The sequence below is a fragment of the Somniosus microcephalus genome, chromosome 6 (genome assembly GCF_052327205.1).
Source record: "Somniosus microcephalus isolate GS21.2 chromosome 6, FLI_Smic_1.0, whole genome shotgun sequence".
Lineage (NCBI taxonomy): Eukaryota > Metazoa > Chordata > Chondrichthyes > Squaliformes > Somniosidae > Somniosus > Somniosus microcephalus.
Genome location: NC_140992.1, coordinates 196,724,190 through 196,970,506, shown reverse-complemented (window position 1 = coordinate 196,970,506; position 246,317 = coordinate 196,724,190). Strand labels below are relative to the sequence as shown.

The following is a 246,317-nucleotide window of genomic DNA, read 5'->3' as shown; positions in this document are numbered from 1 at the left end:
GTGGCACAGATTCACGAGCCAGGTGAATAGTCTCACTCAGTAGGCTGCTCCGTGCGTGTTCCAAACTCTTGGCAAGTTCAGCACTCGCCAATTGTGCTGACCAGTCCAGAGATTTGCATGCTGCACCCTCTGGCTTGTATGGTATAAACCAGAGTGCAGAATCATGCCATTAACTACCACGGTCACCAATGCTAATCCTGGATCCTGTGTCTTGGTGAGCTGCAGTGTGTCCATTTGATATCTGCATCAGACACGCCCTTCTCCAAAATGCTGATGGGGCCCTTTGAGCAATGAGAAACCATGTTTAATACTGGATTTTGGATGTGTGAATTGTCCATGTTTTTACAATGAGACTAGTGCAAGACAAATGCCAATCGTTAGTGTTCTGCGGGCACAGGTATTGGAGCAGGACTTCACTAAATGTTCACTCACATATTGGAGCAGGCTTTGTGATGATTGCTATGCTAATATATATCTCTAATATACTGAATACAGGCAACAGACAGGTAGGTCACTTACCAGATTCAATGGCAGCCTCGTGTGGAGCTGCAGTTGGTTATAACCTGATCATGCAAGATATTTCCAAGGTGCGCTTCACTCCTGTTCAGTTAGTTGAAGTTTCCGACAGTGCTCCATTTTAGCTCTTGCAGCCCTTTTCAGGCCATTGTTTTCAATAGTTTTCTGCAGTTCTTGTCATTGTTCTAAATTCATAACATTTTTTATACATATCTAAAAAACTAGCGATCACTTCAAAAAAGCCAAAAGCTCCAAAAATACTGATAGCTGAAAAATAGTTCTGAAATATAGGCCTATGATATGTGAAGACAAGTTAGACCGAGAGTGCAATGGGACACAAACTTGTCTAAACATAAGCTGTAAATATACAAAACATTGCATCACTTTATTGCAGTGCACAAAAACACAGTTAGCAGCAATTGCAATTTGAGCCTGTTGTAATTCTGAGTGAATCTATCTAATCTTTTAATTGAAGTAAAAAATTCATCAGCACTCCAACCCCACGCCTTATTTTATTTCCAAGCCATAGCAATTGCACAAGTACAGCGACAGGAATTGTCAAATAAAACCCGTCAAGATATTCACACCAGTGAACACCCACTGTAACTCAAAAAAGCAGCTGCGTTGACGAAGATAAACCTTCACCAAAGACAAGAGTCAACCATGTCCCAGAAATTTGCTTTGAGGAAAATAAAGCTTTAAAAGTTCGTTTTAATTTGGTCATTTTTCTTTTTTAAAAAGAATTCCAATTATACAGAGCTCAAATTGAGCAATTTCACAGAAACAGCATAATGTGTTTTGTGCATGATTTTAATCTGAGTTAATAGGTCATTTGAATTAAGCAACTTGGAATTAAGAGGAACAATACTGCATATGGGGGGCAAGCACTAACATATCCCATAATAACTGTGACTCTTAGAAACCATCAGCTCCTTTTATATTTTCTGCCTCCAGTTTATGCTCAATAAATAACCGGAGAAAGTAACATATTTCAATGTTGCCCGCCAGTCATTCTGGTTCTGACCGGCTCTCGTTGCTCCTTCCAAATTATGATTGGAAATTGTCAGAATCAACCTAGTGGGAAATTTTAAAAAAATCAAATGCTGACAAATTGACATGAATTGAAATGCTGATTGTTGCCAGCAACACCTCATATACTTTTCGACGTCCTTTTATGGTCGGTAACATTTTTCTGCCAAAGAAAGCTTGCTTAATTTTTCTGTGGTGCTTCAGCAATACACACAGCCCCGTTTTATTGCAGGGACGATCATTTCTGTCCGTTGCCCATCACCGGCAAAACAACAGCTCACTTGAACAGGTGAAAATCGACTCACTTCCACTTTGTTGGTAAGTTTGAAAAAATTGCTTCCAGTTGTGTTGATTGTGCCCCATTTTGGGGCTTAGTGACCACTGTTCACAGTTGGTGCCACTAATCTGTGAAATACCTTTTACTTTTTACACCATTTATTCCCACTTCCCATTACCTCAGTGCAACAATCTGGCTGATCAGCCGAGTGGGAGGTTGAAGCTGCAGTCATTCCAAATGTTGGCATTCCACCACGCTTCTCTTTCTAACCCGTGCTGTTTCTTAGACATGTCATTACTGCTCTTCACCAAATTAAACTTTCTTCTCTGAGTTTGCACATAGTCTGCACACACAAGTGATGTTTCAGCTCTATTAGTGCAGAGCGCCACCAAGTGGATAATATAACAGCGGAAGGGACAGGGAAGCTGCTTTGCCTCAATCGTCTTACCCAGCAGTGTGAAGGAGGTGCTCGAACCTGTACAGTCATTTACTCACGAGTCTTCATCAATCATTTCATTTCAAGCGTGAATGAACCCGCTAAACCTCGCTCATTGGAAGTGGATGAAAAGCATACTTTAATCTGCGTCAAATTGCAAAACTATACATTGCTGCATGTTTAAACAGGTTTGCGATCTGTCTCACTCTTCAGTGGAGCCGTTGAGAGCCGGCAAGCAGTGAGTGCGGGAGAGTATGCGGACACACCACTCCCCCCGTAAACCGAACATCAACTGATTGTGGCCCGCTCGAACACTTGGAAGGACGGCAGGAAGTCACGGAGAGTTGGTAGGCCTGTCAGTGGGAGTCACTCTATACCTCAAAGTAGAAGTGGCACAGAAAGAGGATCAAGATGTTCATGGATACATTTTCAAACATTTTATCAAAATCAGCCATTTTCCCCTCTGATTTTTCTCCCCTCCGCAAAGCATTGACCCCTTGCTGGGGAACAATCCCTTGGCCACAGGTTACCCTCTGGTCCCTCACCCCAACAAGCATAAAATTACAAAGGGATATTGATAGATTAAGTGAATGGGCAAAACTGTGGCAAATGGATTTCAATGTAAGCAAATGTGAGGTCATCCACTTTGGACCTAAAAAAGGATAGAACAGGGTACTTTCTAAATGGTGAAAAGCTAAAAACAGTGGATGTCCAAAGAGACTGGGGGGTCCAGGTACATAGATCATTAAAATGTCATGAACTGGTACAGAAAATAATCAAAAAGGCTAATGGAATGCTGGCCTTTATATCTAGAGGATTAGCGTACAAGAGCATAACTTAAGAAATAGGAGCAGGAGTTGGCCATTTGGCCCCTCGAGCCTTCTCCGCCATTCAATAAGATCATGGCTGATCTGATCTTGGCCTCAACTCCACTTCCCTGCCCACTCCCCATAATCCTCGCCTCCGCAGCTCTCTGGGGTAGAGAATTCCAAAGATTCACAACCCTCAGAGAAGAAATTCCTCCTTATCTCCATTTTAAATGGGCGACCCCTTATTCTGAAACTATGCCCCCTAGTTCTAGATTCCCCCACAAAGATATCACAAGAATTTAGAAGGTTAAGGGGTGATCTGATTGAAGTTTTCAGGATATTAAGGGGAACAGATAGGGTAGATAGAGAGAAGCTATTTCCACTGGTTGGGGATTCTAGGACTAGGGGCCATAGTCTAAAAATTAGAGCCAGACCTTTCAGGAGTTAAATTAGGAAACACTTCTACTCACAAAGGGTGGTAGAAGTTTGGAACTCTCTTCTGCAAACGGCAATTGATGCTAGATCAATTGTTAATTTTAAATCTGATATTGATAGCTCTTTGTTAACCAAAGGTATTAAGGGATATGGGCCAAAGGTGGGTATATGGAGTTAGATTGCTGATCAGCCATGATCTCATTGAATGGCGGAAAAGGCTCGAGGGCTGAATGGCCTTCTCCTGTTCCTATGTTCGCAAGTAGCCATTATTATTGCATCAGCCTATACAGTAGGTGTTGGGAGGCTATTCGATTATGGAGGAAACCTGGCACCATCTTATTCAACATCCGTGTCACGTGTGTTTTAAACACTAGAAATATTCTCAGGTTCAGTGTCGCTGGCCATTCCCACAAGTGGACCTTGAGCTCCCTGTGATCCAGTCTGTTTCATTTTCTGTTCAGTATGTAGGTAAACAATAGCGAGATTCTCCTTTCCTCAAAAAGCAGATTGAAGATGCGGTTTTACCAGACCAAGACTCCGGCTTTGAAACAATATGTAACTTTATTTAGTTCAGATAAGTGAATGAACAGTATACCATCCAAAAGAGTGGCTTTACTCTCCTAGATACATAAAATAAGAAATCACTTATTTTCTCTCTAAACATAGAATTTAAAACAAAAAGGTTACTTCTTAAACTGTGAAAGATGCCCCAACCTCTAACTGATCAAGCTCTTCTGTTGGTCAGAAAGTTACACACAGAGCTCTCTAGGTACTGGCTGCAAAATTGAAACTGACTGTGGAGTGTTTATTTCCAGGCACGGTTATCCATAGAAATAGTTTTATTGAAACAAAAGGCAATGGACGACAGCATCTTTCATAATTACATTAGATCAACCCCCATCCACAGAAATCTTCATTATCAATAGTGAATGCCAAGCCAACCTTGGCCAATGACCAAGATGTTTGTGATTGAACATGATGACTGATCAATTATTGTAGGCTCCTTGGGCATCCCATTGTGATTACTATAGAAATTTGTACCCTGTGAAACCCATACAACCAGCTTGTCTGAGCTCTGCGCTGACAGCTTTACTGTTGAGAAAATATCCTGAATCCCTGAATTAACCTCGCACATACTGATTCTAGCCATAAAAAATCAAAATCAGTACTTTAATTTGTCACAGTCTACAGAACCACACTTCCACCATAGCTTACTGGATAGCAACTAGAAGCAGGAACACTAATTGATTTCCTCTTCCCCAATCAAGGGCACTGAGATCTAAAGTAACGCACTAAGTTAGCAAATGGCTCAGTTGGTAGCACCCTCGCCTCTGAGTCAGAAAGCTGTGGGTTCACAGTTCCACTCCAGAGACTTGAGCACAAAAATCTAGGCTGACACTCCAGTGGAGTACGGAGGGACTGCTGCATTGTCAGAGTGCCGTCTTTCAGATGAGACATTAAACCAAGGCCCCATCTGCTCTCTCGGGTGGATGTAAAAGATCCCATGGCCACTATTTCAAAGAAGGGCAGGGGCGTTATCCCCGGTGTCCTGGCCAATATTTATCACTAAAACAGATCATCGTCATATTGCTGTTTATGGGAGCTTGCTGTGTGCAAATTGATGGCCATGTTTCCTACATTACAACAGTGACTACACTTCAAAAATACGTCATTGGCTGTAAAGCATTTTGGGATGCCTGGTGGTCGTGAAAGGTGCTGTATAAATGCAAGTCTTTCTTTCACTAGAGACACGGATCAAGCCTGGGACCTTCCTGGTCCATGCAGTTTAGCTACTCACTGGATAAATTTACTGAGCCATCAAGAAAACTCATTATTGAACCAGTCTAACAAATTTGATCTCCCCTGTACTTTACCCCCCACCCCATGATTTCCCAGGCTGGCGCTTGAGGATGCCACAAGTCAGTAAATAGTGACCTGGAATTTGCAGTCAGCAACGAGCACCGTCATTTTGCCACTGACCTCGAAAAAAAGCTGCCCACAAAGTTTTAGCAGGCTCTGTGGTGTCAATTTCCCTTTTTCCGTGTGACTTTCCATCTGGCGCTATCTATAGGGGATCTGTGGTGTCCAGCAAGAGTGATGTCATCAAGCAGGCTGAGCAGCCAATCACATGAAGAATTCTCAGACCGCAAACCAGGAAGTAAAAAGCAGGTTTTATCATTCACTTTTTAATCATTTTACAGAAAGCGAAATAAAGTTTGGGACATGGGATTAATGTAAAAGCTGAACTAAACATGGGATTAATTTAAAAGCTGAACTATCAGAAACAATCATTAAAATATTTAAAAAATAATTATTTTAAAAATCTATGGAATTTTTATCATGGAATGGAAAGAATGACGCTCCACACGTATAAAGTTAGTTTTTCAGGGCCACAGAGGTTGTTCAGCAGTAATTATGACTTAGTACCCCATTAAAAACTCAGTTACACCACATTCAACAAGGCTTAACTTGTTCAATGGTTTTTTTTAATTTATTTTATGGGATGTGGGCTTTTCTTTGTCTGTTAGATCATCTGCTTTTTTATTGCTGGACACAAAGCACACACAGCTGTAATACTGGTTTCTGCTAACTACACATATATATTATGGTCTGGATGCAAGAGGGTCACTCTAAAGTGGCACTTTTTAAAAATTTGTTTTTATGGGATATGGACGTCGCTGGCAAGGCCAGCATTTATTGCCCATCCCTAATTGCCCTTGAGAAGGTGGTGGTGAGCCGCCTTCTTGAACCGCTGCAGTCCGTGTGTGGAAGGTAATCCCACAGTGCTGTTAGGTAGGGAGTTCCAGGATTTTGACCCAGCGACGATGAAGGATCGGCGATATACTTCTAAGAGTATAGCGAGTATAGTGCGTAAAAAATTGAAATTCACGTCAGTTTTACACTGTAATGACGGCAAGCCCTGACAGTTTCACCATCATTACAACCGCAAATTCCGAGCCAAAATATTGCAATGTTCAGAAAGCATTATGGCAAATTAAAAGTGAAATATGCTGATTAGTTGACCAATGGGAAACAGAAAGTTCGGGATGGGGGAGTATGTCAAAAAAAATCCCTCTCTGTAAGAAGTAGCAAGGGATAAAGATTATTCCTAGCTGTCACATCATATGAAGTTTCTACTCTATCAATGGGGATGTCAAACAGGAACTTCCCAAACATGAGGTTTAGGAAATTACACACAAGCTCCCGGACTGTTCGTTTCTCAGATGCTCTGGATGCGAGTTTTCTGGCTGGCTGCTTCCTTGCGGCTCTTGGTAAATGGCTTCTCTTTGTGCTAATAAACAGTTCTGAACTCTTAGAAATGCAAACTCAACCTGCAGGTCCCCTTTTTCACTGAAGACCTTTTTGCCAGTCAGCTTTTGCCTTTCAACTATAGGGCAACACATTAAAGCAGCTTGTCTTTTTCTATGACGTCCATTTAACTCAAGGCACCGGTAACAAAATTGATAACTGCAATTGGGACACAATATATTTGGGCAACCTCCCCTGCAATATTCTGCTAACGCCTCACAGTTGGGGCAGGCCCGTATTTTGGGACATCCATACACTGCACTAGCCTCGTCTTCGATTGTACTGCAGCCCAGAAGCAGTGCTGTCACACTGCAGGATTCATTAGCGCAGCTGTCACTCTGCACATCAGCATTCTTCCACTCCCTCAGACAGTCCCAGCAGAACTGAGAGACTTTCTTTGATCTCTCTGAGCAAGGCAGACACTGAACACACAGCTTCTCCAGATCCATTCTCTGTACATAGAGACCGCAGTCTGGACACTGAGGGACAAAATGAGAAAAGGAATTAGTGACACAAATGTATCTATTTATGTTAGGGGTATGAATTGGGGAAAATGAAATTAGAACTGAAAAATGAAGAACTGTATCATCTACATTTTGGCTTGATTTCCTCAGCTTGACATCTCCTGTTTCACCACACAGAACTACTCCAACATTAGCCCACTGATCCTGTTCCTGATTTTGGCATCTTGGATTGCAGATGTTGCAGATTTCTCTGCCATTGTGTTAATTATTGATAGTAACATAGGAATAGGAGTAGGCCATTCAGCCCCTCGAGCCTGCTCTGCCATTCAATTAGATCATGGTTGACCTGCAGCTCAACTCCATTTACCCACATTAGCTCCATATCCCTTGATACCCTTACCTAACAAAAATCTATCGATCTCAGTCTTGAAAGCTCCAATTGTCCCAGCATCCTCAGCCTTTTGGAAGAGAGAATTCCAGATTTCTATTCCAATTAGAACAGTTCGACATTCTTTAACACTTAAAGTGCACCTGCTTAAGACTCAGTATATTGCTTAATGTCCTCCTTTGACCTCTTGTCAGTGTCTCCTTTTCTCTTTTGCAAATCTTGTGACCAAAACTGGTCACAATTCAAATATGCTCTCCTCATTGTTTTTTAGTCAGCATAACTTATCTGAATCTCGGAGATTCTCTTTCTACCTTTGAACATCTCTTTACCTTGGTTATTGCTACCACACAAGTTCTACATTCAATTGTTTGGTTAGTTAGTGCTCAAAGTCAACAGTAATGGATCTATCCATCTAACTTCAATGATTTTTTTAAAACATCCAGGTAATTTGAAACCTTGTCAGATTATGTGAGCACATGTTTATATGAAGGGCAGAAGGCAAGGGACTGAAGGTTTCCAGAAATAGTTCACAGAGTAACATAGGTACTCGAATATCGCCTTGATTCAACTAACCCTCCACAAGAACAGGAAATGGGCCACACAATCCCCATTAGTGGGCTTGCTTGACTTTTTCTGGTCAGTCTTGTTGATTCTAACTGGCTGTGGGCTGGTGATAGGTAAATTTCCCCTCACTAGGTCAGGCTTCCTCCTCAGAGCTAGCTGGTTTTACTCACTGCCTACGTATCTCTTTGTCCTTTTCTCGGTCCATGTGGGCGGCCAGTGAGAGGGGACTGTCCATCTAACATCTTTTTCATTCAGTGATTTCCCAGTAAGTACAACTCGCTCCCTCTCCTCTCCGGGTGTGGGTTAAAAGAAAACATGAATAGAATTCAGTCTGGCTGAATGGGCCTGGGACGAGACAACTGAGCCTCATTGTCCCAGTGTGACATATTCTGTAGGCCATAACCTTCCACAACCTGGCTCATCTATCTTTAATATACAGCTACAACGCCAGCAGCTTTTTAAAAATTTAAACCTGTGTGAATACATTTGGTTTTTAAAACACAAACACAGCTCAATTCTAAATCATTTATGTGAAGAAAAAAGGTCAAAAATCCTAACGCACACGACAGTTACCTTTCGGTACGACTCCGCCTTTTGTGTCATTATCTTGCCAAGCTGCTCTTCATAAGGTCCGCATTCCTCCTGCTTCAACTGGGCAAGTCGCCGCACCTCCTGCCAGGGCCACTCCTTTGCACACTTGGGACAGTTAAACGTGAAGCGACCCTACAGAGAATCAACTGTTGTATTAAAGCTGCTGCACCCCATCGTTCTGAGCTCGTCCAGTACCCAAACGGTCAAAAATGGAAAGCTAACAGAACTCAAATTCTTGTAACCATCTACTGTGCACCACTTACAGTGAGATATAAATAATGAATATGCCAGGGTAACATGCAGACTTAACAAATCCAGAGTCTCACTTGTTTTTTAATATACAGAGCAATGGAAACCTTAAGAGTGAGTCACGGGCTGGAATCTAATGGTGGCATTTAGACAATTTACACATAGATTGTACATTAGGAGGTGTAATCTAATGGAAGTATTCAGAGCCCTTACATATATAAAAAAGGCATCTCATGTGGCATATTTCCTGCTGCAATCATAATTTTGCTGCCAATATGGGATTGCTAACCATCGCTGGGCCAGTGTAGATGCATATTTGAAAGAGCGATGAATGAACTTGCAGTAAGAATCATAGAATGGAATGATTACAGTACGGAAGAAGGCCATTCGGCTCGTCGAGCCAAATAGCACCCTTCATGTCCTCGGTAAGTTAACAATTTTGTTGCAGCGACTGGCCTTTCTATGATATAATACTGGGGACGAATGCAAAAATACACCAAGTACAAGGAGCCAAGCAAAGCAGCGCCCAGATACCAACAAAGCTTCAGAAGTCTAGCAAATGCCTTGCAGTCCCACAGGTTGTATTTTGAAAGTACCCGCTCATGTTTGTTTTGTGAATATGTGTACATATAACATCTTGGCACCACACTGTGGGATAGTTTTATAACAATGTTGCATTGATTGCAGTTATCCTGCAGCTGAAGTGCATCTCTAGGAATGCAATTCAAGGTTCTAAGTAATCTTAGGCACGGAATGTTAATCCTCCGTGGAGAACATTGCACTGGGCATCTCAGTGGTCCTGGTGGAGTTGCTGAACATCTTCACCAACTTTGAAAATATTGGACTGAATGAGACTAGATACTTGATCCATTCCCCCTCTAATCCATGCCTCTGATCTCTTCCATACTTGGTCATTTACTCCAAGCCATAAAGATGACTGATGGGGATGTGGAGGAAGTCACACTGCTGAAATAGGGCAAAATAGTTGCTTTCCCTTCTATCATCCACCCCCTTCCACTGTAACAGACCAGCTTTGAAGCTGCAAATTCATGTGCCCAGCACTTGAAAAAATAATTTTGATCTGCTGTGAACTCACCTCATCTAGAAGTGCCTTACACCATTCATTCAGACCCTTGGACTTTACCATGTGACCACAGGATGCTTCATGCCCTCCTACAAGAGAGAACAGGCGTGGCTTGAAACAAATAATTCACAATTACTTCAAACGCTTGAAAATCTGAGCACTGTACTTCTAACCAAAATCAGCTGGCAGCTGCTTAACTGAATTTAGTAACATTAATTTCATTCTGCTGTACTCAGACATCCACAGGTCTTCTGACTTAACCAGTCTCTTTGCAAACCCTTCCTAAACAAGGTCACTATTTGGATATGTTGGCTGTCTTTACTTAGGGCCATTCAGTGGTACTACAGAGAGCCAAGATAGGATCTTCCCCACCTCCCACTATAGAGGCCCAAAGCAGTCTCCAGTCAGCACATCCCTACTAAATTGCAGCTTGTATTTTTCACTCATCAGTGGTGGGGAGGGGAAAATACTGTGGCATGGCAACAGGCTCAGTAGTGGGACCACTACCATTTCTAATTTATGAACTTCAATATAGATAAGTGCGAGGTAATACATTTTGGTAGGAAGAATAAGGAGGCCACATACTCCTTGGAGAATAAGGGCAGGAATTTAACTCGGGAGTCGGGTTGGAGGCGGGACTACAACTTTCGGGGTTGTAGTCCCGCCTCCATCGAAATGCGGCCAATCCATGCGATTTTAACTTGATTGACCTTGTTGAGCCCGCCCAGTGGGCAGGCCAATTAAGGGCCACCCGGCAACAGGTGATGTCACAGACTGATATTTCATCTGTCAAGAGCTTTTAACAGATGAAATATCAGTGTTTCACAGCTGTTTGAAGCTGTCAAACACTGACAGTCTTACTTCTAACCTGAGTCCTTCTCCACAGACTCAATTAGAAATCTCTCCTGCACAGTAAGCTGAAGGCTGTCACTTTTGACAGTTCACAGCCATTCTGCTTTCTGTGCCGGTGAGATGAGGGACTCCCGGAACCTAAAGGGAGGAAGGCTGAAAAGGTAAAAAAAGGTATGTAAAACTTGTTTAATCACTTTAGACACACCAAACACACTTAACTTTGCACTCATGCATATTATGTCCATGTGTAATTGAGACACGGACTGCAGGAGTTGGTTATAACAGGTCTTTACTGAGTGGAGACAAACTGGAACTAACTATGCAAAGTTACTACACAGGCTTATATACAGGGGTGGTCACTACTGGTACTGCAGTATACAGGGGCTGCAGAATGTAGTTCCTTCTGCAAAGTACATACACTACAATTCCTCCCCTTTTAGCTAAACAGTACATAACATTCGATTAATAATTAAATAACATATTTACAATTACAGTTGTCATATACATTAGCTGAAGTTAAGCAATTATAAGTTCAGTCTTTGAGGAGGCTTCCTGATTCTGTCTGGATAACGCCTCTTTGGGGTATTAGGTTCTTCTGGCAGAGTAGATTCGGAATCAACGTCGTTGTTGGGTTCGTTTGCTTCCAATATTCCCGATTCTGAGGTAGATGCAATTGGTACTTCGGTTTCATCACCAGGTGTATCGGATCATGGTGTGGAATTGATGTTTTCCAGTGACTCTAGAATCTGGTCAGCATGGCGTCTTACAATGCTCTCTCCAACGTCCACGGTGTACATTAGAGGTCCTTGCCGTGTACAGATCGTTCCTGGCTGCCATTTCTCTGTGCAGTAGTCCCGGGCCAAAACTGGTTGACCTATCTTAAAACTCCTGGTCGGCCTTTCATTCATATTCTGAAACTGCCTGTTCTCCACATCTCTTCTGATGTTTGGCTTAACCAAATCCAAGCAGCATCGTAGCCTTCGATTGAAGAACATCATGGCTGGAGTTTGGTTGGTAACCGCATGTGTCGCATTCCGGTAGGCAAACAAGAAGTTATCCACCTTGTGTTGTAGGGGTATGTCTTCATTACACATTGCCTTGATAGCCTTCTTGAATGTTTGAACGAACCTCTCAGCCAATCCATTGGTAGCTGGATGATATGGGGCGGATGTGTAATGCTTAACACCATTGTTCTTTAAGAACCTCTGGAACTCTTCAGACACAAACTGTGGTCCATTGTCGGAGCAAATCTGTTCAGGCAGCCCATTTCTGGCGAATATGGTTCGTAAGACTGTGATAGTTTTTTCTGTGGTGGTTGATGACATTTTTATTACCTCTGGCCACTTTGAATGTGCATCCACTGCAATTAAAAACATTGAGTCCATAAATGGACCAGCAAAATCAATGTGCACCCTTTGCCATGGAGATGAGGCCCCTCTACATCCATGGGAGTGGCCTTGTGGTGGGGCGTTTTGGACCTTCTGGCATCCTGTACAGCTCTTGGTCATCTCTTCGATTTCTCTATCGATTCCCGGCCACCAGACAAACGCTCTGGCTAAGTTCTTCATTTTTACCTCTCCCAGATGACCCTCATGAAGCTCATTGAGCACTCTATCCTTCAATTTGGGTGGAATTACTACTCTGGATCCACACATCAAGGTTCCTCTGCACACTGACAGCTGTTCTCTTCTCGGCGAGAATGCTGGCAACAGTGGTTCGCCATGTGCTGGCCATCCCTTCACCATTAAATCATAGACCCAGGAGAGTGTCGGATCATTTCGTGTTTCCTTTTCTATGTTTGCATTCGTCACAGGTAGATATTCGACTATGGTCGAGTGGAATATCTCCACTGGATCCACTGTAGGTGCTTCTTCCACCATCGGCAACGGTAGGCGCGACAATCCATCAGCATTCCCATGCTGTTTAGTTCCTTTGTACTCGATGTCATATTGGTGTGCCCCTAGGAAAAGGGACCACCTCTGTAGCCGTTGTGCTGCCATTATCGGGACGCCCTTCTGAGGGTTGAAAATGGAGACAAGAGGTTGATGATCAGTTGGTAGAGTAAATTTCTGACCGTGCAGGTAGTGATTGATTCGGGAGAATATATAATGGAGAATAAGGAAATGGCAGACCAATTAAACTCATACTTTGGTTCTGTATTCACAAAGGAGGACACAAATAACCTCCCAGGAATATCGGCAAACATAGGGACTAATGAGAGGGAGGAGCTGACAGAAATTAGTATCTCTAGGGATATGGTGTTGGGTAAGTTGAGGGGACTGAAGGCCGACAAATCCCCGGGGCCTGATAAACTACATCCTAGGGTACTTAAGGAGGTGGCCCTGGAGATAGCAGATGCTCTAAGGATCATCTTCCGGAACTCCATTGACTCAGGAACAGTACCCGTGGATTGGAGGGTAGCTAATGTTACCCCAATATTTAAAAAGGGGGGTAGAGAGAAAGCAGGGAATTATAGACCAGTAAGCCTTACATCGGTTGTGGGCAAAATGCTAGAGTCCATTATTAAGGATAAAATAGCGGAGCACTTGACAAATGGGGAAAGGATCGGACAGAGTCAACATGGATTTACAAAGGGTAAATCGTGTTTGACTAATCTGCTGGAAAAGTTTTTGAGGAAGTAACTGGTAAAATAGATGGGGGAGAGCCAGTGGATGTGGTGTACCTTGACTTCCAGAAATCCTTCGATAAGGTTCCACACAAAAGATTATCATGCAAAATTAAGGCTCATGGGATTGGGGGCAAAGTATTAACGTGGATAGAGAACTGGCTGGCGGATAGAAAACAGAGAGTTGGAATAAACGGCTCGTTTTCGGAGTGGCAGGCAGTGACCAGCGGGGTGCCGCAAGGATCTGTCCTGGGACCCCAGCTGTTCACAATATATATATAAATGATCTGGATCAGGGAATTGGATGCAATATTTCCAAATTCGCTGACGACACTAAACTAGGAGGAGGGGTGGGCTCTGATGAGGATGTCAGGAGGCTACAGTGCGATTTGGACAGGTTGGGGGAATGGGCGGATACGTGGCAGATGCACTATAATGTGGATAAATGCGAGGTTATCCACTTTGGGGGTAAAAACAGGAGGGTAGATTATTATCTAAATGGCAATAGATTGGGAGATGGGGAAGTGCAGAGGGACCTGGGTGTTCTTGTGCACCAGTCACTGAAGGAGAGCATGCAGGTGCAACAGGCGATTAAGAAGGCAAATGGTATGTTGGCCTTCATATCAAGGGGGTTCGAGTATAGGAATAGGGATACCTTACTACAGCTGTACAAGGTGCTGGTGAGACCGCATCTGGAGTATTGTGTACAGTTTTGGTCGCCCCATCTGCGGAAGGATGTTCTTGCCATGGAAGGAGTGCAGCGGCGATTCACCAGGCTGATACCTGGAATGGCGGGAATGACCTACGAGGAGAGATTGAATAGTTTGGGCTTGTACTCACTGGAGTTTAGAAGATTGAGAGGGGATCTCATCGAAACATATAAAATTATGGCAGGCCTGGACAGGCTGAATTCAGAGAGAATGTTTCCAATGGCAGGGGAGCACAGAACCAGGGGCCACAGTCTAAAAATAGCGGGCAAATCATTTAAAACAGAGATGAGGAAGAATTTCTTCACTCAAAGAGTGGTGAGCCTGTGGAATTCCCTGCCACAGAGGGCTGTGAAGGCTAATTCAATAAATATTTTCAAGAGAGAATTGGATATATTTCTGAAGGCTAAGGGGATTAAGGGTTACGGAGAAAAGGCGGGGACGGGGTACTGAACTGGTAAGATCAGCTAAGATCTCAGACGAAGATCAGCCATGATCTCATTGAAGGGCGGAGCAGGCTCGAAGGGCCGAATGGCCTACTCCTGTTCCTATCTCTATGTTTCACCCCCCACACCAGGCTGAGGGCCTCTCTGTCAATCTGGGCGTAGTTACGCTCGGCTGAAGTTAACAAGCGTGATGCAAAAGCTATCGGCCTCTCTGAACCATCAAGGAATTTATGTGACAGTACCGCTCCAATGCCGTAGGGAGATGCATCACACGCCAGTCTTATCGGTAGTGATGGGTTGTAGTGAGCCAATACTTCTCTTGAAGTGATTAGGTCTTTACTCTTCTGAAAGGCCCGCTTACATTCATCGCTCCATTTCCATGCTACTCCAGTTTGTAGTAGGGCGTTCAGTGGGTGCAGAATTGTGGACAAATTTGGCAAAAACTTATGGTAGTAATTCACCAATCCGAGGAATGACCTCAGTTGCGACACATTTTCAGGCACTGGAGCCTTAACTACCGCTTCAATTTTGTCAGGGGACTTATGTAACCCCTCTTCATCAATCACGTGGCCACAATACGATATCTGTTTCTTAAAAAACTCGCACTTGGGGCGATTGGCTCGTAGCCCACGTTCTCTTAGTCTAGTGAGCACCTGCTCTAGGTTGGCAAGGTGTTCACTGTCATCTTCACCTGTCACTAGGATGTCGTCCAAGTAACACTGAGTCCCCGGAATCCCTTGCAGGACTTGTTCCATTGCTCTTTGCCATATCGCCGGAGCTGATGCTACTCCGAATACCAGTCGATTATACTGGTAAAGACCTTTGTGAGTGTTTATCGTGAGATACTTCCTAAAGGATTCTTCAACCTCCATCTGCAAATATGCTTGTGCTAGGTCAATTTTTGTAAAACGCTTCCCTCCAGATAGTGAGGCGAAAATATCTTCTATCCTTGGGAGAGGATATTGTACTGTGTGAAGGACTGGGTTCACCGTCACCTTGAAGTCCCCACAGATGCAAACCTTCCTTGGCTCCTCAGACTTATTGTTTAACGTTTTCTTCATGACAGGAACGATGGGTGTTGCCCACTCGCTCCAGTCTACCTTAGATAACACGCCTGCATTCTCCAGATTCTCCAGCTCTGCCTTGACGGCTGGGCGAATTGCATATGGTACCGGTCTTGCTTTGAAAAACTTGGGAATTGCATTCTCTTCTATTTTTATCGAGGCGGTTATGCCTTTAAGAGTTCCCAGTTCTTGTTGAAATACCTCTTTGGCGTTAGCTAAGATTTTTGACAATCGTCCAGGTGTGACGTCGTCATCTTTTTTACCAGCCACCGTCAGTGCCTGAATGGAGTGCCAGTCTAAACTTATCTTTCTGATCCATTCACGTCCCAATAACGGTGGTCCACCATCTTGCAGTATGTACAGATACAATTTCTGTATTTCCTTGCCGTTGTATTCGACAGGCACCCTTATTTTCCCTCTGGGGTATACTTTTTGCCCCATATACGTCTTCAAGACAATGGATGTCTCTTTCAAGGGTATGTGTGAGAATAGCTACTCGTAGTCTCGTTGATTCATGATGGTCAGGGCTGATCCTGTATCCAATTCCATTTTGACTTGGCACCCTGCTATCATGAGGGTGACCCAAATGGTTTGGTGATCCTCTTTTGCGATTACGTTGTGAAGTTTTAGACAACTTAGTCTCTTGTTCCCGGATTCACTATCGCTCATCTGGTCTTCGGAACTACTGTCCGTCATCTTTTGTACTTTCCTGTACTGTTCCTTAGTTGCCTTTTTGTTGTCGTTAGTCTTCTTCCCAGACCTGCAAACTCGTGCAATGTGTCCCATCTTTCCGCATTGCCTGCATATTTTGTCCTTGGACCAGCAGTCCTTCTGGTCATGGGTTGTTCTGCCGCAGCGATAACATTTTTCAAATCCCTGTGTCATTTCGTGGGTGCCGTATTCCTGTGGCTTTTGCTGTATTTCTGCAGCTCCCCTTGCTGCTGCTTCGTACGATACTGCCACGCTGAAAGCCTTATCTAGCGTCAGCTCTTTCCCTGAGAGTAACCTCTTCTGGGTTCCTTCACTCAGGAGTCCACAGACAAATTTGTCCCGTAGGGTATCTGCCAGTCCTGCTCCGAACTGGCAGTGCTTTGATAGCTTGCGTAGTTCCGTAAGGTAATCAGCATTGCTCTCATCTTTATGCTGATTTCTCCTGTGGAATTTAAATCTTTCTGCTATCAGCAATGGTGTAGGATTTAGGTGTTCCTGTAGGATATCAACAATTTCGTTAAAACTCTTCGCCATCGGTTTGGCTGGAGTAATCAGGTTCCGCAATAGGCCGTACGTTCTTGCGCCCATTAAGTTTAGTAGTACCGATGCCTTTTTCTGATCGGCTACTTCGTTTGCCTCGCAATATACTTCGACTCTTTCCACATACGTGGTCCATGTGGTAAACCACTGTTATTGTTACACTGTTGTTATCACCTAAACAAGGTTACCTCTTGCCTCGCACACTGTTATACCTAGGCATACCTCAGCTGACTCTGCCCATGGCTCCGCCTGCTCGCCCAGGTATAAAGGTGATTGCTTGGCTAGTATTCTTCCTTGCTGGAACCGATCACCCACGAGGGTGGGCTCTGTTATTTAGCCAATAAAAACCTATAGTTACTATCTTAACTCGTCGCTTTTCATGGAATGAATTGATAGGTATATCAGTCCAGTCTTCTATTGCATTATTGAAGGCAGTGATATTTCCAGTCTTCGGCATCTTGGAAATCTAAGATGGCGCCTCCCGCGCTTTGCCTTCTTCCCCGATTTAACAAAATGGCGCCTCCGCGCTTTCCGTCTTCTCCGCTGCTGCTAGCGCTGTTGCTGGCATTTTATGCCTTGATGGCGACGCCCTATGGTCTTCGCGCATTTCCCCCCGCGCTGCTAACGCCGCTCTCCGCGGTTCCCATGGCAAACTGCAGCTCCTCGCGGCTTTCTGCGCTTCTAATTTTTTTTATTTCCTCGTCGTCGGAGCAATCCTGTGGGACACTTTCCTCCCTCTTCTCGGGCCTGTACGCTGCCCGGCTTCGTAGCACCGGCCGCGCCCTGTGTGCTCCACCCTCTCTCTCTCCTCTTCCCGACAACGCTGCTCGGCCCCGTTGAAAAGCCACCCAATCGAGCTCTAGCCCGCTGCAGCCCAGGAAGGATCAGTGTACTACCTGCCACCAGCCCGATTAGCTGGAACACCATCGACAGGATAACCAAACCCCGCTCTCGACAGCCTCTCCTGCAAATCTTTCACTCCGATGAATCAGAGGCGGTTGCCCACGGTCGACGCCCGTTTCTTCTGATTGTTTTATTTTTATTTTTTTTCTTTCTTCTGGCCTCGATCTCTGACAACTTCGCTTCAGGGATGGATCCCCATGAGGTGGTGCAGACTGTAGGTAAGTTCGGATCTGCTCGTCGCCAGTATTATGTCCGTGTGTAATTGAGACACGGACTGCAGGAGTTGGTTATAACAGGTCTTTATTGAGTGGAGACAAACTGGAACTAACTATGCAAAGTTACTACACAGGCTTATATACAGGGGTGGTCACTACTGGTACTGCAGTATACAGGGGCTGCAGAATATAGTTCCTTCTGCAAAGTACATACACTACAATGCACACATCACTCACCTGAACACCGACATTTCGACCCCTCCAAGTCCTTCGCCCCGACGGCCCACCTCCTCTAACTTGGCGTGGGTTGGAGCCGTCGGGAATCCCACACTTCAGCATCAAAAATAGGGATTAGGCTAAAAACTGCCTGTTAACTACCTGTTAACAGGCAGTTAATTGGCACTAATCCCTTCCCACCTCGGGTAGGCGGGTCCCAGTGCGGGGTGGGTACCCGCCTCCTTTGAAATTGGCATGGAAGCGGGTTTGGGTGCGGGAAGGGGTCAGGACCCTTGATTTCAGGATTTTAACCCTCTCCACGCCTCCAATCCCGACTCCACGGCACAATGAAAATCCTGCCCTAAGTGTCTAAATGGAGTAGATGAGCAGAGGGATCTAGGAGTACAGATACAGTTCACTAAAAGTAGCGATGCAGTTAATAAGGCCATAAAAAGCAAACTAAAGCACTGGGGTTCATTTCTAGAGAGAGAGTTGAAAAGCAGAGAAGCTATGTTAAATTTGTATAGAACCTTGATTAGACCACACATGGAGTACTGTGAACAGTTCTGGTCTCCATAGTATAAAAAGGACATTGAGACACTGGAGAAGGTGCAAAAAAGATTTACTAGAATGATACCAGAACTGAGAGGTTATACCTATCAGTAAAGATTGAACAGGTTGGGGCTCTTTTCTCTAGAGAAGTTTGAAGCGTGACCTGATCGAGGTCTTCGAGAGTATGAAAGGATTAGATAGGGTAGACGTAGAGAAGATGTTTCCACTTGCGGACGAGACCAGAACTAGGGGCCATAATTATAAGATAGTCACTAATAAAATCCAATAGGGAATTCAGGAGATACTTCTTTACCCAGATAATGGTTAGAATGTGGAACTCGCTACCACAGGGAGTAGTTGAGGCGAATAGCATTGATGCATTGAAGGGGAAGCTAGATAAGCACATGAAGGAGAAAGGAATAGAAGGCTATGTTGACGGGGTTAGAAGAAGGGTGGGAGGAGGCTCGTGTGGAGCACAAACACTGGCTTGGATCTGTTGGGCCAAATGGTCAGTTTCAGTGCTGTAAATACTTTGTAATTTGCATCAATCACTGATTCAGAAACTCAATGCAAATTGACTAGATTTGCAGCTAATACCATATAGGAGGGGCACTGGAAGCAGAGGAGGCAGTCAGAAATTACAGAATGAGTTGGAGAAAATATGTGTGTGGGCAGCACAATGGCAGAAAGAATTTAATGCACACAAGTGTAAAGTCCTACACAGAAGGGAAAATGGGTGTTACATGTACAGCAGGAATGGCTTTGAAATAGCGAAGGGTGAAGTTGAAAGAGACACAGGAATCTTACAGACTTGATGCTCAACATGTCCAACCAATGCAGAGCAGCAAGCAACAAAGTCAATAAATAGGATGCTGAACCACATAGAAAAAACAGTAGAATACAAGAGAAAAAGTTACAGTACAGTACAGTTCTGGTCAGCGAGATGCAAAGGAGAGATAGTCAAGGACTTGATCCAGTGCAGAAAAAGAGCCATGAGGCTAATTCCTAATGTCGAAGGTCTGAGCTAATGAGGAGAGTCTGGAGAATCGTGGGCTTTTCAGTCCCCGAGACATCTGAGAATTGATCTTTAACCGGCAGACAAAATATTTAATGTAAAAGATAGGTTTAGAATATTATTTTAAACTAAATTGAAGGTAGGACAAGGAGCCAGGAGGTTCAAATTAGTAAATTTAGAACTGATCAGAATGTTCTTTGCACAAAAGGGCGATCAACGCTTGGAGAGGACTGCCAGATAGAGCCTTGGTATTCATTTAAGAAGCAATTGGATGCTGGAATAGGGGGGCTTTAGGGTCTTTCTGGAGACTTCAGGGAGCAGGAAGAGAGGCTCCCAGTGTTGCTAATTATTCACTTAGCACCTCCCCACTCAAAGCAACTTAGATTTTATACACAGAGAGAGAGAGAGTGGAGGAAGATGGGGAGGTAGTCCTTGAGATTGATGCAGCTACTTATTGTGATTGTGGTGTAAAGTAAAATCCCAGAGTTATAAACTCCTTCTCCAGGGCTCCCTGTAGCTGAAGCTGTGTATCCCCTATAATGAATAACGTCTGATTATACACCTTGTGAACAAGGCATCGCACACCGTGCCACTATGATCTAGAATAGATCACCACGTTACTGCACTCTGCCCCTTTCACAAACTCTGCAAAGCACATCATGTTACCGAGCAAAAGTGTCTCTTTAAATATTTCCAAAGAAATTATGTCGGATCAGGCTGGATGTTAGAAATGAGTCGCATCCGTTATGGAAAAATAAATTATAAAGGAGCACTATCAGCACCCATCAGAAGCTGGATGTTCTTATTTTAAACTTTTCCCGTTCCAGGGGAATATTTTTGATTAAGTCCCACTCCTGTAAATTTACTCCAAACATCTGGTTGGCCAGCTTGCAACCAAAAGGACAAACACAGAGCTTGCTGCCAGATTGCCCCAATGCTATCTCAAACCTGCTATTAGGAGGTGCCAAGGACAGTCAAAACAGAATCCTTCCTTTCAATTATCTCTCTCTCCCTGCCTCCCAAGCCCCACCATTAAGGCCCACTACAACCTCCGCACAGCACAACCCCACTCAAAGTAGCTTGGGTTGGGAACTAAGCAGCCCAGACCTTATATCAATCCCCATTACATGGCACTAAGATTTAGTGAGCTAGTTACGCTGCACCAGGAAAGGAGTGTTCTTATCACACATCATAATGAACTATTACTTTGATGTAAATAACCACCTTTCAAAATACACAGACATAGGCTCTGTTTTTAAAGTTACAGGTCTATTGTTCAGTTTTTTCCCTACCCCATTTTGTGGGGGTGATGTTTCCTGCCACTTTTGTTGCAGACAAGTCTGTGGCGTATTTAAAAATATATATATTACCAACTGTCACATACAAGACAAACCTTACAGTTAATTCTAGACCATCTGTTTTTACCTGTCTCCAAACTCGCTGCAGTGACAAACTGAAATCTTTTACAAGCTGTTTCATAAACGATGATTTCCATCCTCTTGGTATTGCTGCCGAATTTAAAATGCTTGTTCAGTAGTCACTGCTTCAGTTTCCCCGAACTCACTTTAATTTGTTTGCAGTTTCATTCTGACTCAATGCTCTCGACAGCTGACAAGAGCATTTAAAGGGAAACTGTTGCCTGATGTAAGGATCATGCAAAATATTCCACTAAGATCGTGAACAAAATAAATCAGTAATTTCATATCATGCCATCACACCGCTGATAGTGATGACCACTCCGAACTGTAAAACACCAAGCAACTAATAATCTAAATTAGGTACAACCAAAACTCAGTACCACAGCACAGACTTCCTCTGGCATTTAAGCGAAGTGTTCAACAAGATTATTTTAGGATCTTGGGGTGATACATACACAGACTGATGGGAATAGAGCAATAGGTTTGGTTGCTTTAAGATTATTGAGTGTCAGAAACATTTAGATCAATAATTCTGGGTTTCCTTTGCTTGGAATTTCCCCAAACTCACTGTTGGTCTTTCAGTTTCAGTTTCACTCTGACTCAATGCCCTCAGCCAGGCCAACTGCAGAAAAGGAGTGAGTGCTTACACCTGCTGGCAATGCTGAGTGCTCATTGTATTCCCCACTAAATCAACTAAGTTTTTGTCTAATTAAACTTGTGATAAATCCATGTAGGGAAACAAGGAACTCGAAGAGGTGAGATATTAGAATTAGTCCATGTACTTTATTAAACAACTGCGTAACAAACATACAGGCCTGCATCCTCTCATTCCACCTCCGCTGACCTTAACCAGTAGCAGCACTAGCTACAGCACCACCTGGTGGATAACCTTAATCATAACATCCCAGATTACTATATTCCTCCCCCCTTAAGATTTCAGTATGAATTTCTTAACAAACATCCATTCCTAAGGGTCACATAAGAAGTCTCCATTCGCTATGTTCAATACTTGACGAATCTAACAGGTCAGTACCAATCTCTCTGGTGGCTTGTGAAACCTTTGTGAACGTCTAACAGTAAAGTCCCTGCTTGTTTGTGGTGAAGCCACCAGCTGCGAGTGAGCAGTGCTCAGAGTATCTGACTCGGCAACGATGGTTCCCTCTTGACGAATGGGTTCCTGTGAAATTGTCTCTGTCCATGGTGGTGGCACCACAGTAGTACTTGGATAACTGGGGGCAAACCTGTCCTCAGCCATTGCATCTGGAACCTCAATTTCAATTTCCCCTTGTCTGATAAGTATCTGATCTGCATGTCTGCGTACTACCCTACCATCTCCCAACATGACCTTGTATGATACTGGACCTGTCATTAAGTCTATGAAGCCAGGAATCCACTTTGGTCCATAACTGAAATTCCTGGTAAGGACCGCATCTCCTTCTCCAAAACTTTGGCTCTTTGTTCTTTTGTCATGGTTCTCTTTTTGTTTGTTTTGTCTGTTTTCCATTTTCCTTTTTAGGTCTGGGTGCACAAGGTCAAGAGTGGAGCGTAGTCTACGAACTAATAACATCTCAGCAGGAGAGAGTCCTGTGGTGGATTGAGGTGTTATTCTGTAGCTGAACAGAACCCGTGACACTTTGGCTGCTAAACTCCCTTCTGTACTTTTTTTTATCATCTCTTCAAATGTTTGTACGGCTCTCTCTGCAAGTCCATTTGAGGACAGATGATATGGAGCCAAGGTCACCTGCACTATGCCATTGTTTCTCATGAACTCTTTTGTCTCTGTACTCACAAAACAAGTGGCATTGTCACTTACCACGATCTCCGGTAGCCCTTGATTACTGAAGCTCTGACGTAGGCAGTCTATAGTAGTAGTGGAGGAAGCAGAATTAACAGGATAAACATCCATCCATTTGGAATGTGCATCAATGATTATGAGGAACATCTTCCCCATGAATGGACCCGCATAATCTAAGTGCAATCTTCTCCATGGTTTATCCGGCCACTCCCAGGGGTGGAGAGGAGCCGCTGCTGGTGCCTTCCTGTGTACCTGACAAGTGCTGCATGTCTTGACTAGATTTTCTATCTCATCTAGCTTTGGCCACCACAAATAACTCCTAGCCAAGGCTTTCATACGCGACACCCCAGGATGACACTGATGTAGTTGCTCTAGGATAGACTGTCATGCTGGCTCTGGAATAATCACTGTTGCTCCCCACAACACCCTACCATCCTGCACACTCAGCTCTGTTTTCCTGACACTGTAGGGTGTGAAGTCAGTCCCTTCCGGATGCTGTGGCCATCCCCTCAACACATATTCTCGAACTCTAGACAGTACTGGATCTTTTCCTGTCCATGTTCTTACTTGCTCTGCAGTCACAAGTGCCATGTCAGTGTCCTCCAACATCGAAACTCTGTCCTCTGGAGCTGCAAGGATAGGTGTGCCTGGCAGTGGAAGATGGCTCAAGGCACCTGCTTTCCCATGGTACTTGCCCGCCTTGTAGACGATGACATACTCATATGCCCGCAACGTCACTGCCCACCTCTGGATCCGGGGTGACACCAATTGTAGTGTATGTGCCTTTAAGAGCCCCCTGTGTACTGTAATGCCGGTAATGGCCACTCGGGCTATATAAGCCTGTATATTGTGTTGTATCAGTTAGTTCACCTCGAGACTTTGTTCAGTAAACACCTGTGAAACCAACTCCTGCCTTCAGTGTCTCTATTAACACAACAACACCATCTGTGGAACTGCTTTCATTTCATTGAAAAGAGATTTATGATCGGTGCATATGGTGAACTTCCTGCCATATATGTACTTGTGGAACCTTTGTAACCCAAACATTACTGCTAATCCCTCTTTGTCTAACTGGGAATCGTTTTTTTCCGCTGGTGTTCGAGTTCGGGACATAAACCCTATTGGTCTTTCAGTTCCATCTTCCATGCAGTGTGAAAGAATTGCCCCCACCCCATAAGGTGAAGCGTCACAAGAGAGAATGATGTCTTCCGCTTCATTGTAGTGAACCAGCACATCCGACGACAGCATCAGTTTCTTGGACTGTTCAAATGAAACCCCCTGCTCCTCTCCCCACTGCCACTGTGTCTCCTTGCACAGTAGTTTGTGAAGAGGTGCTAACACTGTTGACAAGTTTGGTAAAAACCTGTTATAATAGTTCAGCAGTCCCAGGTAAGCTTTTAACTCAGCCACATTGGTAGGAGCAGGGGCATCCTGCAGTGCTTGTACCTTCTCCTTGATTGGATGGAGCCCGGTGGTGTCCACTCTGTGTCCCAGGAACACTGCCTCATTCCCCAGGAAAGTGCACTTACTCCTCTTGCTCCTCTTGGGCAGCACGGTGGCATAGTGGTTAGCACTGTTGCCTCACAGCGCCAGGGACCCGGGTTCAAATCTGGCCTCAGGTGACTGTCTGTGTGGAGTTTGCACATTCTCCCCGTGTTTGCGTGGGTTTCCTCCGGGTGCTCCAGTTTCCTCCCACAGTCCAAAGATGTGCAGGTTAGGTTGATTGGCTATGATAAATTGACCCTTAGTGTTAGGGGGATTAAATATGTGGGGTTATGGGGATAGGGTGGGATATGTGTTGGTGTAGGGGTTATGGGGATCGGGTGGGATATGTGTCGGTGCAGGCTCGATGGGCCGAAATGGCCTCTATCTGCACTGTGGGGTTTCTGTGATTTCTGTGATAACCTTGCCCTCTCCAATCTCTGTAGTACCTCTCTCAGAGTGCTCAGATGCTCCTGGTTGGTTCTTCCCGTCACCAGAATGTCATCCAGATAGATGGAAACATGTGGAATCCCTTGCAGTACACCTTCGATTGTCCTCTGGAAGATAGCTGGACTAGATGAGACACCAAACGGTAAGCAGTTATATGTGAACAAGCCCTTGTGTGTATTTATGGTAACATACTTCTTTGATTTGTCATCCAGTGTAATCTGCAAGTATGCATGACTCATATCCAACTTTGTGAATTTCTTTCCTCCAGCCAGGTTTGCAAAGAGATCCTCTGTTTTGGGAATAGGATACTGCTCTAGTTTGGACACCCGATTGACTGTCAATTTATAATCTCCACAGAGTCTTACCGAATTGTCCGGTTTTAAAACAGGTACTATGGGAGCTGCCCATTCTGAACATTTCACTGGCTCCAGTATGTTCTCTCTCAATAGACGGTCAAGCTCACCCTCTACCTTTGGTTTCATGGCATAAGGCACAGGTTGTTGTTTAAAAAACCTTGGCGGTGCCTCCTTGTCTACATAAATCTTAGCTGGGGGGCCATTAAATGTGCCAAGTTCCTCCTTGAACACATTCTCATGTTCACTCAACACTTCTTGCAAAGTCAACTGTTTGCCCTCATCTATTTGATTTACTGCGCCCCAGTCTAATTTAAGTTCTTTTATCCAGCCCCGACCTAACAGGTTTGGTCCAGTACCCGATACTATAACTACAGGTAGCTGTTCCACTGTGTCCCTGTGTTGCACAGTTACATTAGCTGCACCTAATGTCACTACTCATTCACCTGTATATGTTTTAAGATGCAGAGAGCAAGACTTTAACTCTGGAACTTTTGCACGGTTCCACAATTTTGAGTGCTCTGCCCTGTTCATTATGGTTACACTGCACCCTGTATCAACTTCAAAGTTCACCTTAGAGTCATTTACTGTCAGTTGCAAGGTGATAGAGAACATTCCAAGAGTGGCTCCTAACATGCTATATATTATGAACATGTTCTCTTCTTCCTCAGCTTCCCCACTGATGTGGTGTGTTCCATGTTTTTTCACTTCTCTTCCTTGGTTTTGCTTTCCTCCCCCTTTTGGTTTGGATTCCTCCACAGGTGATTTTGCCCTGCATGCTTGTTTCATGTGTCCTTGTTTCCCACACTTGTGGCACTTTTCCTCCAGAAACTGGCATTCACTCACGAGGTGATCGCCCTTGCATCTATAACATGCCTTCACATGCTCACGTTGTGGTTTCTGACGCATGTTTAACTTGTGCACAATAACCTGACCTGCAACTTGCTTAGCATTAGCCCTGTCTGAACCCTGTATTTCTTTTACATCTCGGTTCGCTGTCTCTATGGCTCGAGCAAGTTCCAATGCTTTTTCATAAGTAAGCCCAGTCTCAGATAATAATCTACGCTGCATTCGGTCGTCCATTATTCCACAAACTAGCCTATCTCTCAGCATTTCCTTCAGGTTGTTCCCATAATTGCAATCTTGTGCTAATTTACACAACACCGCTACATAGTCCATTACACTCTCTTCCTCTTTTCTGTTCCTTGAATTAAACTTGAACCGCTGTACAATCTCACTAGGCTTAGGGTTGAAATGTTCTTTTAGCAAGGCCACTAATTCAACAATTGATTTGTCTCCAGGCTTTTCAGGACTGAGCAGATTCTTCATCAAACTGTAGGTTTGGCTTCCCACTGAACTAAGCAGAATGGCTTTCCTTTTTCCGGCATCATTTATTTCATTTGCTTCGAAGAAATAACCCAACACTTCACAGTATTCCTCCCAGGTTTGTGCTTGAATATCAAAAGTGGAGACCGTTCCTACCGTGGCAGCCATGTTCTTGTCCAATTGGTAGCTAACTTTAGCTCATGAGTTTGTTTTTTCAAAAGTCCCGGCAGACTTCTCTTCTTTATTCAGTGTCCTTTTACCTCATCGCCAAATGTGATAAATCCATGTAGGGAAACAAGGAACTCGAAGAGGTGAGATATTAGAATTAGTCCATGTACTTTATTAAACAACTGCGTAACAAACATACAGGCCTGCATCCTCTCATTCCACCTCCGCTGACCTTAACCAGTAGCAGCACTAGCTACAGCACCACCTGGTGGATAACCTTAATCATAACATCCCAAATTACTATAAAACTCAAGTTATAAAATGCATTAATCTTGCTGGGTTAATGTTACTATACATCAGCATGCTGTAAGCCTCATTTCTTATAGTGTCTTTAACATAGTGAAACTGCCAAGGCACCTCACAATGGAATTGGACACCAAGAGAAAAAAGGGGGGCAAAAGTTCAGAATGTTTTGCAAGATTTCCACACCAGCAATCATTATTCTTAAAAGCAATGGAAGAGCCTCTTTTCTGCTGTCATGGCATCAGACTGATAGAGGACATTGAGTCTGAGTGAAAGCACCATTGAAGAGGTGGTGGGTGTGTAAGATTTGGATCACATTTACCCTATTTCTTACAGGTGAAATTAATTTTAATTGAATCTTACAGCACAGGAGGCGGCCGTTCGGCCCATCGTGCCTGTGCCAGCTGTTTGAAAGCACTCTCCAATTAGTCCCACTCCGCCCTTACTCTTTCCCCCAAAACCCTGCAAATTTTCCTTTTCAAGTAATTATCCAATTCCCTTTTGAAAGTTACGATTGAATCTGCTTCCACCGCCCTTTTCTGGCAGTGCGTTCTCGATCACAACAACTCGCTGCTATCTCCTCTCGGGTTCTTTTGCCAATTATCTTATTTTGCCAAGGTTTTTGAAAGTAGGGAGAGATGTAGCAAGCTATTAAGAGTTTAAGAAAATTCCAGAGTACAGGAGAATGACGGTTCCAGCACTGATCATAGATTTTATGAGCAAAGAAAACTGCGTCACTGAGTTGGTGCTGAAACAAAAACAGAGCCAATATTGGAATATTTTGGGGTGCTTAAATGAGCAGTATATTAATTTAATTCTAAACTTAATCCCAGTTAATTGGTTATAACCTAATCATACCGTTCCAAGATATATCACCCGAGCCCCGTGATTAGATTATAGCCTATAACTCACTTCCAGCAAATCATTACTTTATACATGAAGTCTTATTAAGTTACTGTTTATAATCTGTTTAAGCAGGGAGAATGATACAGCTGTTTTAACTTTGATGGCTTTGCAATGGGGACAAAGTTTGGCCTTGGTCCATTCATCACAGTAATGTTAGAATTGCCTGTAGAGTAGGAAGGGAATTGTGTGTATTTGATAACGTGTAAATGGCCACTGATTTAAATTGAGATGCACAGCTATCTAATGCTCCTGCTTTCAGTACATCTTCAAAGGACGTTCAATGATATAGCTGAAGCTCACTTTACCTCAGTCAGCCAAGAAGTTTAAAATGAGAATGAGTTAGATGTAGCTCTATGTGGCCATTCACCATGTAAGAAGTGAGCAAGGATCGATGTTATATTGCAAGATAATGCAACAGAAGAATTTTTGTTGCTTTGGCATTTTGAGGGGAATAGTAAAGTTTGTAATTACTGTAAATAGATTATATTGAGTACAATGGTAAATGAATTTGTCTGAAACATAGAAGATAGGAGCAGGAGTAGGCCATTCGGCCCTTCGAGCCTGCTCCGCCATTCAATGAGATCATGGCTGATCATCCAAATTCAGTACCCGGTCCCTGCCTTCTCCCCATATCTCTTGATCCCTTTAGCCTTAAGAAATATATCCAACTCTTTCTTGAATATACTTAATGAACTGGCCTCCACCGCCCTCTGTGGTAGAGAATTCCACAGGTTCACCACTCTCTGGGTGAAGAAATTACTCCTCATTTCAGTCCTAAATGGCTTACCCCTTATCCTTAGACTATGACCCCTGGTTCTGGACTCCCCGGCCATCAGAAACATCCTTCCTGCATCTAGTCTGTCCAGGCCTGACAGAATTTTAATAGGTTTCGATGAGATCCCCTCTCAATGTTCTAAACTCCAGTGAGTATAAGCCCAATCGACACAATCTCTCCTCTGTTGGCTTATAGCCTGACCCTCAGTCTGATAAGAGTCTATAAATCATCTACTTACCAAAGATAAGATGGTTATGCGCAATATTTCATTTGGTAAAGACAGCATGGAACAGTTGTGCAGATCAGAGGATCCCAGTTTTGATTCTTGGACAGTGAGTGTCCGCTGATCTTGGCTGGGTTGGCACCGAGAGTGCTACAATTCACAACTTGCACTTTTAATAGCACATTTACCAAAATAAACATTCCAGGAGGTGGAAAAAATAAAAATCAAGTATTTGTGGTGGAGACCACATAGGGACAGTAACACAATTCACTATGTTTAGCCAATGTTGTTATCGCTCCACGTTATGTACGGAACTTGGTTGGGTTATCGGGGCAGGGTCCCTTTAAGAGTCGTCGATTGTGTGATGACGTCATAGCCCTGTGACGAGGCCGAGTCCCTCAGTCCATGCGGAGAGTTAATAAAGCTAACACGCGTTTTTCTTTGCTGCTACGAAAGTCTCGCAGTCTGTTGATTTCCAGCGACTCCTACATTGGTGACCCTGTTTCTCTTTTAGACGTTTCCAAAGACTTTATGCGAGATGGCAACGAACGCCGTTTCTCTCAAATTACCGGAGTTTTGGGAATGACAGGCTGCCGCTTGGTTTGCCCAGGCCGAGGCTCAGTTTGCACGCCGGGACATCACCGCGGACGACACGAAATATTATTACGTCGTCTCTGCTCCCGGCAGCTCCACCGCGGCCAGAGTCGTGAGCCTACTCGAGGACCCCCCGGAACACCACAAATTTGTGACGCCGAGAACGCACCTCCTAGAGACTTTTGAACTAACTGAACCCGAGCGCGCACGCCAGCTTCTCTCTCTACCCGGGCTTGGCGACTCCAAGCCCTCAGAACTGATGGACCACATGTTAACCCTCCTGGGCAAGCACAAGCCGTGCTTCCTCTTCAGAGAACTGTTCCTACAACAGCTGCCAGGGCAGGTACGGTCGGCTTTAGCCAACTCTCATACTAATGATTTCCGCGCCCTGGTCAAGGAGGCCGACAAATTTTTCTCCGCCGGGCAACAGTACTGCGCGGCCATGCGGGGCCCTGCCCCCACCGCCATGGCCCAACGGCAGCAGCCCCAAGCATGTGCTTCTACCACGCACAGTTCGGCCCCAACGCTAAGAAGTGCCGGCCCCCGTGCAGCTTTACCGCGTCGGGAAACGTGAAGGCCCACTCATTAGCTACCATGGCTGTCGGCCGTTCAGGTAGTCTGTTATTCATTACGGACACTGACTCTAGACGTCGTTTCCTCTGCAACACTGGTGCCCAGGTGAGCGTCCTGCCCACATCAGCCATAGACATACAGGGGGTGAACCACGACCCCGCCCTCGAAGCCGCCAATGGCAGTTCCATCCATACCTTCGGGAAACAGAGCGTGGCGCTGTGTTTTGGCGGGCAGCGTTTCGCTTGGGACTTTGTTACAGCGAAAGTGTCCACCCCCCTTCTCGGCGCTGACTTCCTCTGCGCCAATGACCTTTTGGTGGATGTCAAGAACCGGCGTCTCGTCCACGCTGAGACTTTCAGTTTGCTCCTGTGTTCGCTCAGTGGTTCCGGCACGATGAAGTTGTCCAGCGCACTCTCGGCCTCGGACGAGTTTTCCCGCCTCCTCGCTGGGTTCCCGGACCTCACGAAGCCCACTTTCTCGTCCGCCGCCACCAAGCACGGGGTAGAACACCACATCCCGACGACCGGTCCGCCTGTCTACGCCCACGCTCGGCGCCTCAACCCGGGGAAACTCGCCATCGCTAAAGCCGAGTTCGACACGATGGAGCGCCTCGGCATCATTCGCCGTTCGAACAGTCCATGGGCCTCGCCCCTCCACATTGCACTGAAACCAGGTGGCGGTTGGCACCCGTGCGGCGATTACCGGCGCCTCAACGACGCTACGACCGCTACCCGATTCCACACATCCAGGATTTTTCTGCCCGCCTGGCCGGGAAAGTTGTTTTCTCCAAAGTCGACCTCGTTCGGGGTTACCACCAGGTCCCCGTCCAGCCGCAGGACGTCCCGAAAACCGCGATCACCCCGTTCGGGCTGTTCGAATTCCTCCGCATGCCATTCAGTCTCAAAAACGCTGCTCAGGCTTTTCAACGCCTAATGGACACCGTGTTACGGGACCTGCCATTCCTGTTCGTCGACCTGGATGACATTCTCATCACCAGCGCCTCCAGGACGGAGCATGTGTCCCACCTCCGGACTCTCTTCGAACGCCTCAGCCAGCACGGCCTAATCGTCAATCCGGCCAAGTGCCAGTTCGGGCTGTCCTCGATTGACTTTCTCGGGTGCCGCATCACGAAGGACAGGGCGGTGCCACTGCCGTCAAAAGTGGAGGCCGTGAAGGATTTTCCGTGACCCCTCACCGTGAAGGCCTTTCCGTGACCCCTCACCGTGAAGGCCATGCAGGAGTTTTTGGGCATGGTGAACTTTTATCATCGCTTCGTTCCCTGGGCAGCCCAGCTTATGCGGCCCCTTTATGAGGCCCTCAAAGGCAAGCCCGCCAAACTCGACGTCGACTGGTCCGAGGAGATGGCCAATTCTTTCACGGACACGAAAAGGGCCCTGGCTAACGCGACCATGCTGGCGCATCCGTTGCCCGATGCGCCGATCGCTCTCACCGATGCTTCGGACTATGCTGTTGGCACCGTCCACAAACAGTGGGTCAACGGCACCTGGCAGCCGCTCGCCTTCTTCAGCCGGCAGCTCCGCCCCAATGAGCGGAAGTACAGCACCTTCGATCGCGAGCTTCTCGGCCTCCACCTCACCATCCGACACTTCCGTTTCCTGCTGGAGGCCTGCCCATTCATGGCGCTCGTGGACCACAAGCCGTTGACCTTCGCCATGGCCAAAGTTTCCGAGCTGTGGTCAGCCCGTCAGCAGCGCCAGCTTTCCTTCGTCTCAGAGTTCACGACGGACATCCAGCATGTGGCTGGGAAAAACAACCCTGTCGCTGACTGTCTGTCCCGGGCCGTCGCCAGCGCCATACACCTCGGCATCGACTACACCCGCATGGCGGCCGACCAGGCCTCCGACCCAGACGTCCAGGCCTACAGGACGGCTGTCACGGGCCTTCAGTTAGCGGACGTCGCGTTTGACGATGCCGGCACCACGTTCCTGTGCGACGTCTCCACTGGGCAGCCACGCCCCGTCGTGCCCGACGGGTGGAGACGGCAGGTTTTCGACGCCGTCCATAGCCTTTCCCACCCGGGCAGGAAGCCATCACAGAAGCTGGTGGCGGCTAAGTTCGTCTGGCACGGGCTCAAGGACGTTCGCAACTGGGCCAATACCTGCGTGGTATGTCAGCGCTCGAAAGTGCATCGCCATACTAAGGCCCCGTTGGCGCCTTTCGCGGTGCTTGAGAGGCAGTTCGACCATGTTAACGTGGACCTGGTGGGGCCCCTGCCGCCCTCCCGCGGGTTCACCCACCTCCTCACACTGGTCGACAGAACCACCCGATGGCCGGAAGCCATCCCGCTGTCGTCAACAACGTCTGCCGATGTGGCTCGGGCGCTCATCAACACTTGGGGCGCCCGGTTCAGCGCCCCATCTGACGTCTCCTCCAACCGGGGGCCCCAGTTCACGCCAGAGCTCTGGAGCACTGTCGCCCAAGGCCTCGGGTTGAGACTCCACCGCACCACTGTATATCACCCTCAGGCTAACGGGCTGTGCAAACGGTTTCATCGCTCCATGAAGGCCGCGCTCCGGGCCAGCCTCCGCGACGACAGTTGGATCGACAGACTCCCGTGGGTCATGCTGGGACTCAGGGCCGCCCCCAAGGAGGAACTCCAGTCCTCGTCCGCCGAGCTCGTTTACGGGTAGCCGCTGCGGGTTCCCGGGGATTTTGTCCCCAACTCCACAGACCCTTGATCCGCAGCCTGTCAGCGGTCCGCCCTCCTGGACAACGCCAAGGTTTTCGCGCCGGTCCCCACGTCGCAGCACGGCTTCCCTCAGTTCCACGTTCCGCCCGACCTTCGTGCGGCGGAGTATGTTTTCGTGCGCCACGACGCCCACCGGGGACCTCTTCACCCACCCTACGACGGACCATTCCGCGTCCTGGAAGCCGGCGACAAGGCCTTCGTGGTGGATGTTGGCGGTAAGCCGGACTACATTTCCGTGGACCGTCTTAAGCCGGCCCACCAGGATCTGGACTGACCCGTTGGGTTGGCTCAGCCCCCACAGCGGGGCCAACCTCCGGCTTCTGCACCCTCAGTCCACCACCGAGTGCCCGGGGACCCTCCGGCGACCCCCCCCCCCCCAGTCCCCGCCCCGCACTTAAGGAGCCGTTTCGGCCGTGTGATCTGGGCCCCTCAACGACTGACATTGCCAGTTCTAGTGAATTCTGGGGGGACGTATGTGGCGGAGACCACATAGGGACAGTAACACAATTCACTATGTTTAGCCAATGTTGTTATCGCTCCACGTTATGTACGGAACTTGGTTGGGTTATCGGGGCAGGGTCCCTTTAAGAGTCGTTGATTGTGTGATGACGTCATAGCCCTGCGACGAGGCCGAGTCCCTCAGTCCATGCGGAGAGTTAATAAAGCTAACAGGTGTTTTTCTTTGCTGCTACGAAAGTCTCGCAGTCTGTTGATTTCCAGCGACTCCTACATATTAATAAATATTAAGTTTACTTTTAAATAGCGTACCTGAATGGCAGAGATACGAATTAGTTGTGGCACATTCAGTGGCCTCTTCCATTTGTACTATTGCTATTGGGGAATTAGAGGGAAAAAAAGGCATTCTGCACCAGCTATCAATCTCCCCCTTCCTCTCACCAACATGCTGCTGTACTTCATCACTCTGGCCTCCAGCGTTGCAATCTTTCCTTGCCCTGCTCCAATTATCCTTGTTCTCCAAGCTCGCTTGACCTGAAGACTGAGCTAGATCTTGATTCTTGCCATAGATCACCACACACTGGCTTCTGCTGGCTCTTTCTGCAAACTGCACGAGACATTAGAGGCTCACTTCAGATGAATTGCTCAAGAGAGATATCTCGACACCTCGCTGCTTACAGGTCATTCTATTCAATTTGGTCAGCTTGACACTGGTTGGCTACAGACGGGCTGGGAGATGTATTTTGAGCTTTACTACAATGTCAGATGTATTTGGGTGGACAAACATTGTGTAATTGATAACCTGTGAATGGTTGCTGACCCAGAGTAATTATGCGATGCATACATGTCTAAAACTCTTTCAGTATACAAGAAAGAAACTTGCAATGCCTTTCACTACCTCGTGACATTGCAAAGTGCTTTACAGGCAATGAAGTACTTTTGAAGTGCAGTTGCTGTAATAGAGAAATGCTGCAGCAAATTTGTGTACAAGGAGATAAATGACCAGATAATCTGCTTCAGTGATATTGGTTGAGGGATAACTGTTGCCAGGAAACTGGGAGAATTCCCCAGCTCTTCTTCAAATAGTGCCATGGATCTTTTACATCCACTGAGAGGGCAGACGGGACCTCGCTTTAACATCTCATCCCAACAATGGCACCTCTGATCAGTGCAGTATTGAGGGAAGCTGCACTAAGCGTCAGCCTAGATATTGTGCTCAAGTCTCACCACGACCTTCTGATTCAGCAGCAAGAGTGCTACCACTGAGCCAAGATGCATGCTCAGAGCTGTGGAAGAGCAGAGGGATATAGGGGTAGGGGTTGACAGGAACTTAAAAAGACAGCACCTCAAGTTGACAAGGCTGTAAAAAAAAAACTAAACAAATTCTAGGTTTTATCATAAAAGGTATAGAATTTAAAGACAAGAGGTAATGATAAACCTATATAAAACCTTCCGACCTTAGAGTACCATGTGTAGTATTGGGGTACACACTAAGAATAACATTGAGGTATTAGAGGATACAATGCAGATTCACTGGGATGCTGCATGCCTCATGTGAGGAAGTACAAATAATACAAAGGAAAAAAAGGTCTTTTTCATTAAAACAATGCATATTACGGGATATATGATAGGAGTGTTTAAAATGAGGAAAGAATGGGGCAGGGTAGCTGGAAGCAGACCATTTCCAGTGGTTGAGGAGCCTAGAATGAGGGGTCATAGATACAAGATTAAATAGAAGAGATTTAGAACAGAGCAAGAAAAACTTTTTCCCAGAATTGTGAGGCTGTGGAACTCACTTCCAGGGTTAGTGGTTGAGGCAGAAACTATGTCAACATTGAAGATTAAACTTAAGGTAGATGAAAGAAAAAAGGGATATGGGAAAAGGGTGGACCAATGTGATTAGGACTATTGGTTCATGTGGAGGGTAAACCCTGGCACAGACAGGTTGCACCTTCGATGTAATTCTATGTTTAATAATATACTCGAGGCCAACTTGACCTCTAAAGTCAGTCAGAGTGTTTAAAGCATGCAGAGAGAATGGGCTAGATCTGGCTCTGTGGCAGCCTTTCACCACGTATAAAGTGAGCAAGGATCAGTTTTACATTGAAAGGTAGTGCAAGAGAAGCGTTTTTTGTTGCTGTGGCATTTTGACGAGGATTGTAAAGTTTGTAATTACTGTAAACATGCTGTACCGAGTACTGTTTATTTTCCTGCATAATGGTAAACAAATACATCTGGTGTTTACATCCTTATAGTAGTGGCCAGTGATGCTGACCCCAAATAGAATAAGTACTATGAAAACTCCAAAACGCAACACTCAATTTAGATGGAACGACACGCTAGATATTTTCAGGGGCGGAGAGTTGGTCGATACATTTCAGAGGATAGGATGTTTAATTTGAGATTCACTCGGTTCACAATCAGATCAACTGTTTTCCCCCCCAAATCCCGATACCATTCCTTTCAATATTTTTAATAATGCGCCAGGCTCCCTCTATTTTTTTCAATGCAGTTTAGTTCACTTTTCTTCATAGCTTAATGATTCTTCTTGCCGACTGTCTAAGCCTTTCCTACAGAATAGTAACCAAAGCTGGACAAACTACACCATGATTTCAGTGTCTGTGTTATCTTCTGGATTATAACCTGCAGCTCTGCTTAGAAGCTGCAACATTCCAATTGCTTTAGCAGCTGTTGCAACCCAACGTGGCAATACTGACCCAAACACACCTCGACCGTTTTCTTATTGCTATACTATTTTGAAGTAACACTTTCAGTCACTTACCAACTTACCTGTGTTTTTGGTGTCTTTTAGACTTCCTCCTGTATTTCAGAAGTGCCAAGTGTCAGTCATCCTGTATTATGGACCGTTGAGGTACACCAAGTGTCTCAATTAAAAATAAAACTATTCCGGCTGTGGAAAATAATCTCAAGATTAGGGATGTTGTAAAATATAGATAACAAAACTGTCGAATGCTAGATGTAAAAGGAATGTTGCCATGAAAACAATACTTTAATTGCAAGTTCCAGGCACTTCTCTGCTCACTGGATACTTTTTGAGCAAATGTTCGGAATGCTGAAAGTTGTAAAAGGCCATCACTGTGTAATTACTATCACCGTTTCCAAAATGTAAATGCCATTTACAGTTTAGCTATCCAGTTGCTAAATGTTGGCTGGTCTCCGAATATTTCTCACCCAACTTTCCTCATCTGCCTAGATATTCCCATTATAATATTTGTTGAGGACATGGGCCAATCTTATGAATAGTACGGGATCATACAGCTGATTCCCGAGGGATTCAACTGTTCAATTACAACAACAACTTGCATTTATATAGCACATTTAACATAGTAAAACGTCCCAAGGCACTTCACAGGAGCGTTATCAAACAAAAGTTGATATTGAGCCACACAAGGATACATTAGGACAGATGACCAAAAGCTTGGTCAAAGAGGTAGGTTTTAAGGAGCGCCTTAAGGAATGAAAGAGAGGTGGAGCGGTTTAAGGAGGGAATTCCAGAGCTTGGGGCCTAGGCAGCTGAAGACATGGCCATCAATGGTGGAGCAATAAAAATCAGGGATGCGCAAAGGCCAGGATTGGAGAAGCACAGCTCTGGGAGGGTTGTAGGTCTGGAGGATGTTAGAGATAGGGAGGGACGAGATCATGGAGGAATTTGAAAACAAGGATAAGACTATATATATATATATATATATATATTAAAAAAGCGAGATGATGCTGGACCAGGAGCCAATGTAGGTCAGAGAGAACAGGGGTGATGGGTGAACGAGACTTGGTGCGAGTTAGGATCCGGGCAGCAGAGCTTTGGATGAGCTCAAGTTTATGGAGGGTGTAAGGTGGGAGGTTAGCCAGGAGAGCGTTGGAATAGTCGAGTCCAGAGGTAACAAAGGCTTGGCTGAGGGTTACAGCAACACGAGCGGAGGCAGAGGCGTGCGATGTTACGGAGGAGGAAGTAGGCAGTCTTAGTGATGGGAGAGTATATGGGTTCAGAAGCTCCGCTCAGGGTCAAACAGGACAGCGAGGTTGGGAACAGTCTGGCTCAGCTTCAGACAGTGGCCAGGAATAGCGATGGAGTCGGTGGCTAGGGAACGGAGTTTGTGGGTAATGGCTTCGGTCTTCCCAATATTTAATTGGGGGAAATTTCTGCCCATCCAATACTGGGTGACAGACAAGCAGCGTGACAAATCAGAGGCAATGGAGGGGTCGAGAGAGGTGGTGGTGAGGTAGAGCTGGGTGTTGTCAGCGTACACGTCGAACCGGACATTGTTTTCGGATGATGCCGTCAAGGCAGTATGTAGATGAGAAATAGGATGGGGGGGGGGGGGTGCTAAGGATAGATCGTTGGGGGACAGAGGAGGTAAAAATCACCCATTTGCCCAGTGAACTCTAAAACATGTACCCACCATTAGAGTCATAGAGTCATAGAGTTTTACAGCACAGAAAGAGGCCCTTCGGCCCATCGTGTCTGCGCCGCCCATCCATCCCTGTCCAGTCTAATCCCATTTTCCAGCATTTGGTCCATAGCCTTGTATGCAATGGCATTTCAAGTGCTCATCCAAATGCTTCTTGAATGTTGTGAGGGTTCCTGCCTCCACCACCCTTTCAGGCATTGAGTTCCACATTCCAACCACCCTCTGGGTGAAAAAGTTCCTCCTCAAATCCCCTCTAAATCTCCTGCCCCTTACCCTGAATCTATGCCCCCTTGTTATTGACCCCCCCACTAAGGGGAAAAGTTCCTCTTTATCTACCCTATCTATGCCCCTCATTATTTTGTACACCTCAATCAGGTCCCCCCTCAGCCTTCTCTGCTCCAAGGAAAACAACTCCAGCCTGTCCAGCCTCTCTTCATAGCTGAGGCGCTCCATCCCAGGTAACATCCTGGTGAATCTTCTCTGCACCCTCTCCAAAGCAATCACATCCTTCCTATAGTGAGGCGACCAGAACTGCACACAGTACTCCAGCTGTGGCCTCACCAGCGTTTTGTACAGCTCCATCATAACCTCCCTGCTCGTTTATTCTATGCCTCGGCTAATGAAGGCAAGTATCCCATATGCCTTTTTAACCACCTTATCTACCTGCTCCGCTGCCTTCAGGGATCTATGTACATGTACACCAAGGTCCCTCTGACCCTCTGTACTTCCTCGGGTCCTACCACTCATTGTGTATTCCCTTGCCTTATTTGTCCGTCCAAAATGCATCACCTCGCACTTTTCAGGGTTAAATTCCATTTGCCACTTTTCCGCCCATCTGACCAACCCGTTTATATCGTCCTGTAGCCGGAGGCTTTCCTCCTCGCAATTTACCACCCCACCAATTTTCGTGTCATCTGCGAACTTACTGATCATACCTTTTACATTTTCATCCAAATCATTTATGTAGATCACAAACAATAAGGGACCCAGCACCGATCCCTGAGGTACCCCACTGGACACAGGCTTCCAGTCACAAAAGCAACCTTCGACCATCACCCTCTGCCTCCTGCCACTCAGCCAGTTTAGGATCCAACGCGCCAAGGCACCCTGGATCCCATGGGCTCTTACCTTCTTGACCAGTCTCCTATGCGGGACTTTGTCAAAAGCTTTACTGAAGTCCATGTAAACCACATCCACAGCATTTCCCTCATCCACCCCACTAGTCACCCCCTCGAAAAATTCGATCAGATTTGTTAGACATGATTTACCCTTGACAAAGCTATGCTGACTATCCCCGATTAATCCTTGCCTCTCCAAGTGGAGATTAATTTTGTCCCTCAGAATTTTTTCCAATAATTTCCCCACCACAGATGTTAGACTCACTGGCCTGTAATTCCCTGGTTTATCCCTGCTACCCTTCTTGAATAATGGTACTACGTTAGCTGTTCTCCAGTCCTCTGGTACATCCCCTGTGGCCAGAGAGGTTCTGAAAATTAGTGTCAGAGCCCCTGCAATCTCCTCCCTTGCCTCCCACAGCAGCCTGGGATACATCTCGTCCGGGCCTGGGGATTTATCCACTTTTTGGCCCGCTAAAACCGCTAGCACCTCCTCCCTCTCGATGCTAATATGTTCAAGTATGTCACAGTCCCCTTGCCCGATTTCTATGTCTGCATCGTCTTTCTCCATAGTGAACACAGATGCAAAAAATTCATTTAAAACCCCTGCTTGTTTAATATGCTTTTAGTCCATCTTCGATGGCAGTCCTGATACCCTTTTTTAGGTTCGAACGCACTGATTGGGGCATGTTTGCCCATAATGACATCGAGGAATACGCATCCACAGTGCTGTTCTACATCAACAGCTGCGTAGAGGTCGTCACGACCCACAAAAATATCAGGTCATACCCCAACCAGAAACCCTGGATGAGCGGAGAGGTCCGCTCACTGTTGAAAGCACGCGACGCAGCATTTAAATCTGGCGACGCGGCGGCTTACAGTGCAGCTAGGACCAACCTAAAAAAGGGTATCAGGACTGCCAAAAGGAAACAGACACTGCGGATAGAGGATCACTTCCGCAACAACTCGGACCCCCGGCGCATGTGGCAAGGCATCCAGACCATCACTGACTACAAGGGCAAAAACACCAGTCCCCCCGGTCAGCGACGCCTCCCTTCCGGAGGAGCTTAACAACTTCTACGCTCGCTTCGACAGGGACAAGGAGCCGGCTACCAAAGCCTTGCCACCCCCGGAAGACCAGGTGCTCACTCTGTCGACCTCCGACATAAGGGGCGCTCTATGCAGAGTGAACACACGAAAGGCTGCTGGACCGGATAGCATCCCTGGACGGGTACTCAAGGAATGTGCTGATCAGCTGGCTGATGTCTTCACCGCCATCTTCAATCTGTCATTGGCCCAGGCAGTAGTCCCTACATGCTTCAAGACCGCCACCATCATTCCTGTGCCTAAACAAGCGGCTGTGATGTGTCTGAACGACTATCGACCTGTCGCACTCACACCCATCATAATGAAGTGTTGAGAGAGACTGGTCTTAGCCCACATCAAAGCCAGTGTTCCTGCCTCCCTTGACCAACACCAGTTTGCCTATCGTGCAAACAGATCAACAGAGGATGCAATCACAACTGCTCTACACTCGGCACTGAATCACCTAGATGGTAAGGAGACCTACATCAGAATGTTGTTTATAGACTACAGCTCAGCATTCAACACTATCGTCCCCAACAAGCTGGCCACCAAACTCCAAACTCTTGGCCTGAACACTTCCCTCTGCAACTGGACCCTGGACTTCCTAACAAACAGACCCCAGTCTGTCAAATTAGGTAACCACACCTTCCCCCCCCTGACCCTGAACACGGGGGCCCCACAAGGATGTGTGCTGAGCCCCCTCCTCTACTCCCTCTTTACCCACGACTGTGTGGCTGTTAATGGTTCCAACACCATCATCAAGTTTGCAGATGACACCACAGTAGTAGGCCAGATCACCAACAACGATGACTCAGCCTACAGGGAGGAGGTCCAGCATCTCGTGAAGTGGTGCGCCGACAACAACCTGGCCCTTAACACCAAGAAAACAAAGGAAATAATCGTGGACTTCAGGAAGTCCAAAGGCGGAAGTCACACCCCCATCCACATCAATGGGGCGGAGGTGGAAAGGGTGGCCAGCTTTAAGTTCCTCGGAGTCCACATCACGGAAGACCTCTCCTGGTCCCTCAACACCTCCTCTCTGGTGAAGAAGGCCCAGCAGCGCCTATATTTCTTGAGGAGGCTGAAGGGATGTAATCTGTCACCCCTGATCCTCTCTAACTTCTACCGCTGCACTATAGAGAGCATCCTGACAAGCTGTATCACGGTATGGTATGGCAGCTGTAGCTCCCATGACCGGAAAGCCCTGCAGCGGGTAGTCAAAACTGCCCAACGCATTACCGGCACCCGGCTACCGACCATAGAGCATATATATCAGAAACGCTGCCTACGGAGGGCACGGTCCATCATCAAAGACCCTACCCACCCCAGCCACAGTCTGTTTGCCCTCCTACCATCTGGAAGACGCTACAGATGCATTCGCACCCGTACGACCAGATTTAGGAACAGCTTCTTTCCCAGGGCTGTCATCCTACTGAACTCCACAAATAAACACTAAAGCCTGCACATCTGCCAATGCACTTTATTATGGTCATATTTATGCTAATATACTGCAAGCCAAATGTATAAATGTATGTTGAATGTTTAAGTGTCCTAATCCAAATTGTACACTCGGGAGCCGCAAGCCTACATTTCGTTGTACTGCACTTGTGCACTAACAATGACAATAAAAGTTGATTTGATTTGATCTGGGCCTATTGTTTTGTGAGCCCCAAATGATTCAATTGAGTTCCTTTAGGTTTGTGGTGTCCAAACTATGGTGCATGAGCCCCGAGTATCCACCCTATCAAATGTAGTTTCTATTTGTGCTTATATTCCATACTCCACTTTCTCCTGTTCGAGTTTTGTAGATCTGTTGGTTTGGAACAGTTTGGTCTCAGCACTGCTCCCTCACTGATGACCATGCCCACAGAGAGGGGTGTAGACTCCAAACCAAATCACCACAATAGTCAAACAGGAGAAAATCAGCAGAGTAAGAAATATAAGCAGGAGAGAGCAGGATGATCAGCCTTCCAACAATGGGAATGTTCCAGTGCAGTGATGCAGAACATTTTGTGTAGACCCACTAAATAAGTCTCCCAAATTTATGGAGCTCAGTATACAGAGAATGATATTTCAAACACGCACAAGAAAATTAAAACTCAACACAAAACTCCATTACTGTTCTTTGACAACAGAATCTCCAAATAGTGAAAACTCACATTTGTGCTTCTCTTAAGCCATTTAGTTTTGGGGTTTAGCTTCGGAGTTAATTTTATTATTGCAAACCAGTTATGTCCATATAAACTACTTCTGACCTTACTAGACACAAAATTCTACATGGAATATGGGGGACTGGTAAAGGCTTCCACACCCAAAACCTTTAGAAGTTAGATAACTCTCAACTGATAAAAACTTGGACAGCAGTAACTAAAAGTTGTTGTATGTCAGATACAACAGTATGTGGTACAAGCTAGCAACACATCAGAGGATTGAGGGGACATCAAAAATAAAATTTTGAGCAAATTTTGAATACTTTACCAGCAGCTGTTCCCATCAGCAGTTTATGACATATGCAAATTAATAGGAATATTCATTTAAACTTTAGATTAAGCAGGTGGGGCTCCATGGTTTGCACCTGAGAGAAAAGGTTTGGACACTGCTCCTTTATGACCTTTGCATTGCTGACAGCCAATTTCTCCACAAACTGTAGTGCAGCCTCCTCCACTTTACTTATCCGATTGATTATAAAAGATGCCTACAGTATTTACAATTAGAAGCTTTACCAATTACCACACTTCCCCACCCGTCCCAGGCTTATCAGGCTGCAACACATTCAAGCATCACAAACACAATTATTTACTTCTGCAGCAACAAATTAACTGGTCGAATGCCAGGCACCACCACAGGATACAGTCAGCTGTTTAATCTGGGCACTCCAATGACACAATCAGGTCAAACCTGCAGAGTCATCCACTGAAAATCGGTGTCAGAACTGCTTTTAACCCAATCAGGAAACATTTTTTTTTTTTGAAGACGAGAGTCCCAGCTGAAGGAAATGTTGGTTTTAGAGGAACATTTTCAGTATATAAAATGTATAAAAAGATTATGAATTTTTAATTCTTATTACCCTGTACTACAGTAAAGAAAGACTTGCATTTATATAGCGCCTTTCACAACCACCGGGTGTCTCAAAGCGCTTTACAGCCAATGAAGTACTTTTGAAATGTAGTCGCCGTTGTAATGTGGGAAACGCGGCAGCCAGTTTGTGCACAGCAAGCTCCCACAAACAGCAATGTGATAATGACCAGATAATCTGTTTTTGTTATGTTGGTTGAGGGATAAATATTGGCCAGGACACCGGGGATAACTCCCCTGCTCTTCTTCGAAATAGTGCCATGGGATCTTTTATGTCCACCTGAGAGAACAGACGGGGCCTCGGTTTAACGTCTCATCCGAAAGACGGTAATAAAGCATTCCCAGAAATAGAGTAGCATAGCTCTATCCTGGGGATTTTACAACAGGTATCATGAGCTAGGGAATTTTACAAGGTAAATTAGCTCAAATTAGAAACAAAATTCAAATTTTACTTGACTTTTATTTTTAACTATTGCAGTACCCGATTTCTGCCACTGAATGTCACTGGTGCTTGCATATTCAGCAACATGCTGCACAAAGTGACCTCTTGTGGAAGGCAGCAGTACTGCAACAGGCGAGCAACTTAAAGGCTAATTGCCAGCAAAATGAACAATGAGGGGGGGTCATAACTTAATTCTTAACTAGTTTTGACAACAAAATTAAGAGGACAACAGAGAAGCATTTTTCTCCTGGTAGAGACACCTCAGTACCACATGGCCATCTTCATGAGTTGCTCCGCCCTTTCCCTCCATCTCTTTTGTGTCCGGTATCCCTATTAAATATTACTGCTTCCACCACATTTGAATTATGAAATTGAAATCATAGCAGTTTCACACTGCAAGGAAAAGGTAAAACATCCCCAAGTCCCCAGCACGGTTCCCTGCCTTTCACTGAAAGAGGACGCAGGGGTAACAGTAGTAAGGATGTACATGAGCAGTTAGGATGGTGACTCATACTGGATCAACTAGCTACTAGACACTTGTCTTACAGCCCATGCCACCATCAACCAGATTAAATTACAGCTCGCCATCAGAAAATGCATCAAAACAAGATTACCCATCTGTCCTGGTTGGGCAGTCAAAGGCTGGCGAGTGACCAAACCGCCAGGATAACCTGCTCAACGCACTTTGCGAAAGGATTTTTTAAACTCCCAACTATCACGCCGGCACAAACCCTTGTGTGTTAAGGTGCGACATACTTGGTCCAATTCCCTTTGTGCCATCAGAATGGACAAGAATCTAATCAACTTTCCAGACAGTGTGTACTTGCAGAGCTGTAAATTTATTCCACCGACAATGGTGAAAATAGGTTGCAAACTGCCATCTTAAATATTTACATTGAGTTATGGTAGTTTCCATTTTATAAAAATAAGTCAATTCAAGCACAGAGCCCCTTGGTACAGTTTCCTCTCGATCCATTATTCTTGCCAGGTGCCAACTGTGCACATTATCCAAATCAGTAATTCATTCTTTACTCAAGCATGGCAAGGTCGTGGATTCACGTTACAAAATACATTTCCCACCAATAAATGTCCTTGTAACAAAACGAGTGTTCTACATGATGACAAAATAAAACCAAGAACTGAAGAAAGAGGTCCCAATGTCTGTACTGGCTGATTTGTTTAGAACAATTCTGTTCCCAGGGAAATATAAATATAAAGCAACCAAACACAATGTCTTTGGTAGTTATGGTTGCCGTAAAAAGGTCTCCTCAACTCAGCTAAAAATCACATTGTCTTTAAATGTAGCCGTGTCAAAAATGTCAGCAAACCAATCAAGTGTCTTGAGTGGGTATTTTTACAACACACTATGCTCATTTGGAGCAGCCAACAGCACAATTCTCTGTCCTCAGTGGATGTGTCTTGATTAGCCGTTGCCCACTGTCTCAATCACACAGAGGGTGTCTTTGGCGGGTGCACCTGCTGAAGCAGTAGAGGACGTTTGACCCGTGGCTTCCGTCTCTTTGGCTTGCTCTTAGACTTTATTTGTACCACAAAGAACGCCAGGACCACCATAGCACCGAGGAAAGCAAAGACCGGAATAGTCTGTCCCACATCTTGGTTATATCGGCCAGGCATTATACCTGAAAAACAAACAAATCACAACTAAATGCAACAGTACTCAACCTCCTTCATCATTGAGCTAAAATAGAGGAACCACAAATAAATTTGGTTTGGCGCTTAGTGAGTTAATGAACAGAAGTAGCCCAATAAAGCAAGGAGTCATAGTCTGTAAGTGAACTTATATATGCAAGACCCAAGAAATGGATGAGCTCTAGCAGCTCCACTTCAGGAAGCAGTCCCTGCTCCTGCAGCTTCAAAATGGAGGATTGAGGCATTAAGTGTGTAGATACCATCTTCTGAATTTATTATGTGGAGCTGCAGTAGAATACACACTGCTGATGCTGAAGAGCCATCTTAAAATAATGCATCTTCTCTTCCCCCACAAAAAATCCTCCCAAAATTGAAAACACCATTACATTAGAAGTGAAAGTTAGACGACAGCCAATCATACCATTGCAAATGTTCAATAAACTGGTATGAGTAGTATCCAGGATGGCAGCTCACTTGGAATAAGATAACAGCATAACAGATCCAAAGCCCCTCCCTCACAGTTCATTAACGAACTGTGAAATGCATCTCAATAGCTTTGGATGCGTCCTGAGATAAAAGGTTGTGCAATAAAAGTGGAGCTAGCTTTAACAATTCCTACACTTTGGACTATGAAAATGAATACCGTGATCGGTTCTGATTCAGCACCCGGTGGGCTGCATGGTCTGCATTGGCCAATAAAGCTCTATCCAGAATTATCTGGAACTATGAAGGGCCGATCCTGTGCTAGCTCTGAGATTTGACCTCAATTTACTGGCAACACTTCATCCACCTTGTACATTTGGCAACTACTAGTTGGCTATCCACGCAGCACGGAGAGTGGAATTTGAACAAGTTAATTGTCTAGAAGTGGGTTTATGTGAAGGTAATGTTATAATTTTTAAAAACTGGCATTAGAGAAAATGGGGAGAACTTTATACTGGTAGTTTCCTTCATTTACTGCTGTAGGATTCTCCTATCTTGATATGAAAATACAGATCTTCAAAGTCTATGGCCACAAGCCAGTCTTCCTGGCACAAGCTACTTTAGTGCAACGTTAAACATTATTTTGAAAAATAAGACATTAAACTGAACAGTGTACTTAACCTATTAGTTGTATAAATTCAGCTGTCTGGTTTTGCTGTGCTGCAGGTCATTGAAGAACAATAGAACCCATTTCTCTAAAGGACTGTCTGCTATTCTTACAATTTGCATCTTGAATTGCCTTCCAATTATCCTGGTGACATCAAACACTTGCAGCAGACTAAGTATGTAGTTTGAGAGATTTACACCACCCTAAAACAAATCATTCTCGCTGTAACTAGTTCACGCTGAAAATTCCCTTTGTTGAAGTAACCTGAAGACAAATGGAGCATCAAAGCTAGAGAATGCTTACTTTGATTTGAAGATTTTCAACAGTATTTTACTTACACAGCTTCGCTCATCTTCTTCCAACCCCACAACTACTTAATAATACCACTCAGAAATCAAAGAAGTCATCAGAAAAAAAGTCTCCCATTATGATCTTTAACAGCGATACAAAGACATTATCAATCACATGAAAGGTCACCCAGTGTTTCACATCACACAATGTGCTCAGCAACGATTCTGAATCTAGCTCAGAAATGCTAAAAATAAAGAGAGTTATTTGTGCACACCTTCCCATTGTTGTTTCACTTGTGAAATGAGTCATTGGAAGCACTCTGACAGTCTGGGCTGGGAGGAGTCACCAGTATAATCACCCTGTTTTCTGCTCACTTTCCAATTTGCAGCAGTGGTTTGGCAGGAAAACTGATTGCACAATGCGCTACAATTGATTTCTGCAGCTTACGTTTACCCAGAGTACAAGTGATTTCTATAAAAGGTCCGGTGACTCCAGTACTCACCTCCAGGAATGTCCCAGGCCCCACTTTCACCTGGTGATAAAGGTCGCACTTGGGGACGGTTTTGTTTAAAATTCGGCAGAACCACTTTGTCTAGGTCAATGGACAACAACTTCTGGTGTTTCCAAAGGTTACTGAGGAGGAAGAACAAGAAAAGTTGTTTACTTGTAGCACAGACTTGTACTTACTCCAGAAGCTCATTTACTTTATAATACTTTGCTATTTTAAGCAATATTCACAATTTGCAACTTGAATTAACTTCAAGTTAAAACTCGTGTTGGAAATCAGCCTTTGTGGGCTGGATGAAAGGGGCACAAATAATTTAGAACAGAAAGCTGCTGCTTAGTGGAAGTCAAAGATTTAAATCCCTGGACACAAAAGACTTCCTGAAAAGAACATAATCTGGGTTTTTTGAGAAGACGGGGTGGGGGTTGCGCAAAACCAACTGTCAGGAAATTCTTTTGTAAAGCTGGAAAATAACAAATGAAGCATCTGACTGAAATTTCTATGTTAACGACTAGCCCTAATAAAAATGTCCTTGTGTTTAGCTTTCAACGTCAAATTCTCTTTAGACATTTCTGTATTGAAGTCCAGCATTAATTTTGTACTCTCATTGTCAGTTTGAAAAAAAATATATGCAAAGGTGAACCAACCACATTTTCAATCGTCACAAGCCCGTTACACAGGTCTTCCTCGGGATGGAACATGGTATTTCAATAGCATCCCATGGAACATACCACTGATGCAGATACTGCCCCCTAAGTATTCTAGAGCAAGCAATTTGCTATCATTACAACCTGCTTAATAGTGACAGTAACAAACACCCATTTTTTTAAATTGCTGGTGGGTCACAAGGTTGTGATCTTAAATACGTGAATTGAATTCAGCAATGAAAGAGATAAGCATCTAAACCTAAGCTGCATTGGATCACACGCATTGTATAAAGTTAGTGGGGACTTGTAAGCTACTGCATTTATATCTGTATTGCATATATTTTGAAAGAAAGGTACATTCCTGGTATTGTGGATATGGCTTGTAGTCCCATAGACCTAATGTGATCCAGGACTCAATCTGGTATATCCCAGGTGGCGGTCAGGATTACTATTTACCCTTTATAGTATAAGGACTGGGACCATGAAAACTTTAGGGTACGTGGGAAAACAGACAACAAGCAATCTTTAGGATAGATTAACATGTTTATTTTTATTCCAAACATGGCATTGTACTTTTTTATTTTTTTTAAACAGAAAAGTAATGGTATCACCATTCTTCTAGTTAGCTTTGCATTTTTAAAACAGATTCTGGTTGCTGATGTATGTTAGTAAACAACATACTAAGCTGTCTGCAGACAGTCCCATCTCCAGTGGAGGAGAGGGGGTAGGTAATTTAGCTTAGTGGTTTATATCATGTCCTTGAAATACTAATGTATGCAATGTTGCCAGCAGGGAGGGAAGACAAAACATATCTTTGATTACTGTAACCAACAGAGGTGAATGTTGGAGAAGTTGAGCCTGGAAGTGAAGGCGGCATGCAAGAGCATTTCAGCAGCAGTGGGAGAGAGGTAGAGACAGAGGCTAGAGATGTTAGAGAAGTCTTGGTAATCTTGCCCCATCATGCAGATATTGTATCTATTTAATTATTGTATTTCCATTATCTTTATTTGAAGTCGGATCATGGTCCTCTCATAATGGAATATTTTAACTGCAGTAATTTGAAGTGTCTATGTTGCTTCAAATACAGTCATAACCACATAGCACCTTGCACAGTATGGACCTTCTAGGTCAGACACTAGTTTATATTTTTTGACAATTCCTTCTAAAATAGTTTTTTAAGAAGAAATATCAATTCTCTGTGCCTAGCAGGCCTTCTCTTTCAGAGCAAGGCGAATCGCTGACAATTGCAAACTAGTTATGTGCAGCCACTCGTCAAACCCCACCTTGGATGCAAGTCTTGATCAACCAATCTTCAGTACAATAAAAAGGCACACAATAAACTTCACAACAATGCAACTTTATTGAGTATTCATACCCCAGTATGAAAAAAGCAAACTTGCCATTCTGACTTTATACAAAGGTATCATTACTCAGCGTCAATTTTCTTAAGGAAACTGCTGAGCAATGCAGACGTTGAACAACACCTGAAAATCCTATAAAAAGCTTGCAAAAAAACACTGCTTACAAAAGGACGAGTGATTGTACAGAATCGCTTTCAAAACTTTTCAATGTTTTTGCCCTCCTGCAGATTAACCAGCTGTTTAAAACTCCAGTGGAATTTTACCAGGAGAGGCAAAACAGATGGTCACTTACTGCCCACTCAATTAGGTAATGGGCCCCAACTTCCCTGTACCAGTGGTACGTATGTTGGTTTTACTTCCACAGGCCAGGGTGGTGTCTTTTAGAGGGCATATTAAAACCTGTATTAGTTACTTCTCCCTCCCCCAAATCCAAAGTTGTCTTCCATATTTTGGGAACTATCCCGATGAGTTCCACTGATAAGTGCAAGCATAACTGCTATTAGTATAAATGGATCAGGGGGATTTCATTTGTCAGGCCTGTGGTGGTCACGCAAACATAATAATTAGATTAGTGCTTTTGGGTGATGTCACCAAGGGATACCATATAAATGATGCGAAGGAAATATTGTTGTCAAAGGCATGGATGAGAGTTTGGGCTGAGGCAGGGACAGAGGCGGACAAAGTTAGGAGTTGGAAATAAACTGTATTTGTGATGGAGAGAATATGGAGTTGGAAATTCAGCTCCCTGTCAAATAGGACGCCAAGGTTATGAAATATCTGGTTCAACCAGAATCAATGGTCTGGGAGAGGGATGGAATCAGCAGTGAGGGTAAGGCGTGTGTGATGTAGGTTGAAGATGATGGCTTTAATCATCCCAATATTTAATTAGAAGAAATTGTGGCTCATCCATGACAGGATATCGGACAAGCAGTCTGACAGCAATAGCAGTGAAGGAGTCAAGAAAGATGGTGGAGAGGTAGCGCTGGGTGCCATCAGCACACATGTGGGAGTTGACACCAAAGGGCAGCATACAGATGAGGAAGAAAGGGAGCCAAGGATAGATCCTTGGGGGAATCCTGAGGCAACAGTATGGGGAACCATTGGTGGAGATGCTCTGGATACAATTGGGTAGGTAAGAGTGGAAACAAGCAAAGGCAATACTACTGAGCTGGACAACGGAGGAAAGGCGTCGGAGGAGGATGGTGCGGCCCACCATGTCAAAGGCTGCAGAGAGGTTGAGGAAGGATAATGCACAGAGTCACAAAGGATGTCATTTGCAACTTTGGTTAAGGCCGTGACGGTGATGCGGACGGAAACCCGATTGGAAACACCCAGATTTAGCTCTCTGCCTATACCATCAATGCCAACTCTGTCACTACTCTATCTTGACATTAAGATGAGTCAATTTCTTCCAGTGGTGGGTAAAACCAAAACTAACCTCTGGCTTGTACCAGCATCTACATCCCTCTGCCTCAGACACCATCAGCCCCAGTTGCTACCTCAGGCATAGCCTGCTAGTTTGGAAGCCTTGGCGACCTGCTTGATTCCAAGCTTAGCTTCTTTCATCATATCTGATTTGGTACCAACACTTCTTTCTGTCACTTCCGAAGTACTGTCTGCTTCCACCCTTACCCCTCCGATACTCCTACCATCACCATCTTAATGCTGTAATTCTCCAATATTGTCCTAGCTGGCTACACCGCCACCTCACCAGGACATCACAGCACGTGTACTCTCCAGCACAAAGTCACACACTCCCATTTCCAATTCCCCGCTAAACTCCGCTTCCGTCTCTTGCCACAGAAGACCGTCACCCTAATCTCTCCATGGGCTCACCACACCTTACCAGATTTCTCAACTTCACATTCTCTGGCACGCCTCATTCCCGACTTCCACTGTTCCACCATCAACACCTGTTCTTTTTGCTATCACACCGGAAGGATCCCTGAAAAGCCCTCGCTTGCCAACTCTCTCCCTACTTACCAAACTCTTTGCAAAACCCTTCTTTGGAACTTTGCCCACCTGTTCCCCAACTTTTATTCCCCCTTCTCTTCTGTTTTGTGTCTACATTTTTCTCCTCTCTACCCTGTGAATGGCTGAGACGTTCTCCTCTCTACCCTGTGAATGGCTGAGACGCTCTCCTCTCTACCCTGTGAATGGCTGAGACGCTCTCCTCTCTACCCTGTGAATGGCTGAGACGCTCTCCTCTCTACCCTGTGAATGGCTAAGACGCTCTCCTCTCTACCCTGTGAATGGCTGAGACGCTCTCCTCTCTACCCTGTGAATGGCTGAGACGTTCTCCTCTCTACCCTGTGAATGGCTGAGACGTTCTCCTCTCTACCCTGTGAATGGCTGAGACGTTCTCCTCTCTACCCTGTGAATGGCTGAGACGCTCTCCTCTCTACCCTGTGAATGGCTGAGACGCTCTCCTCTCTACCCTGTGAATGGCTGAGACGTTCTCCTCTCTACCCTGTGAATGGCTGAGACGCTCTCCTCTCTACCCTGTGAACGGCTGAGACGCTCTCCTCTCTACCCTGTGAATGGCTGAGACGTTCTCCTCTCTACCCTGTGAATGGCTGAGACGCTCTCCTCTAAATAAGAACCGTAGAACTGAAGGTTACGGTTGAGTGAAATTTAAATACCTGCTTCACTTTGGACTTTTTTTTTTAATATAAAGTAGCTAGTGTTTTGTTGAGCCACCTCATTATCATTTGTACAAAGACAGATTGATATGAACCAAGATGTAGATATCTGCTGTCACACACTAACCTTGGTGCCGTCTCATTTAGAGGTTGCGGTTTGGCCCAGGATAAGTGAGGACATGCTGGCAGAGGACGCGGCTTGGGATCTGCAAGGTGCGGTTCAAGAACCTTGGAAAATCGATACAAGTGGTTGCCTAAGAATTTGGATAAAACAAAATCAGAATCAAATGATGTTCTGAAGGCTATATCCTGGATTTTAGAATAAAACTTTAAATATTTTGGGGTGTTCGTAAATTCATCTCGATAAAATAATTTAAATAACATACAAGTTATACAAAAGTAAATAGTACCAACTCACATTCGTGTATACAAATGAAAGTAACTAATTTTACTTGAGAAAAGAAACAGTTCAGTGTTCCAGCTTTTCAAAGAGCCCAACGTGCAATTTATGTCTAAACCAGCAGGGGGAGATGGAGCATGTTTGCATGAAGTTGTGTGTTGGAATAAATTGTCTGTTGAACTCTTTGTACAATTCATAATTGATAAATTAAAATACAATGACAGACAGTGGTATAAATTCTGTCATCAGGAGTTCGTCACCAATTAAAATGTATCACCAATTAAAGTTCAGTCATCAAAAATTAACAAGTTTTGCATTTATGCAAGAACATAAATAGGAGCAGGAGCAGAGTTAGGCCATACGGCCCCTCAAGCCTGCTCTGCCATTCAATAAGATTATGGCAGATCTTCGGTCTCAACTCCACTATCTGGCCCGATCCCCATATCCCTGGATTCCCTTAGATTTCAAAAATCTATCCAGCGCAGCCTTGAATATACTCAACGAGTGTAGAGCCAACAAATAATGGAAAATAAGTGTGACACCGATGAGATACTGCAATTTCTGACATCATGTATGTACTGCACATCAGGAAATTCCACATTTAGAAAATATTTCAAGACAAGTTAATAAATGTTTTTGGGAATACTGCAGTCCTGATCTAAAGCTTCTCATTTTCATAAAATTTCAGTTTTACATTTAATAGCATCAATAATTGAAAATGACCATTTTGCAAAATGGACAAATCCCAGAGTAAAGCCTATAATCAGATAAAGGATGAATCACGTTTGCAGATGGAACACTGAAGGGACTTTACGACAGAACATCTCCATAGTCCAGTTTTATTTGAGTCACTACTTTACAAACAGCCTTACCTTCCATCCTTTCTGGTAGGGGGTGGTCCGTCCCAGAAGGAGGTTGCTGCCTATTTTCAGAGTGGCTTAGGCTTGGGGGCATCACCCCATATGAGGTGTACTGAAGGAGAGCATCAAGCAACCAGAAGCAGTCTGGGGACAAAGGACAAATGTGTAGTCAATGTTACAAACCCCAAAAAGTCCAAAATCTAGCAATCAATCATTCAGGTGACAAAGTGCAAAAAAGCCACCAAGAAAATAAAATGCTATTAAGGGCCCAATAAACGGACCCTCTTGTACCAGAGCTTTCCACTGGTCACTAACCCATACAAAGAGTAACATTGTATTATCTTAACAGAGTATTCAAAGTTGGCAGCAATCCATACTATGCAAAAAAGGGATTAAAAGCTCTTGGAGATGGACGAACAAACCTATGGCCCAAGCAGGGCCACTATTTTCAACTGGCTGAGCAGCAGACTGTTGTTGTACTTTCCATCCACCCGCAACCTAACACCTGTTCTCTAGACGTCTAATGGGACATACAGATGTGATGAGCTCAGTAACGCACCCGGCACTCCAGTTGAGGTGGGGCTTAGCTTGTGGAACAGATTCACTGACTGCACAGAGAACCGCACCTCATTACTGTACCTCATTTTTGCATAGGGATAAATTATGAGTTCTATAATTTTCTCCCAACAAAATAAAAATCCTACATCAAATTCTTCAAATGGACCAAGGGTCTCTGTTTGCAGCAATAATCAGCTAAATACATGTTAACTAAAGAACCTCTGGTGACATTTTCTTAGTGAGAGAAGACATGGTTTTATAATGACAGCAGTGTTATACTATATAAACACACAGTACATACACTGTATAATCTACTAGCTGGGGGAGCCCGACTTTGCCAGGGCTGTTTTGGGCCGGGCGGTTTAAATCGAGTCCCAGGCTTTGGGGCCTCTCTGTGTCCCTCTGTGAATCTGCTGCCGGGCAACATTTTAAATCGAGTCCCAGGCTTTTGGGCCCTGTCTCTGTGTCCCTCTCTCAATCTGCTGCTGGGCAACATTTCTACCTTTTAATACCTTGAAAGATGAAAGTGAAAGTACTTATAAAACGTTTTTCGTAAATCTTATGTTATTTTTAAAAGAGATACTAACTTTTTCGAAGCTGGATTAGCAGATTTTGAGCTGGAAGTAAATGGGGTTTTTAGCTTGAGGCAATGGCTGCCAGATCCCTGAGATGAAAACGATTAGTCCCGCCCACAGACGCAGCGATTGGCCAACCATCAGGCGACTGAACTGTAGGATTGGTCAATCGTGCCGGCACAGGATTGGTCGACCTTGACGTCAGTCAATCAATGCTACTTAGCAGATAATGAGTTTAATTTTGAAGGTTTTTTGCATAACGCGCGAACAATTTTTGTCCAGCCGAAACGTAAATACGCTTAGGACGGTTCTGGAATCGTCAGCTTTCTTTCGACATAACGCACGTGTAGGTACGCTCTATAACTTGAGAGTTAATTCAAGACAGACAGACAGACGGAATGACAGACAGAAGTATCCTTTTATATATATATATATATATATATATATATATATATATATATAGATATAGATAGATATACAGCAGTATCTGTGCTAGGTATTTACACGTAGGTATTTTGTATAACTCAGATATGTGTATGCATTCATATTTCAGAGGCATAGAGTACAAAAGCAAGGGGGTTATGCTAAACCTTTATAAATCACTGGTTAGGCCCCAGCTGGAGTATTCTGTCCAATTCTGGGCACGACAGTTTAGGACGGATGTGAAGGCCTTGGAGAGGGTGTAGAGGAGATTTACTACAATGGTACCCAGGATGAAAGACTTCAGTTATGTGGAGAGACTGGAGAATCTGGGGTTGTTCCCCTTGGAGCAGAGAAGAGTAAGAGATGTAATAGAAGTGTTCAAAATCATGAAGGGTTTTGATAGAGTAAACAAAGACTAAACAAGGAGAAACTGTTCCAGTGACAGAAGAGTCAGTAACCATAGGACACTAGTGACAGAAAAGGTCAGTAAGCAGAGGGTACAGACACAAAGCAACTGGCAAAAGAGGAAACATTTTTTTACGCAGCAAGTTGTTGTGATCTAGAATGCACTGTCTGAAAAGGTGGTGGAAGCAGATTCAATAACTTTCAAAAGGGATTGGATACATATTTGAAGGGGAAAAATATGCAGAGCTATGGGGAAAGGGCAGGTGAGTGGGACTAGTGGATAGCTCTTTCAAAGAGCCAGCACACGCACAATGGGCCAAATGAACACAAGAACATAAGAAATAGGAGCAGGAGTAGGCCATTTGGCCCCTCGAGCCTACTCCACCATTCAATGAGATCATGGCTGATCTTCTACCTCAACTCCACTTTCCTGCCCTATCCCCATATCCCTTGATTTCCTAAATATCCAAAAATCTAATCAATCTCAGTCTTGAATATACTCAACGACTGAGCCTCCACAGCCCTCTGGGGTAGAGAGTTCCAAAGATTCACCACCCTCTGAGTGAAGAAATTTCTCCTCATCTCAGTCCTAAATGGCCGACCCCTTATTCTGAGACTATGACCCCTGGTTCTAGACTCCCCAGCCAGGGGAAACAGCCTCTCAACATCTATCCGGTCAAGCCCTCTAGAATTTTTATGCGTTTTAATGAGATCACCTCTCATTCTAATGAACTCCAGAGAATATAGGCCCATTCTACTCAATAGCCTCTTTCTGTCCTGTATCATTCTGAGTCTATATATATTTTTAAAATATTAGATTTAGACATAGATGTACAAGTTTACATAGTGACAAATAAAATTATAAGCACACAAAAATTAAATATTTCTATATAAATTTAGGCTAAGGTGCAGTGTTCACTACAGTTAATTAAAATTAATATCTGATTTATTGACATGTGATGATTGATTCTGACTGTCTGCTAGGGTGGGGTGTATGGGGTGGAAACAGGCCATCAGCGAGGTTAGTCTTGGCCCCATCTCCCAGCACTTATAACATCAATAGCAACAACTAATAACCATAATTACAAAACATTCTGAAATAATTTAACACACTGAAAGCTTCAATAATAAATTGTACTCAAATTGGCTACATCACCATTAACCTAAACTTAACATGTGGTCTCTGTATATTTCCAGACTGTTATTCTTCCCCACTTCAATATTCTGATGTACAATACCTTTGCCTCCTGCCGTTTTCAAATTTCTTTCTGCTTTGAATGCTTGACTGGGTCTGATTAATTTTGTAATTAATATTTCCCCTTGCACTTGTTCTCCAAAGCTACTTTCCTTATTTGTATTTTCTCTAATCCATTCTATTGCCAGTCTGTCCAGCTCTGTATGCTTCCAATTGGATCTAGATCGGTGATCTTTTTAGTGTCCTACTCTTCCAGACTGGAAAAGATTGCAGCAGTTACTAGATAAGATTAAACTAGTCAGATATTACAAGCATCAAAAGAATGAGTGACATGAATCTTGTCATTCATGTGGAAATGACTTATGAAATGATACTGGGCGGCCTGCTGGTGGCGCTGTCCAGGGAGAGTATAAGTACTCGGGCATGGGCCCAGCTTGCTCAGGACATTCTTTAACAGGAACTAGTGAAGGACACAACTAGATCTCCATGTTGAAAACCAGTTGATTAAAGCCTTGTTCAATACTCAGACCAAGTGCCTAGTAGTTTCCTTAAGTCAATGAGCGTGCTGAATGGGGCATATTTCCAGGTTTGACTGAGTCAAATACAGAGTTGCAGCCAGTGTTTCTCTGGAAAGTTTTATGAGGTTTGCATCCTGCTGGGAGATAGTACTCTGATCACTCAACGCCGACAGGAATTCGGAACAAGGCAAACTCTAGAAAAAGGAGCAAAACTGAAGTCCCCTGGACTCTTCCCACCCCCTCCCCGGAGCAAAGCTTATTGGATGAATTTCTAACAGAAGATGGCAATTTTGTGGGTACTTTATTTTTTTGTGAACTATTTAATTTTCTGTTTGTTAATTTTCCCCCCCGTTTATATAGTCAGTTAGGTGACGAACCAACATCGCTCAAAAAGCTGGAAAATTTGTTCGTGATTTCACTGGGTCCTTTTGTGGTCGCAGCTGGTTGTTAACTGGTGACTTTTTCCAAGCCTTTATTGCATCTGAGGGAAGGCAAATGTGTGAGAAAACACACAGTGATCTGTTTTTCAAAAATGTGGTATGGCTTTTAGCTAATGAGACATTTAAGCAAATCAGCATGGTTTGTTTAACAGACAATGGTTTGTGGTTTATCAATGGAAGATTTCAGCCATTTATTTTTTGACCCAGAGATCTTTCAGATTACATCTTATGGGCATTTTCCACACCCTGGAGATTTTTGATGTGCAATATGCTATGGATGCGAGCTAAATGCAAGACTTAAAATTATACAGATGGAAGTCAGAATTTTGCAAGTCAAATTTGCAGTACACCCATAAAATTCAAATGAACCACAGACTGGTACTAATTACAGATTGGATTGTAATTGAGGAATTCAGTTGTTTATATATAGAACAATAAATACTGCAAATTATTGCAAAACAGCAATTAACTGACGCATTCAAACAACATCAAACAGGAGCTGGACCTCAGCTGTTATTAACCATTATCTGAATTCTAATTACCATCTGTAATTACAACTTTCTGCATTTAAAAACAAATACAATATTTTTATGGAGTTAGCTGGGTAGTTTTGTTAGTTTTCATTCCATTTGTTATACCCATTGTGAATGTCAATAGCCGGAATACTCAATGCAGTTAATGCATAGCGATGCCTACACAGGACTGATGTAATCATTACAAGTGACAGTTAAAATATAGATTATAAGACAACAATTCTAGAGTATTATTTTTCTTTAACCTATTCCTAGTCACTCACTGCATTATCCAGAAAGTGGGGTCAGTTTAGGTCTGCAGATGACCACCACCGTTAAAGCCAGACACGATCTGCAGGAAGTGGTCAGCTATGTCTGAATACTATTCCAGAATGCTGCACTGCCATCCAGTGGTACAGTCAAGACACACACATGGAAAACAGGCTTTGAGCAAGTTGGGACGCTGGAGACTCGACCAGCAGCATTCTGGTCAGGAGATTAGTAATCTGTCACCAGTTGTGATACCAGGCGTATGTTCTTAAGACACTATTTCAAGAACATATTTACTTGACTGCATTTTTGACAGTGGAATATTGCAAACATCTCAATGCAAGGCCACTTACGTAGAAATACTTATAGAAATACAACACAAGCCAAACACATTTTATTTTACCTTTTTGCCTGTGACTATCATCCAGGCAATTGGAATCTCCATACAAGACAATCCGCCCACCACCATCAGATGGCGTCTGGTACAATCCGAGAATAGGGACATTTTCAACTACAATCGTCTCTTGTTTTAAAACTTCTAGTCCTGCAAGACACAAAGCCAAGATTAAGATTTGCTGGCTTGAAGATGCCAAATTCTTTAAAATGAGCAGAACTAAACTTGTACATTCCACTTAATATGAAAAAGAAATACTGGTTAGTGACAATAGCATGAACTACCCAGGAAACTAGAAGTAAATTAAATCCGTTTCAAAATTGAGTAAACTGTCCAATTTACATTTCCTTTGTGGCAATTTTATTCTCTTCACCTGTAAGAAAATCACTGACATGAGCACCCCCTCTGTATCTACAGCAGAGGATGTACAGCAAAGAGAAACTGCAGAATTCTAATATATTATAAACTCTAGAAATGTAAATCCATCATTATTTGAGAACTTACTTCCAGTATGTCTTGCTACACACAGAACAAGTATTAATCCTTACACTTTAAACAGCCCCCCTATATATTTGCACTCCAGTCTAACTATAAGACCGCCTTTAGGAGTTATATAAAAGCAATGCAAGTTTAAGCAAGGCATCTTTCATACACTTTCTACTTCACAAATTGAGCCATTAGTAATGAATGTTTAATCGAGGGCCTCCTGTAATCTAACCACAGGAGATAACAGACAAGGTGACTGAGCCAAAGGAACTGCTGAACTTTAAAATATTAAAGGTCTCAACAAAGGACCAATTCACTTACAACAAAACCATACTGTGACAAGTCTTACAGTTGGTTTATTTTGGACATCATTTCTCCAGTATTGACTTACTGACTACATTTCCTGGCAAAGCTGAATCAGAACAAGTTAGCAGTGCCTTCAGGGTAGTTACTTTCATTTCAAATTAATCTGACTCATTGTTAAACTCAGTGCCAAAATAGCTGGAGTGGGGCTTACTCAAATGTCAATGAAAAACTAAGGTTCCCCTGACATGCTGAAGACAAGTTACCTCCACTGATACCCCCTTCATATGGTGCTACTAAAAAATCCCACTTGAGAAATAACAGCACAGTCGTGGTAACCAAAATAAGCAGAGCTTAATCATTTATGCCAATCAAATTTCACAGCAACAGTTCTATTGCATTGTCTCTGGTTTGTTTGGCACCTGGAGGCAAGAGTGTTATCAAGCTCTCGAATCGCCTCAATCTCTTCCGTTCCTTACAAACCTCAGTTGATCCAAAACTCCACAGCCAGAGTGCACTCTTAGACAAAGTCTCTCATTTGGAGCTTGAAATCAAGCCTCTAGTGGGTTCAAGGTCCACCAAATTCCTGTTGAACCAGATGGTGTTTTATCCTTGCTGTTGTGCTCAACCCCAAGCTGTCGTCCTTACCCCACATCTGGTCAGTTGCCAAGATTGCAATTTTCCACCTCTGAAATATTATGGACTTGTGCCTCTTTCTCGCTCTGCTGCTGAAATCATAATCCACACCTTCATCACCTCAAGAGCAGCTTTGTGGACGCTCTCAAATGGCCACACTCTCTTCCACTATTTCTACTTCTCTCTTCCTTCAAAGGCCTCTTGAAAACCCATCTCTTTGATCTGCCTCTAGCTTCTCCCCACTCCTGTTCAGTGTCCTTCTCTACCTTTTTAATGAGCCTCAAGAAGTTCTATATGAAGGGTGTTATATCAGTTATCTCTGCCATTGTTTTCTTCTGCACTGGTCTTCCAGTACTTCACCCAAGTTCCATTCTTCATAAAGCAGTCAGGATGGTAATAAAGAAAAATCAGCCAAAGGGGCCAACACAACCAACCCCAATGCTGTCCTCACTCAAATGACCAGACACATTCATTTCCAGCATAGGATAATGATTAGGAACAGGAACACACAATGTTGAGGCTAAATGTAGCAACCCACTAGCTAAGATCACGTAACACACCAGGGACTGACACAGGGGCCTTCCTGATCTGAATGGCCCATTGCCACACCACACAGTGCTTTTCCCACTGAACCATCAGTTCCCTCTGTAATGATCTACAGACACCAAGCAGCATCATTGCTTCTGCCAGTAGCGCAATCAGGAAGAATAAACCAAGCTCAACTCTAGTCAAAAACTTTCTAAATCTGAAGTCTCAAATATTTTTCATAGAATAATCAACAAAGAATAACAATCTGGTTGTAGAACAAGCCATCAATTTGCTCATGGAACTCATCTAAAATTATATTCAGTAACTGCAGATAGATAAAAGGGAGCATGTCTATTGGAGATAACAAAACTCTGATGCTGGATTATTTTTGGTTGCAACACAAATTAGTCTCGAGTCCTCAGGAGGTTCTAACAGCAATACACAATAGTCCAAATTATAGGTTGAGCAATTTTTCTTCGAGTTGAACAATGGCCAAAAATAGCTGAGTTTTAATGGGATAAAAGCTGATGCAATTCTCAACTGGGCAAACTTGCTTGATGACTGATAAAATTTTAATCCCAGCACTAGAAGAGTGCTCAGTGCAAAGCAACAATGACATTTGTGTATTGTAAGGTAGATAACTGATTACTTTCATGCCCCAGGCTTAAACCATCAAAATAATATATGCAACTCTAACATGCAATCACACCCTCAACATTTTAATTCCTCATTTCTGCCATTACACTCTTAATAGATAACATTTTGTAAATGTGAAATGGAAAGTTAGGAACTGGTTTGCGAAAGACAAAATGCTCCTGCAGCTGAACATCTCTGACAGGAGGGCACTGAGCAGAACATGTCCCTATTTGAGGAAGCGGAATAAAGATTATCCCAGATTGCATTGCTCAACAGTGGTAGTAGCTTGGAAATATGTCGCTTGCTTGCCCTTTTACCCTTTTAGCTGGGAAAATGTTGGGCAATGCAGGCGAACAAGGAGGTTAGGATCCTTTTTTCAGGTAATATTGGTGAAATGTTGCATATATAGATACTTAGATGCTTTTTGATCCCCAGAAATCAAGATTCCCTTCACCATCACCGTTGCAATGTGCAAAAACAATTAAAAAAAACATAACCAACAAACCAGTTCAAACTGTGTAGGAAAAGAGTAAAATACAATCGATAAACTATAGTTCCTACCTTGGTCCTTTAGAGTTTGAGCAAGAACAAGTCCATCCTCTGGAAACTTAGCAATACTGCTCCCTGAAGCATAATACACTGAAAGGAAAACAAAAGCATTTTGTTTTTATTGCAGAGTATTTCTGTAATTTGTACTGTGAAATTCCACATAAAGCAGTTTGTGGACTGAAACTAAAAATCCTCATCTTGTACCAGAATATATTGATAACAGAGAAATATAGGACATTTCAAGCACCAGCCCGAATGGAAGCTGCTCAGATGATGTCATGGCTTTTTGTGCTGAAGGTGCATGCCCAAGAATTTGTGGTCTTACACAGTCACCAGTACTAATCTCTGAACATTAGGGAATGAATCACACTGCCCCAACATTGTGGTGTCCATAAAGTCAGCACCAAATCAATGTCCATAACTTTAGGATTTTGGCAAGTTTCTTTCACTATGAATACAATGGCAAAAATATGTTGGTTTCCTTGGGCGTAGGGGTTGGAAAGGGGAAACAAGAGGGCAAGAGTATTTATAAAATTTATATATACTCATTCAACATCAAAAGACATTACCCATGAAACTATATTGCTGGAAACTTATAGCATATCCATAAAAAGACTTTTCATATTGGAACATATTTGTAAAATCACGCACAAAAACATTAACTGCTATAATATAGCCAGCTCAAGGCAATGCAGTTAGAGACTTACTGTCATGGTTTGCCATGCTGAAATCTCCTTCATACAAGCCGTCACCGAAAGCCATGCCCCATACTGATAACAGGTCATTGAGTGCTGGAATGTTCGCCCCTCCAGTGTCCGGCATCCACCACTGCCTACAGGCCAAAGGACAAGCACGGAAGAACCACAATTAGATTTTATTGATATGGATTAGTTTGTTGAATTGAAAAGGTACTTCAAGGATGGCTTTATATTCCCCCAACTCAAATATGGTCACCTTTCTCTTTAAGGTAGTGACTGCTCCTTAAAAGGTGCCACCAGTCCTTTAGCATCCAGTACCTTCCCCCCAGGTGGCCATTCAAAAATTAGCAGACCATTCAATCACATATGGCATCACAGCTGAACCTGATCCTGTTTGCACTCAACATTCACACATACAGCAGCTAGGGTTACCGGAATGGTGAATAGAAGATTGGCTGATTGTTGCCCAGGTCAAGGCCACATTGTCATACCCCAATGAGATTTAACTGACTTAGTACATGTCTGGAATCAAACTTAGCACCTCCTGATCAAATTAGCCTAGTACCACACATGGTGCTTTTCCTTTTTTTAAAGAAGCAGACTTGGCCAATTTGTGACAAAAACATTAGTTGAGTTGAAAGGAAGCACATTGGAAAATGATCATTTCTCCATCCTAACACTTATTCTGTGAAGTGTCGTAGAGGTGATTTTTACATTAAGAGTGCAAATAAATGGATTGTTGATGAAACAAAAGTATATGAGCACAGCTAGGAAATCAATCTAAGAACCTTTCTTGAGCTAAAAAGAACCAATTATAATGGCGTTCAAAATATGTTAAGTGTTATAAATAAAATACTAGGGCAGTTACTATGATCTTCCACATTTCTTGAATGTAGTTCTGCCTCACAAAAATGAATATACCCCAAATGACCAGGAAAGACACACTATCCTATTGAGAGTTTGCTACTATATTGGTTAGGTGGTCACTTCAATAATGCTGTACATAAGGGCCACACTCAATTACATCTCAAGTCTAGAGACCGCGTTGATGCAAGGCACCGTTGAAAACTCTACGCCACACAAAAAGGCAACAGAGAAATTATCGGGCTGGATGAGGGGCTTTGTATGTGCAGGTTGAAATACACCAAGAATGAGGAAAAATCTCATCAAAAGCAAGCAGTCTCTCATCCATTCAAGTTCCAAATAAAAATCAATTGTGCTCGAAGATTTAACATTGAGGCCAGCAAGGAGCATCGCAGCACTAGAGTTTTTAATGGCTTCAACTCTCAGGTGAAGAGGAAAGCCTCGTCCCTGTTAACAACATAAAACAATATTGATACATTAGGTAAACCCAGACATTACTTCAGAGTAAGTCAGATTATAGGACCAGGGACCTTTAATGAAAATTATAAAGTTTAGAGATAAATGAGGAAGAATGTTTTCACTCAGTTAAATTATTGGGATTATCAGACAAGCAACATAGTAGAAACAAAAACTTTAGGGCATCGCCAATGCAGTTGGATACTATAATGGCAGTATTCGGGTATTGAAGGGACAAGTGTTGATTGGCCAAATGGCCTTTCGTCAGCCTTAAAAATAGAAATGCTGGAGTTACAAAAAAAAGGGTTCAGTCGCACTTGAAAAGGGAAGACATACATTAGTGTTCTACCTAAATTGTTAATATATTTTCCGAAAAAGAAATGTTGTCCCAAAGAAGAAGCAAGATCAAATAAATGACAATACCTGCACATTTACAAAGCCAAAGACATTGGCCCCGATTTTCGACTTGTGTGGGAAATGGTCAGGTTTCCCCGAATGTGGGGTTTCTGATACACATAAAAAAGTGTCAGCCAGCTCCATGCAATTTTCCCTCAAGCGGCCAATTAATTCCCAGCATGTGGGAAGCCTTGCTAATTGTCCAATTCGAGTCAGAAATCCCCACAGTATGATCTCATCATTCGTGGTGCTTTCAAGGTCCATAGCAGCAAGCACTGCATCCTCTGAAGGCTTCCAAACGAACCATACAGAATGGCAGAGGAGCCTGCAGCAGCTGTGGCCAGTGCCAGACCCCGAGCTGCCTCCAAATTAGACGAGGCTTCACTGCAGGCATTATTGGATGGGGTTAGGGCCCACAGGGAGGTCCTCTTCCCTAGGTCAGGGAGGAAGAGGCCTCCCACTGAGACCAATGCTGCATGGATGCAGGTGTCAGCAGATGCCAACTCGCTGGGAGTCACTAGAAGAACCTTGGCATGACATCTCTAACTCCTTCCTTTACTCCCCCACAGTACCATCCAGAGCCCCCGTCCTCACTGTGGAGGAGGAAGAGGCTGTGCAGCCAGACTCCTCAGAGGAAGCTCCAACCTCTGAAGGCGCAGCGTCAGCAGAAGTAAGCGCACCCAGCACCAGCGCAGACACTCACACCTCGGGGGGACCTTCGGGACATAGAGTAGTGTTGTCACCTGGTGTTTCACAGCTCACAAGTGAGCCTCAGCAGATTCTGAAGACAGGGGCAGCAGTGGAGAGTCCTCGTCGGAGGGCGCAGGACTCTGCCAGCTCAGCTCAGCTGCGCTGCATGTCGACCCTCTGCCTCTGGGTCCATCTGCAAGAGAAGAGGTGATGGATCGCCATGCACAGATACAGGAGTCTCTGGCAGGTTTTGTCTCCAGGGTCGCTGCGAGTGTGGAGCGAATAGAGGAGTCTATAGCGACCATGAGCAGAGCCTTTGTGGAGTCATTGGCGCATGAACGCATCACCATGGAAAGGCTGGCAACCTCCATGGAGGAGATAACTCGCCAGGGTATGGAAAACATGGTGAGTGCTCATAAGAGAATGACATCTCGAGGAGCGTTGGCCATCTGTTGAACAGAGAAACCAGATCTTCATGGAAGTCCTTCTGAGTAGGACTGCCAGTGCAGAAACGGGTCCCCATGGCCCCCTAAAGCGCAGCAAAGTGCTCTCAAGCCACTTCCAAGCACTGGCCCCTTCTGGCCTGTGCAGCTTCAGGTGAGTGAGCAGCAGCCTGGTGCTCCTGGTGCTCATCTTGCTGTTCCTGGTTCTGCTGCTGCCGCCTCTGCTGCTGGAGATCCTCTAATGGCAAGAAGGGAAGGAAAAAAAGGCGTCCCATGCTTCTCGTAGATGCCTCCGCTGAGGAAGCGCTGAGTGAGGGTCGCGAGAGGGGCTTCCCAGGAGATCGCATTGGAGATGTGTGTGCGGCTCCAAACTTCCACAGCTGTGCCTAAGCCTTGAAGAAGTAGCCCCAAACCTCCAACAACAAGGTCCTTCAACATACAAGTGCTGTCCCTTTAAATTGCAGCTTCTCCGATTGACCTGCAGCTGACAGCAAGCAAGCCGGCAAGCTTCACGCCAGGTCTCATCAGCGGGGTTCCCCACAGGCGTGTTTCAGGTGGGGAAAGCCCCAAATTCGCAACGGCCCCGGAAAATCTACTTCAACAAGGTAATTATTGGTCATTAGTGTGCCGACGACCAGTCCCACCAGCGGCGGCCGGGACTGAAGCGGGTCGCCGAGAAACGGCGGTCCGAAAGTCGGACGGGGTGGGGAATCAGGTGGGTGGGGGGGGGGGGGGGGGGTCGCGACCCACTTTTTCTGCGATTTTCGGCCCCCGGGAAAGCCACCCGACGGCTGGCAGAAAATCGACCCCATTATGTTTATACCTTGTGTTTTCATCATAGAATTTCACTTTTCTCATTACAGATGTGTTGTACCAATCACTATAGACTATTACAGAAAGGCCATTATCAACATCGCGCCTCAGTTTAGTAATTTCCTCAGGAAAGTATTCTTCCTCGCTGTCTACCATTAGCAGGGTACCTGCAGGGAAAAAAAAGCAAACATCAATACATAGATGACAGCATATCTCAACAGTTCCAATGGCTATATTCAATTGGCCTAAAATGCAGTTAACCACAGCACTGCCTTTCAAGCCAGCTCAAATCCTGGGAGTATTAGAGCTGGGGTATGCTCTTGGCTGCAAAGTTAGTCAAAACCTCAAAAAATAGTTTCATAAAGTAGACCAAGAATATTCATAGGAACATTGCACCTTGGAAAGGCCTAGCATCAAATGCTTCCAAGCAAAATAAATGCAATATTGTTTACTTTGTATATGGTTGTCTTCAACCTTTGAATGTAGTTCACCTGCTAACCTAACCCTTCAAAAGTTTACATCGTAGGCATGTACTAATGTTTTTCTCACCCAAGCACGCACTGCAAAAAGGCCTCATTCTGGTTATTACAACCAATTTCCTTTGAAGACGGCAGCAAAAGGAAACTAATTATGGTGCAAGGAAATAAAACATAAGCACTCCAGGTGAGAAGAAGAAACACAGGTGGACAGGAGGGATCTCTGCATCTGAAGGTTGAAATACGTTGAAAAAATGACATACGTTCATCTGCATGTGGAAATTCAATGAGAGACTGATGTTTATTTAGTGAGATTGTTCTATTTTGTTCAGTGACCCAATCAAAAAAGTTACTTAGAATTTACAGCACATAAATAGGCCATTCGGCCCAACAAGGTCCATGCTGGTGTTTATGCTCTACACGAGCCTCCATCCACCCTACTTCATCGAATCCCATCAGCATTTCCTTCTATTCCTTGCTCCCTCATGTGCTTATCAAGCTTCCCCATAAATGCATCTATGCTGTTTACTTCAACCACTCCATGCAGGTTCCACATTCTAACCACTCTCTGGGTAAAGAAGTTTCTCCTGAATTCCTTATTGAATTTATTAGCAACTATATTATATTTATGACCCCTAGTTTTGGACTTCCCCACTAGTGGAAACATCATCTCTATGTCTACCTATGAAACCCCTTCATAATGTTAAAGTCCTCTATTAGATCACTCCTCAAAAAAGTGAATCCCCAAAACATACCTAGTACAGGCTGCCTCAATTAATCCTGGCAATTGGAATGTTGATACTGCAACTCTACTAAACCACTGCCCAAGAAAGGCACTCTGATACTTTCGCTATCTTCTGAAAACTGACAGGCTAAGCAAACTGCAGCCACACATTCCACTGTCTGCAGCTTGGCCCCACTTCCCAAGCAGTGTGCAGGACAGTTATAAGATAGCATCACTATTGGCCTAATCACTCCTGTAGATCGTGGTTTGAGGCGCGGGGGGTGGGGGGGGGTGGAGGGGGAAAGCAACAGTGTTGGACGAACATTTTAAAAAAAAATACACATTCCAACTTTAGTGTACATAATTAACACCCCTCAAAATGTACCATAAGACGCTGTTGTACTAACAAGTTCCAAACCAGGTGTCATTTGGTAGACTAAGTTGATAGCAATGACAGTAGGTGAGATGAAAGCCTGCATGCTGGACATCCCTGAAAGCTTCCCCTGTCAGCTTCTCCGCTAACCAGAACTTCACTTCTAATCAAGAATGTGTTTTAAAGGCTGGCACTGTGCCTCTCTCTGCCACCTGCCAATGAAGGAAGTGCCCAGTTACCTTTAGTCAGCACACGGTCCACTCACCAGCACCTTAATTCAGACCAGGTTTAAAACTGTACAGGTAAGCAAAGCACATGTTGCCTACAAGACCAGCTTGCTTTTTTTTTGTAATTTTACAGACAGCCATAGAAAGGCACGGTACTGGCACTCTCCTGACCAAAATTTAAGAGCCTGTGGATCAAGAAACTGACTGGGGAAGCCTTTGGGAGCATTAAGAACCAGGTGGGAAACAGCCTTCGGTGAAGTCCAGGGCCTTCAGCAACTTCCGAGTTTCACTACTCTCGGATTTGGCAGGTGCCTGTGCAGAAGAAAACCTCAATTTAAAATTTTGCATAATCCTCATCATCTGCGGCTTTGAGATTGATTTGTAAAACTATGTACACTGGGGCTCAGGAGAGCTATATTTGAACCCAAATCTTCTACAACAGTCCATTAAACTTGGTTCTGAGCAGATAAAAGTTTAATGCAAAACCTACCATACTGGCTGGCATCAAAACAGGTGATGGGTGCTCCGAGCACCTCCACAAAATACCCCATGCTACGCAAGTGCTGGTACATATCCCTAAAGTTGGTGTGTACATGGTCACCATTCCTAAGGAAAGGAGTAAGAAATGCACATTAGAATAGTCTCTTTCATCTCTGAAATAATATCTCAAATGTAAATATATTGGGGACATTTTAATCGTCAGTAGAATATAATGGTGGGTGGGTGAAATTTTCAAGTATGAAAAACAAGCAGCAGCACACCGATAGATATTGCACTTTCAAACTAGTTTATGTTTTGAGAGATCATTTTGAGCTACATAATAGATTGGAATAGTGGTGGAATAGTGGTGGTTAAGGTCCCTTAAGTGTGATTTTTCACACAGCATATTGGTACCAATAAGCTAAATAAACCTGGTGACCATCACAATATCTGACTGGATCACAAGCGCCATCAGACGTCTCTTTCCTCTGCCAAAAGCACCCACTATGCTAGGACCACACTGGAGAGCAAATATAACCTTCCAGCTTTTTTTCTCCATGACCAACCTTCTCCTTAAACCCTTCACCCTGCTCAGTCTACCCTCATTTCCGACGTACGAGGAGCTCAGAATCTTCTTCCCTTCCTTCCCATGGTACCCCCTGTCCAAGCCATGAGCAGAGAGTTTTTTCTAGTTTCTGTCCCATCTCCCCTCTCAGAGCTCATCTCACCCATGGGATCCATCTCCTATTCCTTTGGCTCCATTACTACTAAATTGCTGGCTACCCAACTTCCCTTTCTGGCCCCGATGCAAGCTGGCACTCAAACGGTTCCTTCTCCTCAGGTGCTGTCCCCCTCCCTTTCAAAGTTGCCATCATCAACACCTCCTCAAAAAACCTACCCTCAACCCCTCTGTCCTTGCAAACCATCACCCCCATCTCTAACCTCCCTTCCCTCTTCAATGTCCTTAAACATGTTGTTGCTTCCCAAATCCATGCCCATCTGTCACCTCCACATTTAAATCTCTCAAAATCAGGTTTCACTGTATGCCATAGTTGAAATCCAATAATAAAAAAATATACAACATTAAGGTAAATCAACATCTTTCCCCATTCATTCAACTTTCATGTACAGAATCTGTCAGTTGGACCTTGATGATCTCCATCTCCTAACCAGTTTGCTGCAGGGTAGTGCTTATATCCTCACTGCCCTGTGGTCAGGCCAGTACACTAACACTTGATGAAAGAATGCAAATTGCTCCCTGTATCAGCCTCACAGATCACCTCCAAATGTATGTTAGTATGATTAAATTAAGGTCTGCCTTTCCCAGGTGGATTCTACCCTGCTGGGGAGTAACAAAGATTCACTCCACCACTATCTGCCGAAAGGTTTAATAAGGTAATGGGTTTAAGGTCTGCAAAATAAAGTACCAAATAGCCAATATTTTGTGCCAAATCTACATTAGAAGTTCATGCTCTGTGATTAAATGATATTTCCTTCCAATGGAAGAATCAAAGAGACAAGCTTGTCAAGTTAAAATGTCCTTTTTATTTACTATTAGGATATTTTCAACTACATAGGCAGTATAGGAAAAACCTGTTTTTCCATGCAGAGTTTGGCTCCAAATGTATCACTGTCCACATGTATATTTTAAAATTTGCAAACCAAGGAATATATTTGCTTTAACTCCTTCTGCACAGTCATCTTACTGCTTCCATCAGGACGTACGCCACTTCAATATAACTGGAGCTTCTCACTCAAAATATAGCACAGCAACAGTGAAGAGAATAAACACAGCTCAACAGGAGTCCCTTGCAGGAACTCACCAATCTAGTGGATCATTTTTCATGCGCAGGTTATCCCTCGGAAAGTAACCAGGTGGGTAGCGCAGGTTATGGTACTGATCCCACAGGACTCTCTTACTGCGAGGTGGCGTCGGAATGATCTTCACCTTGACTGGCAGCTTCACGGTTGATGTCATTTCATTGCCATTTTTAGACTTTATCAAGAAAGATGAGGTAGAGAGAGGACTGATTAGCACGACACAAGCACTTGCACAGGTGGCCAACACTGCACACTTTCATTTCAGGCTATTCAGCAAACAAAATAAAAATACCAAATACTATTCAAGTTCCAAGTATATCCTGCACCCAAAATATTTGGAAACTATAATCTCCAACTTTGCCAAGTAGTTCCTGCACAACAAATTGTACTAAATGGCAAGATCAGATCTAAATGACAGCCACTTCAGTTTCCCAAAGGACACTAGTTTCAGATTGGGCCATCTGCATGGGCTGGCTTTAGAAAATTAATTCCTAAACATTAGAAAGCCAGCTCATAGGGATTTTTGTGACCATTAGTGTAATCAAATGAATCAAATGATTAGGACAAGAATTTATTGCCTTCATTCTGGTTCTTTAGTACTGATTTTTGGTTGCTCTCCATTCTGGTTTCTAATCTAGTTTACTCATTGTTTCTGTCCACCTCTTTCTTTTGTTACATTTCTCCTTCGGTTAAAAGATTTTTTGCTGGCAACAGCTTTGAAGAGACACAAGCAAGATCAAAAGGGGATGGCAACATTACGTTTCCATATCATAAAGCCATGACTCCCAAAATTTAAAATCATAGATTGGCTCATTATTTCACATGGGTCAACCATCTTCACTTCAGCAGCTAGGGAGAGATTAGGTAAGACAACATGGAAAGTTGTGTGACTCTGAAGGAAGTCAACCCTGTTTCAAAGGTTTAGAGCCCAGGCACTGCTTTACAGTGGATTTGAATTTTGAGGAGGTGGGGAAGAGATGGCCAGGAATTACATCAAACTCATCAGTACTAATGGATTAGAGCTGCCCCACATCAAATTCATTTGGGAAGTTTCAGAAAAAAAGAGAAGCAATCGATGTAATCTTATCTTCCTCTAATGTGACTATTTGGCTGGTAATGAATGGAATTTTTCTTCCAAAAATTTGACTTGCAAGCCAAAAAATTGCATTTATATAACTTAACCCATCTGTCAAAAACATTTCAAAGTGCTCCACATGCAATAAATTACTCTGAACTAAAATGAGTAAGGTAGGTAAACCAAGCATCCACTTTGTACTCAGCAAGATCCCACCAAAATTATGTTTTTGGTGGTTTTGGTTGAAGAAAGAATGCTGGCAGAACACAGAACTCCTTACTCTTCTTCAAACAGTACAAGAGGATCTTTAATGTTCACACGACCAGCAAGACTGAACCTTGGCTTAATGTCTCCTCTGAAGGATAGCGCAGGCACTAGCATACCCCCCTCTGTACTGCACATGATGTCTGCCTACTTTGTGCTCAAATCTAGAGTGAGGTTAGAGCTCCCAAGCTTCTGATTCAGAAGTGAAAGCACTGCCAACTAAACCAAGCAAAGTAGCAATCTGTGGAATACAGTTAACTCTTTGACTACCAAAGCTCCACAGGCAACAGAGAGAGACAGGCCAAGCACATAACCACTGTAAACATACTGGAGCTTCAAGGGTTAAATTATGAGAACACGTTGCACAAACTTGACTTGAATTCCTTTGAGTTTAGATGGGTGAGGATGACCTAATTGAAGTGTTTGAAACGATAACAGGATTCGATAGAGAGAAGCTATTTCCTCTGGTGGGGGAATCCAGAACAAGGGGGCACAATCTTAAAATTACAGCAAGGCCATTCAGGAGTGAAATCAAGAGCACTTTTGTGCTGTGGAAATGTGGAATTCTCTCCCCAAAAGGCTGTGGCTGCTGGGTCAATTGAAATTTTCAAGACCGAGATCAACAGATAGTGATTAGGTAAGGACATCAAGGGATACACATCAAAGACAGGTAAATAGAGTTGAGATGCAATCAGCCATGAATTAAATGGCAGAACAGGCTCAAGCGGCTGAATGGCCTATTCCTGTTCCTATGTTCCCCATGTAAAAATTAGCATCAATATGGACAAATAGGTTTGGAGAAATCTAGAGTTTCAAAATGCTTCACATACAGCAAATTACTCTGGCGTGAAGTAACCTCTGTGGGAGACTCTACCAAAACACAAACAGAGGACATTGTGCCACATTTGCACAAATTCTACAGGGTACTCGCTCAACCACTGAACAAAATAGGTCAAATTCTCAACAATTAAACATTTGATCAAAAATACATTGAATTTGTGTTCCACCACCTATGGTGATGTTGGAGGGGGTGAGCAGAGGGAGGGAGAAAATTTCTCAAGCGTATAAATGTTTGTATTTAGCGTGGAATTAGTTTTACAAAAAAGTACTAAAATGGGGTTGCTGTGCAAAGCAGTCTCTCTGAGCTGAATCTGGGTTATGAGCTTTGGAGCATCTTACTACTCTCTTGCATTATTTTGCTTGCATAACAAAAATCTGCAGATCATAAAAACAGGAATGGAGTTTGAATCCATGGATTTTATCGCATATTGTCGCATATAATCTTTCCATGCCTGGCTCTCAATCACTAAATGTTGCTATTGCCAAAGTAAGGATCAATGGCACATTTTGCAAGTGCTCTGCTCCTCCTCCCCAGTTGAGTGTGGCACTATTTTAAATATCATCTGGTGGCATTTCAGAAAACCAAACTCGCCAGCTCAGGAAGTCGAGATTAAAATTTGGTCTGCAGCATGTGTGTCACAACAACCTATTAGGAGTTACTAGGCAACCCAACAAAATGAATGAATTGCCTTGCAAACTTTGCAAAATTATCAAGTAATACGGCACAACTGTCAGCACCTTCAGCTTTTATTTTTGTTCTCGGGACGTGGGTGACGCTGGCAAGGTTGCATTTATTGCCTATCTCTAGTTGCCCTAAGGTAGTGGTGGCATGAGTATTCTCCTTGAACTACTGCAGCTCAATAGTGTTGGATATATGTCACTGGGCCAATATTCTAAGTCAAGACTTGGAGGTAATGGAGTTCCCACAACATTTCTGCTCTTGTCCTTCTCGATGGTACTGGTCACAGGGGGAGGGAGGCAATGTCAAAGTAACCTTAGAGTTGCTGCAGCGCATCCTGTAGATCGTACATATTACAGCCAGAGTGTGCGAGATTGTTACGGAGTCCAGTGGCAAGGGCATTCCCTTCCACATCACTGAACTTATTCAGGAGATCTTTGGGGATAGAGAAACTTTAAGTATTTGTTATACACTCACTCACCTGTGAGGAGAGTTTTTACTGGTGTAATACTTGACACTCATCACTGGTTAATTTTTGCTGCTGTACCAGTGAATTTTGACAGATAAGTATGGGACATTACTTCCTGAATCTATACATCAACTCCCTACAATATTTCAGTTAGACAACACACTAAGCACAAGAGAAACCATTCATCTGATACACTTACATCATTTTCAGCTGGTGAGGCAACAGTAACCATCACATGACCCTGAGCAATGCCTTCCCATGATGCAGCTTTCTTGGTGACAGATATCGATATAGCTAGGAATCCAGACCAAGGCCAGAGGACTTGGGAATAGGAAAAAGCGACCTCTATGTTGTCTCCATTCTGGGGTAAATAAGGCTGCCATATGGGCTAGGAAAAAAAAGAATGAAAAGTGTATAAAAAGCCTTGTCTCTAATTGACAAGTAACATCAGCTGTTAACGAAACACTGGCTGGGGAAGGAGAGGGCAAAAAAGGATTTGTAAGAAAATTTAAACAATAGCTTTCCACGAAATGCAAATGGTAACCATAATTTCCAACCACAGGCAGCCCTGATGCGGCACATGAAGCAAGTACGGAGCTAAAAGGCTGCTGAACTTATTGTAGTGGCACTCAAAACCATGGCTACAAATAAACGAAGAAAGCATCAACACTGTGCCCCCACCTGCTCACTTTGCACAGCTCTATATCCTCTCATCCACTTAAAATAAATATTGGAGACAGCCATTATTTTTGATCTCTTGCATGGTTTAATCCGATAAATGTAATTTTCCCCAGGACGCTGCCTCTTGAGTGAGATCTAATGTAGGTCATTTGCTATCTTTTATGTTATCAGAAGGTCTGGAAAGATTCAAATCTCTCTGCCAAATCTCTGCGTTCAAACAGAAAAAAAAATACAACTTTTGAACACCAACAAATGCAGGATTGCAAGAAATCAAGTAGAAAGCTCAACTTTATTACTAGATCAAATATCGTTCTGAAACACCTTGGGCACGATCTTGCCAGCCCTGGGGAGACGGGTCTGCTGGGTAAATGGCAGAATCTGGGGGCGGGTGTCCATCCTGCCCCCAACCCGCCTTCGTGCCATCTTCCCAGGAGGCGGGTAGCCGACCCGCGCCAGGTCCCGTCTCCTGGAGGTGGGAAGGGGATTACATCCACTTAACTGCCTGTTAACAGGTAGTTAACAGAGGATTATCCTCATTTTTCCAGGAGAGGCACGGGCTTCCTGTCGTCTGGAAACCCCGCCAGGGTCACCGAGGCTAGCAGTGGGTCTGTGGGGGTCGGAGGGATGCAAAAGTGCGCTGTGAAGGTAAGTGATGGGTGCACTTGTGGAGAGGTAAGTATGTGAGGGGAGTGGAAAGTGATAGAAAATGTTTACTTACCTTTGTTTCTTTCTGCAAGCTTCAACAGTTGGGGATGCGGAGAGTCTCGCATTTTACCGCAGAGAACACAGATGGCTGCTGCATTCTCCAATGCAACAACCATCTAATTTCTGCTAAAGAAAGAGGTTGGATGAGTCTTGAATACAAGGGGGGTGATTTTGCCAATGGGGAGCTTTTGGAGGCGGGACTCCCACTTGTCGGGTTTCAGTACCGCTTCCAACAACTTCTGGCCAACCCTCGCTATTTTCCCTTGATTGATCTTGTTAAGCCCGCCCAGCGGGCTTAGCAGGCCAATTAAGGGAAAGCCAGTTGCAGAGAACGTCAACGTATGACGTTTCATCTGTCAAAAATGTTTGACAGATGAATTGTCATAGTTTGACAGCTCTGTGAAGCTGTCAAACAGTGGCATTCTCTGTAGTTTGATGAGGTCTTGAATTCAAACCTCTTTCTTTTGCAGAAATTAGATGGTTGTTGATCTGAGAATGCAACGACCATCTGTCATCTCCAACGCAGAGGTGTGACACTCTCTGCATACACACCGACTGAAGCCTGCAGGAAGAAACAAAGGTAAGTGCACTTTTAATAACACTTTGCACTTACCTCAGATACTCACCTCTCCACACTTGCGCCCATCACTCACCTTCACAGCGCACTTTTACACCCCCCGACCCCCGCAGACCCAATACTCGCCTCGCTGACCTGGCGGGTTTCGGAGCCTTCGGGAAGCCTGCACTTGAGGGCAAAAAGGGGATAATCCTATTTTCTGCCCGTTAACAGGCAGTTAATAGGTTTTAATCCCTTTCCACCTCCAAGGAGATGGGACCCGGCGCTGGATGGCTACCCGCCTCATGGGAAGATGACATGGAGGTGGGTTGGGGGCGGGTTGGGCATCCGACCCCAGATTCTGCCATTTTCCCAGCAGTCCCGCCTCCGTACCCTCCTCCCCAGGGCTGGCAAGATCACGCCCAAGGACTCATCAAACAACATAGAATGTCGGTGTTTCGCAGCTGCACAGAGCTGTCAAACGATGACAATTCATCTGTCAAACATTTCTGACAGATGAAACGTCATACGCTGACGTTCTCTGTAACCGGCTTCCCCTTAATTGGCCTGCTAAGCCCGCTGGGCGGGCTTAACAAGGTCAATCAAGGGAAAATAGTGTAGATTGGCCACAAGTCAATGGAGGCATGACAACAACCCGACAAGCAGCAGATCCGCCTCCAACGCGCCCCCATTAGCAAAATCGGCCCCCTTTAGTCTGTCTACCTTTGGTCAACGAGACACAAGAGACACATTTAAGTCCTGGAATTGGTGTAGAGAAGAGCCACAATACTGATTCAGGGTGTTGGAGTATTGAGTTATGGAGGGGAGATTCAAGAAACCTGAGCTCTTCAGCCTTAGAGAGGCGGAGAGGACGTTATGTAATGACAGCGACATTGTATGAAAGAGACACCATTTCCAAATAAACTATCACAGTAGGAAAAAGGAGCACAGTTTCAAGCTGCTGTAAAGTAAATTTGGGACTGATGTCAGGAAGTCAATCATGTAGAGCAAAAATGGACTGTCAGGTAGCGTGGTGGAGGGAAAAAGAGGAATTTAACAGACAGCAGGATGCTGTGATTAGGGGGACTAAGTTTTTTCAGATGGATAAACTAAATTGGGCCGAATGTCTTCTGTATTTATCTTGACATTTTTTGAAGCAAGCACCAGGATTTCACATTCTCCCCCTCAAGCAAGGTAATTTTGTTTTCTGTCCTTCACTTATTTTAATTACTCTTGTTATTTAAAACATCTATCGTTAGATCAGAAAATCTAGAAACTAGACATCTCTGCTTTGCAATATTTGAGTCTATGGAATGAGGGGAAAGAAAGAGAAATGAGGGAAGAGCTCTACGATTAGTGTAATAAAGTTGGAAACTTAATGTGGGCCATTTACTACCCTACCTTCTATTCTCAGTTACCTCAGAGGATAAATGAATCAGGTTCTTATGTCAGAAAGTATAATGTGAATGTACTGGGTTAAGAGGTAATTTCACCTCTGAAGTATTCGGATATTGTATTCCATTCTACATTACAAGATTATACATTTGGTCTTTTTTAAGGCAGTTGCCTCCTCACACTATGCACTTCCCATGGCTAAGGAGTCAACTAACCTGCTCTCAGACCTGTGTTAAATCTACTCGGAAACCAGCTGTTAGGAGGTATGCAAGTGTAGCCTGCAGCGACTCTCCCTCACTGGAGAAGAGCAGCACCTCTAACTGATTCCTCTGCAGAGCAATATGACTCTGATCTGAAACTTTGTTGGGGGAGGGGTAATAGTCAAAAAACATCCAACTACTCCATGGCATAGAGTGGTAGTACTGAGATGCACTAAAGCATCATACCACCTCACCCCGAACTTTTCTTATTCTGTGTACCACTCAGTTTTATTTTACTAAATAAAAAGGAATGTGGCTACATGAATAATGTACTGCTCAGTCAAAAATATGAATAATATTCACATTGCTGTTGTACGGGTTTTGCACAGCAATAAATGCCAATACATTCTGTACAGTATTTACGGAGGAAGTGAGCACCAGTATCAGACACATCAGTAATGCCCGTCAACAGGAAAAAAAAAGACATTTCAGCCATTTTGCAAATTTCACGTCATTATCACCATCACTTAACAATGCTTACCTTGTCAATAATCCGACCAGTGACCCCCATGCCATTTAAGATTGTTACATTGACGATAGTTGGCATTCCTCCACAATAGATGGGCTGGGAGCAGTAGGGCCACATGTAAGGGCACTCAGTTAGATCAATGTAGCTCGGACTCAAGCTGAAAGGAAAGAAAGTTGGCAATTACAGAATATAATGTAGAGTCACATCCACGAGACAATAGTGCAGCTGGATGTAACCAGGTTCTGCCAACTAACAAATAAGTTTGGTGTTTAGTTAGGATCCACAGACATTTGCATATCAAATAAATAGCTCTTTGCAGCCCTCCTAAAGATACTGGCATTTCAAAAGAGATTGGTACCCGCTCAGTACACTCGTGCCACTGATGTCTGCTCTTTCGACCAATTGCTCAGTAAGCAACAATGACTTGCATTTGTACAATACCTTTAATATAATTCGAAGGTGCATCATATAGGAGAACAGACCTAGTGGTGGAAGAAGAATTAGGAGCGTTGACAATGTGTGGCCGAATAGATAAATATTCAGGAGGCTTTTGAAGGCAGGGAGGGAAGTAGCAAGACAAAAACATTTAGGGCTAGATTTTCCTGGAGCCGTCAGGCGGGGTTTCAGGCGTGTTGGGGGGGATCCCGAATTTGGGGGTCCCGACACCATCCCGCCCCACGCAAGTTTTAGGGGCGGTGGGTACCCGCCCCGCACTGGGACCCGCCGAAACCAGGCAGGAAGGGATTGTGCCAATTAACTGCAGTTTTTAGCCTAATCCCTATTTTGAGGGGTTTCGTGTGGGTTTCCCGACGGCTCCAAACCACGCCAGGTTAGAGCAGGTGGGCCGTCGGGTTGAAGGAGTTGGAGGGGTCGCGATGTCGGCGCTCAGGTGAGTGATGGGTGCATAAGTGTGTGTTTGGTGTGTCTAAAGTGTGTAAAGAACTTTTACTTACCTGTACTTACCTTAACAGCCTTTCCTCCTGTAGCCATTGGGAGCCCATCACTCAGCCGGCACTTAAAGCTGAACGGCTGCGATCTGTCAAAAGTGACAGCCTTCAACTTTGAGTGCCGGTAAGAGTTCTAACTGAGTCTGTGCAGAAGAACTCATGTCAGAACTCAGACTGTCAGTGTTTCACAGCTTCAAACTGCTGTGAAACACTGATATTTCATCTGTCAAGAACTCGACAGATGAAATTGCAGTCTGTGACGTCACCTGTTGCCGGGTGGCCCTTAATTGGCCTGCTGAGCCTGCTGGGCGGGCTCAACAAGGTCAATCAAGGGAAAATCGCGCGGATTGGCCGGACATCGATGTAGGCGGGTCAAAAACCCGAAAGGGGAAGTCCCACCTTCTTCTCGACAGGTTCGGGAAAATCTACCCCTTAGTTTAGAGAAAGCATTCCAAAAGGCACAACCTAGACAACTGAAAGCTTGCACTATATTATATACTGCATTGTCAGTTATGTGGTGTAATGCCGATATTATTAATCAAGCTTATCCTTCAACTTCACATGATCAACACACAGCAGACACACTGACAGTAACTGGAACAACCTACAGGAACCAGTTTTGGGGGGGGGGGGGGGGGGGGGCGCGGGTGGAATCACTGATCCTTTTAAGAAGTTTGCACTCTTCAGGAGGTGATCCTCCTCCATTACATACAGAAGTCTGGATTGAGAAAATATCATTGACTCATCAAGCATGCTCCACCCAGAGGTCACATATGATTATTCCATCATGGACTTCCTGATCACCCCTGCTTTACAGGCCACTAATCCCCTTTCCATATCTCTTTGCAAAAAAAAAGCAAGAAGTATTAATATTTCTATAAACCTCTGCTCCCTTCTTAAACAGATACTGACAATTTACCTTTTCAAGGTGTCAATAATGGAATTGGAAAAGGCAGCACAGTAATTACAGAATTAGTTGAATAAAATATTTAAGTGGGCAGAGCAATGGCAATGGTGGATAAAATTTAATGCTAACAAATGTAAAGTACTGCACATAGAAAAGAAAAATAAGCGATGCAGGTAATCCATGAATGATCCAGACACTAAAAGAGGCCTAGGGGTCTCAGCACATCCAAACAATGCAGAGCAGCAATCAAGGACAACAGAATGTTGTATTCCTACTGTTTTGGTTATGTAGTTCAAGTCTCTATAGAGCCCTGGTTTGACAGAACCTCGAGTACTCTATCCAGTTTTGGTTGCCAAGATGTGAGGGAGACGTTTAAGCACTGGAGGCAGTCACAAGGCCGATCCCTAGGTGTCAAAGGATTGAGTTAGGAGGAACGGAGAAACTTGGGCTTTTCATCCTGGAAAGAAGGTGTCTGAGATAGGATTTTAGAGGTGTACGAGATAGTTATAGGAATGTAAAAGATAAATCTGGAAAATTATGTTAAATTATTTGCGAGAGTAGAACAAGGAGACACTGATTCAAATTAGTAAAAGGTAAATTAAGGAGTGATGTTAGGAAATTCTTCTTCACTCAATGATCAAAGTTATGGAATAAACTTCTAAGAAATATAATGATTCAAAACTCTAGAATCTTTTAAAAATCAATTGGATGCAGAAAGGGCTTTAGGATCTTTCTGTATGGATGAACCAAGATGAGCCAAATGTCCTTCTTGACCCATAACTATCTTGTGATTCAGCTGCTTTCTCTGGAACCCACTGTTCAGTGAGGGAAAAAAAAGTTTGCTTCTAATCTCCAACCATGCTCAAGGTTTATGAATATTGTATATAGGCCCCGATTTTCAGGCAGCTGTCGGGCGGCTTTTCATGCGGCCGTGGTCTGAAAATCGCGGAAAAAGCGGGTCGGGACCACCCCCCCACCTGATTCCCCGCCCCGTCCGACTTTCGGACCACCGTTTCCACGCGCCCCGCTTCAGTCCCGCCCGCCGCTGGCGGGACTGCTCGTCGGAGCACTAATCACCAATGATCACCTTGTTAAGGGCGATTTTCCCGTGCCGTTGCGACTTTGGGGCTTTCCCCACCTGAAACCCGCCTGCGGGGAACCCCGCCGATGAGAGCTGGCGAGAAAACAGCTGGCTTGCTTGCTTGCAACAGCAGGTCGCTGAGGGCTGAAGAGATTTAAAGAGGCAGCATTTGCAGGCTGCAGGACCTTGTTGATCAAGGCTTGGGGGAACTATTTGAAGCCTTAGGAGCAGCTGCAGAAAGTTGGCGCCTCACACACTTCTTCAGTGTGAGCTCCTGGGAAGCCCCTCTCAGCACCCTAACTCAGGACCTCCTCAACCGAGGCAGCTGCTAGAAGCATGGGAGGCCTTTGACACCTTCCCTTCCTGGCATTAGAGGATCTCCAACAGCAGAGGCGGCAGCAGCAGAACCAGGAACAGCAGGATGATTACCAGGAGCACCAGGCTGCTGCTCACTCACCTGAAGCTGCACAAGCCAGAAGGGGCCAGCGCTTGGAAGTGGCTTGAGAGCACCTTGCTGCGCTTTAGGGGGCCAGTGGGACCCGTTTCTGCACTGGCAGTCCTACTCAGAAGGACTTCCATGAAGATCTGGTTTCTCTGTTCAACAGATGGCCAACGCTCCTCAAGAGATGTCATTCTCTTATGAGCACTCACCATGTTTTCCGTATGCTGGCGAGTTATCCCCTCCATGGAGGTTGCCAACCTTTCCATGGTGCTGCATTCATGCACCAATGACTCCACAAAGGCTCTGCTCATGGTCGCTATGGACTCTTCCATTCGCTCCACACTCGCAGCGACCCTGGAGACAAAACCTGCCAGAGACTCCTGCATCTGTGCATGGAGATCCATCACCTCTTCTCTTGCGGATGGACCCAGAGGCAGAGGGTCGTCATGCAGCACAGCTGAGCTGAGCTGGCAGAGTCCTGCGCCCTCTGACGAGGACTCTCCACTGCTGTCCCTGTCTCCAGAATCTGCTGAGGCTCACTTGTGAGATGTGAAACACCAGGTGACAACACTACTCTATGTCCCGAAAGTCCCCCCGAGGTGTGAGTGTCTGCGCTGGTGCTGGGTGCGCTTACTTCTGCTGATGCTGCGCCCTCAGAGGTTGGAGCTTCCTCTGAGGAGTCTGGCTGCACAGCCTCTTCCTCCTCCAGTGAGGACGGGGGCTCTGGATGGTACTGTGGGGGAGTAAAGGAAGGAGTTAGAGATGCAATGCCAAGATTCTTCTGGTGACTCCCAGCGAGTTGGCATCTGCTGATACGTGCATCCATGCAGCATTGGTCTCGGTGGGAGGCCTCTTCCTCCCTGACCTAGGGAAGAAGACCTCCCTGTGGGCCCTAACCCCATCCAATAATGCCTGCAGTGAAGCCTCGTCGAATTTGAAGGCAGCTCGGCCTCTGCCGCTGGCAGCAGCTGGTGCAGGCTCCTCTGCCATTGTGCAAGAGTGATTGAGAAGCCTGCAGAGGTGGAGAAGCTTGCTGGACACTTTGCAAGCACCACGAATGATGACATCATAGTGTGGGGATTTCTGACTCGAATTGGACAATTAGCAAGGCTTCCCACATGCTGGGAATTAATTGGCCACTTGAGGGAAAATTGCGTGGAGCTGGCTGACACTTTTTTATGGGTGTCAGAAACCCCACATTCGGGGAAATCCAACCATTCCCCACACAAGCCGAAAATCGGGGCCTATGTGTTCACAATTCAAAGTAAATAGCTTTCTTACTGCAATCCATTATATAAAAGGCACCCCAATAATGCTGTGCACACCAAGAGCCAAGCTACTATATCTTCCTGCTCGTTTTATAAAAACATTATTTTTCTTACTCTCTTGATCTGTCTGCATTACATTAGCCAAAGCCGGTCACCTACTCCCAATTCTCATTGCCATTCTTCAACTGGACACGTGAATTTATATATGACAGGCATTCCTCTTAACAGTTATCTTTCCTTCTGTCTGTGGAAAAAGCTGCTGACCTCAGCTTCCAGCTGGGACAGCAAAAGATTAGAAACTCAAAGAATGATGAATCGTGTTGAAGCATTATGTTTAACTTCCCAAATTATGCAGCATCAGGAAACGTTACCTAAAAATGTGTATTTTAAAGAGGGATTTAATTAAATAAACTTGCACAGTTTCAATAAAGTTAGGCTCCCCAGAGATTTCACATTTGTTCAATTATCTGCTCTCTACCTGCCTGTCCAGAAGACCTTCGGTGACCCTGACCGTAGGCCTCCAACTGTAAAGAATTCTCACATTCTCCTTTAGGTGTCAAGAAACTCTGGATTCAGGAGGTCTTCCATGCAGGGTGCCAGCTATGAGAAATTTCCAAGTCTCCTATGTTACAAATGCATTCAAAAATTATTTCTTTACTAAACTACACTGGTATATGTGCACAAGATTTAATATTCATGTGTAATCAACAATTTCAGGCTTGGCTCCACTCATGGCTTGTAAACTTATTCAGTGATTAGCTGAGCCACACAGATACAGTCGATCCACAATTCAATCCCCAAACTGAGCTGATCTCAGTAAAGGAAGTAGTAATGGCACTATGAGCCTCCGCCACAGGATCCAGTTCACTTGTGATAGCCCCTGTAATGAAATTGCCTGCTGGTATTATCAATGCGCACATGAGTAATAGCCATAGGGAGGAGATACTGGAGGGTAATCAGCCAGCACCAGTGGAACCAAACAAAACACAAGTGGACAACACATTCAGAAGAGGCTGACAAATTGGAATGACTTCATACAAAAAGCCAGAATCAAACAATCACCAACTTATTTCACACACTTCCTGAAACCTTACCCAAAACTGCTGGTTTTTTTTTAATGGATTACTTCAGACAGGCAATAAAGAGCTTCATTGAACTCTGGGAGATGTAGTGAGCCTCTTCACACAAAGTTCCACGTGTTATCCCAGTTACCTGCTGGGGTTACTAAAAAATAGCAGCAAGCACATTGGAGCACTGAAGCCAAAACTAAAACTCAATTGCTCCGCAGCAGAGATCAGCACAGACAGGGAATCAAACCTGGGACTTTCTGGCCTCTTACCTAGCACTCCAGAAAGCTGAAGCTTTAACCACAAGCCCACGCTCTTGCATTCAGAGGAGCGTACAGGGGGAGGCACTGAATTTAATTTTCATTGTAACAGATAGTCTTTGAAACCTCTATTTATACATTGTGGTAAACCACTTTTATCGTTCACTATCGCTACACTATGGTTATCACTGTTTATATCGTTACACTATGGTTATCACTGTTTATATCATTACAACAGTGTAAACAGTGATAACCATAGTGTATCACTACACAAGGTCACCTCTTGTCACGCTGTTATACCTGGGCTGACCACAGCTGACTCCGCCCATGGCTCCGCCTGCTTGCCCAGGTATAAAGGTGGTCGACTGGCTGGTATTCCTCCTTGTTGGATCCGATCACCCACGAGGGTGGGCTCTGTTATTTAGCCAATAAAAACCTATAGTTACTAACTTAACTCGTCGCTTTTCATGAACTGAATTGATAGGTATATCAATTTTATTGGCTAAATTTTGAAATGTCTACAATGGAGCAGCCAAACGACCAGTCAGACGTACAGCCTCAGCCAAACGGCCATCTACAACAGCCCCAGCAGCCGGCCTGGCTACGAGCCCTCCGGCCGCCGTACCTGGATCTAAACCCACAGGCTGCGAATTCAGCCCTCGACTTCGAACACTGGCTGAGCTGCTTCGAAGCCTACCTGGGAGAATCCGGCGTGCCTCCGGCATCCAAACTAAGAGTTCTGACCGCTCAGGTGAGCCCTAAAGTATTTGCACTCATCCGGGACATTGCCACATACGAGGACGCCCTCAACCTGCTAAAAGAACAGTATCGGAGCCCTGTAAACTCAATGTACGCCAGGCATCTCCTAAGATCCCGCTCGCAACAGCCAGGAGAGTCGGTTGATGATTTCTTACGGGCGCTGCAAATACTCGGCAGGGACTGTGACTTTAAAGCCGTAACAGCTGCAGAACATACAGATGGAAACATCCAAGATACCTTCGTGAAAGGCCTTCGGTCAGACTACTCACGGCAAAGACTGCTGGAATCAAAGGACCTCGACCTGAAAACAGCTGCTACCCTCGCTCGCTCCTTGGAAGTGGCCCATCGGGACCTCGAGGCGTACTCCAGGTACTGTGCTGCGCGACCCTGGGACTCGGGCCCGACCCCGGCCGCAATACCCCTCGCACCGCCGCCTCTGGGACCTACCACAGCGTCGGTGTCCCGGAACCGATCGGGACCGCCACCCCCGGTACCGGCTGCGACATCGGAGCCCTGCGATCGGGCCGCCGGCTGCTTCTTCTGTGGCCAGGCGAAACACCCGAGGGCGCGCTGCCCTGCAAGAAACGCGACCTGCTCCGACTGCCACAAGAAAGGCCACTTCGCGAAGGCCTGCAGGGGGAAAGCCACAGACGCCAGCAGTGCCTCATGCGAGTTGTGCGGGCGGCCATCTTTCATCAAGGCCACAGATGCCAGTATCCCCTTGAGAGTCGTGGGGGCGGCCATCTTTGATCAAGGCCACCGACGCCGGCAGTGCCTCATGTGAGTTGTTGGGGCGGCCATCTTCTCCGCCATCTTATTCAACGTCGTGGGCGCCGCCATTTTGTTCACCACACTCGACCGCCACCTTGTCTCCAGACCCGACCACCGCCTCACCCGCAGACTACAGCAGCTCGCTCAGCCATACACTAGCCTCCGTCACACTTGACCAAGCTCGCCCGCATCACCTGTCCAAGTCCATGATGGACATCAAAGTAAACGGCCACGCCACGACCTGCCTGTTCGACAGCAGAAGCACGGAGAGTTTCATCCATCCAGACACGGTGAGCCACTACTCCCTCACTGTCCGGCCAACGCGCAACCGGATCTCGATGGCGTCGAGGTCCCATTCTACAGACATCAGCGGCTACTGTGTTGTGACCCTGTCGGTTAGGGGCACGGAGTATAAAAATTTTAAACTTCTCGTCTTGCCCCAGCTCTGCACTGCCGTCCTACTAGGGCTGGATTTCCAATGCCACCTCCAAAGTGTCACTTTGGCATACGGTGGACCCCTCCCCCCACTCTCAGTCTACAACCAGCAGCTTTCAAACCGCCCACCGCGTACCACCTGCGGCCTATCCACCCTCAAGGTCCCGCCCCCCCCTCCCTGTTCGCTAACCTCACCCGCGACTGTAAACCCGTCGCTACCAAGAGCAGGCGGTACAGCGCCGGGGACAGAGCTTTTATTAGCTCTGAGGTGCAGCGTCTCCTGAAGGAGGGCATCATCGAGGGGAGCACCAGCCCCTGGCGTGCCCAGGTCGTAGTCGTTAAGACCGGCAATAAAAACCGCCTGGTCATCGACTACAGCCAAACCATAAACCGGTACACCCAGCTGGACGTATACCCCCTTCCCCGCATATCTGATATGGTCAATCAGATTGCACAGTACCGGGTATTCTCTACCATTGACCTTAAGTCGGCCTATCACCAACTCCCTATCCGCCCTGAGGACCGCCAGTATACCGCCTTCGAGGCGAATGGCCGCCTCTACCACTTCCTTAGGGTTCCCTTCGGCGTCACCAACGGGGTTTCGGTCTTCCAAAGGGAGATGGACCGGATGGTTGACCAGAACGGGCTGCATGCCACGTTCCCTTATCTAGATAACGTCACCATCTGCGGCCGCGACCCTCCAGGGCCCTGAGATCCGACACTCTTCGGTCGAGAAGGAGGCCCAGGCAATCGTGGAGGCAGTACGACGCTGGAGGCATTACCTGGCAGGCAAACGATTTACCCTCCTCACCGACCAGCGTTCGGTCGCTTTTATGTTTAATAACAAGCTGAGGAGCAAAATCAAGAACGACAAGATCTTGAGGTGGAGAATCGAGCTCTCCACCTACGATTATGATATCTTGTACCGGCCTGGTAAACTGAACGAACCCCCAGATGTTCTATCACGAAGTACATGCGCCAATGCGCAAATTGATAGACTGCAGACCCTCCACAACGACCTCTGCCACCCCGGGGTCACCAGACTTTACCACTTCATTAAGGCCCGCAACCTGCCCTACTCCATCGAGGAGGTCAGGACCATGACCAGGAACTGCCAAACCTGTGCCGAATGCAAACCGCATTTCTTTAGGCCGGACAGAGCAAGCCTGATCAAGGCCACCCGCCCCTTCGAGCACTTGAGCATCGATTTTAAGGGGCCCCTCCCGTCCTCTGACCGTAATGTGTACTTCCTCAACATTATTGATGAGTACTCCCGTTTCCCCTTTGCCTTCCCCTGCCCAGACATGACCAGTACCACGGTCATCAAAATGCCTTAACGACCTCTTCGCCTTGTTCGGGTTCCCGAACTATATACATAGCGACCGGGGCTCATCCTTCATGAGCGAGGAACTTCGCCAGTTCCTACTAGCGAGAGGTATTGCTGCAAGCAGGACCACCAGCTACAACCCCCGAGGGAACGGCCAGGTGGAAAGAGAGAACGCGACTGTCTGGAAGGCCGTTCTCTTAGCCTTAAAGTCTAAGGGCCTCCCAACCTCTCGCTGGCAGGAAGTCCTCCCGGCAGCGCTGCATTCCATCCGGTCACTGCTTTGCACTGCCATTAACGCCACCCCCCATGAACGAATGTTTGTTTTCCCCAGGAAGTCGACTACGGGAACCTCGCTACCAACATGGCTGACTTCTCCGGGGCCCATCTTGCTGCGAAAGCACGTGAGGGCCCATAAAACGGACCTCCTGCACGCCAACCCCCAGTACGCCTATGTGGCATACCCAGACGGGCGGGAGGACACAGTCTCCTTACGAGACCTCGCACCCTCGGGCACCCCTGAGACACCACCGTTACCCCCCACCACCCCCCCAAATCCAGCCCAGGTAGACGGCATGCCGGAACCCCACGAGCCTTCGCCGACCACGCAGACACCAGCATTAACATCGGATACTGCAACACCGCCGCCGCTGCTGCGCCGATCAGAAAGGCTTACGAGGCCTCCGGACAGACTGCCATACCCGAACTGGTAGTACACTTCACCCCGCCGGACTCAAATTTAAACAAGGGGTGAATGTGGTAAACCACTTTTATCGTTCACTATCGTTACACTATGGTTATCACTGTTTATATCGTTACGCTATGGTTATCACTGTTTACACTGTTGTATCACTACACAAGGTCACCTCTTGTCACGCTGTTATACCTGGGCTGACCACAGCTGACTCCGCCCATGGCTCCGCCTGCTTGCCCAGGTATAAAGGTGGTCGGCTGGCTGGTATTCCTCCTTGTTGGATCCGATCACCCACGAGGGTGGGCTCTGTTATTTAGCCAATAAAAACCTATAGTTACTAACTTAACTCGTCGCTTTTCATGAACTGAATTGATAGGTATATCATACATGTGACATGAAAAATGAAATTGCTCTTTATGAAGTATCCAGAGCTCCTCAAATGGCACAACCCATTGTGCAAGGATAAGGGTAATGGGGAAAGCAGGTCTTAGTGTGGAACAGGATACATGCAGCAAAATTTTAAACAAGTTGGAATTTATGAAGGGTGAAGGATGGGAAGCCAGCAAGCAAAGTACAGTATTACTTGTTGAACCCAGAGGGGACAAAGGCATGGATAAGGATTTCAGTAGTAGAGGGACGGACACAGGTGCAGAGGTGGGTGTCAGCTATGGATTAAAGGTTTAAAGCTCAGCTCAGTGTGAAATAGGATGCCAAGGATGCAATGGTGTGGTTTGGCCTAAGGCAGTGAGACTGTGGAGATGGATGGCATCAGTGACAACAGTACAGAGTTTGTGGCAGGAGCTTAAGGCAATGTTATGACTCGTCCAAGCCTTGATGTCGGACAAGCAATCCGACAGCACATAGGCAGTCAAGGGCTTGGTGGAAAGGCAGAGTTGGGTGTCAACAGTACGCATATGACTAGATCAGGCTCAGCCATTAAGGTCAAGTTAACCCACAACACTCACATGAGGAATGGGCAAGGTATTCAAGATAGGGCTGCTAGCACTCAAAACCATTCCCTAGCAAGAATCACTACCTTCAACACAAGAAGTGAGGAAACTAAAGAAAAAAAAGTAAATTATCTTCACTTCAGCACTCACCTGGCTTGAGGCTTGTAGATTTTAAGAATTTGGTATGCTTTCAGCAGATCCAGTTTGCCATGACCCTGTTCAAACATGTTGACCCCAGGCAGTCTGCGTGCAGAGGCTATCAATGCTTGTTTCATACTGGCTGGATTCACCATCTCACGGTGCTGCACGGTGCTGGCAAAAGAAACAGAAAGAAGTTTTCATCAAAACAAACTCACAGGGGAATTCAGCTGATTAAATGAGCAGGAATTTTGTACAAACTGCAAATATTTAGCTGAGAAATTCCAACTTAAAGATAAGATAACCATTTTCCTCACTACCAAGACAAATTTCCACCTCACTTGCCACAGGAGCTGCTTTTTCGCTTAAAAACTGGTGGATGTTTTATCAAACGGATCAAAAACATTGCAATTTGAAAGACTGCAAAACTTCAGTGAATTTGAACAAGGCAATGCAACCAATTGTCCAAGGTCAGCTAACTGTATAAAATTGTATTAATCTTAATGTTCACTCCAGAAGACCAGCAACCAAGAGTGGGGTAGCTGAAGATTGATTGAAGTTTCTCTAAATGATACTAGGTCAGAGTTCATGGTCTACAGTAGATTGCACTAATGAGGTGCTATTTTATTTCATGTCTGGGTCAAGAATCACTAGATAGGAACAAAGCACATCTTAGACCATAAGATCTGAAAAGATTAATCTTACTTAAAGGGATTTTAGACGTAAGCAACCATTTTAGTATGGGAATAATGGCCCGGAATTTGTGGTCAGCGGCAAAGCAAAGCTGGTTGCCCTGGCACCGAAGTAAGCTTTGCACAAAGATCTCGCAATATCTTGTGTCAAGAAGTTCGGGTTTTCCAATGCGTAATTCAAATAAACGGAAGTTAATGGGGATTCCCAGCGAAGAGCTGCGGTGATGCCAACAAGCTGTCTAAGAAGCCAATCAAAATGCAGAATTCTTACAGACAGGGAATCAGGAAATAGGTAAGCTCCTAAAATTCTAACTTTTTATAAATGCTAGAGTGAGCAAAACAAAGATTGGGGCTCTCACATGGGGAAAAGGCAAACCTAAAATAAAGATGAACATTTTTAAGTTTCTTAAAAATTTTAATTATTAAAATGGATAAATTTGACACTGCACAAAACGAAAATTTGTTTTTCAGGGCCATAACCTTTGTTTTGCAGTCAATACGCTGTTAAAACCCCAGTTACACCTAATCCCTTCCAGTCTAACTTTTAATGGGGTATTTAACAGCGTAACTACTGCGGAAGAGCCGAAGTTTGGTAGTTTCCAGGATCTGGCAGATTACACTGATTGCTGGCTCTGTGGGGGGAGCACGCGGGGGCACAGCGCAGCCTGTGGAGGAGCAGTGAATGGCAGATCACAACTTCAGGATTTCCGCATTACACTGCGCATGTGCTAAATCATGAAGTTGCGGTCAGTTTCAAAGGCGAAATGACGGCAAACGCTGCCAGTTCGCCATCATCAGGACGGCGAATTCCGGGCCATTACATCAATTATGCCTAACTTGTGAATTATGTATAATCTTTTGCTTGAATCCACACCTGAAAAACCTCTCCCCAGTTACAATGCCCTGCAGTGAAAATAAATAGAATTTCATTAGAAGGTTCATACCAACTCTTGGACCAGCCCCAGCCTAAAATATTTTTCATCTAGTTAACAAACACACCAGCAGGAACTTGAACCCAAATCCGGCATCCGCTTCTCATATCTCTAATCCCTCATTAGTTTAACTCCAGGCTGTAAAGCTATTTCCAAAAGAACAGCAAATATTGGCACATACTAATGTTTGACCAACCTACAAAACATCTACTCGTAGTGCAAGATTTAAAGTTAATTTTAAAAGATTAAATCTCAGAAATTATTCAGAAAATAACTAAACAACACCACAAGTGACTGTGCATGGGTGCTCCAACTTATTATACCACAGTCTGGTAGAATGTGAGTTTGTTTTCTCACACGGTGTTCCCGAGCAATTATGTTATGGGGGAAGGCCAGGTGCTTCTCCATATAATCTGAAAATAAATAGACTTATCAGGTGCAGAACCAACCTCAGCCACTGGATAAAAAGTGACACTGCAGAGGCACAAAGCAGGCAGTTCGACTACCATCTCTCAGATGAGAGATTCCGATGGTCACAAAGGAAGAGACAGAGATAAGGATAAATTGAACCGTAGAGACATAAAAGTGAAAGGAACTGAACATAACAAAATTTCTAATTACAGTATTTGCTTAAGAATCAAATTCATTCAAAGCTTTAGTTACACACTTTTTGGCAAACATTCCTAGAGAAAGGTGGTCTTTATTTTTTCCAACAGTATGGATCCTCCACATACCCATATGAATACAGTCTACCCTGACAGCAGTTTTCCCAGAACTTGAGTATGCACATGAAAATATCAACGCAACCCAGCAGACAGACCTGTAGAATGATAACGCCTGGAGAATCGGATAACCTTTCCCAGGCAATATGCCAAGGATCTGCTTATAATTATATAATATCCAGGTGATTTGGGTAAATTTATGATATGCATATGAATACCTTTGTGCCAGGAAAAGGAAAAAACATACAGCCTCTTGGTGGACCTGCCTATGCCATGGGTAGAAATGCAGGAATGGATGGCTGTCTGGAGAGTAATACCCAATACCAAAAAAATACTAAACTACCTCCAAGTAAATCTTCCACTTGAGACACTGTCTGTCATAGTTGTTTGGTCTTAGCTTAGCACTTAGCCAAGGAAATATCTTGAAGCAGACTACACCACACATCTTAGCAAAAAGTTGAGGCAAGTAACACCCCCCCCCCCCCCCCACCTGTTGATTTACCAAAGTACCAGATTACATTAACTACTACATACTAGCCTGCTCTGTACTATAGTCTGGTAGCATTATACAGCTGATCAGTTCTATTGACTGCTCTCTGCTCCATTTAACTAATGTGCCAGGTACTTTGCTGCAAGGCACTTACCTTTATCCTAGCTCATTTACAAGTGGTCACTCAATTTTGTCCAGTTCCTGTGCCATAGCAGACTTTGAGAAGTGAAGAAAGGATTTCACTCTAAAGCTGGGGATCCCTGGAACCAGTACATTGAAGCGGTGGACAACTCTTGCATTAAACACCTGTGTATCAGGAGCTTTGGTCAAACACTGCACACTGGGGCAATTCAACCTCCTTCACCCTCTCAGAAAAATCGTGTTCCCAAGTGCCTGCAAATAGGTGGGATATTCCAAACTGGTTTCTTGGGTCTTCACTAGTAGGGTTCTTGCTGGCTCATTATGTTCAGAGCGTCAAATCAGTCATACAATTGACTGCTTTGGAGAGGGTGCAGAGAAGATTCACCAGGATGTTACCTGGGATGGAGCGCCTCAGCTATGAAGAGAGGCTGGACAGGCTGGGGTTGTTTTCCTTGGAGCAAAGAAGGCTGAGGGGGGACCTGATTGAGGTGTACAAAATGATGAGGGGCATAGATAGGGTAGACAAAGAGGAACTTTTCCCCTTAGTAGGGGTGTCAATAACAAGGGGGCATAGATTCAGGGTAAGGGGCAGGAGATTTAGAGGGGATTTGAGGAGGAACTTTTTCACCCAGAGGGTGGTTGGAATGTGGAACTCAATGCCTGAAAGGGTGGTAGAGGCAGGAACCCTCACAACATTCAAGAAGCATTTGGATGAGCACTTGAAATGCCATTGCATACAAGGCTATGGACCAAGTGCTGGAAAATGGGATTAGACTGGACAGGGATGGATGGGCGGCGCAGACACGATGGGCCGAAGGGCCTCATTCTGTGCTGTAAAACTCTATGACTCTATGACAATATGCTGTGCACATCCTTGGCATATTGCCTGGGAGAGGCTATCAGATTCTCCAGTGTTTCCTCAAATCCTGCTTTCAGGAGGGAGTCCGTAGCAATTTGAGAGAGGAACCCTCCCTTGAAAACGCGGTGGACAGTGATAATGCCTCTGCAAGCTGAGGCAGGATACTCATCCCTCACTTTCAACTTCACCTTGTCTACTTCAACATCATTCATAAAGTCTTTCATTTTGTGAAACCTGTGGTACTTTTTAACATCAGATGATGCAACATAAATAAAAGTCATTTTTTTCTTTTTAACCTTATTGTCCATTTGTTCTTATCTGCAATTCTTCACACTTGTTCCTACGAGACTTTATCCATCATTGTTCCACTCAAATCACATTTTATCTACCTCATTTTATAGTTGCCTCTTCAGATTCTCACTCGCCTCCTCAGAATTTTGATATCCTTAATTTGACCAATTCGGCTGAACTTCTGAATCCAAGTGATTAATGTAATTTAGGAACAATAAGTGGTCATAGAAACATAGAAGATAGGAGCAGGAGTAGGCCATTTGGCCCCTCGAGCCTGCTCCGCCATTCAATGCGATCATGGCTGATCATCCAAATTCAGTACCCTGTCCCTGCTTTCTCCCCATACCCCTTGATCCCTTTAGCCTTAAGAAATATATCCAACTCCTTCTTAATAAAGTCTCGTAGGTCCCAACAGCAATCCTTGGGATATTCCGTTCATCACTTCTCCCTTTATTGCAAGTCCCCTTACAGTAAGCACCAAGTGTTAACTCATTGCAAGAGGATTTGAGTACAGGAGCAAGGATGTCTTACTACAGTTATACAGGGCCTTGGTGAGACCACGCCTGGAGTACTGTGTGCAGTTTTGGTATCCTTACCTAAGAAAGGATATACTTGCCATAGAGGGACTGCAGCGAAGGTTCACCAGACTGATTCCTGGGATGGTAGGACTGTCGTATCAGGAGAGATTGGGTCGACTAGGCCTGTATTCACGAGAGTTTAGAAGAATGAGAGGGGATCTCGTGGAAACGTATAGAATTCGGACAGGGCTAGACAGACTGGATGTAGGGAGGATGTTTTCCCTGGCTGGGGGGTCTAGAACGAGGGGTCACAGTCTCAGGATACAGGGTAGGACTTTTAGGACTGAGATGAGGAGAAATTTCTTCACTCAGAGGGTGGTGAACCGGTGGAATTCTCTACCACAGAAGGCTGTGGAGGCCAAGTCACTGAATATATTTAAGGAGATAGATAGATTTCTGGACACAACAGGCATCAAAGGGTATGGGGAGAGAGCAGGAATATGGTATTGAGATAGAGGATCAGCCATGATCATACTGAATGGCAGAGCAGGCTCAAAGGGCCAAATAGCCTGCTCCTGCACCTATTTTTCTGTTTTCTATGTTTCTATGTGAACTCTCATAAATCTCTCAAAACCACCAGTATACTACTCTTATAGGTTTGCTGGCTTTATCTTGCTGTTCTATTTTTAAAATTGAAAATCTGCCAACAGCCTGGGAGAAGTTACCATATTCTCCAGTGTTTCCTCAAATCCTGCTCTCAGGAGGGAGTCTGTATTCGGTGGATAGAAAGATCTCACATCGACTTTAAAATGGGCGTGATAAAGCAGGCCCCATTGAATCTCCAAAAGAATTTTCCTGGTGTCACTAAGCAGAACTCAACATTATGAAGCTACATAGGCTAAGCGTTCCTTCCCTTTTCAGCCCCTCTGACAGTCCTATTAAATAAAGATTACAGCTCCTGCAATTGTTCTACCAGTCATCCAGTTTGATATTCAGTCTTTTTTTTAAACTTCATTAATCACCTTCACGACAGTCTCTAATTTAGATTCCACACCAGAGAACCACGCCTCCAACTGTGCATTAGTTCTGTTCTTGAAGTTACTCTCAAAATAAGGACATGTCCTGTTTTGCTTCATCTGCTCATTGGTTTATATAGTTTATAATATGCAGTAACTGCCCCAGAACCATAGCCCAGTCCCAACAGCACCAACCCACTTATTTTGGCAAACAGAGGCTGTAGTGATTTGTTAAGCTTCAATTTCTTTTTCCTCAGTTGTGTTTGGGATGAAGGTGGTGTTTTAAATATTCTTTTACTTCTGTCCTCTCCTGCTCCTTTTTTTCCCCTTTTTTCCTTCCCTTCTTCCTGCATCGTTTCCCATCTCTTCCCCTCCCCCCCCTTGTTTCTTTAATTCACCTAACTTCCCTAGCCTGATGAGGAGAACTGTTGGGGCCCACAAATTACAGGCCATTAAAAACAGAATTAATTAAGTGGTGATAAAAGAGAACAAAGATCCTAATGCTGGTTGGAAACTGCACTGCAGGCCGTATTGAGTACATGAATGGTGTAGATTTTATGGATGAATTTAGCCCGGCTTTCTCCATTTTACAGCAGCTGGCTAAACTAACACCATCTCTAGATCACAAGGAACAGAACACATCGAAGCAAATTGGTGCACTGTGTACTAAATCTTCTGTGTGCAAGGCAGGAAACAAGGTTTTTTTTGCAGCTGCCTTGTAGATCAGTGTTTTGTCTAACTGGATAGAGATATTTTACAGGTCGCTAGATTAATGTTATTTATGACAGTTTGGCAAGGATGAAAAATAGGTGGAAATATTTACATTTAGACTGACTTCATTGTTACCAAGTTGTTCACAAACTTGGCAAGGTAGTAGAAAGTGATGAGGACAGTTATAGGCCTAGAAATTGGGTATAGCCCCGCTTGAGGCGTTAGAACTGGCGCTGCGCAAAGTTTATAGCCAGACGAAACTTATCGCCGCCTGGCGCGATATTGGGTTGCATCGCCCCCCAAAGGGGATTGTGGCGCGAATTCAGACGTTGCATGGGCCTCCTAAGGCGCAAGACTTCCGGCGCTACCCAATATCGGCGCGGACGGGCACAGCGCAGGTGATCTCAATTACCGATAACCACGAGACTTCCAGGCGCCGGCTGGCTCTTAAAGGGGTGGGTCAGTCAGCCTCAGCTTCCACACTCAACGCCCTGTAGGCCTCAGAATCGGCGCTCGCCCTTCTCTGGCGCAAAAAACTTGGTCAGGATGGAGAAGGTGAGACAGAGAGCAGAGCGCTTCAGCACTGAGGCTCTGGAGGAGTTGGTGTCCGCAGTGGAGCGCCGTCGAGATGTTCTGTATCCTGACAATGGCAGGAGGCCGAATCAAAAGGATTACCGCCGAGCTTGGAAGGAGGGTCAACTCCAGCAGCATGGCGACCAGGAGCCCTGTTCAGTGCAGGAAGAAATTCAACGACCTCACTTGGGTCGTTCGGGTGAGTGTTGTTTATGCAAACTTCTGATTCCAGCCATCTGCACCTGACTTCGCGCACCCTGTTGCCATGATGCCCCAATGGCCATCTGTCAGCAAGCACCCATGGCCCTTTCTGGGCACACACATGGACATTTGACTCAAGGCATCATGTAAGGGCTCTTGCACCATGGGGGGCATGAGATGATCTCTCAAGGCATCATGTAAGGGCTCTTGCACCATGGGGGGCATGAGATGATCTCTCAAGGCATCATGTAAGGGCTCTTGCACCAAGGGGGGCATGAGATGATCACTCAGGGCATCATGTAACAGAACTTCCTTCTTTCCCCTGCAGTCCAAGCTGGCGACGATCCGCAAGGACCAGCGTCGAACCGGTGGCGGACCTCCACAAGTGGTCACTCTCACGGATCTCGAGGAGAGAGTGCACCAGATTCTTGGAGGACATCCGAGTGGTCCTGTTACCACTGCAGCTGCCGACCCCATTGTCGACAGCTAGAGTAAGGCTCTCACCTTTTTCAGCTGTCTCCTTCCACTTGGTCCCCCTGCCAGCATGCTCTCAGTGTGCAGCCATGTCAGAGCCTTGCCGCCAACCTGTCCTTTTGCTAAAGCCACTCTTCCACCTCCCTGCTTTCAGATGCTGCATCGCCAACTCGGGATCTGCGCCCTGAAGCTGCCAGTGCCAGTGCCTCCGGAGGCGAGGATCAGGAGGAAGCCGGAGCATCCGTTCCAACCTTAGGGGAGCCTACACATCTGCAGACTGGGGATAGTAGTTCCCTGGAGGGGAGGGGGGGGGGGGGGGGCTCTGATGAGCCAGTTGCCGGAACAAGCGGCATGCAGCAACGCGAGGGGGGTAGGCAAGTTTGGCCACCTGCTCCCCGTAGGGCAAGGCAGGGAGTGATGACTGCTGCACAGAGTGCAGAGGAGGTGCGTAGCCTGGCTGAAATGAGCACCCAGGCCCGGCTCAGGCACACTGAGCTGATGGCTGCAGTGGGGAGGATGCCTCAGTCGATAGAAACACTGGCAAAGAGTGTGTTGGACTTTGGAGCAGCAATGGAGAGGACTGTCCAGGGCTTCGAGGCTGCTATGGAAAGGACTGTTCAGAGCTTCGGACAATCCCTGGAAAGGTCTGTCCAGGGCTTGTCCGAGGCAGTGGAACAGACTGCTCCGGCCTTGTCCGAAGCAATGGAAAGAACTGTCCAGGGCTTCTCCGAAGCACTGGCACCTGCCACACAGGTCCTCACTGCTGCCACGCAGTCACTTGCTGGCCTCGTCCACACCCAGATTGAGGCAATGCGAACTCTCACTGCAGCCACCCTATCTGCATCAGCTAGGATCACCCCGGGCCCTTCCAGTACCATACAAGGCCAGGAATCAGTGGAGCAGGCGATTGTGGCAGATGAGCCGAACCGGTCCCCTCAGAGAGCCAGTGTGTCGTCCGACCATGGTGCAGGTGTCCTCTCTCGGCAGGTGACCATTGCTCATGCCACCGCTGGTACGTCTGCAGTGCAGCTGCCACCACCTGCAGGGCACACTGCTTCCAGCCATGCTCAGATCAAGCAGCCTGCGTCCGCACCCTCCAAGACCAGAGGTCGGCCAGGCCGTCCCTCAGGGGCTTCTGCGCTTCCACTCAGTCAGCAGGCGTCCCCCAGCCTTGACCCCGCCACTGGGGTTCAATTACGTAGGAGCAGCAGGGAGGGAAGGGGCCGACCGCGAAAGGGAAGTCGTTCTCCATCAAGGGGCCAGCAGTAGAGGGAGGTGCCGAGACGTTTCTTTGGCCAAATTCAAGGACTCCCTCACCTGTTGTGATTGTTGGAAATGGTTTGTTTAGTTTTGCGGCTTTGCCGAAGAGTTAACTGTTATTTTGTTAGTTATGGTTTCTGTTGACATGACGTTGTTATGCTGGAAGGACTTTTGTGACAATAAAGAAAAGTTTTAATTTGCAATGGTACACGTTACTATTTACAGTCATGCTGGCCTTCAGAGCGTTTCAAAGATCCGAAGTGCGCAGGACGAATGACACCCATCATTCCGCCAGAGGGGCCTCGAACTGAGTCCTGATGAGCCTCTGACGGATGGCCCTTCCACTTTCAGGAGCCCTCCCATCTTCCTCCTCCTCCTCCTCATGCTCCTCCTCCTCGTCCGCATGCTCCTCCTCCTCCTCCTCCTCCTGCTCTGCTGGACCTTGAGGGACAGCTGGCATTGGCTGGGTGCGTCGAATCGTCAAGTTGTGGAGCATGCAGCAGACGATGACGATGTGACCCACTTGCTCCGGCGAGTACTGCAGGGCTCCCCCCGAATGGTCCAGACAGCGGAAACGCTGTTTGAGCACACCAATAGTGTGCTCTACAATGTTCCTGGTCGCCTGATGGCTGCTGTTGTACAGCTCTTCTGCTGGGGTGGCAGCCAAACGGAGTGGTGTCATGAGCCATGGGCAGAGAGGATAGCCCTTGTCCCCAAGAAGCCAGCCTCGTGGGCGAGCCAGCCCCTCAAAAAGGTCACAAACTGAGGTCTGCCGCAGGATGAAGGCATCGTGGCTGCTCCCTGGGAATTGGGCGTTGACTGCCATGATCATTTGGCAGTGGTCACAGACCAGCTGCACATTGGAGGGAGTGGAACCCCTTGCGGTTGCGGAAGTTCTCAGGATTCAGTAATGGCGCCCGCAAAGCCACGTGTGTGCAATCAATCGCCCCCTGCACCATGGGGAAGTCCGCAATAGCAGCGAAGCCCTGCGCGCGCTCCGCCTGCTTCTCCAGGCTCAGAGGGAAGGTGATGAATTGACGCCTTCGTCTATAAAGGGCAGCTGTAACTTGCCGGATGCAACAATGGACTGCAAACTGAGAGATATTCGCAATGTCCCCAGTGGCTGACTGAAAGGATCCGGTGGCATAGAAATTGAGGGCAACAGTCACTTTAACAGACACCGACAGAGAGGTCCTGCACCGTAGACGCAGCTGCAGATCCTCAGCAAGCAGGTGGCACAGCTCAGTTACAACCTCCTTCCCGAATCGGAGCCTTTGCACACACTGCTCCTCCGACATTGCAAGGTATGACACCTGCTGCCTGAATACCCTCGCAGCGTACCCTCGGATTGGCCGACCTCCATTGCCCCTCCTCCTTCTGGCCAATCCCGGCCCCCTCTCCCGCCGTCTCTCTGCCCTTTCACAGTGTCCGGCCATGAGGAGGTGGCCCTCCAAAGCAGCTCCCATTCTGATGCCAGTCGGTCAAAACGCTGTTAGGTGTAGCGCTCCAACTGCTCCGGACAGGTTTGAAGGTCCCAAGTATTCTAAGGCTAAATTCCAAAAAATCTGCTCCACAGTAGCTCACCAACTCTCTCCAGCAACAATCACAATGAACAGGCCAAGTGGCTGCAGCTTTTATACTAGAGCTGTCCCCTTTAAATAGCACTCCCCGACTCCGAGAAGGGCCTGGTAACGTTCCATCGAACTGTCACTAACAGCGCTAGGCGCAAAGGTTCCGGGCGCCACCGTATATCCGGTCAGGGGCGCCTAAAAGGCGTTGCACACTGAAATGACGTCATGATCTGCCTGCGCACGCGGGCGCGCGCTAACACTTAACGCAGGCATTAAATGTATAGTCAATATGGGAGGTGTCGCTATCTTCATTGTGCCCGCCCGAACATTGGGTAACGCCCCAATTCTCGGGCTCTTTAGGCGCTAATCGCTGGCGCTACCAACCGAATTTCTAGGCCATAGACTTCAGGATGGTGAAGTGGGCAGAAGCATGGCAGATGGCATTCAACGCGGCGAAGAGTGAAGTGATGCACTTTGGGAGGACTAATATGGAAAGACAGTGGGGGAGAAATTGAGTACAGCCCCGTTTGGGGCGCCAGCCTTGCCAGGGCGCTAAAAGTAGCGCCCCAAAAACATTCGCGCCCACGCACGGGAAATTGAGTTATTGCGCCCCAAAGGGAAGCGCGGCGCTACTGGAGGCGCCCTGCATCCCTCTTGGGGCGCTGCGAGTGAATATCGTGGCGCTACGTGCCGCAGCGCCACACGCTGCGGCACATCGAGCTGCGGTATTGCAGGCCTTCCTCCCCTTCTTAAAGGGGAGGGGCCTTGTGCAGCGCGATCTGGGGCCCAGCTGGGCCGCCGAGGATCGGGAGTGCAGGCAAAAGAGCCTGGCACCGAGGAGAAGTGCCGGGCTCTTGGAGCACAGCCGGCACTCTGCGGGGGGGGGGGGGTTCAGGAGGCCGGGGACGGGAGCGCAGGCAGGTGCTGGCAGGCGGCCAACAACAAAAATGGCCGCCCCGCACCTCGCCTTTAATTTGCACCTCCCCGGCCACAGGTAGGCCCCCCTGAACCGGTCGTAAATAGCGTCCGGCGGTAAATCAGGGGGCGCTGCCAAATATCGCGGCCGGGGCGTCAGCGAGGCGCTGCGTACACCGATGAAGTCATCGGCAGCGGCGCAGCGTTAACAGTTAGCACCACCACTAATGTCCCGTGGAATTTAGCGGGAGGCGTGGGCAGTGCCGTGCCCGGGCGCCAGTTGGCTTGCGGCCCACTTAGCGCCCTCTTAAGGCGCTAACGGGTGGCGCAACCTACTGAATTTCTCCCCCAGTATACTATAAATGGCACGATTCTAAAACATGTATATGAGCAGAGAGTCCTTGGTGGCCATATACACAAATCCTCAAAGGTGCCACAGCAAGTTGATAAGGTGGTTAAAAAAGCATATGGGTTACTTGGGTTCATAGAGAGGAATAGAATATTTAAGGAAAGAGATCATGCTAGAACTTTAAAGTCACCGGTTAGGCCTCAGCTGGAGTATTGTGGACAATTCTGGGCACCACACTTCAGGAAAGATGTAAAGGCCTTAGAAAGGGTACAGAGGAGGTTTACCAGGGATGAGGGACTCCAGTTATGAGGAGAGGTTGGAAGTTAGGACTGTTCTCCTTGGACGAGAGAAGGTTAAGAAGTGACCTAATAGAAGTTTTCAGGATGATGAGAGGTTTTGATAGAGTAGATAGAGAAAAACTATTCCCTCTGGCGAGTGGATCAATAACCAGAGGTCATAGATTTAAAATCATTGGCAAAAGATCTAGAGGGGAGATGAGAATTTTGTTCACTCAGAGTTGTTGGGATCTGGAACACCCTACCTGAAAAGGTAGTGGACATGGATTCCATAAATAAATTTAAAACTGAGTTGGGCGGGTACTTGAGGATGAGGAACTTTCAGGATTACGGACAAAAAGTGGGGATGTGTGGCTAAGCATAACTAGGGTTGCAAAATTCTGGGAATTTTTAAAAGAGGAAACTTTCCATGGGAATTTTCGGGAATTTAGGGAATATATGGGAATTTATGGGAATTTTGAGTTTTTTTGCACACTCATGGTTTTTGTCTCTGACCCTTATATTATCTTTGTAGTCAAAATAGACATACCGTTCCATACAAATAAAAACAGGCTTTCAAAACTTTATTTAGGTTATAATTTTGAACTTCATTGTACCCCCACAAAAAAGACCCATCTAAAATAAAATAAAAAGAGCGTCAGCTTATTTAGCCTGTAATTTGTCCTTATTTTGTCCCTTTGAGTCTTCTACTCATGAGTCTTCTGAGTCTTCTACTCCTCATTGCTCCTCCTGATTCTCTGACTCTTGCTCTGACGTGTCCATTTCCTCCTCTGTGTCAGTGTCCAGCTGTGTGGTGGACACTTCTGTATCTGGCTCAATAAGTTGTAGGTTTGCCCGGATAGCCACCAGTTTCTCCACTCTCTTGTTAGTCAGCCTGTTGCGCACCTTTGTATGCGTATTCCCAAAAAGTGACCAGTTTCATTCAGAGGCCGCTGATGAAGGTGGGATTTGGAGTATCACCGATGCAATAGGTGACAGGGCCTCAGATGCACAAAGTCCCTTCCACCAGGTATGTGCACTGATATGCTTGCATGATTCCCATATCCCATCCCCATTCCAAAGACCTTGCTTGGTAGAGAACTTTGCCAGACTTCCCAGAACTTTGCCCACATACAGATTGAGATGGTGTGAGAGGGTAGAAATCACACTGTAAGCGCTGTTGATCTGTTCTCCAGAAAGTATTGGTCTCCCAACATGCTTTGGGTCCAGCATGTATGCTGCAGCATGAATTGGCTTGACACAAAATTCTTGACGCGTCTGTATGAATTGAACAATTGCCTTCTCCTCTGCTTTGAGCAGCAGGGATGTGGGTAGGGCAATGCTGATTTGTTCTTTTAAATCAGTAAAAAGCCTGAGAACATCTGACAAGACAGCATCATCTCCTTCAATCTGAGCAATTGCAGATGCTACTGGTGAGAGTAGTTTAAGGCTGCTAACCACTCTCTCCCAAAACACGTCATCCAGCAGTATTTTCTTGATGGTGGTTTCCATATCCCCAGACTGGGATATTGCCATTTCTTGCAGCGACTCCTTACCCTCCAGAAGGCTGTTGTACATTATGACAACACCACCCCATCTAGTGTTGTTGGGCAGCTTCAGTGTGGTGTTCTTGTTCTTTGTCATTTGCTTGGAGTTGTAGGTTGCTGCAACTACCTGTTTACCCCTGACATACTTAACAACTTGCTTGGCTCTCTTGTACAGTGCTTCCATGGTTCTCAAACCCATGATGTCCTTGAGGAGCAGGTTAAGCCCATGAGCTGCGCACCCAATAGACGTAATATGAGGGTAGGCCTCCTCCACTTGAGCCCAAGCAGCCTTCATATTCGCAGCATTGTCAATAACTACTGCAAAGACCTTTTGTGATCCAAGATCGTTGATGACCGCTTTCAGCTCATCAGCAATGTATGTGCCTGTGTGTCTGTTGTCCTTCGTGTCTGTGCTCTTGAAGAACACTGGGAGAGGAGTGGAGACGATGTAGTTTATGATGCCCTCCCCTCGTACATTTGACCACCCATCTGAGATAACTGCACCACAGTCTGCCATCGCTATCGTTTCTTTGAGCTTTCCTTGGACTCTGTTGTACTCAGCCTCCAGCAAATAAGTAGACAAAGCATGTCTGGTGGGAGGACAGTACGCAGGGCGAATAACATTGAAAGATCTCTTCCAGTACACATTGGCTGTGAGCATGAGGGGTGAGCCTGTTGCATATACAGCTCGAGCAAGGCACTCATCTGCATTCTTCTGGCTATGGTTATCCATTGTATCAAAGAACCTTCCAAGTGGGCCAGGAGTTGCTGATGATAAGGAGCCTGATGCTGAATGAGAACCATCATCTTCTTGAATGGAAGCAGAGGAACTCTGGGCTGACTGCTGTGAGCTTTGAGTGAAGCTGTTGCATTTGGATAAATGCTGCTGCATCTTTGTGGCATTCTTTACATATGGCTTTCTACAGTGTTTGCACATGTACACAGTCTTTCCATCTTTAATGCCTGGGGTAAAATGCTTCCACACATCCGACGGTAAACGTGGCATTGCTCTATGCAGAGAAGTAAAGGGCATTCATCTCTGTGTCGAACTGCGGTCGATCAGCACGATTGCAACAGGGTGAGTACATTTTTGCTGATGCTCCATGTGATGGAAGCATGACCTGTACACACACGACGCTACATCACCAATAGTGTATAATTTTGTATATTTTAAATTGAAGGACAACAGAGTTCAACAAGTAACTGGTTTATTTGGTATAAAGTCTGATTTACTTACTGCATCATCACAACATCAGCAGAAAACAAAATGACTTCCCTCAGGACCCCTAACCTGGATCTTAAAAAAACTATAGCAGTCTTACAGATGCCTGCAGGCCAATCACAATTCGATATGCAAATATTACAAATAGAGGGAGCTAATCGCTCATCCAACCAATCAGGACACATTTGTTCACAGTCACACACAAAACTTGTAATTATTAAAACAAGCCAAGTAAGAAGATAAACATATATTGATTAAGAAATTCCTTAATAATTAAGATTCCATCTCTGTTAGTAATTTTAAGAGAGGACCTGTGGAAAAAAAATACAAAAAAAACAATATTATGCTAGCATGTGCTTTTTTGGGCAAAATTCCCAAAATTCCCAAGCTAAACTTCCCATGGAAAATTTCTGGAAATTTACCGGAAACTTTCCACCCCTTTGCAACCCTAAGCATAACTGCTCTTTCAAAGAGCCAGCACAAGCACAACGGATTGAATGGCCTCTTTCTGTGCCTTGTTTTGACATTTGCAGGAGCAGGTCCTGAAAAATTCTCCCAAATCCATAAAGTTACTTAAAAAACCACACCCTTGGGAGAGCATCAGCATTCCCCAGATGTTACAGAAGCCACAGTGTAACCTCAAGCTAATTTACAGTAGCTGAAGTCTTCATAAATATTTACAGACAATGTACCATGTTTGCCCAAAATACAGAAACATCCTGCATGTATTTTGATAAGCAAGTTACAGGGGTCAGATCAAACACCACAATAGTCTCCATACCACAATTACACAACAGCATCAAATGTAATCCCTCCGCCAACATTGAAAAGCAGCCAACTTTGGTGGGGGAGAAAACACACTTGCATGCATACCATCACTGTGGTGTGTTGCTGGGCTACAAGTGCTTCTGGGATAGTAAGGGCACTGTTGTGATAGGCTCACATTCTAAAATTACAATATATCTTATTACGTTACGTCGTTAAGCTCTCAAGTACTTGTGGAATCAGATGCAGGCTGCTGTTATTTTGTGCTGCAAGGCCCCCAAGAAGCCCCATGCAGTGGTACACCCAATGATCCAGGATCACTGTCATTGCATAATATCCACGAGCTTTCAATCGCTCTCTGATCTACTTGCCTTGCCAGCAAAGTGACTGCACCCGCCACAACTGGTGATGCCACACTAGTTCCCGAAAGTGAGCGGCAACCGCCCTGCATGCCAGAGCCTCGGACACCAGAGCCGTAGGTCACAATATCCGGCTTCATTCTGCCATAACCACCAGGAAGCTCCTAAAGAAAAAGAAAAAAAACAAGCATTCAGCTGGCTGGAACCCAAGCGCTGAAATTACAAACATGGCTAATTTTAATTGTGTGACTAAGTTTGAGGCAAGAATATACACTAGCAACTGGCCAATGTCACACATAGCGAGTGCCATTAGGTACAGGCAGCCATTTGGTGTACCTTACATGGGTTGGTAATGCAGTGAAAAGATTTTGTTAGCTTAAGTTTAGAAACCAAGCTGAATAGCCAAGGGTGAGGGTGTGGAAAAATCATCAAAGCTGAAATAAGCAAAAGGAGGAGGTAAATTCGGAAGTAGTGATTAGTCGACACGAAGCTTGGGTTTCAAAAGCCTAGATCCCTCCTTTACAAATAGCTGGTAAAGTCATTTAAGTGCTAAGCTTGCATCAGTTGATTATAGAAATGTGGACACAAAATGAACAACGCAAAGCTCAATATGGCTCACACCATTCCCAACCAAGGAAAGAAAGAACCTGCATTTATATAGCGCCTTTCATATCCACAAGATGCCCAAAGAAGTTTAGTGCCAATGAATTACTTTTTGAAGTGCAGTCACTGTTACGTGGGAAATGCAACACAACAATTTACATTTATATAGCGCCTTTAAACACTGTGAAACGTCCCAAGGCACTTCACAGTACTGTTATCAAAAACAAAATTTGGCACCAAGCCATATAAGGAGATGTTAGGACAGATGGCCAAGAGCTTGGACAATCTGCCCTAAGAGGTAGGTTTTATGGAGCGTCTTAAAGAGAAGTAGAGAAGCGGAGAGTTTAAGGAGGAAATTCCAGAGCTTAGGGCCTAGGCAGCTGAAGGCACAGCTGCCAATGGTGGAGCGATTAAAATTGGGGATGCTCAAGAGGCCAAAATTGGCGTAGCACAGAGATCTCGGGAGATTCTAGGGCTGTAGAAGATTACAGAGATAGGGAGGGGCGAGGCCATGGATTTGAAAACAAGGACGAGAATTTTAAATTCGAGGTGTTGCTTACCTGTTGGTCAGCAAGTACAGGGGAGATGGGTGAGCAGGACTTGGTGCAAGTTAGGACACGGGCAGCAGAGTTTTGGATGACTAAGTTTATGGAGGGTAGAACTAGGGAGGCTGGCCAGGAGTGCGTTAGAATAGTCAAGTTTACAGGTAACAAATGCAGCAGCCAATATGCATACAGCAAGGTCTCACAAACAACAATGATATAAGTGACCAGATAACTAGTTTTGGTGGCGTTGGTTGAGGAATAAATGTTGGCCAGGACACTGGGAGAGCTCCCGTGCTCTTCTTCGAATAGTGCCACGGGATCTTTCACATCCACCTGAAACGGTGGGCAGGGCTTTGGTTTAACCTCATCCAAAAGATAGCACCTCTGTACTGCACTGTCAGCCTAAATTGTGTGTTTAAGTCCAGGAGTAGGACTTTAACCCAAGACCTTCTGATTCAGAGGCGAGACTGCTACCATTGAATTGAACGCATCTTTAATCAGCCTAATCTTCCCTCTTATAATTTCTATAGTCTGCTATTACATCAACTTTTCAATTTATATCACTTAGCCCTTCAAATACAACACTAGTAGTTCAATACATTCTGAAATTTAACTGCTGAAGGAATGTTGGTATCCAACACCAATTATAGCGAAGTTAAATTAAGCAAATGTACAAGATGATGCAATATTTTTGAACAAATTAAAAATCTCTACTCTTGGCTATATTTTAGCACCATAAAACTCTCGGTATTAAAACCATTATTCAAGATCTTAAGAAAAAGGAACTCTCGAACAAGGCCTACAAGTGTTACAACCAGCTTACATCAAAACGATGCACGTTGTCAAGAATACCTGTGGGGGAAAAAAGTCTCCTGCACTCTAATACAGGTCAACATCAGAAAATAAAACCGTGGCCCTGAATTACTTAGGATCACAACGAGTTCCAGCCCAAGTGCACAGTTTATTATGAGCGTACGTGTCACCGTACCATTTGTGTTCGGACAGATCCGCTGCTTGAATTAAGGGGATGATACCCAGCCATCGTGTTTTTTTTTAAACCATGTACGCGAACTCAGGACTCACATCATTGCGTTAAAGCCTCAAAAGGTGTAACAACATTGCTGAATACCGATGTCATTGCCAGAAAACAAAAAGCAACTCATTAAGTTGTACTTGTGCAACAAGAGTGCTCACACATGGGAGGGCTGCAGGCCGCAACTGAAGGTGAAAACAAGCACGCAGAATGATGGGATCAGTTAATGGAAAAAAATTATGTGGGAGTCGTGGTGGTACCCAGGGAATGAATGTTAATATTTAAACCTCCACCCAGTTCTATGTTTAATTACAAGAAATTGTATCTAGTTCAACACACATTTACTTTTTGGCAGGGTTAGGTCAGGTAATGCGTGCATTCCAGGTCACAGCATTTCATTGTTTCCTAATCCTGTAAGAGACGTGATCCTCAGCCATAAAACTATTACCAGACGTGCAGATAAAATTTCAGAAGTACAGGATCCAATAAGGTCAGTCACATCCTGTACAGCTTAAAAACAAGTTAAAAAAAAAACTATAACTGAGATTAGTTACTTTGGAGGGTACAACAGAAGCACCCAAGGTGCATTACTGCAGTATTCATGGGAAGAGGAAAACTCATGACAAAGTGCACATCAGCATTCCAATGCACTACCACAGAATGGTGAATAAATATACAGCTAGTCTCTGGCTTTCTCAGGGGGCCATCAATTCAGAGCCAAAATTCATCTGGAGAAACTATCTCGAGACATATAGACCACAGTTTCGCCAACTGTGGCGAGTCCGATGCGGCCGGAGTAGGTAGCGGCTTCAAACCCCACTCCCGTCTTCATCCCGCCTTCTCCAAGCGATTTTGCCCTGATTGGGCTTGTTAAGCCCGGCCTGCGAGGCTCCCGGCCAATTAAAAGGAAGTGGGTCTGGTTTCCTTAAAGGGACCATGTCCATATTCATTTTGACAGTTGTGCTGTCAGTGTTCTGTAGCATTGAGGTGCTGCAAACACTGACAATGACTGCACAAAGGTGCACGGCTGCACCCACGCTCTCCCATGACTCCTTCCATATGCTTATGGAGGGAGTCACAGCACGCAGGGAGGTTCTCTCCCCTTCCAATGGGCGGAAGAGACCTCGCCAGGACACCAACGCAGCCTGGTCACACATTACACAAGAGGGCACAAGCAGGGATGTTGTCAGGAGGCCCTGGCTGCAGTGCCGCACACCTTGCAATGATCTCAGTAGATCACAAAATGATACTGCAAAGCCACACTCAACCTCATCCTGCTGTGCCACTCATCACATCCCATCACTCTGCCTTCCCTACCCTACTCCTGCACATCCTTACTCACACCAACATACCTTGCACCTCCACCCATCCCTCTCTCTCTATCTACATTATCACTTCCCCATCTCACTAGCCACCCCTCACACTCACCCTCATCCTACTGCAAGCATAATAACTAACAACACACAAGGGTAGGCACTTGGGTGTTTTAGCCAATGTTCATGTGAAGTTTCTGGTAATGTGCTGTCAAACATTGAAATCTTTATTTTCAACACTTTGCATTCTTGGGCAGATTGGTGTGCACCTTTGGAAGTGGCTTAGTGAGTTGCAGTGAATGGTGAGACACAACAGTACCCCCCACAATGGTGATGAGTGTGAAAGGAATGGCTTGGGCATTGTAGGGATGCTTTATGGTGCTGGTGTGGGGTGGTGCCAACCTGGCGCATCATGTGGCAGCCAGGATGTACAGCATCAAGTGAAGAAAATCTGGCCATGGTGAGGCCATCCCTGGCGTCCCGGGCAGCAATGTGATCGGGTGCTGATACCCTGTGTCCTGTGTAGCATCAGGTGATTGCGGAGAAGGTTAGTGTTGTTGTTGGTGCTGCTGGGATTCTGAGGACCAAGGTGAGATTTTTTCAAGGGCACCAATGCTGCTGGAATAGATGGCAGCTGAAGTTGAGATGACAGAAGTGATGTCAATGGTGAGAGAGCTTGCTCCAAGGAGGTGACAGTGGATAGAGTGTTTACTCCAAACACTTCCAAACTGCATACAGCTCAAAAGTGTCTTCCAAATCCTGAATGCTCAAGCTTCTGACATTGGAAAGTGAACAGCTGTGAAATGATAGCTTTTATACCACTTTTGCAGCTGTCACCTATTCACAGCAATGGAGTCATAGAGAATCCGACACACTTACGTGATCCCCGAGCGATGGGAACCTCGTGAAAAAGTTGGAAAAATGGCTAGAAGGTGGTAAAATGCTGTTCAACTACCTTTAAAGACCCCCTTAACTATTTCAATTGGCTGACCCGCCGCTTAGTGCCGGGTCTGTAAAGCGCAGGCAGAGCCCATACTTGGGAAACTGACACGGAGGTGGGTTCAGAGTGGATCCAGACCCGCTGTCAATCTTTTAGATTTTGACAGCAGACCTGTCTCCGAACCTGCCCTCTGAGCGCCGGCAAAATTCCGGCCATAGTTCTTTAGTGCCCACCTTCTTCCCAAAGAGTGAAACCCAACAGTGTGAAATCTAGATATTGTTCTGTCATGGACTGATCACACACTGGCCACCTGTTGCACAGAATTCTGAACAGTACAATCTAACAAAATTAGATATTTTATTTGGACATGATCTTTAGGTTTATGCTAGAAACAAAGACCTGCTGCAGATCAACAACCTGGATCAATCCAAACGTTCATCCCCAATACCAAAGCTTCACACATCACTTGTCTTACCCGTGGAACACTTGCCAGCATAGTCACCAGGAACTTTATCTCTTATATGCAGAAGTCCAAATACTGAAGGCAGGCTGTTGGAGCTTGTGTTAGACTATAGGCAGATTCTACACTTTCTCTTCAGCTCTGCACTGAGCATTCACTAGGGTCAATGTTACAAGGAACCAGTTTCAAAGTTGGCACTAGCTGCACCCCACTATGTCACCCAGTATACCAAGAGGGGAAAAATATTAAACAGCACTGTCTTACATGCAGTGATCCTGCAACTTACCCAAGTGGTCATTCCTCTGGAGGAGAATCGAGCCATGTTGTCTTCAAAGTCAATTCCACCCACACCAATTACATCCATCTGGTCAGCAGGGTTATTGAGGGTGCTGGAAAAGGCCAAGGCAACACAATCATATCTTAAAACAACTAACGCTGTAATAAGTTACAATTAAAAGGTGATCTACAATGAATTGGGAACATTTGCTACGGTAGAAGTCAATTCCTTGAACTGTATAATTTAATGGAAAAACAGCTGGTTTAGAACAGTTTAACCTTGCAGTTTGGTATGTGACAGCTATTCCATGGTCAATTCCTACGTATCTTTGCACTGTGACTTAAGTCCCAGTAAAACCCTGTGTAAATGGTTTCCACTGTACTGGCAAACAACTGCACATGGTTAATTGTGGCTAAGCAACACTGGAGCCTACACTTGTAGAGATATCCCTTAAGCTTCAGTAGTGGCCCTCCTCCAAGAAGGCAGCAGCTGTCAACTGCATTAACAGTCATTTAGAAATCAGGCTTTATATACTAAATAACTTCATGGCAGCGTGGTTGTAGTCACTTGGAAAATTTTACAATGGAGCTCCCCAGAGCCATGAGCATCGAGAAAATCCTAGGTGTGAGATATCCAGCTGTAACTCAGTCATGCTAGGCACCATCTTGTGCCAAAAGTAAACATGATTAAAAGCAAGTTGGCATGCATTCATATCTATCCAAGTCCTGGATGATCCAGTACTTTCTTCAGCTCAACATCTACAAAACTGTTCAACATGCAGAAGCTCAATGCCTCAGGCACTGATTCCGTCTCCCTCTCCAGCCGCTCACTCAGCTAAACCTGAAGATGTGCAACCACTGTGTCCATTGAAAGGCTACATCTAGTGTTACCAAGACATCGAAGTTCCACCTTCAAAACATTGTTCGGCTACATCCCTACCTCAGCCACACCACTGCTGAAACATTCATTCACACCTCCTTCACTTCAAGGATGGGCATCTGTCATACTCTCCCTGCCAGCTTCCTGACCTCCACGCTACATTAACTCCAACTCCCTGTTCCCATAACCTAATCATACAAAGTCACAAACAGCCATCACCCTTACTATTCTTCATGGCTGCCTGCCCCGCACAACACCAATTTTAAAACTCTCGTCCTCAAATCCCTCCTACTTCTGAAATCTTCTTGAAATCTAAATCTTTTCACACATGTTCCTCCAATTCTAATTTGCTGTAAGTTTCTAGCTCCTATCCCACTTTCAGTGGAAGAGCCACCATCTCCTACACTCAACCTATTCTTATGACTCTTCTCCCCTGCCTTTAAAAGCCTCAAAATGTACCCAACTGAATCATTGGTCCCACCCAACTCTACTTCCTGCTCAGTGTCCAGAACTCCTTCTGTAAAAAGGTAGCATTTAGTAACCTGAAATGCACTATAAAAAGAAAAAGAACTTTCATTTATATAGCACCTTTCACATCCTCAGGACATCCCAAAGCCTTTTGCAGCCAATGAAGTACTTTTTGAAGTGCTGTCATGGTCGTAATGTCTGCAAACATGCTGGCCAATTTGCGCACAGCAAGATGCCACAAATGTCATGACCAGTTAATCTGTTTTTAGTGGTATTGGTAGAGAATACATGTTGGCCAAGACAGCAAGAGAATGTCCCTATTGCCATGGAATCTCTAACCCCCACGTGAGGAGGCAGATGGAGCCTCATTTTAAAGTCACAGCACCTCCAACAGTGCAGCACTCCCTCAAAGTGGTGTCAGCCTGGATTATGTGCTCAAGGCTCTGGAGTGGGGTTGAACCCACAACCTTCTGACTCACGAAATGAGTGCTAGCACTCAGCCAAGGCTATACAAATGTAGTTATTGAAGCTATATCATCACAGAGATTGGAGGGAAAGGCCTACTCATGGTTTGCTGCAAGTTTACTGTCCTATTCTCCTTAATGCAGTTGGTCTGAGTCACGGCTATTCTTGAGTTAACACAAGAGGCTTTGAGTTGCATCTCCCGAAAGCTACAAGTAGTGCTTTTAGCCAGTCAGAAGGAAGTCAGCGGAGGGGTTTCAGGAGAGAGTTCCAGAAAGTGAGACTAAAGTGACTGAAACCATGGCCTCCAATGGTGGGGGTGATTGGGATTAGAAACATGAAGCTGAAGATTATGATCTTGCAAGAAATTTCTGTTGAATACAGAAAATCTGCCATCTCAGTTTTTAAAATGGCGAATTTCAGCAAACATGAACACAACATTGTAGGTCACTTTCCAGTTCTGAAACAGTTTCCATATCACAAATGAATGTTATTTTAAAAATTAATTCACAAAGTGATCCACAAACTGCATTTGGAGGTTAATAATTAAACGGAAGACTCCAGCAAGTCTAATGGCATCCACACCCAGCAAATGCAAGAAAATTTTTGCTGACTTTAAAAGGACTGTCTTTTTAATAAAATATTGAGTACAGAAGCATAATCCCTGCCTCAAGACCTACTGCTAAATGCAGAAGATTGCACAGGCTAATCAAAGTAGTTTCAGCCATCTGCTTCCAGTCATTGCTCTGCTGCCTTATATTCTATGAATGCTGTGGGGTCATATCTGATGATCTGCTTAGCATCCTCATTTGTGTTTCTGGCCCTGTAACCTTCCACCTCCTGGCTTCAATACCCCTAAAATCAGACATTAAGGAGCTACCATTTTCATAAAATATTCAGCAATTTTTTTCTACTCACAGAACACAATGTTGCAACAATGATGTACAGCATCATTACCAGGAGGGTGGGATGGAGGAGAGTTCAAAGACATTTTTGTGTGAATTGTGCCATTTAATAAGGTAATTATAATTAATATGACTGAGTCATCCACTGCCTGAAGCAGTGAGTATGGACCAGAGTCAGTATACAGTACTTGTATTAATTGTGTCACATTTCAGGCTAGATTTTTTCCACTCAGTCAACAGGTGTGGAATGTAGCCAATATTCACTTCTTTTTCTCAACTCTAACCTTCCTTGTTGTCTCTATCCATGGCATCTACAGATAATATTAACAAAAGGTTCATTTTTCTTGGTTGCAAACAGAAACAACCAATATCTTTTCTTGAAATATTACCTGCTGTAACTAGCCGAGAATGCAGTGGCAGAAGCTTCCCGGTTTGACTGCAGTAGCTCTCATCTAGACACCAAATTTTATCCAGCCCACTCAAGCACTTTGCATATCGGTGCCCCAATCTGGCCTCAATCTTTGCAGTACTGTATACTCAGGTGTCCATTACTTTTTTTTAAAAATAGACACCCATGCTTAAACAGGAACACCAAGGTCAAGAATACCAAACTCACCCATAAAGAGGGCCATCGTTACCAATTGCAGAGACCATGATCACTTTGTTAGCCGTCAGTTCCCAAACCTACAAAATGAAGAAGGACCATAAAATAAACTGTTTCAACAGCACATTTGTCTCTGCATCCTCTAAAGGTGCCTTATGTCAGTCATCTCACCACATTGCCATTTATACCAGGTTAACATACAAAAAAGCATTAAATGATAAAACAGGTTAACTAGAAATTTAAGTTTTATATAGTAACAGAAAAGTTATTGGGCAAGAGGAGAGAATCGAGGGAAAGGAGAGAATGGAAAGGAAAGGGTTACCTTTTTAAAAAAAAACTTATTTAAGTTGTATAACATTAAACTTATTGCTGATGTTCAGGTATCTTTATTATTGTAATGCAATGTTTAATTTCAGTACTAGGGTGTGATCTAAAAGCATGGTTGTGCCAAGACGCCTACAGGCCTCTTGAATCTGCCAGTGCTCTAAGGATTAATTGTTTTTAGCATCAGAATATAGAACAGGATAAACCAGGATGGAAAGAGACACTGCCCATTATTCCAACAATGTCATTAGGTAAGGACACTGTGGCATTGTTTTTAAATGCACAATCTGACCAGACTACTGATGCAAATGTCTTTGGAGTAAAAACAAAGATTTGGACTCTGTGGCCAGATACAAAGAACTATTAACCATTTGAGAACTGAAGTGTTTAAAATACAATTAAACCACATGAGTTTTGTCTGATTTGCCAAATTTATTCAGCTGTGAGACTGGACTATTTGCCTGCACTGAACGGCAGTACTCCCATCTGTGAAACCAATTTGTCATGGCACTAATTTAATTTTTCGCCAAGAGAAATAAAATTGCGCAAAATGCCCACATCAAAGTGTACTCTACACTTGTGTCTCCTTACCAGCGATGACACTGCACATTCACGCTAAAGGTTAATTCATCGCGGAGCTAAGAATTTAATCATTAGCTTTACATAAGAATTAGGAGCAGGACATAGGGCCCCTCGAGTCTGCTCCGCCATTCGCTAAGATCACGCCTGATCTTCGATCTCAACTCCACTTTCACACCTAGAGTCCAAATATCTCTCTCTCTCGGCCTTGAATATACTCAACAATGCAGCATCCACAGCCCTTTGGGGCAGAGAATTCCAAAGATTCACAACCCTCCGAGTGAAGAAATTCCTCTTCATCTCAGTCTTAAATGGCCGACCCGCTATCCCGAGACTATGCCCCCTAGCTTTAGACTCTCCAGCCAGGGGAAACAACCTCTCAGCATATAACCTGTCAATACCCCTCAGAATCTTATATGTTTCAATGAGATCACCTCTCATTCTTCTAAACTCCAGAGAGTATAGGCCCAATCTACTCAGTCTTTCCTCATAGGACAACCCTCTCATCCCAGGAATCAATCTAGTGAACCTTCGTTGCACTGCCTCTAAGGCAAGTATATCCTTCCTCCGATAAGGAGACAAAAACTGTGCACAGTACTCCAGGTCTGGTCTCACCAAAGCCCTGTGCAATTGTAGTAAGACTTCCTTACTCTTGTACTCCAGCCCTCTTGCAATAAAGGCCAACATGCCATTTGCCTTCCTAATTGCTTGCTGTACCTGCATGCTAACTGTGTTTCCTGTACGAGGACACCTAAATCTCTCTCAACACCAACATTTAATAGTTTCTCACCATTTAAAAAATATTCTGGTTTTCTATTCTTCCTACCAAAGTGAATAATTTAACATGTCCCCACATTATAATCCATCTGCCACCTTATTGCCCACTCACTTAACCTGTCTATATCCCTTTGCAGGCTCATTGTGTCATCCTCACAGCCTACTTTCCCACCTAGCTTTGTATCGTCACCAAACTTGGATACATTACACTCGGTCCCTTCACCTCTGTCATTAATATAGATTGTGAATAGCTGAGGCCCAAGCACTGATCATTGCACCACCCCACTAGTTACAGCCTGCCAACCTGAAAATGACCCGTTTCTCCCTTCTCTGTTTTCTGTCCGTTAACCAATCCTCTATCCCTGCTAATATATTACCCCCAACCCCATGAGTCCTTATCTTGCGTAACAACCTTTTATGTGGCACTTTATCTAATGCCTTTTGGAAATCCAAATATACTAGATCCACTCGTTCTCCTTTATCTACCCTGGAAGTTACAAAAAACACCAATAAATTTGTTAAACACAATTTCCCTTTCGTAAAACCATGCTGACGCTGCCTAATCATATTATAATTTTCTAAGTTCCCTACTACCGCTTCCTTAATAATGGATTCCAGCATTTTCCCAATGACTGATGTCAGGCTAGCTGGCCTGTAGTTTCCTGTTTTCTCTCTCCCTCCTTTCTTGAATAGCAGGGTTACATTTGTTATCTTCCAATCCGTTGGGACCGATCTAGAATCTAGGGAATTTTGGAAGATCACAAACACTGCATCCACTATCTCTGCAGCCACCGCTTTTAGAACCCTAGGATGCAGACCATCAGGTCCAGGGGATTTGTCAGCTTTTAGTCCCATTGGTTTCTCAAGTACTTTTTCCTCTACTAATATTAATTACTTTTAAGTTCCTCAATCTCATTAGCACCTTGGTTCCCCACTATTTTTGTAATGCTTTTTGTGTCTTCAACTGTGAGGACAGATACAAAATATTTGTTTAAAGTCTCTGCCATTTCCTCATTCCCCATTATAAATTCTCCTGTCTCAGCCTCTAAGGGATCAATGCTTACCTTTGCTACTCTCGTCCTTTTTACATCCTTGTAGAAGCTCTTACAATCTGTTTTTATATTTCTTGCTAGTTTACTTTCATATTCTATTTTTTCCCGTATCAATTTTTTGGTCATTCTTTGCTGGTTTCTAAAGCTCTCCCAATCCTCAGGCTGACTTCTATTCTTCGCAACATTATAAGCCTCTTCTTTTAATCTAATATACTATCCTTAACTTCTTCAGTTAGCCGCGGATAGATCACTTTTCCTGTGGAGCTTTTATTTCTCAATAGAATGTATATTCGTTGAGAATTTTGGAACATTTCTTTAAATGTTTGCCACTACTTTTCTACTGTCATACCTTTTAATCTAATTTCCCAATCTAACTTAGCCAACTCACCCCTCATATCTATGTAATTGGCTTTATTTAAGTTTAAGATTCAAGTTTCGGACTAAAGTAGATCACTCTCAAACTCAAAGTGAAATTGAGGCCTAGAAATTCACTGGTGCCCCGTTTGGGGAGCCAGTCTCGCCTGGGTGCCGGAAGTTCCGCCCCGGAAGGAGCCGCGAGCGCCAGCCCGATATTCAGTTTCAGCGCACCAAACGGAAGCGGGGCGCTGCTCGAGGCGCCCTGCATCCCTCTTGGGGCGCTGCAACTGAAAATCGCAGCGCTACGTGCCGCAGCGCCACATGCTGCAGCACGGCGCGCTGCGGTACTGCAGACCTTCCGCCCCTTCTTAAAGGGGAGGGGCCTGCTGCAGCACGATCCGAGATCGCGAGTGCCGGCAAAAGAGCCCGGCACCAAGGAGGGGACACAGCCGGCACAACGCAGGGGGGGGGGGGGGGGGGGGTTAGGAGGCCAGGGACGGCAGCGTGGAGAGGTGCTGGCAGGCGGCCAGCAACAAAAATGGCCGCCCCGCACCTTTCCTTTAATTAGTGCCTCTACTGCCGCAGGTAGGCCCCCCCTGAACCGGTCGCAAAGGCGCTACAGCAGGGGGCGCGACTAAATATCGCGATCGGGGCGCTGCGCACACCGATGACGTCATCGGTGGCGGCACAGTGCTACAGACTAACGCCGCCATTAGCGCCCCGCTAAATTTCACGGGAGGCATGGCCAGTGGCACTAAAACCACTAAGTGCCCTCTTTGGGCGCTAACTGGTGACGCAGCCCACCGAATTTCTGGGGCTGAAAGCTGTCAGTCCCCACACACTCTAAAAGAAGATACTCAAAAGGAAATGTCTTTAAATACAGATTTCCCCTCATTTCCAAGCCTCAGTTTATACAAATCTCACATTTATACAAATACACATCTCATCACCAAGGAGACACAGAATTTAAGATACACAGACACTGTTACGTAGGTTTACATAGGATATACGGCACAGAAACAGGCCATTTGGCGTTTATGCTCCACACGAGCCTCCTCCCGTCTTTCCTCATCTAAATCTATCAGCATAACCCTCTATTCCCTTTTCCCTCATATGCTTGTCTAGCCTCCCTTTAAACGCATCTATACTATTCACATCAACCACTCCCTGTGATAGTGAGTTCCACATTCTCACCACTCTTTGGGTAAAGAAGTTTTTTCTGAATTCCCTATTGGATTTCTTGGTGACTATCGTATATTGATGTCCTCCAGTTATGCTCTTCCCCACAAGTGGAAACATTCTCTCTGTATCCACTTCCCCCCAAGTGGAAACAGTCGCCCAGAAATTCGGGTCGGAGGCTTCCTGCGGGTGCAAGCCTCCGACCTGCACTTACCTAGCGCGCCGGCCGTTGAGCTGTGGGCCCGCGTGGGATTCCGATCCTGGGCCTCCTCCAACTGCCAGCGCGCAGTGCTTGCGTATCCCAGGGACGCAGTTAGTTCGATGCGTCCCCTGGGATCACGTGGGCCATGGAGAGCCAATAGTAGCAAGGAAATGCCCATTCATAAAATTGACAGGAAGAGCTGTAAAAACTATAACTACTATAAGCCCCAAAACATCACTTAAAAAAAAAAAAATTATTTGAAGTTTTAATCACATTTTTAAAAATAACTATAAATTACATAAAATAACTATTTTAAACAATAATTTAAATTTTTGAAAAAATTAATTACATTTTCTAACGGGGCTAAAAATAAACTTACCTTTCTTTAACGTATTTAAAAATAATAAACCTGTGGAAAAAATGTTTTAATTTTAATTAATTCACCACTTACCTTGTTAAAAGCCGGCCATGCGCCTGCTTTTTAAAAGTGTAACTGCTGGAGACTTACCCTCCCGGAGAACCCTGCAAAAAAACATAAGTTCCATGCACACACGTTGCCTCTCCGGCGCACGCGTTCCACCTCGGAACCCCTTCCTTTAAGGGAACGGAAGTTCCGGTTTCCCATGCATGCACGAAACCGGCACTTCCATTGGGCCTACGGGTGAGTACCCCGTGCATACTCACCCGTGGAGACCCGAATTTCTGGGCCATGATCTCTGTATCCACTCTATCAAAATTTTTCATAATTTTAAACACCTCTATTAAGTCACCCCTCAGCCTTCTTTTTTTCCCCAAAGAGAAAAGAGACCCAGCCTGTTCATCCTTTCCTGATATGTATACCCTCGCATTTCTGGCATCATCCTTGTAAATCTTCTCTGCACCCTCTCCAGTGCCTCTATATCCTTTTTATATGGCGACCAGAATTGTGCGCAGTACTCCAAGTGTGGTCTAACCAAGGTTCGATACAGGTTTAGCATAACTACCCTACTTTTCAATTTTATCCCTCTAGAAATAAACCCTAGTGCTTGGTTTGCTTTTTTTATGGCCTTGCTAACTTTCGTCGCAACTTTTAATGATATGTATTTGTTCCTCTACCCCACCTAGACTCGCACCTTCCAAGTGATAAGTGACCTCCCTATTCTTCCTACCAAAATGTACTACCTCACATTTATCTGTGTTGAACTTCATTTGGCAATTATATGCCCATTCTGCAAGTTCATTAATGTCATCCTGTAACTTGTGTAAGAAATCACACAACACCAGGTTATAGTCCAACAGCTTTATTTGAAATCACAAGCTTTCGGAGCGCTGCTCCTTCTTCAGGTGAAGTGGAGAAATGCATAAAGACACAGCTTATATAGTCAGAGAATCATGTCAGATGTTTACAGGTAACCTTTCCAACTGCCATTTATCGCACCTCGGCAGAGAGATAATCACAGCAGTCAAAGGTGTGAATGGTGTCCAAACAGGTCAGTCAGGGAAACATTACATCAAAGAACAATGAGGTGGGGTCACAAGGGGTCAAATATTGCAGATGCTGGGGTCTGTATGAAAAACAAAAAAAGACAAAAAACATTTTTTTTGGCTGGAAATCACAGCAGGTCCAGCCGCATCTGTGTAGAGAGAACAAGCCAATGTCGACTCGAGTCTGGATGACCCTGCATCAGGTGGGGTTACATGTAGCGTGACATGAACCCAAGATCTCGGTTAAGGCCGTCCTCATGGGTGCGGAACTTGGCTATCAGTTTCTGCTCGACGATTTTGCGTTGTCGTGTGTCTCGAAGGCCACCTTGGAGAATGCTTACCCGAAGATCGGAGGCTGAATGTCCTTGACTGCTGAAGTGTTCCCCGACTGGGAGGGAACACTCCTGCCTGGTGATTGTTGCGCGGTGTCCGTTCATCCGTTGTCGCAGTGTCTGCATGGTCTCGCCGATGTACCATGCTCCGGGGCATCCTTTCCTGCAACGTATGAGGTAGACAACGTTGGCCGAGTCACATGAGTATGTACCATGTACCTGGTGGGTGGTGTCCTCACGTGTGATGATGGTATCTGTGTTGATGATCTGGCATGTCTTGCAGAGGTTGCTGTGGCAGGGTTGTGTGGTGTCGTGGTCGCTGTTCTCCTGGAAGCTGGGTAATTTGCTGCGAACGATGGTCTGTTTGAGGTTAGGCGGCTGTTTGAAAGTGAGTAGTGGAGGCGTGGGGATGGCCTTAGCGAGGTGTTCGTCGTCATCGATGACATGTTGAAGGCTGCGAGGAACATGGCGTAGTTTCTCCGCTCCGGGGAAGTACTGGACGACGAAGGGTACTCTGTTGGTTGTGTCCCGTGTTTGTCTTCTGAGGAGGTCTATGCGATTTTTCGCTGTGGCCCGTCGGAACTGTCGATCGACGAGTCGAGCGTCATATCCCGTTCTTACAAGGGCGTCTTTCAGTGTCTGTAGGTGTCCATCGCGTTCCTCCTCGTCTGAGCAGATCCTGTGTATTCGCAGGGCTTGTCCATAGGGGATGGCTTCTTTAACATGGTTAGGGTGGAAGCTGGAGAAGTGAAGCATCGTGAGGTTGTCCATGGGCTTGCGGTAGAGTGAAGTGCTGAGGTGCCCGTCTTTGATGGAGATTTGTGTGTCCAGGAATGAGACTGATTCTGAGGAGTAGTCCATGGTGAGTTTGATGGTGGGATGGAACTTGTTGATGTTATCGTGTATCGTGTTAACCGAGATCTTGGGTTCACGTCACGCTACATGTAACCCCACCTGATGCAGGGTCATCCAGACTCGAGTCGACATTGGCTTGTTCTCTCTACACAGATGCGGCTGGACCTGCTGTGATTTCCAGCCCAAAAAAATGTTTTTTGTCTGTTTTTTTGTTTTTCATACAGACCCCAGCATCTGCAATATTTGACCCCTTGTGACCCCACCTCATTGTTCTTTGATGTAATGTTTCCCTGACTGACCTGTTTGGACACCATTCACACCTTTGACTGCTGTGATTATCTCTCTGCCGAGGTGCGATAAATGGCAGTTGGAAAGGTTACCTGTAAACATCGGACATGATTCTCTGACTATATAAGCTGTGTCTTTATGCATTTCTCCACTTCACCTGAAGAAGGAGCAGCGCTCCGAAAGCTTGTGATTTCAAATAAAGCTGTTGGACTATAACCTGGTGTTGTGTGATTTCTTACATTTGTCCACCCCAGTCCAACTCCGGCATCTCCACACCATCCTGTAACTTGTTGCAGTCCTCCTCAGTATTGACTACTCCCCCCAATTTGGTGTCATCCACAAATTTATAAATTGTGTTTTTGAGTCCCAAGTCTAAATCGTTAACGTAAATTGTGAACAGCAGTGATCCCAGCACTGATGCTTGTGGAACACCACTACCTACCTTCTGCCACTGTGAATAGCTACCCTTTACTCCTACTCTCTGCTTTCTGTCCTGAAGCCAGCCAGCAATCCATTCTGCTACTTGTCCCCTGACTCTGCATTCCCTGACCTTGTTCATCAGTCTATTATGGGGTACCTTATCGAAGTCCTTTTGAAATTCCAAATAAATTACATTTACTGCATTACCATTGTCTACTCTCTCTGTTACATCATCAAAAAATTCAATAAGGTTGGTCAAGCAAGACTTTAGGGTTTGTAGGTACAAGTGAGAGCTGTGAACTTAACAGATACTAGGTAAATGACAGGACAGCTGTTGTTGTTTCATATGACGGGAAAAGCTTATAATGGGACGTTTAGTTTGATTATCCATTCGATGGCCTCCCGAGATGTCAAGTGGAAAAATGAGGTGCCTCCCGCAACAGATCTTAGTAGACAGGTTGAAGTGATGTGTTCCATGGTCTGGGACTCAGGGCCACAGTCGCTCTTCGGGTCGTCCCTCATCTTCCAACTGTGGAGCAGGTGGCTGCATCGTCCATGCCTTGTGCGGATTGAGTTGAGCGCTGTCCACTGTCTTCAAGGGAGGTCGAAGCCAGGGGCCTCTGCTGTTGGGTCAGTGATGAGGTGTTGGCTTCTTATGTTGCATGTGTCCCACGATTCCGTCTATCTGGAGAGTGGCTGGACACCAGCTGAATGAATATTGGCTGCTGTTTCCCAGAATGGCCGTCGTGATTTTAAGCACTTTCGTGGTGGGTTTTTCAAATCTCCGTGAATGGGAAGGTTGATGCTGCTCATAATTTTTTTCCAGCTCACGAAGCACAATGGCATCGCGGCAAATGGCAGGCAGGGCAATGTGGAACAGCACCGAGAGCCTCTCAGTTGGAGTAGACTTGAGAGTCCCTGACACCGTCCTCATGGCAGCGTTTAGCTGCACGTGCACAAGCTTTGTGTGGCGGCTATAGGTCCATAAGGCACTAGCAGTATTCTGCAGCAGAGTAGACTAGGGCCACTGTTGCGGTGCGTAGTGCTCTGGCTGTGCTCCCTCATAACGTTCCAGCGAGTTTCCAGACCAGGTTCACCCTGGTTTTTACTTTTTGACCGGTGTTGGTGAGATGAGGCTGATAGGTGAGAGTCCTGTCCAGGATGATGTCCGGGTATTTTGGGTGGGGTTCATAGGTAAGTCGCCTTTCGCCGAAGGAACTGTGGAGTTCTTTCCCGGTGGCATTGTTGCTCAGATGGGCCACCGACACAACTGCCTTCTCTGGATTGGGGCGGAGACTCCAGGTCTGGAAGTACCATTCTAGTAGGTCCAGGTCGCCTCTTAGCATCCTACTTGCTTCGTCCAGCATTGATGCCTGTGTCAGCAGTGCTATGTCAGTGACATATGCGAACTTCTGGGATTTGGTGTAGGGCACATCTGCCGTACAGATGTTGAAAAAGGATAGTGGGAGCACCGACTCCTCTGGCAGACCATTGTTGAGCATCCGTGTTCGGCTGGTCTTGTCAAGATAGACGCGGAACTTACAGTTGCTCGTTAGGGTGCTGATAAGCCAGAGTGTCTTGCGGCACTGAATGATTATTGAAAGCTTCAGTAGCAGACCATCGCGCCAGACAGTGTTGTATGCTGATGACAAGTCTTTGAATGCAGATCCAGTCTTCAGCTGCTTCTGGAACCCTGCCTCAATGTTGGTATGGTGTGGAGTGAGTTGGTAGTGAGTGCAAGGACCTGGTCAGAGCAGTTTCTTCCCTCTCTGAAGCCCGCCTGCTCATTTGGGAGGGCGACTTCTAAAACCAGTTTTCTCCACTTAAGGACGAGTCGTTCGACCACCTTGTAGACCGTAGACAGAAGGGTGATGGGGCGGTAGCTTTTGGGATTGTTGGCTGGTTTTCCTGGCTTTAGGATGACAATGACTTTGGAATGGCACCAAACTTCTGGGATTATCCCAGTGTCAAGGATGTTGGAGGCGAGTTTGGCAAGCCACATCCATCCATTTGGGTCCTGGTTCTTGAGAAATTCTGGGTAGATGCCATCAATCCCGGCTGACTTCCCGGGGAAGTCATGTTTGACAAATTTGCTCGAATTCTTTGAGGACGTAACATACAGGGTGGATAAAGGGGAACCAGTGGATGTAGTGTATTTGGACTTCCAAAAGGCATTTGACAAGGTGCCACACAAAAGATTACTGATCAAGATAAAAAATCACGGGATTGGGGGTAATATACTGGCATGGGTGGAAGATTGGCTATCTAACAGAAAACAAAGAGTTGGGATAAATGGTTCATTTTCGGGCTGGCAATCAGTAACCAGTGGTGTTCCGCAGGGGTCAGTGCTGGGACCCCAACTCTTTACAATCTATATTAACGATTTGGAGGAAGGGACCGAGTGCAACATATCCAAGTTTGCCGATGATACAAAGATGGGAGGGAAAGCAGTGAGTGAGGAGGACATAAAAAACCTGCAAAAGGACATAGACAGGCTAAGTGAGTGGGCAGAGATTTGGCAGATGCAATATAATGTTGGAAAGTGTGAGGCTATGCACTTTGGCAGAAAAAAATCAAAGAGCAAGTTATTATCTAAATGGAGAGAAACTGCAAAGTGCTACAGTACAAAGGGATCTGGGGGTCCTGGTGCATGAAACACAAAAAGTTAGTATGCAGGTGATCAGGAAGGCCAATGGAATCTTGGGCTTTTATTGCAAGGGGGATGGAGTATAAAAACAGGGAAGTCTTGCTTCAGTTATATAGGGTATTGGTGAGGCCACACCTGGAATACTGCGTGCAGTTTTGGTTTCCATATTTAAGAAAAGATATACTTGCTCTCGAGGCGGTTCAGAGAAGGTTCACTCGGTTGATTCCGGAGATGAGGGGGTTGACGTATGAGGAAAGGTTGAGTAGGTTGGGACTCTACTCATTGGAGTTCAGAAGAATGAGAGGCGATCTTATCGAAACATATAAGATTGTGAGGGGGCTTGATCGGGTGGATGCGGTGAGGATGTTTCCACTGATGGGGGAGACTAGAACTAGGGGGCATAATCTTAGAATAAGGGGCTGCCCTTTCAAAACTGAGATGAGGAGAAACTTCTTCACTCAGAGGGTAGTAAATCTATGGAATTTGCTACCCCAGAGAGCTGTGGAAGCTGCAACATTAAATACATTTAAAATGGAGATAGACAGTTTCCTAGCAGATAAGGGAATTAGGGGTTATGGTGAGAGGGCAGGGAAGTGGACGTGAGTCTAGATTCGGATCAGCCATGATCCTATTGAATGGCGAAGCAGGCCCGAGGGGCCGTACGGCCTACTCCTGCTCCTACATCTTATGTTCTAATTGGTGGCTGTCAGCGCTGTGTCCTCCTCTTCGTGAGGCAGCACCAGGCCGGTGGAGCAGGTTCCAGGGTTTCCTGCTGGAATGTGAGAAATCCAGGTTTTCAGCGGTGACTCACCATCGCACTAGTCTGCCTTTATCTAGGAAATCCATAAGTGCTGTTGCTGTATCCGGGTCTTGAGTGGCATTGACCTGTGCCAGCAGTCTCTTGCTCTCCTGGGACCAGCATGGTACTTATTCTTTCCTGTAGCTGCGCAGGATGCTTCTGGTGGCCCCCACTTTCAGCAGTTGTTTGGGGACGGTGGAATTCTCTAGATTGTGTCCGCGGCAATGCTCGTGACGGTGGGCCATGAAGCCTTACGGAAGCTCCATCTTGGTTTCGGGACTGAGGTGACTATCGGCACCTCGATCCCTACATGTACGATGCTGGGTCGGTGTTGTGAGCATGGGAAGTTCTTAAGAATCTTCCGGGAGCAGGTGAGCAGTCGCCCTTTGCTGTCACCAGTCGTGACACACAGTTCCGGTAAGTATTCCTTCCGCCATAGGGCAGACAACTGCCAATTGGCATCAGAACGGCTATCTGGTTCTGATGCAAAAAGGGGTTCTCATTGACTCTGCCTGATTTAAGCCGACCACTTCAAGTCTCCACCTAACTAACAATGTTAAGTGTGCTTAGAAAAGTGGTATAAAAACTTTTTTTTTTTTTTTTTTACATACTTATACAATACAAAATATAGGAGGGTGTTTGACCTCAGCGCAGCAACCTTTCCCTGATTAAATCAAAAATCTCCATACTCTTCAGTAAGAACCATGGCAACCAAACCTACCTTGTCAACAAAAGGATGATCCATGAAGTCTGGTCCACCGATGCTGAGGTTCAGAACATCTATCTTCTTCAAAATTGCATAATTAAAGGCATCCAGGAACCAGGAGGTATAAGAAACCTGTTTAACAAAATCAGGATTATTTATTTCTAAAACTTACGCAAGGTCCACATGAAAACCACGAGACATCTATTCATTTACTTCACAAATCCCTTTCTACAGCTCTCCCTACTTGAACTGTTGCTAAGCAGTCAGTCAGAACACTTCGGTAGAGCCGTCATCATTGCCACACTCTGATCAATCAGTAACTGGCACTTCATAAGGGCTTTATAAAAAGGCCCTCCAGTAACACAAACTATTTCACTTAGAATCCCAACCAACAGACAGTAGGTGAGAATATTGCAGATGCCCTAACTATAATCTTCCAAAGTTACTCAAATCGGCAACCGTTCCATTAGATTGGAAAATTGCGCCTGTCACTCCGCTATTTAATGAGACAGAAACCAGGGAATTATAGACCAGTTAGCCTAACATCTGTGGTCGAGAAATGACTAGAGCCTATAATTAAGGATAGAGTGACTGAACACCTTGAAAATTTTCAGCTGATCAGAGAGCCAGCATGCATTTGTAAAGGACAGGTCATGCCTGACAAACCTGATTACATTTTTTGAAGGGGTGACTAAAGTAATGGACAGGGGAATATCTATGGATGTTATTTATATGGGCTTCCAGAAGGCATTTGATAAAGGCCCTCATAAGAAAGAGACTGTTAGTGGAAGCTGAAGCTCGTGGAATTGAAGGCAAATTATTGACCTAGTTAGTAAATTGGCTGAGCGACAGGAGACAGGGAGTAGGGATAATGGGCAGGTACTCTAATTGGCAGGATGTGACTAGTGGTGTCCTGCAAGGATCTGTGTTCGGGCCTCAACTATTCACAATATTTATTAACGACTTAGATGATGGCATAGAAGGGTCGATGACACAAAGATAGGTGGCATTGTAAGCAGTGTAAATGGAAGCATAAAATTACAAAGATATTAATAGATTAAGTGAATGGGCAAAACTGTGACAAATGGATTTCAAAGTAGGCAAATGTGAGGTCATCTACTTTTGGACCTAAAAAGGATAGAACAGGGTGATATACCTATTAATTCATCCAATGAAAAGCGACGAGTTAAGAAAGTAACTATAGGTTTTTATTGGCTAAATAACAGAGCCCACCCTCATGGGTGATCGGATACAACAAGGAGGAATGCCAGCCAGTCGACTACCTTTATACCTGGGCAGGTAGGTGGAGTCATGGGCGGAGTCAGCAGTGGTCAGCCCAGGTATAACAGCGTGACAAGAGGCGACCTCGTATAGTGATACAACAGTGTGAACAGTGATAACCATAGAGTAACGATATAACAGTGATAACTATAGTAACGATATAACAGTGATAACTATAGTGTAACGATAGTGAACGATAAAATTGGTTTACCACATTCACCCCTTGTTTAGATTTGAGTCCGGCGGGGTGAAGTGTACTACCAGTTCTGGTATGTCAGTCTGTCCGGAGGCCTCGTAAGCCTTCCTGATCGTCGCAGCGGCGGTGTTGCATTATCCAGTGTTAATGCTGGTGTCTGCGTGGTCGGCGAAGGCTCGTGGGGTTCCGGCATGCCGTCTACCTTGGCTGGAATTGGGGGGGTGGTGGGGGGGGGTGAAGGTGGTGTCTCCGGAGTGCCCGAGGGTGCGAGGTCTCGTAAGGAGACTGTGTCCTCCCGCCCGTCTGGGTATGCCACATAGGCGTACTGGGGGTTGGCGTGCAGGAGGTCCACCCTCTCGACCAGGGGGTCCGTTTTATGGGCCCTCACGTGCTTTCGCAGCAAGACAGGCCCCGGAGAGGTCAGCCAGGTTGGTAGCGTGGTTCCCGTAGTCGACTTCCTGGGGAAAACAAACATTCGTTCATGGGGGGTGGCGTTGATGGCAGTGCAAAGTAGTGACCGGGTGGAATGCAGCGCTGCCAGGAGGACTTCCTGCCAGCGGGAGGTTGGGAGGCCCTTAGACTTTAAGGCTAAGAGGACGGCCTTCCATACCGTCGCGTTCTCTCTTTCCACCTGGCCGTTCCCTCGGGGGTTGTAGCTGGTGGTCCTGCTTGCAGCAATACCTCTCGCTAGTAGGAACTGACGGAGTTCCTCGCTCATGAAGGAGGAGCCCCGGTCACTATGTATATAGTTTGGGAACCCGAACAAGGCGAAGAGGTCGTTCAGGCATTTAATGACCGTGGTACTGGTCATGTCTGGGCAGGGGAAGGCAAAGGGGAAACGGGAGTACTCATCAACAATGTTGAGGAAGTACACATTACGGTCAGAGGACGGGAGGGGCCCCTTAAAGTCGATGCTCAGGCGCTCGAAGGGGCGGGTGGCCTTGATCAGGCTTGCTCTGTCCGGCCTAAAGAAGTGCGGTTTGCATTCGGCACAGGTCTGGCAGTTCCTGGTCATGGTCCTGACCTCCTCGATGGAGTAGGGCAGGTTGCGGGCCTTAATGAAGTGGTAAAGTCTGGTGACCCCGGGGTGGCAGAGGTCGTTGTGGAGGGTCTGAAGTCTATCACTTTGCGCGCTGGCGCATGTAATTCGTGACAGAGCATCGGGGGGTTCGTTCAGCTTACCTGGCCGGTACAAGATATCATAATCATAGGTGGAGAGCTCGATTCTCCACCTCAAGATCTTGTCATTCTTGATTTTGCCCCTCAGCTTGTTATTAAACATAAAAGCGACCGAACGTTGGTCGGTGAGGAGGGTAAATCGTTTGCCTGCCAGGTAGTGCCTCCAGCGTCGTACCGCCTTCACAATCGCCTGGGCCTCCTTCTCGACCGACGAGTGTCGGATCTCAGGGCCCTGGAGGGTCCTTGAGAAGAAGGCCACCGGTCTCCCCTCCTGGTTAAGGGTGGCGGCTAGGGCGAAGTCGGATGCATCGCTCTCGACTTGGAAGGGGATGGACTCATCCACCGCGTGCATTGTGGCCTTAGCAATGTCTCCCTTAATGAGGGAGAAGGCTGCGCGCGCTTCCTCCGTAAGGGGGAAGGATGTGGACTTCATGAGGGGTCTGGCTTTGTCCGCATAATTGGGCACCCATTGGGCATAGTAGGCGAAGAGCCCCAGGGTTCTCTTCAGTGCCTTTGGACAGTGGGGGAGGGGTAGCTCCATGAGGGGGTGCATTCTTTCGGGGTCGGGGCCGATGACTCCGTTCTCTACTACACAGCCGAGGATGGCAAGGCGCGAGGTGTTAAACACACATTTATCCTTATTGTAGGTGAGATTCAGCCGTTGGGCCGTACGGAAGAATCTCTCCAGATTAACATCGTGGTCCCGCCGGTCGCGACCGCAGATGGTGACGTTATCTAGATAGGGGAACGTGGCGTGCAGCCCGTTCTGGTCAACCATCCGGTCCATCTCCCTTTGGAAGACCGAAACCCCGTTGGTGACGCCGAAGGGAACCCTAAGGAAGTGGTAGAGGCGGCCGTTCGCCTCGAAGGCTGTATACTGGCGGTCCTCAGGGCGGATAGGGAGTTGGTGATAGGCCGACTTAAGGTCGATGGTGGAGAATACCCGGTACTGCGCAATCTGATTGACCATATCAGATATGCGGGGAAGGGGGTATGCGTCCAGCTGGGTGTACCTGTTTATGGTCTGGCTGTAGTCGATGACCAGGCGGTTTTTATTGCCGGTCTTAACGACCACGACCTGGGCACGCCAGGGGCTGGTGCTCCCCTCGATGATGCCCTCCTTCAGGAGACGCTGCACCTCAGAGCTAATGAAAGCTCTATCCCCGGCGCTGTACCGCCTGCTCTTGGTAGCGACGGGTTTGCAGTCGGGGGTGAGGTTAGCGAACAGGGAAGGTGGCGGGACCTTGAGGGTGGATAGGCCGCAGGTGTTACGCGGTGGGCGGTTTAAAATCTGCTGGTTGTCGACTGTGAGTGGGGGGAGGGGTCCGCCGTATGCTAGCGTGACGCTTTGGAGGTGGGATTGGAAGTCTAGGCCTAGGACGGCAGCGCATAGCTGGGGCAGGACGAGGAGTTTAAAATTTTTATACTCCGTACCCTTAACCGACAGGGTCACAACACAGTTGCCGCTGATGTCTGTGGCGTGTGACCTCGATGCCATCGAGATCCGGTTGCGCGTTGGCAGGACAGGGAGGGAGTAGTGGCTCACCGTGTCTGGGTGGATGAAGCTCTCCGTGCTTCCGCTGTCGAACAGGCAGGTCGTGGCGTGACCGTTTACTTTGATGTCCATCATCAACTTGGACAGGTGATGCGGGCGGGCCTGGTCCAGTGTGACGGAGGCTAGTGTATAGCTGAGCGAGTTGTTGTAGTCTGCGGTTGAGGCGGTAGTCGGGTCTAGAGGCACGGTGGCGGTCGGGCGTGGTGGGTAAAATGGCGTCTCCCACGAGGTTGGACAAAATGGCGGAGAAGATGGCTGCCCCCATAACTCACGAGGCACTGCTGGTGTCGGTTGCCTGGATCAAAGATGGCCACCCCCATGACTCACATGTGGGGATGCTGGCCTCTGTGGCCTTGATGGAAGATGGCCGCCCCCACAGCTCGCATGAGGCACTGCTGGCCTCTGATGATCCACCTCTGCAGGCCTTGGCGAAGTGGCCTTTCTTCATGCAGTTTGAGCAGGTAGAGTTCCTGGCTGGGCAGCGCGCCCTCGGGTGTTTCGCCTGGCCGCAGAAGAAGCAGCCGGCGGCCCGATCGCGGGGATCAGAGGTCGCAGCCGGTACCGGGGGTGGCGGTCCCGATCGGGTCCGGGACGCCGACGCTGAGGTAGGTCCCGGGGGGGTGCTGCGGGGGGTATTGGGGTCGGTCCCGAGTCCCAGGGTCGCAGGTTACAGTACCTTGAGTATGCCTCGAGGTCCCGATGGGCCACTTCTAGGGAGCGAGCGAGGGCTGCAGCTTTGTCCAGGTCGAGGTCCTTTGCTTCCAGTAGTCTTTGCCGTGAGTAGTCAGACCGCAGGCCTTTCACGAAGGCATCGCGGACATTGTCTTCAGTATTTTCTGCCGCCGTTACCGCTTTAAAGTTACAGTCTCTGCCGAGTGCTTGCAGCACCTGTAAAAATTCATCCACGGTCTCTCCTGGCTGTTGCGGGCGGGATCTTAGGAGGTGTCTGGCATACATGGAATTTACCGGGCTCAGGTATTGTCTTTTCAGCCGGTTGATGGCGTCCTCGTATGTTTTAAGGTCCCGGATGAGTGCGAATACTTTAGGGCTCAGTTGGGCGGTCAGAACTCTTAGCTTGGATCTGAGGCACGCCGGATTCTCCCAGGTAGGACTCGAAACAGCTCAGCCAGTGTTCGAAGTCGAGGGCTGAGTTTGCTGCCTGTGGGTTTAGATCCAGGTACGGTGGTCTGAGGGCTCGCAGCCAAGCTGGCAGCTGTGGCTGTTGTAGCTCGGCGTCTGACTGGTCGTTTGACTGCTCGCTTTGCTGCTCGCTTTGCTGCTCAGGGAACGACATTTTAAAATTTAGCCAATAAAATTGATATACCTATCAATTCATCCAATGAAAAGCGACGAGTTAAGAAAGTAACTATAGGTTTTTATTGGCTAAATAACAGAGCCCACTGTAGTGTACGTACCCGTCTATCTTTAAGGGAACTATTGAACGTAACCGTTCACCTTTAAGGGAACTACTTTAGGTGTGGCACTATTTGTTTGGCTTCTGTATACTGTAATACCGATAGTGACCACACCAGTATATAAGTGTTGTAGCAGGATTGCTGGGGCAGATTCGCCCGGACCTTCGAATAGTAAAGACCTGTTTGTTTGTTACTTCTGGAGTCTGTGTATTTATTAACTGCCCAACCCACAGACTTTACAGTGGCGACGAGTCCGATCGTACCCTGCGGCAAGATTACCAAAAGCAACGAAGAGCGTCGAAGAGAGGCAACCGCCCTCGTCGTGCTACCAAAAGAAAACACGAGGCTGCAACAACAGAAAGCAGGAAGACTAACAACAAAAGCTGTATCAGCAACAGGCACTGACTACCCTTCTGCCACGGTGCGGAGTGAGCCGACCAGCAAGAAACAAGGCGGCCGAAGAGACTGTGAGTAGGGGATGGTGTAGAAGTATCCGGAGGATAAGGGCAGAGCACTCGACCTCGGTCGAGGGGGAGCTGTGCCGGCCAAAAGTCGGGTCCAACGGCGTCGGGTGACAGCCGGGCGGCGATCGGCGGGGAAAATCCGGGCAGCGACCGCAGCCACGAAGCGCTGAGCCTGCGAGTAGGCGCGGGAAGAGAAACCCAGCCGCAGCCGGGGAGGGAAACACCGGTCTGCGAGAGGGCTGGGGAGGCGAACGGGAACCGTGCGGGTGAGAGCCGGGTGCGGAGAGACTGCGCGAGAGCCAGTCCAGCGGCTGAGCTGTTCTCCACCAACGGGGTACCCAGGGCCGGTAACACCGAACGTGCGGGTGAGAGAGCGACAGAGCCGGGTACGGAGAGAGAGACTGCGCGAGAGCCAGTCCAGCGGCTGAACTGTCCTCCGTTAACGGGGTGTACCCAGCGCCGGTAGAGCCGTGCGGGCGGGAGGAAAAGACATAGCCGAGTAAGGGGAGCTGTGCGGTAGCCAGCCAGCGGCTGAACCTGTCCGCTGTGGGGGAAGCGTACCCCTTCCACCGGGAAGAAACGCGGGAAGCCGCCATTAGGCGGAGAAGACGCCAGAAGCGGGAAACCGCCATTGAAGTGGGCGGGGCGAGAAAGGAAGAGCGGGAAACCGCCATTTTCGCGGGAAAACCGCCATCTTGATTGACATACCGCCATTGAAGTGGGCGGGGAGAGAAGGAAAGAGCGGGAAACCGCCGATTTCGCGGGAAAACCGCCATCTTAGAAACAAACAAGTAAATAAGAATACTTAAAAGAAATACTGGTGCTGCTCCCAAGGGAAGAAAGATGCCTAAGCGAGGGAATATTAACGACTTTAATTCTGAAATAGAAGACTGGGCCACGTACGTGGAACGCATAGAGATCTATTGCGAAGCCAACAAAATAGAGGAAGACGACAAGGCGATAACATTGCTAAACTCGATGGGGGAAAAAACATACAGGCTCTTGAAGCATCTACTAGCACCAAATAAACCAGCGGATCAGACCTTCGAAGAGATTGTGGCTGTGCTGAAGGACCACTTGAACCCCACACCGCTGATGCTGGCTGAACGATTCAAATTCTACGCAAGAACGCAGAAGAAAGACGAATGCAATGCGGAATACTTGGTCGAACTGCGTAGGCTAGCGAAATACTGCCAGTTCGGAGGGAATCTGACAGAAGCGCTGCGGGACAAGTTCGTATGCGGATTGTCCAAAGAAGGGACGCAGAAGCGACTACTGGAAGAGAACGACCTCACACTGGACAGGGCTGTCCTTATACCTGCATCGCACGAAGCCGCAGCGAAAGGAACGGCGGAAATGCAACTAAAGGCGGCGGCACTCGGGGTGGACCAAATTACTTCAAGCACAACAAAATGCTACCGTTGTGGGAAGACAACGCATGACCAGAATCAATGCTGGTTTAAGAACCAAGAGTGTAGGAAATGTGGCAAACTGGGTCACATCGCGAAGGTATGCCGGTCCGGGAAAAAGACCAATAATCAAAGGAAGCCACCACAAGAAAAGTACAACAAGGTACACAAGGTGGCTGAGAAGAGTTCAGACGAACAGAATTCAGACTCAGACCCAAACAACCAGGAGCTGGGTAGTCTGAGAATCCACAATGTGGGTAAAGAAACGGATCTACAGGCCATCTGGGTCATACTAAAAATAGCTGGAGTCCAAGTAAGAATGGAGCTGGACACTGGATCAGCTCTATCAGTCATCAACCGAAGGGACTACCACCGGCTATTCTCTCACATACCTTTAAGAAATACCAAGTTCGTATTACAGACATACACGGGGCATAACGTATACCCCGTGGGGAAAATAAGAGTCAAGGTGAGAGATAGGGGTAAAGAACACCCAAGAATGAACTTGTACGTATTGCCTGAGGGAGGACCACCACTTCTAGGACGGGAGTGGATTAAGAAAATAGACATGGAATGGCATTACCTAAAAGCCATAATGAGGGAGGACTCGGTGCAAGCTATTAGCTCAGATTCTGAAATGGATGATGATAAGACCAAGTCGAATATGGAAGACAAGGCAAAAAGGGACTTGCCGACGATGGGAAAGAAAACGAAGACATGCAGAAGGACTTATGGTACCAAGAAGAATAAAGCTGCAGAGCAGAACTCCAGGTTGACAGAGAATTCTGAGCCTGTTCAAGCAAAGGATTCATCCAGGACGGAAGAACACCGAGCTCGGACACAAACTTATGTCAAAGTACGACAACAATTAGAGCAGTTGAGTGACCGTCTCGTACAAGAGATGAAAAATATGGAAAAGTTCTGGGACACCGAATGGGAGAACCTGGAAAGACTACCAGGTGTGTGGAGCCGGAAGATGTAGGAGGGGTTCTAAATGAATTTTTTGCATCTGTTTTCACTATGGAGAAGGACGATGTAGACATAGAAATAGGGCGGGGGGACTGTGATATGCTTGAACATATTAACATCGAGAGGGAGGAGGTATTGGCGGTTTTAGCTGGCCTAAAAATGGATAAATCCCCAGGCCCGGATGAAATGTATCCCAGGCTGCTGTGTGAGGCGAAGGAGGAGATTGCGGGGGCTCCAACACATATATTCAGGACCTCTCTGGCCACAGGGGATGTGCCAGAGGACTGGAGAACCGCTAATGTAGTACCATTATTCAAGGGTAGTAGGGAAAAACCGGGGAACTACAGGCCAGTGAGCCTAACATCAGTGGTAGGAAAATTATTGGAAAAAATCCTGAGGGACAAAATTTGTCTCCACTTGGAGAGGCAAGGATTAATCAGGGATAGTCAACATGGCTTTGTCAAGGGAAGATCATGTCTGACTAATTTGATTGAATTTTTTGAGGGGGTGACTAGGTGTGTGGATGAGGGTAACGCAGTGGATGTGGTATACATGGATTTCAGTAAGGCCTTCGATAAAGTCCCGCACAGGAGACTGGTCAAGAAGGTAAGAGCCCATGGAATCCAGGGTGCCTTGGCACATTGGATACAAAACTGGCTTAGTGGCAGAAGGCAGAGGGTGATGGTCGAAGGTTGTTTTTGTGACTGGAAGCCTGTGGCCAGTGTGGTACCACAGGGATCGGTGCTGGGTCCCTTGCTGTTTGTGGTCTACATTAATGACTTGGATATGAATGTAAAGGGTATGATCAGTAAGTTCGCGGATGATACAAAAATTGGTAGGGTGGTAAATAGCGAGGAGGGTAGCCTCAGTCTGCAGGACGATATAGATGGGTTGGTCAGATGGGCGGAACAGTGGCAAATGGAATTTAACCCGGAAAAGTGCGAGGTGATGCACTTTGGGGGGACTAACAAGGCAAAGGAATACACAATGAATGGAAAGACCCTAGGCAAGACGGAGGGTCAGAGGGATCTGGGTGTGCAAGTACACAGATCCCTGAAGGCGGCGGAACAGGTGGATAAGGTGGTAAAAAAGGCATATGGGATACTTGCCTTCATTAGCCGAGGCATTGAATATAAGAGCAAGGAGGTTATGATGGAGCTGTATAAAACACTGGTTAGGCCACAGCTGGAATACTGTGTGCAGTTCTGGTCGCCACACTACAGGAAGGATGTGATCGCGTTGGAGAGGGTGCAGAGGAGGTTCACCAGGATGTTACCAGGGCTGGAGCGCTTCAGCTATGAAGAGAGACTGGGCAGATTGGGTTTGTTTTCCTTGGAGCTGAGGAGGCTGAGGGGGGACATGATTGAGGTGTACAAAATTATGAGGGGCATAGATAGGATGGATGCTGAGGAGCTTTTTCCCTTAGTAGAGGGGTCAATAACTAGGGGGCATAGATTCAAGGTAAAGGGCGGGAGGTTTAGAGGGGATTTGAGAAAGAACTTTTTCACCCAGAGGGTGGTTGGAGTCTGGAACTCACTGCCTGAAAGGGTTGTGGAGGCAGAAACCCTCACAACATTTAAGAAGCATTTGGATGTGCACTTGAAATGCCATAGCATACAAGGCTACGGGCCAAATGCTGGAATATGGGATTAGATTAGACAGGGCTTGATGGCCGGCGCGGACACGATGGGCCGAAGGGCCTCTATCCGTGCTGTATTACTCTATGACTCTGACAGCTAGCTCAAGCAGAGAGCGACCATAGAGCCATCGTGGTCAAATACCAATCACATTCCCCTGATGCTGTTCAGGAACTAGAATATTTACAGAATGAACCAAAGGAAGAGGAATCTTCAGGGAGCCAGGATTTTATTCCAGTTCTTCTCTACGACTCCTTGCAAGCAGAGTGTGAGAAGTTGAAAGAACAGTATGAACAGGCCCAGGCTACAATTCTGGAGGGGGTTAACTCGGCAGCCTCCGAAAAGCTAGTTTCAGTAGAAGCTTATGAACAACTAAAGGTTGAACATGAGCAAGAAGTCCAAAGGCTGCAGGAAATTCTTGATGAGCTCAAGGCCAAGACAGACTCATCGACAGAAGCTTCATCCATAGATGAGAAATTAGAGGTGAAAATCATGGCAGAGCATGAAAGACAGGATGTCCAAGAACTTATAAAAACATTGAAGGACACCCAAGACAAATATGAGGCGGCAATGACCGAGGTTCAACAACTTGAAGAACAGATTCAACTGGGAATCCTTTCAGTGGAAGAACAGGACACTGTAAGAATGGTCCCTGAACATGAACTAGAGAGCATCAGGGCGCAACTTTTCCGAGCGCTGAAAGCCAAAGTTCAAGAGGAACGTAAGGTGGAAGTATTGGAGAAAGAGGTGGATGAAATGGAGAAGACTCTGATCCACCGTGTTCCCAGGGAAGAGTTAACGGTCAACCAACTCCTTCATATGCTGCAGGACAAGACTCTGCAAGGGGAACAATCTGAACACGAGCTTCAAACTTCAGGGGGAACGAGTTCGGAGCTCTCAAAAGTCACGGAGATAGCTGAGGTGGCAACACAAATTTTACAAGGATGCCAAAAGTACGTTGAATCACGTCAAGGTGAACAGAAGAATGTGGAAACCGTTACTGCAGTAGAAGGGTTAAATAGCCTGATAACGCAATTACCGATGGAAAGGAAGGTATTGAACTCACAAATGAGGTCCGTCGTGAAGGAATGGCAGATAACCCAGGAAGAGCGGGATGAATATGAATGCATGAAGAAGGCTTTTCAAGAAAGATGTTTAGGGAAGGAACCACCGTCAGCTAACGTCCAGACGGGGGAGGAGGAAGAAGAAGTCTCTCTAGCGGGCCTAACTCAGGACGAACCCGAATACTACCATGACCTGTTGAGTGACACTGAATATTACGAGGATGTGGTCTGCCCAGCTTGTGATGAAAACTCTCAAAGTGCTGAAATCCGGATGAAGCACTTAAGGTCTAAGGAACATAGAGAATTGGTGGCGCTACAGCTGGCAGCCGAGAAAGGAGCTCCGAGAGTTTCAAAAAGGCAGAAAAGAAAAAGAAGAAGCAGAAGATAATAACTGTCTAAAATATTAGCACTTCTACCATTCCAGGCGGGACATTAAGAAAGGAGCTAAATCAGTTGGAAAACTGGAAAATGTCAAGACAGCCAGTTGGTTGTAAAAGTCCGCACTGCTGGTTCAACAGGACGAAAGTTCAAGCTGTTACGTCAAGAAAAAGGCTATGGAGGAGTCACGCTAGCCAGGTGAACCGGCTACACCAAAGAAATGTTGTTCGGAACGAGTCAAGATCAGAGACTGAATCTATGAACTGTTTCCGCAGAGACTGAACCTGTGAAATGTTTCCACCGAGATTATATTTGTAAATTGTTTTATATGACATTGACTCCACCGAGATTATATCTGTAATTTGTTTTATAGGAAGTTGAAGATATGTATGTTTAACGGGGACTCTGTAAGTAATAAGCTAAAAAAGGAGGATTGTAGTGTATGTACCCGTCTATCTTTAAGGGAACTATTGAATGTAACCGTTCACCTTTAAGGGAACTACTTTAGGTGTGGCACTATTTGTTTGGCTTCTGTATACTGTAATACCGATAGTGACCACACCAGTATATAAGTGTTGTAGCAGGATTGCTGGGGCAGATTCGCCCGGACCTTCGAATAGTAAAGACCTGTTTGTTTGTTACTTCTGGAGTCTGTGTATTTATTAACTGCCCAACCCACAGACTTTACACCCACCCTCGTGGGTGATCGGATACAACAAGGAGGAATGCCAGCCAGTCGACCACCTTTATACCTGGGCAGGTAGGTGGAGTCATGGGCGGAGTCAGCAGTGGTCAGCCCAGGTATAACAGCGTGACAAGAGGCGACCTCGTATAGTGATACAACAGTGTGAACAGTGATAACCATAGAGTAACGATATAACAGTGATAACTATAGTGTAACGATAGTGAACGATAAAAGTGGTTTACCACACAGGGTACTTTCGAAAATGGTGAAAAGCTAAAAACAGTGGAGGTCCAAAGAGACTTGGGGGTCCAGGTACATAGATCATTAAAATGTCATGGACAGGTACATAAAATAATCAAAAAGGCTAATGGAATGCTGGTCTTTATATCTCGAGGACTAGAACACAAGCGGGTTGAAGTTATGCTACAGCTGTACAAAACTCTGGTTAGACCACACCTGGAGTACTGTGAGCAATTCTGGACAGCACACCTTAGGAATGACATATTGGCCTTGGAGGGAGTTCAAAGTGGATTTACCAGAAAGATACCTGGACTCCAAGGGTTAAATTGCAAGGAGAGATTACACAAACTAGGGTTGTATTCCCTGGAATTTAGAAAGTTAAGGGGTGATTTGATCAAAGGTTTCAAGCTTTTAAGGGGAACTGATAGGGTATATATAGAAACTATTTCCACTGGTTGGGGAATCTAGGACTAGGGGGGGCTTGGTCTAAAAATTAGAGCCAGGCCTTTTAGAAGTGAAGTTAGGAAACACTTCTACACGCAAAGGGTGATAGAAGTTTGGAACTCTCCTCCGCAAACGGCAATTGATGCTAAATCAATTGTTAATTCTAAATCCGAGATTGATAGATTTATGTCAAACAAAGGTATTAATAGACCCGCCTTTGCTCCATTTCTGTTGAGTTAGGTCACAGATCAGCTATGATCTCACTGAATGGCGGAACAGGCTTGAGGGGCTAAATGGCCTATTCTGTTGAGTCACATGCCATTTCAGGCTGAGCTCTGAGCCTACACCTTCAAATGCCAATCCGGTGCATCATTATTAAACATACACATACAATGGGATAGTGAAATACTGAACTTCAGTACACGCACACAGCTCTGAATTCTCAAAAGAATTGAAGCCCTCCTTTGCTTAAGGCCATTTAGCTTTACAAGGATTAATTGTCACGTGGACAAGTGTGGATTAATTAAGGAAAGCCAGCACGGATTTGTTAAAGGCAAATCGTGTTTAACTAACTTGATTGAGTTTTTTGATGAGGTAACAGAGAGGGTTGACGAGGGCAATGCAGTTGATGTGGTGTACATGGATTTCCAAAAGGCATTTGATAAAGTGCCACATAATAGGCTTGCCAGCAAAGTTGAAGCCCATGGAATAAAAGGGACAGTGGCAGCATGGATACGAAATTGGCTAAGTGACAGGAAACAGAGTAGTAGCGAACAGTTGTTTACCGGACTGGAGGAAGGTACACAGTGGTGTTCCCCAGGGGTTGGTACTAAGACCACTGCTTTTCTTGATCTATATCAATGACTTGGACTTGTGTATATAGGGCACAATTTCAAAATTTGCAGATGACACAAAACTTGGAAGTATAGTGAACAGTGAGAGGATAGTGATAGACGTCAAGAGGACATAGATAGGCTAGTGGAATGGGCAAACACGTGGTAGATGAAATTTAACACAGAAAAGTGCGAAGTGATACATTTTGGTAGGAAGAACAAGGAGAGGCAATATAAACTAAAAGAGTACAATTCTAAAGGGGCTGCAGGAACAGAGAGACCTGGAGGTGTATGTGCACAAATCGTTGAAGGTGGCAGGGCAGGTTGAGAAAGCAGTTAAAAAAGCATACGGGATCCTAGGCTTTATAAACAGGGGCATAGAGTACAAAAGCAAGGAAGTTATGATGAACCTTTATGAAACACTGCTTCGGCCTCAACTGGAGTATTGTGTCCAATTCTGGGCACCGCACTTTAGGAAGGATGTGAAGGCCTTAGAGAGGGTGCAGAAACAATTTGCAAGAATGGTCCCAGGGATGAGGGACTTCAGTTATGTGATAGACTGGAGAAGCTGGGGTTGTTCTCCTTAGAGGACCTCTATCTCGAGCTCTCTACCCTTCAAACAGCTTCTGGACTTCACTTGCCTGCTTTGGACAGGGGTTCGTCGATGCTCCGTGCCGTCTCCATCCTGCTTACGTCGGCTTTGTCCCGCCATGGGACTTCTGCCTTTGACCCTGGTCTCCATACTACTGTCTTCAATCTATTCCCTGGTACTAGGAAATATTTATCCCATTGATTACTACATAACCTGGCCTATGTAACCTGAGCTTTTCCGTGTCCATTCACATGCGCACTTTGGCTGCGGCTCCGTACCCGAGCCGTTCATTCCTTTTCTCTCTATCCCTCCTTGACCGCTCTCTCCTGTCGTCATGCCTCCTTTCATCTCTCCTCTCTTGGATACTCTGCCCTCCCAAAACTCTACCCCAATCCTTCATTACTCTTCGACCTTCCTACTCTCCTGCTGCCGTTCCAGGCTTGACTCCCTCTTAGATAAGCCTACAGCTTCCCGCTGTGCCTTTCTTGGCATCCTACAAAGGGCCCATCGAGGCACTCGTCGCTGCCTCCTTACGAGCACCATCCCCAACTGTCCCATCCTATTCCCTCACCGACCTTGCCGCCCAGTGTGCCCACTGGGGGCTAATCTTGCCAATCTCCTCCCCGTCCAACTCACCCCTTCCAGCATTGACCCTGTGGACGCTGGCAGTGAGTCAGCCATCACCGACCCTCTCCGCATCTCCCTCCAGAATGACCGTTCACTTGTGAACAAGGCCCTTGCCATCCATGAGCTTATCGTGGATGATTGCATCGACATCATGGCCCTGACGGAAACCTGGTTGAGGGGTGATGACACCTTACCCTTAAATGAAGCCGCCCCGCCTGGCTATACCTTCCACCACTTGCCCCGCTCAGACTGCCATGGTGACGGTGTGATTCTCATCACCAACTCACACCTTGGTCTGTCCCCCTACTCCTCCTTTGATAATCTCACCTTATTCCACCCCTCTCACCTCATTTAAAATTCTCATTCTCTACCGCCCACCCAAGTACCATAAAAATTTTATTACCGAGATATCTTCACTGCTTTCCTCCCTCAGCACCGAGCGACTTCTCATCAATCAGTGATTTCAACCTCCATCTCAATTCATCATGCTCTCTCTCCCGAGTTCACTCACCTCCTATCCTCCCATAATCTCTACTTCCACGTAAACTTCCCAATCCATATTCATGACTGTGGTGTATGTGCCTTTAAGAGCAATTGTGGTGTATGTGCCTTTAAGAGCCCCAGGTGTGCGTAATGCCGGTAATTGCCACTTGGGCTATATAAGCCTGTGTATTGTGTATATCCTTTAAAACCCCCCCAGACTTGCTTAGTAAATACCTATGAACCAACTCCTGTCTTCAGTGTCTTTATCTACACACGGACACTACAGTGGCGACGAAGTGGAAACGGACTTACCTGCAATTCGGCAGCACCTCAAGGACATCGATTCCTCCAGCGTCCAGAAGACTCAAGGAAGTAATAGAAACTGTGGTTTCACCAGCTGGCGGCAGGTACTGCGCTAATCCTTCCTGGGCTTCAGGCTGGGGCTCCAGCGGCGGGCTCTACAGCTGAGACAGGCAGCGAAATCGGAGGCAAGCAATAACGGACTGGGAGGGTGCACTCGGGAGACGGCCGGCGCGGCAACCAGGTCAGCGTTTAGACCTCCGTCGGGAACGAGTCTCCAACAGTGAATAAACGGAAACCACAGTAAAACAGCCTTGTTATCGGTAGCAGCGGCGGGAAAGCGCGGGAAGCGCCATATTGTTGCTACAGAGAAAAAAAAATCGCGGGAAGCGCCATATCTTTTTTTTTTGAAATGCCTAAGTCTGGCAATATTGATGCTTTTGATAACGAAACAGAGCCTAACTTTGGCAATATTGATGTTTTTGATAACAAGATAGAGGATTGGACCACATATGTAGAAAGAGTGGAGGTGTTTTGCACCGCAAATGGAATAGAAGATGAAAAAAAAGCTTCAGTGCTTCTGGATCTAATGGGCGCAGAAACATACAAGCTGTTACGCAACTTAATCACTCCAGCCGAACCGATGGACAAGAATTTTGAGGAGATTGTTGATACCCTACACTGCCAATTCGAGGCAGGACTGGCAGATTCTCTGCAAGACAAATTCATCTGCGATCCCCTAAGTGTAGAAACACAGAAAAAGATATCTTCTGGAAAAGATTTAACACTGGACAAGGCTTTCAGTACAATAGGAGCGGCAAAGATACAGCAAAGGCAACAGGACTTCGGCACCCATGAAATGACACGGGGTTGAGAGAGATGTTATCGCTGCGGCAGATCCAACCATGACCAGAGGGATTGCTGGTTCAAAGAAAAAGCATGCAGGCAATGCGGAAAGATGGGACACATTCCACGTGTATGCCGATCTGAAAATAAAAAATCCACTAACGGGAAAAGAATCAATAAGGAAAAGCACAGAAAGGTACAAATGATGACGGACAGTAGCTCCAAAGACCAGAAGAGCGATAGCGACTCCAGGAACAAGAGACTAAGCTCTCTCAAATTACATAATGTAATTGCCAATGAAGATTACCAGACCATTTGGGTTACCCTCATAATAGCAGGGTCCCCAGTTAAAATGGAGCTAGATACAGGATCAGCTCTAACCGTAATAAATCGACGAGATTACGAGAGGCTATTTTCGCATATACCTCTAAAAGACACATCCATTATCTTAAAAACATATCCGGGGCAGAAAGTATACCCCAAAGGAAAAATAAAAGGTTCCTGTGGTATACAACGGCAAAGAAATACAAAAGTTGTATTTATACATTCTACAAGATGGTGGTCCACCGTTGTTGGGACGTGAATGGATAAGGAAGATACGTTTAGACTGGCACTCCATTCAGGCACTGACTGTGACCAGTAAGGAAAAAAACAATGATGACATCATACCTGAACGATTAAAAGACATCTTGGCCAACGCCAAAGAAGTGTTTCAAGAGAAACTAGGAACCTTGAAAGGCATCACCGCCTCAATAAAAGTGGAAGATGCAGCAATTCCAAAATTTTTTAAGGCAAGACCGGTGCCATACGCAATACGTCCGGCAGTCGAGGCAGAGCTGGAGAATTTGGAAAAGGCAGGCGTATGATCCAAAATAGATTGGAGCGAATGGGCAACACCCATCGTTCCAGTCATGAAAAAAGCATTGAAAAATAACTCTGAGGAACAGAGAAAAATTCGCATCTGTGGGGACTTTAAGGTGACTGTAAACCCGGTCCTTCACACGGTACAGTATCCTCTTCCGAGGATAGAAGATATTTTCGCCTCACTATCCGGAGGGAAACGTTTCACAAAAATTGACTTGGCACAGGCATATCTACAGATGGAGGTTGAGGAGACCTCTAAAAAGTATCTCACAATAAACACACACAAAGGCCTGTACCAGTACAATCGACTGGTTTTTGGAATAGCATCAGCTCCAGCTATCTGGCAAAGAGCTATGGAGCAAGTCCTGCAAGGGATTCCGGGGACTCAGTGCTACTTAGACGACATCCTTATAACAGGAGAAAACGACAACAAGCACCGTGCCAATTTGGAGCAGGTGCTCACTAGGCTGAAAGAACGGGGCCTACGAGCAAATCGCCCCAAGTGCGAATTTTTCCAAAATCAGATATCATATTGTGGCCACATAATTAATAAGGAAGGGTTGCATAAGTCACCTGAAAAAATTGAAGCAGTTATAAAAGCCCCAGCACCTGAATGTTTCACAATTAAGGTCATTCCTGGGATTAATAAATTACTATCATAAATTTTTACCGAACTTATCAACTATTCTACACCCTCTTAATGATCTTCTGCAGACAGGAGTGATTTGGAAATGGAACGAAGACTGTAAACGTGCCTTCCATAAATGTAAAGACTTAATCACATCCGAGAAAGTTTTGGCTCATTACAACCCATCACTACCAATCAGACTGGCGTGCGATGCATCCCCTTACGGCATAGGAGCGGTATTGTCCCATAGATTCCCTGATGGCTCGGAACGGCCGATAGCTTTTGCGTCACGCTCATTGAACTTAGCTGAGCGTAACTATTCCCAGATAGACAGGGAAGCACTCAGCTTGGTATGGGGAGTGAAGAAATTCAACCATTACCTACACGGACAAAAATTTACCTTGCTGACTGACCATCAACCCCTCATCTCCATATTCAACCCTAAGAAAGGTGTCCCCATTATGACGGCACAAAGACTACAGAGGTGGTCCCTTTTTCTAGGGGCACACCAATACAACATTGAATACAAAGGGTCAAAACAGCATGGGAATGCTGACGGTTTATCGCGCCTGCCGTTGCCAACGATAGAAGAGGCACCTACAGTAGACCCAGTAGAGATATTCCACTCTACCATAGTGGAATGTCTACCGGTGACAAATTCTGCCATTGAAAGGGAGACAAGAAATGACCCTACTCTCTCACGGGTCTACGATTTAACAATGAAGGGATGGCCAGCACATGGCGAACCACTGTTGCCAGCATTCTCGCAAAGAAGAGAACAGCTGTCAGTGTGCCGAGGAACCTTGATGTGTGGATCCAGAGTGGTGATTCCACCCAAACTCCAGGATAAAGTGCGAAAGGAGCTTCACGAGGGGCATCTGGGTGGAGTGAAAATGAAGAACCCAGCTAGGGCGTTTGTATGGTGGCCAGGTATCGATGGAGACATCGAAGACATGACCAAGAGCTGCCTAGGATGCCAGAAGGTCCAAAATGCTCCGCCACAGGCCCCTCTACATCCATGGGAGTGGCCCTCATCTCCCTGGCAAAGGGTGCACATCGACTTTGCTGGTCCATTTATGGACTCAATGTTCTTAATCGCAGTTGATGCACACTCCAAGTGGCCGGAGGTAATAAAGATGTCCTCCACCACCACGGAAAAAACCATCACAGTATTAAGGACCATATTTGCCAGGAATGGGCTGCCGGAACAAATATGTTCTGATAATGGACCGCAATTTGTGTCCGAAGAATTCAGAAAGTTCTTAAAGAACAATGGGGTAAAGCACTACACGTCCGCCCCATACCATCCCGCCACCAATGGATTGGCTGAAAGGTTTGTCCAGACCTTTAAGAAGGCCATAAAGGCCATGGGTAATGAAGACATAAAACTTCAGCACAAGGTGGATAACTTCTTATTTGCATATAGGAATGCAACACATATGGTTACAAACCAAACTCCCGCCATGATGTTCTACAATAGAAACCTAAGATGCCGGCTGGATTTGGTCAAGCCCAACATCCGAAGGGACGTGGAGAACCGGCAGTTTCAGGGCATGAATGAAAGGCCAACTAGGGCCTTCCAGATAGGCCAACCGGTTTTGGCCCGGGACTACCGTACCGAGAAATGGCAGCCTGGAACTATCTGCACACGACTAGGACCACTGATGTATACCGTGGACATCGGAGAAAGCATAATAAGGCGCCATGCTGACCAAATCATCAAGTCATCTGAAAAGGGACAACCTACACCACCACGCTATACATCTAACGATGAGGTAGAGATACCCATATCTACCTCCGATCCGGTGATACTGGAACCCGATACTGGCCTTCAAGCCGAATCAGCCTTGCCAGAAGAACCTACTACACCACCAGAAACTACTACACCCCCGAGGCGTTATCCGGACCGAGTCAGGAAGCCTCCTGAGAGACTAACTTATAATTAATTAATACAGCAATGTATATTATTTTGCATATAACATTTAATTAATAATTACTTAAAATATGATGTACTAGTTAGCTAGAAGGGGAGGAATTGTGGTGTATGTGCCTTTAAGAGCAATTGTGGTGTATGTGCCTTTAAGAGCCCCAGGTGTGCGTAATGCCGGTAATTGCCACTTGGGCTATATAAGCCTGTGTATTGTGTATATCCTTTAAAACCCCCCCAGACTTGCTTAGTAAATACCTATGAACCAACTCCTGTCTTCAGTGTCTTTATCTACACACGGACACTACAATGACCACCCCCTCAACCTTGCCATCTCTCGTGGCCTCACTATTCCCATCATGTCAATCGCAGATAAGGCCATCTCTGACCACTTCCTCGTATCGCTCGCCACCCACATCCCCCTTCCCCCCCCCCCCAACCCTACTTCCTCTGTATCCGGCCCCGGAAAAAACTCTTTCCCATCTCTCTTACAACTGCACTTACGAAATCCCAACTGTCCAGCCTTTGGCCCTCCATTCACTGCGATACTTCTGCAGCTCAACCAAATACAAATATAAACCCGGCTTCTATTCTCCACTGCTAACCGTCTTCTTAAACCCCTCTCCCCTGTCTCCTTCACCCTCACCTCTGACAATAAGTGTGAAGAACTCATGAACTTCTTTGTCAATAAGATTGAGACCATCTGTTCAGCTGCCTCTGCCACTTCCCTTCCTTCCACTAGCCCACCGGGTCAAACTTCCTCTAAGGTTCCCCCTTCCCTAGCCCTGAACTCACATCTTTCTCCAGTTTCTCTCCGATCTCCCCTCGTGACCTCTCTGTGCTCATCCTGTCCATGAGACCCACTTCCTGCTCCCTCGACCTTATTCCCACCAAACTGACCACCCAAATTCCTTTTCTGGCTCCCATGTTAGTTGACATTGTTAACGGTTCTCTCTCCTCAGGTACTGTCCCCCTCTCCCTCAAATCTGCCGTCATCACCACTCTCCTCAAAAGACCATCCCTTGTCCCTTCCATCCTTGCAAACTACTGCCCCATCTCCAACCTCCCATTCCTCTCAAGTCCTTGAACGTGTTGTCTCCTCTCAAATCCATGCCCTTCTTTCCCGTAATTCCACATTTGAATCCCTCCAATCAGGTTTCCACTCTTGCCAAGGTACCAAAACTGCTCTCATCAAAGTCACTAATGACATCCTTTATGACTGTGACAAAGGTAAACTATCCCTCCTCGTCCTTCTTGACTTTGACACGGTTGACCACTCCATCCTTCTCCAACGACTCTCCACCGTTGTCCAGCTGGGTGGGACTGCACTCACCTGGTTCCATTCTTATCTATCTTAACTGTAGCCAGAGAATCACCTGCAATGGCTTCTCTTCCCGCTCCCGCATCATTACCTCTGGTGTCCCCGAAGGTTCTATCCTTGGCCCCCTTCTTTTCTCATCTACATGCTGCACCTTGGCGGCATCATCCGAAAACACATCATCAGTTTCCACATGTACGCTGACAACACCCAGCTCTACCTCACTACCTCTTCTCTCGACCTCTCCACGGTCTCTAAATTGTTAGACTACTTGTCCGACATCCAGTTCTGGATGAGCAGAATTTTTCTCCAATTAAATATTGGGAAGACCAAGGCCATTGTTTTCGGTCCCCGCCACAAACTCCATTCTCTAGGCACTGACACCATCCTTCTCCCCAACATCTGTCTGAGGCTCAACCACACTGTTCGCAACCTTGGTGTCATAGTTGACCCTGAAATGAGCATCCGACCACATATCCGAGGCAAAACTAAGACCTGGAATTCCCTGACTAAACATCTCTGTCTCTCTACCTCTCTTTCCTCCTTTAAAACGCTCTTTAAAACCTACCTCTTTGACCAAGCTCCGTAACATCGCCCATCTCCGCCCCTGCCTCAGCTCATCTGCTGCTGAAACCCTCATCCATGCCTTTGTTACCTCTAGACTTGACTATTCCAACGCACTCCTGGCTGGCCTCCCACGTTCTGCCCTACATAAACCTGAGGTCATCCAAAACTCGGCTGCTCATGTCCTAACTCGCACCAAGTCCCGTTCACCCATCACTCCTGTGCTCGCTGACCTACATTGGCTCCTGGTTAAGCAACGCCTCGATTTCAAAATCTCATCCTTGTTTTCAAATCCCTCCATGGCCTTGCCCCTCCCTATCTCTGTAATCTCCTCCAGCCCCACAACCTCTCCCCCCCACAACTGAGATATCTGTGCTCCTCTAATTCTGCCCTCGAGCATCCCCGATTATAATCGCTCAACCATAGGTGGTCGTGCCTTTTGTTGCCTAGGCCCTAAGCTCTGGAATTCCCTGCCTAAACTTCTCCGCTTCTCTACCTCTCTTTCCTCCTTTAAAACGCTCTTTCAAACCTACCTCTTTGACCAAGCTTATAGTCCTCTGCCCGAATTTCTCCTTATGTGGCTCGGTGGCAAATATTTTGTCTTATAATACTCTTGTGAAGTGCCTTGGGACGTTTCACTATGTTAAAGGCGCCATATAAATACGAGTTGTTGTTGGAGCAGAGAAGGTTGAGAGGAGATTTGATAGAGGTGTTCAAAATCGTGAGGGGTCTAGACAGAGTAGAGAGAAACTGTTTCCATTAGCGGAAGGGTCGAGAACCAGAGGACACAGATTTAAGGTGGTTGGCAGAAAAACGAAAGGCGACATGAGGAAAAACTTTTTTTATGCAGCGAGTGGCAATTATCTGGAATGCACTGCCTGAAAGGGTGGTGGAGGTAGATTCAATCGTGGCTTTCAAAAGGGAATTGGATAAGTACCTGAAGGAAAAAAAATTGCAGGGTTACAGGAAAAGAGTGGGGGAGTGGGACTAGCTGAAGTACTCTTGCAGAGAGCCAGCACAGGCTCGATGGGCCAAATCGCCTCCTTCTGTGCTGTAATCATTCTATGATTCTATGAAATGTGAAGCGGCAGATTCCTGTTACAAGTGAAACTCAGACAATATCTGAAGATAACGAGAACTTAGGAATCATCCTTTTACTGCCACAATAAAAAGTGAGTCTATAAATGAAGGCAGCTCATTAACCCTCGGTCAAACCAAGGGGTAGCCCAGTAACCCAATTAGTCACAATCTTTTTTTTTTTTTTTTTTTTATAAAAAGGTCACACTTTCCAAGCATCTTTCACAATTCAGGACATTACAGGGTGGTGCCCAAGTACTGAACCAACCAAAAGCAGATGGTAGATAGAAACAGAAGCAATATGGCTCCTTTAAAGGGGAAGAGAGTCTGGGGCCCAGGTAAGGGGGGGGGGGGGGGGGGGGGAAAGAGGTGCACTGTTTCTTCAAACAACTTCCCCATTCAAAGTACTTCCCCATAGACTCAACATTATTTTGATATTTTTGTACACATTTAGCACTTCCTTACATCTGAAGAACTATCACCTTGTAAACAAAATGGTGATTCATGAAGTCTAGCCCACTCGTGACAAGATATCAGTTGAATCCCCTTTGCTACAAAGTTGCCCGAGGGATGTCAGGGCGAGGGAGCAATCTAGTGCATCACAGAGCGACTTTAGAACCAACAGTACAGACGCGCACTTCAAAATCAACATCAGAGGCATTCAAGCCCCTGGAGTCACTACCATCTGGGAATACAGACTTCATTTTTAATTTTTCCCACCTATTTTTCCTTCTTCCTCTTCTCAGACAATTCCTTGGCTAAAAATCCACACGGGCAACTTACACTCAGGCCACTGACTACACTGTTACTTGGATCATACAAGTGAGACAGAGGATGGCTACTTAACCCACCTCAGCTCATCCATCCAGAAAGAATCTGCCACCCACCCCCCTCCAAAATCACAAATCTAACTGTTACAATGCTTAGACTACCCTACGTGAAAGTCCATTCCATTTGTTGATCACTGTGTGAAGAATTTCCTGACATCAGTCCTAAATCTCCCTGTGCCCCCTTGTCCCATTATAAATTGGCAGTGCACAAGCAGGCCAAGGCAACTCTTCATGGCATTGTGGTTCACACTAATGCATTGTTAAATTTTCATTTTCAACAGGAGCTGTCTGGCCAAACAATTTTGTGGGGGGGGTGGGATGGGGTGAGGTCTAAAAGTTTACGAATACCATAAAAAAAAACTTTTAAATGATTGAAAACTGTACATTAGTATCTTGAAGGCTGCAGTGACTGTAACTGAAGAGAATTGATCATACTCTAAATAAAATGAAAACAAATTATGAGGAAGACAGATGTGAAGAGGAAAAATACAAGTGAGGGCACTGCAATAAATGACAAAGTGATTAGCAAATTACTAAAGTCACATATTCTGTTTTAAATTGGGGAATGAAAAATATGTAAATGTATCACAATGGCTGTAGATATATATTCAGTTCACTTTGAAAATGTGCGTTAGTGACATCTGGTGCCTATGTGCAAATGCTGCACAATTTATAGCTTTGAGTGGGTAAATTGAACAGAAATCTGCTCAAAAGTAAATGGGCAGATAAGATTTAGCAAGTCTATTGACCCATCCTAACGCATCCATGAAGAAAGTCTACAATTTGCCTCCTCCTTATTACAATATATAGCTATTTCTTAAATGATCCCAGGGCATTTTCCTCCACCACCTTATCTGGAGGTGGGGGGAAATGGAACACTAAACATAAAAGGGATCGCTCCTCCTCCTAACATGTCTAATTATGCACTGGCTTACACGAACATAGTCTCCCTTTAACTTTTCAGAGGGGTCACTTTTAAGCACAGACTCAGTAGAAAGTCAAGTTAAATTGAAAGAGATGAAGGATATGCAAGAAGAGAGACTTGCATTTATAGAATGTCTTTCACGACTACCAGACATCTCAAAGCGCTTTACAGCCAATTAAGTACTTTTGAAGTGTAGTCGCTGTTGTAATGTGGGAAACGTGGCAGCCAATTTGCACACAGCAAGCTCCCAGAAACAGCAATGTGATAATGACCAGATAATCTGTTTTTGTTATGTTGACTGAGAGATAAATATTGGCTAGGACACCGGGGATAACTCCCCTGCTCTTCAAAATAGTGTCAAGGAATCTTTTAAGTCCACCTGAGAGAGCAGACAGGGCCTCGGTTTAACATCTCATCCGAAAGACAGCACCTCCGACAGTGCAGCACTGCCTCAGCACAGCATTGGAGTGTCAGCCTAGATTTTTGTGCTCAAGTCCCTGGAGTGGGACTTGAACCCACAACCTTCTGACTCGGAGATGAGAGTGCTACCCACTGAGCCACAGCTGACACTACGGCATAGGATTATCCAAAAACATAACTTCATAACCAGAGTTGTGAGCACTCACTGCGCCAGTTCACCACAGTGAAATATTTCACAAATGCAAATTGGCAAAGCTAAGACTTTGTCCTTAGCAGACTCTAATGTAACTGCATACCAAGTGCAAAACACAGGCCAACATCATTTGTACAGCTGTTAAGAGGTATGCATGGAGAAAAATGAGCCAGCGTTTCAAGCTGACAAATAAGCAGCAAAATAATAAGAGCAGAATCTGCTTTTAAGCCAACCCCCACACTGCCAATTGTAACAACGATCTCCACCCTTCAAATACACCAATACAACCTGTTTATTGTGCTCATTATCAAACAGTATGTCATGGTTTGTATAAATACATCTCTGCATAAGGAAAGGGCACACAAGCAACGCAAACTACACTGTAAAAGCAAATACCATCTGGACATCAGCCAGCAAGGAAATGGATAATAAATAGCTAGTCAGTAGTGAAGTATTTCAAATATTGCGCACTCTTTGGTCGGGCCAATAGTTCCCAAGGAACACAGGAACGGAACCAATTTTGAGGTGCTTAGCAATATAAAAAATATCTTGCTCAGTTTCTCTACAGAAGCATGGTTTCATTAGAGATTGGTGGTTTTGGTAACTTGATGCCTAGGCCCTTACCCTAAATGCTTACGGTTGCTTAATTAATGGCCCTCATTAGACGTCACAAAATTAAGACTTTTCCCAATCCATTTAGTGTCAATTCAAACTCAGGTCTGTCTGATGAAAAGCCATGGCAACATTCAAATCCAATGTCACAACCCAGACAACCATAAACAAGACATGTATTTTGAATGTTCCAATCGGTGCAAACAACTGGTTCAGTTTCACCAGTATTATTGATCCAGATGGTTTATTCACATTAAAAAATATATATATTTGCATCACAGCAGTAAAAGGCAAAGAAAATCAAATGAACAATTAGGTGATTGAGCTATTAAACTTGCTAAGGAAACATTGCATGCATCACCTGGTCAGCTGAGAAATATTAAATCAGGTGACCAACTTGTTTGTGGCGTATAATAAACAACTAGACAGCAGAAGCTGTGTATTGCAAGATTAACTTTCCCCTGTGCTTTAAATGGAAGTATTACTTTCAAAACTGGTATTCAGGTGAGGGCAATGGTTCCTCTGGGGAGTACAGCCAGAGCCAAGTCCACGGCACCACAGGTAGCTCAGTTGTACAGGTGAGGGGGAAGGAGGAAGATCGGGAAGTAATAGTGATAGGGGATTCGATAGTTAGGGGAACAGACGGGCGTTTCTGTGGCTGCAGACAGGATTCCAGGGTGGTATGTTGCCTCCCTAGTGCCAGGGTCAAGGATGTCACTGAGCAGCTGCAGGACATTCTGAGTGGGGAGGGAGAACAGCCAGAGGTCGTGCTCCATATCGAAGCATAGTAAACAAGGTTGGTGAGCTGGCACAAATAACCACATGGGAATATGAGGTCGTGGCAATGACAGAGACCTGGCTCAAAAAAGGGCAGGATTGGGTATTAAATATTCCTGGATATAGGGTGTTCAGGAAAGATACGGAAAGAAAGATAGGAGGTGGTGTGGCAGTATTGGTTAAGGAGAATGTCACAGTGCTAGAAAGAGAGGATGTCCTGGAGGGAGTCAAGGACAGAATCTATATGGCTAGAGTTAAGAAATAATAGAGGTGCCATTACACTACTAGGTGCATTCTATAGGTCACCAACTAGTGGGAAAAATATGAAGGAGCAAATTTGCAGAGAAATTAAGAGAGATGCAAGAACTATAGAGTAGTGATAATGGGGGACTTCAATTATCCTAATATAGACTGGGATAGTAATAGCGTAAAGGGCAGGGAGGGGGAAGAATTTCTGAAGCGTGTTCAGGAGAACTTCCTTGATCAATACGTTTCCGGCCCAATGAGGAAGGAAGCGTTCCTGGATCTGGTTCTGGGGAATAAGGTAGGTCAAGTGGAGCAAGTGTCAGTAGGGGAACGTTTAGGGAACAGTGATCATAGTATCACAAGGTTTAGATTAGCTATGGAAAAGGACAGGGAGCAATCTAGAGTAAAAATACTTAATTGGAGGAAGGCAAATTTCAGTGGGATGAGAATGGATCTGGCCCGGGTAAATTGGAATCAAAGATTGGCAGGCAAAACTGTAATCAAACAATGGGCTGCCTTTAAAGAGGATACAGTCGAGGTACATTCCCACTAGGGAGAAAGGTAGGGCAACTAAAGTCAGAGCTCCCTGGATGACAGAGATAGAGAGTAAGATGAAGCAGAAAAAGAGCACGTATGACAGATTAATAATACATCCAAGAATCAGGCTAAATATAGTTCAGAGGAGAAGTGAAAAAGAAAATAAGAGGGGCAAAAAGAGGGTATGAGAATAGAATGGCAGCAACATAAAAAGGTAATCCAAAGGTCTTCTATAGGCATATAAATAGTAAACGGGAAGAGGATGGATAGGGCTGATTAGTGACCAAGAAGGAGACCTACGCATGGAGGCAGAGGGTATGGCTGAAGTACTAAATGAGTACTTTGCATCTGTGTTCACCAAGGAAGAAGATGCTGCCACAGACATAGTGAAGAAGGAGATAGAGGAGATACTGGATGGGATAAAAATTGATAAAGAGGAAGTACTAGAAAGGCTGGCTGTACTTAAAATAGATAAGTCACCAGGACCGGATGGGATGCATCCTAGGACGCGGAGGGAAGTGAAGGAAGAAATCGCGGCGGTACTGGCCATAATCTTCGAATCCTTAGAAACAGGGGTGGTGCCGGAGGACTGGAGAATTGCACCGTTGTACAAAAAAGGGTGTAAAGATAAGCCCAGCAACTATAGGCCAGTCAGTTTAACCTCGGTAGTGGGGAAGTAATCAGGGACAAAATTAACAGTCACTTGGACAAGTGTGGATTAATTAAGGAAAGCCAGCAGGGATTTGTTAAAGGCAAATCATGTTTAACCAACCTGATCGCGTTTTTTGATGAGGTAACAGAGAGGGCTGATGAGGACAATGCGGTTGACATGGTGTACATGGATTTCCAAAAGATGTTCAAAGTGCCACATAATAGGCTTACCAGCAAAGTTGAAGCCCATGGAATAAAAGGGACAGTGGCAGCATGGATATGAAATTGGCTAAGTGACAGGAAAGAGAGAGTAGTGGTGAACGGTTGTTTTTTGGACTGGAGGAAGGTATACAGTGGTGTTCCCCAGGGGTTGGTAGTAGGACCACTGCTTTTCTTGATATATAGTAATGACTTGAATGTGGGTGTAGAGGGCAAAATTTCAAAATCTGCAGATGACATAAAACTTGGAAGTATAGTGAACAGTGAGGAAAATAGAGATAGACTTCAAGAGGACAGACAGGCTGGTGGAATTGGCGGACATGTGGCAGATGAAATTTATTGCAGAAAAGTACGAAGTGATACATTTAGGTATGAAGATCGAGGAGAGGCAATATAAACTAAAGGGTACAATCCTAAAGGGGGTGCATGAACAGAGAGACCTGGGGGTATATGTGCACAAATTGTTGAAGGTGGCAGAGCAGGTTGAGAAAGCAGTTTAAAAAAAACCATACGGGGTCCTGGACTTCATAAATAGAGACAGAGTACAAAAGCAAGGAAATGATGATGAACCCTTGTAAAATACTGGTTTGGCCTCAACTGGAGTATTGTGTCCAATTCTGGGCACTGCACTTTAGGAAGAATGTGAAGGCCTTAGAGGGTGCAGAAAAGATTTACAAGAATGGTTCCAGGGATGAGGGACTTCAGTTGCGTGGATAGACTGGAGAAGCTGGGGTTGTTCTCCTTAGAGCAGAGAAGGTTGAGAGCAGATTTGATAGAGGTGTTCAAAATCATGAGGGGTCTAGACAGAGTAGATCAGAAGAAACTGTTCCCATTGGCAGAAGGGTCAAGAACCAGAGGACACAGATTTAAGGTGATTGGCAAAAGAACCAAAGGTGACATGAGGAAAAACGTTTTTACACAGCCAGTGGTTAGGATCTGGAATGCACTGCCTGAGAGGGTGGTGGAGGCAGATTCAATCGTGGCTTTCAAAAGGGAATTGGATAAGTAACTGAAGGAAAGAAATCTGCAGGGTTACAGAGAAAGGGCGGTGGAGTGGGACTAGCTGAAGTGCTCTTGCAGTGGGCCAGCATGGGCTCGATGGGCCGAATGGCCTCCTTCTGTGCTGTAACCATTCTATGATTCTATAAAATGTTGTGAAAACCAAAGAAAAGCTAAAAGATTTTCTGGAGTATGTTCGGTTGGCAACAATGGCATTTACAATTTTGTCTGAAGCAATGATCAATTTGCAAACTGTTCTAGTACCTCATTCCTCATGATAAAAGATCAGTGGAGAACGGATAGAAAATTGTCATTACCTGATTGTTAGTGAAGACTCTGAAGATATGCAACTCTGCATCTGGTGCCAACCCCTGACATTCCCGCATGCTGGCAATCACTCCTGCAACAAACGTCCCATGCCCCAAGCCTAATGTCAACACAAAAAACAAACAAAATAAAAGACATACCATTTCAGGATAGATGAAATGTCATAAATACATGCATCTTCACACATTAGACATGCCCATACTTTGGCAGATTATACCGTCTCCCTCTTCCTTCCCTCCTCAATCCACGAAAACGATTCTATCTAAAAATAAAACATAACTTTCAATATCTAATCCTCAGCAATGGGGCAGACATAGCTCTGAATACAGTATTAGACCCAACTGTGATGACATTTCTTCCACCGCCAGTCTACTGCGGGAAGGGCGGAGAACCTTGATTACTCTACAATTTGTCAGTGAAGCGGTCTCGGACCTCACTGTGGATCCTTTCCACTGAGGAACTAGCCAACACCTAGCCAGCAGACACTGCAGCAAAGTGCTGCCATTCTTTTCATGCAAATTCACATATTTACAAGGCAAGTTTTAACAAATAGAAATACGATTAAAACAGCAAGGAGACTCTTTAAAAGTAAAATATTAATAGTTGATTCCTTCAGGTATGTATGACCTATGCTACAGTCCAGATGCCCTGCAGTGCAATTCGATCATGTAACACAGCAGTCATATGGCCAAAGAAAATTACCAGTTTCTAAAGTGCTGGTGTTTTTCTGTTAATGAACTCGTATGTGATCTACATATATTAGAATCTATGAAAATGTACACCATTTAGTAGTTAAGTATCACATCATCTCAAAAGATACCCTTTGAAAGTAACCATAGATGCAACACTCAGATTGGGGATGCATACATTACATGTATGGTTTGAGAGTTGAGAGAGACAGGAATACAAAGTTAGGTTCTTGGAACAGTGAATCATGCTGTTGACTTGGCTGCTTGGAAAGTTTCAGTCAAGATTTAAACCATATCACTTAGATATTTACTTTATCAATATATTAATGCAACTGTTCATGCTAAGCAGTACATCGGCTCGACAGCAAAACTCAGTTTACAGCATTGCTCCTCAGCTGGCTCGACAGCAGAATTTTAGTTCAATGAATCATTTTTCTATACCATTTACACTGTGAATATATCAAAATGCTGTAACCAAAGAATGATTGCAAAAAAACACAAGAAAATTACTCTGTTGCATTTCGTCAGTGGAGATAGAGCTTTATAAATGGTCATCGTCTCAGAGGCATTTGGCCAATACCAAGTTGGCAGCAGAAACTCCATCCTCCTTTTGGTAAATAATTCCCAGTGAATGAATATGACATATCCAATGGTTTTGCTGGAAGAAGTGCATTAGCTAATGACAGTTACAGCCACGGACAACAAAAACCATATAGCCTCTATGACCTTTGACTCCTGCCTCAGGTTCAAGCAGGAGTTGTCTTGCCATCTAAAATATCCCTTCTCCTGTCTGTCCCTGGTCTGTTGTAACCCTAAATACCTCAACAATTCTCTGCCATTTTTTGTGAAAAAGTCTACTCCACTTATTTCAGAGGTATGGTAGTCTAGTGGTTATGGTACTGGACTAGCAACAAAACTGGAAACCCAGAATTGAGAATTCAAATTCCTCAAGTTGTGAAATTTAATTCAATAAAACTTGTAATTTGTGAGTCAGCACCGGAAAACTGTGAAAGCTGCTGGACTGTCATTCATGCCTTTCAGGGAAGGGAACCTGCCACACTTACTGAAGAGATCGCAAAGTCTCTGTTTGAAGAATGGACTCAGCTGAGAATATTTTTGTGGACCTTATGGGATTTTTCTGAGGGTGTTTTCCCTGTGGTGGGATCACCCTGTGCAGATGCATGGGAAACTGGTTTGTTAAAACTCCAGAGAACGCATGGCAGTTGGCTGTGACAAAAGAACTGTCAGTCATCCGGAACGCATGGGTTCGTCCGACAGTCCTGGGAAAAGGAAGGGGGCCATTGACGAAGGGGCTGAGGACCCTGAGGCACCCGTTGAACTTAAACCTATTAGAAACCCACTCTAATATGCAAAAGCACTTCTCATCTCCATCTCAGAAGAGAAGCAGAACAATGAACCCACTAGTCTAGCCAGCTGAAAAGGAGCCAGTTTTTCCCAACACAAAGACCGAAGATATGTCCCAGACTTAGTGCCATTAGTCCAATCATGGAATACTCATGGGTCCGATAATGACCCATCACTGATTAGAAACAAAAGGATTTTAAAGATTGGCGGGAAAGATAGGGATTGCCAGACTCCTATAAAGATAGATCCTTTTCCACCATTCTTTCTCTCTCTTGCTCTCGCTCCACCAAGATCGACCTAACAAGAAGTACCAGAGGAAGAAGCCGTTGAGCGGAGCGATCGAGACCGACTGTGTGTGGCGGTAAGCATGGTCTCGAGTGTCCCAAGCCGGTAACCCGATATCCCCTTCTTCTTAGGCAGTCCCTCAGAACCGAGGATGATCTGCTTCCACATTACGAATAGGTTCGCAGGTGGCTGATTAGTCCAATGCGGGACCTACAGTCTCCGTCACAGGTGGGGCAGACGGTGGTTGAAGGGGCGGGTGGGGTGCTTGGGTTGACGTGCGCTCCTTGCGCTGCCTGCGCTTGGCTTCCGCTTGCTCCCGGCGAAGAGACTCGAGGCGCTCGGCGTCTTCCCAGATGCTTCTCCTCCACTTTGTGCGGTCTTGGGCCAGGGATTCCCAGGTGTCGGTGGGGATGTTACACTTTTTCAAGGAGGCTTTGAGGGTGTCCTTGAAGCGTTATCGCCGATATCCCAGGCGAGTTGGGTGAGCTGTAAGGGTTCAGAGTTTTTCTCAGAAGTGAAGTTTTTGGGCTATTCCGGGGTGGAAGCTTTGTTTGGTTCAGCCAGGCCAAGGGGTTTATGCGACTTGGTAATTCGTTTGTAGGGGTGGAGTTAGAGTCCACCATAGCAACAAGGGAATTACTTTATGTTATAGTCCCCAGTTGTGTACTGTATGTATGTTGTTTGTCACCTGGATCTTAGTCTCCACAGAGACAGTGATTTTGTTTAGTAGTGCATGTTTTAGCCAGTGTATGTTAGACCAAATAAATAGAAGTCTGATTTTTCACCGAAGCATTCCTGTCTGTGACTTATTCCATTTACACTCTGAATAATAATTCCCGGGTACAGAACTTTCGTAAGGTGGGGGCGATTCGAACTGTCCGTCTAGCAATTGGGCTAGGATCAAAACCGCTTACATCTCTTGGCGACCAGCGGCAGGACCTGGATTAAAAGAGTGTAAATCAGTCATGGACAGCACTTCTAGCGAAAGATCCCAAATGGAGGAAAGGATTTCTTCATATGTGTTTAAGAAGGTTAACATCACTAAGAAGTGGGTGCTAGGCTTGTTGCGTGCTGAGCATCCGGTGGACGCAGTGGCAGAATGAACGGAGGGCAAGGAGCATAGGCGCAGCATTGAAAAGGCGATATGGCTCGTCTGGCTACAAAGACAAGTCCAACTGCTAGATTAGCAGGTTGCTAAGTTAGAGGTAGAGCTCAGGGAGTCCGAGGCACAGTCAGACGCAAGGGCTGTAGTCGGGAGCAGGTTCTGCACGGAGCTAAGGGATGAGAAGCAGGGAAGAATAAGCCAGGAGGAAACCTTCCGTAACCATAAGGAGTTCCTGCAATGCCAGGTAACTGAGGCAAAAGGGAACGAGGGGGTGGTTAGGGAGGAGAACGCTCGCTTGTCAAGTGAGGGAAAGTTGCTGGGAGAGCAGTTGAAGGATATTCAGGTGGCATACAGAGTTGCCAGCGCTGGAGGGTTTGATACGGGTAATCATGGTCCTTGCCAGGAGCAGATCCGAAATTTGACCGATGCTCTATCTAAGGCCAAAAGGATGGTCTGCTTGGTAGCTCCGGGAATGGCCCGGGTAGATGAGCAAGAACAGGTGGGAGATAAGGAGGACTGTGAGGCAGAGGAGGACGCTCAACCACCGCCCGAAGTGCCGCGACCAGGACCCATGTGCCCTGTCCGGCAGCGGAAATACGGTGCGCCCGTAGATGGTCAAGCACAAGGACCACTGCAGAGTGACTTCGTGGTCCCGTATACAACCCCCCAGCTGCAGGCAATGGTCTCTAACCTGACCAAACTGACCAGCACAGGGGACCCATCTGTCCATTTTACAGATGTGGAGCAGGTGAGGGGATCAATAATTGTAATGAAGCTGAGACAGCCAAATTACTTTTATTTTCCCTGGCTAGTAGGTTGTACCAGTCGCTCTCAGTGGGTAGCAAGAGGGGGCAGGGTACGTTAGAGGGGATAAAGGATGACATCCTAGAGGCTATGGGCCTCAATGATGAAAGTCCCTTCTCCAGAGTGGAAAGGACACTGCAGTCAGCTGGGGAGGCACCGCAGGCTTTCGCGGACAGGCTTTGGCTCGTCTACCGGAGTGCCTGTGCGGGGGTGCCCGACCGGGCGCAGCTGCAGGGGGAGCCTAGGGCTCATTGGTTGACGACCCTGGTGGCGAACAGCCTGCCCAGGATCAAGGCCAAAGCAGAGAGCTGGTTCGATTCCAGGGATCCCCAGACCACAGAGTGTGTGATTCCGGCAGTTAACTCTCTCTTAAGAATGGTAGGGGTGAGGAGGACAAACCAAAGGGCAGAGTACACGAGTTAAAGCCTAGTGGAGGCAACGTTAGAAGAGAGTGGCGCCAGGAAGGGGGTAGCTCAGGGAAGAAGCAGGGTTGTTATGAGTGCGGGAATAAAGGGCACTGGAGGAAAGACTGCCCAGTCTCTGACAAAAGGAGCGGGAAAGGGGATTCTCCAGCGCCAGTGCAGAAAGCCGCAGCTGTGGCAGGAAGCAGCACTGATCCGTTTGTGGTATTAGTGGCTGCTCTCCGCGCAGTCTTTCCGGCAGGGTAGGGTAGGGTGGACGCGGCAGTGGGCAGCGTACTCCCATCCGCCCCGAACAATCCCGACCCATGACGAGGGGCTTCTCAGCCCGTTTACCTGTGCCCACTAAGTTATGATGCTTGGAAGAGACCGTGCGTGAAGATGGGGGTGGAGAAGGTGCAAGGGATCTATCTGCCGGACACTGGAGCTTCAAGCACCATTGTCTATGCGGATAACCCGACCACATCGCCTCTATCAAGCGGGGTCCCATATAACTTAGTAGGATTCACCAGGAACGAACAGACTGGGTCTTTCTCCATCCCGCTAGCCATTGATCTGGGTACACTCCATACAGAGCGGAAATGTGTCCTGATGCGGTGGGAGCAGGAGGGAATAGGCATTTTGGGGGCAGACTTCATACTGGCCCACAAGGTATTGGTGGATTTCCGGAATCACTGTCTTTGGGGGGGCAGTATGCACGGGACAGGAGAAGGAGGTGGTAGTTATACCAGGGAAGCAAGGCAAGGGAACCGTGTGTACGATGAAGCCCAAGGGTAGTTATGGCCTTGAACTTTTGGTCATTTGAACTTTTGAACTACCCCGGCGGCGTACATAGCAGATGTGCGAGCCAACCTCGCGGGATTCGCTACAGATAAGCACAACTGTGGGAGGGTAATAGGGGTGGAGGTCAGAGTAGAAGGGGACCCCATGGCCCGACCACAGAAACAGTACAACTTCCCCAGAGAGGCAGAGGCGGATTTAGAGACGGCACTGGGATCACTGGTTGAGCAGGGTGTGTTGAGACCCATAGCAACCCATGTGAACTCTCCGATTTGGCCAGTTAGGAAACCAGACAATTCGTGGAGAGCCACTGTGGACTATTGGGCTCTTAACAAGAACATCCCAGCCTGTGCCTCCACCGTCGCAGCCGTAGCCGATCTGATCGGGAGTATCCCAGCATCCGCGAAAACATTCACGGTGCTGGACATTTCGAACGGATTCTGGTCTATCCCTCTCAAAAGGGAGGACCAGTATAAGTTCGCATTCACTTTCCAGGGTCAGCAGTACACATGGACCTGCCTTCCCCAAGGGTTTCATAACAGTCCTTCTATGTTCCACCAATGTATGGCCAACTGTTTAAAAGGGTTCAGCAGACCACAGCAGCTTGTGCAGTACGTGGACGGCCTGCTTTTGTTCTCCAACGAGGGGGAGGAGCATGGCCCCCTGCTGGCAGAGCTGCTGAGTCTGTTAAAGGAAGCTGGGTTCAAGGTTAATCCCAAGAAAGCACAGCAGGAAGTAAAATTCCTTGGGCTGACCATGCGTGCTGGGGAGAGGGCCATTGATGAGGTGAGGAGGAAGGCGGTACAGGAGCTACCTGCTCCGACCACGGTAACGGGGGTAAGATCCTTCCTGGGACTCTCAGGGTACTGCAGGGATTTCATAGAGGACTATGTCGCAACGGCAGCTCCTCTACTCCGGCTCCTCCACAAGGGAGTGGGCTGGGAGTGGGATGAGGACTGCATGGCAGCTTTTAGTCGTCTAAAGAGAGATCTGCAGACCGCACCGGCTTTAGGAGCGTTGATGGGGGAAAGGAGTTATTTTTGGAGGTAGCTGCCAGAGGACAGTTTGAGCGCAGTGCTGCTCCAGGAGCGGCATGGCAAGCTGAGGCCTGTGGTATACTCATCAAGAATCCTCGCAGGTGTAGAGAGGGGTGTAATGAAATCCGTTTGTCTTGCCTGTATTCGTTTTGCACTCATGTATATTACCCTCCCCCACACGGTGTATAGTTTCACTTCCTCTTCCCTGACTAACCTGGAAGGTTCCAGGTCTTGGCTCTTGGCTCCGCCCCGGACTTCTCTTACTTAAAGATCCCAGGATCTGTATGACTCATTCCTGTGAGCCAGTCAGTGTGTTGAGATGTTAGCTCTGATCTTAGTGATTAAAAGCCAACTTGTTAAAGTCTATAACTTCTAGTTTTGTGGTTATTGAAGGCACATCAAGGGGGTACTCCAATTGTGAGAGGCACCTACTTGCCACACATTGGGCCGTGAGATCACAAATCTTCACGGGGGCATCCCCGATAACTCTCTTAACCCATCATACGCCCACTCAGATGCTTCTTGATGTGACGATAAAGGACGGCACGGTAAACAGTGCACGCATTGCTCGCTGGACTTTATTGCTCTCAGACGAATTTGTGTGTGAAAGGCCTCTGTGAGCCCAAGCTTGCCGCAAATTTGATCTACCCAGGGGTGGCCCACAAATGTTCTGTTGAAGAGGTATGGGACGTAGACATAGGGTTTCGGGCTGGGATCCATCCCACGGGCCGCGAGATCTATGTAGACGGGTCCAGTACAGTGGTGGCTGGGGAGCGACTCACTGGATGCGGGATTTTTGACCCAAAGGTAGGCATTGCCAAGGCCATTAAACTCCCGAGCACCATGAGTGGCCAGCATGCTGAACTGTCGGCGGCGGTGTATGTGGTTACACACCCCAAAGAGTTCCCTATACGATTTGCTTGGACAGCATGTTCACTTGCAATTTGTGTACAGAATATTTAGCTATTTGGTCTCGTCGCGGGTTCACACTGCAGACGGGAAACCCCTAGCAATCAAGCCATTGTTGTGACAGATCATAACATCGATAGGAACCCAGGGGGATTTCTATATCCACAAAGTCAAGGCCCAATCGAAGACAGAACCCCGTGCGGAGGGCAATCAGCAGGCAGACATGCTGGCCAAAGAGGGTGCTTGAACGGGCACGTTTTGGGATCCATATGGGTCGAGTCTGGTAGCAGCGATCAGAGACAGAGGTGGGACCCAAGGGAGGGCAGGAGTAGCATTGGCCCCGGACCTAAAGATGGTCCAGGCACGGGATCCCGCCCTAAAGACTGTTCTGGAGACGCTGGCTAAGGGAGATAAGGTAGAGGGTCCATACGGAGTGGCAGGTATTACAGTAAAGGAAGGGATGGTTTTCAGAGGGGAACAGTGGGTAGTTCCGCAACAGCACCAAAGAGAATTCCTTCAGTTGGCCCACGAGGGTCCAGGAGCGGGGCACCCCAGGCCAGAGACCACCTGGCAACGGGTGGAACAGGCAGGGTGGTGGCCGCAACTGAGGGAGGACGTCCGCGACTTCTGCGCGGATTGCTTGGTGTGTGCTGCAAATAACCCTGACCCCCAGAAAAGGAAGGTATCCATGGGACACACTAGGAGAGTGGAGGGACCATGGCAGTCCATACAGGTCGATTATATCGGAACGCTGTCCACCGCACAGGGGGGTTACAAGTACTGCCTGGTCCTGGTGGATGTGTTCTCTAAATGGGTAGAAGCCTTCCCATGCTGAACAGCCACAGCTTTGGGGGCCACAAGGATTCTAGTGAGAGAAGTGTTCTCTAGGTGGGGGCTACCACAGTATGTTGAGTCCGATCAGGGGAGTCACTTCACAGGGGCAGTCATGCAGGCGACTCTGAAGATGCTAGGTGTAGAGGGTAAATGGCACGTCGCACACAACCCACAGTCATCGGGGATTGTGGAGCGGATGAATAGGACCATCAAGGAAAGGTTACAGAAGGAGACGGGAGGCTTGCCTAGAAAATGGGCGGAGGTCTTGCCGTTAGGTCTGATGGGGGCCCGAGCCAGCCCGTCTAGAAGCACAGGGTATTCCCCGCATGAGCTTGTGACTGGCAGGGTCATGAGAACGCCCAGCCATGTACTGGCCCCGGTTTTCACGGAGGGTCAGTTGAGAGAGGTGAACCGGGACAGGTTTGTTAAGAATTTGCTTGAGCATCTCAGACAGATCCATTGGCAGGCTGCCAGTAACATGGGGAAGCAACATCGTAGAAATCGTTTATTGCTTGAGCCTCAGAGGCACCATGAGCGGACGGTCGGAGAACAAGTAATGGTTAGAAACTTCGCCGGGGTAGGGACTTTTGAACTGCTATACATGGGACCATACAGTATCGTGGATAGGGCAAGTCCGATGGTATATGCGGTCAAAATGCCCCGACGCACTAAGTGGTTCCATATCAAATCAGTGCAAGCTTTTCAACCCTGGGGAAAGAGCTGATAAGAGGAGGAAATAGCAGGGAGTGGTGAGCTGTGCTACAGGTGTGGGTCTCCAGCCCCTAATCTGGGACTGTGAGGAGCCCACAGAGGGACCAGTCATTCCGCCTGTGGGGGCAGGAGTGAGAAGGAGTGCCAGGATCCCACGGCCGAGGGTACCGTGGACACCTCCTTACACACCAGTCAACGAAGGAAGCCGGAGTCGTAAGAGGCGCAGGGTTGAGGAGACCTAGTGTGGCCACCCAGGGACGGGTGGCGCTGTACATAACATCTTTCTCTCCTGTCTGTTGCCTTAGCTTGTCTGTATAGTTTGGATTTACATGTATGCTGTGAATACCAAATGTAATCGGGTGTAGCTGCGTCTGGAAGGGTGAGGCATCACCCAAGGACAACATTGCATTGTGTGTTTTCAGGGAACGCCTAAGAACAAGATGAAGTCAGCCATGGTAGTCCTAATCGTCATGATTCAAGCCAGCACGAGTCACAGGGGCGACACAGAGGAATCGGTTGTCTTCGGCTGCACAGGTGGAGACGGACCGACCGTGACCGCTGGAGGTGGCTCGAAGGATGGGGCGAGCGTCTATCTCCATGAGGGAAGATGGCCTGGATGGCTGGGGTCGAATTCCACCTGGTATTCCAGCCATGACAAGTTCACCTATGGTGAAGCGTCCATCCCATGCCCGAGAATAGGAGTTACCACCTCCCGGGTTAGGGTAACAGAGGGTAAAAGGGTGTGCCTTCGCTGTAGGGGACACATTCTACTGGAAAGGTGGTGGTGGCTCAGGAAACTGAGCGTGGATACAGGGGACCAGACAGCTGACTGGGAAAGACTAAGTAATGACACGTACCGGACGATCATGGGTTCTCGGAGGAGTGAATGTGTGTTGGGATAAGTGGTGGGAATCCAAGGAAGGGATTTATGTGTGTATGTGGGGGTCGAAAGAGATCTGCCCAGCTGGTGTGTCAATCGCGTTTAGCAGGCGATGGCAAGACACCGGGGGTGGGATTGGTTGGGATCAGAGTGTGGACTCCTGTGTGATCCCAAAACCCCCGAACACCATCAACGCCACAGAGCTCATCTCATACACCAGGAAGCCCCCGCCCAGAGCCCAGACGGTACAGACGACTGTAGATGGGTGTCCCACCACCACCACTACCAGGGGTCCAGGGAATAGGTTGGTGTTAATCCCTACTGACAGTGTTGTTTCAGAACGTGCACTACGCCGTGGCATCCGTGATCCTGAACCTGACTGAAGTCCATCTGACTGTGTGGTGTCTAAGGAAGACGGAGAAGCTTTATGAAGCTCTGTTAAGAGCGATGTTTCAGGAATTTTATAAACTGGACTATGGAAATGTAGAGAAAGAACAGCTTTATAATCTGAATGTTGGGGATAGTGTGGGGTCCAGGAGGCAGAGAAGAGGGATCTGGAACGATGTAGCCACAGCCTTCAGTACAGGAACGGGTATTGTTAATAGTATGGATGATGCACAACTCCAGATGCAGATCACTGGGTTAAAGAACCAACTGCGTAAGATTCTAGGGGAAGAGAATACAGTGGTGGGTTCAGAGCTTCATGAGGACCAGGCAATGACCGTTCATTTAAAGGAGGTCATTGCGGAGCTGGAGAGGCACGCAAAAACGGTTAATGATTTGATACGGGAGGACAGGAACGCCTCGGAGCAGGCTGCACGGAATGAGGTGCGTGTGTTGTATGGAGCATGGTTGCTGGGCGAGGGCCTGAGGCAAGGTCGCATCCCTTCATGGTTAAGCAACAAGCATCTCGCCGCGCTGCACCCGTCAATTCGTTGAGCCCTTGTCAGCTTCGTTTAGCCTCTGAAGCCTACCCTGTCCCTGTAGACTGCAGGTGGTCCAACCATACAGTGATGGGAATTGTAGTGAGGATGCTGGCAATGGGCGGGTCATCCCAGCCGGCACCGGTATACAGGGTTTAGAATATCGGGGTCATTCGTGGAGGAGTACATGTTCGTTTTAAAGCGGTCCCACCGTATGTCATAAGAGGGAGCATGCTATGACAGGCACTGACCTCTCTGGATGCCAGAGCCGGGGTGCACACGTAATACTGTGTCCCCAGCACTTGAATGCTTTTGTGCGACCAGAATGTGGGTTTGCTTCTGCAGGCGCGGAACGTATCAATTGCACCATGGAAGTGATGGCACCAGATCACGTACCTCCACAGGTAGCATACGTAGGGAGTGGGACATACTGTGTCACCACAACTGCGCTCCATTACCGGTACAGCCAGGACATGTGGCGTCTGGTGAGCGAAAGCAGTTTTTGCTTCAAACCCAAGGCTGAGGTTCAAGGGGCACAAGAGCGAATTACTCCCATCCCCGAACCCTCGACCATTCACCTCACTGTGAGCAACACCTTCACGTGTCTCCAGGACTATGTGGAGCATTTCGGGTACCCAATTCCTTTTCTGCCGGAACACTTCACTGAATTAATAAAGACTGTTGAGCTCTCCCAGAAACATTTTTACACTTTAGAGCAAAAGACGGTAGAAGTGGGGGAGGAGATCAAGGGGATTGTCTCGCCACCATGGTGGGACATCGGTCTGAGTATAGAGATTCCTCCCTGGATCCGCATCTGTTCCCATGCATTAGTTATCATACAATTGTTGCTTGTAAGCTACTTGTTTTACACCAGCTGCAGACGACGGAGCCAGATGCTCCAAGCACAGTGGCAAGGGGTGTTAGATCGATCCGGAAAGGTGCAATTGATTTATGTTGATGATGGTTTCTCCCTGCCAAAACTTGTAATGTACCAAAGTTCTGTAAGCAAGTGTATTGTATTCTGGTTATAGTTTTACACTCTAATGTGATGTGCGCTGTTGCATTTTTGTAATGTGTTACCACCTGTCAATGCTGTACTGTGTGATGTGAGCGGTGACTTTTGGTAACGTCCTGTGGGTCTTATTAAGGTTCTGTATTTTGACTTGAAGTTTGTCGGTGGGTATTTGGAACCCAGCCGTTTGAATGTGTTAAGAAGCCGTTTCGCTTATATTTTGACTCGGTAGAAGGGAACTATGACACGCAGTAAGGGGTACAGTTCTGGGGTTTAAAATGTAAAATCAGGGAAACAGCTTCACTTGTCGGAGACTTTGGCTTTTGCTCTCTCGTCGAGTGATGCTTTGTGGAAAGAAAAGCATCAAATGGGGGACTGAAGAGATCGCAAAGTCTCTGTTTGAAGAATGGACTCAGTCGAGAATATTTTTGTGGGCTTTATGGGATTTTTCTGAGGGTGTTTTTTCTGTGGTGGGATCACCCTGTGCAGATGCGTGGGAAACTGATTTGTTAAAACTCCAGAGAACACATGGCAGTTGGCTGTGACAAAAGAACTGTCAGTCATCCGCAATGTATGGGTTTGCCCGACAGTCCTGGGAAAAGGAAGGGGGCCATTGACGAAGGGGCTGAGGACCCCGAGGCACCCGTTGAACTTGAACCTATTATAGTCAGCGAGAGGAGGATAAAAAGAGCGCGGAGAAGAGGCCTGGGACCAGAGCTGAGCGGCGGACCTGCGAGAGGCACAGAGTCAGCGAGGAGAAAGAGAAGAAAAAGTAATCGAAGTGTGACGTCACCAGAAAGCAGGTAAGTGATTGGTTGGTGAGTATTTCTCTCTTTCTCGCTTTTTTCCAAACTTAATTTTTGTGAATTATAGTTTCTTGGGTCTCTGTTGTGTAGCGGGGGTGCTGGTAAACAAGGGCCCTTGAGTATATCATTTAATTGTAGTGTAATTAGTGGAACTGATTTGATTTAATTTAATTTGAATTTATTAAAGGATAAGTCATGGCAGCACAGCTCGGCCCCGAGGCATGCTCCTCCAGCAATATGTGGGAATTCAGGGACACTCCCTATGTCCCTGACGACCATGTGTGGGGGAAGTGTATCCTGCTGCAGCTACTGACAGACCGCATTGCGGCGCTGGAGCTGCGAATGGATACATACTGGAGCATTCGCAATGCTGAGCACATCATGGATAACACGTTTAGGGAGTTGGTCACACCGCAGGTAAAGGCTGCACAGGCAGGAAGGGAATGGGTGACCACCAGGCTGAGTAGTAGACGCAGGCAGGTACTGCAGGGGTCCCCTGTGGTCATCCCCCTTTCAAACAGATATAGCACTTTGGATATTGATGAGGGGGATGGCTTATCGGGGGGAGGCAGCAGCAGCCAACTTCCTGGCACCATGGGTGGTCCTGCTGCACAGGACGGGAGGAAAAAAAGCGGGAGAGCTATAGTAATAGGGGACTCTATTGTAAGGGGAATAGATAGGCATTTCTGCGGCCGCAAACGAGACTCCAGGATGGTTGTTTACCTCCCTGGTGCAAGGGTTAAGGATGTCTCGGAGCGGCTGCAGGGCATTCTGGAGGGGGAGCATGAACAGCCAGGTACCAACGATATAGGTAAAAAACGGGATGAGGTCCTAAAAGCTTAATATAGGGAGTTAGGAGGTAAATTAAAAAATAGGACCTCAAAAGGTAGTAATCTCAGGATTGCTACCAGTGCCACGTGCTAGTCAGAGTAGAAATAGAAGGATATTTCAGATGAATACGTGGCTAGAGGAATGGTGCAAGGGGGAGGGATTCAAATTCCTGGGACATTGGAACCGGTTCTGGGGGAGGTGGGACCAGTACAAACTGGACGGTTTGCACCTGGGCGGGACCTGAACTGATGTCCTAGGGGGGAGTGCTTGCTAGTGCTGTTGGGGAGGGTTTAAAGTAAAATGGCAGGAGGTTGGGATCCTGTGCAGGGAGACAGAGGAAAGGAAAGCAAGGATAGAAACAAAAGACAGGAAGGAGAAAAGCAAAAATGGAAGGCAGAGAAATCAAGGGTGTAAATCAAACAGGGCCACAATAAATAATAATTCTAAAAGGACTAAGGATGTTAAAAAATCAAGCCTGATGGCTTTGTGTCTTAATGCGAGGAGCATTCGTAATAAGGTGGAAGAATTAGCTGCGCAAATAGATGTAAACGATATGATATAATTGGGATTACGGAGACATGGCTCCAGAATGACCAAGTCTGGGAATTCAACATCCAGGCGTATTCAATATTCAGGAAGGACAGGAAAAGGAGGTGGGGTAGCATTGCTGGTTAAAGAGGAGATTAACACAATAGTAAGGAAGGATATTAGCTCTGATGATGTGGAATCTATATGGGCAGAGCTGAGAAATACCATGGGGCAGAAAATTTTAGTGGAATAAGGGCACAGCAGTTATCATGGGTGACTTTAATCTACATGTATATTCAGCTAACCAAATTAGTGAGAATACTGTGGAGGAGGAATTCCTAGAGTGTCTACGGGATGGTTTCCTGGACCAATATGTCAAGGAGCCAACGAGAGATCAGGCCACCTTAGACTGGGTATTATGTAATGAGAAAGGATTAATTAGCAATCTTGTTGTGCGAGGCCCCTTGGGGAGGAGCGATCATAATATGATCGAATTCTTCATTAAAATGGAGAATGAAGTAGTTGACTCAGACTAGGGTCCTGAATTTAAATAAAGGAAACTACGATGGGATGAGGCACGAGTTGGCTAGGATGGATTGGGGAACGTTACTTAAAGGGTTGACGGTAGATAGGCAATGGCAAACATTTAAAGATCGCATGGATGAACTACAAAATTTGTTCATCTCTGTTTGGCAGCAAAATTAGGGATAGCATAAGATCCAAGGAGAGGACGTATAATTTGGTCAGAAAAATCAGCAAACCTGAGGATTGGGAGCAGTTTAGGATTCAGCAAAGGAGGACAAAGGGATTAATTAAGAGGGGGGAAATAGATTGAGAGTAAGCTTGCAGGGAACATAAAAACTGACTGTAAAAGCTTCTATGAATGTGAAAAGAGAAAAAGATTGGTGAAGTCAAGCGTAGGCCCCTTCCAGTCAGAATCAGGGGAATTTATAATGGGGAACAAAGAAATGGCAGACCAATTAAATACATAATAACAACAGAAAATGCTGGAAAAACTCAGCAGGCCAGGCAACATCCGTGGAGAGAAAATAGAGTCGACGTTTCGGGTCTAACCCTTTTTCAAAACTGGAAAGGAAATGAAATAGATCGAAAGGCAGGGCTGGGAGAGAGCAAAAGAAGTGAAGAGACATTACGAGGTATTCAAAACGAGACGAGATGGTGATAGGACTAGTGGAGACAAAAGACGGCTCTAGATTAGGTGTGAAATGTTCTGGCAGAATGAGAGACAGCTGCCATGTGGGAGAGAAAAAAAGGTTGGGGGGGGGGGGGGGAAGGGCCAAAACAAAGATGTGGATAAAATATAAGCAAAAATGTAATGGGGGTCGAGGTTATGATCTGAAATTGTTGAACTCGATGTTGAGTCCGGAAGGCTGTAAACTGCCTAATCGGAAGATGAGGTGCTGTTCCTCGAGTTTACGTTGAGCTTCCGTGGAACAATGCAAGAGCCCGAGTACAGTGAGGTCTGAGTGGGAATGGGACGGTAAATTAAAGTGACAGGCGACCAGAAGCTCGGGGTCCCCCTTACGGACTGAACGGAGGTGTTCCGCAAAGCGGTCACCCAATCTGCGTTTGGTCTCCCCAATTAAATACATACTTTGGTTCTGTCTTCACAAAGGGGGACAAAAATAATCTCCGCGATGTCGGGGAACATAGGGTCTAATGAGAGGGAGGAACTGAAATGAAATCAGTATTTGTAGGGAAATAGTGTTAAGGAAACTGAGGGAAACTGACGGGATTGAAGGCCGATAAATCCCCAGGGCCTGATAATCTACATCCTAGGGTATTTAAGGAAGTGGCCCTAGAAATAGTAGATGCATTGCTGGTCATCTTCCAAAATTCTATAGACTCTGGAACAGTTCCCATGGATTGGAGGATAGCTAACGTAACCCCACTATATAAAAAGGTGGTAGAGAGTAAACGGGGAATTATAGACCGGTAAGTCTGACATCGGTAGTGGGGAAAATGCTAAGAGTCCATTATAAAAGATGTAATAGCAGAGCACTTGGAAAACAGTGACAGGATTGGACAATGTCAACCTGGATTTACAAAAGGTAAATCATGCTTGACTAATCTGGAATTTTTTGAGGATGCAACTGGTAGAATAGATAAGGGAGAACCAGTGGATGTGGTGTATTTGGACTTTCAGAAGGCTTTCGATAAGGTCCCGCGTAAGAGATTAGCGTGTAAAGTTAAAGCACATGGGATTGGGGGTAAGGTACTGTCTTGGATAGAGAACTGGTTGGCAGGTTGGCAGACAGGAAGCAAAGAGTTGGAATAAACGGGTCTTTTTCCGAGTGGAAGGCAGTGACTAGTGGGGTACCGCAGGGATCGGTGCTAGGACCCCAGCTATTCACAATACAGGAAACTTTGGTTTATCCGGAGGTTATATGTCCGGAATACTCGATCTAACGGCAAAAATCAGGAGCCGTTTTCTATATGTTTTTTTAGTTCTCGTTGCTTTTTTTCCCCCCCCAGTCAAGCACTGCGAGGTCTGTAGCTATAGCAACAGCTTCAGCTACAGACGCTTGCAGCTGCAGCCGATTGTTTTGAAGCTGTTTGTGCTGCCTCTCCCTCTAACTTAACCTTACTGTATGTATTTAACTTACTTATATATGTATAACCTACCTGTTGGGGCCGTTGCCCCTTTAACTTACCTTTTAGGGCCATTGCCCCTTTAAGACGCGCCTTAGCGTGCTGACGTCACGTCACGTACAACGTAGCGTGCTGACGTCACGGCACGTACGACGTGACGTGCGTGAGGCGGCTGCCGGCCCGACTCGGCCTTCCAGAAAGGCTGCCGGCACAGCCCGGCCTAGCGTCTTTGGCCGCATCTACCAGCCGCCGGGAGCGACGCGATCTTCCGCTCCCGCGGCAAGCATCGGCTCAGCCTGGCCTCCAGCTCCCGCTCCCGACTTCGGCCTCCACGGCCAGAAACGCGACCACGCGCATCACGTGACGCCCCAAGCGCGGACAACGCTACCGAGCGTGATGAGGTCATCACGCTCCCCACAGGACTGCTACGTAGTCCTCGTGGAGCCCTCGCTGGGACACAGACCTACACCACGGTGCTCCTACAGCAGCACAGGCTCTGGGCAGTTGTATGGTCCCCATGCTTGAGTCTTGGAAATTGTTTGTCTGTAAGTATTTTAGAATGCTATGGATGATTAATGTGCACTGTATGTTGTAGAAAATGTTTAGTTGTAACTTTTCTCTGCCTAGCTGATTAACTAGTAGCTGTATTTTCATACACTATGTACAGGGCTAATTTAAAGAGAATGCCTCCCAGTTTACTAAATGTACTGTGTTGCTCAGGCGTACCTAAATCTGTGTATACATATCAGTTATGCGCCTGTATACTAATGTGTGCTTCCATTTCTGTGTTGTATTTCAGTTTTACAATTAGAATCGTTCAGTAAAGCGTTACAAGAAAAGTCAAGCCTTGTGATTTTATTGGAAGATATCGAGTTGTTCGCTATCTGTCTAGCTCTGCATAGAAGCGCGTTGCGAGGGCAGAACAGTAAAAAGACAACAGCACAGCGGGCTCAAGCGCAGGAAGATACCACTCAGCTACCATGAGTCTACGCTCAGGAAAACAATATACCCTAGAGGACGTCGACCAGTCAAGCGAGAAGCATGAGCCTCTCCTAGCAAACGATGCCAAGTCACAGCCCTCTAAAGTATCCCCTAGGTCATCTCGGCGGTCCAGCAGACCGTCGTCATCGACAGCTTCTGCAGCCGCCAAAGCACGTGCCAAGGCAAAAGCTGCCCAGGCTCAATTGTCCTTCGCTGAAAAAGAAGCTGACCTTATGAAGCAGAGAGCCGACCTCGAAGCTAGTATGATGAAGCAGAAAGCTGACCTTATGAAGCAGAGAGCCGACCTCGACGCTAGTGTGATGAAGCAGAGAGCTGACCTCGACGCTAGTGTGATGAAGCAGACAGCACAGTCCTCTAAAGTATCCACTAGATCATCGGCAGTCCAGCAGACCGTCGTCATCGACAGCTTCTGCAGCCGCCAAAGCACGTGCCAAGGCAAAAGCTGCCCAGGCTCAATTGGCCCTTGCTGAAAAAGAAGCTAGGGTTATGAAGCAGAGAGCTGACCTCGCTGCCAGTCTCCACATTCTCCAAAGCCAGAGAGCTGCCGCTGCCGCTAAAGCTAAAGCCGCAGCTTATGAAGAAGGTGAGGAGAACGAAGGCGGGGAGCCCAGCCAGGAAACATATGTTCTGGGACAGCCCCTCAGTCCAGTGCAACGTACAAGTGAGTGTGTCCAACAACACTCCAAATTGTTCTCCAAGGAAACATCCAACTATCTCAACGCAGAACCAGCTACTCAACACAGTAGCAAACAGCCTGTTTTTGGAGACACTGAGCTTAAAGGAGAAGAAACAAGCAAGACTTACCTACAGAGACCTCCACAGCACTCGGCCAATCCAGCCAAGCAGTCCTCACCCGAGCCACAGGGTACACAGGACCTCGCTGGGTGCCTTATCCGCCGAGAGTTGTTGAGTTCGGGCCTTCTGGAGTTAGATGGCCGTCCTGAAAGTTGTTGGTCATGGAAAGAGCCCAACCTGAGACTACACAAGGTAGCATCGAACAGTGGACAGGTGATGGAAGCCTTCCCTGCAGAGGACCGTGCCAAGGATCTGAAGGATTTGCACCTTGGAGTGGATCCTCCCCCCCTTCAACGGAGCCTGGGGCTCTCCTGGAACCTGGAAACAGACAGCGTCACATTCCTGGTGTCCCGTGAAGAAAGGCCATTCACACGGAGAGACATCCTGTCCACAGTCAACAGTTTGTACGACCCTTTGGGGTTCATAGCTCCCATAACAATGCAAGGAAAAGCATTTGTACGGGAACTCTCATCGGATCAGAGTGAGTGGGATGCTCCACTCCTCCCTGAAAAAGAAGCAAAATGGAACCTACAGTTGATCAGAGACAAGATTGACATCGATGTGGGCGCCGTCAAGTTCTTCACGGACAGCAAGATTGTACTTGGTTACATCCACAACTCCACAAGAAGGTTTTACGTGTATGTTTCCAACTGGGTGACTCGTATCAGACGATCCACTCACCCTGACCAGTGGTGCTATGTCCCCACGGACCTGAACCCTGCAGACCATGCTACCAGGTCTATACCAGCAGCACACCTACAGCAAAGCAGTTGGTTCTCGGGCCCCTCTTTCCTGTCTAATGTCAACACAGAGGAGACTCCTGAGTCCAATCCCTTCACCCTTGTGGAGCCTGAAGCTGATACCGAGATTCGGCCTGAAGTTACGACCCTGGTCACCAAAGCCTCAGAATCTCAGTTGGGCTCACAAAGCTTCGAGCGATTCTCAAGCTGGAGAACACTCTGCCGAACCACAGCCCGACTCATTCATGTAGCAGCATCCTTCAAGGGGAATTCGGACAACATAGAACGCAAAGGATGGAAATGTTCTAAAGAAGTATCCAGCACAAGTGAGCCATCACAAGCCAAAGGTGTGATCATTCGCTCTGTCCAGCATGATGTCTTCAAGGAGGAATTCAAATGTCTTGAAGAGGGACAGACATTCCCCAAGCAAAGAGGAGAGTATTTGTCCACCCTACAGAGCCGTAGGAAATGGACAGAAGACAAGCCAAACGTCAAAGTGAGAGACGTTGTCTTGCTGAAAGACAGCCAAGCACGCAGAAATGAATGGCCAGTGGGCCTGGTTGTCAAAACTCTGCCGACCAGGGACAAGAGGGTCCGCAAGGTGGAGGTGAAGATTGTCAAGGAGGGGCCTATCAAAGTGTTTCTGAGGCCAGTCTCAGAGATCCTCCTTTCTGAAGTAACCTAGAGAACGAACTCTGAGTATGTTGCAGCCAATGGACGTTTTCTTCAGGTTTATTTTGTATCTGTAGTGGTACAATGGAATTGTACCAAGCGGGGAGTGTGCTGCCTCTCCCTCTAACTTAACCTTACTGTATGTATTTAACTTACTTATATATGTATAACCTACCTGTTGGGGCCGTTGCCCCTTTAACTTACCTTTTAGGGCCATTGCCCCTTTAAGACGCGCCTTAGCGTGCTGACGTCACGTCACGTACAACGTAGCGTGCTGACGTCACGGCACGTACGACGTGACGTGCGTGAGGCGGCTGCCGGCCCGACTCGGCCTTCCAGAAAGGCTGCCGGCACAGCCCGGCCTAGCGTCTTTGGCCGCATCTACCAGCCGCCGGGAGCGACGCGATCTTCCGCTCCCGCGGCAAGCATCGGCTCAGCCTGGCCTCCAGCTCCCGCTCCCGACTTCGGCCTCCACGGCCAGAAACGCGACCACGCGCATCACGTGACGCCCCAAGCGCGGACAACGCTACCGAGCGTGATGAGGTCATCACGCTCCCCACAGGACTGCTACGTAGTCCTCGTGGAGCCCTCGCTGGGACACAGACCTACACCACGGTGCTCCTACAGCAGCACAGGCTCTGGGCAGTTGTATGGTCCCCATGCTTGAGTCTTGGAAATTGTTTGTCTGTAAGTATTTTAGAATGCTATGGATGATTAATGTGCACTGTATGTTGTAGAAAATGTTTAGTTGTAACTTTTCTCTGCCTAGCTGATTAACTAGTAGCTGTATTTTCATACACTATGTACAGGGCTAATTTAAAGAGAATGCCTCCCAGTTTACTAAATGTACTGTGTTGCTCAGGCGTACCTAAATCTGTGTATACATATCAGTTATGCGCCTGTATACTAATGTGTGCTTCCATTTCTGTGTTGTATTTCAGTTTTACAATTAGAATCGTTCAGTAAAGCGTTACAAGAAAAGTCAAGCCTTGTGATTTTATTGGAAGATATCGAGTTGTTCGCTATCTGTCTAGCTCTGCATAGAAGCGCGTTGCGAGGGCAGAACACTGTTGCTAAGCAACAGGGTTTGTTGATTCACACGGAGCTTCTCAGTTCTGTATGTTTAAACATCAACTCTGGTATGTCCGGCACTTTTGATGTTACGGCACCAGCTCGGTCCCGTCAGTGCCGGATATCAGAAAGTTTCCTGTAAGTGATCTAGACGAGGGAACTAGATGTAATATCTCAAAGTTTGCAGACGACACAAAGCTGGGTGGGCGTATGTACTGTGAGGAGGATGCAGAGAAACTCCAGTATGATTTGGACAGGTTGGGTGATGTGGATAAATGCAAGGTTATCCACTTCGGTGGCAAAAACAGGAAGACAGATTATTATCTGAACGGCAATAGATTGGAAAAAGGGGAAGTGCAACGACACCTGGGTGTCCTTGTGCACCAGTCGCTGAAGGTAAGCATGCAGGTGCAGCAGGCGGTTAAGAAGGCAAATGGTATGTTGACCTTCATAGCGCGAGGATTCGAGTACAGGAGCAAAGGTGTCTTGCTGCAGTTATACAGGGCCTTGGTGAGACCACACCTTGAGTATTGTGTGCAGTTTTGGTCACCTTATCTGAGGAAGGATGTTCTTGCCATGGAGAGAGTGCAGCGAAGATTCACCAGACTGATACCTGGAATGGCAGGAATGATGTATGAGGAGAGATTGGGTCGATTAGGCTTATATTCGCTAGAGTTTAGAAGAATGAGAGGGGATCTCATTGAAACTTATAAAATTCTAACAGGAGTAGACAGACTAGATGCAGGAAGGATGTTCCCGATGGCGGGGGAGTCCAGAACCAGGGGTCACAGTCTAAGGATAAGGGGTAAGCCATTTAGGACTGAGATGAGGAGGAATTTCTTCACCCAGAGAGTGGTGAACCTGTGGAATTCTCTACCACACAAGGCAGTTGAGGCCAATTCATTAAATATATTCAAGAAGGAGTTAGATATATTTCTTAAGGCTAAAGGGATCAAGGGATGTGGGGAGAAAGCAGGGACAGGGTAGTGAATTTGGATGATCAGCCATGATCTCATTAAATGGCGGAACAGGCACGAGGGGCCGAATGGCCTACTCCTATCTTCTATGTTTCTAAAGCCACTCTAATATGCAAAAGCACTTCTCACCTCCATCTCAGAAGAGAAGCAGAACAATGAACCCACTAGTCTAGCCAGCCGCAGAAGAGCCGGTTTTTCTCAACACAAAGACCAAAGATATGTCCCAGACTTAGGGCAATTAGTCCAATCACAGAATACTCATGGGTCCGATGATGACCCATCACTAATTAAGCACCGGAGTGCTTAAAAACAAAAGGATTTTAAAGATTGGCGGGAAAGACAAGGGTAGCCAGACTCCTATAAAGATAGATCCTTTTCCACCATTCTTTCTCTCTCTTGCTCCCGCTCCACCAAGATCGACCTAACAAGAAGTACCAGAGGAAGAAGCCGCTGAGCGGTGTGATCGAGACCGACTGTGTGTGGTGCTGAGCATGGTCTCGAGTGTCCCAAGCCGGTAACCCGATATCCCAGGTGAGTCGGGTGAACTGTAAGGGCTCAGAGTTTTTCTCAGAAGTGAAGTTTTTGGACTATTCCGGGGTGGAAGCTTCGTTTGGTTCAGCCAGGCGAAGGGGCTTATGCGACTGGGTAATTCGTTGGTAGGGGTGGAGTTAGAGTCCACCATAGCAACAAGGGAATTACTGCATGTTATAGTCCCCAGTTGTGTACTGTATGTATGTTGTTTGTCACCTGGATCTTATTCTCCACAGAAACAGTGATTTTGTTTAGTAGTGCATGTTATAGCCAGTGTATGTTAGACCAAATAAATATAAGTCTGATTTTTCACCGAAGCATTCCTGTCCGTGACTTATTCCATTTACACTCTGAATTATAATTCCCGGGTATAGAACTTACGTAAGGCAGGGGCGATTCGAACCGTCCATCTAGCAATTGGGCTAGGATCAAAACCGCTTACACTTACCCAGTCCGGCCTACTGTGACTCTAATATTATGCCTTATTTGCTGCACCATTGGGCATGCTGTTCTGAGAAGTTGGCCATCACACAGCCAGTTGTTCTTAACTGTTTAATCTGACCAAATCTTTAGACCACCACAACTTGCATTTATATAGCTGTCATGTGCAAGAAATGTCTCTGAATGCTTTACAGTAATGAGCAAAGGAATATAATAAAGACCAAGCACTTGGCAACAAGAGAATGAGGGGCTGGGGCAGAAAGTTCAGTTGAAAGGATACAAAAAAAAGGACAGATCAAAAAAGGCATGGGTAAGTGGAACTATCCGCCCGCAGAGGCCCTTCTCCAGGGCAGGCGTCCGACCTGTCAAGAGCATTCTTGACAGATCAGAAATGCTGGTTTTCAGCACATGTGTTTGGCATGCCTGAAACTGGCTTTCTGATGTCCCTATGGGTGTGTGCACAGCCCGTACACACCCGTAGGGATCGGAAGATACAGCCCAATAACTCCTCTGCCCTTTGTGATCCAGAGTCAACCTACCACCTCCTCCACAATGACACACATTCCCATGCCCTTATCACTTCTATGTGTCATTGATGTTTAATATGCGGCTGGGAACAGATAGCAGGGATGCAGCAAGGTCGAATATTAAACATCAATGACACATAGAAGTGATAAGGGCATGGGAATGTGTGTGTTCTCAGCACTTCAGTAGAGCAGTGTCTAAACACTCCTGTTTCCCAGGAGATAAGGGTACAAATTAAAAACCAACATTATACGAAGTTTCAGAACACATGAATCAATGTGGCCTTGCAATTACCCGGCCTGTTTGACAGAGAAGGATAAGACATGTTTCTCAAACTATAAACAAGGCCTGTAGCGAGGAAAAGATAACAGAAATGCGGGAGTAGAATTACAGTCCACATCTGTGGCTAGCATGGTCAGGGGTTACCCGAGTTCAAGGGAGGTGGGCCCGACAGTTGAAGGATGGGCCCGACAGTTGAGTGACTAACCACATAAACCAATAAAGAGCAACTGTTATGACACTGTTTGTACGTATATGCCCCATTCTGTAGTAAGTGGGCGTTGCTTATAGAACTGTATAACTTGAATGAATCACTGTTTATCCCGTGAGTGCATCTCTTGTTTGAGGAAGCAGGATGACTCTCCCGTGTGCACACGTATTCTCTTAGTTGTTTAACAAATTCTGTATTTGTCTTCAATTCCGTCTCCGTCTCGAGTTTCTCCTCCAAATTCAAATCTAACACTGCTAATCCATGTCCTCAGGCAGAAAACTCCTCTGCAATGTTCCCTCTCAGCTGCACGTGTGCGCAGCCACGCAGTAATCTGCAAAATCCCGTGCAGGTCGCTCACTAGCTTTTACATTAAATTTCTGCGCATGCGCGGTATTTCCAAAGAGACCGTGCATCGAAAGAAACAGGCCTCGCCGAACAAAGCGCAGCTAACAGGGAACACTGTTCCTCTGTACAATTAACGAACGGAAATGATGATGCTTCAAAATTTTCCCCCTTTGTTAAATTCACTAATGCCAGGTCTCACCTGGAATAAAATACTTGCCATGATTGCAACTATAAAATGGCTAACAAGCAAAAAAAAATGAACCAACTCACTTATTGCTAATGCTTATCAATTCATTTTAAGTAAAATCCTCAGATCATGCAATGTGTTAAATGCAGGCGAATGGTTCTTATCTAATGATATTACATCTTTTGTTACATTTTGTAAAGAAAAAATTGTCAGGGGGGAAGAAATATGGCCCCAAACCTCCAAAAATCTTCTGTTGTTCAGTGAAAGCAACTCACTATGACAACATATTCTGAAAAAGGAACCCCCAACACCAAGTCATATCCAAAAACTAGCAATGCATTTTGTAGAATTCAAGTGTACATACCATCGTCTAAAGTTTTCTCATTGGTCCAATTTGTCCGCTCTTTCACATTTTTGAAGTGAGGATGTTTTTCACTGAGTCCCGTATCAAACACCGCGACTTTTACACCAGTACCTGGCAAGATAATTAAAATCAAACTGAAAATCTGCACAGTGCTGGCCAGTTCCAGTGAAGGGTCGTACTCATAAACATTAACCTTTTTGCTTCAAACACTGACTGACCCATTTTGCACATCCAATAATTTTTTCGTTTTATTTAAAATTCCCAGCAATTATGGCCTCAACACAGCAGTTACAATGCTACTATTAGTGACATCTTTATGGAGGCTTCAGTCACATCAATCAACTAGTCTGCTTCTCTGCACCAGTCATCTGTCCATAGGTTATGTTAGGATACACAGTGATACACATGACTATAATACGAATAGTTTGGAATCACCACTAAATTTTAAATCATGCTACATCTTAGATAAGTGATACCTTACTGGTGATGGAAGGGAGAAAGAGGGAAGGAGTATTTCCTGTGGCAGCTGCCTGCGATGGGTATATAACTTAGCATAGCCTTTTTATTTTGCACAAACTCCAAGTTACTGTAATAACAATCTGAAGACGGGGCCCGGTTCCAGAGCACAGTGAAGAGAGACTCCCCCTTTGTAGGGGGTGGTGTGTCGTGCCCAGCCAGCTTCGCCTCTGACTGTCCCTTTTGAGCGGTTCGAATCACTCCCACACCCCTGGGCTCTAGACACTGGACTTAGGTACAGGCGGCGATACAGAAAATCGAGTAGACAAGTGGTTTGGTGCAAGAAAACCAACATTTTATTAAAAGCAGAATAGAACAATCTTATGAAAATTACTGGTATGAAAATTACAGGCATAAACAATTACACTTGTATGGGAATGGGGAACACACGGCACATCGAGGGAAAACAACTACATTAAACAATCCCCTTATCCTTATCCCACCCCCTATACCTAACTAGATTGAGGGGCCAGGAATTCATGCTCACCGATCCAAAACCGGTTGCTTAAACGGTTATGAGTTTTGAGGTCCGCTCCCGCTGTCCTTTGGGGTACCCCGTCGCCACGTGGTCTCAGGGCGCGGCGCTGAAGTTATTGATGCGAAACACCCTCCCTTTTCCTCAGCTACCGTCATCGTCTCGTCGCGATGGGTTTTCGTCTTCTCCCTCGGGCGGTCGTCAGCGGTAATGTTACGGTCGGGGTCGATTGGCAGTCTTTATCGTGTAAAAGATTTTACTACCTATGCTTCGAACGCTAGTTTATTCATCACGGGCGCTGCCATCCACTCTTCGAACGCCTGCTTATTCGCACTGTTCATGCATGCAACGCCAGCTTATAACTAGGCGTTTGGTTTTTCCCAATGAGTCTTTCGCTGCCCTTCTCTGCTTTTATCAGTTTACCACCTTCTTCGTCTCGTCTGCCCGTTTGTGGCCTGTGTGGTTTTGAACTCGGGTCTTGTTCTCCTCCCGCATTTGGCCCCGGTGTAATGGGCGTCCTTTGTTGTTGAGCGGCGCGGGGAGCGAGAAGAGAGCCCGCCACGAGGCCAGGGTGCGAGTACGAGCGGCAGCAGGCCGAGTCCACAAGCAAGAGATCAGAGAGCTAAGCGAAGCGTGATTACCACTCCTTATCTTCAACTCCTTATCTGCGCGCCAAATCAGGTCAGTCCATTGTCTTACCTTTTGGGGGGGGGGGGGGGGGCTTGTTTAAATGATTACAACCATTTACTTTAACGACTTTTGGAGTGGTTGTCTCTGGGTCTAATGGCCCCAATGTCCTGGTTGTTTGTCATGGATAAGACTTAATTGTCCCCATCCTGACTTGATGGCTGCTGTGAGCGGTTACCGATTAAATATGCAGAAACCTAATGGCCTCGATTCTAGACCCATTCTAGCTTGATTTGTTTCAAGTCGAATGAATGCGTATTCTCTGTTTACTTTGTCTGGCTGGCTCCAGAGAGTCCTTTTTCACAGATTCCTGCATTTTAAGTTTCGTCTCCGGGCCTGCTTGTCTGCAGACCTTGCTTTAAAAATCCTGTCGGTTTGGTCACGAGGCTGCAGAAGCCATTTTGGGTACCCTGGTTTTAATAACTTGTCCAAACAGGGCCCCTTGATCCATAATTTGGGGAGTGCGGGAATTTTGAGAACCCTGCACTTACACCTTTCAGGGAATCACACTCCACTTTCCCCCCCCCAGAGGCAGCTCTGCTCCTATCTATGATTCCAGACTTGTGCTACAACTTTAGACACAGTGCAAAGTGTGACCACAGTGCTACTGTGTAGTATAAATGCAGTCCATGTCTGGCAGGTATTACTCAAGTCACCTCAAGAGAAACAAATGCAAGCCCAACAAGCAAGCAGTCAGAGGGGAAATTGTGCTAACTGTTCTGTCATTTTAGACCTAGTCAGTTAATAACTACACAAGTACTCTATATGCTCCTTGATGTTAACCTTAGGATGGTAATAATAATGTTATCATCGATAAGTAATGTTTGTTCCCAGATTTCTGTAACTGAGAGTAAACTTGCAGGGAACATAAAAACTGACTGTAAAAGCTTTTATAGATATGTGAAGAGAAAAAGATTGGTGAAGTCAAGCGTAGGTCCCTTGCAGTCAGAATCAGGGGAATTTATAATGGGGAACAAAGAAATGGCAGACCAATTAAATATATATTTTGCTTCTGTCTTCACAAAGGAGGACACAAATAACCTCCCAGAGATGTCAGGGGACATAGGGTCTGATGAAAGGGAGGAACTGAAAGAAATCAGTATTTGTAGTGAAATGGTGTTGGGGAAATTGATGGGATTGAAGGCCGATAAATCCCCAGGGCCTGATAATCTACATCCTAGGGTACTTAAAGGAAGTGGCCCTAGAAATAGTAGATGCATTGCTGGTCATCTTCCAACATTCGATGGAAACTGGAACAGTACCCATGGATTGGAGGGTAGCTAATGTTACCCCACTATTCAAAAAAGGTGGTAGAGAGAAAACGGGGAATTACAGACCGGTAAGCCTGACATCGGTAGTGGGGAAAATGCTAGAGTCCATTATAAAAAATGCAATAGCAGAGCACTTGGAAAACAGTGACAGGATCGGACAAAGTCAACATGGATTTACAAAGGGTAAATCGTGCTTGACTAATCTACTGGAATTTTTTGAGGATGTAACTGGTAAAATAGATAAGGGAGAACCAGTGGATGTGGTGTATTTGGACTTTCAGAAGGCTTTCAATAAGGTCCCGCATAAGAGATTAGCGTGTAAAGTTAAGGCACATGGGATTGGGGGCAAGGTACTGACTTGGATAGAGAACTGGTTGGCAGACAGAAAGCAAAGAGTTGGAATAAACGGGTCTTTTTCCGAGTGGCAGGCAATGACTAGTGGGGTACCGCAGGGATCGGTCATTGGAACCCAACTATTCACAATATACTGTATATTAATGATCTAGACAAGGGAACTAGATGTAATATCTCCAAATTTGCAGACGACACAAAGCTGGGTGGGCGTGTGTGCTGTGAGGAGGATGCCAAGAAACTCCAGGATGATTTGGACAGGTTGGGCGACTGGGCAGAAGCATGGCAGATGCAATATAACGTGGATAAATGCGAGGTTATCCACTTTGGTAGCAAAAACAGGAAGGCAGATTATTATCTGAATGGCAATAGATTGGGAGAAGGGGAAGTGCAACAAGACCTGGGACCTTGCGCACCAGTCGCTGAAGGTAAGCATGCAGGTGCAGCAGGCGGTTAAGAAGGCAAATGGTATGTTGGCCTTCGTAGCAAGAGGGTTTGAGTACAGGAACAAGGATGTCTTGCTGCAATTGTACAGGGCCTTGGTGAGACCACATCTTGAGTATTGTGTGCAGTTTTGGCCACCTTATCTGAGGAAGGATGTTCTTGCCATGGAAGGAGTTCAGCGAAGATTCACCAGACTGATACCTGGGATGGCAGGAATGACGTATGAGGAGAGATTGGGTCGATTGGGCTTGTACTCGCTGAAGTTTAGAAGAATGAGAGGGGATCGCATTGAAACTTATAAAATTCTGACAGGACTGGACAGACTAGATGCAGGAAGAATGTTCCCGATGGTCAGGGAGTCCAGAACCAGGGGTCACAGTCTAAGGATAAGGGGTAGGCCATTTAGGACAGAAATGGAGGAGGAATTTCTTCACCCAGGAGAGTGGTGAACCTGTGTAATTCTCTACCACAGAAGGTAGTAGAGGCCAAGTCATTAAATATATTCAAGAAGGAGTTGGATATATTTCTCAAGGCTAAAGGGATCAAGGGGTATGGGGAGAAAGCAGGGACCGGGTACTGAATTTGAATGATCAGCCATGATCGCATTGAATGGCGGAGCAGGCACGAGGGGCCAAACGGCCGACTCCTGCTCCTAGCTTCTATGTTTCTATGTTAACTTCATCTCTGATGACTCTGGCAAAGAGCAAGTTAACCAATTCAGTAATGTAACTGTTTATATACATTGGACTGGATAATGAAAGGATAGCTAAATTTTAGGCATTTTATGAACGAGAGAGATGGATGGCAAGTCTCCAGCCAATTCTCAAATGTGGACATCAAGAGGCTAAAGATTCATCTGATACGCTTTCACTAATATTCCTTACATGGTTCACGGTTTTAACATTCTCCAAGCATCCTTACAACTGCATCCATTCTAACTGTGGTGTGGAAATGCCGGTGTTGGACTGGGGTGGACAGCCGGACCTGCTGTGATTTCCAGCAAAGAAAATGTTTTTTGTCTGTTTTGTTTTTCATACAGACCCCAGCATCTGCACCATTTTACCCCCTGTGACCCCCACCTCATTGTTCTTTGATGTAATGTTTGCCTGACTGACCTGTTTGGACACCATTCACACCTTTGATTGCTGTGATTATCTCTCTGCCGAGGTGTGATAAATGGCAGTTAGAAAGATTACCTGTAATCATCTGGCATTATTCTCTGACTATATAATGTGTGTCTATAGGCATCACTCCACTTCACCTGACGAAGGAGCAGCGCTCCGAAAGCTTGTGATTTCAAATAAAACCGTTGGACTATAACCTGGTGTTGTGTGACTTCATTCTAACTGTATTCATTCTTGCTGGCAAACATCTTGGGATATTTTTCTTTATTAAAAAGACATTAGAAATGCAACTTCTTGTGGTTGCCATGGTTATTCTCATCTGGCAGCGACATGGGACAGGTCCGCACAGGTTCAGAGGCTGGGTAGCCAGGAGTACAGGATTAAAAGCTGTCAAGCAGCACAGTTTGGGGCTGTAACTGGAAAGTAGTAAGATTTCTGCTTAGAGTCAAGAGTTTACATATGTTATAGTTCATGGGACCATATTCATTGCCAGGAAAGCCCAAGTAAACATTACCAACTCTGGAAACCTAGAACTCCAGTCCTAGGCCCTAGAGAAAGGGGCAGGCCTGTGCAAAAGAAAATTGTTCACTGGATTTCCAAGGTAAAATAGGTAGGTTTGTGGCCAAATTTAATGATTTGTGAATGCATGCTTTAAGTTATAATTTAATGTTTGTATAGTTAGTTGTTTGAAAAGCAACATGACCACCGAAAGAAACTGGTGCAAAGATCTGAACAATTGGTGGGTTTCATGGTACTTGTTAGTTTATGAATGGTAGCTTTGGAAAAAGGGTGTCTCGATTCCTCTGATTTGTGCTGGTTACTTGTTAGCTGACTGGTAGTTTTTGCCACCTGCCTAGTGAATGGAATTGCTGTTAATTATGTGTGAACCTATCAGCACAATTAACCGAACAGACTGGTTATTTGATTTATTTCTCCCCCAACCCACCCAACACTGAAGAGGTGTGATACTACAAACGCTAGCCCCAAGACATCAAATTATCTGAATAAAACCACAACAGATAACCAGATGGAACTTTAATGCAAAGGTGATAAATATCTGGACTACTCTGCCAAGCAAAATTGTAGAGACATGGGCAGGGCATTCAAAAGATAGTCAAATGCTAGGTTCGGATGGTTCTTAAATTCAAGAGACAACTGAGCCGGTATATTCAGGAACTTCACATATCTTCAGCCAGTCTCCATGTAGCAGAAACTCCCAACTATGCAGAGGAAAAATGACTGTACAGTGCTACGAGCTGCCCATGAGAGGCAGGAGTGGGGATGAAAGACATCATGTCTTCAAGTGCACAGAACATGAGCATAAAGCCCCATGTCCAAACTCTTGATTTTGGATATAAAATTAGTTACAGCTACAGTGGAACATGCAAAGATGTAAGATTATTTAGCAGATAGATAGGCTAAACTGGTTTCACAGCATTTTGGGTTCCACAATCTACGCAGCAAATTAATGCTGACTAACTTACAGCTTTTAAGATCATTCCTTTGTCTGTGTTCAACATATGAAGGGAAGATAACATATTACAAAAATCCAACTAGTAAGCTATAGAATGCCCTTCGTACAATCATACAAGAAAAATGTATTTTTGTGCTAAACACTGATTAAGATGGAGAGAACAAATTATTGTGTATTCCAAAGAACAGCCATACAAACAGATTTTTTCTCTAACATGGAGATTCCAAACAAGTTTCTTGGTCCACCAACAGATAATAAAATCTAGAATGCAAAATATACTTTTTAAAAAAAAAAGTAACCAGGTTTTATGTGAATCACTTTAGCAGGTTTCTAAGAAGACACTTAATGTCACTTTTAATAGCATATTTTAGCAAAAATGTTCTTCCCAAAAAGTATGGGTCAAGCATCTTTAAGCAGAATAACAATTTCGTCCACTTATTAGTCAGATTCATAATGAGCAAAGGCAGTTTTACAAAACATTGGAATAATCAGTGGCACATCACGAATTGTGACTTTTTACTGATGGACCCATAAACAATTTCGTATTATAAAGATCACAGTAGGGACGTTTTATGCAGTTGTTTCATAACTGCATAAAATCATACCATAATCAGTGCATTTTATATTAGAGGTCATAGCACTGCACAAGCGGTCTCTCTGAATTTGATTCATGAAAAATAGTTCTAGAGTACTGATGAAAAGTAGGTGCCAGCAAAAGGGTGACCAAACCCAACAATGCAAGGTTCCTGGTTGCCCTTTCAGCTGCATTCACAATCATTAACTCAGGTTATGATAATGCTGTATGGGTTAAATCACTCTTCAAGGATCAAATCAAGTCATCAGCACCACATAAAACTTATTTTAAAAGCCAAGACCAAAAGGCCAATCAAAGCCAGTTTTAGATCAGGCTTCTCAAAGCATGTATAATGAGTTCCTGTGAACGCAACCAAGTGTTGTACATTTATTAGTTTCAAATATTGATCTATTCAAATCCTTAGTATTATGAAGATAGTGACTTGCAGAGCGAGAACAACTCATTAAAATGCATTTCCATCACGGCTGTTCTAACTTGGGAGATTTACATTGCAAAAGTTCAGTGAGAGTCATCAACATCTATAAAATGAGTTCTAATTTATTGCTGCGCTCCAGAAAGTTAAATGATGGTGCTCCAATTTTGAGCACCATAAGGAACAGCCAGTCAAAAAGAACTGATAGCAAAATACTGCAGATGCTGGAAATCCGAAATAACAGAAAATGCTTGAAAAACTAATCTAGAGCCGTCTTTTGTCTCCACTAGTCCTATCACCATCTCGTCTCGTTTTGAATACCTCTTAATGTCCCTTCTCTTTTGTTCTCTCCCAGCCTGGCCTCTTAATCTATTTCATTTCCTGTGCTTCTTTAGTCTTGACAAAGGGTTGTCACCCGAAACGTTAACTATTTTCTCTCCACGGATATTGCCTGGCCTGCTGAGTTTTTCCAGCATTTTCTGTTGTTATTTCAAAAAGAACTGATGCCTCCTTTCAGCTCTTTCCAATTACACAATGCTGTTATCAAACATCACAGACTGTTCATCCAGTTACATGACATTACCATCTGGAGTCCCATACATACCTGTATGCCCCATCTGCCACAATACATCCGCTTGCAGGGTCTGAGCTACCTGCCGAGGGATGGCCCTCAATAGGCGTCGGCTTGAATGCCTGCCTGTAGCATGCCAGAATCCAGAGCCCAGGGAGAGGCTGGTTCTCCTCAGAGGTCTTGAAGACTGCCACTTCTGTGTCCATCGACTATCATTGCATGGAGCAGCCGAGTCTGCTGCAACAGAAAAGAAAATACTTTTAAAGTCTAGTACTGCAGGGAACAAGAAACATCACTTTCACCGGATTGGCTAATGATGTGTCAGTCATGTTTTGGGGTTTTTTTTAAAAACTTATTCTCCACAGAAAAGGTTTGAAAAAGAATGACTTTTAATTGTGTTTTAAAGCAAAGTGGGGAAACTGATCAAAAAACAGAAAACGTGACAATGTTGCAGCATTCAGGCATAGATTAACAGGGTTCCTAGTCATCATCACAGCAGTGTGTACCATCAGGATGCACTGCAGCAACTCGCCAAGGCTTCTCTAACAGCACCTCCCAACTCCCTGACTACTACTACCTAGATGGATAAGGGCAGCTGACGCATGGGAACACCACCATCTGCAAGTTCCACCTACAAGTCACACACCATCCCCACTTGGAAATATAATGCCATTCATTCATTGTCGCTGGCTCAAAATCCTGGAACTCCCTAACAGCACTGAGGGAGCACCTTCACCACACGGACTCGAGCGTTTAAGGCAGCAGCTCACCACCACCTTCTCAAGGGCAATTAGGGATGGGCAATAAATGTTGGCCTTGCCAGCGATGCCCACATCCCGTAAATGAATACATTTTTAAAAAGATCAGTAATGAGACATGGTTTCCTTACCTATACAAAAAAAGTTTCCAGAGGGGGGCAAAAAGTGTTCAACTACATTATATTACAATCCATGAGCAGGAGCACCTCAACGCCAGAGAATGTGGAAGTGTCTCCAAATGCACAGATAATACCCAAACGTTTGCCCATTCTTCATACATTGTGGCCCATCTCTTCATATATTTTTACCCCAACAAACCACACTTAAAAGCTCAAATCAAGTTTGTAGGCAGACTATAGTCGCAAGCTTGGTATAACGTGCTGCACTTTGCAGTTGTAGGATGTACGATAGTCCACATGGCAAATTCCTGATCTTATGTAGACCGGTGGGGTTAGTGTCATCATTCAGCACACCCGGTGCCAGAAAAAAAAGTTAGAAATGGGTCCACCACCTTGCACTTTCAGCTGGCAGAAAAGATGGCAAGTCGAGTGAGAAAGTAGTTTGCTGAAGATGGGCAAACAGAATATATAATTTTTATTAAAAAAATTGCACTATCCACAATTTGCACTCGCATATTAAAAGCATTATTCTGACACATCATAAATCACTGGTCCTTTTCATTGTATTTTATGTGCTATTACACACCATACCTGGTCTCGCTGCTCTGGGTACACATCAAGATTCTAATCTGGAACATTTAGCCACAAAGAGCATATCACTGACAACAGTGCACACATTGATCTAAAAGTAACTTTTTTTTTTTTTTTTTTTAAATTGCAGGTTAATCGCAAATGAAGAACTGCAAGTTCCACACCCAAATGATAAAAGTCCACCTCTTCATCAAATCCTTGGACACTAATTTTCAAACAATGGAAACCATCAGTGTGGAAAACAGAAAGGTCCCCTTAAAATGAGGCCGCTAACACAAGATTTCCAACACAATATAAAACTAAACTTGGGAGCTACCAAAAAGCTTATGCTATTTACATATATCTCCCTTTTCAGGTCTCAGTGTCAAAGCAGACAATCTGCAGCTAGACTCAATCGGCCTCTTGAAACAGCCAACAGAAGATGCACAGGAGGCACCCAGTGAAAACTGGGCATATAATTCCCATGGGGAGTCACCAGAGGCCACAAAGAGGAAGCAAAAAGCAGGTACTGTATTGTACATCAGAGGCCGATTAGTTGAATTCAGAACAGATGGCATGCCTACTGCTTTCTGGTACAGGATGATGTTCAATTTGCAGTCTAGAGTGTTGAAGTTCATTGACACTTTTGTCACTAGAACTGCTCCACTCTGCAGGTAGTTGCAGATGGTATCTGCACACAAAAGTTCAAATAAAGAGAATCTTTAGATTATGTTTTTCTCTTGCCAAACATGTGCAGTGTGCGCTACATTTTGACGCATGTCCTGCAAAGGGAACACGTTTCTCAATCTCACAGCAGTTTCAAGTAAACGGTTAACCATGTACTGTTGATGGCTGAAGTTGCAGTTAGTCATATAGCACAAGGCAATGGGCAGCTTTCTGATAGTGTATAGCAGCTATGGGGAGATTGATCTGAAGATTACAGCTCTACCACGAGTCAGTGACTCTCAGGTCCCTGCTAAAATATCAAAACTGGCCGGGGTAATTCCTGAGAAAAGAAAACACATGCGCGAAATACACAAAAATGCACAATACACTTCTGTAGTAACAGATTCCAATTCCAATTGTTTGATTCCAAGATCACTATAAGCACTATTTTTTTTGATATAAATAAAAGTTACCTGGAAAATTAAAACACTAAACCATAATTTTAAGTCAGCTGTGTTTTCTAGAATTGAAACAGAAAAAAATTCCTACAACTTTTCCTTCAGTCCAGGATTTTATGATGTATCCTGAAAGCTGCTAGTAAAAACTTGCGCATCATTTGCAAGTCTGCTTGTTTACACAATTTTTGTCATTTATCAAAACAAAACTTTGGAAGCTACGGTTTAGTTTCAATTTAATTTTTAAATGGATCATTGGGATGCTCAGTTTTGAATACGGGAAATAAATCAGCTGATACTTGAACACACAAGGGCTGAAAATTCCAAATCAGTGTGGGAGCCAGAGTCCATCGCATGGAGCATGGCACACAGAATTCATGGAATCACTAATTCAGTAAAGCAGGTAGTATATGTACTCCATTTCCATCAAAGGTCATTGGACCACAACACAGAATAATCAAAAAGACAAGCACATGACCACCCATGCCAAAACTATCCACAAAGACTGAATCACGGCTCAAGTATGCGGTGAGTCAGGCTCACAATGAAGATATTGGTAGGAGATGAAGTGCTTCCCCATGGCAACGGTAAATAGATAAAGACTATCAGGCATACTTGGGAGGTGGTCATCCTTTCAGCTAGGAAATAGTGCATGATTTGCAAGAAGATAAAAGATGGACCAAATGAAAATGCACAGTTCCAACCTTTTAAAATGCAGCATAAAGTATAAAGTTCAATGGGCACAGATGCTTTTTGGAGCTGCTCACTTTCACCATCATAGGGAATCAAGGGATATGGGGATAGTGCGAGAAGGTAGAGTTGAGGTAGAAGATCAGCCATGATCTTATTGAATGGCGGAGCAAGCTCGAGGGGCCATATGGCCTACTCCTGCTCCTAATTCTTATGATCTTATGATCATCTTCGCAAATAGCGGTGACATTTGCCATTCTACATTACTGCTTTCATATTTCCACAAGACTAAGGCCTCACATAATCCACAATTCCAGATGTGAGTACGAGAGACATTCTGCTCATGGGTTTGTCCTACAAAAGAAAAGCATCACATTCAAAATATTTCAAGATTTTATCTGTGGTAATGTTACACAAACTAAGGCAATAAAGGATGCAGACAACGGCAAACCGACTTCATCAGACCAGGTGCAGTACAATATAAAAGGAAAAGCCTCTTCAGGCACAAGCATCAGTTACAGCCCTCAGCCCACATTACAGCAGCTCCTCAATGCTAATAGTTTTTTTTTAAAGATACATTTTCATTAAAGACTAACTCAAAGTCAAAACTAATTTTGGACAAGATTTTATAGCTTGGCGTGTAATAAATCGTTGTCCTGTCCTTTTAGCCATTCCCACCAGATAAATCTGCTCAAATTAGAAAATGCATTGTTTGACCAGACTACTTAAAAACACAGAATCTAGCCCATTTCAAATAAAATTCCCCACTATATTGCTGAATCCAAGATGGATTAATGTAAAGTATAAACAGCAATGGTCCCCACTGAGACCTACAGCACCTTATTCAGAACCTCCCCTCCCCCACCCTGCTATAATTCGCCTAACAAGCACACCTTTAAAACAAAAATCCAAACTTTTTTTTTTTTTTTTTAATAAACAAAAAGGGTGCTGCTGTGCAATATACAGGCCTTAAACTCTTGCCAGCCTCAGCACTGTTTAGTACTTGCACCATCCAGCTGGCACAAAGCAACAGACACAGAATGAGGTTTGGTTTATTTCAGTATCACTAGAGATACAAGATCAGATGTTTTGGGTCTTTTGGTGTATCAAATCCGATTGTCCTCCTGCACTTGGTACAATTATGGTAGATTATAACAGAAATAGGGAAGCTTAGACGAACCTGCAATACCAGGATTGGACAATTGCATGATAAGGAAAAACGGATCAATCAATAAATTAACTTGCAAATTGATCACAAAAGGATTTGTAGAAAGCAGAAGAAAAAAATGATAAACACAACAGACATCAGACTGATTCTTCAATGGTGGTGTTAACAATAGAAAGTAAATCTATTGGCAAAGTTAATTAAATTTTTTCCATGACCACAAATTAAACGCTCACCACAGTTTGCAGTTATTTGACCAACGTCGGTCGTGTTTCTCGTGAAGCTCCACAGACTCCAGCTGTGAATTCCACTCACCTGGTTCTGTATATTCAAACTGCTTGTAAACAGTAAGGAGGAGGGCACTTCTTGTAACAACATTTTGATGACACCAAGGCGACTGTCCAGGTGATAAATACAAGAGAGACAGAGCACCGAAAACAATGCTCAGCCCATTAAATACATGAGCTTCAGAATGGAAGTTTAATGCGGTTTATATTATAAATAATAAAGTCGGTAATCGGCACGGCCATTCCTGCAGAATAGCAAAGAGACTGGTAGAAGTAGGAGAAAGGGGAGGACAAATCGGAGGAGGAGCTTGGGTTTTGAAACCTGTAGATGAAAGGAAAGAATGAGATAGGTAAGGAGCTAAACAATTATTGTTTTGGTAATGAATTGGATAAAGTGAAACACATAACATGAACAAAGAATGTGTAGTCCATGAAGGAGAAACATAGAAGATAGGAGGAGTAGGCCATTCGGCCCCTCGAGCCTGCTCCGCCATTCAATGCGATCATGGCTGATCATCCAAATTCAGTACCCGGTCCCTGCTTTCTCCCCATACCCCTTGATCCCTTTAGCCTTGAGAAATATATCCAACTCCTTCTTGAATATATTTAATATGTATTGGCCTCTACTGCCTTCTGTGGTAGAGAATTCCACAGGTTCACCACTCTCTGGGTGAAGAAATTTCTCCTCATTTCTGTCTTAAATGGCCTACCCCTTATCCTTAGATTGTGGCCCCTGGTTCTGGACTCCCCGACCATCAGGAACATCCTTCCTGCATCTAGTCTGTCCAGTCCTGTCAGAATTTTATAAGTTTCAATGAGATCCCCTCTCATTCTTCTAAACTCCAGCGAGTACAAGCCCAATCATCCCAATCTCTCCTCATACGTCATTCCTGCCATCCCAGGTATCAGCCTGGTGAATCTTAGCTGAACGCCTTCCATGGCAAGAACATCCTTCCTCAGATAAGGCGACCAAAACTGCACACAATACTCAAGATGTGGTCTCACCAAGGCCCTGTATAACTGCAGCAAGACATCCTTGTTCCTGTACTCAAACCCTCTCGCTACGAAGGCCAACATACCATTTGCCTTTTTAACCGCCTGCTGCACCTGCATGCTTACCTTCAGCGACTGGTGCACAAGGGCACCCAGGTCTCGTTGCACTTCCCCTTCTCCCAATCTATTGCCATTCAGATAATAATCTGCCTTCCTGTTTTTGCCACCAGTGGATAACCTCGCATTTATCCACATTATATTGCATCTGCCATGCTTTTGCCCAATCACCCAACCTGTCCAAATCATACTGGAGTTTCTCGGCATCCTCCTCGCAGCACACACACCCACCCAGCTTTGTGTCGTCTGCAAATTTGGAGATATTACATCTAGTTCCCTTGTCTAGATCATTAATATATATTGTGAATAGCTGGGGCCCAAGGACCGATCCCTGCGGTACCCCACGAGGCACTGCCTGCCACTCGGAAAAAGACCCGTTTATTCCAACTCTTTGCTTTCTGTCTGCCAACCAGTTCTCTATTCAAGTCAATACCTTGCCCCCAATCCCATGTGCCTTAACTTTACACGCTGATCTCTTATGCGGTACCTTATTGAAAGCCTTCTGAAAGTCCAAATACACCACATCCACTGGTTCTCCCTTATCTATTTTACCAGTTACATCCTCAAAAAATTCCAGTAGATTAGTCAAGCACGATTTACCTTTTGTAAATCCATGTTGACTTTGTCCGATCCCGTCACTGTTTTCCAAGTGCTCTGCTATTACATCTTTTATAATGGACTCTAGCATTTTCCCCACTACCGATGTCAGGCTTACCGGTCTGTAATCCCCCGTTTTCTCTCTACCACCTTTTTTGAATAGTGGGGTAACATTAGCTACCCTCCAATCCATGGGTACTGTTCCAGATTCCATCGAATGCTGGAAGATGATCAGCAAAGCATCAACTATTTCTAGGGCCACTTCCTTAAGTACCCTAGGATGTAGATGATCAGGCCCTGGGGATTTATCAGCCTTCAATCCCATCAATTTCCCGAACACCATTTCCCTACAAATACTGATTTCTTTCAGTTCCTCCCTTTCATCAGACCCTATGTTCCCAGACATCTCTGGGAGGTTATTTGTGTCCTCCTTTGTGAAGACAGAACCAAAATATGTATTTAATTGGTCCGCCATTTCTTTGTTCCCCATTATAAATTCCCCTGATTCTGATCGCAAGGGACCTACGCTTGACTTCACCAATCTTTTTCTCTTCACATAACTATAAAAGCTTTTACAGTCAGTTTTTATGTTCCCTGCAAGTTTACTCTCATTCTATTTTCCCTTTCTTAATTAATCCCTTTGTCCTCCTTTGTTGAATCCTAAACTGCTCCCAATCCTCAGGTTTACTGCTTCTTCTGGCCAATTTATATGTCTTCTCCTTGGATCTTATGCTATCCCTAATTTCCCTCGTTAGCCACGGTTGAGTCACCTTTTTTGTTTTATTTTTATGCCAAACTGGGATGAACAAATTCTGTAGTTCATCCATGCGGTCTTTGAATGTTTGCCATTGCCTATCCACCGTCAACCCTTTGAGTGACATTCCCCAATCAATCCTACCCAACTCGCGCCTCAGACCATCGTAGTTTCCTTTATTTAAATTTAGGACCCTAGTCTCCGAGTCGACTACTTCATTCTCCATCTTAATGAAGAATTCGATCATATTATGATCGCTCCGACCCAAGGGGCCTCGTACAACAAGATTGCTAATTAATCCTTTCTCGTTACATAATACCCAGTCTAAGATGGCCTGATCTCTGGTTGGTTCCTTGACATATTGGTCCAGGAAACCATCCCTTAAACACTCCAGGAATTCCTCCTCCACAGTATTGTTACTGATTTGGTTAGCCCAATCTATATGTAAAGTCACCCATGATGACTGCTGTGCCCTTATTGCACGCTTCTCTAATTTCCCTTTTAATGCCATCCCCAACCTCCACATTACTGTTTGGAGGTCTATATACCATTCCCACTAACTCCATTGACAAATGAATTTCAATATAGATAAATATGAGGTGGTCCATTTGGTAGGAGGAATAAAGAGGCCACATACTCCTTGGAAAAAAGTCTAAATGGGGCAGAGGCGCAAAGGGTACAGATTCACAAATCATTAAAAGTAGCAACACAGGATAACAAAGCCATAAAAATGCAAACAAAGCATTGGGGTTTATTTCTAGAGCAATATAATCCAAAAGCAGAGAAGTTATGTTAAACTTGTAGAGCACCTTGGTTAGACCACGCTGCGAGTACTGAGCACAGATCTCGTTTCCAGATTACAAAAAGGGTATAAAAGCACTAGAGAAAGTGCATAAAAGATTTACAAGGATGATACCATCATTGAGAGGGTACAACTATCAGGAAAAACTGAAGAGGCTGGGGTTCATTTCTCGAGAAAAGAGAAGACTGAGATATGATCTAATAGAGGTCTTCAAAGTCATGAATGGGTTTGATAGGGTAGAAGTAGAGAAGATGTTTCCGTTTGTTGCTGGGGGGTGGTTGTCCAAAACAAGGGCCATAAATACAAGATAGTCACTAATAAATTCAATAATTCAGAACAAATTCTTTACTCAGTGGTAATAATGTGGAACTCGCTACCACAGGGAGTGGCTGAGGCGAATATCTTAGATGCATTTAAGGGGAAGCTCGATTAATATATACGAGGAATAGAAGGATATGATTATAGGATTAGAGGACGTAGGGGTAGGAGGCTCACGTGCAGCATAAATACTGGCATAGACCAGTTGGGCCGAATGTCCTGTGCTATAAATTCTATACCATTCTATGTCAAAAGCACCATCAGGCTTGGCAATATAGGTTTCTGTGTTGAGGACCAGAAAAGACTACCAGGCCCGGACATGCTTATTTCATCCCAGTTCAGTACTTGATGTTTTAACCTTACTGCAAAAGTGTTTTATTTTATTAGAACACCTCAGCTCCACCGCCTACTGTGCAAGGCCAGTACCTTTCCCTTTAGTTCACATTACTCCTGCACATTGCAATGCAGAAATTAGATTCAAGATCAAGACCGATGTCCCTACTGTACTATCACCCATGTACACCATTGGACATCTTGGAGAGATGTATGCTGGGCATCTTGGGGAGTTAAGGGTCAATAGTCAAACTTCTCTGTATCCTGCAGCATCAGGTTTTCCAATATAAATAGAATGGCTTTGAAAGCATAGCTCATCAGAAATCACAGAAACCCCACAGTGCAGATAGAGGCCATTTCGGCCCATCGAGCCTGCACCGACACATATCCCACCCGATCCCCGTAACCCCTACACCAACACATATCCCACCCTATCCCTGTAACCCCACGTATTTAATCCCCCTAACACTAAGGGTCTATTTATCATAGCCAATCAACCTAACCCGCACATCTTTGGACTGTGGGAGGAAACCGGAGCACCCAGAGAAAACCCACGCAAAACAGGGGGAGAATGTGCAAACTCCACACAGACAGTCGCCCGAGGCCGGATTCGAACCCGGGTCTCTGGCGCTGTGAGGCAACAGTGCTAACCACTATGCCACCGTGCTGCCAATATGTAAAAAGCTTGTGTAAAGAAACACATGACAGTAATGAAGTTAGCCATGAGTGATTAAAGTGTAACTTTAGAGTAATCAGTCTTTCAGATAAGACGTTAAACTGAGACACTGTCTGCTCTCTCAAGCGGACGTAAAAGATCCTATGGCATTATTTCGAAGAAGAGCAAGGGCGTTATCCCCGGTATCCTAGCCAATATTTATCTGTCAATCAACATCACAAACAAATGATCACATTGCAGTTTGTGGGAGCTAGCTGAGCACAATTTGGCTGCCGCGTTTCCTACATTACAACAGTGACTACACTTAAAAAAAAAAATAAAAAAAAAGTACTTAATTGGCTGTAAAGTGATTTGGGACGTCCGGTGGTCGTGAAAGGCACTATATAAATGCAAGTCTTTCTTAATAAACATGGGTCGGAGGTATCCATTAGCTATAGTATGGAAAGATAACAGTTGATAAAGCTTATTCTTCAGAGGTTAGTAACTGTTAATTCATGAAGTCTTGTTATGGGGAGCTTTAGAGTAAACAACTACAATTGTTTACATGAATAGTTTGTCTTCAAATGATTTAGGAATAGATGTCATGAAGTCTTAGCTATGACATTTACCTTTGATGTAGGCAAGACTGTGTATAAAGGAGCATGGGTTTCAGCATTTCTTTGGAGGGGCTCAAAAGAAACAGAAACCGAAAAGCCACTCTGTATACAGTTAGGCTGATCACCTGTATTGTGTATCAATAAATTTAGTGGAGCTAATTTACAGATCAAACGGGAAACTGTTCAACCTCCGTCGCCTCCAGTCCAGATCCAAGGTCGTCCCATCCTCTGTCGACGAATTACAGTATGCAGACGATGCTTGCGTCTGCGCTCACTCCGAGGTCGAACTCCAAACCATCGTCAACACCTTCACCGAAGTGTATGAGAGCATGGGCCTTACACTAAACATCCGTAAGACAAAGGTCCTCTACCAACCTGCCCCCGCCACACAGTGCTGCCCCCCCCCCCCCCAATTATCAAAATCCACGACAAGGCCTTGGACAACGTGGACCACTTCCCATACCTCGGGAGCCTACTGTCAACAAGGGCAGACATCGATGACGAAGTCCAACACCGCTTTCAGTGTTCCAGTGCAGCCTTCGGTCGCCTGAGGAAGAGTCTGTTTGAAGACCAGGACCTCAAACCCGGCACCAAGCTCATGGTGTACAGAGCAGCAGTGATACTCGCCCTACTGTATGCCTCAGAGACACAGACCATGTACAGCAGGCACCTCAAAGCACTGGAGAGGTACCACCAACACTGCCTCCGCAAGATCCTGCAAATCCATTGGCAGGATAGGCACACCAACGTCAGTGTTCTTGCTCAGGCCAACATCCCCAGCATCGAAGCTCTGACCACGCTCAAGCAGCTCCGATGGACGGGCCACATTGTCCGCATGCCCGCTATGAGACTCCCAAAACAAGCGCTCTACTTGGAACTCCGACACGGCAAAAGAGCCCCAGGTGGGCAGAGGAAACGTTTCAAGGACGCTGTCAAAGCCTCCTTGAAAAAGTGCAACATCCCCACCGACACCTGGGAATCCCTGGCCCAAGACCACACAAAGTGGAGGAGAAGCATCCGGGAAGGTGACGAACACCGAGTCTCTTCGCCGGGAGCAAGCGGAAGCCAAGTGCAGGCAGCGCACGTCAACCCAAGCACCCCACCCACCCACCCCTTCAACCACCGTCTGCCCCACCTGTGACAGAGACTGTAGGTCCCACATTGGACTAATCAGTCACCTGAGAATTCATTTTTAATGTGGAAGCAAGTCATCCTCGGTTCCAAGGGACTGCCTAAGAAGATTAGTATCAATAAAGTCTGTTCCGTATACTACACTACGAAGGCTCTCGTGCTTACTCGAAACATGTTGTTGTGAACCAAAGGAGGAAGGAGGTTGACTGCTAACATACACCAATGCAGTGCTGTAATTACTATCTTTTCAGTACCAGAAAAGGCACATTAACTTACGGTTGAAAGAAATATCAAACTGCTTAGCTTCCTCCGTGAATTTTGTTCTCCCTCCTCCTATGCTGCTAAAATGCTCATCTTTCACTTCTGACACATGGTTATACACCAGAAACATTAACCTGCCTTTTTTCTCTTTGTAGATGCGGATAGACCCGTGGAGTATTTCCAGAATTTTGTTTCATTTCAGATGTTCCAGCATTTACATTTCCCTTTTATTTTAAAAATAGTTGGAAACATTTTTCTCAGACAGCATGTGCTGCTACAAACATTTATACCTCCTCTGGAGCCATCATTTGTTTCTTTATTGTCCCATTACCTCCCTCTTTTTGCCTTGCACCATCATCCCTTTTGTCATTTAATCATTCCTGCCTTCCACCCCATCATAGACCTTCCTTTTTGTTCTTACCCCTAGCTTGGTACTTGCTTTTAACTGTTAAATCACTAACTTCTTCCAGTTCTGACGAAAGGCCATCGACCTGAAACGTCAACTGTTTTTCGCTCTCCACAGATGCTGTCCGACCTGCTGAGTATTTCCAGCACTTTGTTTTTATTTCAGATTTCCAACACCTGCAGTACTTTGCTTTAGTTCTAGTTAGAAGCATATTACTGATCGTGCTACAGGAAACTTTGGTTTATCCAGAGGTTAACTGTCCGGAATGCTTGATCCACCGGCAAAATTCAGGAGTCGGTTCAGTAAGTTTTTTTTCTTTTCGTTGCTTTTTTTTTCCACCAGTCAGGCTCTGCAAGGTCTAGCTAAAGCTGTTGCTTAGCTACAGAGACGCTTGCAAGCTACGGCCGACTGTTTAGAAGCTAAGCAACAGGGTTTGTTGATTCACAGAGCTGAAAAGCTCCGTATGTTTTAACATTAGCGCTGGTTTGTCCGGCAGTTTTGATAGGACGGCAACAGCTCGGTCCCGTATATCACAAAGTTTCCTGTACTTGGCCAAATAGAACTAGAGATAGTCTGTGTTTTTTTAGCTATTGCAGCTGGAATTTTCAAACTTGTGGGTTACAGCTAGGGATGCAATTGCAAAATGGCCCATGAGTTGGTTATGAGCCACCTGAAATTGAAAAGCCAAGCTACAGCCTGGGAAATTTGCATTCCCACCCTATGGCATAGTTTTCCTTGCAACTACAGAACTGATCCTCAGGCCTATCTGCAGTCACATATGTAGCTTTTAAAGCTAATAGACAGATTCCAAAAAGACTAATGGAACGCTGGCCTTTAACTCAAGGGGGCTGGAATACAAAAGGGGAAGACTTTTCAGTTTCAATTCTAGAAACTCCAATTATTTATTGCTCCAAAGTACATCTGATGGCACCTTTCAGTTGAAGAGAGACTTAAAATGATGGGTTTAGTGTTTCAATAATTCAGATAACTTCATTTCCATATTTAGAAAACTTGCCGATGTAGTGATCCTGGATTGTGCATTTTTGTGTATTTTGTGGACGTCTGTTCAGTTCTCAGGAACTTCCCCAGCCAATTTTGAAATTTTAGCAGGGGCCCAAGAGCCACTGACTCGGAAGAAAGCTTTGACCTTCTGATCGATCTCCCCTTAGCTGTTGTACAATATATCTGGAAACTGCAGATTGCTCCTTATACTATTTGACTAACTACAAGCTCTAAACAATTAACTGTTCACTTGAAATTGCTGTGATAGAGAAACACATGTCCCCTTTGTAGGACATAAATCTAAAGATTCCCTATTGAACTTTATGTGCAGATACCATTTGCAACTACCTGCAGAGTGGAGCAGTTCTGGTGACACAAGTGTTAATTGTCTAGTTTCCCACTCTTAACTGGATACAGGCGTGCTTTAGAGCTGTCCCCCAATCAGTTTCTTGGATGGACTACTTAGTGCCGTCTGGAGCCTGCTGCTTTTGGTGTTTAGTATGCAGTTAGGCCGGTGTAGCAGCTTCACTAGAGCAACGTCTCATTCAAAGGTATGACTGATGTTGCTCCTACTCTTGGCAGGCCATCTAACAATCCCCCCCTGAACCAGGGTTGGTCTCCCAGCTTGATACCCATTGCGGAATAGGCTTGGCCATGAAATTACAGATTGTGGAGGTATACAATTCTGCTGCTGATGGCCCAGAACTCATGGCTGTCAAGTTTTAGATCTGGGCTTAGTTTATCTAACTTGGTCCTGCTGTAGTACTACACTACACAGTAGACGATGACTCCACTGCAAAGACAAAAGCTGTCTTAACAAAGACTGTGCGATGGTTACTCCTGTCATGGACAGACGTGTCTGCAACAGGTCGGTTGATGCGAACGACGTGAATCAGAATTGTACAGCACAGAAGGAGGCCATTCGGCCCATCGGCTCTTTCGAAGAGCAATCCCGTTAGTCCCATTCCTCTGCTCTTTCCCCATATCCCTACAATTTTTTCTCCAAGTATTTATTCAATTCCCTTTTGAAGGCTACTATTGAATCTGTATCCACCACCCGATTAGGCAGTGCATTCCAAATCCTACCCAAAAAAGCTTTTCCTCATGTCACCTCTGGTTCTTTTGCCAATCACTTTAAATCTATGCCCTCTCATTAGCAACCCTTCTGCATTGGAAACAGTTTCTCTTTATTTACTCCATCTAAACCCTTCATGATTTTAAACGCTTCTATAAAAACTCCTCTTAGCCTTCTCTACTCAAAAGGAGAACAACCCCAACCTCTCTAGTTCTAGCCATGTAACTGTAATCCCTCATCCCTAGAATCATTCTAGTAAATCTCTTCTGTACCCTCTCCAAAGCCTTCACAACTTTCCTAAAGAAGGGCACCCAGAATTGGTGTTTCCTATAGATTTAGCTAACGTCCTGGCTCTTGTACTCTGTGCCTCCATTAATCAGGCCCAGGATCCCATATGCTTTGTTAACCTGTCCTGCCACTTTGAAAGATTTGTGCACAAGCACCCCCAGGTCTTTGTTCCTGCACCCACTTTAAAATTGTACCATTTAGTATGAATGGTCTCCCTTCTATCTTCCTACCAAAATGTATCACCTCACACTTCCCTGTGTTGAATTTCATGTGCCATGTGGCCACCCGTTCCACCAGCCTGAAGTCGATTACTATCTTTCTCACTGTTTACTACACTTCAAGTTGAGGCCAAGATCAGATCAGAGCAGGCTCAAAGGGCCTACTTCTGCTCCTATTTCTTAAGTTTTGTGTCATCTGCAAATTTCAAAGTTGTGCCCTGTACCCCCAAGTCCAAGTCAATAATGTTAAGTAGGTTATTTCCTTGAGTTGGTTCCTTGATCATCTGTCACAAGCTCAATGTTGCTAGGCGATTCCTCTCACTACAGTATGAAAGTTTGTTACGTCTCATTACCAAAACCTTTAATGGGCAGCAGCCAAACCAATACTTCCAAAGCCTGGTTTCAAGCCTGACTTAGTAAACACATCTTAAAATAGAGAGAGGGCTGCTATTCACTTCCCTGTCCACTCAGCTGATACTACAAAGTGTGAAAAGCTACCTATTATACAATGCAGTTACAGTTGTACCTAAAGTAACACTGGTCTCTATATAAACATCATCTGCAAATCTTGCTGTTTATTGGACTATGTAATAAACATGCTAGAAAATATTTTTTTGAAATACTGGATGACAACCAAGTCGTTCTCATAAGTTAACACCTACAGTTTCTTACTAAAACAACAGAAAATGCTGGAAACACTCAGCAGTCAGGCAGCATTTGTGGAGAGAGAGAGAAACAGAGTTAACGTTTCAGGTCTGTGACCCTTCATCAGAACTGGAAACAGGTGCAACAGGTTTTAAGCAGGTGCAGAGAAAGGGGGAAGGAGTAAAGAACAAAAGGGTCGGTCTGTGAGAGGGTGGAAGGCAGGAGTGGTTGAATGTTGCAAATGGGGATGGCAGAATCATCAACAACTGCCACCTGAAAAAAATAGGGGCAGGGGTTATAGTCTGAAATTGTTGAACTCAATGTTGAGTCCAGAAGGCTGTAAAGTGCCTAATCGAAAGATGAGGTGATGTTCCTCAAACTTATGTTGAGCTTCATTGGAGCAGTGCAAGAGGCCGAGGACAGAGAGGTCAGAGTCGGAGTGGAGCGGAGAATTAAAGTGGCAAGCGACCGGAAGCGCGGGGTCACCCTTACGGACTGAACGGAGGTGTTCCACAAAGCAGTCACCCAGAGTTTGGTCTCCCCAATGTAAAGGGGAGTGCATCGTGATCAGCAAATACATTATACTAAATGGCAAGAAATACAAGTAAATCGCTGTTTCACCTGGAAGGGGTGTTTGGGGCCCTAGACAATGGGAAGGGAGGAGGTAAAAGGGCAGGTGTTACATCTCCTGCACTTGCATTGGAAGGTACCGTGGGGAGGGGAAGGGCTGTTGGAGGTGATTAAGGAGTAGAGCAGGGTGTTGTGGAGGGAGCAGTCCCTTCAGAATACTGAAAGGGGAGGGGGAAGAAACGGCAGTGGATGATCAGTTGAATGTGGAGGTTGGTGGGATGAAAGGGGAACCTTATCGTGGTTCTGGGAAGGGGCGAGAGCAGAAGTGCAGGAAATGGAACGGATACGGTTGAGGGCCATGTCAACCACAGTAGAAAGGAATCCTTGGTTGAGGAAAAAAAGACATATTGGAAGCACTAGTACGGAAGGTGGCAGCGTCAGCATAGATGCAGCAGAGATGGAGAAACTAGGAGAATGGAATGGAGTCCTTACAGAAAGCAGGGTGGGACAAAGTGTAGTTCAGGTAGCTGTGGGAATCAGTGGGCTTATAGTGAATGTTTATCAACAGCCTATCCCCAGAAATGGAGACAGAGAAGTTGAGGAAGGGAAGGGAAGAGTCAGAGATGGACCATGTGAAGGTGAGGGAAGGGTGGAAATTGGAAGCAAAAATGTTCTAGTTCAGGGCTAGAACAGGAAACGGCACTGGTACAATCAATGTACCAGGAAAAAAAAAGGGTGAGGGAGGGGACACAAGTAGGACTGGAACAAAGAATGTTCCACATATCCCACAAAAAGGCAGGCATAGCTGGGGCCCATGCGGGTTCCCATAACACCTTTAATTTGGAGGAAGTGACTGGAATCAAAGGAGAAGTTGTTCAATGTAAAAACAAGTTGAGCCATGTGGAGAAGGGCGATTGTGGATGGGGACCAGTTGGGCCTCTGTTCAAGGAAGAAGCGGAGCGCACTCCGGACGTCCTCGTGGGGGTTGGAGGTGTAGAGGGAGTGAAAAAGGAGATGGTTGAGGCCAGGAAACTGTTAAAGGGACGGAGGGAGTCAGAAGAGTTGCAGATGTAGGTGGGAAGAGACTGGACAAGGAGAGAAAAAAGGTGTCAAGATAGGAAGAAATCAGTCCCGCAGGGCAAGAACAGGCTGAAACGATGGATCTACTAGGACAGCCCAGTTTGTGGATTTTGGGAAGGAGGTAGAAGCAGGCTATGTGGGGTTGGGGGACTGAGGTTGAAAGCCATGGAGGGAAGAGCTCCAGAGGAGACGAGGTCAGTGACAGTCTTGGAAACAATGGCTTGATGTTTGGTAGTGGGGTCCTGGTCCAAGGGAAGGTAGGAGGAGATGGCAGATAGTTGGTGTTCAGCCTCCGCACGGTAGAGGTTGGCTCGCCAAACAACAACAGCACCACTCTTGGCAGCAGGTTTAACAACAATGTTAGGGTTGGATCAGAGAACGGAGTGCTGAAAGTTCAGAGGGAGGTAGGTTGGAGTGACTGAAGCAGAGAAATTGAGACAGCCAATGTCACGCTGGCAGTTAGCACTAAAAAGGGTCACAGAGCTGAAACATTAACTGTTTCTCTCCATGGACGCTGCCTGACCTGCTAAGTATTTCCAGCATGTTCTGTTATTTGAAAGTTCCAGCAGCCACAGTATTTCACTATTGTTACACTTTCTTGCAGTTTTCTTTTGCTTTGGTGTAACCCTAATTTTTGCAGATAAATTTGGTGTGTGGCATTTCCTGTCTGTTGTGTGCAAGTACCAAAGCTAAATCTATTATCTTGTATATGTACTGTCAGTTGTCATATTTTCTGCAATTGACTTTTTCCATTATAACTTCCTCTGCCCACATTTAATGGAAAAGCCCTATGTGAACGTGTCTGCTGTTGTGCAATTATGGGCTTTGGTGACAAGATGCCACTATTCACAGAATTTTACTATGATAAATTTTACCCATGGTGTCTTTTAATACCTCCATCAAAGTTTTTACTTTGTCTCAGCAGCCTGGGCTTCCACTGGAATATAAACCCAATGACGATTGGCAAAGCTTTGAATCACATCTGTCCATTCTTTGCACGTGCAGTTTGCAGAATCTCACGGTGCAACAAGAGTTGGAAGGTAGAAGAGTATGTCCCCTTGTGCTGTGATGATTTAAAAGTCTTTGCTTTCCACCCCCCCCCCCCCAAAAAGAGTAAATTCACAAAGCTTTTATTTCATGTAATAGTTGAATTTATGTAAATATTTTGCAACTGCATTTTTCTGTTGTGAAGTCTCAGGAATATAAAGGAGGCAGCACAGGAAGAGCACAAGCTGTTATTGGGAATTCTTCATACACTGACACACAGGTCCAGCAATCAACTCAGTTGCTAAACCTCCTGGTTTCAGTTTACCAGAGCAGCATCTTGTTCCCACAATCTAAATGCCTAGAATTCTGTATCTGTAGACTTGTTTTGAAGACTAAAATTACTCTGTGGCTGAAGACACACCATACTATTATTGCTGAAAGTTATATAGATTAGTGTGGTTTTCACAAAATTTCAATTCTCCATTATACTTACTCTCTGTGAATTTGAGGGAGCGAATGACTTTCCTCTGAGGTGTAACTCGTTTAATGTGCGGATGGTCTTCCAGAGTTAATACAGTGTCCCGCTGTTTCTCTTTAATTTGAACCACCTCAAAGTCACTCGGGTAGTCACTGGCAGGATTGTCACGAGGAACAATTCGCCATTCCACTATGTCGGTATTTTTCAGTGCACTAGAAATGAACTTGCTCCTGGCTGTGGCAGTGAAGTATCCCTTAAAGACCACAATGTACTCTAGAATTAAAACACAAGAAAATACTGTACAATTAGTTTTTCTTCATGGTTAAACATTAGAACTGTCATTGTGTGAATGGGGTCACTGTGACAATCAGGAATCTGCCCCATTCGAACAGGTACTGTGAAGCTCACATCTGCTGTTCCACCCCAGGGCACATCTATGCAATATGGGGAAAAAACACACACTAAAAGGTAATGAGCTCCAGATGATGGAAATACCACTGGCACAGGCAAGAGCCTCCAAAATGATTGTGATCGCCAAGGAACAGCAGACTCCAACAGAATGAGTGAGTCATTCGTTTGTTGGGGTATTAGCCAAACGAATGACTAAGTCTAAGCCTGCAATTTATCCCACTCAATTTCTGTCACACAATTTTCCTTTTCCCCCCCCCCCCCAAAAAAATCACATTTTGTAGTCTAAACAAATTGTTGGTTGGTAGTCAGTGAGTGGCATGTTGTGTGCGTCTACTTGACCAGCACAACAAAGGCAATTTAATGATTTACACCATGCAATCCCTCTGAGATTATGCCCTTTTCTCCAATAATACTGTATGCAAAGATTTTACTTCTTTTCAAAGAATGAGATCATCTTCCTCCAATTTTAAAATCTTGATTGAAGACCTACTTTAATCTGGTCCTTCAAGAGACTACTTTCCCCTTGGTCGATTTTCTCAAAAGGGAAATACATTTACATGGATTTAGAAAATATTTTATACCATTTGATGATCCAATTGGTTCCTTACCACTTGAGAATTGGCAGCCTATCCCCAGTTATCAACTGACTAGGTAAACTGTGCATGGAACCATTTTAGGTTCCTGCATTTTTTTATTTTTTTTTAAAGTTATTTTTCTCCTTTAGCTGTACCAGTCCCTGGTTAAGATAGTAAGTAGACAACTACCGCAGCTCGGTCAGTAGAGCGCTCCAACCAGCTCTACGTAGATGACCCTCAAATTTCTAGTGTAACGTCTCCCTTTGTACAATCCTACCCCACCCCCCCAAAACAAGGAAAGTGCCTGTTCCCTCAGACACATGATTAAGACAAGGACAAGACCATAAAAGCACAAGCTTCCCAGTGACAAGCCTCAGCTTCCCAAGACAAATGCTAAGCAATTACCACAAACATCCCCAGTACCATCTGTGCAAGTACCAGCCTCAGCTAAGACCACCACCATTGGACAGTACTGTGTGCTGATCCCCAGCAAACCTTACTCACTAGCTTGATTTCTATTTTCAGAAAAATGCCCCACTTTGAAACAACTTATCCTCTTGAATATAAAATACAATTTAAATGGCAGCATCCAGACTAAGCTTTTAGTCAGCCCTTCAATCAACCAAAGCAAGCAGGAGTTTAGCGTTCTCCTCATATACACACCCTGCCTTTCACTGTACAACCACAAGGAATAGTTTTAAATCGCATACAGACACCAATCTAAAAATAAATGGACCCGCTCCCTTTCAAACAGAAAATTTTAAAAAAGGACCACGCAAGTGTAATTTATGCACTGCAAATACATCCAAATTCAATCAATTATCTGCAATCGGTAGTACAGAACTGTAACACAAAAAGGAGATTTAATTTAATACAAGTGTAGCAAGAACTAGTTTACTCCCTTACACCGACATGAAGAATCTTCCTTTACATATTAGGCCCCTGTACACCTGGATGTTCAAGACAGCAAAGATTATGCACCTCTCATTTTAAATAATTTAAATATAGCAACAAGGGAAAGGGTTCTTCAGGAAGGAAGGCTTCATGCCATTTATAATTTCTTTACCTCCAGAGCCCCACCCCAACCCCCCAAAACCCCATTTACCTGGTTGAGCTGTAGAGAATCCTAGAAAGGGCACAATAGTCCAGTGAACACCGTCAGCATCAAGCAAACAATGGGACAGGTGAAGGTATAACTACCTGTATTGTTCAAAGAATTTGCCTCAACGCCAACCTATGCAAACTCATGGCAGACTGGCGAGTCATTAGTCTGGATTGGATTCAAACCCAGACCCTGCGAAAAAAATGGTGCTTAATCCAGCTAATCAATAACAGTTATTCACTTCACTTGCTCCTGGTTAAGCAACATGGATTTTTAAATTCTCATTCTAGTTTTGAAGTCCCTCCATCTCTGACCTCCTCCAGCCCTACAACCTTCCGAGATATCTGTGCTCCTCCAATTCTGGCCTCTTGTATTTTAATCGCTCGTGCCATCAGTTGCTGAGCCCCAGGCTGTGGAGTTCCCTCCCTAAACCTCTCCCACCTCAAAAGATGCTCCTTAAAAACTACCTTTGACCAAGCTTTTGGTCATCTGTCTCGGTGACAACACTCCAGTGAACGCCTTGGGACGTTTTACTACGTTAAAGGCGCTATATAAAATGAAAGTTGTTGATGTTCAAACATATTAAAATATTACAATTCAGTTGAAAAAAATGTTTAAAAGACAGCCATCTTAAGAAAAAAAGTGAAAGTAGATTATTTGCTTACCATGTTCGACAGCATTAGAAGTGTATTCCAACTTCAGAGCCAGATGGGTACAATTTGGACAAATCTTGTTCCGCAACTGTGTGCCAAGCCGTCCCCCACTGCACAATACAACAACCACTACCAACAGCAACCAGACACTCTCCAATCGCATGGTCACAAAATCCAAAAAAGTTTCCAAGACCCAGAAATCCAATCCGTTTTGCACTGTCTACAAGGGTCAGTCCATTTTCTTCACAGAAAAGATTCTCTTATTGGTGTTCAATTTGCAAGAGAAGTTTGTAAAAGAGACTATTTTTGTTCTCATGATATTTAGGCAATGGTTGACAGTACAGCCCAGTTCAGAAGGCTCTCATTTCTTTCGCCGTTTCTTCTCCATGGCACCCAGCTGTTGCAATCACTAATGTTGTAATACATGGACTGGAGACGCCATTTGTAAATCAGGAAAAAAAAGGGGGAATTCAAGAGGGAAATCCACCAGGTTCAGCTCGACTGCTAAACCAATCTGTTGGAATAGGAGAGGTTAGGATTTCAAATGCAATCTTTTTAGGAAAAAATACAATAGCAGAATAACCTTTTATAGCCCCTTTCTCCTCCCTGCATCACATTCCTACTGAGACAATGATCTCCATGGAAGAGCATCCCACACTGATGAGCCCAATGATTTTTACTCCTTCCCTTCAAAAGGGTTGCACAGCCTACCTACCTACCTACCATAACCAGACCAAGTTTCTTTATGAAGGGAATCAGAAGCTATGCTGCAAGGCAACAGAATGCCACTGCACCACCCAGGCCTCTATTATAGTGAAGACAGTCTTATTCAGGAGACCAGTACAGAAATTCAACATTGCATTTTTTGGAAGGTCCTTTTGCACAAACAGTCCATAATGGTCCAGGCTTGAATCTTATATGAAATGCATGACCACTAATTGCATTGGGCACAGTTCAGCACTACACTGAAGTTTATCTAGTTCACAGTGCATGATCACCAGGGACCATGGCAGACATTTCATTCAGCTCAATACATTATTAACTAGAGATAGCCATGCCAGTGCTCACCAGGGGACACCTCATCCAGCACCTATGCATTATTAATTTGAACCAGACTATTAGTGCTCCCCATTGTTCAGACTGCAGACAGAAGGTGCTTTTATATTGCACGAGACCCACATTAATACCACTGGGTTCCCAAAGTGCAGGCCTCACTGCCAGAATGGAAATCAAATACAAAACTTGTGGGCCTTACGAAGACCAGCTTCCAGGAAGATCTGTTATTAAGTGACTTTTCTGGGCCAGTCTTAACAAGTGGCAGTAGTTTTACATTTAGCTTCAAGTCAGCTGCACAAGACCACACCCAGGGAACCTACCAACACTATCTCAGCATAAAAACACCAACAGGAGTTTTTATTTATTTTATTTTTTTTTAATTTGTTAGGACATGGGAAATGCCACATTTATTGCCCGGAGATGGTGGCCGCTCTTAATTACTGCAGTCCTTGCAGTGATGTTGCTCCCACTGCAGTATGGTTCTGTTGCAGGTTTCTCCCCCCCCACCATTTAAACAACTACAGGAAACTTTCTGATATCCGGCACTGACGGGACCGAGCTGTTGCCGGTGGAACAAAACTGCCAGAGAAACGAGCAGTAATGTTAAAACATACGGAGCTTGTGAGCTCCGTATCTAGCAACAAACCCAACAGCCTCAAAACAGTGGGCGCAGCTTGCAAGTGTCTCTGTAGCTAAGCAACAGCTTCAGCTAGACGCTTGCAGAGCCTTGACTGGAGGAAAAAAAAAAAAAAAAAAAAAAAACTTCTGAACCGACTCCTGAATTTTGCCGGTGGATAGAGCGTTCCGGACATTTAACCTCTGGTTAAATGAAAGTTTCCTGTAGTTGGCTTACCAGCCCACTTCAGAGGGCATTAAGAATCAAGCCGATGTTATGGGACTGGAGTCATGTGTAGTAGGCCAGTGCAGAGTAACCGGTTACCTTCCCTGAAGGAAGGTAAGTGAACCAGCAGCTTCCACATATAAATATGCATAGGAATAGAAATCTGTCAACCACTAACCTGAACCAAAAATTTGAAAAATGGAACACACAAGTCAGTCAGCAGCAACAGCAGGGAGAAGAAAGGTTAACATTGCGGATATACAGCGAAGAAGACTGGAAGAATGAACAAGCCTTTTAATAGAAGATAGGGAAGAAAAATCATAAGGAGAAATCTATTCCCAACACAGTTTAATCTATCACTTTCACATTTGTTGTGGGCTGGGTGGGGAAGAGAGAGGATAAAGAGAAGGGAAGACAGAAAAAGGGGAATTGTGCTAAAGATCAGAGAGGCCAGTACAGAGAAATTGAAATTTCTACTTTTGACATCTAAATACCTTATGACCCATAACCCATCATGTCCCAAACCTCAGAACAACCATATTACTCAAGTGCGATATTCTTTCCACCACCCCATGCTCCAAATAACACTGGCACACACTGTTAATTGTGGTTCAGTGTCACAAATACGAGGAATTGCATTGAGTCTGCCTAAACACAAGCCCTTTTGCCCCAAGCACTTTCATAAATTATCTGGATTGAGTTCAGGGCCAAGGTCCGAGAGAGAGAAGGCAGCACCCTACAGGTCCCCAGACATGAAATTCACTTCCAGAAAACCAAATATTCTCCATGTCCAACCTTCAGAAAAATCTCCTCTTACAATTAACCATGCTGGTATTTCTCAGTCACAACACGTCAGTGAAAGTTCTTAACATGACACCACTACAGGTTTTGGGGGGTGGAAAGGGGCAGGAAGGGGCCAGCAAATCTGTTAGAATGTCAGAATCTCCCATTAGTAAGACAGTGTCAGCAGTCACTGGAAAAAAGAAAACACTACAGGGCATCTCATCTTGTGCTGGTGTAATCACCCAGCAGTATGTAAACACATTGAATGAATTAGCAGCGCTTCTAAAATCAAGCTCATCCTCTGAACAGTGACAAAGCCAATCTGCACACCAGATGGAAGCAGGAAAGCAGAAGATAGCAATGACAAGATGAACCATTTCCAACTGCAACTAAAATCAAGAGAAACAGACAAAACTATTCAAGAGATTCATTTTCAGCCAGCAACAAATATTTACATAGCACCTTTAACGTAATAAACATCTAAAAGGCGCTTCACAGGAGTGTAATCAAAAAAAACAAAATTTGACAGCCATACAAGCAGAAATTAGGGCAGATGACCAAAAGCTTGGTCAAAGAGGTAGGTTTTAAGAGAGTCTTAAAGGAGGAAAGAAAAGTAGAGGGGCAGAGAGATTTAGGGAGGGAATTCCAGACAATGGCTTCAGTCTTCGATATTTAATTGGAAGAAATTTCTACTCATCCAGTGCGGATGTCGGACAAGCAGTCTGACAGTATAGAGATGGTGGAGGAGGGAGAGAGCTGGGCATCAGCATACATGTAAAAACTCACATGTTGCTGGATGATGTCACCAAGGGCAGCACGTAGATGAGAAATCGGAGGGGACCAAGGATAGATCCTTGGGGGACACGAGGTGACAGTACAGGATTGGGAAGAGAAGCCATTGCAGGCGATTCTATGGTTACGGTTGGAAAGATAGGAATTAAACCAGGCGAGTGCAGTCCCATCCAGCTTGACGAAGGTGGCGAGGCATTGGAGCAGAATTTGTGATCAACCGTGTCAAAGGCTGCAGTCAGGTCCTGAAGGACAAAGGATAGATTACCTCTGTCGCAGTCAATTAGGAGATCATTTGTGATCTTGGGAAGAGCAGTTTCAGTACTGTGGCAGGGGTGGAAGCCTGATTGAAGGGATTCAAACAAGAGTTCTGGGAGAGATGGGCTTAGATTTGGGAGGCAACAACACATTAAAGAACTTGAGGAAAGGATGGTTGGAGATGGGGCAATAGTTTGCAAGGACGAAGGGGTTGAGGGTTGGTTTGAGGAGGCGGGGGATGAGGACGACAGATTTGAAGGAAAGGGGGACAATGCCAGAGGAGAGAGAACCGTTATCAATATCCGCTACCATGGAAGCCACAAAGAAAAGTTGGGTTGTCAGCAATTTAGTAGGAATAGGGTCAAGAGAGCAGGAGGTCAGTCTCATTGACACGGTGCGCTTTGAAAGAGCAAGGTTGGCATGGGGGGGGGGGGGGGGGGGGGGGGGAGAAAGGATGAGAGAACTTAGAAATATGCAAATTTAGAGTTAGGGCAGGGGGAAAACAGAGAGGAAGCTAGGTCCGGTGGGCTAGGGCGAGAGAGAATTGAAAGCAGAAGAAGCAGTTGAACAGATGTCGTTGATCTTTTTAAAGAAGTCCATGAGCTCCTCATTTATTGTTGGAGGGGGAGGAGGAGGCAGGGGAGAGTGGTTTGAGAAGACGGTTAGTGGTGAAGAGAAGCCTGGTGTTATTTTTGCCATCCTGGGTGCTCTTCGAATAGTGGGCAGTTTTAGTGACAGAGAGCAGGGCCCAGTAGTGCTCTATGTGATCTAGCCAAATCTGGTGATGGATGATTAGGCCAGTTGGCCGCCAAAGATGTTAAGTCTGTGTCCCTTGGACTTAAAGGAGCGGAGATGGAGATGAGGGGTATACCAGGAGGAACAACTAGGGTGAGGGAGTGTAATGATTTTAGTGGGGACAAGGGCATCAAAGTGGTGGAGAGGGTGTGATTTACAGTAAGTCAGGGGTCAGCCTAACTCAATATGGTATTTTAAAATAACTTGCCCTTGCCTCTACACAAAAATTGTTGCTGCAAGAATCACGGTTCTTGATATCTTTCTAACCAGAGGAAGAAGTGAGGATCCACCCCAATTCCCCTCATAAAAACCATGTTACACAGATGATGCTGAGGTTTCTGAACATTAATGCCTTCTTCATATCCCAGAACCACTGACAGTCCTGCAACATGGCCTGAGCCTACCCATGCTTTGGAATCCACCCTTTTATATTGCAGATTGATTCCACAGCACTGGAGTTAAAATTAAAAAACTGCACTTGGCCAGTTGCTTGAAAGACAGTTTATATTTTGGTCACCAGGCCTTCCCCAATGGTGAACCAGCAAGTGACATACCTAGTACACAGCTCACCTTGGAGTCAGAAGGTTATACTGAAGGAGTGCAGTCTTTCAGCTGAGATGTTAAACCGAGGCTCAGTCGGTCCTCAGGCAGAAAGACAGCATGGCACTATTTGGAAGAGATGGGGACTTCAGCGCCCTGGCCAATATTTATCCCTCAACCAACATCATTGTTGGAGGGACCTTGCTGTGTGCAAATTGGCAGTCACGTTTCCCTATGTTACAGCAGTGACTACACTTCAAGAGTACTTTATTGGCTGTAAATTAGATGGTGTGAAAAGCACTATATAAATGCAAGTTCTCTGTTTCTTTACTGGCTAGGAGCAAACTGGAAACATGAGAAGTTACTGGTAGGAGGCAGATGTTGCTGACAACAGATCAACAACAGTACGCTTTTGTTGTGACCAGTCAAGCACATCCCTGGGCTAGGCTAGTTTTATCTAGTATAGAGCTCTAAATTTTTGAATTGTAGCATATCTACATGCCCACAGGGACAATCACCACAGTAATTTCTTGGTTTAAAATGATTTACAACATTCCTTGTGCCCCAAGCATTTACAGATGCATGGGGAAAAAAACAAATACAAAGCTATCAAGATTAGGAGGGTGACCAAAGGCTTGGTCAAAACAAACATAGGCTTTAAGAAGTTTTAAACAAATCCAGAGAACAGGGCCAAAGCAGTTGAAGGCTTTGGCACCAATGATCGGGTTAAGCGGTGGAAAATGCACAGAAGGCTCGATTTAAAGGACTGGAGAATGAAAGTGGAGAATGGGAGGAGATTGCAGAAATAGGTTTGGGCGAGGGAACAGGAAGCTGGTATAGATCAGCAAGGATGGGAATAATGGTCGATTGGCATTTAATGGCACCAGAGTTCTGGACAAGTAGTTTTCATGGAGACTGGGAGGCCGGGATTGGGGTTAGAGACTGGAGGGGACCATGGCATAATTTCAGCAGCCATTTGAGGTTGAGGCAGGAATTATGGAAAATAGAAGGACTTGGTGATGGAGAAGATAATCAGCTCAGGGTGGAAAAGCATGGCAAGGCCACACATTTATTCATTCTCAGGATCTGGGTGTTGTTAGCAAGGCCGGCATTTATTACCCATCCCTAGTTGCCATCGAAAAATTAAGTGGTGAGCCACCTTCTTGAACCGCTGCAGTCTGTATTCTTTGTAGCAGTTTGATGCAATGGAGTGGCTTGCTAGGCCACTAGAGGGCAGTTAAGAGTCAACCACATTGGTGTGGCACTGGAGTCACATATAGGCCAGGTCAGGCAAGAACAGCAGGGTTCCTTCCAATGTTCCCTTTAATTTTTTTTTGCTCAATCTCTGCTCCTTTAACAGGCTGCACAGCCCATTCAAATTCCCAAGCATGTGCTGTTTTTCCTATTGTAAAGCCAGCAAGCAGTCTGCACGGGAGCTCTAGACAGCTGTGCAGCCATGCTCCTTCCCTAAAAAAGGACATTTGTGAACCAGTTAAGTTTAAGACAATCCAGCATCTTCATGGCCACTTAGCAGCATCAGCTTTTTATCTCCAGATTTTAAGTTTAGTCCAGCCAGAGCAAGCAGGCAGAAGGGGCATGAAGGTAGTAAGAGAGCACAGTTTGTGGCATGGCAAAGAACGATATTCAGATAAAATATCAGGCTTCTCCATTGCAATTATACCACACTGGCATTTGGACAACAGCCAGCTAATTTAGATTAATGTTTTAAAAATAAAATTCACAATATAATCTCTCTACTCCTATAACAGAATACTAACAAATCATTTACTCAAGACAGGATAAAAGCTGGTTCAGTGGTTAGTACCTTATTACCAGGAACCTCCGATTCATTTCTATCTGTCAATCTTCACGAAAGGACAAAAGCCCTCTGTTGGCCATAATAAAAGGAACACTGAAGCTTGTTTTGTCAACCATTCCACTGGCATTGGGCCAGTGCCTCACGGAACCCTGAAACGATCACAGCACCAACTCGTGTCTACACAAGTCAATGCTGTATTTAGAAAGTAGGAAGATGGCCATGGGGGAGAGGGCAGTCTTGATTGTAGGGATACAACTGGGCAACAGATCAAATGGGGATAAAAAGCTCACAAGCGGCTTGCCAAGATATAGTACATGAACAGAAAGTGGATGGAATGGTGGAATTTTAGGTTTAGGTCATAAGGTATGCTTTTTCTGGGCTAGACTGCTAAATGTACCTGGCCCAACTTCAGTTTTAACTGCCTATCGGGGCTAAGAAAAATACATACTCGCCAGCTCAACTTCAAAACATAGCCACAGCTGATGAAGGAAGGTCTGAACAGGAACATTTTGGGTGGGATGGGATGGGGAAGAGGGAGAAGACAGAATAACATAATGTTGCAAATTCTAACAGCTTGGTGAGGCTTTCAACAACTTTCATACAGCCAGTTTCCACATGGTGCAGCAGGTGCACCACTACCTGAAAGACAAGTTCACAATCTCTGCTCTGCCAGCAAGAAGCAAGTAAAGAGGTGAAAAAAAGCCATCAACAGCAGTTAAACATACATCAAGAGAGATGTTAGGAGCAAGTGACTAGCTGGAGCACTCCATCCAGTTATCTACACCACTTTCCTTTTCAGTCTATACTCTTGCTCAATCAAGGCAAGTGTCATTAATTAAAAGCTTCTGCACTCAAAATTAATCTGATTGAATGAATGAGCTGCCGTCTGGTGCTATGACACCTGGGTCTGTTGTGTCTGTCAAAAACAGGACTTGAACTGTAGCACCATGCACCAGAAAATGCAAATGTAAGAATTAGTCATTAGAAACCAATGAAAATAAACTGCTAGCAATACACAGCTGGTAAGTAAGCACCTGTGCGCTAGAAAGACAAATTATGACATTTCAGACATATACCCTTTCCATCAGATAGATAAAAGGCTTTTCTCTTTACAGATACGGACTGACCATTTGTGCAGTTTCAGCACAGAAGACAGCCACTCAGCCCATTGTACTTGAGCCAGCCCTGTGAAAGAGCTATCTACTTAGTCCCACTCCCCTTCTCTTTCCCCATAGCCCTGTCATTTTTTCCTCCCCCTTCAAGTATTTGTCCAATTCACTTTTGAAAGTGATTATCAAATCTGCTTCCACCACCCTTTCAGACAGTGCATTCCAGGTCACAATAACTTGCTGCATAAAAAGGGTCTCTCCTCAACTCACCGGATTCTTTTGCCAATTACCGTAAATCTGGGTCCTCTGGTTACCAACCTTTAAGAACATAAGAAATAGGAGCAGGAATAGGCCACTTGGCTCCTCGAGTCTGCTCCGCCATTCAATAAGATCATGGCTGATCTTGACTCAAAGCCACTTCTGCGCCCGCTCCCCATAACCCTTCGCTCCCTTATCTTGCAAAAATTGGTCTATCTCCACCTTAAATGTATTTAATGACCCAGCCTCCACAGCTCTCTGGGGCAGGGAATTCCACAGATTTACGACCCTCAGAAGAAATTCCTCCTCATCTCAGTTCTAAAAGGGTGACCCTTTATTCTGAAACTATGCCCCAAAATTCTAGATTTCCCCACAAGGGGAAACATCCTCTCTGCATCTACGTTGTCGAGCCCCTTCAGTATCTTATATGTTTCAATAAGATCACCTCTCATTCTTCTAAATTCCATTGAGTATAATTCTGCCATTGGAAACAGTTTCTCTTTATTTACTCTATCAAAACCAGTTATGATTTTGAACACCTCTATCAAATCTCCTTTTAACCTTCTCTGCTCCAGAAGAACAACCGCACTCTATTCTCACCACATAACCGAAGCCTTTCATCCCCGGTACCATTCTAGTAATTCTCCTCAGAACCCTCTCCAAGCCTCGACATCCTTTCTAAAAAACATAGAAAAGATAGGAGCAGGCCATTCGGCCCCCTCGAGCCTGTTCTGCCATTTAATGAGATCATGGCTAATAATCCAAATTCAGTACCCTGTCCCTGCTTTCACCCCATATCCCTTTAGCCTTAAGAAATATATCTAACTCCTTCTTGAATATATTTAATGAATTGACCTCAACTGCCTTCTGCAGTAGAGAATTCCACAGGTTCACCACTCTCTGGGTGAAGAAATTCCTCCTCATCTCTGTCCTAAATGGCTTACCCCTTATCCTTAGACTGTGACCCCTGGTGGGAGTCCAGAACCATCGGGAACACCCTGCCTGCACTTATTCTGTCTAGTCCTGTCAGAATTTTATAAGTTTCAATGAGATCCCCTCTCATTCTTCTAAACTCCAGTGGGTATAAGCCCAATCGACCCAATCTCTCCTCATACGTCATTCCTGCCATCCCAGGTATCAGTCTGGTGAATCTTCGCTGCACTCCCTCCATGGCAAGAACATCCTTCCTCAGATAAGGCGACCAAAACTGCACACAATACTCGAGGTGTGGTCTCACCAAGGCCCTGTACAACTGCAGCAAGACATCTTTGCTCCTGTACTTGAATCCTCTTGCTATGAAGGACAACATACCATTTGCCTTCTTAACCGCCTGCTGCACCTGCATGCTTACCTTCAGCGACTGGTGCACAAGGACACCCAGGTCTCGTTGCACTTCCCCTTTTCCCCAATCTATTGCCATTCAGATAATAATCTGCCTTCCTGTTTTTTGCTACTGAAGTGGATAATTTTGCATTTATCCACATTATACTGCATCTGCCATATCACCCAACCTGTCAAAACTATCCTGGAGTTTCTCTGCATCCTCCTCACAGCACACACACCCACCCAGCTTTGTGTCATCTGCAAACTTGGAGATATTACATATAGTTCCCTCATCTAGATCACCAATATATGTTGTGAATAGCTGGGGTCCCAGCACCGATCCCTGCAGTACCCCACTAATCACTGCCTGCCACTCGGAAAAAGACCCATTTATTCCAACTCTTCGCTTCCTGTCTGCCAACCAGTTCTCGATCCAAGTCAGCACCTTTCCCCAAGCCCATGTGCTTTAACTTTACACGCCAATCTCTTATGCGGGACCTTATTGAAAGCCTTCTGAAAGTCCAAATACACCACATCCACTGGTTCTCCCTTATCTATTTTACCAGTTACATCCTCAAAATTCCAGATTAGTCAAGCAGGATTTACCTTCTGTAAATCCATGTTGACTTTGTCCAATCCGGTCACTGTTTTCCAAGTGCTCTGTTATTACATCTTTTATAATGGACTCTAGCATTTTCCCCACTACCAATGTCAGGCTTACCAGTCTATAATGCCCCATTTTCTCTCTACCACCTTTTTTGAATAGTGGGGTAACATTAGCTACCCTCCAATCCATGGGAACTGTTCCAGAGTCTATAGAATTTTGGAAGATGACCATTTACTATTTCTAGCGCCACTTCCTTAAGTAACCTAGGATGTAGATTATCAGGCCCTGGAGATTATCGGCCTTCAATCCCATCAATTTCCCCAATACCATTTCCCTACAAATACTGATTTCTTTCAGTTCCACCCTTTCATCAGACCCTATGTTCCCTGACATCTCTGGGAGGTTATGTGTGTCCTCCTTTGTGAAGACAGAACCAAAGTATGTATTTAATTGGTCTGCCATTTCTTTGTTCCCCATTATAAATTCCCCTGATTCTGACTGCAAGGGACCTACGCTTGACTTCACCAATCTTTTTCTCTTCACATATCTATAAAAGCTTTTACAGTCAGTTTTTATGTTCCCTGCAAGCTTACTCTCATTCTATTTCCCCCCCCCCCTCTTAATTAATCCCTTTGTCCTCCTTTGCTGAATCCTAAACTGCTCCCAATCCTCAAGTTTGCTGCTTTTTCTGGCCAATTTATAAGTCCTCTCCTTGGATCTTATGCTATCCCTAATTTCCCTCATTAGCCACGGTTGAGTCACTTTTTTGTTTTATTTTTATGCCAAACTGGGATGAACAAATTCTGTAGTTTATCCATGCAATCTTTAAATGTTTGCCATTGCCTATCCACAGTCAACCCTTTGAGTAACGCTCCCCAATCCATCCATACCATCGTAGTTTCCTTTATTTAAATTCAGGACCCTAGTCTGAGTCAAATACTTCACTCTCCATCTTAATGAAGAATTCTATCATATTATGATTGCTCCTCCCCAAGGGGCCTTGCACAACAACATTGCTAAATAATCCCCTCTCATTACATAATACCCAATCTAAGATGGCCTGATCTCTAGTTGGTTCCTCGACATATTGGTCCAGGAAACCATCCTGTATACACTAGGAATTCCTCCTCCACAGTATTGTTACTAATTTGGTTAGCCCAATCTATATGTAGATTAAAGTCACCCATGATAACTGCTGTGCCCTTATTGCATGTGTCTAATTTCCTGTTTAATGCCATCCCCAACCTCAGCATTACTGTTGGGGGTCTGTATACAACTCCCATTACGTTTTCTGCCCCATGGTATTTCTCAGCTCTACCCACACAGATTCCACATCATTAGAGCGAATATCCTTCCTTGCTATTGTGTTAATCCCCTCTTTAACCAGCAATGCTACCCCACCTCCTTTTCCTGTCCTTCCTGAATATTGAATACCCCTGGATGTTGAATTCCCAGCCTTGGTCACCCTGGAGCCATATCTCCCTAATCCCAATTATATCATATCCGGTTACATCCATTTGCGCAGCTAATTCATCCACTTTATTACAAATGCTCCTCGCATTAAGACAAAGCCTGCAGGCTTGTTTTTTTTTTTATATAAACACTTAGAATTATTATTTACTGTGGCCATGTTTGATTTACACCCTTGATTTCTCTGGCTGCCCAGTTGGGGCCCAAGTGAGTCAGCCAATGGCTCAGTTGGTAGCACACTCGCCTATGCGTCAGGCGGTTGTGGGTTCAAGTCCCACTCTCTAGACTTCAGAACAAAAATCTAGGCTAACACTCCAGTCCCGTACTGAGGGAGTGCTGCATTGTCAGAGGCGCCGTCTTTCGGATGAGACATTACACCATGGCCCTGTCTGCTGTCTCAGGTGGATGTAAAACATCCCATGGCACTATTTTGAAGAGCAGGGGAGTTCTCCCCAGTGTCCTGTCCAATACTTATCCCTTAAATCAACATCACTAAAACTGGTCATTGCTGTTTGAGAACTTGGTGCGTGCAAACTGGACACTGGCCCAAAAATTCTGGTCCCCGTGCGCGAGTACGCACTGGGTACTCATGCGTAGGCCCAACGAAAGTGCAGGTTTCGTGCATGCACTGCGCAGGCGCAGGAAACCGGAACTTCCATTCCCTTGAAAGAAGGGGTTGACAGGTGGAACGTGTGCCAGAGAGGCAGCGCGTGCGCATCGAATTTCCGTTTTTATTTATTTATTTTTTTTGCAGGGTTCTCCGAGAGGGTAAGTCTCCAGCAGTTACACTTTTAAAAAGCAGGCGCAAGGCCTGCTTTTAACAAAGTAAGTGGTGCATTAATTAAAACATTATTTTTAAATACTTTAAAGAAAGGTAAGTTTATTTTCAGCCCTGTTAGAAAATGTAATTAATTTTTCCAAAAATTGTTTATGTAATTTATAGTTATTTTAAGTGATTTTTAAAAATTTATTTGAAGTTTCAGTTATGTTTTGGGCCTTATAGTATTTATAGGTTTGACAGCTCATCCTGTCAAATTTATGAATGAAGCATTCCCTGCTACTATTGGCTCTCCATGGCCCACGTGATCCCAGGGGACACTTCAAACTAACTGCGCCCCTGGGATACGCAAGCACTGCGCGCCAGCAGTTGGGAGGCCCAGGATCGGAATACCACGCAGGCCCACAACTCAACAGCCGGCTTGCAAGGTAAGTGCAGGTCGGAGGCTTGCACCCGCGGGAAGCCTCCGACCCGAATTTCTGGGCCAATATCCTTGGTTTTATAGAACAGCCTTCTCAACTTGTTCTGCCACCTTCAAAGATGTGTGTACATACACCCTAGGTCTCTCTGTTCCTGCAACCCTTTTAAAATTGTACCATTTAGTTCATATTGCCTCTCTTCATTCTTCCTACCAAAATGAATGACTTCACACTTCAGGTGTTAAATTATATCTTGCCATGTGTCTGCCCAATTCACTAGTCTATCACTATCCTCCTCACTGTTCACCATTATGCCCTGTCGGACAGGTGCCCTCATCAACCCTTAGCAACCCAGTTGTCAAACACTATTTGCCTTTAACAAATCTGTGCTGGTTGTCATTTATTAATCCATATTTTTGTCTCAGATTATTGTCTCTTAAAAGTTTCCCCACCACTGAAGTTAGTTGCCAGGTTTATACCACTCTCCTTTTTTGAACAGAGGTGCAACATTTGCAATCCTCCAGTCCTCTGGCACCACTTCTATATCTGAGGAGCATTGGAAGATTGTGGCCAGAGCCTCCACAATTTCCACTCTTACTTCCTTCAGCAACCTAGGATGCATCTAACCCGAACCAAGACTGGGTGGCTTGTCTACTGAGTGCTGCCAACCTTTTTAACCTATCTAATTTCTCTACTAGCTCTTCACTTACTGCGACATTGGCAGCCCTCTTCTTTAGTGAAGGCAGATGCAAAGTACTCATTTTAGTACCTCAGTTATGCCCCGTGCCGCCACAAGATGATCTCCTGTCGGTCCTTAAATCAGCCCCACCCTTCCTTTTGCCATGTATAAGTTTATTTTAAAAACTTTTGGGGGTCCCTTTTATGATGCTGTTAATCTAGTCTCACACTCTTGCTCCATTTATTTCCTTTTCCAGTTCTCCCCTGTACTTTCTGTATTCAGCTTGATTCTGTACTGTATTAGGAGCTTGACATTTATCATAAGCCTCCTTTTTCCTGTTTCATTTTGCTCTCTAGTCACCCAGGGAGATATATATATCTCTCTCTCTCTTCCTCTTCCCCCTCCTCTTCCCCCGCCCCCTGGGCAAGACTGTCTAGTCTGTACCTGAACTATCTCCTCGTTGAAGGCCTCCCATTGCTCATTTACTGTTTTACTTGGCAACCTTGGATTCCAATCCACCCGGGCCAGATTCCCTTTTCAACTGAATGAAATTAGGCCTCCTCCAGTCAAGCATTTTCACATTTGATTTGTTCTTCTCTATAATTACTCTAAACCTAATGATATTGGAGATTGCCAGCATTTGCATTTCCCCCTCTTTATAAAACAAATACCATCAAGTGCTTAATTATGTAGTCACGTTGTATGAATCGCAAAGCTGCAGCACAAGTGAAAGGTTCCACCAAGACCAAAAAGCAACACTTGAGCAATTTGCATTACAGCTCATCATTCACCCCATCTCAAGTACCAAGTGATTATATTAATCCTGCAGTAGTTACAGCGCCGTAAAAAAGTCACTACTGATTCACATATTACACAATAAAACGAGCGGATAAGAAACACTTTCATTTATATATCGCCCTCCTCGACGTCCCAAAGTGACAGCCAATGAAATACTTTTGAAGTGCAGTCACTGTTGTAATGTAGGAAATGTGGCTGCCAATTTGTGCACAGCAAGGTCCCACAAACAGCAATGTGATAATGACCAGATAATCTGTTTTTATTATGTTGCTTGAGGGATAAATATTGGCCAGAACACCAGGGAGACCTCCCCTGCTCTTCTTTGAATAGTGCTATGGGATCATTTACGTCCACTAGAGCGCGCAGATGGGCCTCGGTTGAACGTCTCATCTGAAAGACGGCACGTCTGACAGTGCAGCACTCCCTCAGCACTGCACTGGAGTGTCAACCTAGATTTTTGTGCTCAACTCTGGAGTGAGACTTGAATCCTTCTGACTCAAAGGAGAATGCCACCCACTGAGCCACAGCTATACTGGGATCCACAAGGGATTCCAATCATCATCAGATTTGTGTTACCTGTTTACAGGCTTGCCATTTCTGTTGCAGTATATGGAGGATGTTTTCTGCAAAGACAATACAGTTTTCCTTTGGGTAGCTGACAATGTCCTTCAGAAGTTAGGATAGAGAGAGTTTCCCCTGGGACTGTCACTATTTGCCACAGATCCCCACACAGAAAAGTTTGAAAACAGCAATACAGTGGCATTACAGAAAATACAAAAAACTTACAGTACACCATGTGTTTGTACTTTCAACATGATAACAAGAGTATTTATACTTCAGCTAAATCTTGTATGCCAGTCAGCTGACTGCATAGCCCTAGTGTGGCATGGTATTGTAAACCATTCCTTTCAGCCACATGGCAGTGTTTCATTCAGTTCTCTGACGATAATGGCTTTTTGCAGCAGCAAGAGAAAAGTACCATCCCCATACAGGAAGCTCAGAAGAACTATACTGATGACTTAAAAAAAAGATGGTCACACAAGCTGTGGGCTCATGAAATGATAAGCCAATTGGAGTTTTATTCTCATGGGAAATGAACACCAGATGCTATGGGTGAGCAGCTTGGGTAGAATTTGCAGATCGTTCTCTTTTGGAAAAAAAACCAACACAAGTTAAACTGTTGATCAGGATATGCTGCATCCTTTGTGCTCAGATCTCAGCATTAAGATTTGCACCACTTTCAAGAACCAAGCTGCTTTTTTTTTAAAAAAGGGATACTCCTTTGGATAATCCAGTAAATGCTTCAGACTCAAGGATTGTAATGTCTGAGGCAGCGAGACCAAGCCTGCCACCATACACAAGTCTATCATTCCACAAAACGCCACTCATCAGAAGTGTGCCAATTTGCACGCATCGTGGTAAATGATGCATTAAGGGAAGAGATTTCCTCCACCCTGCAGAGGGAAGTCCGGGTGTGCACGCATCGCAAAGTTAAAAGCGGAGACTAGCTGGTTTTAAAGTTGGCGCCAACCTGGCCAGGGAAACAGCCAAGTATGAAGTTTACCATGCGTGGTCCTCTGTTTAAATCTTCAGGTTTAGAAAGAAAGCAACTGGTGGTTTTGTTGCTGTATATAGAAGTGTGTAGGGAAAGTCTAATTGTACGTTTATCTATGAAAGTAAAACCACTTATTGGTTTGTAGTCTCGGTCCTGATTTGGAGTGTGAGTTTATCCAGTTCACATGGGAGCACGATGTAGTCCAGTAACCAATGTAGAGTTAATGGGCTGGATTTTCAATGGGCAGTGATTGGAGGCGTGTGGGGGGTTAAAAATCATGAAAACTGGCGGGCGGGCAGGACCCCCCCCCCCCCCCCCGGGCCTGGTTCCCGACTCCGAGCAACTTTAACTCAGTCGTGTCTGATGGTCCCGACTCCATCCCGCCTCCAACAGGCAGGATAGGTCGTTAAGGCCCTTAACAAGCACTAAATAGCCTCTATAATCCTATTTTGAAAGGCGCTTGCTAATTTAACCCTTTTCCCCACGTGAAACACGATGGTGAAACCTGGCGGGAGCACTATTGGATTGCTGACTATCAGCTGCAGGTCGACCATTAAAAGAGCAGATTTGATCAGCCATCATTTGCAGGTGACAGGACTTTGTTGTCTCAGGTCTGGGGGGGAAACTTATAGAAGGCATAACCGCAGCTGTGGAAGTTTGGAGCCTGACATCAATCACCAGGGTGACCTCCTGGGAAACCCCTCTTGCCACCCTCACCGAGTGCTTCCTCAATTGACGCATATACCAGAAGCGTGGGAGCCATTTATTTTCTTCCCTTCTGGGCATTAGATGAGCTCGAGCACCAGCTGCAGAACCAGGAACAACAGCAGCAGCAGCGTCAGGCTGCTGCTCACCCACTTGAAGCTGCACAGGCCAGAAGGGGCCAGTGCTTGGAAGCCCGTCGGCACAGGAGATACCCCCCCCAAAACAGGGTCTACACAGGGTCAGCTACCTCAACATGTCTGAGCAGCAGTGCCAAAGGCGGCTTTGACTTTTGAGGGGTCGTGAGTGACATCGGCGCAATGCTGCAATACCTGCAGCCCAGAGGACCAGGTGGACAAGCCTTACCAGTGGCATTCAAAGTCACCACCGCACTCAACTTTTTTGCCTCAGCCTCATTCCAGGGATCAGCAGCAGACATCAGCGGCATCTCCCAGGCGGCCGCACACACTTGCATCACAGGTAACCGATGCCCTCTTTGCCATCGTGCACAAAAGATCGAGCGGTTGGATTAGCTAATCTGGCAGGCTTTCCAAGGGTGCAGGGTGTCGTTGACAGAGCACATGGCCCTTAAGGCACCCCATCGCAATCCAGGTATTTGTCAGCCGCAAGGGCTTCCACTCCTTAACGTTCAGCTGATGTGTGACCACAAGGATATTTTACGTTTGTGTTAAGTACCCTGGCAGTTGCCATGACTCCTTCATACTGCATCAGTCTAGTGTGCCTCCGCTATTCAGGCCGCCAGACCAACTTAACAGATGGCTACTTGGAGACAAGGGCTATCCCCGGAGGACGTGGCTAATGACGCAGTTGAGGAACCCATCCAACAAAGCTGAGGAGAGCTACAACTCCAGCCACATGTCCACCAGAGCCATAATTGAGCAAACCATCGGTTTGCTGAAGATGCGCTTCAGATGCCTGGATAGATCAGGTGGAGCCGTGCAGTACTCAGCAGCCAGGGTCTCCAGAATCGTCGTGGTTTGCTGTGCACTTCACAACATGGCACAGCGTCGTTGCTTGCAGATTCCTGAGGACCAAGTGGCTCCTCAAATATCCTCCCGAGGAGGAGGAGAGCGTAAACGCACATCCTGCAGAGGCCCATCAACCAGCAGCAGCATTACGCGAGAACATTGCTACCCGGGATGCAAGGAACGCATTCATCGTGGCCAGATTTGCCTAGCCTATCAAGCACGTTTGCCTCGCAGCTTCTTGCCTGAGCATCGTCAATGGCCAAGACCCTGCTGATTCCTAGTTATTTCACCAGCATACTGACAGTTGCAAGTAATCCCAAGCCCTCAATGTGAAAGTCCCACTCAAGAAATGACACATGCCACAACTGCAACAGTTGCCATCAGAATTTTTAATGTACAAGAACCAACTGATGGCATTTTTACAATAAAAACATTTCACCCAAGTGACTACCCTTGTGACTATTTGTGCAGAATTTTTCCTCTTACACGTGCTCCTACGTGGTGCTTCCGCAAATGTGGAGGCCCCTTGCTCACTTTGCTGCTGCTCCTGTCTCACACCTTTGGCAGGCATCCTCTGGGGTTGCGAGTCTGTGAGGGCTCGTCAACAGTTTGCTGCTCCTGCGGCTGTGCCAGTGGGGCTCTGACCGAGGGCTCCTGCAGTGGTATGGAAGTGTGAGCACTTGGAGAGGAGCCCCCACTGCCTGGAGGTCTGCCACCAACTTCCCTCTCATGGGTCAGGTCCCCCTCAGCACCTGCAAGTGGCTTGAGAGCACCTTGCTGCACATCAGGGGGGCCATGGGGACCCGTATCTGCAATGGCAGTCTTACTCAGAAGGACATCCATGAAGGTCTGGTTTCTCAGTTCAATAGATGAGCATCACTCCTCCAGAGATGTTATTCTATTATTAACACTCACCATGTTTTCAGCACTCTGGCGACTTATCTCCTCCATGGCTGAAGCCATCCTCTCGTCTACTGTTGCCATCCGTTCGAGGGAGTATCCACCCTTGGTTGTGATGCGTTCATGCGCCAATGGCTCCACAAAGGTTCTGCTCATGGTCGCTATGGACTCCTCCATTTGCTCCACACTCACAGCGACCCTGGAAGCAAAACCTGCCAGAGACTCCTGCATCTGTTCCTGGAGTTCCAGCACCGCTGATCTTATGGGTGACCCAGAGGCAGAGGGTCGACATGCAGCTGAGCCGAGCTGGCAGAGTCCTGCGCCCTCCGACTAGGACTCTCCACAATCTGATGTTCACTTGTGAGCGGTGATACACCAGGTGACAACACTACTCTATGTCCCGAAGGTCCCACCGAGGTGCGAGTGTCTGCGCTGGTGCTGGGTGCGGTGAATTCTGCTGACGCTGCGCCTTCAGAGGTTGCAGCTTCCTGAGGAGTCTGGCTGCTCAGCCTGTTCTTCCTGGCTAGTGGGGACGGATGCTTGCGATGGTCCTGTAGGGGAGTAAAGGAGTCAGAGATGTGATGCCAAGGTTACATGCACATTGCAGATGCTCATAAGTCCATCTGTTAGAGCTTCAAAATCATGATCAGCAACTCATGCAATGCCAATATGAGAGATGGGAAACTTTCCTGTCACCAGCTTGCTGCGTTGCACCCGTCTGTATGTCCCGCATCCTCCTCTACTACCACGATTTCCAGGACCACCTCCTCCAGGGGGTCAGGTGGGCTACTGAGGGTGGCCCTCCTCCTGTCTCGCTCTTTCCCTCTTGTGAGCTCTCTTTTCCTGCAATGAGGGAGACAAGTGGAGTTTGAGTGAGAATGAAGGAGTGAGTGTAGAGAATCCATAGCATAGATGCTTAGAAGGCGACAAAGATGAAGTGAGGTGGCAAGACCAAGGGCCCTCCGTGTGTTCTCAGTTGTTTTCATAGCATCACAGTGATAGGGAGTGTGAGGGCTGCATAGTCGAATAGTTAGGTGAATGTGACCATAGAGAGAGGGAATGGATAAGGGTGCATGGATGTCTGTCAAGTGGGATGTGGAGGAAGAGATTGCTAAAGCGGAGTGCTGGTGAGGAAAGGCAATGGGGATCAGATTGAGGGTGATGGGCAATTCACTCACTTTTCCAGTGCGGAGGTGGTCATGAAATCGCTTGCGGCATTGTATCCAGGTTCTGCGGGTGACTCCCAAGGAGTTGACCTCCTCAGCCACCTGCATCCACACGGACTTGGTCTGCTTGGGAGGCCTCTGCCTCCCTGTCAGAAGGGAAGAGCACCTCCCCGTTGGCTGTAGCCCCACCCACTAATGCCTGCAGGGCCACCTCGTCAAACGAGGAGCTGATCTGGGTCTCCCGCTAGTCATCTTTCCTGCAGGTCTCACACTCCACAGGCAAAAAGCTTGGCAGTCTGCAGAAGAAGCAAGGCTTGCTGTAGACCTTAAATGCAGCAGCAATGAGGACGTCATCGGAGGCGACTTTCAGTCAGGAAACTCATTTGCCAACGGTTCCCACACTTTGGAAATCAATTGGACAATTAAGTTAAAATTGCATCAATCTCCCACATCCATTTAGAGTCGGGTGGATAACACGACACCATCCCGCACCCTATATAAATCCAGCCCAAAGACTGTTACAATCCCAGGTCATGCTATTGTTTACCTAGATATCAGGCAGGGAAAGGTGCACTCATCATAGGGAATGCAAGATCCACTTATGCTGAACTCTAGACAATAACTAGCAAATAACCTAATAAACATGACACTGATGGAAAGCCAAGACTTTTACTTGGCCTGGGATTACTTGAGGCAGAGTGCCAAAAGCAGAAAATACAGATACATCGCTCACCTCAATAAAGTCAAAATACAAACCAAGGTCTTTTGGTTTCCTACATTTACAACAGTGACTACACTTCAAAAGGACTTCATTGTCTGTAAAGCATTTTGGGACATCCGGAGGTAATGAACGGTGCTATATAAACACAAGTCTTTCTTTTGGCTTGCTCCAAGGACAGCAAAAGCCATCTCCACTTTGGGGTGGATGGACTAAAGTCAAATAAAAGTAATTAGAGGCCCCTGAAAATTGCCATTACTTTAAACACCCACTGGTGACAGAATGGCTCAAAACTCCAAATCCTGTTGAACAGGACAGGCCTGCCTCACCCACCTGTCAAAGGTGATAATCAGCAGCAAAGTAAAAAAGGTTAACAGGGATACTTATTGAATTGTTACCATTCAAAGCATATCTCAATCATTTTGCCAAGGACTCTTTCATCCCCGCTGTACTCATGTCAAAAAAAAGGAAATGCTGAAAGTCAGATAGGAAATCTTTTAAGGTGTTCAAAAAGTACACCTTCATTCTACCCTTCCCAAAAGGCAAAATAACTCAACCCATTGTCCAAAAATCCAACAGATTTGTTCTAGTTACCCAACCCTTGTGAAAGGTTGACTAACATGAGCAGTGTGTCTTCAGTATGTTACTAACCAAAATAACAACAGAAAATGCTGGAAAAACTCAGGTCAGGCAACATCCGTGGAGAGAAATTTGAGTTGACGACTCAAATTTCTCTCCACGGATGTTGCCTGACCTGCTGAGTTTTTCCAGCATTTTCTGTTATTTCGGATTTCCAACATCTGCAGTATTTTGCTATCGTGTTACTGACCAACTCCAGTGCAAAACAGCGAGTTACAGTGCCGCGTGCACTGAACAGATACCAGAGTTCAAACTGTAGCTTCGGGAAACGTGTGCTTGCAGCTCTCCTAGAAACAAAGTTGTCACTGTTGCCCAAGTCAGGCTCCAGGAAGTGAGAACTGGTAATGCTACCACAGCAGCGCCTGACTGACTACACTGGCAGACAGAGACAGGCTGAGATCATCACCAGGGGACAAGGGGTGCTAAAACACAAGAATAAAAAAATGAAATCACAAGAGTGGATGTACTTGGTAGAATTCTCAGGCATATCTGCATGGAAGTTGTTAATCTCCAGAGGCTTTTGGGTACAGTAGTTCTGGTACTGGACTAGCAATCCAGAGGTTGAGCATTCCAATGCTAGCAAGTTATGAAAATGAATTAAATAGATGTGAACTAGCACCAGAGGGGGAAAAAAATGAAATTGCCAGATGGTCATAAAAAACTCAACTAGTTCACCAATGCCACCCCACCCCTACCTGGTTTTGCTTAAAACATTACTCTGAAGTGGCCTACCAAGCCACACATTTGCAAAGAAAATACTGGCCACCTTCTCAGGGAAACCAGATATGGCCTTGCCAGCACAGCTCACACCTTGGAGAATAATTTTTGTTTATTAAAAACTGATCCTCTTTATAAGAGCTCCAAAAAATATTTTTGTTCTCAGTTCCAAGTAGAAACTTACAACAGATGTGCTCATTCTATACGTGCGGGGGGGGGATTGCTATCAACGAGATAACAGGAAGTATTTACTGCTTTAATTACCATTGCCTAGTTTACAGTCCAAATTACTCTACATAGCAGATCAAGTTGATCAAGACTGACTGTCAAAAACAGTGTAAAACACTGGCCATCACTACCTAATCCACACGACCTACCAAGAGTGGCACCTCGGTACTTGAAGCTCTCTGAGAAAACAGTGTTCTCAGAAACTGAAAAAAATATACAAATCATTAAAATGAGACACTACAGGTAGAAAAGGCCATAAAACAGGATTCTGGGTTTGATAGAGACTTTAAAACTGTTAACATCATTTCCTTGCTTTTGTTTGAAACACTGGTTAGGCAGCAGATGGATTTATGCAGGTCAGGGATCCCACCATAGGAATATTACAGCCAAATAATGCACAACACAAAATAAAACTAGAATGACACCATAAATGAATGTTTTAGCTATGAAGAAAGGCTCAAAAATAAAAAAAGGTGCTTTTTATCTGGAACAGAGGTTAAGGTGGGAATCCACTACAGGTCTAGATAATTCTAAAATATTTTAAAGATAAATAAATAAGTGAAAGATTGATTCCGCTAGTTGCCAAAATTGGTAACACTGGGATAATAAACTATCACTAGAAGAAAAACAAGGTAGGTTAAAATAACTTCCCCACACCCAGGACTATTAGAACATAATTTGCCACGAGTGGCTACTGAGGTAGAGAATAAATCATTGCAGAGGAAAAAGAGAAATTGAATTAGAGTAGATAGCACCAGTTGAAAAGCTAGCAGCAACACAATGGACCAAATGGACACATTCAGTGCCATAATTTTATGAGAAAGCACACGTCTGCAGCCACTAAAGGTGAACCATTTATAAATTGGTGCAACAACAGAAAATGCTGGACATACTCAGCAGGCCAGGCAGCATCCGTGGAGAGAGAAACAGAGTTAACGTTTCAGGTCTGGGACCCTTCATCAGAACTGGAAAAAGCTGGATATGTAACAGATATTAAGCAGGTGCAGAGACAAGGGGGGGGGGGGAAGAAAAGGAGGAATTGAAAGAACATGCTGTGAAAATGTTGCAAATGGGAATGGCTTCTGCTCTCACCCCTTCCCCTCCCTCCCTGAACCACAATAGGGTTCCCCTTGTCCTCACCTTTCACCCCACCAGCCTCCACATTCAACAGGTCATCCTCAGCCATTTCCGCCACCTCCAAACACATCTTCCCTTCACCTCCCCTTTCAGCATTCCGAAAAGGACCGCTCCCTCCGCGACACCCTGGTCCACTCTTCAATCACCCCCAACAGCCCTTCTCCTTCACCTGGCGCCTTCCCGTGCAAGCGCAGGAGATGCAACACATGCCCTTTTACCTCCTCCCTTCCCACTGTCCAGGGCCCCAAACACCCCTTCCAGGTGAAACAGCAATTTACTTGTACTTCTTGCAATTTAATATACTGTATTCGCTGCTCACGATACGGTCTCCTCTACATTGGGGAGACCAAACGCAGATTGGGTGACCGCTTTGCAGAACACCTCTGTTCAGTCCGTAAGGGTGACCCTGAGCTTCCGGTCGCCTGTCACTTTAATTCTCCTTCACTCCCACTCTGATCTCTCTGTCCTTGGCCTATTACACTGTTCCAATGAAGCTCAACACAAGCTCGAGGAACAGCACCTCATCTTTCGATTAGGCACTTTACAGCCTGCCAGACTCAGTTCAACAATTTCAGATAATAATCCCTGCCATTTTTCATGCTGTATGATTTTGCCATTCCCATTTGCAACATTTTCACAGCAGGTTCTTTCAATTCCTTCCTCCCCTCCTAAACCCCACCCTGCTTAATATGTTACATTTCCAGCTTTTTCCAGTTCTGAAGGGTCCCAGACCTGAAACATTAACTCTGTTTCTCTCTCCACAGATGCTGCCTGGCCTGCTGAGTATTTCCAGCATCTTCTGTTGTTATTTCAGATTTCCAGTATCTGCAGTATTTTGCTATTATATAAAATTGGTGCATTTCAGTATCAACAGAAAATGCTGGTAAAACTCAGCAGGCCAGGCAACATCTGTGGAGAGAGAAATAGTCAACGTTTCAAGCCAAACTCTCAAGAAATTTCAGTATCACTGGGGAAGCTAAAATAGTTGTTTTCCAGTAGCATTCTCCATTTCTTGTTGCAATCAAGCAGCAATATTTAAAATAAATCCAAACTTTCCAAATGGGGATTGACACATTTAGTAAGAGACATTCAATAAGGAAACAACAGATAATCAGCATTAGTACACAAATAGCAGATAAACATGGATAAAAACAATGAAGGGGGCCCAGGGAGATTCAGTGCACTTCAGCCATGCAAGTTCAATTGCCCCCAAGAAAACAGTACTTGACATACATGATCAGATTCTACCATTCTCATGACAACAGAATTACACACCCTCCTGACAGTACACTGAACCCACAATATCACACATTTCAAATTGAGTTACAGCTTTCTGAAATCACAATTATTTCTCCATATTCCACAGCTGTAACCATTCCATGCAATTTATCAAACTAAAAAGTCAATTCAAAAACGATTATATTAAATTTCAATTGAAGCATTAACATTAGACATTTTCGTCCCTGCTAAAGTAATAAGCATTCTCGTGACATCAGGGAGATGTCTCCATCGCAATTCCAGGTACAGCCAGGAACCGACTCTTCAAACTTTATGGCCAGACAAACCATCCCAAGCGTGCATTATCTGCTGCAGCATGAAGTAAAACCACCCACAACAACAAAAGAAAAAAAATAAACTATTAAAACTCTATTACCACCACCCTACAGCACCTTGCGAGACATCACAAATTATTGCCCCTTTAAAAAAAAAACACTTCCTGCAGTGTTTGGGCAACAAATTCATTTGTTTATAAAACACACGAGGCAACAACACAAAGTACAGCAGCACAGCACAAAAGCACGTCAGAATTACCATTAATAGAATCAGTTCTACCCTCCCCGCAAACAAAAAGTTCGCCAGACTTTCTTATGAAAGCAACTGTCCCCTTGAAGCAACTATCAGGGATAAAGGAGGCGCATTTTGGGGCCAAGAGGCTTCTTGCAGCAGCTGCCGGGAGCACAGAGCTCACCTCGCAGCGAGGCCTCGCTCAGTCACTGTGCAGGGAGACAGTCACAGTGCAGGGAGCTTTCAGGCGCAAACCCCTGGCTCCCGCATCCTCCCTCCGAGGGCCTGCAGTCCCCTGATCCCCGAGCAGCCCCTTAACTCGAAGCCACGAATAAGGCCTGGTCCCGGGCCCACCACTTTCCCCAACCGCCGGGCGGAAAGCGGGGAGGGGTCATCGAGCGGGCATTAACTGGCACTACCCGGCCGCTTCCGAACCTCCTCACCTACCGCCGCTCCAACGTCCCTCTCTCAGCACTGACAATCGCTCGCTTTAAACCGCCCACAACCCCCGGAATAGGCCAGGCCTCCAACCTGACTGACGCCGCTCTAGCTAATCACAGCCACGGGTAGCTTCGACTGACATGCCGAGGAACCAATCGGCACCGTCGGACGGTGCGAGCGACAGATCACGAGAGGGTGTGGGCGGGACACAGAGGGAGGAAGCAGTTCCCCATCCTGCCGCACGGGGCGCTGCAAAAACGCGGGCTGCATTGAGAGACCACCACTAGCTGATCTCCCTCAGCGTTGCTCGCAGATAAAACATGGGCGCATTTAGTGACAACAGTGGTTGTCATTAGTAGTTTATTGCAGGCAATGCAGAGGGAACTGCACAGATGTCAGCTCAGATCGCGCACAATCCAATGCACAATCCCCATATCTGCAAAACCTAAACCCATAATTCTAAGACCTAGTAGCCCTAACCCCTAACACTCTAACTGTAACTCCCTAACCCCAATCCGAAGAGCCCTAACACTAAGATCCCCAACCCTAACTTGAGTTGTGCTGTCAATAACACAGTGCAGGATAGCCGTGGTGGCGATAGTCATTGTGAGTTCATTATAAATGCAGGACAGCTGCAGGGTCAATAAAATATTAGCTTGCACTTTCTGATCTGTTTCACCAAAAATTGAGCAACATCCACATATATTAAAAATCTATGGAAAACACGTATTCCAAATATCTGCCCATTTAACTACCCATGGAAATTTCCAGGGTATTTTCTTATAGTGCTGATGTTACCTGCCGGTGTTATGGTTTGAACTTGTAATTGTCAGCTTAATGAGGTATTAACATCACTCCCAAAATTTGCTATCAAAAAAGATTGTACCGGCTGGAGCTCTTTTCTCTAGAAAAGAGAAGACTGAGGGGTGGCCTGAGAGAGGTCTTCTCAAGAAAGGGTTTGATAGGGTAGACATAGAGAAGATGTTTAAACTTGTGCGTGAGACCAGAACTAGGGGCCATAAATATAAGATAGTCACTAATAAATCTAATAGGGAATTTAGGAGAAACCTCTTTACCCAGAGAGTGGTTAGAATGTGGATCTCGCTACCACAGGGAGTAGTTGAGGTGAATAGCACAGATGCATTCAAGGGAAAGCTAGATTAGCACATGAGGAAGAAAGGAATAGAAGGATATGTTGATAGGGTTAGATGAAGAGGGTTGGGAGGAGGTTTGTGTGGAGCATAAATACTGGCATGGACCTGTTGGGCTGAATGGCCTGTTTCTGTGCTGTAAATACTTTGTAATACTGGTATTCTCTCCTCAGCATTGATGTTTCCCAACCAATTTCCAGGTTTTCTAGGACCTGAGTTGTTGACCAAAGTGATTTTAAGTTGCCCTGCCTGGAAACTGCAAGGACAATTTTTATATTATTTGTTAAAAAAAAACTCTAGTTTAGAAAAAAAAATGTCTTCTGTCACTTGGGCAGTTGGCGGGCAATACCATTTTTGCCCCAAACTTATTAATAGTACCAAAATAGACTTCCACGTGGGAATCTCCCTGTGTTTGTCTTTTTATGGAGGAAGGGGGGATCCAATAAAGAGGCAGGTCTGGCTACACCAGAAATGCTCTACATCCATCCATCAATAGCCTTGCACCTGCATTTATAGGCTGAGATGCACATACTTCCAACCAGCAATGGAACAGTGCTTGTGCAGACTCTGATTAACAAGGGATCCTTTCACTGATGTGTTACATGCTGCAACCTCAAACAAATACACTGCACTGCCAGTGGCTGTAAAGATCACAACATCCTTTAACTTCTATGCCTCTGGTTTATTCTAAGGTGCCACTGAGAAAAACATCCACATTGGCATACACATGTATAATTAAGTGATACTTTATTTTTCCCAAGCAAGGACTTTCATCTCCTACCCTATGGACAACCAACAACAGCATGACAGTGCTGTGCAATTTTGCCAAATGGTAAAATTACCATGGCTCCAGGGAGTTATAGATTATATGCCCTGCCTCTCCGTTGCACAATGTCCCTACTTACATGAATTGGAAATAATTCCATTCTCTGTATGTTCAGCTCATGTGCAACAATTACCTCATTATGCAAGTTAATGCTCACATTCCAAGCAGCTGTTATGATGGTTCCATTTGAAGGCAGTCCACAGTCCCGCAAAGGCAAGACTCAGGGTAGGTTCTTGCTGATCAAGTTACCCTTTGGAACCATGGCTCATTGCACCTCTGTGGTAGCTCAGCACAGACTGAGAGTTAACCCTCACACCTTATGGTCTGTATGGTTCAGTATTACACAGGCCCTGCCTTTATCAGCAAAGCCATTGGGGATTATCCTCCTAATTTTTCCCATGCCCCAGATAACACTTGAGGTGACCCTGATGACATTCCTGTTGCACTACCCATTGTTTTAGACTTACCCACTTTTCCTTTATCCTCCTTTACTTCTTCCAGACCTTCTATCCATATCATTTGTCCCCATATATAATGATACTACAGGCTCAATTGCTTCCCCTTCATTAGTGCATCATCACTTGTTTCTATAATGACATGTAAATGTAATATTTTTATTGGCTTTGCCTGTCTCAGTCCATATACATCACTAAGTCTTCTACTAATACATTCTGCCCTTCTATTACCTGCCCCAATTTACTCCCAGACACCACAATTTATTCACATTTTCTTTCAGATTTTTGGGTGTCAATATAGTGGAAATATTGGCTGGTTTATTTCTTTCAAAGAGTCTAAAATATGCCCATCAACTGGAAGAAACCCCCCTCTGGCTGTATGACACAGCAACACCCAGCAATCTGGGATGATGTTACCAATCGCCTTCACATTTTTGATGTAATGCTACTCAGTCATGGTGTCAGAGTCTTTGTCCTATGACATCACTAGTATTACTATACTATTAATGGATTGGACACTGCTCAGTGCTGTTACAGGAAGAAAATAGGGGCACAGTTCAATCTAAGTGGAATCAGTGGTGACAGGTTAAATATCAATTTACAGCTCAATCTATTGCATATGTATCCACAACCATGGATGCACTGTTCCAGTGCTGCCTTTTCTTTGTTAAATGAGTGATTGATGTAACATTAAATGAGATGTGACTATATTAAATGCAAAGTATTTGATTTCAGTAGCTGATACCATGGCCTAGTGTTTCTGTGGCAGGGCATCTAACAGCATCTGCCATTAGTTAGACTTGCGCTTGCATGTTTAGGTTTTTACATTTTTTGCATGGCAAGTTGCTGAAAGTGAAAGCTGATAATGTCGCAGCAAGGAAAACAGGGTATCTGAGACCTGAGTGAACAGGGCAAATAATTTTGTATCTCCTCAATCAATTAATACCCAAAGGAATGAAACTCCACACTTGTAATAGTTAATTTTCAGTGCCAGAGAGATTGATTAGCAGTAATTAACACTTGCCACATCATTAAAAGGGTAATTACACTTGAAATGACAACACTTAACTTTCTGTGGCGAGTTTAGTTCGTATCTACCTTGCAGATGCAGCAACCTCACGCCAGTCAATGCAATTCAATGGTGAGGCAGACAGCGAAATTCCATTTTCGCGAAGGTAACAGTAGGGAGTCACAACTGGACAGCAATTTTTGGATATTGGCATTTAACCATACATCTGCTCCTTGCCTAAAGTTGCTGTACCATTTGCGCATAAATAACAGCGAACACAATTAGCCTCACCGTTATCTTGACAGCAAAATCTGGCCCAGAGTGACATCCTGTAAATTAAGGACAAAGAGCAGGATATGACAAAGCAGTCATGCAGATAACTTTGAGGTTCATGTTAGTTTGTGTTTAAATGATCTGATGTATAATACTCGACTGGAAATTAAATCTGCAATAATTTTTCTATTTTGGTGCTGACCTCATGACTACTGTAATATCAGCAGAAGGTTTACTTTCATTCCCCGACCTTAAAATAAAATGAATGAAATAAGGATTGTTAAAAAGGAAAACTGGGCAGAACACTCAATGACACTGTTGAAGCTGACAGAAGCTGACAATGAAACTGAACTCGTTATCTAGCCAGTTTTACTCACCCCATAGTACACAAATGCACCAGTACAGAAGATATGATGAAGAGAGCAGTATTCAGCCAATCTCGCTCACCCCATTGTTTAGATCAATCCCCCTCTCGTCACTTCCATCTCCATCCTACCTTGGCATGGATTTTGGATTACTGTACTTGCTGTGAAATCAGGAGTCTGTGTACTTCAGATTCACAAAGGGTTTGAAGGGGGCTTATGGTGCTGTTGCAAAAAAGACACTGATTTTTGGGTGCTGCATGTCAGGCTATGAGCTGATCTCTCACACAAGGTGAGCTACTTGGCATAATGGCCCAGAAATTGGTGTCGGGGGCTTCCCGCGGGTGCAAGCCCCCGACCTACACTTACCTAGCGCGCCGGCAGTTGAGGCCTGGGCCTGCGAGCATTTCCTCTCTGTGGCCCGGTCCAGCTCCCGGCGCGCTGTGCTTACGTGATCCAGCGGCGTACTTAGTGCGATGCGTCAGCTGGGATCACGTGAGCACTGGGCAACCAATCAGAGGAGGGAAAAGTCCATTCATGAGTTTGACCGAAAGAACTGTCAAACTCATGAAAACTCCAAGCGCCCAAAACAATACTTAACCTTAAAATAAATTTGGAAAAAAATCACACTATTTAAATCAACTATAAATAACATTAAATAACTATTTTAAACAATAATTTAAATTTTTGAAAAAAATTATTTTATAAAAAATCGGGGATAAAAATACACTTACCTTACTGTAAAGTACTTTTAAAAAATAAACCTGTGGAAAAAATGTTCTAATTTTAATTAATTGACCACTTACCTTTTAAAATGAAGTCCTTACGTCTGGTTTTTTAATGTGTAAAATGTAGAGGCCTTCACGCATGGGCAAACCTGTAAAAAAAGAGGAAGTTCAACGCGCACGCGCAGATTCCTGCGCGCGCGCATTCGACCTCTGAACCCCTTGGTTCAGAGGATCGGAAATGCCGGTTTCCTGCGCATGCGTAGTGCATGCAAGAAACCGGCACTTCCATCGGGTCCACGTGTGAGTACTCCGTCCGTACTCACGCGTTGGGACCCGAATTTCTGGGCCATTATCACAGCATTACTGGTGCACAGCACACAAAGACAAAGAGGCATGTTGTCTGTTACCAGCAGCTCTTAAAGCGTTGCTGATTGGCTTAAAGCTCATTTTACTGAGGGGTAGAAATGCAAGATACTGATCAACACCCTTCCAGGATTCAGCTTCGGAGGTCCTGCTGTAGGAAGTGCTGGACAGAAGGGTTAGCGTGTGTTATGTCTCCGATGAGATTTTGGTATTGTGTTTTGTCTCCCCCTAGTGTTTACTACTTACCTCCTTATTGTTGATTTATGTCATGTGACATGATTAGACAGTGAAAGTAAAACAGAACCATGAGGGAGCCATCTTGAACTCATGGCTGGGGATGTGTACAGAATCTAACGCCATCCTTCTTAGTTTCCCCCTTGGTTGGCATTGTCTGTAAGTAGCCTTTTATCAGGTGTTCTTTACGTTTGATCTATGTCACCATTTTTTGATATTTGTGGCCAGATGAGTTAATATATTGCACTTTGTGGAGTTCCGTGGTAGCTAGCTATTAGTCTTTCCCCTGGCATTCATGTGTTAGACTTTTATTGTTGTATCATACTTACCTCAAATTGTAATAGAACCGTTGAGTTATAGTAGTAACGTTTCATTCTACTATCCTAGGTTTATTTTGTGTATTCAGATCGTGATTGTAATACCAATCAGCCTTATTTGATGTTGTAATTTCTTGTTCTCTTTGTAGTTTCACCCTGCATCATTAAACTGGATAAAAAAGTATCAACGCCTCCTGTTTGGTGATGAGGGTTTAGCTGTCTGTCGAATCATAGACATGAGGAGGACAGAACAGCGTGGCTCCCTCCTTTTTGGAGTAAAGTGCCATTCTGGTTTGAAGAGTATCACGAGAGCAACCTGGAGGAGGTGACAGAAAGAGTGAACCACTCCTCTCTTGTGGCCAGATCCTTGGAACAGGTATAGGAAGACATTCGCTGGTCTCCAACGTGTAGCCAAGTTAAGTGTGCTCATACTTAGCTTAATTTTACAAAGTTGCCTTACAATGCATCTTAACAGTACTTTAATGTAAGCATTGCAGTGGGAGAATGCACACATCCTGGCATCTGTTCACCTATTTCCTAAACACGCAGGAATGCCCATGTTGTAGCACTGCACTCTGTATTGTTGTCATGTCGATGCATTTGCCCTTTTGCCTTATAAAGTTAATGGAAAGAAAAATCATGTGGGCCATACAACCGGTGGCCAAACCGTTACCGCCATTTTGCACCCCCACCAGAGTTGAATTTAACCCCAGTATGTTTTATTAGAGACAATTGTAGCATGGGGTGTTTTATAACCACACATTTTTCAGTATTTATCAAATACTGCTATCAGCTCAATCCCAAGGGAGCCCTCGCTAGCCCCTGACCCATAACCACACCACCCAACCCCCACCCCCGCCCTCCTCCACTGAGCCCAGGCCTTTAACTGTTTGTTAACATCCATTAGTGGTTGCCAGAAGAATTTGATTAAATATTTGTAGGTTATTGAATTAACAATTTAATATTAATAAACATCAACAAAGAGTTAAAATAGTTTGGGAAAAAGAAATAAACAAGGAAAAGAAAATGGGAAGACACCGAGATAGGACAGAAAATAAAAGTTAGAATGGAAAAGGACAAATTGGGTATAGCCCCCTCCCAAGACAAACCTTGCAGGCATCACCAAAATCCTAAGGCTAGCTCTGCATACACTGACCTTATTGCTCAGTTCACTGAGATATTTTATATGAAACAGAATAAATAAAAAATATACGACAGCGGAAGGTTCTGGAGGCATTCCAGCCTAGAAAATTACCAAAGGTGACAACTCCAAAACAGCCCTCAGTTTAGTGACTCGGTGACTTGTTATACTGAAAGTGCAGGAGATACCAGCTTGTTGTAACTTATGTTGCAGAAATACCCAACTTTCCATCACTTGTATAGCAGAAGATTGTTGCTAAAATTACTGGCACTTTCTGGATATGTACTGGGACTCTCTGATTGCTAGATTGTTTAAATGTCAAAAATGGTTCAGAAGGATAGTTTTTTTTACCTGAATCTTCAACCACAATGGGGTAGATTTTGCCGAACCTGTCGGGAAGAAGGCGGGAATTCCCCTTTCGGGTTTTAGTCCCGCCTACTTCGACGTCCGGCCAATCCGCGTGATTTTCCCTTGATTGACCTTGTTGAGCCCACCCAGCGGGCTCAGCAGGCCAATTAAGGGCCACCCAGCAACAGGTGACGTCACAGACTGCAATTTCATCTGTCAAGAGTTCTTGACAGGTGAAATATCAGTGTCTCACAGCTGTTTGAAGCTGTGAAACACTGACAGTCTGATTTCTAACATGAGTCATTCTGCACAGACTCAGTTAGAACTGTCACTGGCACTCAAAGCTGAAGGCTGTCACTTTTGACAGATCGCAGCCATTCAGCTTTCAGTGCCGGCTGAGTGATGGGCTCCCGACGGCTCCAGGAAGAAAGGCTGTTAAGGTAAGTACAGGTAAGTAAAAGTTCTTTACACACTTTAGACACACCAAACACACTTACCTTTACACTCATGCACCCATCACTCACCTGAACACCGACATCGCGACCCCTCCAACTCCTTCAACCCGATGGCCCGCCGCTCCAACCTGGCATGGTTTGGAGCCGTCGAGAAACCCACACAAAACTCCTCAAAATAGGGATTAGGCTAAAAACTGTGCAGTTAATTGGCACTAATCCCTTCCCGCCTGGTTTCAGCGGGTCCCAGTGCGGGGCGGGTACCCGCCGCCCCTGAAACTTACGTGGGGCGGGGTTTTGGGCGGGATGGTGTTGGGACCCCCAAATTCGGGTTTGTCCCCCCCACACACGCCTGAAACCCCGCCTGACAGCTCCCCGAAAATCTAGCCCAATGCGTAAGTAGGGGCTTGCCTTGATTGATATGGACAGGAGCCAATCAGGAGGAACCCCGTAATTCAAACTCATCTTTCAACTAGGTTTAAATCACCTGGCAGAACAAACTGAAATCCTCTTCGACCTTTCAACCAAGAAAAAGCAAACACGTTCTTGATAAACAATCTTTTATAGTTGTCTAACTGTCAAAAGGAACCACAGCTGCTGTTAACCACAAGTATTGTCCGTCTGTGAGCAGTGCATAATAGAAAAGGAGCAGGTGTTAGTTAATATTTTAAACGAGACTTGCCCAAAATAAAATTTTGACAGTTCAATCTCCAGTTTGTTTCAAAGTTTTTGCAAAAAAACAAGCTCACAAATCCTGATAGGATGAGCTTGAGACATATTTCTGCTTCAACTCAGAGACCTATTGATGCACGCTGGGAATTGTTGTCACATGCACATGCTCAGAACCCACAAATGTGGTTGGTAATCCTCCAAATATTCTGGGGAAAAATATACAGTCAAAGCTCAGGCTTTTGAGACAGGCTGTGTCTTAAAGTGAAAGCTTAAGTAAGGCATTGGCCTAGAAATTGCGGTCGGAGGCGTTCCTCCAGAGTACGCCTCCGATCCACGAAACAATTCCCTAAGTACCTCCTGGTGCCCTAGGCTGCAAAGAGTTGAGGTCTTGGGCCTCCAGGTGTACGGCAGCGTAAAGGCTCATGGATCCCAGGGACGCAGGCGGTTCAGAAGCGTCCCTGAGATTGCGTGGGCCCGGTCCTCTAATGACAAAGGAGGATTCCATGGCAATCATTTATGAAGGGAATCCCCTAATGATATGCAATGGATTCCCAAATAATTATACAATGTACAGAATTCTAATAAATATAAGTGTACTGAATTTCAATTTTATTCATAAGTTCCTTCATTGCACCAACATCAATAAAAATTGAATTTTTTGATAAATAATTGTAAATACCTTAATCCAGGCCAATATTTGCATAAATTCATTTTAAGTGTATGTGCATAATCTTTGGATTTTTAAATGTTTTATTTAAGCCTTATATATACCCTTACACTGATGAAAGCAAGCCCTACGCCTACTTTTACCAACCGTAAGAGTTGCATGGGCAATTGCTGGGTAGTTGTTGGGCAAATAGCCCAAATCTGTGCCAGCAATACTCATTTTTCAGGTGGTTCTGATGATCTGTCAAGGCGCACCTTGACAGATTGCAAGTTCCAGATTTCACGCATGTGGAAATCCGGTTTGCGGGGCCTTTCAAATGAATTGCAACAGCGTACTCTGAGAGTATGCCGTCACGGAGACCGCAATTTCAGGGCCATTAAAAGACAATCGAAAGAGCTAATTTTAATAATGTTATTGTGAAATGTGTAATTTAAAAAAAAATTTAAGACCATACTTTAAAACTTTCAGTTACTGAGGAAAGATAGCAAATGCTTCTTTTCAAAAAATGTTTTGAGTAATTTGATTGCTTCACTTCTTTAATTCTTTTTTTTAATTCTTTAAATTCTTGGTCAGTTTTCTTGACTGGTCTTTCAGGATTATTTGGTTTCATAATTTCTCAATAGTTTCTCATTAACCGTTTTCTAGCTGTTTTCCTTGTTTTTCCTTATATTGATGGATTGAGCATGCTCCAAACTGGAAGCATCCGATTAGGGAAATCAGCCTTCTCTGGCATGCAAAGCATTACTCAAAAATCATGACACAAGAAGTAAGGTTAATGTGTATATGTGTGTGCAATATGCAAGAGCCCTAACGTACTAGAGATAGATAGCTGGGTATTATCCATATTTGTGGACCTGTATGTCCATCAGGTAAAATTCTGGTATGAAAGCACAAGGGGCAAATTAAATAAAGATAACATTTTGGATGAAAGGTCACATATCTGAAGCCTTGGGGGCGATTTCCCAGCCCCGAGGAGGCGGGTTTGGAGGCGGGACAGTTGGCAAAATAACAAAAACTGAGTGTGGGTTTGAAACCCGCCTCCGCGCAATTTTGCCAGAGGCAGTTTTGATGGGTGCGCTTCAGTCCCGCCTCCAGCAGTCCAGAGAGCTACCTCTAGTAGTTAAGGGCCTCTATAATCCTATTTTGACAGGCCCTCGTTATTTTTCCACATTTTCAGCGTGTTCCACGACCCTCCTAAACCACGCCAACTAAACCTGGCAGGTTGACAAGTGGATGGCCTCCTCACAGCTGCAGCTCCATCATTAAAACGGAGCTTTCATCAGGGAGCAGTTGCAGGTGGTAGAACTTTGGTTCAAAAGGTCTTTCAGCACTTTTAGCAGGCCTACCAAAGTCGGAGGTGCTGCATCTTCTATCTTTCAACTGTGGGACCTCCTTGGAAGACCCTCTCCCCGTTTGGACTGAGCGCTTCCCCAACGGAGGTATCTGCCAGCAGCATGGGAACCAATCATTTCCTTTCACCATACAGCTCAAATTTGGATGAGAAGCAGCAGAACCAGGCAGCTCAGCAGCAACAGCAGCAGGAGCCCCAACTTCCTGCTCAGCCACCTGATGCTGCACAGGGCAGAAGGCACCAGCGCATCAAAGCACCTCTCCGCAGGAGATACCCCCCTCCCAGACTTACAGACGGAGGATGAGCTTCCTCAACATGAGTGAGCAGCAGTGCCAAAGGAGGCTGAGACTTTCCCGAGAGGTTGTCCGAGACATCTGCACAATGCTGCACCAACACCTGGAGCCTAGAGGAACGGATGGACACTGTAATGATCAGTAACATGTCATTCTAGAATGATACACTAGGTGGAGCTGTATGTTTAGTAAGGGGCTACCCACAAGGCAGTAGTCAAGATGGATGCTGTACACTAGTCCACATGGCTGAATAAATGACTAGCTCAAGCTAGCTGTTCATAATGGGGCAGTAATTCCTCCCCAAACGCGTGAGTACGGAAGGGGTACTTACGCGTCTGGCGGAGGAAATGCCGGTTTTCAGCATGCACAGCGCATGCGCTGAAAACCGGCATTTCCTCTCCTCTAACCCAAGAGTTGAAGAGGCTAGCACGTGCGCTGTAGGGGGCAGTGCGTGCGTCTTGGATTTCCTCTGTTTTGGGGGATTTGCGCATGTGTAAAGGCCTCCGGTCTTTACGCTTGTAAAAAGCACACGTAAGTATTTATTTTTACAGGTAAGTGGTGTTTTAGTGCAATTTATAATTTTTTTTCCCACAGGTTTATTATTTTAAAGAATCTACAAGAAGGTAAGTTTAGTTTTAGACCCTTTTTATTAAAAATTTATTTTTTTCAAAAAAAAAATTATTGTTTAAATTATTTTTTTAAACTTATTTATACTTAATTTAATGATTGGGATGTTTTTAAAATTTTTATTTAAAGTTTAAATAGTGTTTTGGGCCCCCGTAGTTTTCATGAGTTTGACAGTTCTTACTCTCAAACGCATGAATGAACCTTCCCCTCCTCTGATTGGTTGTACAGTGCTCACCTGATCCCAGCCGGCACATCGCACTAACTACGCCGCTGGATCAGGTAAGCACTGCGCGCTGACATCTGAACCGGGCCTGTGAAAGGAAATGCAAGCAGACCCGGGCTTCAGATGTCAGCGCGCAGGGTGAGTGCAGATCGGGGGCTTGCACGCACGGCAAGCCCCCGATCCTAATTTCAGGGCCATTGAAAACATCTATTTATTTATGAACATAACAGACACCCCTTACCAGTGGCTGTCAAAGTCACCACCACACTCAACATTTTTGCCTTAGGCTCCTTCCAGGGATCATCAGCAGACATCAGAGGCATTTCCCAGTCGACGGCCCACAGTTGCATCACCCAGGTTACCGATGCCCTTTTCGCAAAGGCCCACAATTACATCCACTTCTCAAGGGATCAAGCAAGTGTCACCGCACGTTCAGTTGGCTTTGCAAATATGGCAGGCTTGCCAATGGTGCAGGGCATCATAGACTGCACACATGTGGCCCTTAGGGCACCCCATCAGAACCCAGCTATCTTTGTCAACTGCAAGGGTTTCGACTCCCTCAATGTTCAGCTGGTGTGTAACCACAAGAAGGAGATTTTGCATGTTTGTGCCAAGTTCTGTGGTAGTTGCCATGACTCTTTCATCCTGCGGAACTCTAGTGTTCCTCCATTCTTCAATCCGCCAAACCAACTTAACGGATGGCTCCTTGGTGACAAGGGCTACCTCTGAAGAAGTGGCTAATGACGCTGATCAGGAGGCCAGCTAACGAGGTTGAAGAGTGCTACAACGCCAGCCACACTTCGACTAGGTCCATCATCGAGCAAACCATTGGCTTGTTGAAGATGCGATTCCAATGCCTTGACAGATCAAGTGGAGCCCTGCAGTATTCAGCAGCCAGGGTCTCCAGAATGGTCATGGTCTGCTGTGCATTGCACAACATGGCACAGCGTTGTGGTTTGCAGTTTCCTGATGAGCAAGTGGCTCAGTTCATAGCCTCCTCAGATGAGGATGAGGTTCAGGAGGAGGATGAGGAGGAGGAGGAGGATGAGGAGCAGGAGCAGGAGGAGGACCGAGCACCGGCATATCAACCAGCAGCAGCGGCAGCATGTGAGCACATGGCTGCCCATGATGCAAGGCATCCACTTATCCTGGCCAGGTTTGCATAAGTTGCCCATGTTGGCACATGTCCTTGGCTCCATCTTAAGGCATAATAGACAATGGACATGACTCTCTGGCCTCCTTTCACTCTGGCCACCAACCTGACCATGCAAGTGTCGCGGAGCCTGCAATGTGGAGCTGCCTAAGGTGAAATAACAGATGCCATCACACCAACAGTTTGCCATCAAATCATATTTTTACTTTCCAACAGGGATGGCATTTCATCAATACACATAAACATTCACCCAAGTGGCTACCCCTGTGACTAATGGTGCTTTATTTTTCTCTTATGCATGCTCCTACGTGGTGCTCCCCCTGTGGCTTCAGCAGAAGTGGTGGCCCCTTGCTCACATTGATGCTGCTCCTGCTTCGACACCTTTGGCGGGCGTCCTCTGAGTTTACGAGCCTGTGAGGGCTCGCCAAACGTCTGCTCCTCCTGCGGCAGTGCAGGAGCTGAGACGCCCATCTCAGTTGGGTGTGGACTCTGGT

The 246,317-nt window shown here is 45.5% G+C and overlaps 2 protein-coding genes across 3 annotated transcripts; both read right to left on the bottom strand.

Annotated features, from left to right (window-relative positions):
• Positions 1 to 4,656: 4,656 nt before the first annotated feature.
• LOC147116314 (uncharacterized) lies at positions 4,657 to 21,568 on the bottom strand. The gene is made up of 4 exons (XM_085991179.1): positions 21,424 to 21,568; positions 10,164 to 10,240; positions 8,801 to 8,950; positions 4,657 to 7,290 (listed from the first exon to the last, which is right to left on the bottom strand). The coding sequence occupies exons 1-4, from the start codon at positions 21,491 to 21,493 to the stop codon at positions 6,685 to 6,687; spliced, it is 903 nt and encodes a 300-aa protein (XP_085847305.1). The 5' UTR covers positions 21,494 to 21,568; the 3' UTR covers positions 4,657 to 6,684.
• Positions 21,569 to 44,495: 22,927 nt separating this feature from the next.
• On the bottom strand, positions 44,496 to 233,263 carry mbtps1 (membrane-bound transcription factor peptidase, site 1). Of its 2 annotated transcripts, none has more exons than XM_085991177.1 (23): positions 233,185 to 233,263; positions 207,892 to 208,393; positions 205,154 to 205,411; positions 187,135 to 187,338; positions 179,182 to 179,292; positions 154,501 to 154,610; positions 124,815 to 124,931; positions 112,831 to 112,898; positions 109,510 to 109,612; positions 104,342 to 104,493; positions 88,459 to 88,620; positions 77,416 to 77,560; positions 73,537 to 73,725; positions 70,013 to 70,185; positions 68,200 to 68,315; positions 65,920 to 66,076; positions 62,257 to 62,381; positions 61,562 to 61,639; positions 58,421 to 58,561; positions 53,134 to 53,265; positions 51,989 to 52,115; positions 47,209 to 47,339; positions 44,496 to 45,315 (listed from the first exon to the last, which is right to left on the bottom strand). In XM_085991177.1, the coding sequence occupies exons 2-23, from the start codon at positions 208,040 to 208,042 to the stop codon at positions 45,122 to 45,124; spliced, it is 3,144 nt and encodes a 1,047-aa protein (XP_085847303.1). In that variant the 5' UTR covers positions 208,043 to 208,393; positions 233,185 to 233,263; the 3' UTR covers positions 44,496 to 45,121. The 2 variants fall into 2 exon arrangements, with proteins under 2 accessions (XP_085847303.1, XP_085847304.1); XM_085991178.1 differs by having other exon boundaries at positions 233,181 to 233,222.
• Positions 233,264 to 246,317: the final 13,054 nt, after the last annotated feature.

Bases quoted from the DNA above. Each gene is read 5' to 3' on its own strand.
- mbtps1 (XM_085991177.1), bottom strand. From the start codon at position 208,042: ATGCGATTGGAGAGTGTCTGGTTGCTGTTGGTAGTGGTTGTTGTATTG. The intron at 104,494-109,509 runs GTAAGTTGCAGG...CTTTTTCTTTAG, and splicing joins CCAGAGGAATGACCACTTGG to GAGCTTCCTGGTGGTTATGG. The intron at 58,562-61,561 runs GTAGGAACTATA...TGTGTCTTGCAG, and splicing joins TCAAACTCTAAAGGACCAAG to GACTAGAAGTTTTAAAACAA.
- LOC147116314 (XM_085991179.1), bottom strand. From the start codon at position 21,493: ATGGAAATCATCGTTTATGAAACAGCTTGTAAAAGATTTCAGTTTGTC. The intron at 8,951-10,163 runs GTGAGTTCACAG...GATTCTCTGTAG, and splicing joins GTAAGGCACTTCTAGATGAG to GGTCGCTTCACGTTTAACTG. The intron at 7,291-8,800 runs GTAACTGTCGTG...TTTGTCCCTCAG, and splicing joins AGGCGGAGTCGTACCGAAAG to TGTCCAGACTGCGGTCTCTA.